This window comes from Oncorhynchus gorbuscha, linkage group LG02 (genome assembly GCF_021184085.1).
Source record: "Oncorhynchus gorbuscha isolate QuinsamMale2020 ecotype Even-year linkage group LG02, OgorEven_v1.0, whole genome shotgun sequence".
Taxonomy (NCBI): Eukaryota; Metazoa; Chordata; class Actinopteri; order Salmoniformes; family Salmonidae; genus Oncorhynchus; species Oncorhynchus gorbuscha.
Genome location: NC_060174.1, coordinates 61,610,100 through 61,851,339, shown reverse-complemented (window position 1 = coordinate 61,851,339; position 241,240 = coordinate 61,610,100). Strand labels below are relative to the sequence as shown.

The following is a 241,240-nucleotide window of genomic DNA, read 5'->3' as shown; positions in this document are numbered from 1 at the left end:
AATAAAAAGCCACTCTAAAATGTGCAGTTTTGTCACACAACGCAATGCCACAAATATCTCAAGTTGAGGGAGAGTGCAATTGTCATGCATGACTGCAGGAATGTCCACCAGAGCTGTTGCCAGAGAATTCAATGTTCATTTCTCGACCATAAGCCGTCTCCAACGTCGTTTTAGAGAATTGGGCAATATGTCCAACCAGCCTCACAACCGCAGACCATGTGAAACCATGCCAGCCCAGGACCTCCACATCCGGCTTCTTTACATGCGGAATCGTCTGAGACCAGCCACCCAGACAGCTAATGTGTTTCTATCTGTAATAAAGCCCTTTTGTGGGGTAAAACTCATTCTGATTGGCCGGGCCTGGCTCCCCAGTAGGTGTGCCTGGCTCCCAAGTGGGTGGGGTCTATGCCCTCCCAGGCCCACCCATGGCTGCACTCCTGCCCAGTCATGTGAAATCCATAGATTACATTTACATTTACATTTAAGTCATTTAGCAGACGCTCTTATCCAGAGCGACTTACAAATGAATTTATTTCACATGAAGTGTAACTCGGTTAAAAATCATTGAAATTGTTGCATGTTGAGTTTATATTCTGTTCAGTATAATAGCACACGATCACGATAATATAGATATTGAGAAATGACTCCTCATTCACAGAACACAATGACATCCCTCCATGAAAATAAAGTGAACAAGTACCACAAAGATGACAACAAATTAGAGGAAACTTATTCAAACAAACTCCCAATTTTCTTTTTAAACTTCAAAAATGTATTATTTATCACTCCCTGGTTTAAACAAAACATATCGTGTTCGAATGTCCTTTTTAAAAAGAGGCTGGGACAAAGTTGCATTTTCCGTTGGACTAGTGGTTAGTAACAAAATCATCATCATCATCATCTGTGATAATAGAAATGTGAAACTACAAGGTCTTTGCTAACAAACAAAAAAACATGAAAAGAACTGCAGTGCCAGGTTATAACAGAGTATAAATATGAATATTTACAGGATGGTATTTATTGTCCTGTATGTATTCCAAGTAGTACTACTTGGAATACATACAGGACAATAAATACCATTCCAAGTAGTACTACTAGCTTCTCTCTACAACTAAAGTCTCACGTTTTGTTCACTGTCCTCTTTTCCTTTCATTTCGGGGTCGATTGATGACTGTTCATATATGACACACACCGAACCCAAACATTTCTCATGCAAAATGTCCAAACCATAAATAAAAGAAGGATTGAAAATTGAAAACACATTCGACACCAGAAAAGCTCAATACGTGGTACTCTCGCAAACTTGAGTCTGTCGTCAAACATCTGGGTCCAAAGTAAAACACAGAACGGTCAGTCCTCCTGTGTACAGAGCCCTTTTAATATTTTGTGCGAAACCAGACCGTTCTTTTAATAGCCAGTTCCACCAAAGCATTAAGGTAAAGAACAAACTATCTAATATAGTTGATTATCGTATATTGTCGGACCAGATAAGATCAATGACATGTTTACAGATGTGAGAGTAGGCACTTAATTACGGAACCACTTATCTTCTTGGCGGGCTAAAGGTATATATATATATATACACACACACACACACACACACACACACACACACACACACACACACACACACATACACATCTGTTGGTACAGTGGGCTTTCTGTCTACTGAATGACAGAGTAAGGCATATTGACTGACAACTGTAGAGGTCCTCGTTTTTTCAATCAAAAGTTTGAAGTGGATGAGGGACCTTCACCGAACAGGGGGAAATATGGTTCAAGTATCTCCAAAGGGGAAGGCACACAGCTCCAGCGTCCCAGGGGACGTAATTGATCATTAATGACCAGTCCCAAAATCCCAGTTAAGGAGAGAAAACACTGCTTGACAATCATCCCATCGGTGCAGAGGGCTTTGGATTTGTTGCTGGGGTGGCAGGTTCCTAGGGGTGTTTCATACTGTAGGATGCTGAGTGAGTGAGAGCTTGGTATGAAGCAGGGATTGTGGAGGCTTAGTTCCTGGATGGGTTGGTATTTGTCATTGTCGTCCCTTCTCTCACTGTAGCACACACTTGTCTTTGTTGCTGAACTTCCTGCGTCTAAGCTCCAGCCCCCGCTCCAGGCGCTCATCCTCCTCAACGGCCCTGAGGACACACACACACACACACACACACACACACACACACACACACACATATAAAACAACCGGCACGCTACCTCATCATATCAAAACATATGGAACATGCGCGTGTAGCACATGGGGACGTGTGAAACATACCCCTCGGCCTTAAGTGTCCCGCTTGCGTCGCCTCGTTAGCTAGCTTTCGAGGCGGCGCGATCGGCTAAGACGCTTGAGGGAAGGCGGGCACGCTAAGGGAGCACCGTGACGTCCTATACACATGCTCGGTGATTCAAACTGTATACGCAATGGCTGTAACAAACAGATGGGCTAGTCTCACCCTCGCTCTTTGGCGTCCATGTCTCTGACCAGCTCGTCCCGCTGGTTGACCAGAGAGACCAGTTCCTGCAGCAGGAGCTCCTCCCGGTGTTGCTGGGCCTTAGTCTTCTGCCACTCTGAAGAGAGGGAAGACGAGGGAAGATAACATCACAGTAATTATGCGCGGCCCGACTGCTTTGGGTCTACAGTCGTCTCACCGGTTGTGCTCAATGTAAATGAAGGTTCTGCTTATGCACGGGACTAACCTTCATTGGCCATCATGGCTCGGAGTTCTCTATTCAGTAGCTGAAATCTTTTCTCCAAGTCCTGCTCCTCCTGCCTGTGAATACAATACATTCGGTTAGCTGCCCTCTGCTGGGTACACAAACAGAGCATACTATGGCACATGTAGTTAGACGGCAAACTTCAGGTCAAAACCATTTGCTAGTAACATGAACGTGTTACGTATTCTTAAAAATAATAGATGTGTGAGTGGTGTGTTGTGTCTTACAGCAACTCCAGGTGGTCCTGTCTCCTTATAAGGGCATTCTTCTTGTTGACCAGAGTGAACCACTCCTGGATCAGCTTCTCTTCCTCGTCCTGGTCGCTACCTGGAGCAAGTGCACAATGTCCACAGTTAAAATGGCACCTTAAAAAGGTGTGTTATTGTTGTTGTTGTTGCTGTATATACTGAGAAAGTGAATCCGTGGATAAGCACACATAGCGGTATGCCTGACACCGTTCACGTTAGGTTCAGCACCCTTTTGATACCTTTCGTCATTCTCACCTGATTCCATCAGTCTTCTGAGTCTCCTCTCCACGACGCCTGCTCGGTTGTCGATGTGCTTCTGTTCAGTCTCCAGGGCTTGCAGCTCACTCAGCACATACTGACTGGTGTCCTGCAGATGCTGACCATGAAGATACAGAGACACACATTGCCAAAACGAAAACAGACAACAGACAGATGGGAGGACGTGTAAGGAGAGACACACAGATGAACATAGATAGATGACAGACAGGAAAAGGCCAGAAGATTAGAGGGAGAAACAGGACTAAAGGCAAAGAGAAGACCAGGAAGTAAATATGATAAAAATTAAGAGTAGTGACGGACAGGTTAAGCCTTGGACTAAACGCCACAGAGGCCTAGCAGTAAAGAGGTAGTGACGGACAGGTTAATCCATGACTAACAGCCACAGAGGCCTAGCAGTAAAGAGGTAGTGACGGACAGGTTAAGCCATGACTAAGAGCCACAGAGGCCTAGCAGTAAAGAGGTAGTGACAGACAGGCTAAGCCATGACTAAGAGCCACAGAGGCCTAGCAGTAAAGAGGTAGTGACGGACAGGTTAAGCCATGACTAAGAGCCACAGAGGCCTAGCAGTAAAGAGGTAGTGACAGACAGGCTAAGCCATGACTAAACACCACAGAGGCCTAGCAGTGAAGGTAAAAAGAGAAGCCTAAAGAGAATACAAATGTAAACAGTCAAGTGGATAATAACACGACGTAAAGGTTTGAACTGACCAGAGTATCCTCCTCCTGGCTTGAGACACTGGACTCCTGGACAGGCACTGGGCTCATTGTCTCTGCATACAGATCAAACAGTTGGTCATTAGAATATTTACTGAACAAGGAAATCACAGAGACTGCAGCCTTTCATATCACGCTTAAGCACTGTGTAAATTTCTGTTGTCGGCTCTTTCAGTTCAGGTAAAAAAATCTCCTGGTAAATCTCCTACCTGATTCTGAGGAGCCGTTCTTCACTGCTCTGTCTGATACACTTTCAGCTGACTGGACAGGAGACACAAACACAATAGATGTTATAGGTAAAGAGAAACATGGCCTCGTGTCAAGAGCAAAACATTGGAAAATGAATAGAACATCAATCTCCGTTCAAATGCAAGAAAGGAGTTTTAAAAGATGGGAAAATGGCTTGGGAGAAAAGGCCGCATTCAGCATGTACCTCTGTGCTCTTGGATGTGCTGCTCTGTTGCTCCAGCCCATCCCCTTCATCCATAGACTCACTCTTCAGCCGCAAGCGCCTTTTCTTCACCAGGTCAGCATCTCTCACGTGACCAAATCCGGATTTCACTGCAGAGGCGTGTGACCTGGGTGGAGGCACTGGGGTCTGTGATCCACCCGCTCCCCCTTCCAAACCCCCAGCTCCGCTCCCCTTCTCCTCCCCCTTTGTCAACCGTTTCGTCCGAGGCGGTGGCACTAGGCTCCCATTGGGCTTAGAGGCCTGTTCTGTCGCACCGTCCTCCAGGGAGATGCTACCTTCCTGTAGCTTGCGGGCACAGAAGCGAGCAGCAGCATCCACGTCAGAACCCTGACTGGGCTCAGTCACTGCATAGCTGGACTGGCTGCTGTTGTGCTCTATCTGAAGAACACTCAGCTCCTGCCCCGTAAAGTGGGTGCGGATCTGACTCAGGTAAGTCATGACGATCAGGCGGTCTGGCACAGAGAGCAGTACCATGTCTGAGGGCTCCATTAGACGGGAGATGCCCAGCGCGGCAAAGCCATCAAAGGCCTGAGAGAGAGAGAGAGAGATGGGGAGGGGTCAGGACAAAAATGCTGAATTCTGTGTTCCTTATAGACGTGATGTGTGTTTATTATTATACATAGTGATGTACAGTAAATATGACTTTTTCACCTTCTTGTTGTTTAACTTGATGTCGTTGGTTTCCAGTGCCTCAAAATCTCTGAAAAAAACCCACCCGTAGTTAATAGAAGGACAGATGGAACTTCCTGATACTGTTTTGTGAGAACTTCGGCTGTATCCCTGTACAAAGGTGGAATAATTATTCAAGTACATGCATGGACTCATAATAAAGTTGCGTGACTTTCTACGTTCCGACGAGGACGGAACATTTTCGGTGGGAATTTAACTGATTAGCGATTAAGTGCTTACATCTTGTCGGGATAGAAGTGGTGTAGGATGGCACAGAAAGCCAGGCCATTACGCCAGGAGGTGTTAAAGTTGGTGACCCTCACTCCCTTATACCCCTTCGTAACCTCCTGGCACCACTCCAGCAGAGACTTGCTGGAGGTGACCAGCCCGGGACTGGGCAGTGGACCGGACATCTGAGAGGGACAGAGAGAGAGAGAGAGACCTGTTATAGCTACTGACAGTCTCATTGACATATTCCATGTTCGGCTGTGTTTGAAATATAACGAACTGTTGATACCGCTTGTGAAAAGGAAATATGAGAATCAAATGTACCTCCTGTCGGCTGAGGACTAGCACATCTTTCGTATCGGCTTCATCCTTGTCCGCCGTGGTAGCGGAGGACCCCGGGGCAACTTCCTGAAGGACCACGGGAAAGGAAAGGGTTTTCTTCTTGCTGCGACGGGGAGGTACAATCGTGTCCGACGCTTGACCAGAGGTGACCCCCTTATCTGCTGGGGTCTGTCCATTGGACTGTGGTTCTTCACTGCCTGGGCTGGTGGCTGGGAGCTGGTCGTTCCTATGGGTTGTGGTGTCTGGTGCGGATGGCAGGGTGGCTGAGCATATCGTTGGGACAGCCAGGTCACCGGACGTCTTTCCCCCCTCAGCCGTCTCAGATCTAAAAAGGGACAGGAATGGTGGAGATAAGATGATGGGACAGCCAAGTAAAGTCAGCTGATGTGTATAAACTTCTGATCTCGTTTCAGTTACTCTATTGTCCTGCAGACATACAAAAACAGCTTACAGTTATGCACTGATCCAAGTCAATAGTATTCGTCAATAGTATTCAACTGGGCAAGGAGTTACAAGAGCCCGATGACATGACCTGATTAACGTCAAACCAGGCCGCGCCAAAGCTAGACAATGTCATGGGTTGTCCTGCTAACTTACTGTTCATCCACCCCGTCCACTGGTGTATCTACAGTGCACAGAGTAGCATCCTGTTCTATCTCAAGACCATCCTCCTCCTCGACCCCTGATTCGGGCACCTTCCCAATGAGGACTGTTGCCCCGGTTTCAGTCAATAACAGGCGCTCCTCTTGGGCAGGGACACGGTAAACTGTAGAGAGCGCACCGCTGTCTACTTTCAACCCTGTGTCAACAGGTACCCCATCTGTCACCGTCTCTGTCATCGGGATACTTTCCTCAACCTCCGCTGGCTCCTTTGAACGGACTGTCGAGTTCACAGCAGAGTCTGATGATGTCATACCCGCAGTGGTTGCCACCACCGGATTAACCTCAGTAATAGTTTCTGATGGGCTACGATTTGAGGAGGAGGCGGTTACGGTGGAGGGCTCACTAATGATTTCCTGCCACCCTTTCCTTCCATCTAGATCTAGGAGGTTTGGCTCAGGCCTGTCTAGACTGGCTTCCTGAGGGATCGCTGGTAACGGAGTCTCTTGTTCCTCACTGGCCTTGGATGCTGGGAGATCTTCTGGGTTCAGAAAAGGGTCGTCCTCATGGAAGGAGGGGATCAGGCGTTTCCTGAAGCGCGTGGCAGGCACAGGCACAAACACAGGCACATCTGATGGCTCTTCTCCTGTCATCTGACTAATCTTAGCCAGCAGCAACATTTCCTCCTCAATTAGGCTTAGGTCCTCTTTGGGGGGTTCCGTGGTGATTACGTGAGGGACCTTGGGACATGTAGTAGGTGTTCCAGGTCGAGAGGGCCGTAGAGGCCATGGGACCACTGAGCTGACAGAGACATCTTTCTCTGGGACATCTTTCTCATCATCACCCTCCTTTGCTAGATGAGGCTCGTCATTGGCTCCCTTCTCTCTGGCTGTCACCAGAATGCTATCGGAAGAAGTCGTTTCCATGGCGAGGATTAGTGGTTTTGGAATGTCTTCCTCTTTAGCGTCAGTGTTAAAAGTCTCCTTTATTAAGATAAATTTGCTGCTCTCTCGTGCTATTGCCTCACTATCCGTATTATCGGGTGGTGGAACAGTTTTCTTTTTGATTCGCTTTGGTGGAGCCAGGCAACTGGCAACAGGTGCCGTGTCTTGACTAAATCTCTCTGGGCCTACTTCCTGAAGAGGCACTGGAGGAGTGCTTTTTTTGTTGTTGCTGCGACGACGGGGAAGTGGCTCCAGTTCAATGGTTCCAGTAATAGGTCCTGCAGGGTGGGACCCCACTGATGTGGCCTGCTGTGTGGACACACTATCAGGGCGGTTGACCTCGTGCGGAGCAGGTGGTGAAGAAGAGAACACCGCTCGACTGTGAAACAGAGATATCAACGTTAGCCATCTGGCAAGGCTATGATAGCAATTTCCCCAAAATGCAGACGGCTACACAATCCTCGACCACGCCACAGTCAAAAGGCTACGGTCCAACAGCCGAGGTGTGGCAACAGTAAACACCACCACGGCAAGCTCACTATCAGCTATGTCCAACATTTCACCGGGTTCAGTTTAAAAGTTGTTTGCAAAAACACTTTCACTTCCACATGCAAATGTACATTCAGAGGACTAACATCCAACAGTTAAACCCTCGCCTCAGGCATGGTAGAAGACTGTACACAAAGATCTGAAAACCGCAAGTTCATGTGAAATAACTTGGACGAGAAATCAGAAAAAAAGATCATTCAAAAATAAGCAAAGACAACTAACTGTACCACTCCAGAAGCCGGAGTACAAAAACCCAGCCACAACCTGACAGAGCTCCATTCCTACTACATGAATACAATCGGTCTCATTAAGCCATGCAGGAAAGGAATGCAGAGAGCGACAGGAGCTCAGGCACTTACCCTGCATCCATGTACAACTCTGCTAGCCACACTGTGCCTATATCCTCCTGCCCCATCTCAAACTCCAACTCATCTGAATCGCTGTCAGGCATGAACACTGTCTTGGTCTTTCCCTTGACTGTCTCTTTACGGGCTTTAGTGTAGTTAACGATAGGGGTGGCGTCGTCGTCATTGTCTTCCAAGCACTTCTCATAAGCTATTTCATCCAGCTCTGCTTCTCTCAGTGGTGGGAAATCATCTGTACAGCTTTTTGCATCCTTTTCGTTTTCTACAGGTGGTAACACAGGTGGACGAACATCCTTCTCTGGTTTACCCTTCGCAGTGTTCGTCTCCTTCAGTGGTTCCGTGCTCTCCTTCAGTGGTTCCGTGCTCTCCTTCAGTGGTTCCGTGCTCTCCTTCAGTGGTTCCGTGCTCTCCTTCAGTGGTTCCGTGCTCTCCTTCAGTGGTTCCGTGCTCTCCTTCAGTGGTTCCGTGCTCTCCTTCAGTGGTTCCGTGCTCTCCTTCAGTGGTTCCATGCTCTGCTTCAGTGGTTCTGTGTTCTTTAGTGGTTCTGTGTTCTTCTTTAGTGGGTCTGTGCTCTCCTTCAGTGGTTCTGTGTTCTCCTTCAGCAGTTTGGTAGTCTCTTTATGTGATTTGGTGGACTCCTTCAGAGTTTTGACCTCTTGCTCAATTTTGGTGATTGGGTCCTTGAACATCTCTTGCTCCACAGCAGCTAAACACAAAGTCTCCACTAAGCTTAGCCTGCCAGTCTCTTCAGTCGTTTCATTCTTGTGGGCCAACTGGACCGGTGATGAGTCTGTGACCATGACTGGGAGTTCCTCTAATGCATCAGAAAAGGCTTCAGGTGGTAGGATCTCAAACTCAGATGGAGAAAGTGGTCTTGAGTCTGGTTCTCCTACTTCATCATTAGACATCATTAGGCCAGATGGCTGAAGTATTGAAGTCACAGTCTCATAACTAGGGAATGGGGATATTTGAACAAATATTTAGGGGATATTTGAACAACGTTTTTAGGTTACATGTACAGCAGGCGTGGAAGATGCAGTTATTTTTCAATGGACTTTAAGACATATTTCAAGGTGACATTCTACAATTCAAATTTCCATCAAATCTTTGAACATATACACAGAGTACAAAACATTAGGAACAACTTCCTAATATTGAATTAACACCCCCTTTTACCCCCAGAACAGCCTCAATTCGTCAGGGCATGGACTCTACAAGGTGTCGAAAGGGTTCCACAAGGATGCTGGCTCATGTTGACTCCAATGTTTCCCACAGTTTTGTCAAGTTGACTGGATGTCCTTCGGTTGGTGGACCATTCTTGATACACACAGGAAACTGTTGAATGGGAAAAACCCAGCAGTGTTGCAGTTCTGGACACGCTCAAACCGGTGCGCCTGGCACCTACTACCATCACCCGTTCCCCCGTTTAAAGTCACTTAAATCACCCTATGAATGGCACACATTCACAATCCATGTCTTAAAAATCCTTCTTTAACCTGTCTCTTTCCATTCATCTACATTGATTGAAGTGGATTTAAGTGACATCAATAAGGGTTCATAGCTTTCACCTGGATCAACCTGTACAGTCTGTCATGAAAAGAGCAGGTGTTCCTAATGTTTTGTGCACTCAGTGTAGATGTGAAATCTCTCAAATTGGTTGAAACAAACGTTGCTATTTAAGCGTCGCATCTTATTGACGACATGTCTTCACAAGCAAAAGCCGGCGTACACAAAAATAGACACATTTCAGATTCAGCCGCAGAGTCAAGCGCACTTAAAGAGTCCCTAAAATGCCTGTGGCCATGCTGATCAAAGATGTCAAAGCTGAGCAAGCCTCGGTCGCCCGTCAGACTTACCCTCTGTACATGGCCCTCACTAATGCTCTCATGAAGACATCAACATCAAGACCCTCCTCCTGTACAGCTACGGGAACCTGCGCCAGCCTCCCCAAAACCTGCATATCTTCCAACTCTTCTCTTGTACTTAAATCTGATGCGTCCACGGAACTTTTCTTCCACACCGGATCTAGCTGCTGCTCATTGTCGGCTTGTCCTGAGCCGACCACGGAGGAACCAGACTCACGTTCACCTTCTTCACTCTCAGTGTTGACAACAGCACATTTTTCCAGGTATAATTTCTTCTTCTTAGGAAGGCGAATGGGTGCCTCCTCCTTTGATGGCGTGTACAATTCCACTGAACTGTCACAGTCAAAGTAAATGTCCATTTCTCTATTTTCCTTGGAGGGAGATGGGAGGGGAGTGTCCTCTAGGTATTCAGTCAAGCGGATCTCTGCTACAGATCCCTGTCCAGATGGGCTGCCACAGACAGATATGAAATGAGACACTTGATTGGACACTAGTCTGACACCAGCACAAGGACCAGAATCCATAGAGATTTCTACTAAGGGGAATACGACTAGTCTCCAGAAAAGTTATAGCCTAAACGCAGTGTTATTGGCACTTTTGGGTGAGCATTAAAACATGTGTGAAATGTCAACACCACCACAAACATGCACGTCTAATGTAAATGTACCTCACACAGACACTTCATGCCATGCCATGAGGAGTTTAAACCCCAGTAACTTACCCTGTTTGCAAGGTACTCTTTGTTGCCTCCAATGTGCTCATGCCTACTCCCTCTGTCCCTTTCTCCTTAGTTTTCTCTTCTAAAGCAGCCCATAGAGGCTTCTCTGCCTCTACAGCCCCCGTGCTGGGAGGACGCTTCATATCGCATAGGTCCTCTTCGTTTACATCTGACTCTCCAGCTGGAGGAATGGCTGCTTCCAATGACACAAGCGTGTCTATCTGCAATGAGCGCTTCATGGTGGAGCTACTGAATACCTTCGTGGGGAGGTGCCGAGGGGATGTAGACGGTGAAGTTGATGGTTCACTGTCTTTACCCTCCTCTACAATAGTCTCCTTTAGTAGTGATTCAGGAGACTGGGGTGTGGGCTCTGGGGTAGGTGGCATTTGGAACACCTCTGATTCATCGGAGGTGATTGTCTTGTGACCCTCATCTCTGCTAATGCCAGCTTCTGGCTTAACAGCTTTGTCTGAGCTGAGAGGACAAACATATGGGAATTACCTCAGTATTACTGTATAATTAGCCTACACACAGTGAATATTTTGCAAGTTCAGACACACTCAAAAGAGGTGTAGGACACGGCCAGGCATCGTCATACATTTGAAGTGTTGCCAAGGATACCCACCAGACTATAATTCAAACCTTTTACGTTAAGCTTTAACTGGGGTAACTCTTGAGGTCATCGATTCCTCTCAGTGGTATAGAGGTGCCTCCCTTCCACACTTACCCTGTCTCCGGTGATTCTACGCCCGGCACTAGCATGTTCTCATCGACTTTCCCCTGTTCCTCTCCGAGGACTTCATCTTTGATCGTCTCCTCTCCAGAGTCCTGCTCTGGTTTCGGATCCTGAGCATTCTCCTCCAGGGCCTCCCAGAGGGGAAGCTCTGCCTGCGCCACTGCATCCTCAGCTATGGTCTCTAATGTCAAGCTGGATTGGACCATAGGTTCAACAACTTGATATGGAGGGGGTTCAGCCACATGGGGTGTCTCTAGGCTTCCTGGGATGGCATCCATGGTTTTCACTATAGAAATAGGATTACTGATATTTGATAGTAAATCTATTTCTATGGTTTTATCTACACTGACACGGCCTGTCAAGGGAAATGTGTCCGCTTTTGATGACACGTGGTCAGAGGAACTGAAAGAGAGACGGAAGGTGAGACTGAACAGGATATGGAGTGGGACAGAGGAAGAGAGAGTTTAGACAATGAGAAAGGTTGACATGGTTAAAAGGACATTTCGTAGAGAGAAAAAATGTAAACAAAATGTGCTCTCACTTACCGCTCTTTCTGAACACAGCCAGTATCCCCTCTGTGGGCTTCCGAAATGCCTGCCTCCTCTTCCGTTGAATTCCATTCTGAACTATGTGACTCCTCATAACTCCTGTTAGCTTGAACTTCATGGGGGGCTGATTTGTGCTCATCAGCTTGTGATAATGAGGCCTTCTCATCCTGGGGTTGATTGTCCATCTGTTTCTTGTCCTCTTCTTTGGAGCCCATAATCTCCTCAGCCCATGATGGCCTTTTAGCTTTGATTGGCTTCTTCTCCAGAGGAGGGAGCTCTTGAGTATGAATACTGGATGACTCAGCTGGTGTGGATGTCATACTGGGAGGACAAGCCTCCAGGGCAGCCATGTTTTTCATAATTTCCTTGTCTTCATCTGACTTGTTGAGGTCATATAAACAGGGAAAATCAGGTGTCGGCCGTTGTTTCTCCTGCTTCTTCTCCACGGGCTTCTCTTGGCCTTTGCCGTGCTTCTCGGCTGCGTCTTCACACGTGATGTTTACAATCTCTGGGAGTAGCTGCGTGCCAACTGGCCTGTGCTCTTTTGATGTTGCCATTTTTGAATATGGCCCTGCCGTGGAATTTACATCAGCCTCCTGTTCAACACTGAGAGACAGGGACACTGATGTCAAGGGTTTGAGCGTCAATGGAGATATTATTCTCAGAAGTGGGTGTGTACGTGTGTGTGGTCGTGTGCATATGCGTGTGTGTACGTGTGTAAACACATTTGTGTGTGAAGAAAAGAGGTGCCATTCAATAAATACTTAAAGAGTGCCTGTATAATATAGCCAAGTATAGCGTTCAGGCTCGTAAGGACGAGGATACATCGTCACATAAGGATGAGGACGGAAAAAAAAACGACTTCTCTAAGAGGCTGCCTTGAGAGGAAACAGCAGCACTTGTCTGCTTGCTGACAGAATCTCACACTTACCCTCCAGCCAGATGTTCCATTTGAGTCTTCAAGATGCTGAATGGCGACCTCTTTATTGTGTCCGCTTTTGATCCCTCTTCGCCTGCGTTGTCCTCCAAAAACAAGTTACCTGCCGTGACTGATGGATCGGGCGTCTCTATGATTAGGTCATCAAAGTCGAGCTCAGGCTCAGCCAATGGCGGCTTGTCTGCAATAAAAGGCGTTTTGTCCAGGGTCGAGGGAGAAGAGTCCTCTGGCTTGGCAGGTTGATAAGGCACTTCCTTGGTCTCATTGGATGTCTGTTTGAAGCCAGACTTCTTTCCGGCCAATGGCGGGTTATCAACATTAAATTCTCCCAGGATGTTGGTAGAAGGCTCTTTAGGGGTAGTGCTCTCTGGTGCTTCTGTCTCCGGGCTAGAGAAAGGCCATGGAGGAGGGAGCGCTGGAATAAGCTCTGTTGATTCAGAGACTTCTGTGGGCGTAGGGCCAGGGATACCAGTTGCTGGGCTGCCATCTTGCCCAGAACTGAGGAACAAAGATACTTGGTGTCAGAGCTCAGACGTTCGAGAGCAGGGAGGTTTCCCGGGCCGCACAGCAGGCAGGTCACACACACACACACACATCAGGGTCATGATTTGAAAGCACACAGTAGTGTTAGGGAGGGTTGTGTGTTTTATAGAAGGTGAAATGAAAGTAGCAGTAACAAGACAGAGGAAGGGGATGAGTAATCGTGGGTGGGGAAGCATGCTATGTAGCTGGGTATAAATGGAAAACAAGACCCTACATACATAAATTCCACTCTCATGCCACTCTCTACCACTCCTCCCTGTTTGAGGCCATAAATAGGCCTATTTCTGCCCTTTATGAGTCAACAGAGATCCATCAATCAGGAAATCTCCCTACATCATGTCTCTGCAACATTGCTGTGAAGCTGAAAGGCGGGCAAAGATTTCTTTCACTCCATTAAACACTTGCAGCCATTGGCAACCATTTTGCGATTAGTCTCAAAATCATAGCAACCAATAGCAACGCAAAGGCTAAAGCTGCCTCATTTGTCAAACAATTGTGAAAAACGATTCATAAAACGTGGGGCTTTCAAAGTCAGCACACACAAACCTCATACATGTGCTTATGTCAAACTCACAGCAGACATGTTCTTCTCATGCTCATAGTGTACCACACACAAGCACAAGCTTAACAACCATATAACCTCGAACACTGTCTCACACTTCAACCGCAGCATTTGAAAATGGAAGCGTCGAGGTCCCAGCTGCGAAGTGGCTGTACAGTACACCACCCACTAGGAACTCACCCTTTAATGGTCCCGCCATCTTTCAAGGCCACGGCTTTCTTCGACTCCGGTCGGCTCTCCCGGTCTCTCTCCAGGGACGCAGAGGCTTGTTGGTTGGCGATCCTGATGGTGCCAGCAGTTCTGGGCGAGCGGAGAGACTCGTCCCCTCTGTTCAGGGCCAGGGGAAGGGTCTCACTTGAGACAGACAGGCTCTGCTGCTCTGACAGTTTCGGCCCTGGAGGGGGTCGGGAGACATAGATCAGTCAAACAAGGTTTAACAGCATTCTTATTCTTGTATTCTTATGCTAGAATACAATCCAGTACGTCAATATATTCCGTAAATATAGCAAGAACATGGCAGAATATCTCACCAAGTGTAGCAGGACTGTGATATTCCTCTTCTGTGAGAGTATTTAACTCCCTCTGGATCTCTGTATAAAAATAAAAGAAGAGGCACGCATAACGTCATGGGGATAACATAGAACAATGTTACTTCCGTTTAAACGTTGCATTAGTGGGCACAGTATGACATTGTTGACACTCAGCGGTGCATGACGTGATTCACAGGAACGTCTTGTCTGGACTAAGATATTACTGGCAGCGGTAACAGAATGCTCTCCTCCATTGCAGCTGCAACAGGACGTGTTGCGTACTGGGTTGGGTTCACTTGGGGTGACGATGTCTCCTAGGGATTTTTTTTGTCTCCTAGGGATTTTTTTTCTTTCTTAAGGTCTATGTCCCTAGAGTGGGAAAATGTGTGATAGCAGTGCAGCAATTGGAGCAATCTCCGGATATCCCGCTCTTTCATCCCTACCAATGGCCTGTTAAAGCTGCCGCCGCGCAGTTCATTTTCTTTACGGAGAGCTTCTCAGCTCGGTTTTGGAAGCGGTGCGAATATGCTCTTATCTATTCAGTTGTGTGGGTTTGGAGTTGGACACGCTCTCTGCTGTACGACAGACACTTTAGTTGGAGTTGAGTCATCTCTCTCTCTCTCTCTCTCTCTCTCTCTCTCTCTCTCTCTCTCTCTCTCTCTCTCTCTCTCTCTCTCTCTCTCTCTCTCTCTCTCTCTCTCTCTCTCTCTCTCTCTCTCTCTCTCTCTCTCTCTCTCTCTCTCTCTCTCTCTCTCTCTCTCTCTCTCTCTCTCTCTCTCTCTCTCTCTCTCTCTCTCTCTCTCTCTCTCTCTCTCTCTCTCTCTCTCTCTCTCTCTCTCTCTCTCTCTCTCTCTCTCTCTCTCTCTCCTTCTATTGTCTATTGGTTTACAATTCTAAACTTTGGTGAAAAGGGGAATTGGAACAACATCAAGTAAGGCACATGTAATTTCCCCTCCCCCAGGTCATTCTGATATGCACCCTAGAGGTCAAAGGTCAGAGTTCTGTTGACCCGAACATCCCCCCCCCAAAAAAAAAAAAAATGTGTCTGACGGATAGCTGTGAGTCTAAGCATTCCAAATGATATATGATTAAAGGGTATAAGTGAGCAATAACTTGTTGTATACTAACACTGTTTGTTATAAGGGTCAAATCCCTAGGGGGAAAAATGAATGGGATGGAGAGATGAAAGGAAAAGTGATAGCCCAGTTGTTGTACTGCCATCACACACATCACAACTCCAGAGACCTAGACCTTCCAAAAACAATCCCTGTGAGACATCCTCACCACATTTGGGGGAATGGCTCATGGACTATACAGACAACTGGGCCTTTGTGCAGGATATATTCTTAGCTGATTACACCACTTCATTGGTACTGTGCCTTCAGCACTGTGCATAGGCATTGAAATTAATTTAGTAACAGCTCAAATTGGCAGTGGAATAGTGTGCTTGTCTCAGTCCTTTGCCAACAGGCAGTGAACCGCAAGGGACAAACTGGCCAGAATGGTTTTAATGATGAAACAAGGCTGATGTCATAGACCTAGTCTCCCCCCCCTCCCTCCCCCCACCCCCTGATGGTATTCATGCTGTGAGACCTGTTGGTTCAGTACCTGACTGGGAGGCAGTGAGAGCTGCAGAAGCAGAGGCACGGACAGTCGCAGGGAGCAAAGGGACAGGCTTGGGTAGAGGGTCAGAGAGAGGGGCAACGACTAGGGCACGTTTACAGTGGTTGTTAGAGCGAGGAGACGGAGGGTTGCGAGAGAAAAGACACTTGACGGGAGGTGAGGACTTAGGGAACGGGATGTAAGGAGGACAGTGAGGGTCACACAGAGCATCCAGGTCTGGGCTAGTCAGCAGAGGGACAGGGGCCATGGAATCCCTGGGAGAGGGACAGGAATAGGAGGGGGACAGGCCAGAGACAGAGGGGCCACTGGGGACTGACACAGGCCTGGGCCTCCCCCACTCCCTTTGCCGGATGGAGGCTGAGAGCAGAGAGTTGATGAAGGGGAGAGGTGGGGTGAACGGGGAGACAAAGATTCATGATTGCGGGTAAACAGAGGAAGAGGGGAAGAGAAAAAGTATATAATTAGCTCATCAACCACCATTAAGAGTACAGACACAGCAGCAAGTAAGCGTCGGCTCACCCTCCAAGACAATACAACGGAAGAGAAGCAATCTACACAAGCTATAAAGTAACACAAAGTGGTCAGCGCTAGAGATAGAATGTGTTTCCATACTTGTCGGAGTGTTGGGGAGCTGAGGTTCAGGTAGGGATGGCTCTGCCTGAGACAGGGCAGTAGTAGCAGTGTTTTTGTCTTGAAGAGATGCAGCAGAGGAAAAGATAGAGGGGGAGGATGGACGCTGTTGAGTCGATACAATCTGAGGACGGAAGACATTTGAGCGAGCTGCAGTAGAGGAAGAGAGGAAGAGAGGGAGATAGGGAGAGCGGGCATCAGGCATGAAGGATAAGACAGGACAGAAAGATGATAGTGAAAAACTAGAGCATTAGACACTCAAACCGAGTCGAACTTAAAGACATAGAATAGCCAATGTGATAAGCAGGTGGCGTTTGACCTTCCATGCATCCGGTACCTCTCTGTGGGCCGGAGGGTAGAGAGGGGTGTTGAGAGAGGCCAGAGGCCAGGGGCTCAGCTGGTCTAAACTGGGGCCGATCGGGGGCCACTTGACCAACACCCCGGGGCTTCAAATCCACTGCAGGGCCACACAAAGCCCCCGGGAGACTACTCAGAAAAGACACAGGCGCTAGGAGCAAGAAGAAAAGGAAAATAGGGAAGAAAAATAGCAGAAATAGATCAATAGTAGAAACCAATGAGTGAGAGCGAGGACTTGGTGGAAAGAGGGATACTACAAATAGACATGCAGTAGGACATGCAGTGATGTTACTTTTACTTTCCTTAACCACAGTTTTCTGTTAATAACACAGAGAACATTTGTTAACTTACAGTAACACTGGTATTCTGTTCAGAAAAAGTCTTCAACACAAGCGAGCAGGTTCAAAAGTGCCACTGGTCGATGCTGCTAGTCATTTGTACGTTGCTCAACTCACTCTCATAAGACAGCCCAACCCCAGACATTACTACACCATGCTCTTGCCTGGGGGATACTTTTGTTGAACAAAATTAAAAGGCAATTCATAAGCAATTCAGGGAGTACCATCATGCAGATTTAGAAACAAGTTCAGCTTCATTAAGCACTTGTCAAGGCAGCATCATTCAGTCCATCTGCCTGGCTGCAGGTACCTGAGCCGCTGCTGGGACGGAAGATTTTGGGCAGTGCCGGTGGTTGATAGTGGGTAAAGGCAGGCAGTGAGGGCGCTGATGATACGGAGGGTGGTTGATGGCGGGGAAACACTGGTACTGAGGGAACTGGGGGTCCTAGGGGCCCTAATGGCACTGAGGGAACTGGGGGTCCTAGGGGCCCTAATGGCACTGGGGGAACTGGGGGTCCTAGGGGCCCTAGTGGCACTGGGGATGAGGGCACCAAGGGGACTGGGGGCACTGGTGGCCTGGGGGGGCTCAGGGGAGGGTGACACAGAGCGTGCATGTCTGGAGCGGGTTTGAAGACGGGGAGAGGGGGTCAGGGGGACAGGCAGGGGGGGGCCTTGAATGGAGGACAGGGACAGTGCCAGCTTTGCCACTCTCTTTCCCACAGGCTATGGGATGAAGAGGGGGATGGAGAGACGGAGGGAGAGGTAGATGGAGATGGAGAGGAGTATAAATAGAAAAAGATGTAGAGGGGAAGGGGAAGGAAGGACCAAAAAAGACAAGCAAAGAAGTGGAATGATATGACAGGTTAAAAATGAAATGACCGTCATAAATCAGATACAACTTCACAACTGACATTTCCAAGAGAACGAGCTAGCTGCTGCATAGCATATACATAGTTTCTAAGTAATACTGTTGCTCTCTATTACTTGTTCTTGGCAGTCCGATATCTTTGGGGAAAGTATCTGATTCAATGGAACATTTGACGACGCAATGTGGTGACTAATGTAGAATCACGTCGCTAGGGGATCCATCATTTTGTAATGTTACAATTGTCACCTGTACGGAAATCCATGGATATGGTTTCTCTTTCAAAATGATTGAAAATCCTCCATACGTGAGGTACTATGGTGGGATGATGGGAAAGGAGTCAGAGGTGAAAACCAAAGGCTAGAACAAGACGAAGAATAAGAGGAAGGGAGGTAAGGGTACCTGTGACAGGGGGATGTTTTAGAGAAGGCCTCCTTTCCGGGAGGCGCACTGGACGAGCAGGAGGAGCTGGCAGAGAAAGTGGAGAAAGAAAGCAAGAGAAGGAAAAAGTAGGGCCAGGAGATTATGATAGAAAAGTGAGGATGCAGTTATTCGAGTCATGTGACAGAAAGAAAGGCAGATACAGAGCGCCAAAGAAGGTACGGTTTTGATCTCATGACATTTATGATTCAGGCTTACCTGTGGCCGCTTTGCTAATGCTAGCTCCAGCACTGAACCTCCTGTCGTCCTCCTCGTCGCTCTCGTTGAAGTCGTCAAGGTTACCGATGTCTGTGGGTTTGACGCTCATCAGACTGGCCAGACTCTGCATGTCCTCGTCACTGCGGGAGAGCAACACAGCATTGCCACCTCGACACGCAATGAAGTCGCTACTGACGTTATGGTAATTCTGAATCGACCGTTAGCGGGCTGTTATGGGACGGACTCACGTGGCTTTCCCTTCTCTGAGAAACACACAGGACAGGGAGAGCTTCAGAGTGGCCTCCAGCACCTTGACAGACAGCGGCTTCAGCTTCAATGTCAGGTCTTGCTGGGTGGGAGTGGGACTGGCAAACTTCTTCATGTTCACGTCCACTGAAGCCAACACCTTACGCTGGCCCTTCGTCTCCTGCAAGACAAAGCAGCAGGGATACATTCACGAGTGGGCTTTAGTGGCACCGTTAGCTGGCCTTTTAATGAACGTCCATATTTCAATGCCGGCTGTTGTGAGCGACTAATTAGATTGAGGCAGAAAGTACACTCACGCTCTCAATGACAAACGTCCAGTCTTTGTCTTCAAACACGTCGGAATGGGGATCCTAGTGGGTAAGCATAGGGAATGAAAATAACAGGGAAATATGACACACGTTCCACACATTTTTGTACGTTGTCAATTTACAATACAAATGTATACAGATGAATTAACACAGAAACAAACAGCTCTAGAACAGTGTACTCATGAATAGGCGTGGGGTGAAATTTACCCTGAAGAGTGTGAGGGAGATGTCCACATTTTCAGGTACGGGCCACACCACCATCCCCCTGTATGGGTTCTTGATGCCCGGCTGCCATCCATGAAGCTAGAGCGAGAAATCAAGACAACAAGACTACATCAAAATGTGATACAAGTTACGGGCAATACATCCTTGCCATCCAAGTGGGATAAGAAATCTGCTGTTTATCTTTTAAGTACATCTGGGTGAGTATTTACCTTGGAACACATACGCCTATTTCTTCTGGTCCAAACCACCCTCACTTTATCTGGTTGCCTGAAATCATAGAAAAAGGATGAATGCATCAAAACATGAGACAAGAGACGGTGAGAAATGGAAGAAATTGTTTTGTAACTTCCTTGCATCTCGCAACATACGAGAAACGGTTGAGCATGAAAACCCCCAGCAGCGTTGCAGTTCTTGACCCACTCAAACCAGTGCGCCTGGCACCTACTACCATAACCCGTTCAAAGGCACTTAAATATTTTGTCTTGCCCATTCACCCTCTGAATCGCACACATACACAATCCATGTCTCAATTGTTTCAAATCTTCTTTAACCTGTCTCCTCCCCTTCCTCTACACTGTCTGAAGTGGATTTAACAGGTGACATCAAAAAGGGATCACAGCTTCCACCTGGATTCACCTGGTCAGTCGGTGTAATGGAAAGAGCAGGTGTTCCTAATATTTTGTACACTCAGTGTGTTTCAAAAAATTGCAAACACCAACACACAAGTTCTGTATTATTTGTTTGTTTATGGAACAATTGTCTGAGAAGAACGGGGAATGCTCCCCCAGTCAGTGTCATTACTGGTGGTTAAGTCAGAAAGTATGGTTTGTTTTACACAAACAGAACAATGCAACAGAATCAAGCCCAAACAAAATGTTATTATTCACCAACAGATGATGAAGAGGATGGATAGCAAACAGTAAAGGGGATCTTATGAGAGTCACATGATCACAATCAGCTGTCAATGCCCAGGGGCTGGAAGAGACACAGTGTGTGTGTGTGTGTGTGTGTGTGTGTGTGTGTGTGTGTGTGTGTGTGTGTGTGTGTGTGTGTGTGTGTGTGTGTGTGTGTGTGTGAAGCCAGGGATCCTTGCTACTACAGTTCTATGCTACGCAACATACTGTAGCTTTGGTCCAGACTTCCCTTACAAATGCCTTTCAGATGCATCACTATGGAGAATGCCAAACATTGCCTCATACACATCCTCCCAGCGGTACCGTATCAGCAAGCCATCGGTATCACATGTGGACTAATTCATAACATCACACAGACTTTCTCAATACATCTCACACCCATGCCAACTGAATTACTGTAAAACATAATATGGTTTTCTATATGTCTATTGGTGAACTACCAGAGGTGAATGTTGGCATTATTTTTTACATTACATAATAATGCATTCCTGAAATATGAATACATGAAATATGTCATACACTATTCTATCCTCCCTCAATATGTGACATTATAACAGTGTCGCCCTGACTGGGAGACGTTTTCAAACCATTGTTTTGGCCCTTGTTTTTGTTAGAAAGACGATGAAGCTCTGGCTTCTGCAACACAGGAAGAATGGAAGGAAACTGCAATAAGGCACGTGACCTGGCTCATGGCACTGTATTCTTGAGGGCTTTTGAGGGTGGGGTACCTCACAAGAGGAAGGAACCATATTTCTCAATCCCTTTTAACCTACAGTGCCTTTGGAAAGTATTCAGACCCCTTGACTTTTTCCACATAGAATAAGGCTGTAACCTACCTAACCTAAAACTGATTCAATTGTTATTTTCCCTTCATCAATCTACACACAATCCCTCATAATGACAAAGCAAAAACAGGATTTTAGTAATGTTTGCTAATGTATTAAAAATAAAAAACTGAAATATCACATTTACATAAGGATTGAGACCCTTTACTCAGTACTTTGTTGAAGCATCTTTGGCAGCAATTACTTGGGTCTTCTTGGGTGAGACGCTACAAGCTTGGCACACCTATATTTGGAGAGTTTCTCGCATTCTTCTCTACAGATGTCTCAAACTCTGTCAGGTTGGATGGGGAGTGTCGCTCCACAGCTATTTTCAGGTCTCTCCAGAGAGGTTTGATTGGGTTCAAGTCCAGGCTCTGGCAGGGCCACTCAAGGACATTCAGAGATGTCCCGAAGCCACTCCTGCGTTGTTTTAGCTGTATGCATAGGGTTGTTGTCCTGTTGGAAGGTGAACCTTCGCCCCCCCCCAGTCTGAGGTCCTGAGAGCTCTGCAGCAGGTTTTCATCAAGGATCTCTCTGTACTTCGCTCTGTTCATCTTTGCCTTAATCCTGACTAGTCTTCTAGTCTCTGCTGCTGAAAAACATCCCCACAGCATGATGCTGCCAGCACCATGCTTCACCGTAGGGATAGTGCCAGGTTTCCTCCAGAAGTGACACTTGGCATTCAGGACAAAGAGTTCAATCTTGGTTTCATCATTTACATTACATTTAAGTCTTCATCAGACCAGAGAATCTTGTTTCTCATTGTCTGAGAGTCTTTAGGTTCCTTTTGACAAACTCCAAGTGGGCTGTCATGTGGCCACTCTACCATAAAGGCCTGATTCATGGAGTACTGCAGAGATGGTTGTCCTTCTGGAAGGTTCTCCCAACTCTACAGAGGAACTCTAGAGCTCTGTCAGAGGGACCATCGGTTTCTATTCGGCACCTCCCTGACCAAGGCCCTTCTCCCCGATTGCTCAGTTTGGCCGGGCGGCCAGCTCTAGGAAGATTCTTGGTGGTTCCAAGCTTCTTCCATGTAAGAATGATGTTGGCCACTGTGTTCTTGGGTACCTTCAATGCTGCCGACATATTCGGTACCCTTCCCCAGATCTGTGCGTCGACGCAATCCTGTCTCGGAGCTCTACGGACAATTCCTTCAACCTCATGGCTTGGTTTTTGCTCTGACATGCATTGTCAACTATTGGGACCTTATATAGACAGGTGTGCGCCTTTTGGAATGTGGAAAAAGTCAATGGGTCTGAATACTTTCCAAAGGCACTGTATAGTCCATGATTTCTTATGGTATAAGTATCCCCTCCCTCTTTGTATAGCTTTATAATGTGTATCCAGAAAACAGTTGAGCAGATTGCTCACTTATATTGGTTCCTTTAACATATATTCGAAACATATTGGAGTTCCTCTGTAAGAGACTCCATCCTAACACTAGAGAGTTAATAGGCTAATGGAGCCTGTTGAGGAGAACGTAGAAAAGCAGGGCCCTATTCAGTTCTGTCTCGGGTTGCAGGCTAGTTATAGCAACATAGCGAATGGGTGCCAAAGGGCATGTTTGGGTGGGGAGGGGGCTGGTTTGAAAGCATAGTGGCATCACAGGGCACAGAAATAGACTGGCAGACTGGGACAGGCAAAGCCATTAGGACAGGAGGAGGCATGTCCATAGTCCTGAATAACCAGAGACCAATATGACTCACATCAAAAAGCAGCCCGCTGTGTCATACTCCAGCTGTCATAAACCCAACCAGAGGCAAGACTGATCCTTGGTTGAGTCTGAAGACTTTGACCCACCTGCTAACTAAAAGCTACAATCAATAGCGAGGCTGTCTCTCAAAAAACCTCTGCCCTTCATCGGTTCTCATGTTAGAACAGCTTCTGACAAAACATGAGATGGACAGTTCGATCACTCTTCCTGTTTGTGTTATTATGAGTGATATCCAGTTCAACTATTGGGTGCAAGGCTCCAAGGATTATGTATGGATATTGTATGGATAAGTCTACATCTTATCTATTAAGAAATAATGATCTAATCACACTAATGCAGAAGACACATTTCAATTGAATAGATTCAGTTGGACAACTGACTAGGTATCCCCCCTTTGCATTTTAATGTATTTTACTGTACAGTACACAATAGCATATACTATTGCTCTGTTGCAACATGAAAAGATAAGCAAGAACGTGGCATGATTGGCAGGCCTGATTGCAAACTACATCGTAGTTGTATAGCCAACTATGGTGCAACTCAGACACTCATTGAAAGATCCCCCGTTATCACGGCTAATGGAAAATAAAAGTGCCAACTAACTTTAGTATTCCGCTAAGAGTGAAGACACTATTGTTTTAATTTCATCAATTAGTAGAGTTTTGACGGAGGCTCTTCTCCTCTTTGCTTAACAGCAAAGGGTAATTGATGACATGTCAACACCGATGACATCAACACAGGTATCCTTATTAACAACACAAATTAATAAATACCAACAAATTCAATCATGGTGTAAAAAGGAAAGCTAAACGTTGTATCACTCTGGAAAACAATTGCCCCGCTACCCAGTATCTGGTCATCATAATCATAATGATCCAGATCCAGTTGAGTGGACTGAAGTAATGGCTGTCATTAATCGGTCTGACAGTGATTGTATTAGGCTAGGAGTATTGATGCCTATTGGGTGCATAAAAGCTACAGTAGGCCTGTGCCCATTGCCTACTATAGGTTCACTAAAGTAAACGTGGAAATGTAAGGGCTCGATGAGCTTCTGTTATTCATATTACTGTATCAGAGGAAACCAACCTGGGCTGTAATTCGGGACTCTTCAATTCGATAATAAGCTATGGTATGTATTAATCTGTGCTGTGAATGTCCATCATTCATCTTGTCTGATATGTGACGAATTGCGATTCGTACAATATACTACAAATTTGCAAAACGTATGATATCATACGAAATCCAATTTGTTGTGGCTAACGTTAGCTAGGTGGCTAACGTTAGCTTGGGTAAGGGAAAGGGGGATACCTGGTCAGTTGTACAACTGAATGCATTCAACTGAAATGTGTCCTCCGAATTTAACCCAAACCAGAGAGGTGCGGGAGGCTGCCATAATCGGCATCCACGTCTTCAGCGCCCGGGGAACAGTGGGTTAACTGCCTTGCTCAAGAGCAGAACGACAGATTTGTACCTTTTCAGCTCGGGGATTCGATCCAGCAAGCTAGGCTATGGGTTAAGGGTAGGGTTAAGGTTAGGAGATGGGTTAAAGGGTTAAGGTTAGGGGTAGGGTTAGCTAACATGCAGTTGCAAAGTAGCTAAAAAAGTATTCTGAAAAAAAATAAAAATAATTCAACATGCATCAATTTCAATTATTCTTACTGAGTTACAATTCATATAAGGAAATCAGTAAATTGAAATAAATTCATTAGGCCCTATAATCTATGGATGTAATTTTTTATTTTTTTTTAACCTTTATTTTACTAGGCAAGTCAGTTAAGAATTATTATTTGACGGCCTAGGAACAGTGGGTTAACTGCCTGTTCAGGGGCAGAACGACAGATTTGTACTAGTCCAACGCTCTAACCACTAGGCTACCCAATGGTGGGCCTAGGAGGGCATAGGCCCACCCACTTGGGAGCCAGGCACACCCAGTGGGGAACCAGGCCCAGCCAATCAGAATCGTTTTTTCTCCACAAAAGGGCTTTATTACAGACAGAAATACTCCTCAATTTCATCAGTTCTCTGGGTGGCTAGTCTCAGACAATCCCGCAGGTGAAGAAGTCAGATGGAGGTCCTGGGCTGGCGTAGTTACACATGGTCTGTGGTTGTGAGGCCAGTTGGACATATTGCAAAATTCTCTAAAATGACATTGGTAGAGAAATTAACATTAAATTATCTGGCAACAGCTATTCCTGCAGTCAGCATGCCAATTGCACTCTCCCTCAAAACGTGTGACATCTGTGGAATTGTATTTTGTGACAAAACTGCACAGTTTAGGGTGGCTTTTTTATTGTCCCCAGCACAAAGTGCACCTGTGTAATGATCATGCTGTTTAATTAGTTTCTTGATATGCCACACCTGTCAGGTGGATGAATTATCTGACAAAGGAGAAATGTTCACTAACAGAGATATTAACAAATTTGTGCACAAAATAAATAAGATTTTTGTGTGTATGGAAAAAATCTGGGATATTTTATATCAGCTCATGAAACATGGGACCAACACGTTAAATGTTGCGCTTATATTTTTGTTCAGTATAGTTGGAAAGTTGCTAATTAGCTAAAATTGTCAGTGATGAGATAAAAACACGCAATCTTTGGGTTGCTGGACGTCCACCCCTGTTTCCCTTAAGTAACCTTATGTTTTAAGTAACCCTACCAAACGTAATTAGGTTTCCCGGTACTAATTTAGGCGTCCCGGTTTTGCGTTTATTATGTTAAGTCTAGTATATGAGACCAGCAAGGTTGCAACCAGGCTGAGGAAACAACGAACCACATCTCCTTCCTGAAAGTGTAACTAGTGTCACTTGTAATGACGGACTAGGGCCCGTTATGGGTTTGATCAAATAATGGAATAAGTTGTTTGACATGAAGCATAAACAGTGGCCATGTTGTTAGGCTGCGGAAACCTACTTTTAAAATAGAAATATTACAAGAAGAGACGCCCGTAATGGGAGCAGTTCAGACGACGTGCATCAATGGGATGTTGTGAAAAGTAGCCTAGTTACTTTTAAAGCAATAACATAACCTACCATTTCTTAGTGCATTCCAACACAAGTTCTTGATAGGACGCCACAAACTGGAATTTTGACGCTTTCTTGCCAACGCGTTGTAATCTTTTCCAAACCGAAGTCATAATTTAGTTGAGGTAATAAAAATGTTTTTTAAAAGTAAGTTCCTCTTCTCTCTCCTTTCAACGTCGGCTAACCTACGGATGGCTGTACAATGACAGTTCTTGGTGCGTGACACCGATGTCTTCAGGCTGCCGTGTTCAACAGGGACACGCCGCCGATGAAGTTTCATCGAGTTGAGTCAACTGTCGCCATATCAACTAAACGCATCGAAGAAAAAACATGTGGCACGAAACTACGGTAGCCTCACTATTTAACAATTTATACGCGGAACCAAATCCACTTTCGTCCTCATCTCAACACTTCCACATGATTCGAATATGAAAAGCAAAAAAAAATGCAACAGGTAGTCAGTCCTATTCCCAAGGAAGTCCGCGTCGACAATTCGTTTAGGTATATAATAGTTATCATTCAGCCAGCCAGGGATAGAAAACTGTCCGATAAAGCCACCATGACAGATTTTACATTATAGATTATAGTAAATTGAATACGCTCCCCAAGTGGTAGCCTATCATGTGTTGCGTCTGTGTGGTGCAGATAGAGAAGGGGAGCGGTATGCAAAGCATTGATGATGCGGCAGTATGCAAAGTTGTCTCTATCTTCTGCCTATTGGTACAGCAATGGTAACAACTATAACTCCTCAGACTTTGGATTGGTCCATTGCACGCTGCCACTGCCAGTATGATGGCCAGTGAAGAGCATAGACATTAAGGGTGAATCAGACTAATCCAACCAGTCCAATTTTGCTGAACTTTATTCAAAATGAATACTATATGCTGAATTGTTCACTCAACTATCCTAGAAATTCTGCAAGATACATTGAAGCCATGTGTAAAGTGCTCTTGCCTATTTGACACTTTTATCCTTAATGGCTTATTTACATTTTAGGAATAGCATTTCATTTCCTTACTTCTCTAAAAGGTTTTGTCATTCAGTTTGGGTCAAGACACATTGTACAATAAGATAATGCATGAGTTTCCATGAGGAAATATGTCCTGGCCCACCGTGCGTATTAGGAGTAGCCTTGCATAGGGATTTTCCCTTGCTGTGTGGAGTATATTTTTAGGAAGGAGAGGAGGGATGGATGGACAGAGGCAGCTGGGGATAGAGGAGTGTGATTCATCAGTGACCTAGAATCATCATTGGACTAGAATCCCTATACCAGCAGCAGCTTACGTGTAGGCCTACCTCTCCTTTCCACTTTGCAATACAGTCTAATAACAACACGGACAGAGACAGGAGGCACGATCACAGGCTGTAAAATATCAAGGCATTCTGTTGATGTTAGGAGTTTCATTGTGCCCGAGTATGTTCAAAACTCTTCATTACTTAAAACAGGGAATTTAAAAAATGTATATATATATAATGTTTCCAGTATTCAGGGCTGAGTAGAGAGCTGGCGAGAGCTGAGATTTTCCTAACTCAACCCACCTTGTTCTGGGATGTGCAAGTCATGACTTAACATGTCATTTACTGTGACTCAGGTGGTAAACACTTCACTATTAATCAGTGTCTGAGAGAAATAAGGCCACTGACATTTGCACCTTTTAGGGCAAATCCCAGGAAGAAATTGAGATCGAAATGTATTTGAATGCAGATTTCGCAGACAAAACCATTAAAAGTAGGTTATTAAAACTGGGTGATACTGGTCATTTATGTCCATGGCCAACCAGACTTAAAAGGGTCCTCAGACAGGCCCCTTGTTGTGTCTAACAATATCCATAGCATCTGTGGCCTATTTATAGAAACACATGGGAATTTCTAAAGGGAATGTAAAAGCTCTCACCCTTGTTTTAATGTTCTGTTGCTATATGAGTAGTAAAATGAAATGAGAACTGACCACCAATGGTAATACGATATCAGAGACTGTTACTACAAAAATAGAAACAAAGGGTGGGATATTGTGGCCTTGCACTGCGGCCATGAGGAAAATAACGATGGATGTCTGAGGGATGTAGGGGGCATCCTGTTTTCAGTTAGTCATTTCCTGGTGGTTAGTGGATCTGTAAAGTAGCTTGCTTAAAGGTTTAGGTTTAATCTATTCCTGCAATTACCCTGTCACAAGTTACTATGTGCAGTTGAGCAGTACTTGCCTCTGACCTTTTGTATGTTTTCTTTGAAGACAGAATCCAAATTAATAGTAGCAAGTACTATCTGACTGCATGTGTACTAATATATTTATTACACTGTGGTTACAGATATTATTCCATTATGCTGGCATTAATGTCTGTGTGATGTATTTGGACATGTGGTAGAAAATCGAAGGAAATATGTGGAGACAACAATAGGCCTGGCCTACTGGTAGACCAATGCTATATTGCTTGATGTTGACCTTGATACAAATAGAAATGGGGAGCAGGATAATAAACGTGTGGTTGTGAATGTGTAGAGTGGGCAAGATGATTAGAAGGTAATATATATGAGAGGAAAGGGCACATAAGATTAACATGGGATAAAAACCTACACAAGCCTTACAACTTTGAAAGTCACTGGGGCAATGTTTTACACTAAATATGATGGCAAGATAAGTTACCTGGGATGCCCTGCTTGTATTCCTTTTAATTCACCTTCATTTACCCCACATGTAAAGGGTGTTTCAAGTTTAAACATGACTTTTTAAATCTTTAATTCAAATTATCTTTCAACCACTCAAGAAGTAGAAATATTAGATGTTCAGGGTTAATTCTGTAGTAATGAATGCATGATGATGGCATTTGTAAATCTATTTCAATGTTTTTCAGCGCCTGTGTTCTGGGCTGCTCCTCCTTTTCCCCCAGGAAGAGAACAAGGATCATTACCTAATAAGACTATGTGTGGCTGGAATGGTTTGTTTATACTGGCCAGACAGTGGGAGAGTAGTGATCTACTGAACCAAAACATGCAACAGCACAGCCACTGAAAGTTAACCAACTTTATCCACATATAATTCTAGGAAACGTTTTTGCCTTCTGTGAGACATAGTAGTTTGGCATAGTTAGAAACAAGTTGCATACTTTGCCATGAGCCAGAAAAACATGAACTATAGCAGTTTCTGAAGCTGAAGGTCTTTCTGGCTTAATTTTGGGAAGCACAATATTTCAGGTTTGCAATAGCAGAATGGACCAAAAGCTGACATCTCTCAGGCACAACAAATGTTGCCATCTAGTGGTTAGAGTAAGTCAACAACCCTTTCCAAACCAATACATTACAGCTGAGCTTGACCCATTAGCCCGGGCCAATGAAGTAGAGTTATGAGACATAGTAATGAGACATTTGTTACCATTGCATTTTTATTTTGGGGAGAATATAAAAAATAAAAAGTTAAATATATAAACTGCACATACACAACAAACAAAAACTAATAATACAGGTTTGTGTGTATGTGGCTAAGTGTCTAAGACCACATTCAATCTTAAAATTGTAGGAGAAAATTACAAGGCATTAACAATCCTAAGCCATTGACATCAGACACTGCCACTGAACCAGTCTTCAAATGTATCAATACGTGTGATTGGTTACCAATAAAATATGTTCAATTAATTGTAGGCATTGTGTACTTACATCCAATCGTAGATAACAAATGACACCAAATTCAAATGTCTCCAATTCATCAGGTATCTGAAATACTGTATGGCTTTTCTTTTCAAGATGGGCACAATCAGTCCAAATATATTAGCAAGGTCTTTTGAATATAAATTGTATAATTACAAGGTTGTTGTAGAAAATGTCAGCTCCTTGTGTGATGAAGACAGTTCAGATCAGAATGGTGCCCGTTTGAATATGCCCTGCTGCCAATAGCCTAGGTGGTTACCAGTATAATACATCATATAAAGGCTATACAGAACAGGGAACAGTTAATATTATGTAAATATTGAGAAAAATATGTGTAAGTTTATAAGGGGATGTGGAAAGACTCTTTGATCCATTGGTCACGAGAGTTTTGAGTAGGCTGGAGAGTCAGTGAAGTGCCAGGTGGATCCCTAGGTACATTGTCAACATTGTTGTCCTCCTCTTCATCATCCTCCTCTCCCTCAGAGTAACCATTTTCTGTAGTGAAGGTGCTCTCTGAAAGCAGAGAGGATGAGATATCCTGGAAGGCTCCTTTATACTCCTGGATAGATTCATAGAGAGACCACAGCTGACAGAGCAGAGACATGTCCAACTGCCTCAGGCCCACCTAGGACACAACAGGAACAGATACTTGTGTCAATCATCTCATACATGAACTATAGCAACTTTGTCAATTGTGTAGAAGCAGCTATGATTCTATTTGGAAATGAAATATTGCATAAGACCTATAGTAGTTTTCTAGAATAATTGTGTTTGAAATGTGATGTATTTGCTTCCAATATCCAAAGAAAAAGCAGCAGTGACAAATGAAACTGTCACTGAATATGACAAACAGGGCTGTGGCCAGGGTCTGAGTTTTAGTGAGGTCCGAAAGTGGGGGTATGACATTTTAAGAAAGTTCAATTGCATTCATTAATTTCTATAAAATGTTAAAACTCAAATGATATTTGGACAACAGCAAAAACAAGCAAAAATTACCCCAGCCATTATCACATTGGTAGCTGTAGCTTCATTAAAGGGATACTTCAGGATTTTGGCCATGAAGCCCTTGATCTACTTCCTCAGAGTCAGATGAACTCTTGGATACTATTTTATGTCTCTGCGTGAAGGAAGTTGCTAACTAGCCTTAGCACAATTACTGGAAGTATATGGTATCTATTAGCATGCTAGCAGTTTCCATAGACTTCCAGTCATTGTGCTAAGGCGAGTTAGCAACTTCCTTCACACAGAGACATACAATTGTATGCAAGAGTTTATCTGACTCTGAGGAAGTAGATGAAGGGCTTCATGGCCTTTAACCTCAGTCGATCTACAAACACATAGCCTATTAGCTATACAGTTAACCACTACACATTAACTCACATTTACTCAGCACTAGGATTAAAAACTAGAATTTATTACATACAGCGGGACCTATGTTAGTAGAAAAAGTATTTTATTAACAAAAGCTAAACAAATATGTTTGCTGTACATTACTTTTTGTGTGTGTGCAGTTTTACAGATAATTTAGTACAATTGTACACATTTTGCCATGGGGTGGTGACACATTTTTGCAGTTTTAAAAGCTAATTTCCTGCAATTCTACACATTTTGCCATGTTAATTTGATCTCTGAGTCAGTGACTAACAAAATCAATGGGTGCCCCCTGGAGGTCAAGGCCAGGTTGCATAAAACATCTATAGGGTTTCCCTTAAGGAATAACTTTACCTTACCTAAGGGAATTGTTTAAGGGCGTTGCATAGAGCCCCTCAAATATTACATTAGGTCAAATCAAATCAAATTGTATTGGTCACATACACATATTTAGCAGATGATATTCTGGGTGTAAGTGAAATGCTTGTGTTCCTAGCTCCAACAATGCAGTAGTATCAAAAAAAAACAAAAAAAAGCACAACAATACACAGAAATCTAAAAGTAAAAGAATGGAATTAAGAAATATAGAAATATTAGATTGAGCAATGTGGGAGTGGCAATGATTAAAACACAGTAGAACAGAATACAGTATATACATATGAGATGAGTAAAGCCGTATGTAAACATTATTTAAACATTATTAAAGTGGCCAGTGATTCCAAGTATATGTATATAGGACAGCAGCCTCGAAGGTGCTGGGTTGTGTAACCGGGTGGAAGCCAGCTAGTGATGGCATACTCAAGGGGTTTTACAGTAGTTTGAAGGCATGTATGGCAGAAAGAGTATCTGGTTACCATGGAGACAGCCTGGTTCACTGATTAAATGCCTCCTCGAAGAGATGGCTCTTATTTTGTGAGATAGCAAGATTGTAGAAGTTCTACAATCAAGACAGGATAATAAACCACATTTCTTGTAGTTACTGTTTTAAATTACTTTCTAGTATTTCAAGCTAGTTTACAGAGTAGCTAGCTAACTAGCTTTGTAGCCATAGATTGTGCACCTTCCATTGTTAAGCTAGCTAAGTAACGTTAGCTAGCTGGCTGATGTTTTCCTTTTGTAACCAGAACAGATGAAAGGCACATTCACCTCCACAAATGCTGTTTACACATTGATATTCATATTGAATGAAGCGTTTAAGGGGCCTCATGGCCACCCTTTACCATTTCCCTTCATTTAAGGGGGGAATTCACATAACATGTTTTGTGCAACTGACTTAAAGTTATTAAGGAAACTTTAAAACAGTTGCACTGGTGGGTAATTCGGCCATGATTACTAACGTTAGAATTTTACACTAACTAGACCAATTTACAAATCTATGTAAATTACTGACATGGACTAATTGAGTGACATATAACAAGAGGAAAACTACTGATACGTAACCAAGTTTCACAATTGCATCTTGTTTATTCTACTATACTACAGTAAATTGATACCCCGACTGAGGTCCGGTTCGAAAAAATAACGGTGTCTTCATATATAGCTAAGACCCTGAAGACAAATTACTATCCGAAATGGTTTTCCTCATACCATTTCTTTGCGCAGCACAGCGAGCGCTGCATCCAGACTTGGAGGCTTGCTGAGGCCAAGAGAGTTGCTCACTCTAGACTTGCTGATATCGGCCTGAATGCGTGTCCGTTTACTGTATACTTTTTCAATGTCTCTCCATGAGCCACCACTGGAGTTGAGGATGCCGCTGAGGCCTTTTGGCAAAGGGGGTAGTCCTTCGATTGAAGAGACGCTCCCTGGACATTCAGGAGGACTGGACTGGAACCCATTCATTTTTTTCTACCTCTACATCAATGTCTTTTTGAAAAAGAAAACCTTGCCGCGCGTTTAATTATATAGCCTAATATAACTGCCAGAAATATTCAATCCTATAGAAAATTCTGAATTCAATAATGGAAGAACACTATCAAGTATGTGATTTCAAAATACTTGTCTTCGTTGATTGCCTCAGATCAGCGTTTAGTTACAACATAATATTTTGCAAATGTAAAGAGGGAATAGGTCTTCCGCAACATTGTTTCAATAACAAAAAAATCGGTTCACCTTCTCGCCTATTATTGTAATTCCAACGAGTCCTCAATAGAACAATAGAGGCGCCGTGCACACAGCGTCCATCGTTATGTGGATGAAAATGTACTTTGACCATGAAAACATTATCGTATGTTTAAAAAAAAAGCTGTTAGCAAGATTAATTTATTCCTCGTTTTTTTTTATCTTCTTCTCCAAAACGCTTTCCTTTGTCTCAACTGACAACCTCGCCCCTCGATAATATCCCCGCCCCATCCCACTTCATCGCAGCGAGACGCTTCACCGCTGTCAAAATCACTCACTATATTTGGGGATAGAGGAAACAGGAGGATGTCCTTAGGAACAATAACGCTGAGAAACTCAACTATCCTATGTGGATGCTTGATTTAATCCTAGCAATACCAAATTCAAATTTCAAAATGCCTTTAGACATCAAGACACACAAAAAACACTTTGAAAACTCCCACAAAATATTGCTATTCATAAATACTGAATATTCAAATATTGTTTATAGCTCCTTTACCTCAAATTCTACTCCATTCCATTTTTTCCAATTATACAAACAAATTGAAATTCATCCAATAGCCTACAACATAAGTGACCCTTAAGTTATAATTATGACACTAAAAACTACTGTCCCTATCAAAAACATCCCAACTGCTTCAACACTTAAGGAAACGCTCACTACTACCACAATACAGAATATGAAGTATTTCATCTAGTATAGATTGCTACTGTATCTACAACACTACACAATTACATTATATGGAACAAAATTAAAATGAAGTAATAACCACAGAGAAATGAATAACGTGGATAAATTCTGATTTTATAAACAATTGACATACATTAATACCAACCAGTCAAACACCATTCAACTATATTTAGTTCAAGATATTCGACCACTTGGAGGTGCCCATTGTCATCATGCAAGTTTGTGTCAAAACGTTACCCTGCATCCACAGAGAAGACTGCAAATAAAAAGTAACAGCAATGTATAAACAAGATATAACTACAGGTCAGGCCCTCAAAATGCAAAGTATGCATATGCAGACAGTTGTCCAAGTTTATTACAATAACCTTTACCGGCAGAGGCGAAGCAGCTTCAACTTGTCACAAAAACCTTTGCAAGGGAAACAAGCTGCTATAACTTCCGGTGTTGCTTATGTGAGTGTGTGTTTATGCCTGGTTTCTGTTTTTATTTATTTTTTTATTATTTTTTTAGAATTGCCATCAGTTCAGTCTCATGATTGGTGAAGCTCTTTCAGGCTGCGCAGTGAATCTGCACAGCTGCGGATCAAGCTGCACAGCTGGATACTGGCCTCTACTGAGGCTGAATGCTGGAGCTCCTGTGTGGCCCACCGCAGCTTGTGCAGCACTACTTCCTCAGCACTGGATAGGGCTGGGTGAGGTGCAGGGGCTACTAGGGGGGCTGGCACCTGGACTGGCTGGATGGAAGGGGTGGACGGAGGGAGGAAGCTGGGGGTCACGGTGGATACAGGAGAGGGGTTGGCTGGTGGAGGTAGAGGTCCTCTCAGTCCTGACGCAGCCCCCTCACAGTGCTCTGGTCTGGGCTGCCCAGTGATGGAGAGGGGGGCGTCGCTGGAGGGTGCTTCATTAGCCTGAGGGACAGGCTGAGAGGCCAGCTGTCTCTCTCGGACCTGTGACAGGGCAGCTTGGGCATTCAGAGCTGAGTGTGAGAGGAGAGTAAGACAAAAGAGGGAAGAGAAGGATATGAGAGAGGAAAGTTTAGTTGCAAACTGAGTCATAAGTTATGACTCATAATCAGGGCCCAGCATTAGGTAAGAAAATTCCTTTCCTAGCCTTACTACCCATACACATCACTCCAGCCAAACACCATGCCAAATGGTGTTTCTTCTCCACGATGAGTCTGGATTTGCTTTCCCCACGGACATCTTGTAGAATGCTAACACATTGACTGTTCTGATTGGACCCAGAAACTAATGGTTTGGGCCAGAGCAACACCTCTCATTTTGACATCAGCACAAACTACTTCTAGGATGACTGAATGTATAGAGCGATTAACAGAGCAGTGGAATTCAATTCAGGATGAGTCGTCAGGCAACTCTTTCACCTACTCATAACAGAAATGATCCTAACCCTGCACAGTCTTACCTGGGTTGTCCTTGTCTACATCAGAGTCCAGCTCCTGACATGCGACACAGTAGTTCTTCTTCTGCTTGTCCTGAAGGAGAATCGTCTGGAGGCACAAAATACAAATTCTTCAACACAAGACCTAATGTCATACCCCTTCTTAGTAAAGCTACGTATATGCTGACTAAAACATCCAAATACAAGATTAACCAATCTCTTTAGCATAACATAATAAATATATGTAGCTATAGATCTCACTATATCGAATGTTGGCTAACATGTGGCAAATATACACTGCTCAAAAAGATAAAGGGAACACTTAAACAACACAATGTAACTCCAAGTCAATCACACTTCTGTGAAATCAAACTGTCCACTTAGGAAGCAACACTGATTGACAATAAATTTCATATGCTGTTGTGCAAATGGAATAGACAACAGATGGAAATGTATAGGCAATTAGCAAGACACCCCCAATAAATGAGTGGTTCTGCAGGTGATAACCACAGACCACTTCTCAGTTCCTATGCTTCCTGGCTGATGTTTTGGTCACTTTTGAATGCTGGCGGTGCTTTCACTCTAGTGGTAGCATGAGACGGAGTCTACAACCCACACAAGTGGCTCATGTAGTGCAGCTCATCCAGGATGGCACATCAATGCGAGCTGTGGCAAGAAGATTTGCTGTGTCTGTCAGCATAGTGTCCAGAGCATGGAGGCGCTACAAGGAGACAGGAGAGTACATCAGGAGACGTGGAGGAGGCCGTAGGAGGGCAACAACCCAGCAGCAGGACCGCTACCTCCGCCTTTGTGCAAGGAACACTGCCAGAGCCCTGCAAAATGACCTCCAGCAGGCCACAAATGTGCATGTGTCTGCTCAAACGGTAAGAAGCAGACTCCATGAGGGTGGTATGAGGGCCCGACCTCCACAGGTGGGGGTTGTGCTTACAGCCCAACACCGTGCAGGACGTTTGGCATTTGACAGAGAACACCAAGAGTGGCAAATTCGCCACTGGCGCCCTGTACTCTTCACAGATGAATGCCGGTTCACACTGAGCACATGTGACAGACGTGACAGTCTGGAGACGCCGTGGAGAACATTCTGTTGCCTGCAACATCCTCCAGCATGACCAGTTTGGCGGTGGGTCAGTCATGGTGTGGGGTGGCATTTCTTTGGGGGGCCGCACAGCCCTCCATGTGCTCGCCAGACGTAGCCTGACTGCCATTAGGTACTGAGATGAGATCCTCAGACCCCTTGTGAGACCATATGCTGGTGCGGTTGGCCCTGGGTTCCTCCTAATGCAAGACAATGCTAGACCTCATGTGGCTGGAGTGTGTCAGCAGTTCTGCAAGAGGAAGGCATTGATGCTATAGACTGGCCCACCCATTCCCCAAATCTGAATCCAATTGAGCACATCTGGGACATCATGTCTCGCTCCATCCACCAATGCCACGTTGCACCACAGACTGTCCAGGAGTTGGCAGATGCTTTAGTCCAGGTCTGGGAGGAGATCCCTCAGGAGACCATCTGCCACCTCATCAGGAGCATGCCCAGGCGTTGTAGGGAGGTCATACAGGCACGTGGAGGCCACACACACTACCGATCCTCATTTTGACTTGTTTTAAGGACATTACATCAAAGTTGGATCAGCCTGTAGTGTAGTTTTCCACTTTAATTTTGAGTGAGACTCCAAATCCAGACCTCCATGGGTTGATAAATTTGATTTCCATTGATCATTTGTGTGATTTTGTTGTCAGCACATTCAACTATGTAAAGAAAAAAGTATTGAATAAGAATATTTCATTCAGTCAGATCTAGGATGTGTTATTTCAGTATTCCCTTTATTTTTTTGAGCAGTGTATTAACTGGGTTGGTCTGGATTATCTCCCACTCACCCCACATTGCTCACAGCATTCTCCTAACATCTTGTAGCCTTTGAGAAGGTAGGCGCCCATGAGCTTGCTTATCTTGTCCTGTCGTTCCCGCTGAGCATGAATAACCTTCATCTCAGATTCTGAAGGGGGTGTCCACTCGAAGTCATCATCATCTGACAGGGCAACCATGGTGGATGAGAGGAGTAAACCGACATTAAAGCAACCAGAACTCAGTCATATGGACACAGCTGGCTGGCTAGCTGTTTTCAGAAATGTGTGTATTTGCATACACTAGAATTGCTTTAAATTATATTGACATTAGGTGTTTTAAATGTTTTTATTTAACTAGGCAAGTCAGTTAAGAACAAATTCTTATTTACAATGACGGCCTACAATGACCAAACCCGGACGACGCTGGGCCAATTGTGCGCCGCCCTATAGAACTCCCAATGTAACTCCCAATCATGGCCAGTTGATATATACAGCCTAGAATCGAACCAGGGTGTCTGTAGTGACGCCTCTAGAGCAGCGTTAAGCAGAGAGGAAGTGGGTCTACAACAGACCCACGTTTGGAACATCTGTTTAATAATATCGCCCTTTTGATAATGTCTCTAATTCCCTCCACCGACACAGTAACTAAATTGAAACGGAATTGTATTTAACTTCTGGCGGACTGTTTCTGTGCAATACACCCGCGTTACTAAACCTACAGTAGTACTGGCTGGCTTGCTAATCACGCAGCTAGCTAAATTAGTTAGCTTATCAAACTGATAGTCGATTTCAGTTAACCTAGATAATGTTAGCGGCTGATAATATCACTTTAGATAAGTGAGTTAACTCGATGGCTAGCGAGCAAGTATCACGCGACGTCAGTTTGTGCTAACTGAACTGGAGACACCGGTAGACCAAAACAACTAGCTGGCAAGCTAATTAGCCAACTAGCTAACGTTAGCTGGCTAAGCTAACCATGCTAGCTGTCAAAGTGGGCTTTCAGGCAAAACTTTAATTCCCAAAAACGTCGGAGTCTGGCATTCCGAAAGACACTTAGAAAATAAACTTGTGAGAACGCCAACCAAAATAAAACATGAGTATTTAAGAAAATAAGTTATCTTATTTACCTGCATTCAGTGCCATAATTCCACTGCTATGTCTAGTTGCTGCACGCCGTTTCTTCCCCCAAAAAAACGTTGTACACATGCGTGCACTGACTTAACTTTAAGGTGTAACGGTTGAGCTCCGCTACCGCCACCTTTCGTACTGGAAGAACACATCTCATAAACTGAAGTTACCGCCATATTGATAAGAAAAATCAGATAAGTAAAAATAAATAAAAAATACTACATAGAGAAATACCGATTTGTCTTTTTTTTACGCTATCTAGAAACACATACTTTATTATCCACTATGTTGTAACATATGGCCATCTGGAACTTCAGCTCTTAAAGACACAAGACAATGCATTGAATGTTTGTTGTTTTGTTCGAGAGACTATGACACCAATTTTTGCCCTGTACAACCAAAGCATCAAGTTAGGGCAGAAATGCCTGCTAGTTTGTGCTTTGCATTTGCTCCTCCATCATCTCCAACCACGCTGTCCTCTTGTCATCCTCCTTGCTACAAACCCTCTATCCAGTGGACAACACTGTCATCCCAGTCTCCCGGGAGCAACAGTGAGGTAGCCCATCACAATGATAGCTACTGCAGCCACTCTGACCTGGCTGAGCTGTGGGGCTGCAGCGACAGCCCCGCAGAGATACAGTAGGGGTCAGGCATAGTGGAATGCTGTTTGAGATGCCAACAATGACCTCAGGAAAACATGTATGAAGAAACACCATTGTTTCTCTTGATTTATTAGTGGGGTTATATTTAAACAGATACATCTTATTATTCTGTACCTGTATTAGCTGGGATACTTGGCAACATTCCAAGATAAATAAGGGTGGAGTAGGCAAGCACACTTCCTAGATTCACCATCACATTAAAAACTGATGATGAGAGGGGAGGGATACGATTGAAAAATATGCTGATTTAATATCTGGACAGAAATTAGCAGTGGAGTGTTGCAGAGGAGTAGGGAGGCCTTCACGCACAGTGTGTCCCCGAGGATGTAGTGGGTTAGAGGCCAGTACTCCACAGTACCCCACATAGGACAGCAAAACACCTGCCGCACCCGGCTGCATCTCTCCCACTCACTTTCTAAACGACACCTGAAAACAACAAACACACGAATATGTCTGCCCGCCACAACAGTTACGATTTTCCTGTTCTGAACAGGAAGAAGTCTGGTCTCAGATGATCCCGCAGGTGAAGAAGCTGTATGTGGAGGTCCTGGGCTGGCGTGGTTCCGCGTACTGCCAAATTTTCTAAAACGATGTTGGAGGCGGCTTATGGTAGAGAAATTAACATTAAATTATCTGATAACAGGTCTGGTGGTCATTCCTGCAGTCAGCATGCCAATTGCACACATCTGTGGCATTGTGTTGTGTGACAAAACTGCACATTTTAAAGTGGCCTTTTATTGTCCCAAGCACAAGGCAAGCACTGTGTAATGATATGCCACACCTGTCAGATGGATGGATTATCTTGGCAAAGGAGAAATGCTCACTAGGAGGGATGTAAACAAAATTGTGCACAAAATTTTGAGAGTAATAAGCCTTTTATGGGACCAACACTTTACATGTTGCGTTTATATTTTTGTTCAGTATACATGGGATTTGTGAAAACAGATTGGCTGCCTGGTGATGTGCTTACACATGACAGAATATCAATGAATATTATAATATTATAACAAAGGCTTCTAAACTGGCAGCAACTAAAGGGCAACACAGACCAAAAGAGCTAAATGCTCAACCATTAAAGGCTTAAGACTTGCTGCCACACCAATGTGTTCCTTATACATTTTAAATTAATGGGGCATTACTACGACCACATACCAGTTAAATTGGTACATTTGGAACAATACAAATAAATAATCATAACATTTAAAACTATATAAATATAAAAATATATACAAAAATAAGACAAATTGTGGTATATAAATACAAATATAAAATAGAATCAAATTATTACACTATTACCCTATTGCTAACAAAATACACACTAAATTGCACAAATCCTATATCACACAAATACACAAATAGAATTACACACTTATAAACAAGAGAACACAAACTAAATTGTACAACAATTGCATAAGTACTGTACAAAGTTAGAGGTGCGCTTTTCTTTTTTTGTGAATTTTACCCCTTTTTCTCCCCAATTTCATGGTATCCAATTGTTAGTAGCTACTATCGTCTCATCACTACAACTCCCGTACGGGAGAGACGAAGGTTGACAGTCATGCGTCCTCCGATACACAACCCAACCAAGCCGCACGGCTTCTTAACACAGCACGCATCCAACCCGGAAGCTAGCCGCACCAATGTGTCGGAGGAAACACCATGCATCTGGTTAGCCTTGGTTAGCTTGCACTGCACCCGGCCCGCCACAGGAGTCACTGGTGCGCAAAGAGACAAGGATATCCCTACCGGCCAAGCCCTCCCTAACCCGGGCGACGCTAGGCCAATTGTGCGTCGCCCCAGGGACCTCCTGGTCGCGGCCGGTTACGACAGAGCCTGGGCGTGAACCCAGAGACTCTGGTGGCACAGCTGGCGCTGCAGTACAGCACCCTTAACCACTGCGCCACCCGGGAGGCCCAGAGGTGCGCTTTTTGATAGATTCTCCTGCTCCCCCTACCTCGGGCTTCCAGTGGGGAGACCTGAGGTCAACCTACCCCGCCTCCCTCCCCTTCTCGTACTTCTGAGTGGGAGACCTTCCCAGGCAGTAGCCTGCCTAGCTCACAAACTAGAATCAGGGTGCCCACTGTGACGAGGTTAATTGACCCACAGTCCCCCACGGTGACATGATATCATTGACATGACGTGCAAATGAACGATAGAAAACCAATTGCTCCGAACTTCTTTTTTTTGTTATATTATTATGCGCCTGCCCATGTCGCCTATACCTACATTTGCCACTGCTTACACCCACGAAAAATGTAAATAATAATTACAAGCATTTCGTTACACCCATAATAACATATGCTAAACATGTGTATGTGACCAATAAAATGTGATTTGATTTGATTTTAAGTGGTCGTTGAGACCGATCCAGGAGAGTAGGAAGATGAAGGCCTGGCAACAGCAGAGAATGGTGCCGGCGTCACCTGCTGAGATGCAGCGGAGGGCCAGCAGATACAGATAGCCTGATAAGACTCCACAGCACCGTTTAGGATCACTCTCCAGGAAGCTCCTGCATTGCCTGAGACACAGGAAGACAGGGAGACACCTGGTGACCTGGTCAGCCCATAGGCCACGCTTGAGTTTCAAGTTTGGGGAAGCAAATTTTGACAATGAAAATGCACCTTCATAAATAAAGGATTCCATTCATCATCGCTGTCACGCCCTGATCATAGAAAGCTGTTTATTCTCTATGTTGGTTGGGGTGTGATAGTGACTAGGGTGGGTCATCTAGGTGAATTGTATTTCTATGGTGGCCTGATATGGTTCCCAATCAGAGGAAGCTGTTTATTGTTGTCTCTGATTGGGGATCATATTTAGGTAGCCATTTCCTCATTGTGCTTTGTGGGATCTTGTCTACAGATGATAGTTGCCTGTGTGCACACTAGTAGTGTCACGTTTCGTTTGTGCTTGGTGCGTTTCGATTTATTAAAATATGTGGAACTCTATGCACGCCTTGGTCCAATCATTTTGACGAGTGTGACAATTGCATTTGCAGACTTATGTAAGAGCCTATATTCATAAGGTGATGAGTAGATTGGATAGTTATATTTTAGGTTAATAATATAACTCAATCGCCGTTCGCAAAAAATTCTGTTCAATGCATGTCTGAGCACATATAGCCTAGTCTATAGGCTATAATGTATTACATACATTTCTTCTTTCTTTGCACTGAAAACATTTGGTATTTTATAAACACATTTCATGCAATTCTACTTCATTTTATATGACACAAAAACAATAGCAGCCATTAAACTCTAACTGTTTTAAAATCACCATTGGCCTCATGGTGAAATCCCGGAGGGGTTTATTTCCTCTCTGGCAACTCAGTTAGGAAGGACTTGGAAGCCTGTATCTTTGCATTGAGTAGAGACTGGATGTATTAATGCACCATCTAAAGCCAGTTAATAACTTTCCCACGCTTAAAGGAATATTCAGTGTCTGCTTTTTTATTTATTTTTAACCCATCTACCAATTGGTGCCCTTCTTTGTGAGGCATTGGGAAGGCTCCCTCGTCTTTGTGATTGAATCTGTCCTCGAAAGCGTTCCACAGGGATGCTGGTCCATGTCGAGTCCAATGATTCCCACAGTTGTGTCAAGTTGGCTGGATGTCCTTTAGGTGGTGGACCATTCCTGATACACAAGGGAAACTATTGAGAGTGAAAAACACACCCTGCAGTGCTTGACACAAACCGGTGCACCTGGCACCTACTACCTAATACCCCGTTCAAAGGCATTTAAATATCATTCATTCACCCTCTGAGTGGCACAAATACACAGTCCATGTCGCAATCGTCTCAATGCTTCAAAATCCTTTTTTTAAACCTTCTCCTCTCCTTCATTTACACTGATTTAAGTGGATTTAACAAGTGACATCAATAAGGGATCAAAGCTTTCAGCTGGGTTCACCAGGTCAGTCTATGTCATGGAATGGGCAGGTGTTCGTAATGTTTTTTTAGACCCAGTGAAAAATCAAGACATTTCAGTTATTTCTAGACATTTACATAATGTTCTTCTCACTTTGACAATATGGAGTTTTTTGTGTAGATCATCAACCAAAAAATCCAAGGGGGGTGAGTACTTATGATAGGCACTACTTAAATGTTTTTTATTGTAGAAAAGTATTGAAAAAATGTACATGGTTTACTGGACATGTGCCTGGTGTATGTTAGAGAACACTATAAAACATTTACTGCTATGAAGACCCCTCTACCCGATGCCAGTTCAGCGCCATGGACATCTCACCTAAATGCACTGCAATGAATGGTTAAAAAAGCAATCTTAGATATGTGATGTTTTTATTTGGTTCAATTACTTACTCAGCCAAAAACATACATCTCACATAAAAACACAATTCTTTGAACATGATAAACTACCGGACACCATGTCGGTTGGAGAAGTTTATGAGTAGGATTTTATTGACAAACCAATGAACCCCCCTGTATGTTAGATGAAGTGGCAATTTTAGCATGTCAATCTTGTTGGGGCCCAAAAATATATATCATTATGCATGCAAGCAAAGCCACAACACTGAACAATACATTCATTGCACTATATCGGTGACAAATGGTGCCCACAAACTTTTATGGACTGCATAAAGCAGAGCTTTCTTATGAGCACTATGGCGTGAATCCTTACCACAGTTACACCTGGCTATCAGTGGAGGTTTGTCTGGCAACAAAACAGGTAATTCAGCCTCATTTACTGCCTTTTCAAAAAACAATGTAACTATTTGTTTAGCAAATGTACAGTGACATAATTCTTACAGTATTCTCCCTGTACACCAAGTCAGAACCGTAGGATAAATAAAGGGGGCATATAAAGCAGACAATGAAAGCTCTTACAATATTTGATGATGACATTTCTCTAAAACAGGCTATAGGCTACATGTGCATCATCAAGTCATAACAGTAGGCTAAGTTATGAAGGAGGAAAGGGACCACATTTTTATGGTGAGGCACATGGGAAACTACCAGCTTACTACACAACATACTGTACACTTAATATTACTTTCTTGGCTACAGTATACATATCTCCCTGGCTTATTACATAATTTATGCAGCAGCATAAAATACATTTTTGGACTCACCTTGTTGTGCTGTGCTCACTTGAACAGGAAGGTGGCGCGGCAGTCTTTCTAGTGGGCTCTAGAAAGAGGCCCGAAATTCAGACTTGGAATTCTGAGTTGGATGACCATTCAAACTTATTTTCTGTATTTCCCAGTCAGAGCTGGTTTTATCTGAGTTCCCAGTCGTCTTGAACTCACTGAAGTCTGACATTTCCCCCTTTTTCCATGATATCCAATTGGTAGTTACGACCTTGTCTCATCTCTGTAACTCCCCTATGGACTTGGCGAAGGTTGAGAGCCAAGCCGCAATGCTTCTTGAAACACTGCTCACTTAACTCGGAAGCAAGCCACACCAATGTGTCGGAGGAAACAACTGTCAAACTGATGACCGAAGTGAGCTTGCAGGCACCCGGCCCACCACAAGGAGTTGCTACAGCACGATGAGACAAGGACATTGCTGCCGACCAAACCCTCCCATAACCCGGATGACGCTGGGCCAATTGTGTGCCGCCTTATGGGTCTCCCGGGCACAGCCAGCTGTGACACAACCTGGGATTGAACCCGGGGCTGCAGTGAGCACTCATTGTTGAATTTGCGATTTCCAACTTGTTGTGTAATGTCCAATAGCCGATGAGCACCGATACGTTTTATCTGTAATTTCTCTTCAATGATTGAAAAGGATTTGGCAGTAGATTACCGACTTGATGCATGATGATGACTGCTTGTCTAGCTTGCTAGCTAAGATTTTGAAAGTATGATGTTCACATGATCAGTCCAATCAAAGCTACGGTAGATATAACGTGATTTAACGTCATTTTATCTGTGGCAAATGACCTTGAGCCTTCTTGGATGGGCACTTCTAATATAAGTCTATGGCAGCACTCAAGGGGATTGAAATTTCAAGCTCCACCCGTAGATTTTTCAGTGACATAGTGTCCCCATGAGTGACAGAACACTGAGGCAATCCCGGCGCAACTCGAGAACAAATCCTACGCTTCTTATTTTCCACTGGCTGCCCCACCACCATAAAAAGTACTGAGCTAGGCTGAAACACCTGCATATTGGAGCTGCCTTGCTCAAGAAAGCAAAAAGAAGACCATGTTTTACATTATTTGCAAACTGATATGTGACACGTTTGAATGCCAAAATAACATGCAAAACAGGCTAACAAAAAAAACTGGTTCAAAACGGTCTCAGCTGCCCTGAATGACGCGTCGCCACTGGTTGGATGTGATCATTGACTCCCCCCCATGGATTTATGTGAGAAGTACTAAGTGAATGGTAAAGCGATATGATTCAGATGCATGGCTGGATATCAACATACAGTACAAGCTCACAAAACCACAACTGAAGACATGTCTGTAATAGTCAAATAAATCAATATCGTGTGTTTTTGATGGATGGTTCTTCTTCTGAGGTATTCCTGTTTCTTCTTTGGTTTGTTTGTCAGTCTCAATCTGAGCAGCTGTCAACGGTGTTGCTCCATTCGTCTTTGCAGTCCCTCTTTCTTTTCTCTACTGCTGAGGGAATTTACTCAACCTCAAGGGTAACTTCCCTTCTGGGGATTCACAAAACATGTACAATCAATATCGCTGTCACAGGTGACTACAGTGAATGACATGTGAACTCTGGTCCTGAAGTAATGCCACGATTACAATGATTTGATTTAGTCACAGGATCACCCGAGTAATCTACAGTTTTTTTTGTTTTGTTTTACTTCATTGAAATACAACCCACTAATTCTATCCAGGGCAAAGCCTGGCCTCTATAAAGACCAGAGTTCAACAGCCCAACAATGAACAACAGGCACTTCACATCAAAGGTATGTCTACTGTACAGTAGGGTCTATAAGTCTGTCGGATAGAAGATCACCTTCACCCTTAGAGGTTTCTACTCTGGGTGGGGGGAAACATGAGAACAGCACAAACTCATAAGGCAATTTATCAAAAACAACACTTAAGCTGAATACTGTGGTGTATGCTACTAATACATGCTTGTTCGTTGTATTCTATAATTTTATGCTCACACTTCTGTTCGTGTAATAGGGTTCATTATGGTAGAAGGGAAAGAGTAGAATGGTTACATTAGCAGCAACTCTGAATGAGTAGAGAGAGAGAGAGACATTGCACCCTCAGCCCATCAGCTCTACTTTGAGAGAGTTTATTAGACATGGCAAATCGTATTATTTCTTAGGTCATACTATTCGTTTACCTTGGGGTTTGGGATGCATGAGAATCAGCGGGAGCTCCACCTGTATGTCACTGGCTGTGAGACCTCCCAACAAGCTGAATGGGGGTAAAGAACATAGCAGATTAGAATGTGTTATTTTCCTCCAATTCAATGGAAAGCATGACATTGGCTTACAAACAACAACAAAAAAACTTTACCCTCCTGAAGACACCATCAAGTTGACCTTGATTTTGTAGGAGACCAAGATTCCCAACACTTCCTTATCCATACCGGCTCTAATACTAATTGGGGGAAAGGAGAAGACGGTGAGAGATGCTCAGGATGTTCCAGTCTAGATCTGAATGTGATAATATTAACGGACTGCCACTCACATAGTGTTGGAGGCCAGGTTCGTGTCCTCGTCCTTCAGTCTGCCTTCCAGCGCCAGCCACGCTTCTTCTTGTTTTCGGCCAGTAGGGGGGTGATGGCAAGGGATTTATTGAATGTGCTATTGGCATCTATTGTCTCTCTGTAAGAGAAGGTCGGAGTTGTTAGGACCCAAAGCATCAGGGGAAGAGCACTCCATAGAAGACAAGGTGGAGAGGGACATTGCCTGAGGGTGGGTTTCTGTCCACTCACCCAAAGTCTTGAGAAAGTACGGTTTTGGTGTATTTGTCTGCGGAGTAGAGAACCACGTCTGTAGTCTGCTCAACTGAAGGAAAGAGACCACCGTTACCAAATGAAGTAGACCATTTTAGTTTAGAATCAGAATCAGTGGTGATAGACTTACCTATGATTTTGATTTTTGTCACTGTTCTGGAGGTTTCATTTTTGACTTTGATGTTGACGTCGATCGGATCTCCATGATAGTAGATCTGACATCAATAAGAAGGCAAAATTGTCTAAGGTCTGCATTCCCTTTTCATTATGTTTTCCAATAAAGGTGCTACGGTGGATGCGCTGTAGAATCCAGCGAGGCCTTCTGTCTAACTCACCTCCTTTTCCAGCGAGGCCTGTAGGTGGACAGGCTTGTCCGACATCATGAAGCTCTTGCAGATGTCGGCCCTGGGCCCAGGAGCACCAGTCGCGTCTGGGGCAAACTGGATCTTACGGACGGCCATGCGAGCAGTGTCCCTACAAAAGACGGAGTGGGAAATGAGCAAAGTGAAGAAGGGAGGTAGAGAGGAAAAAAGGTCAGAAAGAAACCAATTGGTTTTAACATGCAGAGAATCCCTAATGTGCGTAAAATATTTCAATAAACAACACAAAGATTTGGATAGTCACTCACTTCCTATCAAGTTTCTCTTCGGGGTCTGCCTCAGTTGCAATGTACGTCTTGACTTCAAAGTCCACACCGCAAGCCTAGGTGTACACAAAAGGTCAATGTAAATATAATGAATTGTGGAATTCTATCTATCTGGGGTAAAAAAAAAACAACAACAACAACAACAACAACTATTATCAAGGCAAGGGCCTACCTTTCCAGCATTATCTGGTCCTGGCTGGAGTGTGACAGAGCAGGGAAGGTTTGTGGCAATATCGAAAGTAAAGGCACGGCCTTGCTCTCCCGCCTTCTTGAGCAGGCAAACGTGCATGGGAGTGAGGTTGGGTTTGTGGCCAGCATCAGGGTACAACTGGATGTGCTTGACCCAGATGTCTTTCCTAAAGGACAGTCCAATGACATCCAGGTCCTCACGGCCGTAATGGAAGGCACACGCCAGCTTCACAAACACTGGAGAGAACAGGATAAACATGAACCGGTGTGTTATCATTCGGCAGAATTGCTAACACAAGCAACGTCTCTGTAAAAAAATATATATATATTTTGTGAAAGAAAGTGTACCTTTCCTGCCTGCAAGGCCTGCAGGATCAAGTTTCACCACTCCCTCTGTAACACCAATGGGGTAGAGATTTGAGAGATTTGACCCTCAACACAAATATCGAAACTGGATACGATACATAAGTGCGAAGTCTAATAAGTAAGACTTACCGATAGGGTCCACATTCTGAACATGGTCGACGTAGTCTCTCTTTCCCAGGTAAAGGGTGAGCTGAAGAAAGGAACTAATTTGATTTGATTTGATTTGATTTGGAGGAAGACAACAACAACAAAAATGTCAACGCAGAATGTAACTGGAGCTCTTTCACGTTCATCACAACTAGGTGATGGTCTCTATTTCCGTGGGGCAAGTATTATTAGGGAGACGGAAAAAGGTTTTCACTCACTGTGCCATTCCCAGAGGTTTTCTTGTATAACCTTAGCAAAGATCAAAGAGAAAGGAAACAGTCAAACTCAGCAGCATTCAAACCGTTTCACTGTATAATTGGCACATTCTGAAAGGATTAAAAAAACACACAAAGTTCCTTCCAAGTAGTGAAAAAGACAAATGGTCAAATCAACAGCTCATCAAATGTGTGCAGGTGTGCAACTGATGATGACACAACCTGATATAAACATATCATTTATTCTAAATGATGATAACTGACATGTTTTGTCCAAAATGTTTCCCAATCCTGAGTTTGTAAAATGTGTTTTGTCAGGCCAGCCTGATGGCAGGGGGCGTAAGTCATGGTCATATGTCGTCTTACAAGAGCAGAGCTGAGGAATTAACCCTTGAGCGTAGTTTTACCTAACCGACTGGATTTGACTTGGGCTATAAGCCACTCTGCATGAGTGACCATTCATCACATAGTGCTTGGGGTAATCCCAGATGCTCAAGTCAAAGCTGCAGCCTTGTCTGCCTCTCTCTCTCCAATACTGTTGAGCTGAATGGAGCCCTCCTTTCATAATTCATTAGGGAAAAATCTATTCATTGACTTTGATTAGTACATTCTGGCAAACAATGTCATAAAAACCTTTGGAAGAAACACTGCTCTATGGAGTTTTTCTTATGAGAAATGGAAAAGTCCGAGGTAAGCCTAATGTCTCCGACAAAAAAAGACCAACCCTTTGTGAACGGTAACACTTTGTGTTATTAATATGCATGTGCTCAGCGTTGGATAGGACCCAAGTTATTTCTGGTGTGAGCTTTCTCCGGTTGTAGTCAGCAGTCCTCTGAGCTCTTAAAAGTATTGCTTGCCATATTTGTTAGAGACCTTTTATTATTCTGCTCCATTTAAAGTATACCAGCAAGTAAGGCTATATCAGCTAGGCCTACATGAAATAGAAAGGTATGTAAACATGGAGTGTTGCTACCCTGTAACAGAAAAGGTTTGACTCACTTAGCCATTCTACAGCCACTTCAGGTATATTTCTGTGGAAGACAAAAAAACAAAACAAAAAAACATGTGTAATGTGTGACTTTGTAAAAATGACACAACAAAAAGGTGAATGTAGATCACAATCAGGAATAACCCCTAATCCAGCAATGAGACGGAAGGATGCTCCGTCAGTGTCGAATGCCAAGGGAAAGGCGGATGGCTAATCTGGTGGAATGAGATTACAGCATCACTGTGAGTTACCTTGAGCCAAATCTTGGCTGGGGATTGTCTTTTCGCACTGCTGCACTCTATTGGATGACAAATCTCATCCAATAGACTGCACAGAAAACCGGGACAAAACCTCAAAGTACCCGGGCAGGAATTACACGGTAGCGTAATTCTTATGTCACACTATTCTTCTCACTGCTCAAAGTCAATCTAAAAGGAGGGTTTTCATCCTCACGTCCCTGATGGATCCCACACACTGACCAACGTCCCCCCCCCCAAAAGCATTTACAAGGTCACAAGGTGTCTTATTTTCCTGAAAGATTTACAACAGATAGATGAATATAATGACATGAGATCATAACAGTATCAATACACATAAGAGGAGTAAAAAGAAGAATAAGAAGAATCTCATTTTAGTCGAACTGAAGAATAAGTTTTAGTCAGCGGCGGTCGGTGCTGTTTAAGATGAGGGAGGATTAGCATGTCCTTATTTCTGTTACAGCATATTGGATGACTGTCATTCATATTCCATTCACCCAGCTCCATGTAACATCGATAGGTTTAGGCTACCACATGATACTCTGATTTCCCCTGATACTCTGATTTTCCCCATGAAGGTTTACAACGTAGATCATTTTGAATAATCAAGGTGACATTCAACACCGCCTTGCACACTCTTGCCTGCATCTAGCTGATCTAGGGAGTAATCGTTAGTCCAACAGTCGCATATGTGAATTTCTATGAGACGAATCTCTGTATTTTTTTTATCCCCGATTCGTTCTGTTTGCTTTCGTTTAAGAAAGGTTTTTCAACAGAACCAGTGGAATAAATACACCCCTGATCACACGCAAACACAGTTCACTTTCATAGCAGCCACGTGAAAACAGCATGATCACTTTGTTCATTGTATATATAATTATTTCTCGCAAACTATCTACGCACCCTCCTCCTCTCAGCTTTTCCTTTCACTTGTGTACTTCAGTGCACAACACATCAGCTATCTTTGACCAGGCAAAAAAACCTTTCTAAGCTAAACCTTCACATCATGACCGCTATAACTGCTACACACAGCCTACATCGTTGTCACGTCATAGTCAACATAGCTACTAGAACTAACGCGTTAGCTACAATCATGCAGTACAGTGTACAGTCACAAAGCAGTTTAGCAGTGACACCGGTGGATCCCAGTGGCAATACATTAATAAAACCAAAAGTTTACCTTCACTTACCTTCACTTGGAAGAGTTCCAGTGTTGGATAGCCATAGCCAGCTAGCTAACATAGCATCCCTCTCTGTTTGCATTTGAGTAGGATAAATTATATAACTGCATTCTCTAGCTAAGCGAACGTTTAAAAAAAAATACAACCAACATTTTCTTTGCTTCTACCTAAAGAATTGAATTTGTTCATAAGTGTTCAACTATAGTCTTTCTCTCTCTTTGAGTCAACTACTCACCACATTTTCTGCACTGCAGTGCTAGCTAGCTGTAGCTTATGCTTTCAGTACTAGATTCATTTTCTGTTATTTTGATTGGGTGGACAACATGTGAGTTCATGCTGCAAGAGCTCTGATAGGTTGGGGGACGTCCTCCAAAAGTTTCCATAATTACTGTGTAAGTCTATAGAAGGGGGTGAGAACCATGACCCTCCTAGGTTTTTTATTGAAGTCAATGTACTTAGAGGGGGACAGAAGTGAGAACTATATATGGAAGGGGGTGAGAACCATGAGCCTCCTAGGTTTATATGCCCAATGTACCCAGAGGAGAACAGAAGTGAGAACCATGAGCCTCCTAGGTTTTGTGACATGGTTTAGTGGTGTGAATATATTTACCATAGTTTTATCTATGTTTCTCTTTTTTAATTTAATTCAATTCACTGAGGGGGATGGTCTTCACTTTCCTCCACTGGTTTTAGTCAACTAGTCACTACACACTTAGACAAAAAGGGTTCCAAAAGGGTTCTTTGACTGTCCCCATAGGAGAACCCTTTTTGATCCAGTTAGAACCCTTTTTGGTTCCAGGTAGAACCCTCTGTAGAAAGGGTTCTACATTCAACCCTAAAGGGTTCTACCTGCAAACAAAAAGAGACCTTCAAAAGGTTCTCCTATGGGGAACACCGAAGAACCCTTTAAGGTTCTATTTCGAACCTTTTTGTTCTAAGAGTGTACAAACTGGGCCACAGACGTCAATTCAATGTTGGTTCAACATAATTTCGTTAAAATGACGTGGGAACAACGTTGATTCAACCATTGTGTGCCCAGTGGGCATTATCATTTCTCGTGTTTGTAATTTGGTACTGCATCACTTTCTATACTCAAGAATGGTGCTGTCCATGGTCCAAATCGCAATACCATGCCGGTATTCAATCAATTGATGAGATCAGGACCATGGAGAGTGCCCTTCTCGAGTTGCATTTGGAGAGTGATACAGAGACAGTGCACCATTTACAGGTAGTAGTTGACTATATTTCAGTCATCTACATGAGGTTAAGACTGGACTGGATTGTCAGCAGTCAGCTGTCTTCATAAGAGAGATATGTCCCGCAATGGAATAGTAGTACATTTCTCCTACAAATGGCGGACAATACCAGAAGGCTGACAGAGATTGAACACACCTACATTTCCAGTGTCAGATATCAATCAATGAGACCGAGTAGTTATAAACCTGAGTGTTGCAAACGTTATGCAACTACAGGAAGGATGAAACGCTGCTTTTCCATCGTTGACCTGGATGACCAAAATAATCCTTACCAAGTAATTCACTAATACCTTTTACTATCCCCTACTAAATCAGACTGACATGTATTAACAGGCTAGACACAAGTGTTTTCGAACATAACATTTGAGGCTCATGGTTGTGGAGCGTGTAATATTCAATTAAAGGCAACAGTTCACTTTCAGCTCTGCAGATTTTGCTGCCTGGAGCAAACTATGCAGATAACATTACTGGGTGATCTGAAAAGTCATAGTCAATCGATCAAATAATATAATAATACTTTTAGCAAAAAATTGTATTTTCAATTTGCAATATGTAGAAACAACTTTTGTGAAACATCACAGCACAGTTGAATATGGATGGTGTTAAGAGATAGATGGGAGGGGTTGAATGGAGCTGAAGGTTGGGACTAATAACAACAAGATAATTCATGTAAAACATACAGTGTCCGTAGAACGTAAATGGGTTAGGAACTTTTGTGAAAGAGCACAGTTTGAAAGAAATGGCAAATGGAAATCAAACCGGATGGACACCAGAAATAGATGGGAGAGGTTGAGGGTCGAGGAAGGACATCAGAAATAGATGGGAGAGGTTGAGGGTCGAGGAAGGACATCAGAAATAGATGGGAGAGGTTGAGGGTCGAGGAAGGACATCAGAAATAGATGGGAGAGGTTGAGGGTCGAGGAAGGACATCAGAAATAGATGGGAGAGGTTGAGGGTCGAGGAAGGACATCAGAAATAGATGGGAGAGGTTGAGGGTCGAGGAAAGACATCAGAAATAGATGGGAGAGGTTGAGGGTCGAGGAAGGACATCAGAAATAGATGGGAGAGGTTGAGGGTCGAGGAAGGACATCAGAAATAGATGGGAGAGGTTGAGAGTTGAGGAAGGACAGGAGTAAAAACAAACAAAATAAAACTATTGTCAAATAAACTGTGTCCATAAAATGTATATAGTATGTATAATCTGAAAGTAGAAGCCTAAGCGTTGTTGTTCACTATTTTACTCCAATTAGGGGATGGGTGGTAGGGTTAGAAAGTAATAAAGGAAAATATATTTTAAAAAGGTACGTATATATGTATGTGTATGTATGCATGTATGTGTATATGTATGTTTTTATATTTTTATATGTGTGTATGTATAAATATCTATGTATATATATATATATATATATATTATCAAAAATATATATGGGGGATTGGAAGTTATGCAGACAATTACATTGATGGAAGCTACAATCTATCTGCAATATGATAGCTGATATATATATATATATATATATATATATATATATATATATATATATATATATATATATATATATATATATATATATATATATATATATATTTAAATCAAATAAATAAATCAATCAAAATAACAGTTCACTTTACCCATGAACACAGATGTCCCAATTTCAAAATGTAACTGGGGGGCTACATTTACAAATGAAAGCATTTACCAACTTATTTCAGCTACATTACAGAGGTTTTGTCAGCATGAATTTGAGAGTCAAACCAGAAGAAGCAAAAAGGATGGCGATGTCTTACCTTTTCCTAAAGGTATCAGCGCACCTCTGATGCTCAAAACTCCTTGTATGTGTCCGGTGGTCAGAGAGTGTAGTCTCTGACTGCTGACATCACTCTTTATACCCAGACCTCATCCTCCTTCCCCGGCCTAACTCTAACTCTCTTGTTTTAGACGCTGTTGTCCGTCTCTCAATCCAATTATTCAATCAGCAAACATCTTTCTTTTTTTTTCTTCTTTTTTTTCTGTTTTACCAGAAATGGTTTAAAAATACCAACATCCAACTGAAGTGAAATGCTCCATAAATGTAAAACAAAGTTTACTAGGCAAGTCAGGTAAGAACAAATTATTATTTACAATGACAGCCTAGGAACAGTGGGTTAACTGCCTTGTTCAGGAGCAGAACAACAGACTTATAACCTTGTCGGCTCCGGGATTTGATCGGGCAACCTTCCCGTTACTGGCCCAAGAGTCTAACCATTAGGCTACCTGCCGCCCCAGTACCCCCAGTGACAGAGTCAGGACCCTGATCTAATGTAAATATGAACAACAGTGATGTTCCACAGCCTGTTGTTTGTGCTGTGGCTGATCTTGAAGGTCTAATCCTCACAGGGTATTGCAATGAATAGGAAAGAGCTTTTGGCCTTTGAGTTTGCTTAAAATGTATGATATTATTTTGGGATTTTGGCGATGGCAATTATCTAGAACCCCGAGTCAGATGAACTTGTGGATACCATTTGTACGTCTCTGCGTCTAGTATACAGTAAGTTGCTAACTAAAGTAGGTACAATTGCTAACTAGCGTTAGCTCAATGACTGGAAGACTGTGGGACAAAAATAACATGCTAGCTGTTCCTGTATTCTTCCAGTCATTCTGCTAATGCTAGTTAACATTGGCTTGCCAAACTACCTCTAACGTCCTCGATACTGGACGAAGATATATATCTGAAAAATATCCACAAGTTCGTCTGACTCTGGGGAAGTAGATAAAAGGCTTCATTGAACTATCCCTTTAATCCCATTTGGTCTCCCATGCCAAGCATCAGGCTTTGCTTACTGATGATATAGCTATACCATTACTAAACCAAGAGATCATCGGCCACAGCTGATAGTGTTGTTTATTAGTCTGGGTGGCTAGATGTCCTAAGGTCTGAGACACAGGAAATGACCCATTTGAACATCAGTTAGGAAGGTGTTTGTGTCTTTGAGTATGTCCAGGTATTTCTGGTAGAGTAACCTGGTGACATCACTAGTTCCCTCAGTGCAGTGAGGGCATGCATGACAGGAGAACTGTTGGACCTACTGTTATTCAAGAATGGGCCTCACTATGTCTGTTCAGAGAGTATGTTCAAACAATAAGAATAAAAAGGCAGACATTATGTATGTTTACATTGGTATGAATCAACTATGTGAGGAATCTCAGAAGGTCCAGCGTGCAGGAACATGTTTACACAACAGCGTGGGGTCATCAATCAGCTACACCGCAAAATCAAGGGAGATTACTTAAATTGGCTCCTATTTCCTTCCAACTACACTTGACTGAAAGTAATTGGATTTGAAAAACTCATTTTATAGTGTTCTCAGGGAATAACCAACTATTAAAATAATTGTATCTACAATACCAATCAAAAGTTTGGGCACACCTACTCATTCCAGTGTTTTTCTTTATTTGAACTATTTTATACATTATATAATAATAGTGAAGACATCAACACTATGAAATAACACATATGGAATCATGTAGTAACCAAAACAGTGTTAAAACAAATCAAAAGAAATTTGAGATTCTTCAAAGCAGCTACCCTTTGCCTTGATGACAGCCTTGCACACTCTCGGCATTCTCTCAACCAGCTTCATGAGGTAGTCACCTGGAATGCATTGCAATGAACAGGTGTGCTTTGTTAAAAGTTAATTTGTGGAATTTCTTTCCTTCTTAATGCGTTTGAGACAATCAGTTGTGTTGTGACAAGGTAGGGATGGTATACAGAAGATAGCCCTATTTGGTAAAAGACCAAGTCCATATTATGGCAAGAACAGCTCAAATAAGCAAAGGGAAATTATAGTCCATCATTACTTTAAGACATGAATGTCAGTCAATGCGGAAAACTTCAAGAACTTTCAAGATTTCTTCAAGAGCACTCGCAAAAACCATAAAGTGCTATGATGAAACTATCTCTCATGAGGACCGCCACAGGAAAGGAAGACCCAGAATTACCTCGGCTGCAGAGGATAAGTTCATTAGAGTTACCAGCCTCAGAAATTGCAGCCCAAATAAATGCTTCACAGAGTTCAAGTAACAGACACATCTCAATATCAACTGTTAAGAGGAGACTGCGTGAATCAGGCCTTCATGGTTGAATTGCTGCAAAGAAACCACTACTAAAGGACACCAATAAGAAGAAGGGACCTACTTGGGCCAATAAACATGAGCAATGGACATTAGACCGGTGGAAATATGTCCTTTGGTCTGATGAGTCCAAATTTGAGATTTTTGGTTTCAACCGCCGTGTCTTTGTGAGACACAGAGTAGGTGAGCGGATGATCTCTGCATGTGTGGTTCCCACCGTGAAGCATGGAGGAGGAGGTGTGATGATGTGGGGGTGCTTTACTGGTGACACTGTCTGTGATTTATTTAGAATTCAAGGCACATTTAACCAGCATGGCTACCACAGCATTCTGCAGTGATACACCATCCCATCTGGTTTGTGCTTAGTGGGACTATCATTTGTTTTTCAACAGGACAATGACCCAAAACACACCCGCAGGCTGTGTAAGGGCTATTTGACCAAGAAAGAGAGTGATGGAGTGCTGCATCAGATGCCCTGGCCTCCAAAATCACCTGACCTCAACCAAATTGACATGGTTTGGGATGTGTTGGACCGCAGAGTGAAGGAAAAGCAGCCAACAAGTTTTCAGCATATGTGAGAACTCTTCATGACTGTTGGAAAGCATTCCAGGTGACTACCTCTTAAAGCTGGTTGAGAGAATGCAAACCTGTCATCAAGGCAAAGGGTGGCTACTTTGAAGAATCTCAAACAATGATTTGTTTAAAACTTGTTTGGTTACTACAGTGGGGCAAAAAAGTATTTAGTCAGCTACCAATTGTGCAAGTTCTCCCACTTAAAAAGATGAGAGAGGCCTGTAATTTTCATCATATGTACACTTCAACTATGACAGACAAAATGAGAAAAAAATCCAGAAAATCACATTGTAGGATTTTTAATGAATTTATTTGCAAATTATGGTAGAAAATAAGTATTTGGTCAATAAGAAAAGTTTCTCAATACTTTGTTATATAGCCTTTGTTGGCAATGACAGAGGTCAAACGTTTTCTGTAAGTCTTCACGAGGTTTTCACACACTGTTGCTGGTATTTTGGCCCATTCCTCCATGCAGATCTCCTCTAGAGCAGTGATGTTTTGGGGCTGTTGCTGGGCAACACAGACTTTCAACTCCCTGCAAAAATGTTCTATGGGGTTGAGATCTGGAGACTGGCTAGGCCACTCCAGGACCTTGAAATGCTTCTTACGAAGCCACTCCTTCGTTGCCCGGGCGGTGTGTTTGGGATCATTGTCATGCTGAAAGACCCAGCTATGTTTCATCTTCAATGCCCTTGCTGATGGAAGGAGGTTTTCACTCAAAATCTCACTATACATGGCCCCATTCATTCTTTCCTTTACACGGATTAGTCGTCCTGGTCCCTTTGCAGAAAAACAGCCCCAAAGCATGATGTTTACACCCCCATGCTTCACAGTAGGTATGGTGTTCTTTGGATGCAACTCAGCATTCTTTGTCCTCCAAACACGACAAGTTTTACCAAAAAGTTATATTTTGGTTTTATATGACCAATCTTCTTCTGGATCATCCAAATGCTCTCTAGCAAACTTCAGACAGGCCTGGACATGTACTGGCTTAAGCAGGGGGACACGTCTGGCACTGCAGGATTTGAGTCCCTGGCGGCGTAGTGTGTTGGTAGGTGATGATGGTAGGCTTTGTTACTTTGGTCCCAGCTCTCTGCAGGTCCCCCTCTGCAGGTCACTAGGTCCCCCCGTGTGGTTCTGGGATTTTTGCTCACCGTTCTTGTGATCATTTTGACCCCACAGGGTGAGATCTTGCGTGGAGCCCCAGATCGAGGGAGATGATCAGTGGTCTTGTATGTCTTCTATTTCCTAATAATTGCTCCCACAGTTGATTTCTTTAAACCAAGCTGCTTACCTATTGCAGATTCAGTCTTCCCAACCTGGTGCAGGTCTACAATTTAGTTTCTGGTGTCCTTTGACAGCTCTTTGGTCTTGGCCATAGTGGAGTTTGGAGTGTGACTGTTTGAGGTTGTGGACAGGTGTCTTTTATACTGATAACAAATTCAAACAGGTGCCATTAATACAGGTAACGAGTGGAGGACAGAGGAGCCTCTTAAAGGAGCCTCTTACAGGTCTGTGAGAGCCAGAAATCTTGCTTGTTGTAGGTGACCAAATACTTATTTTCCACCATATTTTGCAAATAAATTCATAAAAAATCCTACAATGTGATTTGATGGATTTTTTTTCTCATTTTGTCTGTCATAGTTGAAGTGTACCTATGCTGAGAATTACAGGCCTCTCTCATCTTTTTAAGTGGGAGAACTTGCACAATTGGTGCCTGACTAAATACTTTTTTGCCCCACTGTACATGATTCCATAGGTGTTATTTCATCGTTTTGATGTCTTCACTATTATTCTACAATGCAGAAAATAGTAAAAAATTAAGAAAAACTCTTGAATGTGTGTCCAAACTTTTGACTGGTACTGTATATTTGTTGAATGGCTATGACTTCTTCCCTAAACCCGTGTCACTTTGGATCAACTAAAGTGAGATAACTAACATTTTTTCGTTGTGGTGTTCTTTTGAACTAATAAACTATTGCAATTATTGCAGCCATTCCTACATTCGCAGACTTCCACTTATAAGACTTTGGAGCAAAGAGACAGCGTTTGACTGGTATCTTGCCTAAATGTTGGTTCTATAGAGCATATCAGAACACTCATGCAGGTCTACATGTTCTATGTGAAATAGTCTCCCTAAAACCATCCTAAATCTAACCAATATAATGTTATTCTGGTCCCTTCTGGCCTCTCACTCAGATTAGCTCGCCATACCCCAAACACGAGCACTAACCACGTTTCAATCCCACCATTTAAAGTCGATGAATTACCTGACACATGAAAAAAGTCACGACCGAGCTGATGGAAAGATTCAATTCCAGTACAATTTTATAAATGCCGACTGAGAATGCAAATTGGATGTAAAACCTTGCTCCTGGCCTTAAATAACTCCACTCAGACAGATGCAAACCTAATGGTAATGCTAACCCTAACACATAATGTACCAAGTCTCCAATACATCTCAAACATAGTGACATTATTCCTGATTATTTCGGGAACTTCTAAGAAACACTTATCAGAGCTGCCTTCCTTGATTAGTGTTACTTTTCTTAATGGTGGATCTACTTCTACATTATCTGATTATCCTGTTTACTTCCCTCATGGCCTCACCTCTACTGTTTTCTGATTTCATGTGATGCTACACGCGCGCACGCACGCACGCACGCACGCACACGCACACGCACACGCACACGCACACGCACACGCACACGCACACGCACACGCACACACACACACACACACACACATTGGTTCATCGTTAATGAGCTCATCTATGACAACTTCACTGGGCCACCATTTGACTTCTAGAAGTCTGGGATTTCCTTCTCATCTGACTTGGATTAGGGATCCATTCACATTCCCTAACCAGCAGAACAACCATAAATATGATTACAGGAGTTCCTCTGCATCAGCTTGACAACCTCTGTGACAGGCCTCCAACACACTCAGCTCTATGTACTCATACTTTCGGTAGCGACACCATTGCCTGCATGTCGATCTGGAAGTCAATCTAGATGACTGAGGTATAAAATGTCAAACAGAGATTTAAATGTTCTATTTTCAAACATACACAAGGCCAAGATGCTTTATGCCTGATAGACCACATGGTACAGCACGAGTTTGGTAGCAGACTGGCTAAGAACGGCTGTAGACCTTTATTTCCAAATTATAAGTGTACAATTCTAAGCCATTTCCTTAGTTAATATCTGTGTTTGAACAAAGGCTTTTGTGGGCACTGGGCAGCACACACTGCCACAGGCTCAATCGATTTCCAAGCAATGCCAGAGAGTGCAGTGCCAGCCCATAGGGTCCCTCTCTGATGCCTCTCTGTCATGGCTCCTCATAGCCTACACTGTAAAGTTTTTTTTGTGAATTTGACAGTAACTTACAGGCATCTCAGTGGCATGTAAAATGATGTATTTCATTTTACAGTACACCTACTGTCATATAAATATGGTATCAAAGCAAGTACTGTGTAATGACACACAGTACAATACTGTAAAATGTACGGTATTATACTGTAAAAAAAGGAAATACTGCCATAATCAGAATTAATTAATGAAATTCATTGAGGGGAGGGGTTTGTATTTCACAATATTTGAATGTAATTACAAGGGTGCAAGCAGGTTGGCTGCTCATTACAGCCTATTAATAGATATTTGGTGTTTTTATATCACGTGCACTTTTAGAGGCCTGGCAGGACTACAGATCAAAACAGACCAAAAGGACTCAACCATTTAAGGTTAAAGACATGCTGCCACTCCCCTGTATATAGCCTCGTTATTGTTATTTTATTGTGTTACTTTTTTTTAATTTGAGAATTTATGTTAAAAAATTCAAATTAAAAAAAACATTGTTACTTTTTAATTAGTAAATATTTTCTTAACTCTATTTTCTTAAAACTGCATTGTTGGTTAAGGGCTTGTAAGTAAGCAGTTCATGATAAGGTCTACCTACACCTGTTATATTTGGCACATTTGAAATTGATTGGTACTATAACGACATAGAAGTTCAATTGGTACCGTGTTAATATAGCCTCTTACAAGGCATGCCTCAAATAATATGAATGAGCCAGAAACAGCATTAACATGCACTAGTGGTTAAAAGGTTTCGGGCACTCCAAAGATACAGTAGGGTAATGTATCTGTGAGGTGGAATTACAGTACCATTTGAAACACAGCAATTCCTTCCTCGCCCACAACAGTTTCCCACAATGCACCATAATATACAGTATGCTGCAGTAAAATGTTTCAGACTATTTTAATGTTGATAATACCCCAAATTACCGTATGTTATTACAGTTTTCCGTATCAGTGTAAGCCTCATAATCTCTCAATGGCGATCAATCCCCTTGAGTTTGGCTGGGAGACCCCTAGTACACAACTCTGATACACAACACAATCCGATTACAGGCTAAGTGAGACGGGGGATTGAGTGAGATTTATCTCTTAATCAATTTCAGCCACCTATATATAAACAAGCCCCAGCCAGTACCCTGCTCTGAACTTCAGACACGGTTACTAGCCGGATACCACCCGGTACTCTACCCTGCACATTAGAGACTGCTGCCTTATGCATGTACATCGTCATTGAACACTGGTCATTTTAATGATGTTTATATCCTGTTTTACCCTCTTCATATGTATATACTGTATTGTAGTCGAGGCTCATCCTAGAGCGCATTCGAAAAGTATTCGGATGCCTTAACTTTTTCCACATTTTGTTATGTTACAGCCTTATTTTTTTTAAAGAGCAGCAATCTACACACAATATCCCATAATGATGAAGCAAAAACAGGTTTTTAGACATTTTTGCTCATTTATTTCAAATAAAACACGGAAATATCACATTTACATAAGTATTCAGACACTTTCCTCAGGACTTTGTTGAAGCACCTTTGGCCGCGATTACAGCCTGGAGTCTTCTTGGGTATGACGATTACAAGCTTGGCACACCTGTAGATGGGGAGATTCTCCCATTCTTCTCTGCAGATCCTCTCAAGCTCTGTCAAGTTGGATGGTGAGCGTCGCTGCACAGCTATTTTCAGGTCTCTCCAGAGATGTTCGATCACGTTCAAGTCTGGGCTCTGGCTGTTGGAAGGTGAAGCTTTGCCCTAGTCTGAGGTCCTGAGCGCTCTGGAACAGGTTTTCATCAAGTATCTCTCTGTACTTTGCTCCATTAATCTTTCCCTCGATCCTGACTAGTCTCCCAGTCGCTGACGCTGAAAAACATCCCCACAGCATGATGCTGCCACCACCATACTTCACCGTAGGGATGGTGCCAGGTTCCTCCAGACTTGACGCTTGGCATTCAGGACAAATATTTTGGATTCATCAGACCAGAGAATCTTGTTTCTCATGTTCTGAGAGTTCTGTAGGTGCCTTTTGGCAAACTCCAAGTGGGGGTTTACCATAAAGACCTGCTTGGTGGAGTGCTGCAGAGATGGTTGTCCTTCTGGAAGGTTCTCCCATCTCCACAGAGGAACTCTGGAGCTCCGTCAGTGTGACCATCGGGTTCTGGTTCACCTCCCTGACCAAGGCTCTTTTACCCCAACTGCTCAGTTTGGTCGGCCAACTCTAGGAGGAGTCTTGGTGGTTCCAAACGTCTTCCATTTAAGAATTATGGAGGCCACTGTGTTCTTGGGGATCTTCAATGATTTGGTACCCTTCCCCAGATCTGTGCCTCGACACAATCCTGTCTTGGAGCTCTACGGACAATTCCTTGTTTGCTTGTTTGCTTGCTTGTTCTGATATTTCTATATTTCCTAATTCCTTTTTTTCCTGGATTTGCGTGTTTTATTTTGTATTGTTAGGCACTGTTGGAGCTACAGTAGGAACAGAAGCATTTCTCCGCACCTACAATAGCATCGGCAAAATAGTTGTACACAACCAATACATTTGTATTTAATTTGAAGACACATTGGGACTGGCAACCCTTGTTTCCAGAACGCATGAGTCCTGATCAGACATGTAACATTTATTTATTTCTGTGTGGTACTGTGCCAGCCAGGAGGACAGCTTCTAACAGATGTTTGGGTCGACAGTGTCAGGAGCCTGGCAACCTGCATTCTAAATATGGTCATTGGCTTTGCATAGCGAGCAAGCATATCCTCAGAAAGAATGACACTAAATACCACTTAATGTAGTGCTTCAAAAAACTACCGAATTCCCACGGGTAAATATGTATATCAGTGTTAGAGAGAATTAGAGAGTATTATGTCAGTATTAGAGAGTAAAATATAGAGTAATGCTAGTTCCACCTGAGATTAATGTAGGCTTACTATTATTACCTTATGGACATTGGGTACATTTGTGGGTGCAACAATTCACACAGTTGCTTAGATATAGTAGACTCAAAGCCACTGCTAACAATTCCTTTGCTAGCTATATTTTTTTTGCATTTTTACTTACTGTGTGGTGTAGTCTGGCATCACTCTAGAATAGCTATTTTTATTATGTGAGGTATAGTGCCACCTACTGGCCGAATAATATTGCTTCTGATCCAAGGACTATATGAGAGATTTTTTTTATTTTATTTTTTATATTTTTTTATTAACAACAAATCAATACATAAAGCACATGAGGGAACACAAGCATACATAGATTACAAACAATGGACAATCGAGCTATGGGGTACAATATCACATTAACAATTACACAAGGACCTTAAGGGACATGCATATACTTACAATTCTAACAGCTTTTTTGTTAGTAGAACATTTAACCGTCTTAAAATACAGTTCAATTTCTTTTTGTAGGATACGAAAATGTGGTTTTCTGTTTGTAAATTTACATTTGTGTATATGAAATTTGGCCAAAAGAATAATGACATTAATTACATAAAAATGATTCCGCTTATTTCTATTGTATGTAATGAATCCAAACAGTACATCTCTCCACAATAGTGTAAAATCTTCATAAATGTGTTCAATTATAAACCTACTGATGTCTTGCCACAGTTTTCTTACATGCATACAATGCCAAAAAAGATGCACAACTGTTTCTGGGTGGTCATTACAAAAGGAGCAATTTGAGTTGATGTTTTCCTTAAACTTCTTCATATAGTGGCTGGCAGGATAATATTTATGAATAATTTTAAAGGAAACTTCCTTAATTTTGTTAACAAGTAGGTATGTTTGTGGCAACATCCAAACTTTTTTCCAACAGATATTATCAATAAATCCATTCCAATAAGGCATGACATAAGGTACAACATAGATACAACATCCTGCTGAAACAAGGATCGTATCGCTCTGTTGTTGAATGGACCACAAGAGAAACAAATCTTTCCTACTGATGAGTCAACAGGGTCAATAGAAGGTAGGCTCTGAGGGTCAGGTCTTGACATGTTCCTGAATAACATAGCAACACCTGAGGGAATGGCATCTAAAACAATTGCAAAATCTTTAGGTGTTACAGGGACCTTGTAAAGTGATAAGAATTCTTTATAACTGAGTAAAAGACCCTCTGCATTTACCAGTTGGCTCACCAATAGAATATTATTTCTGAACCAATATTCTAAAAACAGAGAGGTATTTTTATACAATATATCCCGATTATTCCATATATAATATCTGTGTGGAGAAAAATTGTGTTTATAAATTAAGGACCATGACAAGAAAACCTGCCGATGAAAAGCAGAAAGTTTCACTGGAACTTTGTCAATATTATAATTGCAAAACAACATGAAGTTAAGGCCACCAAAAGTAGAGAAGACATGATGAGGAATAAAATTCCAGATAGAAGTGGGTCTTCTTAGGAATTGTTTTATCCAATTGATCTTGAAAGTATTATTTAAAGTAGTAAAATCCAGAAAATTCAGTCCACCATTCTCATAAGTGTTCATTACAACAGTTTTCCTAATGTAATGGGTACGGTTTCTCCAAAGAAAGTTGAAAAGCATCTGGTCTATCTCCTTGCTTATTTTACGGTCAAGATATAAAGATAGAGCACCATATGTTAGTCTAGAGATACCTTCAGCCTTGGTTATTAGGACTCTTCCTTTTAAAGATAAGTCCCTCTGTAGCCATTGATTTAGTTTCTTCTGGGTTTTTTAATAAGAGGGTTAAAATTTAGTAAGCCTCTAGACTTCTGATCCTTTGTAATGGTTATGCCTAAATATGTAAGTTCTTCTTTTACTGGAATACCATAATATGAAGGTGTCACACAATCTTTGACAGCCATGAGTTCACATTTCTTAATGTTAAGATATAGACCAGACGCTTTGGAAAAGGATTGTATCACATTGATCGATATGGGAATTTGGTTAGCGTCTTTCAGAAAAAGTGTAGTATCGTCAGCCAGCTGGCTTATAATAATTTCTTTACCAGCTATGGAAATACCTTGTACAGGACTATTATTTAAAGAATTTGCAAGAAGTTGGGTGATTAATAAAAACAGGTACGGAGAGATAGGACAACCTTGCCTAATTCCTCTCTTTAACTCAAATCTAGGTGTGGTGCCATATTTCAATTTGATAGAGCTGTTACCATTTGCATAGAGAGTCTTAACAGCCTTACAGAAAAAATCCCCAAAGCCAAGTCTCTCAAGGGAGTGGAAGAGAAACTGATGCTCTACTGTGTCAAATGCTTTATAAAAATCTAAAAATAATATGAAGGTATCCTCAGTTATTAGGTCTGAGTAGTCAAGTACGTCTAATACTAGTCTGACATTGTTAGAAATATGTCTGTTCCTCATGAAGCCAGACTGTGTTTCATCAATGATTGCATCCAGAACTTCTTTAATTATTTTTGCAAGTAGTGAGGCTAATATCTTATAGTCATTATTAAGAAGACAAATTGGACGCCAGTTATCGATGAGCAGCACTTCTTTTTTAGGCTTAGGTATCAGTGTTATTAACCCCTGACTCATTGTAGGAGGGAGAACATTGTTTTTAATACTCTCTAAAAAGACTTCGAATAGGAAGGGAGCTACTTGTTCAGAAAATAATTTGTAAAATTCTGATGTAATTCCATCAACACCTGGGGATTTATTGTTCTTTAGATGTTTGATAGACTCTATAATCTCTTCAGCTTTGATGGGTTCATCACACTGTTTAGATTCTATATCACTGATAGAGTGAACATTATTCAGTGAGTTAAAAAACATATCTGTGGATTCCTGACAGTACGTAGAGCTATACAATTTTCTGTAAAAATTGCTGCGGTATTTAGCGATTAATTTTTGGTCATCTGTAATAACACCATCCATGTTTAACTTATGGATAGTGTTATTTTTAGAGTGAAATTTCTCAAGTCTAAAGAAATAGGATGAATTCTGTTCTCCCTCCTCAATCCATTTTTTCCTAGATCTAATAAAGGCTCCTTCTGCTTTTAATTTATATATATTATCCAGTTTATTTTGTAACTCAATTAGTTCCATCTTCTCCTCCCCCAAGAGGTCAGCTGGGGACCTCTGAAAAAGGGAAGTTATCTTAATGATCACCTTTTCCTCCTCAGCTCTTCTGGTCTAAGCAAGATTACTACCATATTTTCTAAGATATTTGGACACCTCAAATTTAAAGAGCTCCCAGTTCTTGCAATAAGATTTTTCTTCACAAGCCCTTTCCCAAAAGTGTGAGAGCAGATCTTTAACCTCAAATGTAACTATATCATTATTTAATAATGAGCTATTTAGCTTCCAGTAGGATGCTCTACCAAGGTTTGTATCAGGGGTAAATATTTTGATATCAATGTAAATAGCCTTATGGTCTGTGAGGGGAGTAGTACAAATATTTGTAGTAACACACTCACTATCAATACATTTGGATATAAGCCAAAAATCTATTCTGGATTGTCTGGAGCCTGTTTTGTTACTCCAAGTGAATGATCTGTCGGCCGGAAACCTCTCTCTCCATATATCAGTAAGATCAAACTTTTCCATAAAAAGTATTAAACCCAAATTCTGATTGGTTGGCCTACCTGGGGGCCATCTATCAGTTGAATTATCTATTGTAATGTTAAAGTCCCCTCCTATCAATAATAATGAATTGGGAAATTTAGATAACCAATGAAGTATATGTTTCTCTTAAGATTCAAGCAACTCATCATTCTCATGTTTGGTGTTGTACCCGTAGAAGTTTACAGTAATGAGTGTAATGTCATTGTAACTGATCACAAGACAAATAAAGTGACCAAAGGGGTCACATTCCGAGTGTAGAATATTACCACCAAAGGTATTTTTCATTGTAGTGACACCAGCAGAGCGTTCAGATCCATGGGAAAGCCAAATATCGTTGCCCCACTGTGACCTCCAGAAGTTGGCATCAGCAGAAATTGAGTGAGACTCTTGAAAAAAGCAAAAATCTGTTCGAAATTGTTTAGCAAATAAAAATAAGGCCTTGCGCTTCACACTGTTTCGTAACCCCCTAGCATTAAGAGATAATATAGACAAAGACAAAACAACAAAGATTATATAAAAGTATAAACTGTAGTAGGATGAGTCAAAGACGTAGGAGCAGTGAACGTAAACGATAAGGAACCGAGATCTGCACCATTTAAGTCAATTTAAAGTGAAAATAGCTTATTCCATAACCTTTGAAATGCAACTCAACTGGAAATTATGTTCAAGACCAAACCAAGGGTTCTTGTAGTAAGAGAGATTAAAAACCCTCTTTAGTGTAATCAGGAACTATTCTGAGAAATCATACAAATAATAATTTAAATAAAAGGGTACCTACTATTTTAAGTACATATGAAAACTGATCATAAAATAATTGAATAACAAAATGTTTTACATATAAACGTTCCTAAGACCTTTTTTGGAAATAAGTATTAATAACTAAATAGAACAATAACCGTGTAAAGTCAGAGCAGACCTGTATGCCATTTAAAACAGTATCTTAGTTACTGTATACATAAAACATAAATTCAGCTTTCAATCTTCTTCATAAGTTTATAAACAAAATAGGACTTCTGGTCATACAAGAACAAACTAATGAATTGAAATACCTGAGTATTCCTTTAAACTAGTCACCTGATACTTGTTAGGTAAACAACATAAGGAAAATTAGAATACCATGGCTGAAACCATCAACCTGTTCCTTCTGGTGAGATTTTAGGGAGGAATATGGATTTCTGAACCGTTGATGAAACCTCGTCCTCCGACGAAGTAAGCAGCCTTCCCCTCACTTCGTGCTATCTTGATCGTTGGCCACAACTTGTTCCTTCTTTCTATGTCTTCCGGGCTGAGATGCTCGGCGAAACGCATACCATGGCTCTGAAGGAAGGCGTTCTTCCTAGCAGCTTTCCAGACAGCATCCCTGTAGAATCTGGTAGTGAATAGGATGATGATACCCCTGGGTCTTGAATCGCTTTGCTGTTGCTTCTTGCCGAGGCGATGTACAACGTTGATGGTATCACCAACTTTGTTCTTCTCTGCAGGCAAAACTTATTGGCAGATACCGATAGCCTCTCCTCGCACATCTTCATTCTCCACCTCTGGCAAGCCGTAGAGTCTCAGGTTCCATTTTCTTGTGTATTGTTCCAGATCAATGAGACGTCTATGGTAGACATTGTTATTCTTTTCCACCCTTTCCACATTTTTTTCAACTTTTGTCACTCTCGTTTTCACATCATTAATTTCACCACATGCAAACTCCACAGTCTTTTTCAAGCCTTCGATAACCATGGTGTTCGCGGCTACCATTTTCTCAATGGCGTCACACCTGGAGTTGATGAGTAAGGAGAGGGTAGCCATGATGTCAGAGTTCATGTTGGGTTTTTTGGAGGGGGAGGTTTGCACGGAGTAACCGGTAAAGAGGGGAATTCGTCATCTTCAGCATTCGAAAGCATGATATTATCCCTAGGCCAAGTGTAGTTATGGCAGTTGTCTATAAGCACGTTTCTCTCTTGTTGATTAGCAATAGAACGGCTAACTTTTTCCTTTCTTTTTTTGTCACGACTTTGCATGGACATGCTGAAATAAATTATCCAATTATCATTCCAGTCACAGGAAAGGTCTTATATCTTGAACAAATAAAAATAATAATGACTAAACTTTTAAAAAACAATTTTCACAATCTTTCTGAAGTTTGGTACGGAGCTCAGTAAAAAAGCGTCTGTTCAAGCAGCCATCTTGGCCAATCAACTATATGAGAGATCAGATCTCTGTCCAATGTCATGTTGCGTCAGACGGAGGGAATTCCACTGCTGTCCGTGGTGCTAAATCTCAGCTATATGCTACTTGGTTAGCTAAGCATCGGTCCTTTTCCACTTGACAAAGTCACCATAGGCTAAATCGGCTTCTTTACTCGTCCCAAAACTTTAATATTACCAGCACTGAATTCAGTAATCCAACTATGTGAACGGATAGTAATGGTGTTGTACGAGTGACACTTCGGTTAGTAACCGAAAATACCGAAGAACGAAATGACAGAGTTATCCAGGAAATCCGCCTAGGCCTACAGGTTTTGATTGGATAGGAACATGTCAGGAGTCTAGTCAGAGATGAGTTTAGGTGAAAAGTTGAGTTGTTTGGCTCAAAAGGGACAAAAGGACCCAAACGTGTACAATGTGTAGGTCAATGTGTGATTTAATTCTATTTTTGTATTTTATTAAGATCCCCCATTAGCTGTCGCAAAAGCAGCAGCTACTCTTCCTGGGGTCCACACAAAACATGAGCCATAATACAGAATGACATAATACAGAACATCATTATAAAAGAACAGCTCAAGGACAGAACTACATACATTTTTTAAAGGCACACAGCCTACATATCAATGCATAGACACAGACTATCTAGATAAAATAGGGGAGAGGTGTTGTGCCACGAGGTGTTGCTTTATCTGTTTTTTAAAACTAGGTTTGATGTTTATTTGAGCAATGGGAGATGGAAGTTCCATGCGATAAGGGCTCTATATAATACTGTACACTTTCTTGAATTTGTTCTGGATTTGGGGACTGTGAAAAGACCCCTGGTGGCATGTCTGGTGGGATAAGTGTATATGTCAGAGCTGTGTGTAAGTTGACTATTCAAACAATTTGGAATTTTCAACACATTGTTTCCTATACAAAACAAGAAGTGATGCAGTCAGTCTCTCCTCAGCTCATAGCCAAGGGAGACTGGCATGCATAGCATTTATATCAGCCCTCTGATTATAATGAAGAGCAAAACGTGCTGCTCTGTTCTGGGCCAGCTGCAGCTTAACTAGGTATTTCCTTGCAGCACTGGACCACACGACTGGACAATAATCAAGATTAGACTAAATTAGAGCCTGCAGAACCCGCTTTTTGGAGAGTGGTGTCATAAAAGCAGAGCATATCTTTATTACGGCCAGACCTCTCCCCACATTTACAACTATTGAATACATATGTTTTGACCATGACAGGTAATTTAGTCTCCTCAACTTGTTCAACAGTCATACCATTCATTACCAGATTCAGCTGAGGTCTAGAAGTTAAGGAATGCTCTTAGTTTTAGAAATGTTCAGGACCATTACCGGCCACCCATTATTACTGGCCAACCATTCCAAAACAAACTGCAACTCTTTGTTAAGGGTTTCAGTGACTTCATTAGCTGTGGTTGATGATGCGTATATGGTTGCATCATCAGCATACATGGACACACATGCTTTATTTAATGCCAGTGGCAGGTCATTGGTAAAAATAGAAAAGAGTAGAGGGCCTAGAGAGCTGCCCTGCGGTACACCACACTACATATTTGACATTAGAGAAGCTTCCATTAAGGAAATTCATGAATACAATGCATGAATGCAATTGCTCACTGTTTGTTATTGGCATTTCCTGCCTAAGTTTGCCCACTTTGCCAATTAAATAATAATTAAAATAATTGGCAACATCAAATGGTTTTGTGATAAATAAGCCATCTGATTCGATGAAAGATGGAGTTGAATTTGTCTTTCTGCCCATAATTTCATTTAAGGTACTCCAACGTTTTTTCCCATCATTCTTTATGTCATTGATCTTGGCTTCATAATACAGTTTTTTCTTCTTTTTGTTGAGTTTAGTCAAATAATTTCTCAATTTGCAATAAGTCAGCCAGTCAGATGTGCAGACAGACTTATTAGCCACTCCTTTTGCCTCATCTCTTTCAGCCATACAGTTTATCTATTCCTCATCATTCCATGGAGCCTTAACAGTTCTAACAGTCAGTTTCTTAACAGGTGCATGTTTATCAATAATTGAAAGAAGCAATTTCATAAATTCATCAAGTGCAGCGTCAGGATGCTCCTCATAATGGATTCTTCAATCAAAATGAGCTGTTTTCTGTCATGCTGTTCCTTATTTTATCTTAGTGTATTTCTGTATTGTTTTAGTGTTTCACCATAGTGAAGACGTAAAGCTACGGTTTTCTGGTTCTCTGTGTTTTTAGTTGGATTAGGTTTCTCAATTTCTTTCTTAGGTTTTTATATTCTTCATCAAACCATTTCTCATTGTTGTTAGTTGTCTTAGGTTTTCTGCCAGAATTTTTATTTGATATGTTAGCTGATAGTACAGATATATTGCTCAATCTTCCTACTGTTACGTTTACACCTTCACTGTTGCAGGAAAACATTTTGTCCATGAAGTTGTCTAGGAGGGATTGGATTTGTTGTTGTCCAATTGTTTCTTGGTATGTTTCTACACTACCTTCCTTCCATCTATAGCATTTCTTAATAGTGTACAGTTTGTTTGGCTTTGATGCCTTCGATGTTGATTATTGCTCTGTTTAAGTAGATTGTGGTTTCGCTGTGATCTGATAGTGGTGTCAGTGGGCTGACTGTGAACGCTCTGGAGAGACTCTGGGTTGAGTTTGGTGATAAAGTAGTCTACAGTACTACTGCAAAGAAATGAGCTATAGGTGTACCTGCCGCAGGAGTCCCCTCGAAGCCTACCATTGACTATGTACACATACCCAATGTGCAACAGAGCTGCAGGAGTTGTGACCCTTTTCTGTTGGTTATGTTGCCGTAGTTGTCTCTGGGGGGCATATGGGGGACATAATGCTGTCTTCTCCAGGTAGGGTGTTTGTCCCACTGTGTGTTGAGGCTATCAGGTTCTTGTCTAGTTCTGGCATTTAGGTCATGTTTAGGTCATTGTTTCTTGTAGGATAACAATGTCTGTATTTCAAATTTCTTTGGTGAAGTCCAGGTTCCTGTTCTTGAGGCCAAGGGAAGATGACTTCAGGCAATTGGATATTCCAAGATATTAGTGAAGGCTTTGGGTTCCAAGTGTCCAATGTTGTTAGTCATGTAGTTTGGTCTCAGACCAGTAATTGTGAGAAGAGCCCGCTGAGCATATGATACATGCCATTGGCTAGGGTAAGAGTGGAGTGGGGGGCATAGACCAGATCTGAGGGGGCCTTTACGGGGTGTGGGCATGGTTGGTTTGGGGGGGTATTGATTGGTCGGGGTGGGGGTGTGGAAGTGGCTGGTGGTCCTGTGCTCTGGATGTAGGTCCTCTTGTTCTTTCTCTCTCTCTCTCTCTCTCTGGTTATCTCTCTCCTCTTTACCATTCTCTCTCTCTCTCTCTCTGGTTTCTCTCTCTCTGGTTCTCTCTCTCTCTCTCTCTCTCTCTCTCTCTCTCTCTCTCTCTCTCTCTCTCTCTCTCTCTCTCTCTCTCTCTCTCTCTCTCTCTCTCTCTCTCTCTCTCTCTCTCTCTCTCACCTCTCTCATTTACCAATTGTTTTAAGGTGGAGATATGGTTCTTCTGTTGTAGTCATGCTCAATGCTCTTAACTGAAAAAAACACGCTTATTTTTATTTCATAATATACAACATTTAAAACGGCCAAACTCTATTCACAACAGTATTCAGTTGGTAAGAGACAGACATTCAGTAAATACTTGGAATAGATTGTCCACCATCTATGTGTTATCTAGACAGAAAAGAGAAAGAGGCAAAAGAACAGTTCGATTTAGAGCAATAAAGAAAGGACTAATTTATCTGAGCAAACCAGAAACCTTTCAATATATAAATTCAAACAATACTTTAAACCCATTGAAATACTGTATAATACAGTATAATTAGGCATAATGTATAATGTAATGTATAATGTATAATAGGAAAGTTGTGCTGGAATATGGTAGAGGAATAATCACTCTATCTTCTAGACTGTTTGACTATTCATCTGGTCAATATGTCAGTCTGTTTGTAACAGTGTGTTATAGGAAATGTGATCGTATTATAAATTGCATTTTAATGTTAAAGTACTCCTGGAAGTTTAGTCCAAATTAAGAGTCCAAATCAAAATCTCTCTCTCTCGCTCTCGCTCTCGCTCACACACACACACACACACACACACACACACACACACACACACACACACACACACACACACACACACACACACACACACACACACACACACACACACACACACACACACACACACACACACACACACACACACACACACACACACACACACACACACACACACACACACACACACACACACACACACACACACACACACACACACACACACACACAGAGAGAGAGAGAGAGAGAGAGTCCAATAGAAAATATTGCTCACACACAGCATGGCATAGGGAAATACATTTTTTGTAGAAAATGATAAAGGACATAATTCATATTATTTACATGAATTAGATTTTGCAGTTGACGTGAAATGCGCGTGACCCCTATCCTGAGTGGACGCAAGTGCGTTCAAGGTGTTGCAGACAGACAGCGCAGCCTGTTACTGGTGATGGGTATTCCGAGTCTTTTCGGTGAACCGGATCATTTGACTCCTTTCACCTAAAAAGAGCCGTTCATTTGGCTACCAAACGGCTAGTCGTTCAGTAGTGCTTGCAAAGTGACCTTAAATCATAAACAATTGCCAATCTCTAATTTAATGCCTAAAACGTTGCCCACCATTAGGTCAGATTGTGAAATGCGAGTTCAACTATATTTTTACCAAACCAAATATATGAACAAATATAATGCAATGAAAGAAATAGCGTTGATCAGAATGAGGCTCTCTCCTCACTATATGGTTCCGGCATTGAGGAATTACCATCTTCAGATAATGTTTTTATAATTTGTCTGCAGATAATCGATGTTAGGAGCTGAAAAAGCAACAGTAACAGTATGCAAATAAGGGAGCCAAATGAACTGCTTTTTCACAGATGCAATTCGATTCCCAACGTTCACCAAAAACAGCCGTTCAAAAAGAGCCGTTCGTTCGTAATCACTACCTGCTACCCACCCGGCCACTGCAATGCGATGCTGCGGCTGCTCACTACTGCCGAGAGTCCCGCGCAGTACTGATGGAGGGAGGGAAGTTGTGAGGCGGCGAGATATCCCCTTAAAATAGGGAGATATCCCCTAGAAAGGCCAACCCAAAACCATGGCGGAGGCCAATCCTTTTAGGGGACTGCCCCGTTTGCGGAGGGCCGCGGTAAGGTGTTTACGATATAACTATTTATTTGATGTTTCCCGAAATTAGGAATCAGGATCTGTCTATTGCAGCATAGCGAGGCGAACTGCTTGGCCGGAATGTGCCCTACTGCGGCATCAGCTAGAAATCGCATGCGATTTAAGGCATATACAAATGTCAGATAACACTCGAGTTTCTGTCTGTTCTAGTAAGCGTGAATTTCAAACATAGTTTACATAGTTGCACGTCTATACATGTGTTTGGAGATGCGGGGGGGTTCGGACAGGACATGCCAATGACAAAATGGTGTGTATGATAAGTCTTGCGGGAGAACAACAGTAACATTAGTTGAAACGGGTCTTTAGGCATTGAAGAGTGATATAACCTAGTGTTTGTTGTAGGGGGGTATTATCATCAGTGTTATCTTTATCGACAGAGAGTTAATGAATGTTGCATGACCTTAAAATATTATTGCTGTAGCCTAGTTGCATTTCTACAGCTGCCTGTATGTATCCGTCTGCATCATTCATATACAGTTTGCTAATAACTGATATAGCCTATTGTACTATATTTGCTCTGTAGTTCACCACAGGCCATCACAGGCACCACAGCCAATTCCTACTTTGGCCGCCTTTCCTTCCAGTTCTCTGCTGCCAATGACTGGAACGAATTGCAAACAACACTGAAGATGGAGACGCATATCCCCCTCACTAACTTTAAGCATTAACTGTCAGAGCAGTTGACTAATTATTGCACCTGTACATAGCCCATCTGTAAATAGCCCACCCAACCACCTCATCTCCTTTGCACCCCAGCATCTCTACTTGCACATTCATCTTCTGCACATCTATCACTATCACAGTGTTTAATTGCTAAATTGTAATCATTTCACCACTATGGCCTATTTATTGCCTTACCTCCCTAATCCTACCTCATTTGCACACACTGTTTCTAGACTTTTCTATTGTGTTATTGACTGTACGTTTGTTCATTCCATGTGTAACTCTGTGTTGTTGTTTGTGTCGCACTGCTTTGCTTTATCTTGGCCAGGTCGCAGTTGTAAATGAGAACTTGTTCTCAACTGGTTAAATAAAGGTGAAATGTATATATATATAAATGTACTGTAAGCAAGGTATTTCACTGACACAGCAGTGTGGTTGCAAACGATGGAGACAGTAGTTTTGGTAGAGCTGAATTATACCAAAAAACTGTATCTCATAATACATGCATTATGTGATGGTATAGGGGTCTATTTGAGATGTGTAATAGGCCAAAAAACTGTTGATATGCATGTTTCTGATCTGTGCTGCAGGGGTCAGACTAATCTTCAGCATGTCTCCACTCGGATTGACTGAGTGTGAGGGAAAGCTGATAGGCTTGGTGTCGCCTGGTGTGTTTCATTGATCACCTGTCCTGCAGACATTCAGATTGACTTTGCCTTATATCTATTTGCATTCACGCTGCTGCTCAAAGCTGCCCCTTGGATCACAGTGGCCTGTACATGGAAGTACATCTCCAATTGGCCCATGCAAAGTTCCATTACTGAAGGCTTATTCATTTTTAGTGCTTATTCATTTTTAGTGCTGAGCCTGAGGTGCATTTGCCTCAAACATCTGAAGAGAGTCTGACATAGAACAACAGCTAGTTGATCACAGGGATGTTATAAGAGTCTAAGGACCTCCACTGCTGTTACAGTATGATGGAGGGGTTGCAGTATGATGTCGTAGGTGTTGCAGTATGATGTTGGAGGCGTTGCAATATGATGTTGGAGGTGTTGCAGTATGATGTTGGAGGTGTTGCAGTATGATGTTGGAGGTGTTGCAGTATGATGTTGGAGGTGTTGCAGTATGATGTTGGAGGTGTTGCAGTATGATGGTGGAGGTGTTGCAGTATGATGGTGGAGGTGTTGCAGTATGATGGTGGAGGTGTTGCAGTATGATGGAGGTGTTGCAGTATGATGTCGGAGGTGTTGCAGTATGGTGTTGAAGGTTTTGCAATATGATGTCGGAGGCGTTGCAGTATGATGTCGGAGGTGTTGCAGTATGATGGAGGTGTTGCAGTATGATGTCGGAGGTGTTGCAGTATGATGTCGGAGGGCGTTGTAGTATGATTTCGGAGGTGTTGCACTATGATGTTAGAGTTGTTGCACTATGATGTCGGAGGCGTTGCAGTATGATGTCGGAGGCGTTGCAGTATGATGTCGGAGGCGTTGCAGTATGATGTCGGAGGGCCTGCTGTTACGGAGTCTAGTTGATAGGTGTCTGTCTTTATTCCTTTATCCAACATATCATACTGAAACAGATGCAGTATAATGTTGGAGGTGTTGCAGTATGATGTCGGAGGTGTTGCAGTATGATGTTGCAGGCGTTGCAGTATGATGTTGGAGGCGTTGCAGTATGATGTTGGAGGCGTTGCAGTATGATGTCGGAGGCGTTGCAGTATGATGTCGGAGGTGTTGCAGTATGATGGAGGTGTTGCAGTATGGTGTTGGAGGCGTTGCAGTATGATGTCGGAGGCATTGCAGTATGATGTCGGAGGCGTTGCAGTATGATGTCGGAGGGCCTGCTGTTATGGAGTCTAGTTGATAGGTGTCTGTCTTTATTCCTTTATCCAACATATCATACTGAAACAGATGCAGTATAATGTTGGAGGTGTTGCAGTATGATGTTGGAGGTGTTGCAGTATGATGTTGGAGGTGTTGCAATATGATGGTGGAGGTGTTGCAGTATGATGGAGGTGTTGCAGTATGATGTCGGAGGTGTTGCAGTATGGTGTTGAAGGTGTTGCAATATGATGTTGGAGGCGTTGCAGTATGATGTCGGAGGTGTTGCAGTATGATGTCGGAGGGCGTTGCAGTATGATGTCGGAGGTGTTGCACTATGATGTTAGAGTTGTTGCAGTATGATGTCGGAGCCGTTGCAGTATGATGTCGGAGGCGTTGCAGTATGATGTCAGAGGCGTTGCAGTATGATGTCGGAGGGCCTGCTGTTACGGAGTCTAGTTGATAGGTGTCTGTCTTTATTCCTTTATCCAACATATCATACTGAAACAGATGCAGTATAATGTTGGAGGTGTTGCAGTATGATGTCGAGGTGTTGCAGTATGATGTTGCAGGCGTTGCAGTATGATGTTGCAGGCGTTGCAGTATGATGTTGGAGGCGTTGCAGTATGATGTTGGAGGCGTTGCAGTATGATGTTGGAGGCGTTGCAGTATGATGTCGGAGGTGTTGCAGTATGATGGAGGTGTTGCAGTATGGTGTTGGAGGGGTTGCAGTATGATGTCGGAGGCGTTGCAGTATGATGTCGGAGGCGTTGCAGTATGATGTCGGAGGGCCTGCTGTTATGGAGTCTAGTTGATAGGTGTCTGTCTTTATTCCTTTATCCAACATATCATACTGAAACAGATGCAGTATAATGTCGGAGCCGTTGCAGTATGATGTCGGAGGCGTTGCAGTATGATGTCAGAGGCGTTGCAGTATGATGTCGGAGGGCCTGCTGTTACGGAGTCTAGTTGATAGGTGTCTGTCTTTATTCCTTTATCCAACATATCATACTGAAACAGATGCAGTATAATGTTGGAGGTGTTGCAGTATGATGTCGAGGTGTTGCAGTATGATGTTGCAGGCGTTGCAGTATGATATTGCAGGCGTTGCAGTATGATGTTGGAGGCGTTGCAGTATGATGTTGGAGGCGTTGCAGTATGATGTTGGAGGCGTTGCAGTATGATGTCGGAGGTGTTGCAGTATGATGGAGGTGTTGCAGTATGGTGTTGGAGGGGTTGCAGTATGATGTCGGAGGCGTTGCAGTATGATGTCGGAGGCGTTGCAGTATGATGTCGGAGGGCCTGCTGTTATGGAGTCTAGTTGATAGGTGTCTGTCTTTATTCCTTTATCCAACATATCATACTGAAACAGATGCAGTATAATGTTGGAGGTGTTGCAGTATGATGTCGGCGGTGTTGCATTATGATGGAGGTGTTGCAGTATGATGTCGGAGGTGTTGCAGCATGATGTCGGAGTTGTTGCAGTATGATGTCGGAAGTGTTGCAGTATGGTGTCGGAGGCGTTGCAGTATGATGTCGGAGGTGTTACAGTATGATGTTGAAGGTGTTGCAGTATGATTTGGAGACGATGGAGTATGATGTCGGAGGCATTGCAGTATGATGTTCGAGGTATTGCAGTATGATGTCGGAGGGAGTTGCTGTTACGGAGTCTAGTTGATAGGTGTCTGTCTTTATTCCTTTATCCAACATATCCTACTGAAACAGATGCAGTATAATGTTGGAGGTGTTGCAGTATGATGTCGGAGGGCGTTGCGGTATGATGTCAGAGTTGTTGCAGTATAATGTTGGAGGCGTTGCAGTATGATGTTGGAGTGGTTGCAGTATGATGTTGGAGGTGTTGCAGTATGATGTTGGAGGTGTTGCAGTATGATATCAGATGTGTTGCAGTATGATGGAGGTGTTGCAGTATGATGTCGGAGGTGTTGCAGTATGGTGTCGGCGGTATGGTAATATGATGTTGGAGTTGTTGCAGTATGATGTTGGAGGTGTTTCAATATGATGTCGGAGGCGTTGCAGTATGATGTTGGAGGTGTTGCAGTATGATGTTGGAGGGCGTTGCAGTATGACATTGGAGGGTGGAGGCGTTGCAGTATGATGTTGGAGGTGTTGCAGTATGATGTTGGAGGTGTTGCAGTATGATGTTGGAAGTGTTGCAGTATGATGGAGGTGTTGCAGTATGATGTCGGAGGTGTTGCAGTATGGTGTTGGAGGTGTTGCAATATGATGGTGGAGGCATTGCAGTATGATGTTGGAGGGCGTTGCAGTATGATGTTGGAGGTGTTGCAGTATGATGTCAGAGTTGATGCAGTATGATGTCAGAGTTGTTGCAGTATGATGTTGGAGGTGTTTCAATATGATGTCGGAGGCGTTGCAGTATGATGTCGGAGGCGTTGCAATATGATGTTGGAGGCGTTGCAGTATGATGTCGGAGGTGTTGCAGTATGATGTTGGAGGGCGTTGCAATATGATGTTTGAGGTGTTGCAGTATGATGTCAGAGTTGTTGCAGTATGATGTTGGAGGTGTTTCAATATGATGTCGGAGGCGTTGCAGTATGATGTCGGAGGCGTTGCAGTATGATGTCGGAGGCGTTGCAGTATGATGTTGGAGGGCGTTGCAATATGATGTTGGAGGGTGTTGCAGTATGATGTAGGAGGGTGTTGCAGTATGATGTTGGAGGTGTTGCAGTATGATGTTGGAGGTGTTGCAGTATGATGTTGGAGGTGTTGCAGTATGATGTTGGAGGTGTTGCAGTATGATGTCAGAGGTGTTGCAGTATGATGTTGGAGGTGTTGCAGTATGTTTTGAGTTTCTCTGCTATTCCAGAGACAGTAGAAGATTTCTATTTGACCGGTATTTCCTCTTTCTCTATCACTTGTTTATTTTAGTCATCATGTAGAGACAATACTTGTCATACGTGTTTTGCAATGCTTTAAAATGAACCGGAACCTATATTCCAGTGGACAGAATTAGAACAACTTGGTCAAATTAGAGCCCATTACATTCATCCAGAGCCATATAGTTAACATGTGTAAAATATGTATCAAAATATATCTCTGCATTCATCTATCCATGCAACATATGGGTTAACATTTCTACCAAACATCAACATGTGCGCTGGATGCGCGCTGTGTCAAGCCCGTACTGGAGTTGTAGCGATGAGACAAGATAGTAGCTACTAACAATTAGATACCACGAAATTGGGGAGAAAAAGGGGGTAAAAATAAAAAATATATATAAAATAAAAAAATAAACATGCTGACTTAGGTTTATTCACTCGTCTAGTGCGATAGGGAGGAGGGCTTTATGTAAGAGTTATCTAATGAGCTAAGAAGGTCAACGTTGTGAATGTCCACACTTACTGAGTAGGATGAAAACTAAGAAGAACCGCTTGAGAACGGTAGTGAGGCAATAACCAAGTAGGAATTAAACAGAGCAGGCTGACACAACAGTCATGCCACACAGGCAATAAGGTTCAATGATATCAATTATCTTAACTGTTGTTCTCTTCTCCTGCTGTCTTCTTTCTGCAGATGTCCTTCCCGGGGAATCTCCACCTGGTGTTGGTTCTGCGGCCCACCAGCCTCCTGCAGAGTCCCTCAGGCACCGGCACTGACTTGGGCTTCCGCTTCAGCCAGGATGACTTCATGCTCAAGATGCCGGTAAGAAGTGGAAAATGACGAAAACCAAGGCTTGTTTGAAATGTTGAGCAAATACCCGTACAGAAAGTGGTTAAGGGGCCTTATTCAGGCGATCCCAGTAGTTGTTTCAACAGTCGGACAATATCAGGGGCTGTGAAGGACTCTCTTAGGTTGTGTTTACGCACAATCTCTCTCTAAGATGTATTACTGTAAGGTGAGGAGTGATTATGATGGATTCTGGTTGTCACGGTGGTTTTGTGCTGTACACCTCGGTCTGCTACTCTGCCTTCTTCCACAGGTGGTTATGCTCAGTTCGGTTACGGACCTGCTTCGCTACATCGATGAGAACCAGCTGACCTCAGAGTTTGGTGGAACTCTGGAGTACTGCCATAGTGACTGGGTTGTCCTTCGTACGGTAAACATGCTGTCCCACGGTGTCACCTGAAGCAACACATCGATTTATAGGCAGACCTGGTATTTTGGTACACGGACCTTCGTCAACAACATGTAGACAATTACACCTGCAAAGCAGCCTAGATGTGCAGTGTGGCAGAGTACATGACAATATCGGTGTTTTTGGTATAAGGCAAGACGTTCGTGACTATTTGTCTCCCTCTGTAGGCTATTGAGAGCTTTGCCGTGACTGTCAAGGAGATAGCCCAGTTGCTGCAGTCGTTCGGCACCGAGCTCGCCGAGACCGAGCTTCCAGATGAGGCCGACGCCATCGAGTTCCTCCTCAGATCCCACACTGACAAATACAGGCAGCTGAAAGTAAGACACGCCTCCCATGACAACCTCGGAAATATTCAGAGTTTTTTTTTGTTGTTGTCGCAAGGCCGTAGTAGTGCATGTTGCTGCGATGTCCCGTGACTAACTGAATGGCAACGATTGCAGGATGACATCAGGTCAGTGATGCGGGAGGGCCGTCACTTGCTCTCCAACCTGGAAGCTGCCAAGGCAGCTAAAGCTAATGGCCAGGAGGACAAAGATATCAAACAGGACTGGGACACGGTGCAGAGGTACAGAACACTGTTTTTAAAAAAAAGATGGTTCAGACAATTGTGTTTCTTCACATGCCGTTGGTGTGTCTAGTTTCATTTGTCTCGTGTTGTCTTTGTGGTAGCTGCCATGGGATGGGGTTCTAGAGGAGTGTTTGACCTTTAGCTTGTGTACCATCTGTTTTCTTCAGGCTTCTGGCCCAACTACGGGACATGGAGATGGCTTTTGATGGCTTTTTTGAGAAGCATCACCTGAAACTGCAGCAGTACCTTCAGCTGATGAGATATGAAATGAGCTTTCATGAGGTACAGCCAGTTTGCAGTGGTAAAAGGGAAAAGTGTCAATCTGTACTATTTCCTACATTTAGTGCCAAAGGTCAAACTTCCTTTTTGCTGTTGCTCAGATGGAGGAGATCCTGGACCAGCTGTCTGGTCAAGAGAAGGAGGTCGCTGCCGTGGGCGGGACTGTGGTCCAGACAGAACAGCTATTAAAAGATCTGGAGTCACTGGACACCCGCGCACAGGTCAGGGTCCCACGACACAAATTAACCTCTCGCTTGACCCTTATCGAGTACATCTTGAGATTTCTGACAGAGAAACGTAAACTGCTCCAGATAGGTGCACCTATGATGGGGATCCTTGACTGTTTTTTGTTGTTGTGTGATTGTGGTGGTTGTCAGGAAGAGATGGGCCGCGCCCAGATCATCATCCTGCGCGGCCACCAGCTGGCCACCGGTCACCACTACGCTCTGGCTCTGATCGTCCAGCGGTGCAATGAGCTGCGGCACCACTGTGACGTGCTGACCACCGCTATCCGAGCCAAACGGGCTACCCTCACCCGCATACGCCACCTGCTGCTGCGTCTGGAAGAGGCATGCGAGCGCACGCACGCACACGCACGCACACACACACACACACACACACACACACACACACACACACACACACACACACACACACACACACACAATTGTAACCCCCATCCTCCCATATCCACTCATAAAGCTTGTAGAGTCTGTGATGTCTGTGATGGTCAGTGTGTCATGCTTCCATGCGTCTCTCTTTGTGTGTGTGTGTGTGTTTGTGTGTCTATATCCGCCTTCAGGCCCGGCGCTGGTGTGACGAGGGGGCTTACCTCTTAGCCAATCAGCTGGTGGATAAGTTCCAGTCCAAGGAGGGAGCTCAGGGAGCGCTGCAGGATATAGAGAGACTCCAGGAGGAGACACCGTTGTGTCTGAGCCAAAGCCCTGATGTCCTCAGTCTGGAGTTTGAGGCCATCCTGACCCCTCAGCTAGAGGTATGCATCCCTGTTCCATAGTGTGTTCTTTGGCATCAGTCACATTTCCATCCAGCCTGGCTCCAAGTCATACCGTGCCATTTCCTCCCGTTATCACCGTATCATTTCATCCCAAAGCTCTTTGGTGCGACGACAACATCCTGTCGACACGGCAAACTTGACACGTACTCTAATACTACAACTGCCACAAGCATAGGGTATTATTATCAACAACCTGCTGTTGCCAGCACTTTCCACCTTTCTCCTCCCTCATGCAGATCCAATAGGCCTGTCGATCTCTATCAGTAATCTCTCTCTCTCTCTCTCTCTCTCTCTCTCTCTCTCTCTCTCTCTCTCTCTCTCTCTCTCTCTCTCTCTCTCTCTCTCTCTCTCTCTCTCTCTCTCTCTCTCTCTCTCTCTCTCTCTCTCTCTCTCTCTCTCTCTATCTCAGTCTCAGATTGGGGTGGCCACTGAGAAGCTGTCTGCCATGCAGAGAATGATCCACAACAGACAGGCATGTCTGAGGAAGCTGGCTGACATTCAGGTGCGGCCCATCCAGCTGGTGGCCCCTCGGCCTGAGCACTCTCCCCGGTGCAAATCCCCTCTCTTCTCCCCCAAACACAGTACGTTACCATAAATACACAACCACAAAACTCTTACCGAAACCTAAAGGACGCTGAATGTGAGTTAGTTCTCGTACTCTGATTATTAGGTGTGTGAGAAAAGGTTTTTCAAGGATGATAGTGGACATTCAGCAGCCTGTCTTCCTCAGATCAAGTGTTCATACTTGAAGTAATCGTCTTTTTAAAAATTTTATAATCATTCTGTGCATTTTCATGCCTGCAGGTGTAGATTTCAACTCGGTTCTCAACTCAAGGTTCTCTTTTGACCTCTTACCTGGCAAGAGGGCAGCTCGGAAAAGCCCTCGAAAGGTGAGAGTTGGGGGTTGTGACACCTACAGATCAGAAGGTTCCTTAAGATCCACTGCATTCATCAAGTGTCTGCCCTGTATTAATATAGGACTTTGGCTACGTGGTTGTTTCGAACCGGAACACGTCCGTTTTTTCCCCAATCGACGATTCGAATGGGATTCGTTTTACCAAACTGCCCCGGGAAATATATCATTTTTCTCATTCAAAATGGACCATCGTGACGGGAGACAGGAGGCTGTTCTAGGTGTGAATATATTTCGACTTACCTGCGTGAAACTGTATGCAGTCATTCAATTAGCTGACGTAATTGCCAATTGATCAATTCATTGGCACAATATCATCCGCTTAATCTTTTAAAAGAGAACTAGGCACCGCCCGCTGGTTGAATCAACGTTGTATCCACGTCATTGTAACGAAAGGACGTTCAACCGTAGTGGAATAGACGTTGAGTTAAAGTCTGTGCCCAGCAGGCGGGAAAGTTGGTACATGACAAAGCAGGTCCAACATCTGTACGCTGCACGTAGCGCTTTGTTTTAAGACTGCGTGCAGCACCTGTTCAACTCTGTAACATCCCTCAAAACACAGGGATGACGATTCACACGGGATACGTATTAGCAGAGAACCTGGGGAGTCTGGAATTAATAACCTTCCCGCCAAGTAAAAATGACTGACATGGCAGATACGGACAAGACTAAAATGACGGATGTGGTCTTTCATGTCAACACGATTTGCATTTTCTCCAGTGTGGGATAGCATTTTTATTCATTTATCTGGCCTCCACATCATCTTTGTCCTACAGAGTGGCTTATCACTGTTTCAGCTTGTCATGTTGACTAAATTCATTCTTGCCCTCTCTCTCTCTCCCCCTCCAGATAGAGGTGATGCATGACTATGAGGAGAACCGCAACTCTCTCTCCTACGGCCAGGAGGGAGAGGAGAGCCCAGACCAGCTGAAACGGTGAAACAGAACCCCACTCATCATCAGTTTGCATGCACTGTCTGATTCCAGCTTGGTTTCATCAACTGTTTATCTGTCTTTGTCTGTTATCGGCCTAGAAAATGTAATTGCATTTCATTTAATAAAGGAATTTCCCTTACTGGTGCCTCTCTGTCTCTCTCTCTCTCTCTGTGCATCTTGCTGACTGTGCTTTGTGTCTTCAGACACATAATCAAAGAGCTTATTGAGACAGAGAGGATCTATGTAGAGGAGCTGCTCTCTGTCTTGCTGGTAAGGTGTTTCATTTAACAGTTGCACAGACACACAAACCATCCCAAAGGGTACAATATTTAAAAAAAAAACAAGTCTTCATTTCTGTAGGGTTACAGGGCAGAGATGGATAACCCCGCCCTCTCCAACCTACTGCCCTCTGCCCTGCGCAGCAAGAAGGAGGTCCTCTTCGGGAATATGCCAGAGATCTACAAATTCCATAGCAGGCAAGGAAGTGCACAAACACTCACTCTTTCACACGCACTGAGGCACTGATAAGCAAAAGCTCTGTTTTTACAGTGAGGAGAGTATTGATTGAAGTCATGCCTCATCCGCCCCTCCTCTCTACAGGACCTTCCTCCAGGACTTGGAGGGGTGCCTGGAGACTCCCGAGAGGGTTGGAGCATGCTTTCTACGACGGGTGAGCAAGCTTCTGATCACCCCTCTCTGACTTCATGTGGTATGGGGTCATCAGGCAGAGCCCCCTGTAAACCCTCTACAGTCAGTTGGCTTGGTTTTGACATTTTCTCTGTCCATTTCAGAAAGAAAAGTTTCAGGTGTACGAGCGTTACTGTCAGAACAAGCCGCACTCCGAGTTGCTATGGAGACAGTGCTCTGCTTCCCTCTTCTTCCAGGTACTCTGGCTAAGTGGACTGCCAAACTGTTTTTTTTTTCATTGAAGAGAGATGCACTTCCCCTTACCTCCCACTTTTGAATCCCCTTTCACGTGTTGATAAAAGTGATATAGTTTTGATATAGTTTTGACGAACTGGATACATTTGAACGATTTCTTCAGTCTTTACGTCTCCATCCTGTGCAGGAGTGTCAGAAGAAGCTGGAGCACAAACTGGGGTTGGACTCGTACCTCCTAAAGCCTGTCCAGAGACTGACTAAGTACCAGCTGCTGCTGAAGGTAGGGCTTGGGCTCAGCCGACATCTTGACTTACATGGTCCGTGTGTGTGCTTTAACATTCCATTTGAACACATTGGGGCCTTCCGGGCTCCTGTCTTTCCCGACAGGAGCTGTTGAAGCACAGCGCAGACAGTGATTATATATCTGAGCTGCAGGGGGCACTAGAGTCCATGCTGGATCTCCTCAAGTCTGTCAACGACTCCATGCACCAGATCGCCATCACAGGTTATGAGGTAAAGCATGTGATTGAGAGAATGTATGAGTGACTAAGTGATAATTGTTTTTCTTTTTTTTTCTTTATTTAACCAGGCAAGTCAGTTAAGAACACATTCTTATTTTCAATGACGGCCTGGGAACAGTGGGTTAACTGCCTGTTCAGGGGCAGAACGACAGATTTTGTACCTTGTCAGCTCGGGGGTTTGAACTCGCAACCTTCCGGTTACTAGTCCAACGCTCTAACCACTAGGCTACGCCGCCGCCCCAATGAATGAATGAGAAAGGGACAGATGTGCATCTTGTTTTTCTCTCCGTGAATTTTGTAATGATTATGTCTTACCACATCCCAACATGCTGGGTTGTGTTGTGTCTGGCTGTGTCCCCAGGGGGAGCTGAGTGACCTGGGCCGGGTGCTGATGCAGGGCTCCTTCAGTGTGTGGATCAGCCATAAGAGGGGCCCGACGAGGATGAAGGCCCGTTTCAAACCCATGCAGAGGCACCTCTTCCTGCATGAGCATGCTCTGCTCTTCTGCAAGCGCCGTGAGGAGCATGGGGAGGGCCACGACCGCACCCCCTTCTACAGCTTCAAGCACTGCCTGAGGGTAAGGCCCCGTCCGGCACTTCTGTTCTTATCATATGGACACGCGTTCGCTTTGATTAAAGGGACCGTCAACACACTCGCGGTGGTGAATTGTGTTTCCTCTGCAGATGAGTGCTGTTGGCATCACTGAGAATGTCAAAGGAGACGTGAAGAAGTTTGAGCTCTGGTACAGTGGCAGAGAGGAGGTGTACGTTGTTCAGGTGAGGGCCACATTATGTATCGTTTGATTTTGATTATCTCGTGCTCTCAGTTTAGTCTGTGCCTTGGCAAGTGATGGAGTGGGCTTGGTCTGGGCTTCTTACTTCATATGTATTCACTGTATTCTAGTCAAGGCTCACCCTAAACAACTACTGCTGTGCCCGCCTTTTCTATTCCTACGCTGTCCATAATGTCTATACACACACCATCCTGTACATTGATATTCCGGACACTGACATTGCTCGTCCGGACATTCCTCAATTCTTTTATTTTATGTTTGGTCGAAACACAAGCATTTCGCGGCACCAGCGATAACATCTGCAAGATGTGTACGCTGCCAATACAGTTTGGTTTGATTTGACTCGCTGACACACACTCGGTACTGATGACCCGTGGCTGTGTTCCCCAGGCCCCGACGTTCCAGATCAAGATCACCTGGCTCACCGAGATCAGGAAAATTCTCACCAACCAGCAGAGGCTCCTCCAAGGTTTCTACTTTGCGTCTACTTGTCTGTCAGCTTCCATGTTGGGTGTGTTATCCATTCCCCTTGTCTTCTATTGTGGTGTGATGTGACTCGTCTGTCTGCATGCCAGTAGTTTGGTTCAACTACCTGGAGGTCTAAAATCACTTTTATCTGCCCTCCCCCCCCCTCTCCCTCTCTCAGAAGACATTCCCCCTATTCAACTCTCAGAGCAGACTCCTCTGTCTCCTCCCTCTACTGACAGGTGATGCTCTTTGCATGTCCTCTCACGTCCTCTCATGTTCTCTCATGTCCCCGTGTCTCACAATTTGCACGATGAACAAAGAGAACGTTGGGGATTTCCTGGAAATGTTTGAAAATGGCGCTCGTAGCGTGTGATTCGCTTGTGGTCGATTCCAATCATAGCTTGGTTTCAACTCATCTCCAGCCTAGTGACTCCCGAAATGTCAAGCTTGTTTCTCTGGAGTTGGTCTGGAGAACGGTGTGACTTAGCCAGTGCCTGAGGCCAAGCTTGTGACCATGTGGATGTTGTGTTTCTGCCCCCCGTTCCTTTGCGACGCGGGACAGTCTGGCTCATATGTCGGTGTGCATGCCGTGGAGTCCCAGGCAGATCACTGGCTGCTCAGGTTGTTTTGATGTCCTTCCTCACAGTAAGCCTCCAGACCAGTCCCTCAGCACGGAGGAGGCCGAGTCATCAGGCCGCACCAGCCCCGTCCTCACAGACCCCGTGGTCTTCTCCCCTCAGCCCCAGCACAACAATCGACGCAGTGAGTATGCGTGGAAAACAGCAACCATTTTGTCTCACACACTTTAGTAGCAAAGCAGCCAATTGGGGCCGGTCGGTGAGGTTTTTGACACTGAAAAGTCCAGCATGTCGTCGCAGTGGAATTGTGTTTTTGTCATCAGTGGGAAGGTTTTGAAAGTGAGAGGCCTTTGACTTGCAGGGAGGGTTGTAATCAAGAGCTTCTCTCTGTAAAACGTAGGTTGGCCTGGTACCTCCCACTCAGTGGACATCTGTGAGGGTCCGGAGGACTGGAGCACCACTGACTTGTCCAACCTGTCAGACTCTGACGAGGAGGACGACCCTACTCCACTGGTGAGCCGGTCTAAACGTCACCCGGGTTGTATTGTCAAGTGTTCCTGCAAAACAGTTTGTGGACGTAATTGGATATTGGAGTTAGAGCACGATGTAAAATACGAGGCTATTGTCAGTCTGTTTTTCTGTTTATCTGGTCTTAAAGGGGACATGCTTTCCTCTCACAGGTTCCTGGGAGGTACAGGGCCCTGGTGGAAAGTAGTGTGTGCAGTACAGATGACCTCATCATTAAGTGTGGCGATGTCATCCAGCTGCTGGATCAGGACACTGTAGGGAAGTGGTGAGAAGCCCCGTTACTAACATCACTACCGCTGTTGCTGTTGCTGTTGCTGTTGCTGGCTGTCGTTACTACAGCAGTACTCCTGATTCTCTCTCTGTCAGGCTCGTGAGGAATGTCAGTCGTTGTGATGAGGGTCGGGTCTCAGCTGATAACCTGCACAGGATTCTGGGAGAGAGTGGCCGTGCCCACTCAGGCAGGATGGAAGGTGAGGGGCTCCCCGTGGACCAGTAGTAGAGCTCACTGTTCTGATGTTTGTAGCTATTAGCATGGATGAATAAGATGTCCTCATATCCACAAACATACCTGCACATTATGACCTTACTACCTGTTTGTTCCTCTACATACCTGCACATTACGACCTTACTACCTGTTTGTTCCTCTACATACCTGCACATTATGACCTTACTACCTGTTTGTTCCTCTACATACCTGCACATTATGACCTTACTACCTGTTTGTTCCTCTACATACCTGCACATTACGACCTTACTACCTGTTTGTTCCTCTACATACCTGCACATTACGACCTTACTACCTGTTTGTTCCTCTACATACCTGCAGATTACGACCTTACTACCTGTTTGTTCCTCTACATACCTGCACATTACGACCTTACTACCTGTTTGTTCCTCTACATACCTGCACATTACGATCTTACTACCTGTTTGTTCCTCTACATACCTGCACATTCTTACTACCTGTTTGTTCCTCTACATACCTGCACATTACGACCTTACTACCTGTTTGTTCCTCTACATACCTGCACATACCTGCACGACCTTACTACCTGTTTGTTCCTCTACATACCTGCACATTACGACCTTACTACCCGTTTGTTCCTCTACATACCTGCACATTACGACCTTACTACCTGTTTGTTCCTCTACATACCTGCACATTACGACCTTACTACCTGTTTGTTCCTCTACATACCTGCACATTACGACCTTACTACCTGTTTGTTCCTCTACATACCTGCACATTACGACCTTACTACCTGTTTGTTCCTGTTTGTTCTACATACCTGCACATTACGACCTTACTACCTGTTTGTTCCTCTACATACCTGCACATTATGACCTTACTACCTGTTTGTTCCTCTACATACCTGCACATTACGACCTTACTACCTGTTTGTTCCTCTACATACCTGCACATTATGACCTTACTACCTGTTTGTTCCTCTACATACCTGCACATTACGACCTTACTACCTGTGTGTTTCTCTTTCAGGGAATCAGAAAACCCGGAAGCTCAGCTCTCTCTGAATGAAGCGCGTGCCATCCACCCTCCGTCCGGACACAACCTCTGACCCCACAACTGTCGTCCTGACATCCTTCCCATCCAAGGTCATCTTTCCTGGAGTCTCCAGGGGCCTTGAACATGCTGCCAGAGACCGACCAGCCATCAATCAAACCAGAGGATCTGAAGGGTCGACTTTGCCTTCTTTTAACCGTCCATCTCCAGAAATGTATTATAATCACCACCATATTAATACCATGGATATAAAACCACAAGGACGTCTTTTTACATTTCCTCCAGAGGGTGCATGTGTTGCCGTGGGTAACGTCCCTACCCACGTCAAGCAAACAACCTCGAGCACAAGGCAGTGGACTGAGTCTACTTTCCGAACCCCCGGGCAGCATCACAACATCACCTTAAAGAACTGTCACCCCGGGAGATAGGATCTCCATGTCTTCATTTTCCTGGATGAGATGCATGAACTGTTTCTAGTCCACTTTATAAATACATTTACTTAGAAAAGGACTGTTTTACTTCTGTTACAGTAAAAGTGAATCCAATCTCTCTCTTTTTTTCTTTAAATTTTTTTTTTGTGTGTAAGTATCATGGTTCATGATAGAACCATAACAGATTTCAACATATCGTCAATGCCAGGTTATGTGCCAAAACATGCTATTGTACAGTTTCCCTGTCTGCTTTATTTGTTAGAACAGCCTCATTTTGTACCACTCTCATTATCCCCAATTACTATGGTAAATAGCTGACATTTCAGTGTGAAAGCTAACAGCAAGCAAACTGTGCCAAGCGTTGTATTTCTATGCTCACTATTCTGCATGAATGTCGACAGGGTGTTGCAAGTGGTCAGTTCCAAGTTGAACATTGCCGAATGCTTCTTTTTATGTGCACTGCAGTTTTGTGCCAGTAGGGGGTGGTGTGTCAGTCGTCTGACCATTTGACGTGAGAGGAGGGTCCCGAGGTGCTGCTGCCGCTGCCGCTACTTCTGCTGCTGAGTGAGTGTGATGATTGGATGTTGCAGCTTCTATGTAAATTCTTCACATAGACGGACGTTGGGGAATCATGCGAATCTACAGAGAATTTCATATATGATATGGATGGAAATTATTTGACCAAATACAAGCACAAGCGGATCTGATGGGAGAGTCTTTCTTTACATTCTAGTAATTTAGCAGACACTCTTATCCATTTTCATAAATGTTTCTTTACTATGTCTTAACCTTTTTTTTATTTATTTTTTTACCTTTATGGGTGTGGATGTGCATTTTGTAAATGTTGACTGATACTACTGTACAAGGCGTAGGCATCTGGGTCAATCCCTAATGTTTCTGAATCTGCCTGACTATTTTGAATAACTTACAGAAGACATTCAAAGAGACATCATTTCCCGGATCCCTTTTAATTCATCAACAAAGAGTAAATCAGCTCAGTTAAACATTACACAATGGTAATCATCCAAAACGTTAAGTAACGTAAGGGCAGGGGGTGGGGGGGTCTTGGACCTCTCAGACATCAGGCTCAGAATTGGAACCAATGCTTCTAAGCCCAGTGACATTGGAGATCCACTGGAAGTAACGTGACACACGTGTGTAGATGCCATACTTCCCTTCCTTGGCGCACTCCTCCCCCCAGCTCACGATGCCCGTCAGAAACCAAGTGTCCCGGTACTGGGTGACATGGGGACCGCCACTGTCCCCCTGGCATGAATCCTTCTGCTCGCTGCGGTAACCGGCACAAAACATGAAGCGGGACACCCGTTCTGCGCTGCTGCCCTTGCACTCGGTCCTGTCCACGTAGGGCACCTCCACCTTCTGCAGTATGGAGGACTCAGGGCCCTGGAAGCGCATCCTGCCCCAGCCGCTGACCACCGAGATAGAGGCCTCCCTCAGCAGCGTCTCAGTGAAGTCCTTGGGCCCCAGACAGATGGGGAGGCTGTAGTCAGAGAGGAGTGCGGGCGTGCGGAGCTTGAGCAGGGCTATGTCGTGGTTGTACTGACTTATCTTGGCGTCGTATCTCGGGTGCATGTGATGCTCAGCCACAGCGTGGTCATGCTCCGTCCCCTCCTTGACCTGCATGTTGTGCTCCCCTGGCGAGAGGCATTGTGATCAGATGAACATTATTTTGAACGAATGAAGCACAAATACCAAATAGGCAGTCACTCCTACTTGGTTTGACTCACCCACTCTGATGAAGAAGGTTCCAATCTTGCCCTCGTTCAGGCAGTGGGCAGCGGTGATGACCCACAACTCACTGAGGAGGGTGCCACCACAGAAGTTCTGCCCGGTCAGCTTGCTCATCAGGGACACCTGGCAGTGTCCCAGAGGTTAGCACAGACAACCGCAGTCTAAACACATTGACTGGAGGGGCTTAGTTACACTCACACACTCACACGACTGGCCTACCTGCCAGGGGATCTCCCCAGGTTTCACTGTGTTTCCCCCAACGATGCGCTGGTCGCGGGATGTCTCTTCCTGGATGGTGGGCAGAGTTGGGAAGAAGGCCCAGGAGGGCAAGTCCCCCAGCACTGAGGAGAAGTGGCTGCTATTGGTGCTGCTGACTCGGTGGGGGGTTGTGGTGGTGGCATTGACCGCAAGAGAATCCAAGGTGTTGTTCACAGAGGCCTCCGGTGTCTCCGTGATGTTGAGGGCGTTGTCGTAGGACTGCCGAGTCTGATCAACATTTACGGCTGTGATGATCGACCGAGAGGACATCATTGCGCTTATAGCCTTGCCAAGATGACCACAGGGGAATGGTCCTGGCCAAAACAAACATAGATGAGACCGGTTGAAAAATAGATGATAGATGATTTAAAATCAACGCAAAGAGAACATGGTGCGCGGACTTATATGCAGGATCAATCGGTACCTTCTGGTTCGCAGGTGGTCTTGTCCGGAGCCAGTCTATACCCTGTGGCACAGTCGCACACTGCATGCTGGGCGTTCAGCACACAGAAGTGGGAGCAGCCACCGTTGTTAATGTCACACTGCTTAGCCATCTCTGAGTAGGGAGAATCCATGAGAACAGAGGATTAGGAGACAAGTTGATTTTGATCAATGGGGGGGGGGGGATTAACGAGGTTAACATGTAAGCTACTATAAGGTAAACATATGCAATGTTCAAGTCAAAGCAGGAATATCTGCAAATCCAATCGAATGCCAAGTGGATGACAAGATAGTTGACGTTGCTGCGTTTGATTTGATTTTAAACAGATTACAGGTTACTCACCGATCTCACAGTTTTTCCCATTGAATTGAGGTAAACACCAGCATACGTAAGCACTCATGGCATCTATACACTTCCCCCCATTCTGGCATGGGTTGGACTCACACTGGTCCCCGTCTGTAGGGGCACATAGACAAAGACTTGACTACAGGTAGATGAGATAGATTATACCAATCAGCTCATTGTACAACTCTACTATCTCTACAGAATATCGATTTATTTTTAATTTTTAGCCTTAATGCTTACCAAGGTAATTCGCCCAGAATTGCATCTAAATCAAAGGACAAAGAAACACCATTATTGAGGCTGTCCATCACTTGACATGGCAGAGCCTAATCGGCAGATGGACTTCCTGTGGGGTTGAAGGGGATGCTACCTACTGTTTTCTCCTCGTTCTCAAACACTTCCCTCGCCTCCTCCAGATTGCAGCGCTCCTCGATACACTCCCTCTCCAGGTTGTCCTTCTTCATCTCCTCGAAGGCCCCCGTGTTGTAGCGCTTCTGCCTCCTCAGGAGGGTGTCTGCATTCTGCCTGGAGAGAAAGACTGAGGCTGGGGAGGAAACGAGGACAGAGATGGGGGGGGGGGTCACTAAATGAACAATTGAGTTGAAATGAATTCCCCTTATAGGTTCAGGTTGGCAAAGCATATGTCGTTTCCCATGAAGAAGAAAATATCATCATTGACATATAGAAAACGTCCCTTCCTCTGACTCTTCTCATCCTCGCCCTTTTATGCTCTCATCCTGTATCTGTACCCTGAAGTTTATACAATGTGCCAATGCATTTGACTGACTGACAACTGAACTGGAAGGAGCAGGGGTGTCATGCACACCAAAAATCGGAGGGGGCACAAAGTATGTGAGGATGACTAGGGGGGAGTCTGGAGGGGGGCTAGGGCCCCCATCAGGAAGTTGAAGAATTTTGCATTTTTCAAACACTTTAAACAGCTTTTTCCTGCAATCCAGAGTCATAATCATTATGCTTAATTCTATTAAAAAATATATGCTTATTTTTCTGTATGTCTAAGCATACCTCTTGAGCAATCTGTATCCTCCCGACTGGTGGTTATTTTTTAAAGAAACTAAATACACTATATACACAAACGTATGTGGACATAACAATCGAGCACACAGCCATGCAATCTCCATAGACAAACATTGGCAGTAGAATGGCCTTACTGAAGAGCTCAGTGACTTTCAATGTGGAACTATCATAGGATGCCACCTTTCCAACAAATCAGTTTGTCCAATGTCTGCCCTGCTAGAGCTTCCCCGGTCAAACTGTAAGTGCTGTTATTGTGAAGTGGAAACGTCTAGGAGCAACAACGGCTCAGCCGCAAAGTGGTATGCCACACAAGCTCACAGAATGGGACCGCAGAGTGCTGAAGCGCGTAGCACGTAAAAATGTGTCTGTCCTCAGTTGCAACACTCATTACCGAGTTCCAAACTGCCTCTGCAAGCAACGTCAGCACAATAACTGTTTGACGGGAGATTCATGAAATGGGTTTCTATGGCTGAGCAGCCGCACACAAGCCTAAGATTACCATGCATAATGTCAAGCGTCGGCTGGACTGGTGTAAAGCTCACCACCATTGGACTCTGGAGTAGTGGAAACGCATTCTCTGGAGTGATGAATCACACTTCACCATCTGGCAGTCCGACGGATGAATCTTGGCGTTTGGCGGATGCCAGGAGAATGCTACCTATCCGAATGTATAGTGCCAACTGTAAAGTTTGGTGGAGGGGGAATAATGGTCTGGGGCTGCTTATCATGGTTTGGGCTAGGCCCCTTAATTCCAGTGAAGGGAAATCTTAACTCTACAGCATACAATGAAATTATATACTATTCTGTGCTTCCAACTTGTACTAACGGTTTGGGGAAGGCATTTTCCTGTTTCAGCATGACAATGCACTTGTGCACAAAGTGAGGTCCATACAGAAATGGTTTGTCGAGGCCTAACGAGTGGCACAGCGGTGTGAGGCACTGCATCTCAGTGCTAGAGGCGTCACTACAGACCCGGGTTTGATCCCAGGCTGTAATGATTTTTGGCCCAGCAATGTGCGGGTTAGGGGAGGGTTTGGCCAGCCGGGATGTCCTTGTCCCATCGCGCTCTAGTGACTCCTTGTGGTGGCCAGGTGGTGCCAGCTGTACGGCGTTTACTCCGACACATTGGTGCAGCTGGCTTCCGGGTTAAGCGAACAGCGTGTCAAGAAGCAGTGAGGCTTGGCGGGGGCCGTGTTTTGGAGGAAGCATGGCTCTCGACCTTCGTCTTTCCGGAGTCCGTACAGGAGTTGCAGCGATGGGACAAGACTTTTACTACCATTTGGATATCACGAAAAGGGGGTAAAACTTGGAATAACTTGACTGGCCTGCACAGAGCCCTGACCTCAACCCCATCAAACACCTTTGGGATGAATTGGAACGCCGACTGCAAGCCAAGCCTAATCACCCAACAGCAGCGTCCAACCTCACAAATGCTCATGTGGCTGAATGGAAGCAAGTCCCTGCAGCAATGTTCCAACATCTAGTGGAAAGCCTTCCCAGAAGAGTGGAGGCTGTTAAGGCAGCAAAGGGCAACCAACTCCATATTAATTCCCATGATTTTTCCACATACTTTAGGTCATGTAGTGTGTGATTCCCTTCATCTCTGCTAACTTCTGTGTAAAAGATTGAAAGGAATGTGAGTCTTATCCATTTAGATATTGCGTTTCTAACTTGATAGCCTGAAATGGCTTCTTGGTAGCTAGTTATAAGGATGGGTGATTGAGAACCTATCTGGGCTAGCTAAAACAACTTCATAAAATTGCTAGATGGCTAGGTATTACAGAGAGACAACCACAAAAAATGTATTAAAATGATAATAGATATATATTTTTAAACAGGACAACGCTGAGGGGGAACATGCCCCTGTGCCCACTATGGGCATGAGTTATCAGGGAAGTGAGGCCAGTTTACTGAAATCAAAGTAAAGCCCTGGTTTGGGTTTATGTAAAGCAGATATAATAGAAAATGTTATGTGAATAATATGTGAATCAAACATCACATTCGTACGGTATTTCTATACTATCATTAAAGAATGATAAAGAAGCACTTGTGAAAAGCATAGGATACTATTTGTCGATATCTGTTTTTTTGTTAAATGTGTGAAGCCTACCTCCAGAAGTGAACTCGTTTTCCACCATGAATACCGCAGTTATGACAAATAAACAAATCCTTGTCATCTTGTTGCTCTAGGTAGTTATTTTTATTGATATCCCACCAAACAGAAAAGACCAAAAAGGAACGGACAAACTTGACTCTAAACTCCAAAGTACAGGAGACTATTTGCACATGACCACCTGGGTAAGCGAATCTCTCTCTCTCTCCCTTTCGCTTTCTCTCTCTCTTTCTCTCTCTCTCTCCGTCTCTCTGTGAGTCTGTATAAAATTCCTCTTCGAGTTTACATTTTTTTGTGGGTGGCTTGAGTTAAAACCTAACTGTTATTATTAAATCTATTGGTCTATATATTTTGCTGATTCAAATGAAAATGTTCATACATTTTTACTAATTGAAGACAAATGTGGTCCAAACTTGGGCAACACAACAAATATTGACCGTTGCTGTCTGACTTTTGTCAACCCTGTGTTTGAAGTGCAAGACCGCTGAATAGGGGTTCTTCAACCACAAGGTTATTTCCACTCTTGATAAAGGTTCAAAACGGCTGTTGTAAATTCTAGTCTGTGTCACAAAAAAAACAATGATTGTGTACCCAAATGAGGGGCAGAGGTGGGCATGTCAGTATAACTCTAAGTTGTACAGTATTTGCAGAGCTCGCAAAACTGTCAGCTCCTGATCTCTTCCTAGGGACGATGCCAGCTCAGGCTGATGAAGTTCTGCCTCGCAAATTATGTGTCTTTTCCAATATCTAACTGTCCTGCTGTTTTCCCCGTCTGAGCTTTCGTGACCTTTGGATGATTAGAGTATAAACAGGGCACTAGACCTCTAAAACAGGCTACACGCAGTCACAATGTGAGTGTGGTACTACCAGCAGAACAGGCAGTGTGAAAGCATCAGAACAAAACATAGGACTTGGAAACTATTGGGAATATTTCTCAAATGTACAACTACAAAGTCCTTATTAACCATTATATACAGTGCCTTGCGAAAGTATTCGGCCCCCTTGAACTTTGCAACCTTTTGCCACATTTCAGGCTTCAAACATAAAGATATAAAACTGTATATTTTTGTGAAGAATCAACAACAAGTGGGACACAATCATGAAGTGGAACGACATTTATTGGATATTTCAAACTTTTTTAACAAATCAAAAACTGAAAAATTGGGCGTGCAAAATGATTCAGCCCCTTTACTTTCAGTGCAGCAAACTCTCTCCAGAAGTTCAGTGAGGATCTCTGAATGATCCAATGTTGACCTAAATGACTAATGATGATAAATACAATCCACCTGTGTGTAATCAAGTCTCCGTATAAATGCACCTGCACTGTGATAGTCTCAGAGGTCCGTTAAAAGTGCAGAGAGCATCATGAAGAACAAGGAACACACCAGGCAGGTCCGAGATACTGTTGTGAAGAAGTTTAAAGCCGGATTTGGATACAAAAAGATTTCCCAAGCTTTAAACATCCCAAGGAGCACTGTGCAAGCGATAATATTGAAATGGAAGGAGTATCAGACCACTGCAAATCTACCAAGACCTGGCTGCCCCTCTAAACTTTCAGCTCCTACAAGGAGAAGACTGATCAGAGATGCAGCCAAGAGGCCCATGATCACTCTGGATTAACTGCAGAGATCTACAGCTGAGGTGGGAGACTCTGTCCATAGGACAACAATCAGTCGTATATTGCACAAATCTGGCCTTTATGGAAGAGTGGCAAAAAGAAAGCCATTTCTTAAAGATATCCATAAAAAGTGTTGTTTAAAGTTTGCCACAAGCCACCTGGGAGACACACCAAACATGTGGAAGAAGGTGCTCTGGTCAGATGAAACCAAAATTGAACATTTTGGCAACAATGCAAAACGTTATGTCTGGCGTAAAAGCAACACCCTGAACACACCATCCCCACTGTCAAACATGGTAGTGGCAGCATCATGGTTTGGGCCTGCTTTTCTTCAGCAGGGACAGGGAAGATGGTTAAAATTGATGGGAAGATGGATGGAGCCAAATACAGGACCATTCTGGAAGAAAACCTGATGGAGTCTGAAAAAGACCTGAGACTGGGACGGAGATGTGTCTTCCAACAAGACAATGATCCAAAACATAAAGCAAAATCTACAATGGAATGGTTCAAAAATAAACATATCCAGATGTTAGAATGGCCAAGTCAAAGTCCAGACCTGAATCCAATCGAGAATCTGTGGAAAGAACTGAAAACTTCTGTTCACAAATGCTCTCCATCCAACCTCACTGAGCTCGAGCTGTTTTGCAAAACATTTCAGTCTCTCGATGTGCAAAACTGATAGAGACATACCCCAAGCGACTTACAGCTGTAATACAAAGTATTAACTTAAGGGGGCTGAATAATTTTGCACGCCCAATTTTTCTGTTTTTTATTTGTTAAAGTTTGAAATATCCAATAAATGTCATTCCACTTCCATGATTGTGTCCCACTTGTTGTTGATTCTTCACAAAAAAAATACAGTTTTATATCTTTATGTTTGAAGCCTGAAATGTGGCAAAAGGTCGCAAAGTTCAAGGGGGCCGAATACTTTCGCAAGGCACTGTAGTTTGCACAGCTAACAAAATGTAAGATTTATCATAGACAATGCTGTCATCTCCCCAATGGACATTGACAGCACCTGTATTCAAGCAATGATCTCATATAGTACAACGGTTTGATTTGTCTAATCTTAGCAATTTCTTCTTAGCTAGCTACATAGCCGTCTTTGTATCAAAGATAATTGTGTAGTCTAGAGCGATTTTCTAGGTTAGCTAGCCAGCTATTGTCGTTCTTTTAACGCAACGTAACGTAATCAACACTGCTAGCTAGCCAGCTAGCCCCCCGAATAGCAGCACTGTAGAAACTATTACACTCAACGGAACGACTTGATTAGTGTAGTGTCAACAACGCAGCCACTGCCAGCTAGCCTACAAAATCAACAACGCAGCCACTGCCAGCTAGCCTACTTCATCAGTACTGTATCATTTTAATCATTTTAGTCAATAAGATTCTTGCTACGTAAGCTTAACTTTCTGAACATTCGAGACGTGTAGTCCACTTGTCCTTCCAATCTCCTTTGCTTTAGCGTAGCCTCTTCTGTAGCCTGTCAACTATGTGTCTGTCTATCCCTGTTCTCTCCTCTCTGCACAGACCATACAAACGCGTGGCCGCGGCCACCCTAATCTGGTGGTCCCAGCGCGCACGACCCACGTGGAGTTCCAGGTCTCCGGTAGCCTCTGGAACTGCCGATCTGCAGCCAACAAGGCAGAGTTCATCTCAGCCTATGCCTCCCTCCAGTCCCTCGACTTCTTGGCACTGACGGAAACATGGAACACCACAGATAACACTGCTACTCCTGCTGCTCTCTCTTCGTCCGCCCACGTGTTCTCGCACACCCCGAGAGCTTCTGGTCAGCGGGGTGGTGGCACCGGGATCCTCATCTCTCCCAAGTGGTCATTCTCTCTTTCTCCCCTTACCCATCTGTCTATCGCCTCCTTTGAATTCCATGCTGTCACAGTTACCAGCCCTTTCAAGCTTAACATCCTTATCATTTATCGCCCTCCAGGTTCCCTCGGAGAGTTCATCAATGAGCTTGATGCCTTGATAAGCTCCTTTCCTGAGGACGGCTCACCTCTCACAGTTCTGGGCGACTTTAACCTCCCCACGTCTACCTTTGACTCATTCCTCTCTGCCTCCTTCTTTCCACTCCTCTCCTCTTTTGACCTCACCCTCTCACCTTCCCCCCCTACTCACAAGGCAAGCAATACGCTCGACTTTTACTAGATGCTGTTCTTCCACTAACCTCATTGCAACTCCCCTCCAAGTCTCCGACCACTACCTTGTATCCTTTTCCCTCTCACTCTCATCCAACACTTCCCACACTGCCCCTACTTGGATGGTATCGCGCCGTCCCAACCTTCGCTCTCTCTCCCCCGCTACTCTCTCCTCTTCCATCCTATCATCTCTTCCCTCTGCTCAAACCTTCTCCAACCTATCTCCTGATTCTGCCTCCTCAACCCTCCTCTCCTCCCTTTCTGCATCCTTTGACTCTCTATGCCCCCTATCCTCCAGGCCGGCTCGGTCCTCCCCTCCCGCTCCGTGGCTCGACGACTCATTGCGAGCTCACAGAACAGGGCTCCGGGCAGCCGAGCGGAAATGGAGGAAAACTCGCCTCCCTGCGGACCTGGCATCCTTTCACTCCCTCCTCTCTACATTTTCCTCTTCTGTCTCTGCTGCTAAAGCCACTTTCTACCACTCTAAATTCCAAGCATCTGCCTCTAACCCTAGGAAGCTCTTTGCCACCTTCTCCTCCCTCCTGAAATCCCCCCCCCCCTCCTCCCTCTCTGCAGAGGACTTCGTCAACCATTTTGAAAAGAAGGTCGACGACATCCGATCCTCGTTTGCTAAGTCAAACGACACCGCTGGTTCTGCTCACACTGCCCTACCCTGTGCTCTGACCTCTTTCTCCCCTCTCTCTCCAGATGAAATCTCGCGTCTTGTGACGGCCGGCCGCCCAACAACCTGCCCGCTTGACCCTATCCCCTCCTCTCTTCTCCAGACCATTTCCGGAGACCTTCTCCCTCCCCCTTACCTCACCTCGCTCATCAACTCATCCCTGACCGCTGGCTACGTCCCTTCCATCTTCAAGAGAGCGAGAGTTGCACCCCTTCTGAAAAAACCTACACTCGATCCCTCCGATGTCAACAACTACAGACCAGTATCCCTTCTTTCTTTTCTCTCCAAAACTCTTGAACGTGCCGTCCTTGGCCAGCTCTCCCGTTATCTCTCTCAGAATGACCTTCTTGATCCAAATCAGTCAGGTTTCAAGACTAGTCATTCAACTGAGACTGCTCTTCTCTGTATCACGGAGGCGCTCCGCACTGCTAAAGCTAACTCTCTCTCCTCTGCACTCATCCTTCTAGACCTATCGGCTGCCTTCGATACTGTGAACCATCAGATCCTCCTCTCCACCCTCTCCGAGTTGGGCATCTCCGGCGCGGCCCACGCTTGGATTGCATCCTACCTGACAGGTCGCTCCTACCAGGTGGCGTGGTGAGAATCTGTCTCCTCACCACGCGCTCTCACCACTAGTGTCCCCCAGGGCTCTGTTCTAGGCCCTCTCCTATTCTCGCTATACACCAAGTCACTTGGCTCCGTCATAACCTCACATGGTCTCTCCTATCATTGCTATGCAGACGACACACAATTAAACTTCTCCTTTCCCCCTTCTGATGACCAGGTGGCGAATCGCATCTCTGCATGTCTGGCAGACATATCAGTGTGGATGACGGATCACCACCTCAAGCTGAACCTCGGCAAGACGGAGCTGCTCTTCCTCCCGGGGAAGGACTGCCCGTTCCATGATCTCGCCATCACGGTTGACAACTCCATTGTGTCCTCCTCCCAGAGCGCTAAGAACCTTGGCGTGATCCTGGACAACACCCTGTCATTCTCAACTAACATCAAGGCGGTGGCCCGTTCCTGTAGGTTCATGCTCTACAACATCCGCAGAGTACGACCCTGCCTCACACAGGAAGCGGCGCAGGTCCTAATCCAGGCACTTGTCATCTCCCGTCTGGATTACTGCAACTCGCTGTTGGCTGGGCTCCCTGCCTGTGCCATTAACCCCCTACAACTCACCCAGAACGCCGCAGCCCGTATGGTGTTCAACCTTCCCAAGTTCTCTCACGTCACCCCGCTCCTCCGCTCTCTCCACTGGCTTCCAGTTGAAGCTCGCATCCGCTACAAGACCATGGTGCTTGCCTACGGAGCTGTGAGGGGAACGGCACCTCAGTACCTCCAGGCTCTGATCAGGCCCTACACCCAAACAAGGGCACTGCGTTCATCCACCTCTGGCCTGCTCGCCTCCCTACCACTGAGGAAGTACAGTTCCCGCTCAGCCCAGTCAAAACTGTTCGCTGCTCTGGCCCCCCAATGGTGGAACAAACTCCCTCACGACGCCAGGACAGCGGAGTCAATCACCACCTTCCGGAGACACCTGAAACCCCACCTCTTTAAGGAATACCTAGGATAGGATAAAGTAATCCTTCTCACCCCCCTTAAAAGATTTAGTTGCACTATTGTAAAGTGGCTGTTCCACTGGATGTCATAAGGTGAATGCACCAATTTGTAAGTCGCTCTGGATAAGAGCGTCTGCTAAATGACTTAAATGTAATGTAAATGTTCACAGATAAATATATTTTGCTTAGAAATTACAATGACGAGCTGAAATATGAATTTGGCTCCTGTTTATGAAAGCTTGGCCCTTTGAGTCGGTACCAATGATGTACTGCATATTAACCCTGGATTGCTGATGTTATGCATTGGCCATTAAGAGGATATGAAGCAACTGGTCGGCCATATTGGCACTACCCAGTAGGAGCAGTCCTCCATAGGAATGAATGGAATTAAATGTTTCAAGGACAAAATTACATCTATTTAGGTATATTTGTGTTATAGTGGGGACAGTAACATTAGTACTCTCTAAGAAAATACTTAAAGGAAAATGTTTTATGTAGTTACACAATGAGTAAATAAATACACAATGATTAACTAAAACTTGACTATATATACACGGTGCATCAGTACCGAGTCGATGTGCAGGGGTGAGAGGTAATTGAGGTAGATATGTACATATACTGTAGGTAGGGATAAAGTGACTAGGCAACAGGACCAGCAGCAAATGTGATGAGTAAAAAGAGTTATCAAAAAGATTCAATGCAGATAACTAAGTAGTTAAGCAATAGCTACCCGGACGAACTATTTAGCAGTCTTATGGCTTGGTGTCAGAGAGTCTTTGACAATTTTTAGGGCCTTCCTCTGACACCGCCTGGTATAGATGTCCTGGATGGCAGGGAGCTTGGCCCCAGTGATGTACTGGGCCGTAAGCAATGCCCTCCTCTCTGTAGCGTCTTGTTGTTGGATGCCAAGCAGTTGTCATACCAAGAGGTGATGCAGCAAGTAAGATGCTCTCAATGGTGCAGCTGTATAACTTTTTGAGGATCTGAGGGCCCATGCCAAATCTTTTCAGCTTCCTGAGGGGGAAGAGGCATTGTCGTACCCTCTTCATGACTGTGTTGGTGTGTGTGGACCGTGATAATACCTTAGTGATGTAGACACAGAGGAACTTGAAGCTCTCAACCTGCTCCACTACAACCCTGTTGATGTGGATGTGGGCGTGCTTGGCCCTTTGTTTCTTGTAGTCCACAATCATCTCCTTTGTCTTGATCACATTGAAGGAGAGGTTGTTGTCCTGCCACCACACTGCCAGGTCTCTGACCTCCTCCCTGTAGTCTTATCGTTGTCGGTGATCATGCCTACCACGTGTCGTCAGCAAACTTAATGATGGTGCTGGAGTTGTGTGCGGCAACACAGTCGTGCGTGAACAGTGAGTACAGGAGGGGACTAAGCACAGATCCCTGAGGGGCCCCAGGGGTCACATTACACATTTAGTAATGACAGAATGCATTTGAAACTTCACACACGGTAACACTTTCGTATGATTTAATAACATTATTGCTGTAACGGCTGTCGTCGGAATGAGACCAAATGGCTTCTGGAAAGCTTATCTTGTCTTCTTTCTAACTGCAGAAATGATTTCAGAACAATCTGAGATGGCTTGCTGAAATGACATGGGAAAAGATCCACTTACAAAAGAAATAGTTTACTATTGAAAATGTACTTTAATCTTGTTGCTACATAATATCCAACAACAAAAAATATTGATTGTGGATGCTCTATCAGAAAGCTATTGGAATCCTATTGGACTGCTGTCTTTCATGGACATCAAAAGTAGGCTCATCCTAACGGATCCTGTAGGATTCTCGCAATGCTGTAAGATTTTGTATCACCTCTATCAGAATCCTATTAGTGTATAGCTATGTTTTGAGGAAAAAGATCCTTAAGTAACATAAATATATATACAATTCCCATCAACAAAAGGTATTTAAATCCTATAGGAGAAAAAAACAACTCGAAATCCTATAGGATACTATAGGATTCAAATACAACGATCCAATTAGAATGCAATTAGAATCCGATAGAAAAATCTTATCAGATTTTGGAACCAGCACTATTTGACTCCGATAGGATTCTATCCTATATTATTTTATATACAATAATCTCATTGACAAATCCTATCAATGTGCTGAAGTCTGGTCCGGACTATGGATCACATATGCCCACTCCCCCGACTGTCTGTGCCCTTCACCACTTTATGTAACCCTCTCTAATATCTGCCTCCCTATCTGTCATTTCCTCTGTCCTGTCAACAAAAATACAATAAAATAACTCAGATCTCCCCCCAACCCCCCAAAAAAGTACGTTGGCCTTATGCCTAATAACCCCAGTCAATCTACTCTGGCCTCAATCTTGTAGGCTGTAGTTTTGAGCCAGTTACTCTTGATTAGTTCGTTAGTATAAGAACTAAATGGACCTCAGAAAGTCATAATGATCATGACAGGAAAGAAAGCCAAGACTAAGATAATAAAATGTTCCAAGTAGGCTTACCACTAAATACTTTTGATTATATAAGCATTCGTAGTCGTGATATTATTATTATATTATTATTATTATTATTATATTATAATCACAACAACCTAAAACGAAGAAGTATGACAGATGATGATGATGAGGATGATGATTCTGATCACGATGATGATGATGATTAGGCTGTCACGCGTTATTAAAGTCCTTTTTGGAAGAGGCTAGTGCCTGTATTGGGAGTAATAATACAAAATACGGGGAGTAATTCATGCATTTCAGATGATTTAAATGTCGTTTTATTCATTTTGACTGTTTTGTTTCAATGAAATCTCTTTAAACAACCTGACACTTGCATTGTGAAGTTGGCTCCTTGGAATCTTGAGTCCCTGAATAGTGTTCTTCAGAGTCTCGCAGGCGCGGACCTGTGTGGCTGAGTGGCGGATGCGTTGTCGGTTCTTGTGGAAGGACACGGAGGGAGGTTACTCAATCTTGGTAAACTACCTCCGTTCACTTGTCATTTTGTATCACCTGCTATCAATTTGACACCTTAGAAATATGATAATTTGTATCAATGTGTGTATGTCTCGGTTATGGCAGTTTTGCTTTGCTTGCAAAAACGTGGCGGAGTGGTCTGAGTATCGAACTGTTTTATGTGGTTTACAACAATGCTGAAAATATCTTCTTTAATATTACATTAAGATTACGTGTTTTACTGGACACTGAATTCACATGGTAAATGGTGTTTTATATATTACCTCTCTCAATAAATCAAGTCAGCACACTCCCTGGCTAAACGACCAGTAGTTTACGGTCAAGTAGTTTATCCTTAGTGTTTTTGTGCCACAGAGCCCCACCTGATGATAACAACAACAAAAAATCTGAAACTGCTTTACATATTCTTGTAATTCGAAGGAGAACCAGTGTGGCGTTGTTCTGCTGGTTTGAAGCTTCATTGTGCGATTTACCAAGACGGCTCTATGAGTGCGAAAACGACGAAACAAGTGACAAAGGAGGAAAAGGAACATGCAATCAGAGGTGAGTGATCAGCCTACCTAAATGACAGAATGTATAGCCTTTATGAATGCTTTATGCCACTTTCACTGTAATGTAGGGGTTTAACATGAAGTCGGTTAATGATCTTTCAACTAAACGAATTCAGTGCGCCTCATCAATATATTATCACAACGGTTTTGACTATTATCAAGGTTACCTACACACAGTCGATACGATATGCAAATAACAAGGAGTGGATAAAAATGTAAACAGTGTAGGCTAAACAGAATATACCGTGTGCATGGAGAGAAGAGACAGACACCCGGTCTGTTATGACAACTGTAGTGCGTCAACTGAGAGGTTATGGTGGTTCACTGCGAGGTGCGCGTTCTGGACAAATATTTATGTCATGAACAGAATCTCCGCGGGAAACGCCGCAATGGACGCTGGGAAAATAAAATTGCCATGGAGACAAAGGAGGTAGTAGACCGCGAGTTCTCACTGCTTTCACTACAGGGAGTACACCAAGTGATGTATATAAACCCTGGAATGCTGATTCTATGTATTGGCCATTGAGAGGCTTTGAAGCCACCGGTCGGCCATGTTGACACACTCCCCAGTTAATGTATTTAAGTATTTTTTTGTTGTAGTGGGGACAGTAAAATTAGTAATCTCTAAAAAAATATATTTGTATATATTTTTCCCTTTTGCATTTTTAAGTTTGCAATAAGTTGTCTGAAATAGAATACATGTGGCAAAAAAAAAGAATGTAGACGTTCATAAATGCATTTCTATTAGATTCCAAAATATTTTTACACTGTGGGGGAGTGCCAAGATGGAGGCACGGTGGCTTCAGCACAGCGCCCCTTAATAGTCATCTAGTATATATATATAATTCATTGAGTAGACCTCTACAGGGAGTAGACCTAACAGGGTTTAGACCAGGAGCTCTCATAATGACATCATATTCATACATTAGAAAAACAATGGTTCAATCATAGCATTCACTTGACTAAAATGACTAAATAGTAGCCTAGGTGGCTACTAGGTAATTGTAGCTACTCAGAGTAAGGATAAATCAAAACAGTTATCTGGTAAGGGTACAACCGAACATCTCTGATCTCTCTCTCTTTGTCTCTCGCTCTCTCTCTTTCTCTGGTAGAAGGTTAGAGGTCATTTAGCCAGTTTCTAAGGACCCCAAAGGATCTTGAATTTTTAGATTCTGCAGCGGATTAAGTTAGTGTAGACTGTAGACACAAAGTAATTTAACGTTTATAAAATCATGTGAATTAAGGAGGTTAAATAAAGTGCAGATAAAGGAACAGAACGGTTGATAACATAAGGATTTGAAGTTGAGATGATGCCACTTTCAATTGCCTTTTTCCTTAAAGGATACTAAAGGTGGGTATCTTCGGTAATGTTTCAGCTCAGCATCCATACTCGATTTTTCCAGACGGACTGTCAAAGGGGTGTTTTGTGTTGTGTTTCAGGCTCCAACATCTTCAATAAACAAATGTTTTTATATATATATTTTTGTCCCATATGAATTGGTGCTTTAAAGCCCTGTTCTACGCTTTAGACATGAACACAAGTGACTGTCAATTGTGACAGCGTAAGCCACATTATTGTGGACTGTTATTCGGCAGATGGAGGTCTGCCTCTGCCCATAGCTACAGCAGACCCTAGGCCTGCAAGACTGCTGTCTCTCACCGCCCACTGATCATGTGTGGACACTAACATATCTATCCTGGCAGTTTATCATCAGCATTAAAGTGTAGGAAGCTGGAGATAATGTAACTCACCGCAATTTAACTACATGTATATATTTTTGGATTCTGATTATTACCGTTTCAACGTATCCATTTATGCCAACTGATCATTTATCCAAAAACACAAAGCAAATTTTGTATGGACAAACTAGAGGTATCACAAAGGCTTTTGTTGAAGACATTTAAATCCCATTTACACCAAAAACCCTATGTCCAAACTCCTTCGCCACCGGGTTACACATGACAGGAGCCCATCGACATGTGTCTTGGCAGCACAGTCACTCATCCGGAGTACTGGCAGTGCCTAGTCACAATTTTCCAGGCCAAATGGTGTGCAATTACCTCCAGAAGAAAGATGCTCGGGCAAAAATATAATGGACACGGGTGTTCTTCCTTGAACTCGCAGGATATTCTGCTGTCTCTGGTGAGAAAGGGTTATATACATCCACGTCTTACTGTGTGTGTGTGCAGTATGTGTATTGTTGGTGCACAATCTAACTCATTTTATGGTAGGATATATTATAACCACGGTGCAAGACCCTGGATTATGTTCGGTTACGGCAGGATTCTAGCCAATCTGTGGAGGTGGAGATTATTGAGTCCCCCTGCCATAATACAAAATCTTCTGCTGTCGATTGAAGCAAGCCAATCAGAATGGGAAGAGAAATCTCCCCTGAGGGTTTGTCTATGAAAATGTCATGTTTGCACCTGGTTTGTCTTTTTGATATACATCTTTGGGCTTTGCTTGAATTCAGTTGTCCTTTGAATGGCATGTTGATGTCATTCAACAGGATTAGGATGTGCTTTTTCCCCGGCATTGGAACCCCCTAACCCCAGCCTGGATGCACCACAGTAAACATTCAATGCTTTTTTTCCTTCATGGGAGAAGTAGTAGGTGATGATGTCTTGGGACCACATTTTTGTTTGTACATAAAGTGTGTCAGAGTAGTAGTGCTGATCCTAGATCAGTACTCACATCCTGACCCACTTTATGAATATGGACCCTGGAGCCCCACTCACTCCTAAATGATTTTACTTTCATTTGGCTCCATCTACTGGAGAGTGTTCCAGTTTGACGAGTTACAACTCAACGGGGATAAGTTATCACCAGTTTGTAATACTGCACATAAGAGGGCATACCTGGTATGCTGGTGTCCTTATAGCCTACCTTGAAAATACAATCTGTAGACTAAAGAATCTGAATCGGATTGGAAAAGAACGCCCCTGCCCTGAGATGAAGTTAAATGGTAAAGATTTAATGGTAGGAATGAATGGAAATGGTTTCCGGGAAGATGGCTATTGTGTCTAACTTAATGTTTTCCCCCAATGACTGTGGAAATGTTTGTGGTCAGTTAGACTTTCTATTAGAGTTACCTAATGATAGACAGGGTCGCAAATATGACTGTAGCTTAGAGATTGTAGTTTATATATACTATATAGCCCACTCCCCGCACTCATTATGACTCATTCTAATTATTAAAATATGTTTTTTTTTTCATTTGATCATGTCTCTAATGCAAAACCGTTGGCCTACTGTTCACCAGGATGACGACCATCTGTGTCGTAACAGGAAGAAAGAGCACGTTAATATAATTGTCCCGAGCTGTAGGTCTAATAAGAGTTCCTTATTACTTCTGGATTTAATGAGTTGCGAGTCAAATCTTTAAAGCTGGAATCCTTAATGGTGAAACTGCCACGTTCGTTTGCGATATTACAACAAAGAAGTTACTCCAGAAAATGAACACTTGCAATAGAACAGAAGCATGTATGTACTGTACATTTGGTTTGCCATGATGCGCAACGTTCCCCCAGCGCTCCCCACCTCTGCTTCATCAAAATAATTTTAAAAAATAACAACTGCTGTGGGGCAGAAAGTGCCTCTGTTCCCCCCTAGTGCAGAATCCATCTTTAAGGGGGGTGGATTGTTTGGCTTCCCCTTTATTTCCACGGCTGTTGTGGGAGTGTTGTAGTCTATGTTATGGATACCTGCGATCTATTTGATGTTTAGATCAATTCAGCCATGAAGACATCAATGTCACAGTCCATAACATTCACACTTTACAGTATATGTAATGCCAGGGTGAATAAAATGAACATTTGCCATAACAAAGGATAGACGTCCAAGCCAGTATATGCCATTTAATGTTTGTAAAGGGATTCACATACCTTCCTGCACATTAGCGTAGGCTACAGTGGCCCAGTGATATGCATGTTTTTTTCCCGATCAGCGATACATTGGGATAAATCATTAACGAGCGTTTCTAAAGTAATAATAATGGCCTTCCACTAATGCTCTATAATGATATCCTATCACAACCACGTGCACAAATTTAATGGATGGAATGCCTTTGAGAATTGTCGGTTTAAACTTGGAAAAGTCCTGCTGAAACATTAACAAAGGACTCTTCCTTGGCGAAGCATGACTTTCCCTCTGCGGAGATCAGCATCAGGTACGCTCACTTAAATACCTTTTATTGTTAAAATATAGAATCATCTTTATGTTTTTAAAATAAAATAGCAAAAAAATGAGTTTTGGGGGGAGGAGGCCCCGATTTAGCTAAAAAAGTATGGTACTTTTCCCATTCAATTGAATCAAATATTAGGCCTAGCCCACACTCTTAGCAAAAAGGATTTCAAAAGGGTTCTTCGACTGTCCCCATGGGAGAACCATTTTTTGTTCCAGGTAGAACCCTTTTGGGTTCCATGTAGACTCTGTGAAAAGGGTTCTTCATGGAACCCAAAAAGGTTCTATGTGGAACCAAAATGGTTTTTACCTGGAAACAAAATGTGTTCTTCAAATAGTTATCCTATGGGGACAGCCGCAGAACCCCTTTAGGTTCTAGAAAGCACCTTCCTTTCTAAGAGTGTACTGAGCCTACATAGCCTAATGCTCTTGTTGGCATACTGTAGGTTGAAATAGGTTGACATAGTTTTCCCCTCCTGGAGTGCCTGTTGTGAGTATGAGTGTTGTCTACGGTGCTGATCTTAGAGTAACGATTCCTGTCCATTGTGCTCAGAGGTAACATCCCTGTCCCTGGTGCTGATCTTGTGACGTTTTTGCTCACGGTGCTAATGTAGTGACATTCCCTGTCAAATATAATTGAATGGGTACTTCATAGAAATAGTAGTGTACGTTTGCGCTGTCCAAGGTGCTAAAGTTAAGTGGCGCTCCCTGTCCAAGGCACTGAAGTCATAAGTGATACTCCCTTTCCAATGTCCTGAAGTTATAAATGACGCTCCCTGTCCAAGTTGCTGAAGTGACATTGTGTTGCCTTCCTGCGATATGTGATGTTAAAACATTGATCTATTCACAGTTTAACTGTTGTTGTTGGTATGGGTGAGGTTGTTATTTTACTGTTGATACGAGAAGGCAAGAATTAGGTCATTCTAAGTGTGAGTGATTCTCTATGAACTGCAGGTGATGCAATTGAAGAAATGATCTGTGTTAAGGGCCTTCGAGAAGGCAATTGAACACCAGAGGAACGTAAACAGAAAATCAAAACAACAGTGCCACTAGCATAAACCTAGATTTATACCACGAATCAAAGCAACTAAAGGGCTTTAAAGTAGGGTTATAATTTTATGGAAATCATTCATCCAAATACAAAGAAAGTTATAACAGGGCAAAGTTATACTAGCCTACGTGGACATTTTATTTCACATTACATCTCATTAAATTTCAATCGAAGAATATGATTGGTTATGCTTTAATTATTCATCCAAATAAAACCAGGAGACGCCACTCATTGATCCTCGAACTTTCATTGACCTGAAAAGACCTATAGGATATATGTCGCCAAAATCCGAAACCACAAATAAATTGAAATGCATTTCAATCTGATGACGGGTGTGGTTGTTACCTGAGTGAAGACAGGCACGGCGTTGACGTTAGATAGATTTGACCTCAGGATGAAGACCTATACCATAGTCCTTCTGGAAACCGATGAGATCTCGGTTTATGTTCTCGGCGCTTCGGGAATGCACCGATTGAATGAACCTTTTGGAAAGTATATTATGCAGATTCATATCACATGACCACATCCCCGTTGGAGAGGGGACAGGGAGCCGAATGGGGCATGATCTGCCGCAAACAAGTTAGTCTTAGCAGAAAACACTCAACAGGACACACCTCCCTCTCCGGATTATTTTGGCGATGAGGACATATGCGACATCAGAGCTATCGATATATATCCCTGGATTTATACGATACAACGTTTTCTTGAATTGTTTTTGGATCAGCGTCTCATGCCTGTCATATGCTTATATTCAGTTACCTGTTTCTCCTAATCAATTTGGACAAGACTCCTGTCTATTGCGCAATTCATACCGCAGAGTTAGGGAGGTGAAAGGAGTAGTGGCACCACCAGTATTCTGCCAGCAGCACAAATTATGGCGTCACTTTTATATGGTCATGAGGAAACCTTCAAAATATAAGCCCACCACTTCTCAACATCATTTTCATTCAGCCATGAAGACATCAATGTCACAGTCCGTGACATTCTCCATTCACAGTACATTTAATGCCAGGGTGAATAAAATGAACATTTTCCATAACAAAGGATAGACTTCTAAGCCAGTATATGTTTGTAAAGGGGTTCATTTACCTTCCTGCATGTGAGGTTGAAAAGTGTCCGAATTGCCCTTTAATAATGAAATTATATTTAAATATACATTTGTTATTTATTTAATGTAGTGGTGGGCACCAATTTTGATAAGTCGATATCGATATTGTTTGATATCGATATGAGCAAGGCGTATCGTGATATTGGTTTATTCTTCAGTGTTCTGTAAAAAAAAAGCTTACATAACTCTTCCTGCATGCGCAACGCCCTCCAACAGACCTTCTCACAGGCTGCTTCTCATTCTTTAAAAACCTCCACTAAAACTGAAACAGGTTCCTTAGCATACTTAGTTGCCTGCTGATGGGCCATCAACTGTGGATGGTATTTGGATTGTATTTAAAACTGTTTAGATAGGTTTATGCCACCATAACACACCTGGCCCAATGGGAAATCCACAAGCAGTTGCCTGGACTATACAGAAACATTCAACACAGTCGCAATGTGTTGTTCTACAAACCGACATATCAATATTGAATCGAAAAATGCAATTGATGTCGATATAGATTTTCCATATCGGTGCCCATCATTCATTGTATTTATTTATTCAATGAGTGATTGAAACGAATCATAGAGTGTGTTAGACCATGCATTTTTAGCCTAAACATGTTATGAAACGGGGGACTGAAATGAATGAATGTGTGTTAAAACGGGAATTAACTGACACGTTTTATTAAATAAATTCCAGTGCTTCTCAGAATATTTTCTCTTTCGACTGTTATTGTGGATTGTCTGACGTAATGCACTTTAAACTCAGAAAAAATGCCTTTGCTGACCTTCATAGACAATCAACATAATATAGATTGTAAAGTATCTTCTCTCTGTTTTTGTTTTTGAAAACGAGTTAATAGACTTAATAGACCTTTACTGTATACTGCTAACCTTGTTAGGTAAGCAACACATAAAGGCCTGTAACTTGTAAATAATTGTGTCCATTGCTGTTCTGAAAGCGTGATTATACTGTGTACTAATAGCCTGCTTGATATTCATTACGTTTACCTTGTAAATAAACACGATTTTCATTTTGAATAAAATGTTTGCAAAGTGCGTTTGTTTTTTGAGTGTTGATAAGTTCTGCGTGGATATCGGCATTGACTTCAGGACCACGGATAGCACCAGATCATTGTAAGGCGGTTTAACCTACAATGTTCCTATTAAGTAGTTGAATTACTGAGGGTTGTTGATAGAGGTCGTCCTCATACATTTCAGACCCACATTTCACAACACGGGTACTCTACTTTAAAAAAAATCGACAGTCAAAAATGTCTTCGGTGTTTCAAGTGCAGCGTAATCAATGAATTGCAGTGCATTGAGGAGGAAGAGAAGAAAGTGCTGCTGGGTATTTACATTACATTTTACATTTAAGTCATTTAGCAGACGCTCTTATCCAGAGCGACTTACAAATTGGTGCATTCACCTTATGACATCCAGTGGAACAGCCACTTTACAATAGTGCATCTACATATTTTAAGGGGGGTGAGAAGGATTACTTTATCCTATCCTAGGTATTCCTTAAAGAGGTGGGGTTTCAGGTGTCTCCGGAAGGTGGTGATTGACTCCGCTGTCCTGGCGTCGTGAGGGAGTTTGTTCCACCATTGGGGAGCCAGAGCAGCGAACAGTTTTGACTGGGCTGAGCGGGAACTGTACTTCCTCAGTGGTAGGGAGGCGAGCAGGCCAGAGGTGGATGAACGCAGTGCCCTTATTTGGGTGTAGGGCCTGATCAGAGCCTGGAGGTACTGAGGTGCCGTTCCCCTCACAGCTCCGTAGGCAAGCACCATGGTCTTGTAGCGGATGCGAGCTTCAACTGGAAGCCAGTGGAGAGAGCGGAGGAGCGGGGTGACGTGAGAGAACTTGGGAAGGTTGAACACCAGACGGGCTGCAGTGTTCTGGATGAGTTGTAGGGGTTTAATGGCACAGGCAGGGAGCCCAGCCAACAGCGAGTTGCAGTAATCCAGACGGGAGATGACAAGTGCCTGGATTAGGACCTGTGCCGCTTCCTGTGTGAGGCAGGGTCGTACTCTGCGGATGTTGTAGAGCATGAACCTACAGGAACGGGCCACCGCCTTGATGTTAGTTGAGAACGACAGGGTGTTGTCCAGGATCACGCCAAGGTTCTTAGCGCTCTGGGAGGAGGACACAATGGAGTTGTCAACCGTGATGGCGAGATCATGGAACGGGCAGTCCTTCCCCGGGAGGAAGAGCAGCTCCGTCTTGCCGAAGTTCAGCTTGAGGTGGTGATCCGTCATCCACACTGATATGTCTGCCAGACATGCAGAGATGCGATTCGCCACCTGGTCATCAGAAGGGGGAAAGGAGAAGATTAATTGTGTGTCGTCTGCATAGCAATGATAGGAGAGACCATGTGAGGTTATGACAGAGCCAAGTGACTTGGTGTATAGCGAGAATAGGAGAGGGCCTAGAACAGAGCCCTGAGGGACACCAGTGGTGAGAGCGCATGGTGAGGAGACAGATTCTCGCCACGCCACCTGGTAGGAGCGACCTGTCAGGTAGGACGCAATCCAAGCGTGGGCCACGCCGGAGATGCCCAACTCGGAGAGGGTGGAGAGGAGGATCTGATGGTTCACAGTATCGAAGGCAGCCGATAGGTCTAGAAGGATGAGAGCAGAGGAGAGAGAGTTAGCTTTAGCGGTGCGGAGCGCCTCCGTGATACAGAGAAGAGCAGTCTCAGTTGAATGACTAGTCTTGAAACCTGACTGATTTGGATCAAGAAGGTCATTCTGAGAGAGATAGCGGGAGAGCTGACCAAGGACGGCACGTTCAAGAGTTTTGGAGAGAAAAGAAAGAAGGGATACTGGTCTGTAGTTGTTGACATCAGAGGGATATTTAGACCACAGTCCCCCATTAAATGGCACCATACATAGATTCTACAGACCCCACTGAGTAATCCCAACCCCCTTTTTACCTCGGCACATCGGATCGCTTTTTCTATAGAAGTCAATATGTAATTCATACACAGTGTATGGAGAGGGTGGATTAAGGAGTCACTAGCACTCTGTATTAAACCCATTACCCCGACCAATTTAAGTTTTGCAGACTCTATTGAGTAATTCCAGTTACATATATTTGTATTTTATAAAAAGTGTATTTCTTTAAATATAGTCGACACAATAGCTTTCAACGTACCAGTATTGGTGTAAGCCTTCTGAAGTGGTTGCAATGCTGTGAAAAACATTTGTACTGCACTAGAGTACTAAATATATATATATTTCTAAAGTATAGCGTGTCTTTGCAGGGGGACTCTTATTTTTAAATCAAATAAAATCCTGTGCACTTGCAGCCAGCATAATATCCTGCTGCTAGGAGAACGGTAATAGGGGAACCTCTGCACCAAAATGAGGCTAGACTCTCTCTCTCTCTCTCTCTCTTCACAGCATAACATACATGATTTGTATACCTCATGGCTTTAACAGGTTCTATTTACCATAAGCCATACTGTATGTGGCATTGGCTCCAACCCGGAGGAGAGGATTGCTTGTGGTTGCTGCATCAATGGCACACACAACTATGACAAGAGTTGTTTCATTGACTGAAAAACAATTTGAGGACTGCATTTTTCTCACGTAGAGTGGACACATCACAGCCATTGTGTGCATGCAAGAGAAGCTGCAGTGATCAACAACAAATCAAATGTATGAATTGGAGGGACTAGCTGTTGATTCACAGCTGAAGGTTTTTCTGCTTGGACTATCCAGAATCTTCTTTTCCAGCTTTGACAATTCAAATGTGTAGGCTAATATAATGCTTTTATTACACACCTGAAGGCTACCATGGATTATTTGGTCGACTTAAAAACAATACTACAAAGACTGCATTGGATAATATTCATTGTTTGGTGAGCGGAGGATCTCAAATTTTCTCCTGGGACGTTTTGTCATCACCAAGCCGCCAAGCTGGCTATGGCCGCGGCGATCGCCAGCTCCCTCATTCGGCAGAAGAGGCAGGCGAGGGAGCGGGAGAAGGCGAATGCCTGCCGCTGCGCAAGCAGTCCGGATAATTGCAAAGCAGGGGACAGGGGACCCTGTGAGAAACCCAGCAAGCTGAATGTGTTCTCACGCGTCAAACTCTTTGGCTCTAAGAAACGGAAGAGAATAAGGCGACCAGGTGTGATCTTTCGACTTAACACAAAACAAAACGGTTATCATAACCATCATCATCATCAGCGGTGTAGTGATGCCTGGAGAAGTGGGTATACTTTCATTTTGCTAATCATTTCCCAAACGGTCAGCCCGGAAAAAGGAAAGGTGCCCTGTGTGAAAAATTCTATGAGAAACAGTGACCTAAAATGATGAATCCCATATTGGTCTTTCACAGTCAGGCCAACCCAAGCCGTACTGTGCAATTAGGCTAATTGTAGGTCTACTATTGAAACAGATAAATGAGGCTGTCAGAAATGTACAGGTTTAGCATTTTTCCCATTTTCTTCAGGTTTTTGGTCTCACAGTCACACTTTTTTAATAGAAAAAAAAGACAACATTTCATGTTCTAAGTCGATAACAAACCTTAAACCACATCAGGAGACCATTTTTGAGGTTTGGGAAAAATCTAAGAATTTTTTATTTTTAAGTGTAGTTACCCTTTAATTCAAGTGTGCAGGCACCTAGCACTGTTGTTTGGTTAGTGGTGTTTCTGTAGCACATAAGATGGAGTTTGCCAAAGAAATTGCCAATGGGATTGATGCAAATAATCATGATATCATTCTGCCAGGTAGGCATAGGCTACTTTGTAGCTATTTAATATTTAATTGAGAAGGTTTATGGGAAAGCCTTTTCCGTCTACCAGAAGCCGGTTAGGCCTATCATCGCCATCGTTACATTTTTCCTGTTCCTTAATTGTTGAAACCTGGATGTTTTACTTTGTATTATGAGGCATGTCTTACCTTGCTTTAAAGTAGCCTATAGCCAAAATCCCACCATAGAAACATGGAGGCAAGTATTTTATAAAGACTTCCTCATTATGCGTTCTCCTGTTCTATTGGTTTTCTTACCACTTTCTTTCATTGTCTAGCAGCCAAAGGCATTTATCCTAGTCATATTAGCATGATAGTTGTTGCATCTTTAGATCTCCCCTTTTCCTAAATGTATGCTCACGTGCAGTACGCATTTTTAGAACAGTATTTATCCGCAAATTGCACTTCGGAACATTTGCACATAAGGCCTACCGCTGCACCTAAAATGTGAACCAATAATAGTTGGCCAACATTTTAAGATAAACATTCTGATCTGTTCAATTAGCCTTTTTCATTGACAATGGCACGTACCTCCACCACACTACTCTGATACGCATCGTGGGGACTACGAAGTGAGTATACGCAATGCCCGCTGAAAAACAAGTCGGTATACCCTTCACTACACCACTGATCATCACCACGAACGCCAACAGCACCACTTCTATCCCACTTTAAAGCGTGAAGCCCTTGGAGTAATGGCACCTCTGTCCAAATGGTGATGTTATTGCATACAGTGGGGCAAAAAAGTATTTAGTCAGCCACCAATTGTGCAAGTTCTCACACTTAAAAAGATGAGAGATGCCTGTAATTTTCAACATAGGTACACTTCAACTATGACAGACAAAATTAGAAGAAAAAAATCCAGAAAATCACATTGTAGGAGTTTTAATGAATTTATTTGCAAATTATGGTGGAAAATAAGTATTTGGTCAATAACAAAAGTTTATCTCAATACTTTGTTATATACCCTTTGATGGCAATGACAGAGGTCAAATGTTTTCTGTAAGCCTTCACAAGGTTTTCACACACTGTAGCTGGTATTTTGGCCCATTTCTCCATGCAGATCTCCTCTAGAGCAGTGAAGTTTTGGGGCTGTTTCTGGGCAACATGAACTTTCAACTCCCTCCAAAGATTTTCTATGGGGTTGAGATCTGGAGACTGGCTAGGCCACTCCAGGACCTTGAAATGCTTCTTACGAAGCCACTCCTTCGTTACTCGGGTGGTGTGTTTGGGATCATTGTCATGCTGAAAGACCCAGCCACGTTTCATCTTCAATGCCCTTGCTGATGGAAGGAGGTTTTCACTCAAAATCTCACGATACATGACCCCATTCATTCTTTCCTTTACACGGATAAGTCGTCCTGGTCCCTTTGCAGAAAAACAGCCCCAAAGCATGATGTTTCCACCACCATGCTTCACAGTAGGTATGGTGTTATTTGGATGCAGCTCAACATTCTTTGTCCTCCAAACACGACAAGGTGAGTTTTTACCAAAAAGTTATATTTTGGTTTCATCTGACCATATGACATTCTCCCAATCCTCTTCTGGATCATCCAAATGCTCTCTAGCAAACTTCAGACGGGCCTGGACATGTACTGGCTTAAGCAGGGGGACACGTCTGGCACTGCAGGATTTGAGTCCCTGGCGGCGTAGTGTGTTACGAATGGTAGGCTTTATTACTTTGGTCCCAGCTCTCTGCAGGTCATTCGCTTGGTCCCCCCGTGTGGCTCTGGGATTTTTGCTCACCATTCTTGTGATCATTTTGACCCCACGGGGTGAGATCTTGCGTGGAGCCCCAGATCGAGAGAGATTGTCAGTGGTCTTGTATGTCTTCCATTTCCTAATAATTGCTCCCACAGTTGATTTCTTCAAACCAAGCTGCTTAGTGGAGTTTGGAGTGTGACTGTTTGAGGTTGTGAACAGGTGTCTTTTATACTCATAACAAGTTCAAACAGGTGCCATTAATACAGGTAACAAGTGGAGGACAGAGGAGCCTCTTAAAGAAGAAGTTACAGGTCTGTGAGAGCCAGAAATATTGCTAGCTGACCAAATACTTATTTTCCACCATAATTTGTAAATAAATTCATTAAAAATCCTACAATGTGATTTTCTGGTTTTCTTTTCTAATTTTGTCTGTCATAGTTGAAGTGTACCTATGATGAAAATTACAGGCCTCTCTCATATTTTTAAGTGGAAGATCTTGCACAATTGGTGGCTGACTAAATACTTTTTTGCCCCACTGTAAGAAAGACCTTATTTGACGACCTATTCCATCAAACTCTGGTGATCCTGCAAGTCCATGCACTCATCAATTCATTATCTCACTCGAACACTAAAGACACCATTAATACGTTCAGTGTCATTATCGGATACGTGCACAACACCTTCACACTTCCATGCTTCTGTTGTGCATGAAATTATCATCTAAACAAGCGTTACATTCGAAATACATTGCACCGTATCCAGAAAGCTCGTGCACCTGTTTTTGAATCTATGAATAAGCTTATTTTCTTTCTTTTTTTTGCATGGCCGGCCACCACGATCCCAGGTACCCATCACACTGTCTGGGTTTGTGCCATAGTGTGATGTCTATGGGATGCCTGAGGTTCCCCCCTGAAAGTTTACTACTGACTGTGAAGCCGTGGCAAACGAGTAGCGTTGGACTATAGACTTGGCATTATGTCCAATCTCTCCTCTCCTCCTCTCTTCCCTCTCCTCCCGTTCTCCCATTCTGCCCTGTCGTCTCCACAGAGCCCCAGCTCAAGGGGATAGTGACAAGACTGTACAGCCGCACAGGCTTCTACCTTCAGATGCAAGCTGATGGAACCATCGATGGAACCAAGGACGAGGACAACAGCCATGGTAGGACTGTGTGCATTTGACCGTGTTTTTGCCTTTAATTCGTGCCGATTTCAGATTATTGTTATGTCGAATTCAAGAAGAAATGTTGGCTTGATTTTTTTTGCTCAAACATTTCCTGTAGCTGTATTTTCACTATTGTATATTGAGTATAATGTTTCTCTTATACAGTATACTATATGCACCCTCTCTCTTTTGTATTCCACATTGCAGCTGTGTTCAACCTCATTCCTGTTGGGCTGCGAGTTGTGGCCATCCAGGGGGTTCAGACCAAACTCTACCTGGCCATGAACAACGATGGCTTCCTGTATACGTCTGTGAGTCTCCTTCCTTCCCAACCACAACATTGGGTCTCCTACCCACGACACGCAGGTTGTACAGCACATTCGGAAAGTATTCAGACCCCTTGACTTTTTCCACATTATGTTACATTTACAGCCTTCTTCTAAAATTGATTAAATAAATGTTTTTCTTCATCAATCTACACATAATAACCCGTCCGGCCAAACTGAGCAATCGGGGGAGAAGGGCCTTGGTCAGGGAGGTGACCAAGAACCCGATGGTCACTCTGACAGAGTTCCTCTGTGGAGATGGGAGAAACTCCCAGAAGGACAACCATCTCTGCAGCATTCCACCAATCAGGCCTTTATGATAGAGTAGCCAGACGGAAGCCACTCCTCAGTAAAATACACATGACAGCCCGCTTGGAGTGTGTCAAAAGGCACCTAAAGGACTTTGACCATGAGAAACAACATTCTCTGATCTGATTGAACTATGTGGCCTGAATGTCAAGCGTCATGTCTGGAGAAAACCTGGCACCATCCCTAAGATGAAGCATGGTGGTGGCAGCATCATGCTGTGGGGATGTTTTTCAGCGCAGGGACTGAGAGACTAGTCAGGATTGAGGGAAAGATGAACGGAGCAAAGTACAGAGAGATCCTTGATGAAAACCTGCTCCAGAGAACTCAGGACCTCAGAACGTGGCGAAGGTTCACCTTCCAACAGGACAACAACCCTAAACACACAGCCAAGGCAACGCAGAAGTGGCTTCGGGACAAGTCTCTGAATGTCCTTGAGTGGCCCAGCCAGAGCCCGGACTTGAACCCGATCTAACATCTCTGGAGAGACCTGAAAATAGCTGTGCAGAGACGTTCCCCATCCAACCTGACAGAGCTTGAGGGGATCTGCAGAGAACAACGGGAGAAACTCCCCAAATACAGATGTGCCAAGCTTGTAGCGTCATACCCAAGAAGACTCGAGGATGTAATCGCTGCCAAAGGTGCTTCAACAAAGTACTGAGTAAAAGCTCTGAATTCTTATGTAAATATGATATTTCGTTTTTTTATTTTTAATACATTTACAAAAATGTCCCAAACTTTTTTTTGCTTTGTCATTATGGGGTATTGTGTGTACTGTAGATTGATGAGGGAAACAAGCAATTTAATACATTTTACAATAAGGCTGTAACGTAACAAAATGTGGAAAAAGTCAAGGGTTCTGAATACTTTCCGAATGCACTGTATATCACAGTATAGTAATTACCTGTGTTTCTGACCTAGTTGATTACATTGAAAGTCACCTTAACCGCCATGTTAATTCTATTTAAGAATCACTTGTTGCTGTGAAAACACAAGTTGGTTCCATTTGTTATGTCCCCATTGGTAACCTGCATCTTATTGAGAGGGCTGGTTTCTGGAAGAGTTGCAAGTTACCATGGAGACACATGAGTATGGCAATGCTAATGTTAACCCTCTCAAGTTGTTCTTGTTTCAGCTTTGGTAAGGTTATTTCAAACACTTTTTTTAGGTTAATTCATTATGTTTATTTATTTGTGTGTGTGTGTGTGTGTGTGTGTGTGTGTGTGTGTGTGTGTGTGTGTGTGTGTGTGTGTGTGTGTGTGTGTGTGTGTGTGTGTGTGTGTGTGTGTGTGTGTGTGTGTGTGTGTGTGTGTGTGTGTGTGTGTGTGTGTGTGTGTGTGTGTGTGTGTGTCACCATGAACATTGGTGCTGCTGGATATCTCGTGCCAGAATGTGGTTTTGCATCAATCTTTACCAATGAAAGTATTGACTTTTGTCTGGCAATTGAATGAGTCAGTGTTTTCATAGCGTGCAGTTTAAAAGTCACAATCTGAGCAAGCTGTGAGAGTGATGGATGGCTCATGGTGGCTCCAAAAATCAGAGATTCCCATCCTAGGCTTATTCACATAGTATGGCAAGCGAGTTCAATTCAGCTCACCAGTCACAACTGAGGTTTTCACATTGTAGATTTGCTGCCGGGCACTGTGTGGCCGGCCTATCCTGACTTGTACGTAAAAGGTTCCCAAGCATAGAACTGGAATTGGTCCCAACTGCATTTTAGCTCAGTCTTCTGTGTCCGCTTTCAACCCAATTCTGTCAGTGTTTCATTCCAGTTAGTTGTTTCCATCCCTTCTGTCATCATTTACTCCCCCTTTGGGCATTCGATATGAATGGATAGCCTAGGTGAGAGTGAAATGGCTGAAACTAGGTGGAGCTTTCTCTCTCTCTCTCTCTCTCTCTCTCTCTCTCTCTCTCTCTCTCTCTCTCTCTCTCTCTCTCTCTCTCTCTCTCTCTCTCTCTCTCTCTCTCTCTCTCTCTCTCTCTCTCTCTCTCTCTCTCTCTCTCTCTCTCTCTCTCTCTCTCTCTCTCTCTCTCTCTCTCTCTCTCTCTCTCTCTCTCTCTCTCTCTCTCTCTCTCTCTCTCCTCTCTCTCCGTCCGTCCGTCCGTCTCTGTTTCCGCTCTCTCTTTATTTATTTTCTCACATACACACATTCCCCCTCCTGTCTCTCTCTCCTCGCTGTCCCCCTCTTTAGGAGCACTTCACCCCGGAGTGTAAGTTCAAGGAGTCGGTGTTTGAGAACTACTACGTGACCTACTCCTCCATGCTCTACAGACAGCAGCAGTCAGGCAGAGCCTGGTACCTTGGCCTCAATAAAGAGGGGGTCATCATGAAGGGCAACCATGTGAAGAAGAATAAACCAGCGGCCCACTTTATCCCTAAACCACTGAAAGGCAAGTGGGCCTTTGTCTGCGAGGCTTTGTGCGTCTGTGTGGAAGTCTGTTGGTGGGAACCCTGAAGTGGCTCGTTAGAAAGACTCACCCTAGTATATTTTATTTTGGCGTTTTACGGAAGAATGTTTGTCAAAAGCATAATCAAGTGTTGGGGAAGCTACTCTGGAAATATAGTTTACCAAGCTACCGGTTACTTCACACCGGCAGAAGTTCAGCTACACTAAAGCGACCCTGATGAAACACATCGTTTACTAAACTAAAGTTACTTTGAAAAAGCATCCAAACTACTTTCGATGCCGATAAAGAAAGGAAATTCTGGCTTTACTTTTATCCAGATTTACTTTCTGCAAAATAAGTAATGCGTAGTTCCAGTAGTTAGCTACACTGCTACATGGCAAACAAAGTATTTAAACTCCTGTAAACACCACCAGGATTTGAATGTGGTTCAACCACCACCAAGCTGGAGCAAAATGTAATTACTACTCCCCAACACTGTGCATAATACAGATAACCAGACTTTATCTTTACCAAACGTGAGCTCCTCTCTACCTCTTTCTCCTCCAGTTGCCATGTACAGAGAACCCTCACTCCATGACCTGACCGAGTTCTCCCGCTCCGGCGGCGGTACTCCCACCAAGAGCCGCAGTGCAACGGCCTTGCTGAACGGAGGAGGGAAGACACTGAGCCAGAACGAGCAGTCCACATAGCTGTGGGGAGTCCGTCTCGGGCAGAGGGCGGCTCTCCCAATCGTACAGTAAGCAGACTCAACTGATCCTCGTCCAACTGATCAGGTGGAGAGCAAGGGAATTAGCTTAGCTTAGCGTGTACTGAAACCACTGTGACAGACTATGACATCATCAATGAAAAAATCCATGGGTTTCTGCGGGTCAAATTTGCTATGAACTTTGATACAAAAGGCCTAAACCATTTTGCTGGTCTGGAGTATATATTCTTCCTTGGATTATTCTTGCGCATATGTAGCGTATTAGCCATGTATCTCTTTCTCCAAGGGTCTTGAGAGGTAGAGTTACTGGCCAGTATTTATGTGGTCCGTGATCGGTCGCTTCCATGCCTCCTAAATAAAAGCTATTTTTGGGGTGTTTGAGTCCAATAAAGGTGTACATATCTGCAAGCCTTCTGCATCGGTCCTACTATTTGCCATATACATTGCTTGCCAGCCATACCAATTGCGTTCATTTGTTCCTGTGTACCAAAGACTCAAACCTGTCTCTCTGGTTTTGCTGAAGACAAAAAAAGGTCGGAAAAACTGTGGACTAATCGTACTACATACTATTTACAACATACTGTTTGGCAAAAAATGTATACAATAAGTAACACATTTCAACATACTAGGCTCACTCATACTGAAAATGCCTCATATAATGCAGAATGCAAAACTCTTCCCCTTATCTGATTATCAGCTGTTGCCAAGCACACGTTGGTTTGAAAATATGTTTCTCTTCCCCCCCCCCCAATAGCGTGAAACGTGAAATGACTATGACATCGTGGCATTTAAAGCGAATAACATTTTCGAAACTTGACACCCTATAACACTTTCTGTCGAACGCAAGTAGACAAGGGGTAATTGGACACGGCCAATGTGTGGTTTATAGGGACTTTTATAGGGACCATCTTCGGTTATTACATCCGGAAGCCTAACTAGAGACTTCTTGAGTTTTGGGAGATCTTGTTGTTTGAATAGGCCACTTATATCAACCCTTTTACAGCCTTGTGTCATTAGTAGGCTCCTTTTCCATTCTAGGGGACATAACAAACCATGAACGTAGTTTCATAGTGTATTTAGATGTGTTTCGTCATTTGTTTACGTGTATGTGTATTACGTGCTTGCTCTCGTGTATGTGCAAGGATAATAACATAATCCTCGATTTATTTTAAATGTACAATCAAGTGGGGGTTATTAGTGAAATGGAGGGCTCATCCAGATAAAATGATTGTATGTATTCTCCTGCATTGTTTTTGTCTTCCCTGGGGCCAAATGCACTGAACAAAAATATAAATGCAACCTGCAACAATTTCAAAGATGTTACTGAGTTACAGTTCATGTATGGAAATCAGTCAATTGAAATGAATTCATTAGGCCCTAATCTATGGATTTCACATGACTGGGAATACAGATGTGCATCTGTTGGTCATAGATACCTTTTAAAAAAAAGGTAGGGGCATGGATTTAAAAAGAAAACTGTCAGTATCTGGTGTGACCACCATTTGCCTCATGCAGCGTGACACATCTCCTTCACATATAGTTGACCAGGCTGTTGTTAGTGGCCTGTGGAATGTTGCCCCACTCCTCTTCAATGGCTGTGTGAAGTTGCTCAATATTGTTGGGAACTGGAACACACTGTCATGCACGTTGATCCAGAGCATCCCACACATGCTCAATGCGTGACATGTCTGGTAAGTATGCAGGCCTTGGAAGAACTCAGACATTTTCAGTTTCCAAGAATTGTGTACAGATCTTTGTGATATAGGACTGTGCATTATCATGCTGAAACATGAGGTGATGGCGGCGGATGAATGACACGACAATGGGCCTTAGGATCTCGTCGCAGTATCTCTGTGCATTCAAACTGCCATCGTTAAAATGCAATTGTGTTCGTTGTCCATAGCTTATGCCTTCCCATACCGTGACTCCACCTCCATCATGGGGCACTCTGTTCACAACGTTGACATCAGCAAACAGCTCAGCCTCACAACGACAGACATGCTGTCTGTTAATTGCCCGGTAAAGTTAAAACTGGGACTCATCCAGAGCACACTTCTCCAGCGTACCAGTGGCCATCGAAGGTGAACAGTTGCCCACTGAATTCGGTTACAACGCCGAACTGCAGTCATGTCAAGACCCTGGTGAGGCAAACGAGCATGCAGATGAGCTTCCCTGATACGGTTTCTGACAGTTTGTGCAAACCCACAGTTTCATCACCTGTCCAGGTGGCTGATGATCAGATGATCCCACATGTGAAGAACCCGGATGTAGAGTTCCTGGGCGGGCATGTGAGGCCATTTGGATGTACTGCCAAATTCTCCAAAACAACATAAGAGAAATTAACATTCAATTCTCTGGCAACAGCTTTGGTGGACATTCCTGCAGTCAGCATGCCACTTGCACGCTCCCTCAAAAGTTGAGGCATCTGTGGCATTATGTTGTGTGACAAAATGGCACATTTTAGAATGGCCTTTTATTGTCCCCGGCGCAAGGTGCACCTGTGTAATGCGCATGCTGTTTAATCAGCTTCTTGATATGCCACATCTGTCAGGTGGATGGATTATCTTGGCAAAGGAGAAAGGCTCAGTAACAGGGATGTAAAACCAACGTGTGCACAAAACTTGAGAGAAAGAAGCGTTTTGTTGTGCGTGCCGGAACAGTTCAGGGATCTTTTATTTCAGCTCACAAAACACGAGACCAACGCTTTAGATGTTGCGTTTATATTTTTGTTCAGTATAGATGCTGATGTCTACCATTTGGTTTGATGCATTTATTTATTGACACTATTATTGCATGGGAGACTGTGGACCTCTGGGAACTAGCAGCATGATGTACTACTGTAGGTCTAGTGTTCTTATTATCTATCTGTTTTGGACCCTGTGTTCCAGTCTGTACCAGACTACTAGTGAATGATCCATAGCACAGACACACGTTTAATCTGGAACCTTCTTCCAGTTTGTTATTTGTTGTTCTAATGAAAAAGCACTGAATAAAATGTTTATAAGGAAATGCGATTTTGCTTATGCTGTCCCTCTTTTCCACTTGCTGATACTAGTGGCCCCTCCCCAGCTATGAAAGGGTTAAACCACTGTCATCAGTGCTAATACTGAGACTACAATATCCTGGGCGGTGTAAAATGTCCATCCATCCATTATGGATGGGCTAGCTAGATCATCTTCAATGAATCCCTAGGAAAGTGATACACCCCTCTTCTAGTGGTGCTAAAGACTGAGAGGCCATTAATATTGATGGTAATTCCTCATATGTTGAAATCCAAGGCCATCTCAGCAGGAGGGGTAGCCAATCACGCCAGAGTGGAGCACAACTCTAGAGCTCTGCTTGAGATGGGATAGACATCAGTACAAACAGCGTTATAAATGTGAGTGCCCGCAAACCGAGAAAGAGACAGAGAGGGTCAGGAGAAATTGTGCAGAATAAAATAAAATATTGGCAAAAAAAACATTTGTTTTATTTTATTTAGTAGAGCATGTCTATTCGCCACAGAAATAAAGAAATGTAGTACTGTGGGGAGAGCCCTTCTGTGCAGTGAGGATGGAGAAAGCATACAGATGTAAGATCTTCATTTGAGCCAGTTTGCTACAGCAGGAGAAAAATCTTGCAGCAACAGGAAAAGTGAATTATTATATGGATTATAATTAATAGACATTTTTTGTTGGGGATGATACATTTTTATTTCGAGCAAATCAAGTCTGACATTTCAAAATGGAATTACAACTTTAGAAGCTTTTTTAGCCCTTGAATAAGTTAGCATTTCCCGCTGTGCGGGGGAAGATTCTCAGCAACAAAAGAGCGATCAGATTAAGATCATGAGCTGTACATGGTCAAGACCAAAGGGACTAACTGGGAAGTACCACTAGGCTCATAAACGTCCTGCATTGGAATTGATTATGGTATTGACGACAACACAGAGGACAGTGCACTTCCTTGACAACAATCGATAGATGGACCTCGAGCCCTGGGATCAAGGGTAAGGTTAACATGCCCAGAGCAGTGAATAATAGCCCACTCTTATCAATCGCTCTGGAGGGGTCAATGAAGGGTCAAATGGCAGTGAGAGGAGAATGTTATTTTACTTACATTTCTAAGGGCTCAAGTCAACCTGTCAAGGCTGAAGCGTTAAAGACTCGACCATAGAAATGTCAAGGTCGTTTCTGATTGAGCTGACATTATCCAGCGGTCACCGTGAGCGCCGTCTTCGCCAGCGTGGAGAACATTGCCTTTAATTCGGCTTTAGCACTGAGTTTCCACGATCCGGATTGAATAGAGCCTCACGTCAATGAGGAGGCCCTCTAGATAGCCATTACTATAGGCAGATACATACCACAGCACAATAGCTTACTTCGATCAACAATTGGGTACTTTATTTTAACAATACTTTCATAGATTAAGGGCCGCACTGTGTGGTACTGTAATCTTTCAGATCCTGACCTCTCAACTTCTGAGCTGTTACTGACCACTCATTTTGCTACCCATTGTTATGTTTGTTGGGAAACCTTTTCAAGTCACACACTTAGCCTCAGGATCAAATGCATTACTGTCTTAGTATCTCGTGAGGTCAACTCTTTCCTCAAATCTCATTTACTTTCTTATGATATAAAACACTGTTATTTGGTATTTGTATGAGTTATTCAACAATATTGACAGATTCAAACGAGAAACTTACTGTGGCCACAGTGCTATTACCGCAGACATGTGACTGGCTTTTCTGAGGATATAGAGGAGACAGCTAGATTTTACTGAAGGCCTTTTACTGAAACCTGAGTCCCAATCAGTGCAGGGAATGGCTACATAAAGTATGTGGATACGTGAACATCTCATTCCAAACTCATGGGCAAAAATATGGAGTTGGTCCTCCCTTTGCTGCTATAACAGCCTCCACTCTTCTGGGAAGGCTTTTCCCAGAAGCACACCGCCATTGGACTCTGGAGAAGTGGAAAAGCATTCTCTAGAGTGATGAATCACGCTTCACCATCTGGCAGTTCGACGGGCAAATCTGGGTTTGGCGGATGCCAGGAGAACGCTACCTGTTCCAATGCATAGTGCTAACTGTAAAGTTTGGTGGAGGAGGAATAACGGTCTGGGGCTGTTTTTCATCATTTGGGCTACGCCCCTTATTTCCAGTGAAGGGAAATCTTAATGCTACAGCATACAACAGCATTCTAGACGATTCCGTACTCCCACCTTTGTGGCAACAGTTTGGGGAAGGCCCTTTCCTGTTTCAATATGACAATGCACCCGTGCACAAAGCGAGGTCCATACAGAAATGGTTTGTCGAGATTGGTGTGGAAGAACTTGACTGGCCTGCACAGAGCCCTGACCTCAATCCCATAAAACAACATTGGGATGAGTTGGAACGCCGACTGCGAGCCAGGCCTAATCGTCCAACATCACTGCCCGACCTCACTAATGCTCTAGTGGCTGAATGGAAGAAAGTCCCCGCAGCAATGTTCCAACATCTAGTGGAAGGCCTTCCCAGAATAGTGGAGGCTGTTATAGCAGCAAAGGGGGGACCAACTCCATATTAATGCCCATGATTTTGGAATGCGATGTTTGACGAGCAGGAGTCCACATACTTTTGGTCAAGTAGTGTATGTCAGAGACAAAAAAATGTCAGAACAAGGGGTTCTGTCAAGGTAGAGATGGACCTCACTAGAAACAAACATCCTACCATGATATAACAAATGATTGATTCTGAATTATTGATTGAAATGAATATGGCCGAATTGGTTCAAATGAAATGGTTGTGGTTAGCCTACACAACAGGCAACCGATGCAAGGTCAACCAATGTAAGGTCTTGTATTGGGAACATGACAATGACTTCTTGTGAATAGAGTGGAATTAATTCTCCATGGGACACACTCCTGAAGGAACGCAGATGTGTGGCCAAGATTTGAGAGGAGTTCTGCAGCAGCCTCGCCATCGTCTGTGAGTAGCAGAGTCGCCATCTACTGGTGAACAAAGGGAGCCACCCATTTAAATGGGAAATCTACCATTAAAACAAAAACAAAGCGCCTACCCCAGCCACTTTCGGGGAAACAGCTGAGGGATGGGGCTGGAAAAATGTCACCGCTTTGAAATTCATAGACAGAGCTATTGATGCAAGGACTAACCATCCATGACGTAACAATTACAGTTTTAACCATGTTTTGAGGCTATGCCTTGTTTACAAGCAAAGAAGTAAAACGAGCTTATATTTTGGGTTCTGGTTGGGTTAGACATTTGAACTAAGTTCACGAGGCCTTTCTAAGTTATATTATTCAAGAATCAAAGGCTGTGTAGGGTGAGAGAAAGAAATGTATGTAGCAAATGCAGATTGAACCTTTACATGGTTATAATGTAGAGACGCGCCGACTGGACAATGCTCGTTTCGGTTTAACTCCTGCATCCTCTCTCCTCCGTCTACTTTCGACTCCTTTTGAAAAAGGTCGAAGGTAAATCGAGGAGAGGCGGCCAGCAGACTGAACGTGGGCGAAAATGCGCTTGTATGAAATGAAAAGCGCCTTCCTCACTGAGCACACACTGGTTGAATCAACGTTGTTTCCACGTAATGTCAATGAAATGACACTGAACCAACGTGGAATAGATGTTGAATTGACGTCTGTGCCCAGTGCCCACTCGCACATCACCAGGAAAAAGATGTTTACAGGGTTGGGATCCCAAAATAAATGTGCAAAGTGATAAAAACAAATGAAGTTAGTTGTACAATACATGTTTATTATTAAGTAGAATATTGTTTTTAAATGTAGACTATGCATGCTTTTCTCCTACAGTACAATATAACATCTGATTCAAAGAGTGGTGGAAAAACTACTAAATTGTCATACTTGAGTGAAAGTAAAGATAGCTTAATAGAAAATGAAGTAAAAGTGAGTCGCCCAGTGAAATACTACTTGATTAAAAATCGAAAGTAACTGGTTTTAAATGTACTTAAGTAAAGTGGTGGAAAAGGTACTCAATTGTCATACTTGAGTAAAAGTACAAAGCACACTAACATGCTAAACATCAAATCACTTTTATTTAGCAAACCAGACGGCACAATTTTTTTTATTTTTTAAATTTGATTTAAGAACAGACAGGCACACTCCAACATCATTTACAAATGCAGTATTTGTGTTTAGTGAGTCTGACAGATCAGAAGCAGTTGGGATAACAATGTGTTATATTGATAGGTCCGTGAAGTGGACCATTATTGCTGTCCTGCATGAGCATTCGAAATGTAACTAGTACTTTTGGATGTCAGGGAAAATGTATGGGAGTAAAAAGTACATATTTATTTCATGAATGTAGTGGAGTAAAAGTAGTCAAAAATATAAATTGTAAAGATACCAAAACAAAACTACTTAAAGTAATATTTTAAAGTATTTTCACTTAAGTACTTTACACCACTGGGTGTGGCAGATATCAAAAGTATTCCGCAGTAGGATCGACTTCTGCTTCCTCTCCAAAAGGAGGCTATCGAGGAGGAGGGGAGGACCGTTTTCCATTTGTCTGCTAATGAATTGACACAGTCCTCGACTACCTATTGGCATCCTGGTCACGTAGGACAGAGAACGGAGGACAGACTTTTGCCCAAATGAGAAAATGCCAAGATATGGTCATCTGTGCACTTCTAGAATTTGTTAACCCCGTTATTTGTTAACTCTCTCTCTTTCTCTCCCTTGCAGTTAGTCGGTGTAATGATTAGGGCTCATTCACTTGGTCAAAGGTGCAGTAAAGAGTTGTATTTGACACCTGGTTGTTAAGGATTTCTGCTGTGGTTTTGGAGTGTGGAGTCAGGGCTTGATTCATGAAATCTGGGTAACTGTCTGTTTGGGTCGACTAAAGCTGACCAACAGGGTCATTATCTCAATGCAGTAGAATCCCACTGGACAGCCATATCATTCTGGTTTGAGATGTGTCAGGGCCACTAGGGCCATTGTTGAGAACAACGGTAGGATTAAGTTGGGTTGAATCCATTTTCACGGCAGAATACAGCAAAAGAAACAGTCACACAGCCATGGTTGGTCACTCCGATATAGAGGGATTTAATAGAGCAGCCCCCCCTCTCTCTCTCTTATCTGCCCCAGAAATGCCTTACCTCAACACATACATGAAAACATGGACCTTTCATCCTTCCAGCAGAAGTTGCTTCTTGAATTTGTTCTATAGGGAAGTGATTATGGATTCATCGGGAACCATTTTGGTGGGACAGAAAATGTGAAAAAAAAACCTTGATGTTCCTGTGTTTTATATTTCCACGCTATGAGATTGAATTAATACTGTGAAATTGTGAACATGATGATTAATGCCCTTTTAGTGTAAGGGCTGTTTGAAAAGACCGCCTGAAAGTTCAACCTGTTTTGGTGGGGTGGAGTTAATAGACCAATAAGAAAGAGAGTTCCAAACTCTCGGCCAATAACAGCTAGTTTTCAGTTTTCCCCCCCTCCCACTCAGACCACTCGCAAACAGTCCTAGCAAAATTCTTATTTGAGGAATTTCTCTTTGCTAAGAAGCTATTTTTGTTTATTTTTGACCATTTGAATTGAAAACAATGACAGTAAAGTACTTCATTGTTACTCAGAAAGGATTTGATATTGAGGTAAAAACAGCTGCATTGAACCTTTAAGATTGAGTACCGAGCTCAAGATAAATTGCTGCATCAACCATAGTGCACTATTTTTAGCTATGCAGCAGAGGGCACTCTCTTCTAATGTAAATGTCCATTTTCTGCTACCTTTTGCGCTACTATTTTGAATAGTACAGGTAAAGTGTAATATAAATGGGATAAAATGATATGTGCCATCATGTAAATATGATGACATATCCAAAGATTTTATTTATTTATATTGAAACCCACAAATCGTCCAAAACCCGGTTGGACTACTAAGGTTTTTAAATCATAGTTAGTGTTGCGAACAGCAACATAATACTCTCATCATCTCACATAACCATTCATGGAAAAAGACAATAGAATGACAGAACTAGCCAGTAGGGGGCATAGCTTTCTGTCTGTCCCCTGTTTTGTGACGAGAAAGGCCTCTAATCTATATCATTTCTCTCACATCTCCTCTCCCCTTTTCATCCATAAACAGGTCAATAATCACCTATTCAATCTGTCAGCCATTCAACTGTTTATTCTCTTCTGTCAAGTGGTAGGCCTGCTATAGATTGATCATCACAATGAGCAAGACCATAGTTATTTGCATAACTGTGTGGGGGACATTTGAAAAGAGACAAAAACAGCAAGAGCTCCTTTTATAAGGGAATGGGACACCACTACTTTAATACCCTCCCCCATCTTCTTCCACATATGCTGTATGATCAGATCTTCAATCTGTACTTTAAAAATAAACCTAAAGTGCAATATCGTTCTCTTCCGATGGCTCATATAATGGAGGTTTAATGTGCCATCCAAATTCTCACAAAGACTCCTTCTTAGTATCTCCTCATAAAAGCTACTGGCCCAAATAAATAAAATCTGTAGTCTTAAGTGAGTGGTCCGTTGTCCCGTATGCTTATATTGGGGATCTTTTCATAGGCACCGGAGCCAGCAGTGAAATATAGAGGTGCTCCTCCAAAGGTACTGTACCATCTTCTCACTTTTCTCCTCTGCGTTAAATAAAGGGTTTGGGGATGGTTTTAATGTGAAAACATTTGAAATACATGGACAGATTTTGTGGTAATACATTTTTGGGTAAGGATTATGTTTGGGACAGGTTACAAGAATGCATGTACAGTGTTCAGTTTCCGTTTTACAAACCTCATCTCGGATTGCAATTGTTCAAATAATAGCCAGTGCATTTTGTCGTTGGGTAATGTGATGTTAGCTTGTTCAGGTTTTGTAAACTGTTATCGTCAATACAGGTTTGTCTGTGTTCATGGATCATACTTTGTAGTATGAATGGCAGGTCATTTGATAAGGGACATTCGAGATAGACTGTATTGTTGCTGTCACTGGCAGCCAAAGATCTCAATACTTATACTCAACAAACTCTGAGCAATCACGTGTTGGATGACACATCACTGATAATGTACATGACGATGTACTTTATTTGACCTCTGAACTGGTGGGTTTGCTGTACGATTAATACTGGTTAGGCTAGTGGTTTACTTTCTCTTCATTGACTTTGTCTTCACATGAGATTCAATAAGAGCACAAGCAATACGTATGGATATATAGTAAATCAATACCTTATATACTACTGTTGAAGACTCAAGAGTAGGGATTTTCCTTTTTTTTCTCAAATTATTTTAAGCTTCACTATTGATGCTGCTTCTGCTTTTTGCTAATACGAAAACACACAGGGACATGGAAAGTTAACCGTAGTGTCAAAGATAATATTTACCCATCAATTATACAATGAGCATATTGTGTCAATAGTGAGTAAGGATCAATTGATACATTTCTCATAAGTAACACAGAGATGAGACAGTCACAAATATCCGTTGTTCTTACATTGCCACTGCTAGTATTAGAATAGTTGCAATTACAAATGTTCTTCCATATCAAAGGCTGTGATCAAATTAAACATTACAAAATCAAAGTCACGCCGTGAGTAATATTTCAATTATTTCGCACTGACAAATATTTCAATAATATTCCCAACTTATTGAAACATCAGACTCTCACAAAACACGGAGCATCCTGATACAACATTTCATCCTACCAGGGACAAGAACATCTAAAAATGGCTACCGTCTCTGAGTCATATTTTTTCTTGACAAATTCATGCAGTGCATGACAGCTCGTAACATAATCTTAGCCTTTCTTTACATACACAGACATCACAAAAAAAAAAAAAAACATGTTGGTTGGGTGCGTTTAGGGATGCGTTCGATCTATTTCATCCATTTGGCCAGTGGATGACTTTGAACAAATTCAATCTATGCTACTGTGTCTGTATTAAAGAGCAGGCTCAGAGATGTTTCAGCTTCCTGATGCCTCAACATCCTTTGTCTCGTACTGGTGCCCTTAGGATCATGAGAGTGTTTTGAAATTGATTTAATAATGGAACTCGGTTACTATGAACTGAATCTCGTATGCTCAGTACTTGACTTGGACTGAATTAGGTGCTGGCATTCATTTTGGATGCTGGTAATGTTTGTATTTAGATGCAGGAGCTCCACAATACTTCTGAGCTAATGTTCTATGAGGAACAGGAGATCAAGCAGTAGAATATTTGAAGTCATGTACTGAGCTCCGGTGAGCTCCTGCCCAAGGCAAGCACTGTGAACGCGGCCTTTTGAATTATTAAGGAGCTTGCTATTGAGACCTGCTTTCAATGCTTTGCATTTCGACCAAAGACAGAAGGAGTGATCATCAACAAGGAATTCATTCATGTTTACTCTGTGGTTGCGGAGAATTCATTTTCAATGCCAAAGGCCTCCGAATAGTAGTTGCATGAGATTGCCGATGCCTCTGATGCAGAGGCCACTTGAACGAATCTGTATACAACGTCCCAACACGCTAGATTGGTTAGTGCACATGTTTATTGCCTATCACAAACATAATATTACCAATCCAATTGTTGTTGTTTTTTGTTGTTTATTGAACACGCCTTACTTCTGAGAAACCTGCGCGAGCCCTCGAACCATGGATCACAATGGTCACACTGACTCCTCAAATAGGAAACAGAGGGGACATCCCTGCAGCTAGTGGATGAGAAGAAAAAAAACATCATAACTAGGGGCTGGCATTTCTGAGATGGCCGAGAAAGTAGATGGATAGCAAAGGGAAATGCTTCTTGCATCCAAAAAGTAGGTCCATGTTAATGATGGGGGAAAGCTTCGGGATTTCCTCACTTGCACGTTTTGATCCGCCAGACCTACCGTTTCCAATGGCTCCAAACTGTTTTTACAACAATGGGATTACGAATAAAGGCACCATTGAACGTCTTCAAATTTTTAGCTCCGTTTTCCCCGAATTAGAAATGTCATAGACCAGGATACCTGGATAGTTCATTCTTGCATTGATTTATTCATTTCGTTAGAGCTACGGTCTGCTGTACCTGGTACTCTATGTGATAGGCTACCTACGGAGGGCCGCCGTAATGCCCCAATCTGATCCGTGACACCGCCTGGAGTTTGTTCAACTTGATTGGCACTTGGATTGGAACCGGTGCTATGGTTAAATAATAACATGAAAATAAAGCTCTTCGGCCACGCACACCATTTATTTATTATTTTTAATTTAACCTTTATTTACCCAGGCAAGCCTGTTAAGAACACATTCTTATTAACAATGACAGCCTACCCCGGTCAAACCCTCACCCGGACAACGCTGGACCAATTGTGCGCAGCCCTGTGGGACTCCCAATCATGGCCGGTTGTGATACCAGTGGTGGGTTTGGTAATGAGAGAAATAAGCATATGCAGACAAGTGCCTCATACCTACGGTAAAATATTGTGATGGATTGTTGATGATATTTTAGTCAAAGGCCTGGTTGCCTCTTTCAGGAGTCTGTCACTTGGCAGCAAGTGGATCTTCCAGCAAGACAATGACCCCAAACACACATCAAAATCCACAAAGAAATGGTTAATTGACCACACAAATAAACATTTTGCATTGGCCATCTCAGTCTCCAGACATGAACCCCATTGAAAACCTGTGGTTTGAATTGAAGAGGGCAGTCAATAAGCACAGACGAAGGATATCAAGGATGTGGAAAGATTCTGTATGGAGGAACGGTCTAAGATCCCTCCCAAAGTGTTCTCTAATCTCACAAAACATTTTAGAAAAAGGCTCAGTGCCGTCATCCTCGCAAGGGGAGGGTGCTGGAGTAGAACTGAAAACAAGGGTGCCAATGATTTTGACCCTTATCGGTCCTGTGTAGCTCAGTTGGTAGAGCATGGCGCTTGTAACGCCAGGGTAGTGGGTTCGATCCCCGGGACCACCCATACGTAGAATGTATGCAAAAGCGTCTGCTAAATGGCATATATTGTTATATTATTAAAGTTAAAACAACATCTTTTTCTGAGCAATTGTATTAGTATAAAATATTAATATACAGTACCAGTCAAAACGTTGGACACACCTACTCATTCCAGGGTTTTTCTTTATTTGTACTATTTTCCACATTGTAGAATACTAGTGAAGATATAAAAACTATGAAATAACACATGGAATCATGTAGTAACCAAAAAAGTGTTAAACAAATACAAATATATTTTTTATTGGAGATTCTTAAAAGTAGCCACCCTTTGCCTTGATGACAGCTTTGCACACTCTTGGCATTATCTCAACCAGCTTCCCCTGGAATGCTTTTCCAACAGTATTGAAGTAGTTGCCAGATATGCTGAGCACTTGTTGGCTGCTTTTCCTTCACTCTGTGGTCCAATTCATGTCTTAAATTAATGAGGGACTGTAGTTTCTGTTCTTGCCATAATACAGACTTGGTATTTTACTAAATATGGCTATCTTCTATATACCACCCCTACCTTGTCACAACACAACTGATTGTCTCAAACGCATTAAAAAGGAAATACACTTCACATATTAACTTATAAGAAGGCACACCTGTTCATTAAAATGCATTCCAGGTGAATACCTCATGAAGCTGGTTGAGAGAATGCCAAAAGTGTGCAACGCAGTCAAGACAAAGGGTGGCTACTTTGAAGAATCTCAAATCAAAAATATACTTTTTTTGGTTACTACATGATTCCATATGTGTTATTTCATAGTTTTGATGTCATCACTATTATTCTACAAAATAGAAAATAGTAAAAATAAAGAAAACCCCTTGAATGAGTAGGTTTGCCCAAACTTTTAACGGGTACTCTACTTTTCACACAAAGAACATGCATGCAATAAAGCTGAGTGTGTATATTTATTGTGTAGTATTTTTGCATATCTTTATCAAGGGTGCTGATAATTATGGACCTGACATTATATATTCCTCAAGAATCAATGGGTATATATCATTCATTTATAAGTTTAAAAAAATGGATGTAGCAACTAAGGATTCTAGCTTTTAAAACCTTGAATTAATCACACATTTAATTCATTTTTATTTTTAATTTTACCTTTATTTAACCAGGCAAGTCAGTTAAGAACATATTCTTATTTTCAATGCAAATTGGAATGATGTCTATTCTTAGGCTATATGTATTGAAATTGTGGTTCAGGGTGATATTGAACTCTATGTAGGTAAAAAACTATGATAATAGGCCAATACAACAGCAAAACATGTTTTTTGTAACTAGTCATTCAGCTAAACATAGCCCGCCCCTCAGGCATATTTTCATTTTGTTTGAATTTTTAACTGTGGTCACACGGTTATAGCCTACCACTGTAACCTACACGTGGCAGCAAAACTGGATGAAATTGCTCAATTGCTCTGAAACAGAAGTGATTCTTGGGCTAAACAAATATAGTCTAAACCTCACGCTACATAAAACCTCCCTGAAATGTCCCATTTTTTTTAGGCCTATGCGCGCATAAACATTCCTTTCAAATTACGTGTAAATGATTGGTGATAAAATATTCAATAATATATTGTTGCATAAATACATGAAATGTTAAACAGTGTGTTAAACAGTAGCCTTAGATAGCAATTATCTCGGTTTTTCGGACACAGGGCGATTCATCTATTGGGGCCGGTCTATAAATTCAGAAAATAACACATATTTACACAATTGATAGGCTACTTGTGTAATTATGAATTCTGTAGCAAAATATCAGTTGTTTCAAATACACTACTTTCATTTTCAAACATGCATGGGGGGGGGCGGACAGGATCAAACGTGCCAGATATGTTTACGTACAATGAACAAAAACGCAACATGCAAAGAGTTGGTTTCATAAAAGATCCCAGAAATGTTCCGCATGCACAAAAAGCTTATTTCTCACAAATGTGTTTACATTCCTGTTAGTGGGCATTTCTCCTTTGCCAGGATAATCCATCCACCTGGCAGATGTGGCATATCAAGAAACTGATTAAACAGCATGCTCATTACACAGGTGCACCTTGTGCTGGGGACAATAAAAGGCCACTTTAAAATTTGCAGTTTTGTCACACAACACAATGCCACAGATGTCTCAAGTTTTGAGGGAGCGTACAATTGGCATGCTGACTGCAGGAATGTCCACCAGAGCTGCTGTCAGTGAATCGAATGTTAATTTTTCTACTATAAGAAGCCTCCAATGTCGTTTTAGAGAATTTGTGGCATTACATCCAACTGGCCTCACAACCGCAGACCACATGTAACCACGCCAGCCCAGGACCTCCACACAAACTGTCAGCAACCATCTCAGGGAATCTCATGCGCGTGCTCGTCGTCCTCACCAGGGTCTTGACCTGACTGCTGTTCAGCGTCGTAACAGACTTCAGTGGGCAAATGTTCACATTTCGATGGCCACTGGTACGCTAGAGAAGTGTGCTCTTCACGCATGAATCCCGTTTCAACTGTACGGGGCATCTCTTTCAAACATACAGTTTTTAAATTCCTCAATTTGAAGATTTCAAATACAGGAACCTCAATTTTTTTTCTCTAAGGTCATCAGAGTAAAAGGAAGTGAAGGACCTTTTTTATTATTCAGATATGCTTATTTGAGTTCCTCTGCAGTCAAAACATTTTGGTAAACCTCAATGTTTACTCCTACATGGTTATCTTGTCTGTTTTCAATTTATTTTGTTTTGTGTTGTCAATGTGAACTGAAAATGTATGATCTCCTGCAATTTGTATTTTTTTTAAATCATTGAATGATCTTGTATGGCGTTGTGTGGGAGAGCGGTTTGCTGATGTCAACGTTGTGGACAGAGTGCCCCATGGTGGAGGTGGGGTGTTTGTACGGGCAGGCATAAGCTAGGGACAATGAACACAATTGCATTTTATGGATGGCAGTTTGAATGCACAGAGATACTGTGACGAGATCTTGAGGCCTTTTGTAGTGCCATCCATCCCCCGCCATCACCTCATGTTTCAGCATGATAGTGCACAGCCCCATGTCGCCTGCATGGCCCCTTGTCAATGTTGTGAACAGTGTCCCATGGTGGAGGTGGGGTTATGTTATGGGCAGGCATAAGCTACGGACAATGAACACAATTGCATTTTATGGATGGCAATTTGAATGCACAGAGATAGCGTGACGAGATCATGAGGCCCATTGTCGTGCTATTAATCCGCTGCCATCAGCTCATGTTCCAGCATGATAATGCACAGCCCCATGTCGCAAGGATCTGTACACAATTCCTGGAAGCTGAAAATCACCAGACATGTCACCCGCTGAGCATGTTTGGGATGCTCTGGATTGACGTGTACGAAAGTGTGATCCAAGTCCCGCCAATATATCCAGCAACTACGCACAGACTTTTGAAGAGGAGTGGGACAACATTCCACAATCAGCCAGATCAACTCTATGCAAAGGAGATGTGTCATGCTGCATGAGACAAATGGTGGTCATACCAGATACTGACTGGTTTTCTGAATCAAGCCCTTACCTTTAAAAAAAAGTATCTGTGACCAACAGATGCATATCTTTATTCCAAGTCATGTGAAACCCATAGATTAGAGCCTAATTTATTTATTTTAATTGACTGGCTTCCTTATATGAACTGTAACTCAGTCAAATCGTTTTAATAGTTGCATGTTGCGTTTATATTTTGGTTCAGTGTTGTCATTTTGCAACCGGCACGAATGTAATATTTATTTGGAGGCATTTTCATGGGCATGGGCTTAAAGACCTGTCCGGTAACACGTGAGAGGTTACGGTGTAAATACCTCAGTGCGGGTTTGGTTGAATTACCCAATACTGAAATTCCAAACATTGCCGATCTAAAGCAGCAGCAGCATCATTGCAGGTAGTGGTGGTAATTAGGGTCAAGCGTATAGCAATGACGCAAAGCAGAGTCATGGAAGACATGGGAATAAAGGTACACTTTTTGATAGACAAGAAATAGGAGAGCTGGCCGGGTTTGGTTTCACTACAGACGCTTATGGGACATGCAGGCTACCAGTTTGCAATGAGGAAATAGCTTGTCAATGAATTCACTGTGCGAAAAAATCACGTGCCAAGAGGTTCTCTTGGATGTCATTGGTTACTGTATGGGTGCTGCTGTTGTCGTATTTTGGTGGAGTGATTGACTTGATTCGACCAAATACATTTAGGCTACTATAGCCTACGTAATCGAAAGTGTTAGGAGTTTGACACCCTCTCACTTTGTACCCTCTGAAAAGATTGGTTTCAATGAATTTTGTGGGTTAGCCAACATTTAACAGATTGGAAGCATACATACGATTTTCGCGCAGTATGGCCATGTTGGAGACCATTTGGCTGTTATGAAGCTGTAAAAGGTTTCCGTATCGCTTTATTTCTTTTCCATCTTCTGCGCTTCAATGACCAAGCTAGTTGACGATGGTGCGCAATTCTCCGCGCTTGTTGTCGGGGGCGGTGGAATACCAAGACAACATGAACCGGGGGACAACGACGTTCGGTTAGGGATCAGCCCGTATGGAGAGACCTCTCACTTCGCAGCCTTCAATTTCATTGCCCCTGCACAGAAGTCCCAGTTTATTCCCCAAGTCTCCGCATACGCAGCTGCGCTAGGAAGCCACTGCGGAGGGCACATCGGTTCACATGGATACAGAGCTATCGATTCCAGGAATATTACGTTTACCTATCGCACTCCAGACATTGTCGATTCCGCAGCAAGAGATACTCGACACGGATTTTTAAGCCGCACTGCTACAGGAAGTGTGCGAATTCCCCCAAGGATCTCTGAAAACCGAGCGCACACTCTCTTTTCATCTATAGGTGAACAGGGCGCATTCCCAAATGGATACATGGCGAATAGCAGGGCGCATTTGGGTACACGGGGAGACATATTCGTGGGAGCAGATCCACATCAACCTGTCTCGAGCCCGCACCCGCATTTCAGTGATACCCAGCTCCACTTTGATCACAATGTGGACATGGGCATGAGAGTGACACAGACTGGTCACGGTGCTTTCTTTCGATACATGCGACAGCGCTCTAAGCAGGATGTCACTTGTAAATGGATAGATGCGAATCAGACGAATCAACTCCAAAAAACGTGCGGCAAGATGTTTTGCTGTATGTCCGAGCTGGTTACGCACGTCTCCGTGGATCACGTCGGCGGTCCAGACCAGAGTCTTCATACTTGCTTTTGGGAGGATTGTCCGAGAGAAGGCAAATCCTTTAAAGCGAAGTATAAATTAGTCAACCACATTCGTGTACACACTGGAGAAAAGCCATTCAATTGTCCCTTTCATGGCTGTGGGAAAATGTTTGCCAGGTCGGAAAATTTGAAAATACATAAAAGGATTCATACGGGTAATGAGCCAGCCATACATTCTATGAAACCAACCGGCTTATAACACGCAATATTTAATGTTTCATTTGAACTTGGTGGAAGTTACAATACTTTTGTTTAAGACTGCTATGGGCCCAACTTGGGCCAATTACCAGTCAATAGGCATATCCAACTGCAATTTTGACCTACAACACATTACAATTTCGGAACTCCACGTCTGTGTTAAAATTAGGCTACACATTTTCTTTGGCAGGTGAGAAGCCCTTCAAATGCGAATTCGAAGGCTGCGACAGGCGGTTCGCAAATAGCAGCGACAGAAAAAAACACATGCACGTTCATACCTCAGACAAGCCATACATCTGCAAGCTGTGCGACAAGGCCTACACTCATCCCAGCTCTCTGAGGAAACACTCGAAGGTACGCCATTTTTTTCTGGAGAATGAATGCAAACGTCCAGGTAACTGCCAAAATAAAGAAAACACCAACATAAAGTGTCAATAGGGCGTTAGGCCACCAGGAGACAGAACAGCTTCAATTAACCTTGGCATAGAGTGTCTGGGGGTTGCGACACCATTCTTCCACGATAAATTCCATAATTTAGTGTTTAGTTGATGGTGGTGGAAACCGCTGTCTCAGGGACCGCTCCAGAATCTCCCATAAGTGTTCAATTGGGTTAAGATCTGGTGACTGAGACCGTGGTGGCATATGGATTACATCGTTTTCATGCTCATTAAACCATTGTGACCGCTCCTACCTTATGGATGGGAGCATTGTCATCCTATCTAAAGTAATGGCCTGCCCAGCATTTGTATACTTTACCCTAAGCATGATGGGACGTTAATTGCTTAATTAACTCAGGAACCACACCTGTGTGGAAGAAACTGCTTTCAATAGACGTTTTATCCCTCAGCCACTCAAGTGTTTCCATTATTTTGGCAGTTACCTGTAGGCCTATATGACCTAGAAATCACGTTTCTGCATTGTTATTTCAATGTTTTTTTAAACACACAGAAAATATTATAAAAACAAAGGAAGGACCACATAGGCATTTTTGTTTATCAATTGGATCAATCAAAAAAAATACAGTTTTAAATGATCAAATGTACAATACATTTTCTCACTTCGCAGGTTCACAAATCTCAAACCTCCGAGAACTCCCCAACGGGAACGTCTGGATATGAGTCGTCCACGCCACCAGCTCCGTGTAGACCTACATCCTCAACCATCAAAGACTCGACAAAAACATCCATGCTGCTGGTCAAGCGTCATAAGTCAATATTTAAAGAGGATCTCTCAACCGATTTGGTTGAATGGTACGTTTGAAAGGGTTAACTGTCCAAGTGTAAACACTAAAACGTCGATAGAATTAGGAACACAGGCCGGTTTGCAACAGTTTCAACAAAGTTATAGAAAACACAGGGTATAGGCCTATGCATTGCCTTAGTGTTACGCTTTAAAGACGCCATTATAAAATGCTGTAATTTTGGAGTAATTTCTATTCTGTGTCCTCCCTCCCAAATGTTTGGAAAAGTCTTATCCTTGGAATAGACTACACATTGACTGTATAACAGATGAAAATGTGAGCCACGCAAAGCCTTTAAATGAATAGACAGGCCTCTTTGTATAAGCCTATAGGCTACTGATAAATAGACAAATAAATGGATACATGATGAAAGACAAAAATATACGAAATGAATAAGCAAAAGTCAAATAGGCCTATAGAAACCAAATGTATAAAAAGAAAGGAAAGTAGATTTCCGAGGAAATATATTAATAAATAGAGTTGAACAGTATAGGCCAATTTGCATTGTTGATAGGCTAGCGCTAGCCTATTTGAGCTATTTTGTCAGAATCCGTTTTCAGACAGAAAACGATAGGTCTACTGTGGTCGACATTCCATGTCGCCTTTAGAAAAGAACAGCATACAAATGAATGGCTTTATTTCTCTATCTTAAAATATACCGTTTATAATATCATTTATTTCATTGTATTATTGTTGCAACGTATTATGTTGGTGTATACACTTATGGATATAAATAAATCAAATACAAATTATATTTCTAAGAGGCATGCAACTTGAGTCAACTTTAATAAGAAATATGTTTATGGGCATTTTATACGATGTTGAGTCTAATAACTTAGGTAAGATAAGATCCATTTGTATAGATGTTTAGGCGTTTATTTTTTTAGATTCTGGAGTCGTAACCTACCTTTTGCTAAATGATTCCCACATCTAGTGTTTGAGGACAATGCTAAAGTTGACAACCCATTACTGCCCACAAGACACAAAATAATCTGAAAGTATTCAGTTGAACGTCAAGGGAAAGGTTTTAAACAAGCAATTTAAATGCATCTGGTATAGGACTAGTATGTTGTTCAGTTCGTCAAAACTAGCATCAGATTTAGACTCAAGTAGGCATCTGTTGTTTTCCCCGCAGGAATTAAAAAAATAAATGAAAGCTAAATGTAAACTACCATAGAACAAGGCAAAAGTTTCATAAATATCAGGAATAATATAATAATAAATTACATAAATCTGACCTTTAAAAAAAATGGTGGCCTTTAATTTATGGCTCGTTGATTAGTTGGAAATGATTCCATTGGTGCAGTGTATCCCAAATGGCCAATAAATTGGTACTACTTTAATTTTGCCTTCCCTGTTTATTTATCACGATGCTGTACATTGTTTAGATCCGTACACTAATCTGCTCTCAACATAGCCTATGAGATATCGTCTGTTTAGAAAATTAAGAAATTGTGTTGAAATATCCGGATATCCTTTATCAGATTATTAGAATGAATGCAATTTTGACGATGAGCAGAGAGAACCCATGTTTAAATTAATGCAATGCACCTTTTCATGTATTATCTATTGCAAGTGTTTATTTTACTGTTGGCCTTGAACGGGCACACAACAGTTACTCACCGCTTCAACCTAACCTTCGGCTCTATTCGTCTAGATCTGCTGGCTTAGCTCGCACTACGTTCTAAGAGGATCAACCCATATAAGCATTTTCCAACGGCCCTTTGTCACGCAAGTGTCTGTGTCATCGTTGAGGGGGTCTAGTCGTGTTGATTTCTAAAGAATAGCCTGGCTGTGCCAATGTCAACAGACTTCCTGTCGGTTCTGCGTTTTGGGGGAGAACCTCACAAGTATAAAATGTGTATTCAGTTACATCACCGCAATTTCCAATTTCACAAGCGATTGAGTAGTCATGCTTGCCACATTTGATTTCATTTTTTTTCTCCAAAATTCCCCCATATCTTCATCTTCCCTGTTCTCTTGCTTCCTCTTCGCCGTAATCATCATCATTGACCTCCACAACACTGTTCTGAGGAGTCTCCTGTCATAGGAGAGGAGCAGTCAGCCATGGTGGTGAAGGTTGTGGTGACAGACTCAAGCCTGCAGTAATTGCGCCCCTGCTGAGGTGCTGGCCTGTCTTGGATCAGGGCCCAGCAGGAGGGGGGCCCCTGACCCTGCAACCATGGAAACAGCCAGGGGGTAGGGGGGGGGGGTGAGGGTCCTAACCAGTCACAGACTAAAGACCTCCTACTGGCTCATCTCTCATACTCACTCAACTGAACAAAAATGAATCTTCCACCTCTTTGGAAAACCTGGGAGAGGAGAAACTGATGAATAAATATGAAATTCCATCGACAGTTGAGGCGGACGAGGAGGGAAGGGAAGTTAAAGAGACCTAGCATTCACAAAACCGTTTATAATCAACTATTAGTTGATTATCTGAAGACCGATGAGAAAGAGAAAAATAACCTATTTGTAAAACATTATAGGTCCTCATCATTCATTCCAAAATGTCGCTCCGCTTTTCTGATTCCAAAGTATTTCCCCCCCGTCTGTGTGTGCATATATGCATTTGTGTCTACTACCCTTCATTACTTTTCTACGTATTTTCAGCTGTCACTCCTCTCATTGCCAGACCAAGCCTCCAGGCTAGTAAGGTACACATCTACCCCTGACCACCTGCTGGGCTCAGAGCACTGGCCCAATCAATGACTCCCCCCACCCCCCATCACGGGCCACCTCCCTCTACAGACAATTGCTTTGGTCCCTATGTTTGTCCACTTTCCTATCTTCACATCTGGGTCATTTTGGACAGATAGATGAGCTATCGCTATATTATAAGCCCCCTCGTACAGTAGTAGCTGTATGCAGAATGAAGAGGAAGAGTCAACTTCACAGGACTGTCACCTAAAAAGAGGGCTGATACATTATAAATCACATGGGTTTGAAGTGAGTCATGTCTAGATGTGATTCCAGATTTTTTCAAATGGATCTTTAGATGCATCTTTTCTTTTTGGCATTTTAGCTAACCCTAACCCTCTAACCCTAACCCTTTCCTAACCTGCCACGTTTATTGTCCTAACTTGCTGCGTAAGTTCTCCTAAACATGCTACGAGAAGTCAATTTGGACAAAAACTGAAACTCTTCCAGCCATGTCCTTAGAAGTGGTTTACCTCTGCTCGTGGCATTCCATTTTGAGGTGTGGTTCATTGAAGTGATAAAAGCCCATTGGGACTCATAGTGCCATCTAGAGGTGAAAATGAGATGCAGCGGGCAGCCTTTCAGCAGTGTGACGGTCCAAATAACACTGAATCTTCCTTTACACATGATCTTTGTAAAACATCTTTATTAAACAGGTCACTACATCAATGATAACTCAATGTCAAAGTGTAACAATGTTCATAGATGAAGAAAAGGTTCGGAGCCCCTTATCAGAGCCTCTTAATAATGTGACAACCATCTTGTAAAAGAATGGTGATTCTCAACATGAATAACGGGAGCGTTGTGAATGTTACTGTGTTTGAACATGCGTACACAACAAGGCATCCGGGTTCTAGTTACATGTGAGAGAGAGAGAGAACCCGTGATGAACAATGGGTTGCCATCTCATAATCTACATCGGAAACACTGCCATCAAGTTCTGCAGCCACATCAACCCACCGACCACTTGGTACAAAGATTATATACAGGAGATCTTACATCTGGTGGTATGTAAGGGCTGGGTTTACTAAGACGGATGAATGTTTTTATCTCTACAGACTCTAGCATAGGTCAATGTTACAGCAGGCTGCCACCTTGTGGCCGAACAGCACACACTCAACCGCAGGGTGAAGGAAAAGGTTGCTGCGATATAAATGACAGAGCATTTACACATCCAGGTGACAAATTACACCATCTAATGAAAAGAGAGATACTTAATATATCTCCAGTTTGCAGCCGAATAGATACATTCCTCTATCATATCATATGTTGCAGTGTGGGGCACCATGTGTTTAGGCTCTTATGAGCAGGGGAGTGGGCTTTTTCTCCACGGACCAAAATACCTCTGTTCCTCAAGGGGTGTAGTGCACAACCAGGACCAGGTCACGTTTGTCTCTCTGCTGGCCACGTGTCTGAGTCTTCGAGGAGGTCCCACTGCCGTCCAGAGGCTCGCGTGTACCAGGCTCCTCTGGGGCTGGAGAGTTGCCATTAGGGCCAACCACTCGGCTGCTGGGCACGGTGTGGAGGGTGTGGCTGCTTGCTGCCTCTGACCCACAGCTCACGAAGGCCAGGAAGCACCTGTAGAACTGGCACACATGACATGATCAATGCGTCCACTGTGTAATAGCGGAGTACTGACGTTAAAGGTTTTTCCCCATTTCCATATCAGATCGCTAAAAGTAGAAAAATGGCCAGTGTCCCATTGATAAGCCGTTACCTGGTTATTTAAAAGCCCATATATGACAGGGTTGAGAAAGGTGCTACTTTTGGCAAGGATGGAGGGGACAATGCTTGTGGTAGGGCTGACCAGGCCAACCTGGCCGAAGGTGGCCAGAAGAGCCACAACCCCGTAGGGCATCCAGCACAGCAGGTAGCAGGACACCATGGAGACAACCATCACCAACACATGGGTCTCCCGCCGCTGTGCAGACGACTGGTTGATTTTGGCTACCTGAGGAGAGAACACATTTTTTTCAAGTTACTTACAAAACCCTGTACCAAAGCCTCACTACCATCGGGTCATTAACATTCTCAGTGGTCAGGTTTAGGTCACAGTGACAGCAGTGTAAAGGCTACCTCGTGATTTCAGTATGTCAGGGAATGAACACATAAAACACGCTTATTTCATGTTTACGCAGGGAAATCATACAACCATTAACACAGACAGTCATAGGGTGTGAGCTCTAACCTAAAAAAAAAACAGAAGCATAGAAGCTAGAGGTCATGGTTAATAATGGCTAAAGGGTGGTGGCCAAATCTCCATGGAATAGGCTTGAGTCCTGAAAATCGAATGGTTAAATGATAGAAAACAACACCGATTCTGAGACACGCATCAGTCCCCGTTGTGTAGTAAAACTATACGATCATTGATTTACTGCTTGAAGTCTGTACATATTCTGTTTGCCCACTTAAGACACGATGATGTCATGACCACCAATGTTTTTCTGCACAAGTATTCCCATGAAATCCATAAATAATTTCATATGCTGCATTTAACTGATAGTTCTCCCTGCAGGGTAAACTATAGGTAATGATGAGAATAGTGGGGTGGAGATAACTTCTTGTTGATGGATGTGGAACAATATTACCCCCCATCAATTACAATTTAGCAACGCAGATGTAGACTACCTAGTAACCAAATTGTCTCATTTTTCATCAAATAAGAAAACGTGTCTGAAACAGAGAAATCTGGCTAAAAGAGATCTCAACTTGTTTACATGAATGAAAAGTAATATCTCATCTTAATAATCGAACCACAACAAATATACGGCACACTGGAGTGGAACAAGCCTTGACACCTGACAAAGGAACTCAAACACAATGGGGGGGGGTAAATCAACAACCTCGTGTCAATTTCTGCTGTCATTCCAACTTGTCAGCCACCTACAGCGCAGTCATTATTGAGTCCTACGGATTTGCTGAGAAAGTCGAGCTGTACTGAAGACTGCCTAATGCATAAAACCACAGTAGGTCTACATTATATAAGCGTAGCAAAACTGGTGCTCCAAATCATACCCAAGCGGCATGCATTTGTGGCCCAACGCCAAGAAAACGTGTTCCTAAATGGCCACAGGGAGTATCGATCTGAATGAAAGGAGAGTGAACAGAGACGTATACGTTTATGTTAGGATAAAGGACAGGCAATGTGGGTACTCCTCCGAGCGTTTGGTTTCAGAAGGGCCTTGAGAAATTCTGGTTACCATCAGAATGTCCTCTACGGCAGTCAGTCTTCTACAAAACACTTCTGATGTTGTCTTTGTCCTTGGTGTTATGCTGGTGAATGAGGACCCAAAAGCGACTTAACGAAAACAGTCTTTATTCCAGTTCTAGACAAAAGTGATAATCCTGGATATTATCAAGGTGAAAACAAAACAGGAAAACTGAAATCCACTCGTCAGTAGAGAGGAATGATTGGAGACTCGACCACAGACTGCAGGTTGTTTCGGGAAGGCACCGGCCGTAGCTGACACTGACACCTGCTCACACGCAGCATCTGAAGAAGGTAAAACACGACAGGGCGTAACAAGGACACAGAACAGCGAACATCATACAAGGATCCGACAAGGACCGAAGCGGAAAACAGAGGGAGAAATAGGGGCTCTAATCAGAGGGCAAAATAGGGGACAGGTGTGAAAAGAGTAAATGAGGTAGTTAGGAGAATGAGGAACAGCTGGGAGCAGGAACGGAATGATAGAGAGAGAGAGCGAGAGAGGGAGAGAGGGAGGGGGAGAGAGAGGGATAGAAAGAGGGAAAGAACCTAATAAGACCAGCAGGGAGAAACGAACAGAAGGGGAAGCACAAGGACAAGACATGACAATATATGACAAAACATGACAGTACCCCCCCACTCACCGAGCGCCTCCTGGCGCACTCGAGGAGGAACACTGGCGGCAACGGAGGATATCATAGATCAACAAACGGTCCAGCACGTCCCGAGAAAGAACCCAACTCCTCTCCTCAGGACCGTAACGGGAGACGATGAAGAGGGAATCTAGGACTACTACTCTTAAAAAAATGAGACACGGGTAGAGAACTGTAAGCGTTAGAGCAATCAGGACCAAACAGGCCAGGAGAGTAACAACTAGGGACAGACTGAGACACAGCAAGGCTAAGACCAGGAACAGGAGAGAGGCGGTGGCTGTGGACAGACTGAGACACAGCAAGTGCAGGAGCAGGACCAGGAGAGATGCGGTGGCAGGGGACAGACTGAGACACAGCCAGGGCAGGAGAGATGCGGTGGCTGGGGACAGACTGAGACCCAGCAAGACCAGGAGCAGAAGCAGAAAAAAAGTTATCAGAGTTATTCTGCGCGCAGTCCGAACAAGCAGCCACGAAACGGCGCGTGTCACGCTCCTGAGTAGGCCACCAAAACCGCTGGCGAATAGAAGCAAGCGTACCCCGAACGCCGGGGTGGCCAGCTAACTTGGCAGAGTGAGCCCACTGAAGAACAGCCAGACGAGTAGAGACAGGAATGAAAAGAAGGTTACTAGGACAAGCGCGCGGCGACGGAGTGTGAGTGAGTGCTTGCTTGACCTGTCTCTCAATTCCCCAGACATTCAACCCGACAACACGCCCCTCAGGGAGAATCCCCTCGGGATCGATAGACGCTACAGAAGAACTGAAGAGACGGGATAAAGCATGAGGCTTGGTGTTCTTAGTACCCGGGCGATAAGAAATAACGAACTCGAAACGAGCGAAAAACAACGCCCAACGAACATGACGCGCATTGAGTCGTTTGGCAGAACGGATGTACTCAAGGTTCTTTTGGTCAGTCCAAACGACAAAAGGAACGGTCGCCGCCTCCAACCACTGTCGCCATTCGCCTAGGGCTAAACGGATGGCGAGCAGTTCGCGGTTAGCCACATCATAGTTACGTTCCGACGGCGACAGGCGATGAGAAAAATACGCGCAAGGGTGGACCCCATCGTCAGTATCGGAGCGCTGGGACAGAATGGCTCCCACGCCCACCCCCGACGCGTCTACCTCGACAATGAACTGTTTAGTAACGTCAGGTGCAACAAGGATAGGAGCGGATGCAAAACGCTTCTTGAGGAGATCAGTACAACAATCATACGACCGGTGAGGAGGAAGGGAGTAGGCTCTGGACCGACTGAAGACCGTGCGCAGATCATGATATTCCTCTGGCACTCCTGTCAATTCACCAGGTTCCTCCTGTGAAGAGGGAGCAGAAGAAACAGGAGGAATAGCAGACATTAAACATTTCACATGACAATAAACGTTCCAGGAAAGGATAGAATTACTAGACCAATCAAAAGAAGGATTATGACACACTAGCCAGGGATGACCCAAAACAACAGGTGTAAAAGGTGAACAAAAAATCAAAAAAGAAATGGTCTCACTATGGTTACCAGATACTGTGAGGGTTAAAGGTAGTGTTTCACATAATATACTGGGGAGAGGACTACCATCCAAGGCGAACATGACCGTGGGCTCCCCTAACTGTCTGAGAGGAATGTCATGTTCCCGAGCCCAGGCTTCGTCCATAAAACAGCCCTCCGCCCCAGAGTCTATTAATGCACTGCAGGAAGCTGCCGATCCGGTCCAGCGTAGATGGACCGGCAATGTAGTACAGGTACTTGACGGAGAGGACAGTCTAGTAGCGCTTATCAGTCGCCCTCCGCTTACTGATGAGCTCTGGCCTTTAACTGGACATGAAATGACAAAATGACCAGCGGAACCGCAATAGAGACAGAGGCGGTTGGTGATTCTCCGTTCCCTCTCCTTATTCGAGATGTGAATACCCCCCAGCTGCATGGGCTCAACACCTGAGTCAGTGGGGAAAGATGGTAGTGTCGGGGAGAGGGGGGACACAGTTAACGCGAGCTCTCTTCTATGAGCTCGGTGACGAAGATCTACCCGTCGTTCAATGCGAATAGCGAGTTCAATCAAAGAATCCACGCTGGATGGAACCTCCCGGGAGAGAATCTCATCCTTAACCTTAGCGTGGAGTCCCTCCAGAAAACGAGCGAGCAACGCCTGCTCGTTCCAGTTACTGGAGGCAGCAAGAGTGCGAAACTCTATAGAGTAATCCGTTATGGATCGATTACCTTGACATAGGGAAGACAGGGACCAGGAAGCTTCTTTCCCAAAAACAGAACGATCAAAAACCCGTATCATCTCCTCTTTAAAGTTCAGATAATCGTTAGTACACTCAGCGCTTGCCTCCCAGATAGCTGTGCCCCACTCCCGAGCCCGACCAGTAAGGAGTGATATGACGTAGGCAATCCGAGCTCTCTCTCTTGAGTATGTGTTGGGCTGGAGAGAGAACACAATATCACACTGGGTGAGAAAGGAGCGGCACTCAGTGGGCTGCCCAGAGTAACATGGTGGGTTATTAACCCTAGGTTCCGGAGACTCGGAAGACCAGGAAGTAGCTGGTGGCACGAGACGAAGACTCTGAAACTGTCCTGAGAGGTCGGAGACCTGAGCGGCCAGGGTCTCAACGGCATGACGAGCAGCAGACAATTCCTGCTCGTGTCTGCCGAGCATCGCTCCCTGGAACTCGACAGTAGAGTAGAGAGAATCCGTAGTCGCTGGGTCCATTCTTGGTCGGATCCTTCTGTTATGCTGGTGAATGAGGACCCAAAAGCGACTTAACGAAAACAGAGTCTTTATTCCAGTTCTAGACAAAAGTGATAATCCTGGATATTATCAAGGTGAAAACAAAACAGGAAAACTGAAATCCACTCGTCAGTAGAGAGGAATGACTGGAGACTCGACCACAGACTGCAGGTTGTTTCGGGAAGGCACCGGCCGTAGCTGACACTGACACCTGCTCACACGCAGCATCTGAAGAAGGTAAAACACGACAGGGCGTAACAAGGACACAGAACAGCGAACATCATACAAGGATCCGACAAGGACAGAAGCGGAAAACAGAGGGAGAAATAGGGGCTCTAATCAGAGGGCAAAATAGGGGACAGGTGTGAAAAGAGTAAATGAGGTAGTTAGGAGAATGAGGAACAGCTGGGAGCAGGAACAGAACGATAGAGAGCGAGAGCGAGAGAGGGGGAGAGAGAGGGATAGAAAGAGGGAAAGAACCTAATAAGACCAGCAGGGGGAAACGAACAGAAGGGGAAGCACAAGGACAAGACATGACAATATATGACAAAACATGACACTTGGTCCCTCCGTGTGACATGGGTATAAAACAAGGAAGTCAGCGGTACCACAGGTTGTCGTCATTAGTGACCAATGACAGACACATTCAATCTGGATTAAAAATAATCCCCGGGATGATTCATTCATGAGACCTATACGAGCTCTGGCCACCAAGACGGACGACTTTCAGACCGGTTGCATCAGCAGCTATCTCAATCAAACTCAGCTCTCCCCGTCTCCCGCCCAACCTTCCGCCACAAGGCGAAGGACACCACCTCAAAGGGCACCGTGTTGTGGATGAGCCACATTTGAGTTAAGGCTGACAGCCTGTTGTAAACCTGACCTCTCTAAGCATATTTTTCCCCCTGGAGGAAAGACAGACGGTGCCATTGCCACAACCGCTGTTACTCATCTTCTATATATTCTTTCACCAAAAAATGTGTGAGAGTCAAGCATCCTTTATGTTTTCATTTGTTTATGTCCCAAATGTCTCACTATTGCACTAGTGGAAAGGTGGACTTGTAAGCCTGCCTCGCTTTCAGAGTGAGGACTGCAAGCTGGCAGAACTGAGCCTTAATGATGTTGGCCACTAGAATTTCACAGCTGTCCCAACATGATAAATTGTTTCAGTGGACTGAACCTGTGGTTCAAGGATTTCTTGCTAATATATTTAACTAAGGTCTGCTAAACAAACATTGAGACATTTCCACTTCCTGCTTTTTCAATTATTTTCTCTGTCTTTAACATTTCACCATAACATGTGGAATCTATTCATTCTGCTGTGATCACACAGTCCTGAAGATCACACTGCCGTAAAGATCACAGCCCTAAAGATCACACAGCCCTAAAGATCACGCAGCAATAAAGATCACACATTCCTAAAGATCACACCACTCTAAAGATCACACAGCCCTAAAGACACGCAGTCATAAAGATCACACAGTCCCAAAGATCACACAGTCCCAAAGATCACACAGCCATAAAGGCTACATAGTCTGGTTTAAATATTTTATTTTATTTATTAACAAAACACATTAGGAGGTGTGCAAAAATCCCCGTCAGTGACACATCAGAGGCATGATAGGAAAGAGAGTGTAAGTGCTGCAATTCAAGGACCGTTTTAAAAAATGTATTTGTGCTGCCTTGATCTTAATCAGTTTTACACGTCAGGCAGCAAGCTGAAGCACTCTGAGGAGTCTTTTGGGAGCGGTCTGGGACAGGGACGTGGCAGATTGATGACTCTCTGGAGAAGGAGATGAAATATGCTTTTTGAGAGACAGATGCTGCCATCAGAGAGAGGTGAAGACGTTTACTCAGGGCAAAGCCATTTGAAGACTCCTTCGGCACATCAACAACGTTGTGTGCGGGACAAGCAATCGAAGAGACATAATCAACCTTGACATGATTATCATTGTGTCCATTGTCATGGGCCGGCAGGGTAGCCTAGCCTAGGGTAGCGTTGGACTAGTAACCGAAAGGTTGCAAGATCAAATCCCGGAGCTGACAAGGCACATATCTGTCATTCTGCCCCTGAACAGGCAGTTAACCCACTGTTCCTAGACCAGTTAACCCACTGTTCCTAGACCAGTTAACCCACTGTTCCTAGACCAGTTAACCCACTGTTCCTAGACCAGTTAACCCACTGTTCCTAGACCAGTTAACCCACTGTTCCTAGGCCAGTTAACCCACTGTTCCTAGGCCAGTTAACCCACTGTTCCTAGACCAGTTAACCCACTGTTCCTAGACCAGTTAACCCACTGTTCCTAGACCAGTTAACCCACTGTTCCTAGGCCAGTTAACCCACTGTTCCTAGACCAGTTAACCCACTGTTCCTAGACCAGTTAACCCACTGTTCCTAGGCCATCATTGTAAATAATAATTTCTTCTTAACTGACTTGCCTAGTTAAATAAAGGTAAAATAAATCTTCGCAAGCATGCCCACCACCATCATCAAAATTCTCTCTGTGATCAATATAATCCGTACAGCATGAACCAAAGACACTGACTCACCCCACGGATGGCAAAGAGGATCTTCCCATAGCAGAACATCATGAGCAGCAGGGGAAGCAGGAGGCAGAAGATGAAGAGGCAGGTGACATAGGAGATGTTCCCAGAAGAGCGCTGGTGCCACTGCACTGAGCATGTGGTGCCTGGCCCCTCTGGACCGTAGCTGCTCCAGCCAAAGAAAGGTGGCACCGTCCACACCAAGGAGTAGAGCCAGGCGCCCGCGATAGCCAGCCAGGCCTTCTTGTAGTCAGACGGGTCAGCCTTTGTGTAACACAATATCGTGGAGTAGCGCTCGTAGGAGAGGATTGCCAGGGATACTAGAGAAACGATGCCTGGACAGAGAAATGGATGGAGGTAGAGTTGTAGCTGTGGTGAGCAATAATGCTACATTCTTGCTGTGGACTTCGTCAAACGCCAAGGCTATGCAATACACTGTCCAGAATGTCTACATGGAGTACATTACCAATTGGCCATTGCAATGCACGTGGCACACACATGCACATGCTTGAGCATAGAGGAAGTAAATGTTTTCACATTGCAATCCTTAACTCATACCCTTGCACTCTAAAACCTGGAATATAAATTACAGTCTGTCTCCAGATGTCAGCATTTTAAGTCCTAACCAAGCCCAGGTTACTCCACTTGGTGTATGAAAGGCATGCACAAGAGCACAATGTTGATCATTCCCGCTTTTTGGCAAAAAAAAATCCAGTCAGCTAAATATGATGTAGGTATGATTCTAATGGTTAGCAGACGCCTTAACCAAGGTGACAGTTTGTATATGGTTGAGCTATGGACAAAATACAGAGTAAACTTAGGCAAAATAATACAAACATGTATCAAGAAAGACTGGTTTGACTCGGGAACATTTGGCTCAAAATACAGTATGTCTCTTTACCAGTCAAACTGACTGTAGCGTGTCTCGAAGATCAAAACTGTTCGTTGCTTATTTACTGTTATGTTAATTCATCATCCATCACATTCAAGACTACATGTAGCACCTCTCACACAGGGCAGAGAGCATGGCGCGAGGGGACCTGTTGAAACATGAGATTACGTACTTTTCTCCCTTCCAGTCTCTCTGAAACGTTACCAGTATGAATAGGATAGGATAGGAAGCGTATAGATCATTAGGTCAACTCACCGAAAAGCGAGTTGGCGAAACCGTACCATTTGCACCCGTGGGCTCCAATGAGCCATCTGCCATAGAGGCTCGCGGCAAAACTAAAAGGAGTTCCGAAGATACACACCAGCATGTCGCTCACACTGATGTTGAGCAGAATGAGATTGATGGGCGTCCTCAGCACCTGAAACCGCGCAAAGACGAGAAGGACGAATAAATTGCTGAGGAATCCTAACAGGAAAATGACACCGAGAAACACGGCTACCACTGTGTGCCCTGTCCTGCCGAGGTCGGACTGGTCCCTGGACGTGAGAGTGTCGCGGACACTGTCTTTCGGGCTGAGGTTCGTCCCGGAGCTGTCATCGGTGCTAAAATTTAAGTTGCCGCTCTCAACTACCATGGTAGCACTTGCTGAGTTGGTGGCGCTGGACGAGTAATTTCAAGGTGCCGGGGGAGAGTTGTTCTGGATCTTTCACTCACACCTTGTCAGTGCAAACATGGGCAATAAATATCAGTCGCCTGCAGATTTCAGTTTCTCCTGCTCTCGCTTGCAGCTCTACATATGTAGGCTCTTAATTTGATCACTCTTTTGTTGCTGAGAATGTTCCTGCACAGAAGGAAATGCAAAATGATAGTGTATTCGAGGTTTAAAAAGGCTTCGAAATATTGTAATATTCAATTTAAAATGTCAGACTTGTTTTGCCCTAACGAAAAATGTAACCAGTACAACAAATATCCATTCCGACTGATTATAATACTCATAATTCACATTTCCTGTTGCTTTAGGATTATTTGACTGTTGTAGCAAACTGGCTCAAATTAAAATCACTCATCTGTAGCTATACACTTCCAAAAGAGTACGAGGCTATCTATCAACATAAGCTCAACGCCAACTCTTTATTTATCTCACTGGCATCTGTCTTCGTTTTAATTGAATACCATGCTACGCAAAGAACAGGGCATTACTCTAAAATCCACTGAACCACAATATAAACACAACATGCAACACTTTCAAAGATGTTAATGAGTTACAGTTAATGTAAGGAAATCAGTCAATTTAAATCAATTCATTAGGTCCTAATCTATGGATTTAACATGACTGGGAATACAGATGTGCATCTGTTGGTCACAGCTACCTTCAAATAAAGGTAGGGGCGTGGATCAAAAAAACAGTCAGTATCTTGGTGTGACCACCATTTGCCTCATGCAGGGCGACACATCTCCTTCGCAAAGATTGTGGCCTGTGGTATGTTGTCCCACTCCTCTTCAATAGCAGTGCGAAGTTGCTGGATATTGGTGGGAACTGGAACACGCTGTCGTACCTGACGATCCAGAGCAAACCAAACATGCTCAATGGGTGACATGTCTGGTGAGTATGAAGGCCTTGGAAGAACTGAGACATTTTCAGCTTCCAGGAATTGTGTACAGTTCCTTCAGAAACGGGTCCGTGCATGATCATACTGAAACATGAGGTGACAGATGTGGATGAACGGCACGACAATGGACCTCAGGATCTCGTCACGGTCTCTTTGTGCATTCAAATTGCCTTCCATAAAATGCAATTGTGTCCGTAGATTATGCATTCCCATACCATAACCCCACCACCACCATGGGGCACGCTGTTCACAACGTTGACATCAGCAAACCGTTCATTCTGTATGCCGTCTGCCCGGTACAGTTGAAACCAGGATTCATCCGTGAAGAGCACACTTCACCAGGGTTCCAGTGGCCATCGAAGGTGAGCATTTGCAACGTCGAACTGAAGTCAGGTAAAGAGCCTGGTGAGGACGACGAGCACGCAGATGTGCTTCCCTGAGATGGTTTCTTACGGTTTGTGTAGAAATTCTTCGGTTGTGCGAACCCACAGTTTCATCAGCTGTCCGGGTGGCTGGTCTCAGCCGATCCTGCAGGTGAAGAAGCCAGATGTGGAGGTCCTGGGCTGGCGTGGTTACAGGTGGTCTGCGGTTGTGAGACCGGTTGAACGTGCTGCCAAATTCTCTAAAACAACATTGGAGGCAGCTTATGGTAGAGACATTAACATTAAATTCTCTGGCCACAGCGCTGGTGGACATTCCTGCAGTCAACATGCTAATTGCATGCTCCCTCGAAACATCTGTGGCATTGTGTTGTGTGCACTTTTATTGTCCCCAGCACAATGTGCACCTGTGTAATGATCATGCTGTTTAATCAGCTTCCTGATATGCTACCCCTGACAGGTGGATGGATAATCTTTGCGAAGGAGAAATGCTCACTAACAGGGATGTAATACACGTTTTATTTCAGCTCATGAAACATGGGACAAGCACTTTACATGTTGCGTTTATATTTTTGTTCAGTGTAGTTGTATTAACCAACAAGGGGATGGCTACGGTTAATAGACTAATGTGATTAGACGAACACCCAAAATCGTTTCTATTCCATGAAGAAAGCATGCTATTGCACTAACGCACAGAGAGTGTATTTTCACCACGAGCCGTGAGTCATGACGGAATACAAGGTGTTCTGTTGAGTGGCCAATTCCCTAATTAGTCACAACCTGCACACTTGGATATATCATACTTTTCACAGTCAGATAATGTTACACCTATGTTCCTGTAAATATAAAAATAGCTGCATGCAAGAAGATCTGTGGCCCAAGGCTTTTATTTGAATGGAGCTCTTCTACCTGTGGTTGAAGAAAGAGGCATCTTCTGTCTGAAGTGCCATGATACTATCCCATCTCATGGGGCATCTCACTTTCCCCATACAGAGACACAATGCGTATCTATTGACCATGTGGAACCTGATGCCCATCAAAACAGAAAGCAAGACAATACACTTGAAATAGTCTGACTATCTCTTCTGGCTGGCTGTCAAGTAGAACTGCATTTCAGTGTAAACAATACTATTGTACCTCTAGCTTTGAGTATGTTGGTCATCGAAAGAGTACAAAAAAAACAAAACATGTATTATTTCGAGAACCTGAGAATGTGCAAGGAGGCTGCTCAAAAGCTTTTCAGATTGTTATCCGAGAGAAAGAACTTCTCTGAGCCATAACGCTCACAAGCTTCCAGGGGTCAGGATGTAATCCTTTGAGAGAGATACACCCTCGATCTCATCAGTCTCAGCAGTCTATTAGACCAGGTGTCACATCAGTGCAGCTTCTTGATCCCCTCTCTGCTTTGCTCTTCCACAGTGGTAATGAATTGTAAATCCTCAACATTGTCTGAAAAAGTAATCACTTATCCCGGAATAATAGAGCAGATCAGTTGATGTAGGAGGTGGGGGCTGAGGCAAGAGGAATGAGGGGCAAATATCAGGGATCTGTAGACCTGTAAAGGCCGAGTGCAGTCAAAAATGTGATTCTCCCGTGCTTTATATATATTTCCACACGACGAGGCTGGAACAATACTGTAGAATTGTGAAAATTATGACATTGCCATTTTAGTGTAAGAGCTGTTTGAAAAGACTGCCTGAAATGTTTTCCTGTTTTGGTGGGACAGAGTTTGGCCTGCCTGGTTGACATTATTAGTTAATAGACCAATAAGAAAGAGTTCTAAACTTCTGTTCCAAAAATAACTGATTTTTTGGTTTTCCCCTTCCCACTCAGACTACTCCCAGACAGTCCTAAGCAAAATTCTTGCTAAGGAGCTATTTTTTTCTTCTTATTTACCAATTTAATTTAAAACAATCACAGTAAGGTACTTAATTGTTACCCAGAAATGATTTTATATTCAGATAAAAATGGCTTCATTGGACCTTGGGGGCCCCTTCATTGGCCCATAGGGGCCCCTCAGTTTTTTTATTGAAATCAAATCAAAATCAAATCAAATTTATTTTATATAGCCCTTCGTGCATCAGCTGATATCTCAAAGTGCTGTACAGAAACCCAGCCTAAAACCCCAAACAGCAAGCAATGCAGGTGTAGAAGCACGGTGGCTAGGAAAAACTCCCTAGAAAGGCCAAAACCTAGGAAGAAACCTAGAGAGGAACCAGGCTATGTGGGGTAACTTTGTTTGTCACGCCCTGATCTGTTTCACCTGTCCTTGTGAATGTCTCCACTCCCTTCAGGTGTCGCTTACTTTCCCCAGTGTATTTATCCCTGTGTTTCCTGTGCCAGTTCGTCTTGTATGTATCTAAGTCAACCAGCGGTTTTCCTGTTCTCCTGCTTTTTTCCTTTTTCTAGTCCTCCTGGTTTTGACCCTTGCCTGTTTCTGGACTTTGTTCCTGCCTGCCTGACCATTCTGCCTGCCTTGACCACGAGCCTGTCTGCCTGACCATTCTGCCTGCCTTGACCACGAGCCTGTCTGCCACTCTGTACCTCCTGGACTCTGATCTGGTTTTGACCTTTTTGGCCTGTCCACAACCATTCTCTTGCCTACTCCTTTTTGGATTAATAAACATTATAAGACTCCAACCATCTGCCTCCTGTGTCTGCATTTGTGTCTCGCCTTGTGCCTTGATAGTTGTTCCCCTGTAATACTACTAGCCCCTTAGCAATTTTATGAAGTTGGCGCTAGCTAGCCCAGAAAAGTTCCCAATCTTACAACCTTATAAATAGCTACCAAGAAGCTAGCTGCTTTTAGCAACGCTAAAAGGGTTGGTCCTTATGTGTGGGGGAAATTGAGAAAAAAAACATCTAATAGAATGCAATTTAAACAGGCTTTCCAAACATGGGTCTGTTGACCTACTTCCCCTCCGCTTACCTGTAACAAAAAAAGCAAGAACTTGTGTGGGACTTTTATTTTGACATGAGGAAAGCAGAGAGGAACTGACCCCGCTGAGGAACTGAAAAATAATGAAATTCTGGAGTCCTATTTTGGTATAGCAACAGTCTACTTGTCAATCCCAAATTCACAACAATCTCGTTTAGGTTGCACATAAAAATATGTTGCATTATGCATTCCTGCTGATTTGCGAGGTGTACAATTTTATGAGATAATTTTTTTCCTATTGTGTGATGCCTTGGCAAAACTTTGAGTCTGATTCATTGGCTGGTGCCATCAAAACCTTTCATCAGTGGAAAAGGTTAGTCTGGAGCCCTGACTTACTATATAATGTTGTAGTATACTGTAGAATACTACTGTATATTACACACTGTAGCATCCCTCAATCATGTGTACAGTAGGTAGTGGGGTAGCCTAGTGGTTAGAGCGTTGGACTAGTAACCGAAAGGTTGCAAGTTCAAATCCCCGAGCTGACAAGGTACAAATCTGTCGTTCTGCCCCTGAACGGCCAGTTAACCCACAAAATAAGAATTTGTTCTTAACTGACTTGCCTAGTTAAATAAAAATAAAAAGTAGTACTTACTATAGAATTCTGTGGATAAACTGTAGAAGGCTACACTAAACACTGTATTGATATGCCAGAGTTTTAATTTGCATATACCCATATCCCAATATGTTCCATCCATGAGTAAGAAACCTATATCCCAAGTATAGACCTTACTTGCAGTGACCTATTATAAGAACACCCCAAAACATGCAGAAAAGTCTTAAACAGGAATACAGATACATCCCAAACTACTTACCTGCGATCCAAACCGCCATGTGCCCAGTGTGTTGTTCTTCTGGGGAAGACCTGTGTATAATCCCCTCAACCAACTCCTCACAATCAAAGCACCAGGTCCTCCCAGCAACCTGAAGAACAAGTTACCCTCCCCCAATGTTTTTTCTTCTGATAAAGACATTAAATCCCGAACCACTTCCTATTCCCAACCCTACACCCTAAAACTAAATCCTTACCCGAAATTGGGTCTGTATCCCCTACCCAACCCCTCCCTCTTTAATATATATATATTTTTTTTTAATCTAGTGGGGCAAAAAAAGTAGTTAGTCAGCCAGTAATTGTGCAAGTTCTCCCACTTAAAGATTTTTACAATTTTGTTTCTGGTGTCCTTTGACAGCTCTTTGGTCTTGGCCATAGTGGAGTTTGGAGTGTGACTGTTTGAGGTTGTGGACAGGTTTCTTTTATACTGATAACAAGTTCAAACAGGTGCCATAAATACAGGTAACGAGTGGAAGACAGAGGAGCCTCTTAAAGAAGTTACAGGTCTGTGAGCCAGAAATTTTGCTTGTTTGTAGGTGACCAAATACTTATTTTCCACCAAAATTTGCAAATAAATTCATTAAAAAATCCTACAATGTGATTTTCTGGATTTTTTTCTTCTCATTTTGTCTGTCATAGTTGAAGTGTACCTATGATGAAAATTACAGGCCTCTCTAATCTTTTTAAGTGGGAGAACTTGCACAATTGGTGGCTGACTAAATACTTTTTTGCCCCACTATATTTTTCTTCTTTACGTTTAATTATACAATGAAGTTTGTCTTAATTTTTCTGATTTTGATTGAACAGAGAAAAAAATGTAATGAATTTAGGAAAAAACAAAGACCCCACTTCGATGACTAAGATAAAACAAAACACTAGAGTAAATACTATATTTGTTTTTTTAACTACAGTATTTATACTATAGTAAACTGTAAATACTATATTATACTACAGTAATATATGCAAAGAAACAAAAATGATGTACTGAGTGTACAAAACATTAGGAACACCTTCCTAATATTGTGTTGTACCCACTTTTGCCCTCAGGGCAGCTTCAATTTGTCGGGGCATGGACTCCACAAGGAGTCGAAAGCATTCCACAGGGATGCTGGCCCATGTTGACTCCAATGCTTCCCACAGGACTCCAATGTTGACTCCAATGCTTCCCACAGGACTGGATGTCCTTTGGGTTGTGGACCATTCTTGATACACACGGGAACTGTTGAATATGAAAAACCCAGCAAGCAGCGTTGCAGTTCTTGACACACTCAAACCAGTGCACCTGGCATCTACTGCCATACCCCGTTCAAAGGCACTTAAATCTTTTGTCTTGCCCATTCACCCTCTGCATAGCACAAATACGCAATCCATGTCTCAATTTTCTCAAGGCTTAAAAAACCTTCTTTAACCTGTCTCCTCCCCTTCATCTACACTGATTGAAGTGGATTTAACAAGTGACATCAATAAGAGATTATAGCTTTCACCTGGTCAGTTTGTCATGGAAAGAGCAGGTGTTCCTAATATTTTGTCCACTCAGTGTATAGTGAATACTACAGTATATACTAGTCATATCCGCAAAACAACTAGAAAGAAATACTACAGTAATGTCCGCATAAACACTAATACTACAGTATTTATACTACAGTAAACTATAGTATTTCTTCATGTAGGGCTGGCAGCACACTGCTCAATAACAAACATAGCCATATTGTACATGTACTGTCAACCCCACATTGACATTTCAGATGAGGCTGGCCTGCGAGCAGGAAAGTAACAGAGTAGCAGGATGCATTGGATAAAACAATACATGCCAGGCTAGCGACTGTCTCTGACGTTCTAGAACACGAGACCGGTATAGGTTAAAATTGGACAGGAGAAATCGGAAGAATTCTTGTCATTGTCCATCTAAAAACTCCATCTAGATGAAACAGATGGAAGAAACTAATATTAGTGCCAGGGCATCAATAATCTACAAGAAGGCATGTTGAGATGTCTGTCCTTCCATCTGTGGCTCCATTACTGGCAGCCATGCTGGCCAAGCCTACACACTGTGATGGGGACGAGGGGGTCCATCCAAGCCCAGTCTTGGAGCTTCGGGGTGCAGGGTCATCTGTTGATACAAGGTCCTCATCACCGCGGTATCCAGACTGGTCACAGGGTCATGGAGAGAACAATGGCTGGGGCTTCAAGTTCTTCTATTCTACCCCTTTGGTCATTTTAGTGGTTGGTCGTTGGTGTGGCCTATTATTATGGGATGCAGTCCCTTCAAGTAACCTTTGCAAATGAAGAATCATTATTTACCTCCGTATATATACAGTGGGGCAAAAAAGTATTTAGTCAGCCACCAATTGTGCAAGTTCTCCCACTTAAAAGATGAGAGGCCTGTAATTTTCGTCATAGGTACACTCCAATATGACAGACAAAATGAGAAGAAAAAAATCCAGAAAATCACATTGTAGGATTTTTAATGAATTTATTTGCAAATTATGGTGGAAAATAAGTATTTGGTCACCTACAAACAAGCAAGATTTCTGGCTCTCACAGACCTTCTTTAAGAGGCTCCTCTGTCCTCTACTCGTTGCCTGTTTTAATGGCACCTGTTTGAACTTGTTATCAGTATAAAAGACACCTGTCCACAACCTCAAACAGTCCCACTCCAAACTCCACTATGGAAAGACCAAAGAGCTGTCAAAGAACACCAGAAACAAAATTGTAGACCTGCACCAGGCTGGGAAGACTGAATCTGCAATAGGTAAGCAGCTTGGTTTGAAGAAATCAACTGTGGGAGCAATTATTAGGAAATGGAAGACATACAAGACCACTGACAATCTCCCTCGATCTGGGGCTCCACGCAAGATCTCACCCCGTGGGGTCAAAATGATCACAAGAACGGTGAGCAAAAATACCAGAACCACACGGGGGACCTAGTGAATGACCTGCAGAGAGCTGGGACCAAAGTAACAAAGCCTACCATCAGTAACACACTACACCGCCAGGGACTCAAATCCTGCAGTGCCAGACGTGTCCCCCTGCTTAAGCCAGTACATGTCCAGGCCCGTCTGAAGTTTGCTAGAGAGCATTTGGATGATCCAGAAGAAGATTGGGAGAATGTCATATGGTCAGATGAAACCAAAATATAACTTTTTGGTAAAAACTCAACTCGTCGTGTTTGGAGGACAAAGAATGCTGAGTTGCATCCAAAGAACACCATACCTACTGTGAAGCATGGGGTGGAAACATCATGCTTTGGGGCTGTTTTTCTGCAAAGGGACCAGGACGACTGATCCGTGTAAAGGAAAGAATGAATGGGGCCATGTATCGTGAGATTTTGAGTGAAAACCTCCTACTATCAGCAAAGGCATTGAAGATGAAACATGGCTGGGTCTTTCAGCATGACAATGATCCCAAACATACCGCCCGGGCAACGAAGGAGTGGCTTCGTAAGAAGCATTTCAAGGTCCTGGAGTGGCCTAGCCAGTCTCCAGATCTCAACCCCATAGAACATTTTTGCAGGGAGTTGAAAGTCCGTGTTGCCCAGCAACAGCCCCAAAACATCACTGCTCTAGAGGAGATCTGCATGGAGGAATGGGCCAAAATACCAGCAACATTGTGTGAAAAACTTGTGAAGACTTACAGAAAACGTTTGACCTCTGTCATTGCCAACAAAGGGTATATAACAAAGTATTGTGATAAACTTTTGTTATTGACCAAATACTTATTTTCCACCATAATTTGCAAATAAATTCATTAATAATCCTACAATGTGATTTTCTGGATTTTTTTTCTCATTTTGTCTGTCATAGTTGAAGTGTACCTATGATGAAAATTACAGGCCTCTCTCATCTTATTAAGTGGGAGAACTTGCACAATTGGTGGCTGACTAAATAATACTTTTCTGCCCCACTATATTTTTCTTCTTTACGTTTAATTATACAATGAAGTTTGTCTTAATTCAAATCAAGCCCCAATTCTCTTTACTTACTTACTTACTACAGCTTATGGGAAATGTGCTCTTTTAGTATATGTCCAGTGGTTTTCATTAAGGAGAGAGGACCTAAAGGAAGTGCCAGCCCAGACCTTATGGTCTTGTGCCCTTGTGTGCCTGCTTGCTCCTCAGGTTGTCCTTCCTCCCCTCTACAGACCCAGATCCCGACCCAGCATCAATCCCGGTTCCTGTGTCCCAGTTCCCTGCCCGAGAAACAACCCTGGACACAGGAGCAGACACCACAACTGTCACCCCCATCCAACCACTGCCAGCCTAGAACCCATCCCCTACACAAGGACACAGACACACCGTCAACCACTCCACCAGACCAAACTCATACAAGATTCATTCCGCAACAGACTTTGAAGAGAAACACAGAAATACGGACAGTGAAAGCAATACTTATCTTACTGATTTCCTTATTTTGCATTGAAGTTTTTGTTGTTGCTGTGATGGTGATTCGATGCTTTTTCCTTCTGGGATGACAGTAACCTTTGTTGTGTTTCAAATCAAATCAAATTGTATTAGTCACGAGCCGAATACAGACCTTACAGTGAAATGCTTACTTTACGAGCCCCTAACCAACAATGAAGTTTAAAAAAATACAGATAAGAATAAGAAATAAAAGTTGCAAGTAATTAAAGAGCAGCAGTAAAATAACAATAGCGAGACTATATACAGGGGGGTACCGGTACAGAGTCAATGTGCGGGGGCACCGGTTAGTTGAGGTAATATGTACATGTAGGTAGAGTTATTAAAGTGACAATGCATAGATGATAACAACAGAGAGTAGGGTGGCTGGAGTCTCCGGCAATTTTTATGGCCTTCCTCCGACACCGCCTGGTATTGAGGTCCTGGATGGCAGCAAGCTTGGCCCCAGTGATGTACTGGGCCGTTCGCACTACCCTCTGTGCCTTGACATTGGAGGCCGAGCAGTTGCCATACCAGGCAGTGATGCAACCAGTCGGGATGCTCTCGTTGGTGCAGCTGTAGAACCTTTTGAGGATCTGAGGACCCATGTCAAATCTTTTTCAGTCTCCTCTTTTCTGGTGTGCTTGGTTCATGTTAGTTTGTTGGTGATGTAGACGGTTTAATGTGTTAGAATGTTTGTTAGGCGGTTTAATGTGTTAGAATTGATTTGATGTTTAGTTTTGACTGTTGATTGATTTGAAACTTAATATTGAATTTGACTATTGCTTTTGATTTTGATTGAACAGAGAAAAAAAAATGTAATGAATTTAGGAAAAAACAAAGACCCCACTTCGATGACTAAGATAATAAAACAAAACACTAGAGTAAATACTATATTTGTTTTTTTAACTACAGTATTTATACTATAGTAAACTGTAAATACTATATTATACTACAGTAATATATGCAAAGAAACAAAAATGATGTACTGAGTGTACAAAACATTAGGAACACCTTCCTAATATTGTGTTGTACCCACTTTTGCCCTCAGGGCAGCTTCAATTTGTCGGGGCATGGACTCCACAAGGAGTCGAAAGCATTCCACAGGGATGCTGGCCCATGTTGACTCCAATGCTTCCCACAGTTTTGTCAAGTTGACTGGATGTCCTTTGGGTTGTGGACCATTCTTGATACACACGGGAACTGTTGAATATGAAAAACCCAGCAAGCAGCGTTGCAGTTCTTGACACACTCAAACCAGTGCACCTGGCATCTACTGCCATACCCCGTTCAAAGGCACTTAAATCTTTTGTCTTGCCCATTCACCCTCTGCATAGCACAAATACGCAATCCATGTCTCAATTTTCTCAAGGCTTAAAAATCCTTCTTTAACCTGTCTCCTCCCCTTCATCTACACTGATTGAAGTGGATTTAACAAGTGACATCAATAAGAGATTATAGCTTTCACCTGGTCAGTTTGTCATGGAAAGAGCAGGTGTTCCTAATATTTTGTCCACTCAGTGTATAGTGAATACTACAGTATATACTAGTCATATCCGCAAAACAACTAGAAAGAAATACTACAGTAATGTCCGCATAAACACTAATACTACAGTATTTATACTACAGTAAACTATAGTATTTCTTCATGTAGGGCTGGCAGCACACTGCTCAATAACAAACATAGCCATATTGTACATGTACTGTCAACCCCACATTGACATTTCAGATGAGGCTGGCCTGCGAGCAGGAAAGTAACAGAGTAGCAGGATGCATTGGATAAAACAATACATGCCAGGCTAGCGACTGTCTCTGACGTTCTAGAACACGAGACCGGTATAGGTTAAAATTGGACAGGAGAAATCGGAAGAATTCTTGTCATTGTCCATCTAAAAACTCCATCTAGATGAAACAGATGGAAGAAACTAATATTAGTGCCAGGGCATCAATAATCTACAAGAAGGCATGTTGAGATGTCTGTCCTTCCATCTGTGGCTCCATTACTGGCAGCCATGCTGGCCAAGCCTACACACTGTGATGGGGACGAGGGGGTCCATCCAAGCCCAGTCTTGGAGCTTCGGGGTGCAGGGTCATCTGTTGATACAAGGTCCTCATCACCGCGGTATCCAGACTGGTCACAGGGTCATGGAGAGAACAATGGCTGGGGCTTCAAGTTCTTCTATTCTACCCCTTTGGTCATTTTAGTGGTTGGTCGTTGGTGTGGCCTATTATTATGGGATGCAGTCCCTTCAAGTAACCTTTGCAAATGAAGAATCATTATTTACCTCCGTATATATACAGTGGGGCAAAAAAGTATTTAGTCAGCCACCAATTGTGCAAGTTCTCCCACTTAAAAGATGAGAGGCCTGTAATTTTCGTCATAGGTACACTCCAATATGACAGACAAAATGAGAAGAAAAAAATCCAGAAAATCACATTGTAGGATTTTTAATGAATTTATTTGCAAATTATGGTGGAAAATAAGTATTTGGTCACCTACAAACAAGCAAGATTTCTGGCTCTCACAGACCTTCTTTAAGAGGCTCCTCTGTCCTCTACTCGTTGCCTGTTTTAATGGCACCTGTTTGAACTTGTTATCAGTATAAAAGACACCTGTCCACAACCTCAAACAGTCCCACTCCAAACTCCACTATGGAAAGACCAAAGAGCTGTCAAAGAACACCAGAAACAAAATTGTAGACCTGCACCAGGCTGGGAAGACTGAATCTGCAATAGGTAAGCAGCTTGGTTTGAAGAAATCAACTGTGGGAGCAATTATTAGGAAATGGAAGACATACAAGACCACTGATAATCTCCCTCGATCTGGGGCTCCACGCAAGATCTCACCCCGTGGGGTCAAAATGATCACAAGAACGGTGAGCAAAAATACCAGAACCACACGGGGGGACCTAGTGAATGACCTGCAGAGAGCTGGGACCAAAGTAACAAAGCCTACCATCAGTAACACACTACACCGCCAGGGACTCAAATCCTGCAGTGCCAGACGTGTCCCCCTGCTTAAGCCAGTACATGTCCAGGCCCGTCTGAAGTTTGCTAGAGAGCATTTGGATGATCCAGAAGAAGATTGGGAGAATGTCATATGGTCAGATGAAACCAAAATATAACTTTTTGGTAAAAACTCAACTCGTCGTGTTTGGAGGACAAAGAATGCTGAGTTGCATCCAAAGAACACCATACCTACTGTGAAGCATGGGGGTGGAAACATCATGCTTTGGGGCTGTTTTTCTGCAAAGGGACCAGGACGACTGATCCGTGTAAAGGAAAGAATGAATGGGGCCATGTATCGTGAGATTTTGAGTGAAAACCTCCTACTATCAGCAAAGGCATTGAAGATGAAACATGGCTGGGTCTTTCAGCATGACAATGATCCCAAACATACCGCCCGGGCAACGAAGGAGTGGCTTCGTAAGAAGCATTTCAAGGTCCTGGAGTGGCCTAGCCAGTCTCCAGATCTCAACCCCATAGAACATTTTTGCAGGGAGTTGAAAGTCCGTGTTGCCCAGCAACAGCCCCAAAACATCACTGCTCTAGAGGAGATCTGCATGGAGGAATGGGCCAAAATACCAGCAACATTGTGTGAAAAACTTGTGAAGACTTACAGAAAACGTTTGACCTCTGTCATTGCCAACAAAGGGTATATAACAAAGTATTGTGATAAACTTTTGTTATTGACCAAATACTTATTTTCCACCATAATTTGCAAATAAATTCATTAATAATCCTACAATGTGATTTTCTGGATTTTTTTTCTCATTTTGTCTGTCATAGTTGAAGTGTACCTATGATGAAAATTACAGGCCTCTCTCATCTTATTAAGTGGGAGAACTTGCACAATTGGTGGCTGACTAAATAATACTTTTCTGCCCCACTATATTTTTCTTCTTTACGTTTAATTATACAATGAAGTTTGTCTTAATTCAAATCAAGCCCCAATTCTCTTTACTTACTTACTTACTACAGCTTATGGGAAATGTGCTCTTTTAGTATATGTCCAGTGGTTTTCATTAAGGAGAGAGGACCTAAAGGAAGTGCCAGCCCAGACCTTATGGTCTTGTGCCCTTGTGTGCCTGCTTGCTCCTCAGGTTGTCCTTCCTCCCCTCTACAGACCCAGATCCCGACCCAGCATCAATCCCGGTTCCTGTGTCCCAGTTCCCTGCCCGAGAAACAACCCTGGACACAGGAGCAGACACCACAACTGTCACCCCCATCCAACCACTGCCAGCCTAGAACCCATCCCCTACACAAGGACACAGACACACCGTCAACCACTCCACCAGACCAAACTCATACAAGATTCATTCCGCAACAGACTTTGAAGAGAAACACAGAAATACGGACAGTGAAAGCAATACTTATCTTACTGATTTCCTTATTTTGCATTGAAGTTTTTTGTTGTTGCTGTGATGGTGATTCGATGCTTTTTCCTTCTGGGATGACAGTAACCTTTGTTGTGTTTCAAATCAAATCAAATTGTATTAGTCACGAGCCGAATACAGACCTTACAGTGAAATGCTTACTTTACGAGCCCCTAACCAACAATGAAGTTTAAAAAAAATACAGATAAGAATAAGAAATAAAAGTTGCAAGTAATTAAAGAGCAGCAGTAAAATAACAATAGCGAGACTATATACAGGGGGGTACCGGTACAGAGTCAATGTGCGGGGGCACCGGTTAGTTGAGGTAATATGTACATGTAGGTAGAGTTATTAAAGTGACAATGCATAGATGATAACAACAGAGAGTAGGGTGGCTGGAGTCTCCGGCAATTTTTATGGCCTTCCTCCGACACCGCCTGGTATTGAGGTCCTGGATGGCAGCAAGCTTGGCCCCAGTGATGTACTGGGCCGTTCGCACTACCCTCTGTGCCTTGACATTGGAGGCCGAGCAGTTGCCATACCAGGCAGTGATGCAACCAGTCGGGATGCTCTCGTTGGTGCAGCTGTAGAACCTTTTGAGGATCTGAGGACCCATGTCAAATCTTTTTCAGTCTCCTCTTTTCTGGTGTGCTTGGTTCATGTTAGTTTGTTGGTGATGTAGACGGTTTAATGTGTTAGAATGTTTGTTAGGCGGTTTAATGTGTTAGAATTGATTTGATGTTTAGTTTTGACTGTTGATTGATTTGAAACTTAATATTGAATTTGACTATTGCTTTTGATTTTGATTGAACAGAGAAAAAAAATGTAATGAATTTAGGAAAAAACAAAGACCCCACTTCGATGACTAAGATAATAAAACAAAACACTAGAGTAAATACTATATTTGTTTTTTTAACTACAGTATTTATACTATAGTAAACTGTAAATACTATATTATACTACAGTAATATATGCAAAGAAACAAAAATGATGTACTGAGTGTACAAAACATTAGGAACACCTTCCTAATATTGTGTTGTACCCACTTTTGCCCTCAGGGCAGCTTCAATTTGTCGGGGCATGGACTCCACAAGGAGTCGAAAGCATTCCACAGGGATGCTGGCCCATGTTGACTCCAATGCTTCCCACAGTTGTGTCAAGTTGACTGGATGTCCTTTGGGTTGTGGACCATTCTTGATACACACGGGAACTGTTGAATATGAAAAACCCAGCAAGCAGCGTTGCAGTTCTTGACACACTCAAACCAGTGCACCTGGCATCTACTGCCATACCCCGTTCAAAGGCACTTAAATCTTTTGTCTTGCCCATTCACCCTCTGCATAGCACAGATACGCAATCCATGTCTCAATTTTCTCAAGGCTTAAAAATCCTTCTTTAACCTGTCTCCTCCCCTTCATCTACACTGATTGAAGTGGATTTAACAAGTGACATCAATAAGAGATTATAGCTTTCACCTGGTCAGTTTGTCATGGAAAGAGCAGGTGTTCCTAATATTTTGTCCACTCAGTGTATAGTGAATACTACAGTATATACTAGTCATATCCGCAAAAAAAACTAGAAAGAAATACTACAGTAATGTCCGCATAAACACTAATAATACAGTATTTATATTACAGTAAACTATAGTATTTCTTCATGTAGGGCTGGCAGCACACTGCTCAATAACAAACATAGCCATATTGTACATGTACTGTCAACCCCACATTGACATTTCAGATGAGGCTGGCCTGCGAGCAGGAAAGTAACAGAGTAGCAGGATGCATTGGATAAAACAATACATGCCAGGCTAGCGACTGTCTCTGACGTTCTAGAACACGAGACCGGTATAGGTTAAAATTGGACAGGAGAAATCGGAAGAATTATTTTCATTGTCCATCTAAAAACTCCATCTAGATGAAACAGATGGAAGAAACTAATATTAGTGCCAGGGCATCAATAATCTACAAGAAGGCATGTTGAGATTACTGTCCTTCCATCTGTGGCTCCATTACTGGCAGCCATGCTGGCCAAGCCTACACACTGTGATGGGGACGAGGGGGTCCATCCAAGCCCAGTCTTGGAGCTTCGGGGTGCAGGGTCATCTGTTGATACAAGGTCCTCATCACCGCAGTATCCAGACTGGTCACAGGGTCATGGAGAGGACAATGGCTGGGGCTTCAAGTTCTTCTATTCTACCCCTTTGGTCATTTTAGTGGTTGGTCGTTGGTGCGGCCTATTATTATGGGATGCAGTCCCTTCAAGTAACCATTGCAAATGAAGAATCATTATTTACCTCCGTATATATACAGTGGGGCAAAAAAGTATTTAGTCAGCCACCAATTGTGCAAGTTCTCCCACTTAAAAGATGAGAGGCCTGTCATTTTCGTCATAGGTACACTCCAGTATGACAGACAAAATTATTTTAAAAATCCAGAAAATCACATTATAGGATTTTTAATGAAGTTGGGCATCTCCGGCGCGGCCCACGCTTGGATTGCGTCCTACCTGACAGGTCGCTCCTACCAGGTGGCGTGGCGAGAATCTGTCTCCTCACCACGCGCTCTCACCACTGGTGTCCCCCAGGGCTCTGTTCTAGGCCCTCTCCTATTCTCGCTATACACCAAGTCACTTGGCTCTGTCATAACCTCACATGGTCTCGCCCTATCATTGCTATGCAGACAACACACAATTAATCTTCTCCTTTCCCCCTTCTGATGACCAGGTGGCGAATCGCATCTCTGCATGTCTGGCAGACATATCAGTGTGGATGACAGATCACCACCTCAAGCTGATCCTCTTCCTCCCGGGGAAGGACTGCCCTTTCCATGATCTCGCCATCACGGTTGACAACTCCATTGTGTCCTCCTCCCAGAGCGCTAAGAACTTTGGCGTGATCCTGGACAACACCCTGTCGTTCTCAACTAACATCAAGGCGGTGGCCCGTCCCTGTAGGTTCATGCTCTACAACATCCGCAGAGTACGATCCTGCCTCACACTGGAAGCGGCACAGGTCCTAATCCAGGCACTTGTCATCTCCCGTCTGGATTACTGCAACTCGCTGTTGGCTGGGCTCCCTGCCTGTGCCATTAAACCCCTACAACTCATCCAGAACGCCGCAGCCCGTCTGGTGTTCAACCTTCCCAAGTTCTCTCACGTCACCCCGCTCCTCCGCTTTCTCCACTGGCTTCCAGTTGAAGCTCGCATCCGCTACAAGACCATGGTGCTTGCCTATGGAGCTGTGAGGGGAACGGCACCTCAGTACTTCCAGGCTCTGATCAGGCCCTACACCCAAACAAGGGCACTGCGTTCATCCACCTCTGGCCTGCTCGCCTCCCTACCACTGAGGAAGTACAGTTCCCGCTCAGCCCAGTCAAAACTGTTCGCTGCTCTGGCCCCCCAATGGTGGAACAAACTCCCTCACGACGCCAGGACAGCGGAGTCAATCACCACCTTCCGGAGACACCTGAAACCCCACCTCTTTAAGGAATACCTAGGATAGGATAAGTAATCCTTCTCACCCCCCTTTAAGATTTAGATGCACTATTGTAAAGTGACTGTTCTACTGGATGTCATAAGGTGAATGCACCAATTTGTAAGTCGCTCTGGATAAGAGCGTCTGCTAAATACTTAAATGTAAATGTTTATTTGCAAATTATGGTGGAAAATAAGTATTTGGTCACCTACAAACAAGCAAGATTTCTGGCTCTCACAGACCTGTAACTTCTTCTTTAAGAGGCTCCTCTGTCCTCCACTCGTTACCTGTATTAATGGCACCTGTTTGAACTTGTTATCAGTATAAAAGACACCTGTCCACAACCTCAAACAGTCCCACTCCAAACTCCACTATGGCAAGACCAAAGAGCTGTCAAAGAACACCAGAAACAAAATTGTAGACCTGCACCAGGCTGGGAAGACTGAATCTGCAATAGGTAAGCAGCTCGGTTTGAAGAAATCAACTGTGGGAGCAATTATTAGGAAATGGAAGACATACAAGACCACTGATAATCTCCCTCGATCTGGGGCTCCACGCAAGATCTCACCACGTGGGGTCAAAATGATCACAAGAACAGTGAGCAAAAATCCCAGAACCACACGGGGGGACCTAGTGAATGACCTGCAAATAGCTGGGACCAAAGTAACAAAGCCTACCATCAGTAACACACTACACCGCCAGGGACTCAAATCCTGCAGTGCCAGACGTGTCCCCCTGCTTAAGCCAGTACATGTCCAGTTTGCTTTAGAGCATTTGGATGGTCCAGAAGAAGATTGGGAGAATGTCATATGGTCAGATGAAACCAAAATATAACTTTTTGGTAAAAACTCAACTCGTCGTGTTTGGAGGACAAAGAATGCTGAGTTGCATCCAAAGAACACCATACCTACTGTGAAGCATGGGGGTGGAAACATCATGCTTTGGGGCTGTTTTTCTGCAAAGGGACCAGGACGACTGATCCGTGTAAAGGAAAGAATGAATGGGGCCATGTATCGTGAGATTTTGAGTGAAAACCTCCATCCATCAGCAAAGGCATTGAAGATGAAACATGGCTGGGTCTTTCAGCATGACAATGATCCCAAACACACCGCCCGGGCAACGAAGGAGTGGCTTCGTAAGAAGCATTTCAAGGTCCTGGAGTGGCCTAGCCAGTCTCCAGATCTCAACCCCATAGAAAATTTTTGCAGGGAGTTGAAAGTCAGTGTTGCCCAGCAACAGCCCCAAAACATCACTGCTCTAGAGGAGATCTGCATGGAGGAATGGGCCAAAATACCAGCAACATTGTGTTAAAAACTTGTGAAGACTTACAGAAAACGTTTGACCTCTGTCATTGCCAAACAAAGGTTATATAGCAAAGTATTGAGATAAACTTTTGTTATTGACCAAATACTTATTTTCCACCATAATTTGCAAATAAATAAATTAATAATCCTACAATGTGATTTTCTGGATTTTTTTCCTTCTCATTTTGTCTGTCATAGTTGAAGTGTACCTATGATGAAAATTACAGGCCTCTCTCATCTTATTAAGTGGGAGAACTTGCACAATTGGTGGCTGACTAAATACTTTTTTGCCCCACTGTACAGTGTTCCTGTAAGATTATATTTAATGCAAATGTGACAGTGACAAACATGGATAATGTCTACTAAGCTGAAAAGACGCTGCTATACCTCCTGAAACACAGTGCATTCGGAAAGTATTCAGACCCCTTGACTTTTTCCACATTTTGTTACTTTACAGCCTTATTCTAAAATGGATTAAATTGTCCCCCCCCCCATCTACACACAATACCCCCATAATGACAAAGGTTTAGAGACATTTTTGCTAATTTGTTGAAAATAAATAACTGAAATATCACATTTACAAAAGTATTCAGACTCAGTACTTTGTTGAAGTACCTTGAGTATGATTCTACGAGCTTGGCACACCTGTATTTGGAGTGGAGTTTCTCCCGTTATTCTCTGCAGATCCTCTCAAGGTCTGTCAGGTTGGATGGAGAGCGTCGCTGCACAGCTATTTTCAGGTCTCTCCAGAGATGTTACATCGGGTTCAAGTCCGGGCTCTGGCTGGGCCACTCAAGGACATTCAGAGACTTGTCCCGAAGCCACTCCTGCATTGTCTTGGCTGTATGCTTCGGGTCGTTATCCTGTTAGAAGGTAAACCTTTGCCCCAGTCTGAGGTCCAGAGCGCTCTGGAGCAGGTTTTCATCAAGGATCTCTCTGTACATTGCGACGTTCATCTTTCGCTCGATCCTGACTAGTCTCCAAGCCCCTGCAGCTGAAAAACATCCCCACAGAATGATGCTGCCACCACCATGCTGCACCATAGGGATGGTGCCAGGTTTCCTCCAGACATGACGCTTGGCATTCAGGCCAAAGAGTTAAATCTTGGTTTCATCAGACCAAAGAGTCTTGCTCAGTTTGGCCATTTAAGACATTTTTTGGTACCCTTCCTTCAAATTGATCAGAAATACAGTGTAGACATTGTTAATGTTGTAAATTACTATTTTAGCTCGAAACGACATATTTTTTATTGAATGTCTACATAGGAGTAGAGGCCCATTATCAGCAACCATCACTCCTGTGTTCCAATGGCACGTTGTGTCAGCAAATCCAAGTTTATAATTTTAAAAGGCTAATTGATCATTATAAAAGCCTTTTGTAATTTTGTTAGCACAGCCGGAAACTGTTATACTGATTGAAAAAGCAATAAAAACTAGCCTTCTTTAGACTAGTTGAGTATCTGGAGCATCAGCATTTCTGGGTTTGTTTACAGGCTCAAAATGGACAGAAACAAATAACTTTCTTCTGAAACTCGTCAGTCTATTCTTGTTCTGAGAAATAAAGGCTATTCCATGCGAGAAATTGCCAAGAAACTGAAGATCTCATACAACGCTGTGTATTACTCCCTTCACAGAACAGTGCAAACTGACTCTAACCAGAATAGAAAGAGGAGTGGGAGGCCTCTGTGCACAACTGAGCAAGAGGACAAGTACATTAGAGTGTCAAGTTTGAGAAACAGACGCCTCACAAGTCCTCAACTGGCAGCTTCATTAAGTAGTACCTGATAAGTCTCAACTTCAACAGTGAAGAGGCCACTCCAGAATGCTGGCCTTCTAGGAGATTTATTTTATTTTATACATTTGCAAATAATCTAAAAACCTGCTTTTGCTTTATCATTATGGGGTATTGTGTGTAGATTGATGAAAATGTTAAAAAATATATATATTAGAATAAAGCTGTAACTTAACTAAATGTGGAACAAGTAAATCTGTCTGAATTAGAGATCGACGGATTAATCGGAATGGCCGATTAATTAGGGCCTATTTCAAGTATTTTTGGGTGGCGATTTGTGGATTAAAAAAAAAACTGTTTACACCGTTATTTAATCTTTATTTAACTAGGCAAGTCGGTTAAGAACACATTCTTATTTCAGTGACGGCCTAGGAACAGTGGGTTAACTGCCTTGTTCAGGGGCAGAAAGACAGATTTTCACCTTGTCAGCTCGGGGGATTCAAACTTGCAACCTTACAGTTAACTAGTCGAGCGCAATAATGACCTGCCTCTCTCTCATTGCACTCCACAAGGAGACTGCCTGTTACGCAAATAATATAATAATAATAATAATATATGCCATTTAGCAGACGCTTTTATCCAAAGCGACTTACAGTCATGTGTGCATACATTCTACGTATGGGTGGTCCCGGGAATCGAACCCACTACCCTGGCGTTACAAGCGCCATGCTCTACCAACTGAGCTACAGAAGGACCACAAATGCAGTAAGCCAAGGTAAGTTGCTAACTAGCATTAAACTTATCTTATAAAAAACAATCAATCATAATCACTAGTTAACTACACATGGTTGATGATATTACTAGATATTATCTAGCGTGTCCTGTGTTGCATATAATCTGACTGAGCATTCAAGCATACAAGTATCTAAGTATCTGACTGAGCGGTGGTAGGCAGAAGCAGGCGTGTAAACATTCATTCAAACAGCACATTCGTGCGTTTTGCCAGCAGCTCTTGGTTGTGCGTCAAGCATTGCGCTGTTTATGACTTCAAACCTATCAACTCCCGAGAGGAGGCTGGTGTGACTGAAGTGAAATGGCTGGCTAGTTAGCGTGCGCTAATAGCGTTTCAAACTTCACTCGCTCTGAGCCTTGGGGTGGTTGTTTCCCTTGCTCTGCATGGGTAACGGTGCTTCGATGTGGTGGCTGTTGTCGTTGTGTTGCTGGTTCGATCCCAGGGAGGAGCGAGGAGAGGGATGGAAGCTATACTGTTACACTGGCAATACTAAAGTGCCTATAAGAACATCCAATAGTCAAAGGTTAATGAAATACAAATGGTATCGAGGGAAATAGTCCTATAATAACTACAACCTAAAACTTCTTACCTGGGAATATTGAAGACTCGTGTTAAAAGGAACCACCAGCTTTCATATGTTCTCATGTTCTGAGCAAGGAACTGAAACGTTAGTGCACTTTTACGTTCTTCTCCAACACTTTGTTTTTGCATTATTTAAACCAAATTGAACGTTTCATTATCTACTTGAGGCTAAATTGATTTTATTTATGTATTATATTAAGTTAAAATACGTGTTAATTCAGTATTATTGTAATTGTCATTATTACATTTACATTACATTTTACATTTAGTCATTTAGCAGACGCTCTTATCCAGAGCGACTTACAAATTGGTGCATTCACCTTATGACATCCAGTGGAACAGCCACTTTACAATAGTGCATCTAAATCTTTTAAGGGGGGGGGTGAGAAGGATTACTTTATCCTATCCTAGGTATTCCTTAAAGAGGTGGGGTTTCAGGTGTCTCCGGAAGGTGGTGATTGACTCAGCTGTCCTGGCGTCGTGAGGGAGTTTGTAAAAAATATATATATATATATTTTAAATGAGCCGATTAATCGGTATCGGCTTTTTTGGTCCTCCAATAATAGGTATCGGTATCGACGTTGAAAAATCATAATCGGTCGACCTCTAGTCTGAATACTTTCCGAATGCACTGTAGTTCCCGTCTGAGTTAGAACAGTCATGAATTCTCCACTTCCATTTTACCTTGACAGAGCACGACAAAATAACTGACAATTAGGCACCTGCAGGCATCAGAATTATCACCCTCTCGACTGGGTCTGAGGGCCGTGTGCGGGAAGAAAAGGAAATCCCGCTTTACACTTCGTTCCCCTCTCGTTTCCTTACTAACCTTGTGGGCATACCACATCTTGAGGGCGGGGATACAACCACAAATCTCACGTGCAGTCTCACCCAACACGCTTCCCATCTACACACAATTTAGGGGCATTGTGACGCGGACGTCCGGCTTGCCAGGCTATTTAAGATTTTTTACATTTTTTAAAAACATTACTTGGGAGATGGACAATCTGTTTCATTTAGAGGATGGGGGCAGCATCATTTTGTGTGTGAAAGACAATGGCTATTGGCGTGACAGCGCATTAGGGCACATTATTAAGAGACTGCACGTGAGCTCATCAGGAAGCTGGAGGTGTTGGGAGGCCTTGACCCAAGTGAACCTGCCTTCAGTACAGCCAGCCTGCTACCGGGAGAGTATACTGATATCTAGCTCTTTCTCCCACACAGGCTGAAACCTCAACGCTGACAGAAACACTTCCCACTACTTCCCCAGTGTCTGCTGCCCTTTCTAACATTCCACAACTCTTATTGTATTTTGTTACTTTGTTCATGAGACATTCACACACAAAACAAGTCTACTGCCTCACGGCAATAGCTACACATAAATCAATAACATGGGTGAAATATTACACACCATACCATGCACGGTTGCCACTGGTAACATTGGATTTATTTTCCATCTCAAAACAAATCATGACAGGACAGGATGGAGTTTTAGCTTTTACAGTTGAAATCAAGTTCGCTGCTATATTCAAGAGAGACAATGAGAAACATGGATGTAAATCCTTTCAGTTTCAGACCTCTCAGAAGCCTGGTCCGTAACTGCGTATCCATTCCCAGCGTATTCAAATCAAGACCAAGATCATTTAGTTCATTACACAAATTCCTAGTATAAAAGACATAAAAGTGATGTTGCAAATTATTGAGGTCAATCAATAGAACAGGTCATTGTGGAGGGAAAGAATTGAAAATATACAAATCACTTTTTTTTTTATTATTCATCACTAAGTATGCAACAGAGTATTTCCATCCCAATAGCCTTATTCCTCAGCGTGTCACTTTCCACCAATCAAACAAGGTGTGGGGGCAGTTTAGCAGATGTCAGGCAAGACTGTCCTTTTATATGCTGAACACAAGGAGGTGTACAGTGAGGTCTGTGTGTCTGTCTACGTGTCTTCTTCATCACTTCCTGCCAGGCTGCTGTCAGTGGAACTTACTTCTGCGTCCTCAGAGGTCTTTGGTTCCACCCCAGGGTCTACTGCTGCCTTTGCTCCTGCTTCCTGGCTCTGAGAGTTGGAGGGCTCTGTCACAGGCCCCTCTGCCTTGCTGGATGACTCCTCTGTGGTTGTGGTTGGTCCCTCTGTACTCCCTGGCGGTGCCCCCGGCGGTGCAGGCCCCTTGCTCCCACCCTCTAGGTAGGCTGCCCAGCCTTTCAGTCTCTCCTCTCGCTCCCTTGTGGTTTCCTCCACCTAAAGACAGACACACGGCAAACACAGTTATTTTCGCTAGGGTACATTAACCGAGGTGGTTGATATGTTCCCCGGAAACAATTGACGAGGTGCTAAGCCTCTCTCAACTCTAACGTGATAGTGACCTAGCAACTGTACTACCTGTCGCTGCCTCTTCATGAGCCCCATCTGTGCACAATGTTGCAACAGCACACGGTTCTTACCTGGTAGTCAGTGGATCCATCCCACAGCTGTGCTGATAACTTCTTACCACCAAACCAGCGGCCGTCCAGCGCCATCTGACACACGTCTGCATCCTCTGGCTCTTTGAAGGCCACCGAGGCCACTCCATCAGGATGTCTCTATGGAGGACATAGGAACCATGTCAATAGCTAGGTTTCCCCCCCACCGGAGGTGTTTCCTTCTAACTTGCTGGTTTGCGAATCAAGAGCTGCAACCCAGTGACGTCACACGTGACAAAACACTCATCACATAATCTTTAATTGATCCATTTAAAAAGTTTGAAGGGTTTTTATTGGATTTTCTCTGACATGGTAGCCTACACGACAGCGAGGCACCGATCATCACGTCACCAGCAAACAAATTACATTTTACATTTAAGTCATTTAGCAGACGCTCTTATCCAGAGCGACTTACAAATACCCCGGTGACGTGAAAATGCAGTCCCTTCACCACCCTGTCACCATAACGACGTTATCCATGTCGTAGTAGTGGGAGGAGAACACAACAGAGCTAGCTTGACTAAGTTTACTTCGACAAAATATCTCGATTTAGGCAACAAAAAAAAACATTTCCACTACCATTTGTTGCATTATCTCAATGACAAAAAACTACCCACCCCCATATAGAATATATTTTCAGGAAAGTTTACCGACAATTTGCTGTTTCCACCAGGCCTGCTGTGAGTTTGTTTTATGCAACAGGGCATTCACTGCATACAAATGGTTGGATAGAATCATGGCTACTGTCAGAACACTAAAGATATGGTTCCCAATTGACACCTTACGGAGGATATGTTTCGGATTTTGGAGTGTGTTATTTTGCTTTATAAACTGGATAGTTTGAGCCCTGAATGCTGATTGGCTTACAGCCATGGTATATCAGCCCGTACACCACGGGTACGACAAAAACTTTTTAAAACTGCTCTAATTACGTTTAGTAACCAGTTTATGATAGCAATAAGGCACCTCGGGGGGTTGTGATATATGGCCAATATACCACGGCTAAAGGCTGTGCCTAAGAACAGCCCTTAGCCGTGGTATATTGGCCATATACCACACCCCCTCGGGCCTTCGTGCTTAATTATACCAGAGTGACAGAAATTAAGTGAGCTGATTCCCATCAGTAGGCACTTACATCAAAAATGATGACCTTCTTCACCTGACCAAATTTCTCACATTCAGTCCGGAGGTCGTCTCGGTACTCATTTAACACCAGGGGGGTCTTCCTGTAGGACAGAGATACAGTACACACGTTTACTACCGTGCAGAAAAGGACTGGAGGTGAAGTGTTGGGATGTGAAACTAGAACACAACGATTCCTTATCTCTTACGGAGAAAGACTCAAGCCTGACTCCCTAAAATACCACTGTGCTGTCGATAGTAATGAGTCTAAATCAGTTTAAACGACTCATTGCACTGGGGGTATATGCTGTCCTCACACCAGTCATCTATATCTATTCACACCAGCTCTTTGTGGTCGTGAGTGAGTGAGAGAGTGAGGTATTTGCTCACCTCAAAGTCACTGGGGTGGAACATGTTCTGGATGATGAGCACACGTTCATGCCTCTTGCGCGCCTCCCCTTTCTTCTCTGGCCTCCAGTCCAGCTGCCTATCAGTCAGATCAATGGTGAGAGATGAGCCACACAAAAGCCAGTTAAGGGACACCTAATGCCCAGAAGCATTGAGCTATTCCAATTGCGGTTGCAGAATTTGTCAGGATGGGACATACTTCTGCTGTGCCTTCATCCTCTTGCGGTAATCCTTGCTCTTCTTCTTCTTCTTACTGGCGTCGTACTGGCCCTTGAGCTCGAACCTAGCAGCCTCCACGTGGAGCTGATACCCCCTGATCTCGGACTCGTCAATCAGTCGCTCAGCCAGGGCCACAGACTCCTTCTGCAAGGGAGGGGGAACGGAGAGGCATGCTGAATGGAAACGCCACACACTACACACACACATCCTCTCATGGAAATAGACGCATAGCAACAAAGAGATCCAGTGAGACATTTCCCACTAACGCTGGGAGAACACTAATCGTCTCGAATACACTCCTCATAAGACCACAACGAACCATGACCATGCTAAGCCCAGAGCACTCACCTTTAAGTAACAGCAGAGTCCGTCGCCTTTCTGGTTCCCCTGGCCATCCCTGTAGAGTTTGACTTTGTACTCCTCGGAGATGGGGTCCCTCATGACAATGCCACACTTAGACATGACCTCAACAAACTCCTCCGTGGTGATGTCCGGTGGAAGACCTGAGGAATAGAAAATAACTTCCCTGACTGAAAGGACAGTAGGAACTTGCCTGAACAATTCATTTCTGCCGAAACAGTGAAACTCAATTGTGTTGGTAGCCATCAGATCTGGGTTCAAAAGACACGTGTATTTAAATATTTGTATTTCTTATTTTTCTGTGTATTTGAGTATTTTCAAATACACTGGCCAAAGCATAGCCAAAAACAACTACTTATATTTGAAGTAGTTGTAAATACATGCCAATATTTTCAAAACATATTTCCAAATCAGGGATCCAGACTGCGACCATTTAAATCACACCACCTCACTAAATACATCCTATTTTTGGGGGAGGCTCAAACCATGATTTGTAATGAAAGTGTCTTCCTGCCCCTGTTCCACTGGGCCCTGATGCTGTGTTGAGCGAGTCGCGAGTCTCTCTCTCTCTCTCAAAAATGCTCCGAGGTAATTTTGTAAAAAACATTTTAAAATCCAACTGCGTGTGAAACACAGCTATCCTGTTGTCACGGTTGAAGAGAGGAGGTTCTCAGATTTCTATAGGTATAAAATGTTGTTGTTTTTTCAACTCTCAATGTTGAGCTCAATAGCAACTATTTTACAGCCAACATATTTGATATGGCTTTGAGATACAGAGTGCGCTAAATGGGTAACAGCCATTACGAATGCATAGGCCTCAATTAATTGTTAGATTAACGCATTGCTACTAGCAGTGGGCATTCAATTTAGAGCTAGCGATTTAGCTAACGTGTTTTGCATTTCCATTTACTCAGTTCGTGAATTGGCCTTTGATATTAGTGCACATACACTACCGGTCAAACGTTGTAGAACTACTCATTCAAGGGTGTTTCTTTATTTTTACTTTTTTTTTGTTTAACACATTTTTGGTTACTACATGATTCCATATGTGTTATTTCATAGTTTTGATGTCTTCACTATTATTCTACAATGTAGAACATATTCAAAATAAAGAAAAACCCTTGAACGAGTAAGTGTAGATGCAGGCAAATAGATTTTAAAAAACACATGTAAAACAACATTCTAAAGGCCTATTTTAACTGTACAATATAACAACAAAAGCATACTGTCAACCCACAATTCATGACATTAAATGGATTAGGTTGCACATCTAAATATTCAGAATCACAACATGTTAAATAAAACAACTTATTTATTGAATACCATCTCATTAGTCTATTACACTTTTTAATAAAGCACTGTGAATAACTTTATATAATGATTACACGCAACGCTGCAAAAAACATTGGAGCATGGTGCCACCAAGAACTTAGTGGTACCAGGAGAAAATGTTCGTCTGGAGCCCTGCAAATACATTCCAATATTCAACTACTTTTATTTTCAAAGAAACTAAATCATTGTTTTGAAATGTATTCGAAAGTACTGTATTCAAAATACAGTAAATAGTATTTGAACTTAGGTCTGGTAGCCATATTCAGAGAAGGGAGACTTACCTGACACGTACACATTGGTATTCTTGTCGGTTTCCACATCAAACCAGGCTGCAAAGACAATGACATTTGTTTGAGTATTCCCTTTGAGGACTCACCAAGTCACATGTCGATTTCACGCTAAACACATGTCTGTAAAACATCCTGTACCTGCAGTATCAGCCTTCCTTTTCTCTCCTTTCTCCTTTTTACCATCTTTCAGCTGTTCCGTGTCAGTGCGCTTCTCGGCTTTCTTCCCCTCCTCTGGCTTGGCTGTTGTGTCCGTGTCAGGTGCACACGCAGCATTTGGATCATGCTGCCCATCCTTTGTGAAGCCGTAGTTCGCTTGATACGCAGCAAGAAAGTCCTCTGTTATCTGGACAAGACCAGAATTAGCCCAACCACTATTTCGCACAACAATATTCTCACAACCAAAAGGTGATCAATGGGTCATGGCAATTCTAAAAGGATCTAGAAGCATAACATCAAAACAGGGATGGGCAACTTTGTTGGGGGTGGGGGCCATCAAAAAAAATCAGAACTCGTCATGAGGGGCCACAGTGGCACGGGGGTCATCCCCCACCATTTCTCGCAATTCTGCACATTTTGCCATGGGGCGTAGAGAAAATGTTGACGTTTTAAAGCAAGTTTGCTGCAATTCTAAACATTTTGCTATGGGGAGGAGAGAAAAATGTGCTGTTATACAGCTCATTTCCTGCAATTATACACATTTTGTCATAGAATGGAGAAAAAATGTTTGCAGTTTTTTAAATATGATAACTGAAGACCAAGGTCGGTTTTTCAACCATGCTTACAACACATTATGATAGCTGGCCGCAAGACTAATTAACCAATCTAAAAATGTTTGCTGACATGGGCTAATTAAAAGACTGCTGATGCACAAGCACAAGGGGGGAAATTGGTCTGCAAGCCTTCAAAAAGGCGGGTCGCATCCGTCCGCCAGTTGCCCATCCTTGTATTACAACATCAAGTTGTTGCAGACAGAAATAAAAGGTTTTAGCTAAGCAGAAGACGTGAAGGTAACACACTTTAGGAAACCATGCTTTCTTGTCATGGTCCCAGTCATACACTGTCCCATCCTCTGGGTCCACGAAGGTGTTAGGGTCAACTCCGTCCCCCTGTCTCTGGCCATACAGCTGCTGCAACCGGAGCTGCTCATGGAACTCCTTATTTCCATCAGTATCACCACTCATCTAAACAACACAGGAAAATACAGGTGGATACAAGAACATACATTGAAGATCTTGCTTGTTTAGAGGACATGTGTTGTTGTTGAATGGGCCACTACTAGCTAGAATACTACTAGCTATAAATTAACTCTGGTGGATATCCCTGCAGTCAGCATGCCAATTGCACACTCCCTCAAAACATCTGTGGCATTGTGCTGTGTGACGAAACTGCACATTTTAGAGTGGCCTTTCATTGTCCCCCAGCACAAGGTGCACCTGTGTAATGCGCATGCTGCTTAATCGGCTTCTTGATATGCTACGCATATCAGGTGGATGCATTAGCTTTGCAAAGGAGAAATGCTCATTAAAGGGATATAAACAAATTTGTGCACAAAATTTGAGAGAAATACGTATTTTTGTGCGTATGGAACATTTCTGGGATATTTTATTTCAGTTCATGAAATCAAGACTTTACATGCTGCGTTTATATTTTTGTTCAGTATAGCTACAGTAACGTTAGCTAGCTAACGAGTGAGCTACGTTAGCTAGTAGCCCATGGGTGCTGCGTGACAATCTGAAATCAGACAATGAAAAGTATATTATACACATCTTTATAACTACTAACGTTACTAATATCTAGCCAATTGACTGGACCTAGCTAGTTAGCTTTGTTTATTTATAAAAATTGTAGCTACTAAGTTAACGTTAGCTGACAATCAAGCAAGTGTGCCTAGTTAGCTAATAAGCTAACGTTAGCAAACTCTGCTTTGTGTATTTAGCCAGGAATTCAACTAGAAAGTAACGTTACATAACGAGCCAAAGGGAAGCAATGCTTGTCTTTGAAGATAAATTATTTGTATGTGGATTATTGATTAGTTCGCTAATTAAACGTTAAAACATTAGCCAGCTCAGCTACCTTCGGCTTTGACGGTCCGCCGCCAACGATGACTGAAGATACACTTCCGGTGTCAAATAAGAACTTCTGGTAGTAATAAACCCATGGAGTCAAGGTTGGAACGATTCCAGCTTTTGTCAACTCAAAACGTCAAATGTTTTTTTTAAGTACAAAAAATGAAGGATTTGAGCTAATCCTAACCTGCTACGTTAATTCTCCTAACCTGCTATGAAAAGTGAAATCTGACAAAAGCTAGAGGTTTTCTAGCCATAACCTAAACCTGTGTCGTCACCAAGGGAGAACAACTGCCTCTCAATTAAACCAGAACAAACAAAAATTCCAAAATTCTATACCAATTTTTCTGATTGAATTTAATTATCTTATTAAAACACTAACCCTAGTGAATAACAAAAAGAATAACATCTTCATGAATCATTATAATAAGATATTTTCAGAGTGAATATAATTGCACTTAAATTGTTTATTTTTTGTAATTTAATTTAATTGATATTTTCTGTATGTTTGAGCATTGTTAATACCTGTGTTTGGTTTGCTAGACATGTTTGATGTAGCAATGTAAGTTGATTTTTGTATTATGAATCAATTAAATGTATAATTTAAAAAAAAAATATATATATATATAATGTGGTTCGCTGATACTTAAAATACCTATCCAGGCGTTGTAAGATCTGGAATGCGTCAGCAACACATGGGCAGGGGAATGCTCCCTATGTCTCCATGAGACGCCATTAATCAACTTCATTTGGCTTCAATGCGCTATTGAGTCTTCACAAATTAATGAATGGTGTAAAGTGATCGATGGCTTTGTCCATTCATATATACAGTACATGCGGTCCAATCGTGTTATTTCTACCCCCTCAGCCCTCACGCTAGCCACTTTCCCTCGGGGGAATCTCTGTTGAAACTGGATGGAGTGAGATTGCCATCTTAAATTGCGGTCCAATTCATAAAAGTTGCCCCTTGGTCCTCGATTTAGCTTGAGGGATCAAGTGAACAACTTTGATCGCCAAGTGTCAAATTAAATCAACATGCAACATTGTTTTTGGCATGTGAGACAAAATGATGATGCCTGTTAAAAATATACATATAGATGGCGTTGATTTTTAGCAGAGGCAAATGGGAATATGACACTCACTCATACGAAAAATCAACTTACATTGCTACATCAAACATGTCTAGCAAACCAAACACAGGTATTAACAATGCTCAAACATACAAAAAATATAAATAAAATACAAAAAAGAAACAATTTAAGTGCAATTATATTCACTCTGAAAATATCTTATTACAATGATTCAGATGTTATTATTTTTGTTATTCACTAGGGTTAGTGTTTTAATAAGATAATTCAATTCAATCAGAAAAATTGGTAAATTTGGTATAGAATTTCGGAATTTTTGTTTGTGTATAAAGTATTTGGCAACAAGAATAAAACAATTAACAATAATTTCAGTGGTTTTGTTATCATTGCAATAGTAACATATTATATATTTTATGTTAAAATTGTAGGCAGTGTTCATAATGGTAAATAAGTACTGTGCAATTCTGACACAAATTTACATTCAAATAACAAGTGAGACAGATTCTCACCTTCTTTTTCACAGAAAACGCAGATATCATCAATAGCCACAAATGTGGAAATCATAGAATTACATGGATATATCTTATGCAAAATGTTGAAGTGCACTTCCTTAACATTGTTTGGTATGGAGTATTTGTAAGCTCTTAACCATGCGTGTTAAGTGTTCCAGAAAAACTTTCCTCTCGGTGTAAGTTGGTTTTGTGAATGAAGAATTTGTATTATATATTTATTACAACAAGATTTCTCAAGTAAGCCCACACCTTCCAATCTGAGTTCTGGATAAACTTTGTGATCATTCCCAAAATTAAGATTACTTTTCATAAGTGTAGTTAGACCACTGGGAATGGCTTTGATCACAGAAATAAACTCTCTGAAAGGTATTGGAAACTCTTTCAATGTTATAAATTGTTCATATGTGAGAATATTACCCCTGTTGTCGAAAATATAAAGAACAAAGTCAATATTCCTCTCATGCCAGCTGGGGTAGAACAATGACTTATTCCTTACAGTTATGTCTGAATTATTCCACAAAAGAGCTTTATGAGGGGAAAAATTGTGCAGGAAACATATTTTCCAGGCCAGTAAAGCTTGTTGTTGAAATCTAGCCAATTTAGCAGGTAATCTTTCAGGAATATAATTACATTTCAGTACAAATTGAAGGCCTCCCAATTTATTAAACACATTATTTGGAATGAAATACCATATTGAATCAGTATCGAGCAAACATTTTTTTCAACCAGTTTATCTTGAAAGTGTTATTTATGTCAACAAAATCCAACACTTCTAGGCCGCCTTCAGCTCTTTGGTTAGAAAGGACATATTTTTTTAGTTTGTGAGACTTATTATTCCAGATGAAGTCAAGAAAGGTCTTATTGATCTCTTTACAAGTAGCTGGATTTACACATAACGATAATGAGGGGGTACACAAAACGAGACAGTCCCTCTGCCTTGGACAGAAGTACTCTCCCTAGTATAGAAAGATCTCTTTGTAGCCAATTATTAAATATATTTTCAGTTCTCTTAATTTTAGGAGAGAAATTCAAATGTTTTCTGACTAAGTGGTTTTTTGACAGATGTATTCCTAAATATTCAACACAGTCATTTACAGGAATATTTTATATTTCTTTATCGGATTCAAATAAACATAAGATTTCACATTTAGAAATATTCAGCATTAATCCTGATGCAATAGAAAATGCAGTTATAGCATTAAGGGCGACCTGGTCTTTGTCTCTTAAGAAAAGAGTAGAATCATCAGCCAGTTGGGAAATGTTGATTTCTTTGTTAAAAATGGTTAAGCTATACAAATTAGCGTCATTCAGAATATCTAGAGGTAGAAGTTCCACAACCAAAATGAATAAAAATGGCGAACCACATTATATGTTATATCAATCTGTCAGTCGCTGACACAGTCGATGACGTAGCACGCAACTATTGGTTGATGCATGCAACGTCAAAGCGTTAACTATAGTTGAAGGCCGACTGGGGTACTGCAGGCTGCCATTTGCAACTAAATTATCCTCATGTGCGCACAATTTTTTAAATCTGTTTATAATTAAATTGCCAGGTTAGGATGATTAATGTAGCCGGTTAGGAGAATCAACGTAGCCGGTTAAGATAATTAATGTGACAGGTTAGGAGACCTAACCTAGCAGGTTAGGAGAATAAGGTTAAGGTTAGGAAAAACGTTAGGATTTGCTAAAAATGCTACAAGGAAGCAGCAAGCAGCCACTGAATGGTCTTGAGAGGCAACCAATCTTCACATTTAGCTGTTAGGTTTCCATACATACACAGACTTATGTTGATCCCCCCACTTCTTTCTCAACTCCCACTTTCAGACACACTCCACATATGCAGGTACCCATGACACTAAACATGTAGCATACCAGAGTGGGATGAGTCTAAACAGAATCCTTGGGACATCTTGCCAGTGATACTCTAATGATGAGATGATCCAAGTATATGTAATTGCTTACGAATTCTGCATTCATAACAAAGTAGGAAGGTGGTAATTCCCAGTTGGAAAGTCGTAAATACCAGTTGAAGGCATTCACGGGGTGAGTTCTAGTGGTACGCCTAACAAAGCCGACTGCAGATGAAAGTTGAGTAAAGTCTGACACTGGTGGTTTTCCAACAGCAAGGCTCAGATCAACACGGCAATGTCAACATAGCTGCTATTGTTTCTAAAAGTTTCCGTCTGTCCAAATAAACCTTTCTATACCCCCATATTACACACTCACAAACTGCAAACATAATGCGTGGAAGATGAATTGGTTAGAGCGAGGTCGCAAATATCACTTTCATGTATATCTCCCGTAGCTTTAGAACCGTGGCAAAGTTGGCTCCTGTTTCAGTCATGTCTTTGGCCACATTCACGTGGGTCAAACAAAAATACCCTAATGATTGGTTGACAAATTATGTCTCCAACCTGCATTGCATAGTTGGTGATAAGCAATTGCAGCTACTTGAAGGCGACTTCATCAAAAACTTCATGTCCTTTGGTCACATGATTTTTGTAAAGTTTATACACTCATCACGTAGTTTGCAAGTCGGACAATTTTTATGCTCATTAATGCAACACACCTTTGAAAGGTGGTGACCATTGAGGGTCACCGACTTGACAAAAGTGATCACTCAAACGCGCCCCCGTTCTTTGAACTCCTTGAGAAACGCTGATTGGCTAATGGCCAACATGCTTTGTCAACCATAAACTCAAAGTACAGCTATCATGTTTGTAAACAAATCATAGTGTTCAAAAACTATATTAATAGATTGCTTTTTATAAATAATGTATTGTTGTTGCAGTTAACGCTCGAAAATATGGCCTCCCGGGTGGTCTAAGGCACAGCATTGCAGTGCTAGCAGTGCCACCAGAGATTCTGGGTTCGAACCCAGGCTCTGTCGCAGCTGGCCGCGACCGGGAGGCCCATGGGGCTGCGCACAATTGTCCCAGTGTCGTCCGGGTTAGGGAGGGTTTGGCCGGCAGGGATATCCTTGTCTCATCGCGCACTAGCGACACTACCGACTGTGTCGGACGGGGCGCAGTGCACACGGACCAGGTCACCAGGTCACCAGGGGTACAGTGTCGTTGACTGGAGTCGGAGGAGGCCGAGGTGCTTTCTGTGGCACTGGACTTGATGGACCTCACTGAGGGCATGCGCACCAGAGGGTTAGGTCTGGATTTGGCACCAACTGTAAAAGTCTGGCTCCACTCTGAATAACAAGACAAATTACACATCCATAACTTTAGATTTTCAGGATCAACATAATCCATACAGTACCAATCCACATTTTGGACACACCTACTCATTTCAGGGTTTTTCTTTATTTTTTGTATTTTCTACATTGTAGAATAATAGTGAAGACATCAAAACTATGTAATAACACGTGCAATCATGTAGTAAACATATACATATTTTATATTTTAGATTCTTCAAAGTAGCCACCCTTAGCCTTGATGACAGTTTTGCACACAGCTTTGCATTATCTCAACCAGCTTCATGATGTAGTCACCTGGAACACATTGGTGCGGCTGGCTTCCATGTTGGATATGCATTGTGTCAAGAAGCAGTGCGGCTAGGTTGGGTTGTGTTTCGGAGGACGCATGGCTCTCGACCTCCCCCCTCCCGAGTCCGTACAGGAGTTGCAGCGATGAGACAAGACTGTAACTGCTACCAATTGGATACCACGAAATTGGGGAGAAAAAGGGGTAAAAATATATATAAATAAATAAAAGTACAAAAAAATCTACCGAAAATACTGATATCAAGGTAATTTCCTTAGTAGTTGACATCAGAGGTGGGAGAAGTCGGAGCTCAGGGATGATAGACTAGTAATTACCAGTTGAACGGTCGTTCAAGTTTATTTTTTCAGTAAATACTACTTTCCCACTTTGTTATGAACGCAGCATTAGAGTGTGTCTGAAAGTGGGTGTTGTGATAGAAATGGATGGATCAACAGCAATGGGTGTAACATCTGCGCTCTGTTATTTGTTAGACGGTTTTGAGTGAGCAACGTTTTTTTTTCTTACCATACCACGAGAGTTTGGACTTCTGTTTTGTCTGAGTTGAATTTTACTCTTACAAATAATTATACATTTTTCAATTAATAAAACTCACAATTGTTTATATTTGATTAAAAGTAGTGATGAAGGTGGATGTACTGTTGCTGTTATGTGTGTGAAAGTGATCCCCTCGAACACGCCCATGACACAGATCGTCTTGTCTCGTCCCTCAAAAATAGGAGTCGTTGGGCGCGTTCGAGCGGATCACTTTTATCAAGTCGTGACCATCATTGGTCACCGCCTTTCAATGTGTGTTGCATTATGGAGATAACAATTGTCTGGGCTCGTTTGAGTGGTCAGGCGTCAGCAACCGACTGTAGACAAATTGAGGATTATGTGGATTGGCGGTAATGCACCATAAATAGAAGGCTGAAAGGCTGGCGGCAGGAGGCGAGATCAGGTGGGAACATTCTAGCAAATGAGAGGGCAGATACGTGTGCACAGCAGACCACGTTTTGTTGATGCCACGTGCGTCCACTTATATCAGTACATTCGTAACTACCGTAACATTACAAAACTATTTGATCAAATCAGATCCAACACTCTCTCATACAAAGAATCCTTAGTCGGTCTGCTTACCGCTGTATTCTCACATGGACAGATTCTGACAGGTGTGGAGCCTCTCACTTCGCATCTTGCTCTCTGCCCGTGCATATAATGCATGGCAGCAGGGGGCAGTAGAGAACACCACCCGTTAACCACAGATCAATAAAATCTCCCATCCCAACTTTTCAGGCACATACTGGTATTTTTCATCTCACATAAAACTTTGATACACAAATATTCATATTAAAAAAAGATTGCAGCCAATGTCATTTATTGTCCGTTTTGCACACATGCATACTAGTCTAATTTGTCACACCTTCAGTACAATAAATAGATCAGTGAAGATGGACAGGACATCATTCATATTATGTCCTAAATGTTGCTTTATCATACATGTGCATTCATGTCCCAGATTGAGTCAAAGCGAAAGCTGCCATGTTACACAGAACCAAGCCTTGTCTGACATTTCAGATTGCACAAGTTACAATCTTTGTTTCTCTATTCATTCATTTAGCACAAATTAAGGTGTTCCTCCTTGCCGTATTTCAAAGGTCTTAAGGAATGGGTAGCCGATGTCTTGGGTGAGATCCGTCTTGCCAAGAGGGCCCCTCGCAGTGCCCCTCTGCGAAAGAGGCACTCTTGTGAGGTAGAGGAGTGGAGTTGCGTTGGACAAGTGGTAGTGCCAAGTTATTCTCATACACAAGGTCTGCCGAAAACAACAAGCAGAAAATATATTTCTACACCATGCGCTCGAGCTCAAATCACTCATTATAACGTCATCACAGGAGTCATAGAATAATTCAAAATCAGAATAGTTCTTCCTTCAAAAAAAATGGGATCTCACTCAAATTAGGTCTTCTGATGGAGACCTGTCGTTGACTGGAGTCGGAGGAGGCCGAGGTGCTTTCTGTGGCACTGGACTTGATGGACCTCACTGAGGGCATGCGCACCAGAGGGTTAGGTCTGGATTTGGCACCAACTGTAAAAGTCTGGCTCCACTCTGAATAACAAGACAAATTACACATCCATAACTTTAGATTTTCAGGATCAACATAATCCATACAGTACCAATCCACATTTTGGACACACCTACTCATTTCAGGGTTTTTCTTTATTTTTTGTATTTTCTACATTGTAGAATAATAGTGAAGACATCAAAACTATGTAATAACACGTGCAATCATGTAGTAAACATATACATATTTTATATTTTAGATTCTTCAAAGTAGCCACCCTTAGCCTTGATGACAGTTTTGCACACAGCTTTGCATTATCTCAACCAGCTTCATGATGTAGTCACCTGGAATGCATTTCAATTAACAGGTGTGCCTTGTTAAAAGTTAACTTGTGGAATTTATTTCCTTCTTAATGCGTTTGAGCCAATCAGTTGTGTTGTGACAAGGTAGCGGGGGTATACAGAAGACTTGCTTGGGCCAACATTAGACCGGTGGAAATATGTCCTTTGGTCTGATGAATCCAAATTTGAGATTGTTGGTTGCAACCGCCGCGAGACGCAGAGTAGATGAACGGATGATCTCCGCATGCGTGGTACCCACCATAAAGCATGGAGGAGGAGGTGTGATGGTGTGGGGATGCTTTGCTGGTGACAGTCTGGGATTTATTTAGAATTGAAGTGACACTTATCCAGCATGGCAACCACAGCATCTATGCAGTGATACGCCATCCCATCGGTTTTGGGTTTAGTGGGACTATCATTTGTTTTTCAACAGGACAATGACCCAACACACACCTCCAGGCTGTGTAAGGGCTATTTGACCAAGAAGGAGAGGGATGGAGTGCTGCATCAGATGACCTGGCCTCCACAATCACCCAACATTAACCCAATTGTGATGGTTTGGGATGAGTTGGACCACAGAGTGAAGGAAAAGCAACCAATAAGTGCTCAGCATATGTGGGAATCCTTCAAGACTGTTGGAAAAGCATTACAGGTGACGCTGGTTGAGAGCATGTCACGTTCTGACCTTAGTTCCTTTATTATGTCTTTGTGTTCGTTTGGTCAGGGAGTGAGTTGGGGTGGGTAGTCTGTTCTTTTTTCTATGTTGTATTTCTGTGTTTGGCCTGGTATGGTTCTCAGAGGCAGCTGTCGATCGTTGTCTCTGATTGAGAATCATACTTAAGTAGCCTGTTTTCCCCATTTTGGTTGTGGGTGATTATTTTCCGTCAGTGTTTGTGCCATACGGGACTGTGTCGGTTTCCATTTATTCTCTTATTCTTTTGTTTTCTGTGTTCAGTTATATTTAATTAAAATTACATTATGAACACTTACCATGCTGTGCATTGGTCCGATCCTTCCTACTCCTTAGAAGAGGAGGACGAAAACCGTTACAGAGCATGCCAAGAGTGTGCAAAGCTGTCAACAAGGCAAAGGTTGGCTACTGTTAAGAATCTCAAAAAATATATGTTTTGATTTGTTTAACACTTTTTTTGGTTCTACATGATTCCATATGTGTTCTTTCATAGTGTTGAAGTCTTCACTATTATTCTACAGTGTAGAAAATAGTAAAAATGGAGAAAAACCCTTGAATGAGTAGGTTTTTCCTAACATTGACTGGTACTATATATATATACACACTGCTCAAATAAATAAAGGGAACACTAAAATAACACATCCTAGATCTGAATGAATGAAATATTCTTATGAAATACTTTTTTCTTTACCTCGTTGAATGTGCTGACAACAAAATCACACAAAAATGATCAATGGAAATCAAATGTATCGACCCATGGAGGTCTGGATTTGGAGTCACACTCAAAATTAAAATGGAAAACCACACTACAGGCTGATCCAACTTTGATGTAATGTCCTTAAAACAAGTCAAAATGAGGCTCAGTAGTGTGTGTGGCCTCCACGTGCCTGTATGACTTCCCTACAACGCCTGGGCATGCTCCTGATGAGGTGGTGGATGGTCTCCTGAGGGATCTTCTCCCAGACCTGGACTAAAGTATCTGCCAACTCCTGGACAGTCTGTGGTGCAACATGGCGTTGGTGGATGGAGCGAGACATGATGTCCCAGATGTGCTCAGTTGGATTCAGGTCTGGGGAACGGGCGGGCCAGTCCATAGCATCAATGCCTTCCTCTTGCAGGAACTGCTGACACACTCGAGCCACATGAGGTTTGGCATTGTCTTGCATTAGGAGGAACCCAGGGCCAACCGCACCAGCATATGGTCTCACAAGAGGTCTGAGGATCTCATCTCGGTACCTAATGGCAGGCAGGCTACCTCTGGCGAGCACATGGAGGGCTGTGCGGCCCCCCAAAGAAATGCCACCCCACACCATGACTGACCCACCGTCAATCCGGTCATGCTGGAGGATGTTGCAGTCAGCAGAACGTTCTCTACGGCGTCTCCAGACTCTGTCACGTCTATCACATGTGGTCAGTGTGAACCTGCTTTCATCTGTGAAGAGCACAGGGCGCCAGTGGCGAATTTGCCAATCTTGGTGTTCTCTGGCAAATGCCAAACGTCCTGCACGGTGTTGGGCTGTAAGCACAACCCCCACTTGTGGAGGTCGGGCCCTCATACCACCCTCATGGAGTCTGTTTCTGACTGTTTGAGCAGACACATGCACATTTGTGTCCTGCTGGAGGTCATTTTGCAGGGCTCTGTCAGTGCTCCTCCTGCTCGCATTGATGTGCCATCTTGGATGAGCTGCACTACCTGAGCCACTTATGTGGGTTGTAGACTCAGTCTCATGCTACCACTAGAGTGAAAGCACCGCCAGCATTCAAAAGGGACCAAAACATCAGCCAGGAAGCAAAGGAACTGAAAAGTGGTCTGTGGTCACCACCTGCAGAACCACTCCTTTATTGGGGGTGTCTTGCTAATTGCCTATAATTTCCACCTGTTGTTTATTTTATTTGCATAACAGCATGTGAAATTTATTGTCAATCCATGTTGCTTCCTAAGTGGACAGTTTGATTTCACAGAAGTGTGATTGACTTGGAGTTACATTGGGTTGTTTAAGTGTTCCCTTTATTTTTTTGAGCAGTGTATATATAAAAAAATAAACATTTGTTTTATTCTGATCACGTTCAAACATTAATTGAATTTCTGATTTGGGTGGTTATATTACAGTATATTGATATGTGGTTGCATTACCAGAGTAGTCTTGGAGTCTGAAGCGGCCAAAGCACAAATGGATTCTCCATTGTTTTCTCACATTCTCCTTCATCAGACAATGGAACAGAAATATAAAGAACCCTAAAACACACCAGTGACACTGGCATCAGGTTTATACCCTCTATACATTACACCCTATGATAGGATAGTGCGACATCTTGGCAATTCCATGTTGTTCTACTTTCCCAGAGTCAGATTAACTCATGGATACCAGTTTCACGTCTCTGCGTGCAGTTTGAATGAAGTTTAAGGTCGTTTCTGGAGCCATTGCTAACTAGCATTAGCGCCATGACTGGAAGTCTACAGGAACAGCTAGCATGCTTTAAACAAATAAACGCCTGGCAGCAGTCACTCACCTTGCAGACTGTTGAGGACACAGAAGAGGTAGAGGAAGGGAACTTTGGCTGGCCCCCAGGCGAAGAAAGCCACAGTCCAGGTGAGACCCAGCAGGAAGGTGAGACTGGAAACCCCCTTCAGGTCCTGCAGAAGGAGGCCGCTGTGGATGCCAGCCGGCTGATTGACCCGCATGTGGCGGATCTGGACCAGGACCACCACGAAGATAGCCATGTTGCACAGCATCACTAGCAGAATGTAGCCCACCACAGACACATAGAAAGCCACTTCATCCTGGATCCAGCAGCTGATAATTGGATAGAGGGACTTTATCTACACATCTGAATAACAACCTCAGTCCAGAATTCAGGGGTGTAACTTTCATTGGGAACTGGGGGGACATGTTGCCCCCCACATTCTGAAATTGCATTTTTGTCCCCCCCAGTTTTATCATAGGAAGGTGATACAAAACGAGGCGCGTGTACTTTAGGACCAGGTGGATGCCTCTGAGCTGTTTGGATTGTTTATCTGACTGGAAGAAAAAATATATATATATGTCCCACACAATGATCATTCATGATCTACACGTAGCCCAACGTAACTGCCGAATGTTTTGAATTGACATTGAGTGTCAGATACATGTCATTCAGGGTCAGAAAAGGGTGCTGTTCATCTAATGATAGTGACATGGAACAATAAAAGTACAACAGGACGAATCTAATACTTACAACGCCTCGGAGTTATCTAGTGGTTCCATGGACTCACTGCCGAGGGAGCTGCCGTAGGACTCTCTCTTCACAACCAGGACGACGCAGCATATAGCCAGAGGGATTCCTGCGAGAGGGGAGGAAGATGGAGAAGTAGAACACGTGATATGGTTCAACTGATAAGACTAAGGGGAAATACGGATAACTGTAGTTTATTAAAAAAGGTAGCATTTCGCTATTGTTCTATTTGAACGAAGTTGATCTCACCCCATCCTAGGGAGCAGAACTTGAGGATGTATGAGGGCACATAAACATTGAAGACTTTGACCAAGGCAAAGTACATGTGCACAGCCTCCAGGCCCATCCAGGTGAAAGAGGCCAGTAGGAAATAGTGCAGTGCGGAAGCCACCGCCACACAAAGCCCATAGCTGCCAAAGGAGGAGAGCCAGGAGTTGACCAGGAAAACCATGTTGAGCCCCAGCAGCGCCAGAGACAAGTTAATGAGGATCTTGGATGGGTAGTCTCTGCGGAGCTTCCTGTGAGGGAAAATGGGGGTATGTGAGATTGAGAGAAAGCTGAGAAGGCAAAATTTGAGCAGATGGTTTAAAGTACATGAAAAAAAAGGAGGCTGTGGAAAGAAGCCACTTTACAAAACGCACAAAGACGATACAGTGTGAAAACAGGAAGACGGTGCCACTCCAAAAACTGAAGGTGCAGAGTGTAGATGTAGCCGAATTGAATCTTACTCAAATGCTGTGTATGTCAACACAGTGATTCCCAGGAAGACGGAGGACACACCGCAGCCCAGATGAGTGATGATGGTCAGAATGTCCTCATTTGGTATGTCGATTTGAGTCCTGGATACATCCTACAGTACGAGGGAGGATCGTGGCGTAGAGGAGAACATCGTGGTGAGAACAAAGCTTGTGTACCGTTTTTTTGCAAGGTAACCACCCTTGGTGCATTTCAAAGAGGCTCATTACCAGAAGTACTCCAAAATGAGTGAGGTGGTCACACAGGCATGTGGTATAGTCAGCACTGGTGTTGTGCTTCCTGCATCCATGCTGTTCCCATCCTCCCCTTCCTTCTGTAGTAAAATACAATATTTATCTACCCCATGCCTCCTCTGTACCCCACACACACACTACACAGATCAACTCGGAGTATACACTTTCCAAAATATTAGGATTTCATTTGCTGGATTATTCCTCTGCGGTTTATAATAGGACCCACCATTTTGATTGATGTCCCAGTAGACACACTGCACCTCCTTGCCAAGCTTCAAGAGAAAATCCAATTAGATCAGGCAGCAAAAATATGGGTCTGAACAAGTGATTGTTCAGTTGATTTCTTGTCAGGAAGTGTTCCACATACTGGATTGGACGTCAGGTGATGTAGTGTCACCTCGACATCCTCCTCCAGGTCCTTGATGGGGCCACTGGCATTGGTGACACTGGCTGAGACCACGTAAGTGTTCAGGATCTTCCCATCCGGGTTGTTCTGAAATGTTAAAGTACACAAGACCGGTGATTTACTTCTATCCAATAATACAGTGCCGTTCTGACATAATAAAGGCAGCCCTGCAGTGGTACAACTCGGTTACCATGAAGAGAGTTGGGACTCCATAAAACTGAAACTGAACCCGCGGCTGGGCTCCACTGTGTTGAGGAAATCTGTACTTCAAGGCCGAGGGTAGAGAGATGAATGCAACAGTCCCTTTGAACGGATCCTTGTTGATATAAATCTACAACACCAAGATTAAGGCCAGGATCAGAACAATGCCATCTTAATATCAATAACTGTACAGATGGGTAACATGGAGGGGTTAAATCACCTTGGTGTTTAGAAGTATAACTCTGGGGAACCATTTTAATGTTTGGCAATGAATTAGCACTAACCTCGGGGCTTAGGCCCTCTGCAGCAGACGAGACGCCAAAAGTGAGGACCTGAAACTGGCCCAGGTCTACGTCCACCACGGAGATTGCCATCGCAGAAGCAACCAAAGTGTAATTTGTCTGGTCAAAACAAGACATCTTGTCGCCAACCATCTCTGTAATGTCCAGTATTCTGCAGAGCAAAGAGCAGGGGGCAAAGTTGAGGACACAGTAAATATTGATAGCAGAACGTACAGGAAAATGAGAGAGAACACGTTATCCATTTGTACAGCTTCAATAGTCCAGTGTTACGTTCTAATATCCATACTGACATTAGCCCAAACATTAATTCATTCTAATTGGTAGGCTAGTATGGATCCTGGATCGGACCCCAGGCGTATCTCGTACGACCGTGTGGTTTTGAGGAAGCCTCCTCCTGATCACCCCTCCATTTCTTTAACCACCTGATCTGTGTTGGTGGGATGAGTGGAACAGAGAGAAAACACCCACTGGTTGGTGACATGCTGCAGGTAGCTCTTAGACTCCAAGATGTCTGAGATGATGTTGATGATAGCTTCGCCCAGAGGTGGGGTCATACAGCTGATGAAAACAATGTTTTTGAGTTTCTTCAGAATGGTGCTCAGTTCAGTGCAATTGAGGTCTGGGTGGTCTTTCAGCAGGCCCTCTATCATCTCCACCACATCCATAGCATTCTCTGAAAACATAAAAAGTACAATGCATTGGTTATTATGGTCATAGACAGTGTGCGTCCCCCCAAAGGGACGCAGTAGAACTACCCAGGTGAAGTCAACTCACCAGGAGTGACATCAATGTTGTCTAGGTCTGGAATGGTCTCAACCACAAACGGGCACTGGTGCAGATCTGGGACGCCCCAATGGATTGGAAAACCCAACAGACTGTCAGCAGGACAGGTGTGTCAGGCGTCATCCACCCATGGTCAAACAGATGACAGACAAAAATATATAAGTCAATGAGTATAATATACACTGAACAAAAATCAAAACACAACATGTACAGGGTTGGTCCCATGTTTCATGAGCAGAAATAAAAAATCCCAGACATTTTTCATATGCACAAAAAGCTTATTTCTCTCAAATGTTGTGCACAAATGTGTTATATCCCTGTTAGTGAGAATTTCTCCTTTGCCAAGATAATCCACCCACCTGACAGGTGTGGCATATTAAGAAGCTGATTAAACAGCATGATCATTACACAGGTGCACCTTGGGCTGGGGACCATAAAAGGCTACTTTAAAATGTGCAGTTTTGTCGCACAATACAATGCCATATATGTATCAAGTTGAGGGAGCGTGCAATTGGCATGCTGACTGGAGGAGTTTCCACCAGAGCTGTTGCCATAGAACTGAATGTTCATTTCTCTACCATAAGCTGCCTCCAACGGCATTTTAGAGAATTTGGCTTCACGACCTCAGTGTAACGTTCGTCGTCTTCCTCTGATGAGGAGTAAGAGAGGTCGGACCAATTTGCAGCATGGTAAGTGTCCATTTTAATAAGACAAACTGAACACTACAAACATACAAAATAACAAAGTGACACAAACAAAACGGTCCCGTATGGTAAAAAACACTAACGTGGAAAATAATCACCCACAACTCAAAAGTGAAACCAGGCTACCTAAATATGGTTCTCAATCAGGGACAACGATAAACAGCTGCCTCTGATTGAGAACCATACCAGGCCAAACACAGAAATCCCAAAACATAGAAAAAGGAACATAGACATCCCACCCAACTCACGCCCTGACCAACTTAAACAAAGACATAATAAAATAACTAAGGTCAGAACGTGACACTTGTTGTGAAGCCAATACTCCTTGGGGGTGCTGAGGAGTAAATATATATATTTGTTCTTCCAGTTTCGTCGCAGGAGAAAAATAATCCTGCGGCAGGAGGATTTGATTATTCTCAAAAAGGTGCTACTTGTAACGGGAAATTAGTTTGATAGCCTATGGTAGGCTATAGTTTAGGTGTAGTTTACAGCTGCATTTCAGGTCTGTCATAGTGGAGACCAATATATATTTTGTGTTAATAAGCTACAGTATATAAAACAACGTTGTTGATGTGTTTGGATGAATTTCAGATACATTTTTGTTCATTTGACTTTTGCAGTAGTAGGATTTACACTAGGCTTTCTAGTAGGACATGTATTCTGCCTGGTGCTTTAACGTTTCAGCGAGTGAAAGAGAAAGAGAACTGCAGGCTTTCATAAAATGTATCTACATCACAATTTGAGTTTCCTCTAGCGCAGGAAAATTCTCAGTGACAACAAAGTGATCAAATTAGGATACCACATATGTAATTTGCAGTGTTTCATCCCTACACATAGTTATTGTTATGGAGGCAAACAGGTCTCTCAGAGACAAACACTATCACGTCCCTCGCAAACAGTATTTAACACCCATAATAAAATTGATCATGGTTATAATTTAAATATTAACTCTGCTTATTATCTATAACAGATTCATGCTTTTATTGCAGGACATATTCCAGTTGTACAGTCATCAATTGATTTAGTCATAATTGTTCAATGCAAATAGCCCTATTCTAATGTTAAAGAGAGACAGCTTGGTCATTATGTTGCAGGCAGCACATTGTCTCTGACAACAAGATGAAATTGGCTATAAAATCAATGAGCCAGAAACGATAAACCTCTACAACTCAAGTTGTTCACTGAGAGACACCATTTGAGACCACAAGAGCCCTTTATACGTTGGTCATTTTCATGACCTTGCATAACATACTAACTACATTATGTACTACAATATTCTATCTTGACAGCTTGTCTCACCAGACCCTGCTAGCTGTCTTGCTGGTGTCTCCCTGACATGGCAGCGTGGCAGTCCGGGGGGCCCAGGTGCCTGGCCACACAAACAGGCCCTGTCTGGTCTGGGTGTCGGTGCTCAGGACAACTCCCTGGCGCTTGGGGGAACAAGGAAGACAAGGCATCAACTCCTGCGCAATTCACAGGGACAAAAGGTGTATTTTCAAATCATCCACATCAAAGGGAATGCAATTTTTGTCCTGGTTCTTAGACCCCTAAACCTCTTTTGCTCTTGTCTAGACAGTACCAGAGTCCATTCAATTTCCGTTTTTTATGGGTCTTGTTTCATATCAACAAAGTGAAACTGACGTATATGACGGATGTTAATGTCGTTGGACTTGTTTTCCATGGTTATAGTGCCATTGGTGTATGTCCTCTCCAGGAGGGTACGGATCCGTGTCCTTGTCTCCTCTTGACTTGATGACGTTGTCACCCGCATCTGGAATCGACAGGCGTGTCTGTGGATGGATGGGGAAGCGTTACATACATCTGGAAACGACAGCCGTGTCTGTGGATGGATGGGGAAACGTTACATATATCTGGAAACGACAGCCGTGTCTGTGGATGGATGGGGAAACGTTACATATATCTGGAAACGACAGCCGTGTCTGTGGATGGATGGGGAAACGTTACATACATCTGGAATCGACAGCCGTGTCTGTGGATGGATGGGGAAACGTTGCATACATCTGGAATCGACAGCCTTGTCTGTGGATGGATGGGGAAACATGACATACATCTGGAATCGACAGCCGTGTCTGTGGATGGATGGGGAAACATTACATACATCTGGAAACGACAGCCGTGTCTGTGGATGGATGGGGAAACATTACATACATCTGGAAACGACAGTCGTGTCTGTGGATGGATGGGGAAACATTACATACATCTGGAAACGACAGCCGTGTCTGTGGATGGATGGGGAAACCTTACATACATCTGGAAACGACAGCCGTGTCTGTGGATGGATGGGGAAACCTTACATACATCTGGAAACGACAGCCGTGTCTGTGGATGGATGGGGAAACATTACATACATCTGGAAACGACAGCCGTGTCTGTGGATGGATGGGGAAACCTTACATACATCTGTGCGCCAAACTACTTGCTCCTTAAGTTAAATCATACATATGGCTCACTCCCATTTCATCATAAATGACATGCGGTGTCTTGTTGTCTTCAGTGTATGTCTGACTTTTGGGCTATTCTTTTGTATGATCATACCTTGACGTTTCGAGCAAGGAAGGCTGTAAGAAAGAATTACACTGTTTAGTGGTTACAGACCTTGAATATTTGAGCAGAAACAGCAGTTTTTATTTTCAAAGGGAATATGTTAACCTCTCGCAATTACATGTATTGCTGCCTCAACTAATAATTTGAATGTCCTGCCGATACCTAACGCATCAGACTCAACCGTGTTTGATCGTGGAGATGGATGCTGCACACTGAAAAATAGAACACCTACTGATTAAATTGATACTCTCTGCGTATGAGTTTTTTCTTAAAAGGCCCAATTCAGCCATTTTTTATCACAGTATCGGATCATTTCTGAGTAACAATTACCTACCATTCTGTAATAGGTTCCCATTAAAATTGTCAAAGGAAAAAAATAACATTTACAGTGTTACTTTCACCAGCTCTTTTAGAATATGATACAAAACACAGGACATTTTATATGTTTTACTGCACTGGGCCTTTAAGAGGTTCATATTAAGAGCTCACTAAATCCCACAAATGGAATTATGGGAGATTTTATCTTGCTCTTAATTCGAACCTCATAGGCCCAGTGCATTCAAAATGCAGTTTTTCCTGTATTAGTGAGTGTTTTTCTGATACATACCTGTATGCCTTTCCCAAAAGCTGGAAGGTCAGAACAGACATCTCATCAGGTAGAGTGACATGCAGCTGAAATTGTCAGAGAACAGGCAGTGTGAGATGAAACCTGGGTTCATCAGGAAGTCAAGGATTTGAATGAAGAAAAGCTGTCCTTTCAGGCTACATACCCAGGTAATGATTGTCAGTTGCGGATGGATACAGAACCCAGTAAGGGTCACGTTCACATCAACTTCAAAATATATGTCTGTGATGAAAGACAACATTAAGTAGTTTAACACTGAGAGTGTGAGATATTTGAAACCAATATACGTATTTCAGGCCAGATATGATATCACATGCTGTAATTAGTTTGGTTGTGTCACACCCTGACCATAGAGAGCCCTCGGGGTGTTTTTTGTCAGGGTGTGGCTAGTTTTCTTTTCTAGTATTGTTATTTCTACGTCGGTGTATTTGTATGGTTCCCAATTAGAGGCAGCTGATTATCGTTGTCTCTAATTGGGGATCAGGTTGTCCCCTTTGTAATGAAGTATGTGGTGAACTCTACGCACGCTGCGCCTTGGTCCGCTCATTACGTATACGACGAACGTGACAGGTGGTTGGATCATTTCCTGAAACAGAAGAAGACACTAACCTGAGAGTTCGCCACCAGTCGTGACAATAAGGTCTGTGGCTGTGTCAGAAGAGGTTCCAGTGGCCATGACAATGGGAGGATTGACTGTGGCAGGGGGGAAGTCCTCTGGGGAAAGAAACAATCACTCTCATCATCACAGTGGAACCATGGACCTGCATTGGCATCACTCTTCTATATCATATATAGGGCCAGGAATCTGTCCTCCTGGCCATGTGACCAGGAAAAACTCTGGGCCTAATCATTCAGTAACCGTTCTTCCCCAGTTGGCTACTCTTTAGTTATGACTTTCTCTCCAGAGGTGGGATTCCTTTTGGAATGGTTTGTGACTTACCTACAGCGTTCACTTGGATACTCTTGGGGTTAGCCATTAGTGTGAGATATCCGACGTTGTGAGGTGTGTTCAGCAACTGAGAGACCTGTTTCTGCACTGTACTGACATCAGAGCTGGGGATCACGTTGAGGTGGACCAGGCAGTCAAAGCTGTGTGGGGAATACAGCAATTATCAAACCACAACAAGGGCAAGTTCTTTTAGTCCCAAACCTATAGCTTCAATCAGCTCCTGGACATGTTAATCAGTGTGTATATTTTTGTGTTCATTTCTGCCAATTGTAGTGTCACAGAGACCATTTAAAAAAAAAGGGAAACTCAAAACTTATGAACGCCCCCAGAATAATGTCTTTCTTACCGGTTTGCATCAAATTCAGCCCGCAATATTGGTGTGTCCTGGGGAATTGAAATTGTAGTACATGCTATCATCTGTGCTTCGTTGCATGGATTATCAGAGTAAATGTATATGTAACTATCACATTATTGTTGTTATTGTGTGGTATCGTCATTCCGTCAAGTTCAACACTTACATGAGCCCCGTCCTCATATGTCTCACCGACACTGTCAAAAGTGTGAAATTGCTTGTGTTGGTGATTGCAATTGAGATGAAACGATTATTGATTAGAGTATTACATGCATAAATCCACGATACACCTGTACTAATTTTGTATTTTGGACTTTCCTTACCTGGTTGACACAGAGACTCTGTACAAATGATATTTGTTGGATGGTAATATGTGTCTGAGCTGCAAGGACATAAAGGTAATGTAGATATTCAAATTGAGAACACTGCATGCGCTGAGTCATCTCGGAACCATTTAAAACACTGTGCAACAAACAGTAAGTGAAATGTGACCCCATTAGCTTACCCATTTCTGTGCAAGGTCTCTGGCTTTGTATACGTCTGTACTGTTTCCATCGTAGCAGATGATGGCGATCTTGACTTTAAGTTCGTACAAAGACCAGGCTGACACAAATTAGGAAAATGATGGCATTGATCAGTAGCAATGTATAACAGACAAAGCATTCCCTTGGTGTTTAGCCCATTTACCTTCTGAATTGTAGCTAACGCTACTTAACTTACCTATATATCTACACTGAACACAAATATAAACGCAACATGCAACCATTTCTTCGATTTTACTGAGTTACAGTTCATATAAAGAAATCAGTCAATTGAAATTGAAATGGATTAGGTCCTAATCTATGAATTTCACATGACTGAGAATACAGATATGCATCTGTTAGTCACAGATATTTTAAGAAAAATGTAGGATCAGAAAACCTGTCAGTATCTGGTGTGACCACCATTTGCCTCATGCAGCGCAGCACATCTCCTTCGCATGTTGATCAGGCTGTTGACTGTGGCCTGTGGAATGTTGTCCCACTCGTGTTCGTACACGTCGATCCAGAGCTTCCCACACATGCTCATTGGGTGACACATCTGGTGAGTATGCAGGCCATGGAAGAACTAGGACATTCAGCTTCCAGGAATTGTGTATAGATCCTTGTGGCATGGGGCCGTGCATGTCATGCTGAAACATGAGGCGATGGCGGCGGATGAATTGCGCGACGATGGGCCTCGGGATCTCGTCAGGGTAACTCGATAAAATGGAATTGTGTTCGTTGTCCGTAGCTTATGCCTACCCATACCATAACCCCACTGCCACCATAGGGCACTCTGTTCACAACGTTGACATCAGCAAACCGCATCGCCCACATGGCGCCATACACGCTGTCTGCCATCTGCCCAGTAGAGTTGAAACCGGGATTCATCTGTGAAGAGCGCACTACTCCAGTGTGCCAGTGGCCATCGAAGGTGAGCATTTGCCCACTAAAGTTGGTTACGACGGCAAACTACAGTCAGGTCAAGACCCTGGTGAAGACGACGAGCACGCAGATGAGCATCACTGAGATGGTTTCTGACAGTTTTGCGCCGCAATTCTTTGGTTGTGCGAACCTACAATTTCATCAGGCCGTGTTGGACATACTGCCAAATTCTCTGAAACGACGTTGTAGGCGTCTTATGGAACAGAAATTAACATGAAATTATCTGGCAACAACTCTGGTGGGCTTTCCTGCTGTCAGCATGCCAATTGCACGCTCCCTTAAAATTTGAGACATCTATGGTATTGTGTTGTATTACAAAATTGCACATTTTAGAGTGGGGTTTTATTGTCCCCAGCACAAGGTGCATCTGTGTAATGATCATGCTATTTAATCAGCTTCTTGATATGCCACACTTGACGGGTGGATGGATTATCTAGGAAAAGGATAAATGCACATTAACAGGGATGTAAACAAATGTGTGCACAACATTTGAGAGAAATAAGCTTTTTGTGTGTATGGAACATTTCTGGGATCTTCTATTTCTACACATGAAACATGGGAATAACACTTTACATGTTGCCTTTATATTTTTGTTCAGTGTACTTAATTCAATGTTAAAGAATCATCTCTAACGACATGAACACATCTGCAGTAAGCTTTGATGTTGAACAAGTTTAATTATGCACCCTGTGTGTGCGCCATTAAAATGGGTTCACAAGATCAATATTTTCCAGTCACGTAACAGGAACAGGAGATGAGGCCACCAGAGACGTGGAAACATGACAAAAAAGGGTGCTCATTAAAGCGAACACCTATCAGTTTTTCCATAGAGAATGACATTCAATATACATTTATAGACAATCAAAATGGATATAAAATGTTAATGGTTTCCTGCCTCACCACACTGTAGATGGGAGTCTGGGACTGGAGGGCAGCTCTGGGTAAGCCAGTCAACAGCATCCCAGCGCACCTCATCCCCCTCTGTGCAGCTCAGGTCCGACACCTGTTCAGGGGTGCGTGCCTGCCCCCACACGCGGAACAGAGAAACACTCCCATTGAGGCTGGTACCGTTTTCCACATGCATCTCCCCTTGGATGAAGTAGTGGGAGACACCCAGGGTGAGCGTGCCGTGCGGGGCCAGCCTGCAGCAGGACGGGGACAGGGGGGATTCGTTAGCATGGGCTGTAACATCCACACTGGTCCCATTGACGTAGAGGGCTGGCTGGTGAGAAGCCCCAGACCAGGTTATACAGACGTAGTGCCAGTGGCCCAGGGGGAGGTGGAGGGGGGCTGACCACCTCATCCCAAACAGCCAGGTGTGGACCAGGCCCTCCTGACCCGCCAGGCCCAGCTCAGCCTGTAGCCCGTCAGGGTGGCGGTACATGAAGGCTGTCCAGGCCGGTGTGCTGATGTGCCGTTGGAGGTGGACACACACGCTGAGCTCCTCCAGGGCAGGGATGGAGAGGTCCGGACTCAGCTGCCAGTAACTGCACTCCCCTGTGAAGTCAGCCATCTTCCCCCACAAGCTCACGCTAGAACATTCTGGTGTACACAGGGCAAATGGGCCACTGTCAACAGGCACATTTGGATTTTGTTATCTTCTACACTGAGTGTACAAAACATTAGGAACACCTTCCTAATATTGAGTTGCACCCCCCTTTTCCCCTCAGAATAGTCTCAATTCATCGGGGCATGGATTCTACAAGGTGTCGGAAGCATTCCTACAGGGATGCTGGTCCATGTTGACTCCAATGCTTCCTGCAGTTGTGTCAAGTTGACTGGATGTCCTTTGGGTGGTGGACCATTCTTGATACACACGGGAAACTGTTGAGCGTGAAGAACCCAGCAGAGTTGCATTTCTTGACACACTCAAACAGTTGTGCCTGGCACCTACTACCATACCCCGTTCAAAGGCACTTAAATCTTTTGTCTTGCCCATTCATGCTCTGAATGGCACACATACACATTCCATGTCATAATTGTCTCCAGGCTTAAAAATCTGACTGAAGTGGATTTAACAAGTGACATCAATAAGGGATCATACTGTAGCGTTCACCTGGATTCACCTGGTCAGTTTATGTCATGGAAAGAGCAGGTGTTCCTAATATTTTGTCCACTCCGTGTTCATCTCCATTATTAACTTACACATCTTACAGATACAGTGTCTCCCAGAGGATTGGCTACGTGTGGCGTGTTATTGATCAGTTGTGTGTGTCATTGAGTGTGAGTAAAGAGTGCTGAGTGCTGTGCAGTGCTGTGGCCAGCTGCTAACCTGGATCCCTGCAAGAGCCACAGCTTAGTAGAGACAGGCTGAGAAGGAGGAGTGTCTCACTGAACTTCATCACGGCTCTGAAATAAACACAAATAAGAATAAGAGCCGCTCTCAAACTTTTGCTCTGCTGTTTTATCTATCGGTATAATGTCTTTTCTTTGAAGATCGTATTTTGTAGGACAAAATGTGGTTCTCTGTAGCATCAATCTATCAATCATTGTATAAGCTTTACATTTTGGGTGAACAATTTACAGGGTGGTTGTCAAGACTGCTATTATCCGACACGATACAATATCAAAGCAAATGTAGCTACCCAATTGCACTTTGTTCACGTGTTTGCATATTTTGTTTCTATTATATCGCTTCCACTGCCAAAGCCTTTCTAGTCCGCCGAGGGACGGTTGAATTGAATTCCAAATGAGACAATATGACAATATTTACAGTAATGAACATTTATAATAATCCCAACAGAATTATGGACAATCATAAAAGATGACAATGTAGGACATGAACGGGAGATGACATTAAGATTCAAATGGAAATTGAGTTGGAAATGGATTTTCTCAACCGAGAATAGAGTTTAAAACATCACTTTACACTTTACCGCTGTGTAAACCATCGTCTTAAAGTACATTTTAAAAGGTCAGTAATACAAAAGGTAAATTGACTTACCAAATCATATAGTAGCCTATTGTATGGCGTTATTTAGCATCGTCACTATCCCTGACTGGATGGATGAGACCGATGGTGTTTTCTAGTGTCAGTGAGACCTGTAGGTGTACACACATGGAAAACCCCGACCTGACTGTCGCTCCACCCCCCTCCCCCCTCCCTCGCCTATTCCTTCTTTGCTTTGTATGCTGTGACAGTGAATCAGCCTTCAAGGTATGAGCTCTTCTTTTCCCTACTTTACTGCGCTCTCCTAACGCTTATGATCAATGGATGTTTGTTACATTTTCAATCTCTTGGTTTGGGTGGCACACAAACCGTACAGTAAAACGCCTTGTGTTGCTGGATGAATTAGGCATTTGTCCATGGGTCTGAGATTTTGTATTTTTATTTGAGTAAGGATGTTATACCTAGTATATACTGAACCCAACATATGACAATTCAATGTAATTACAACGATCATGACAAAAGAAACCTGAGTCCCTCCCAATGCTTGGGAACACAGAAAAAGGACAATCACACAACTTTGTGGAAATATATTTGTTTATTGCTGATTACAGACCCACATATGCAAGACACCAGACATGCAGTTCATTATATTGGATTTTCAGATATTTTCATTGGTTTTGTGCACGGTAAGTGACTAATTTAAAGTGCTTATAATTACCCATCACAATAACTATTAGCTAAGCAATCTCTCTGGGACACTGTTTTTCCCTTTAAGACCTTTGAATTAACAGCTACGGTTTTGAAGTTCCCCAGGGTTGAAATGTCTCCCGTAGAACATGACCCCAATCTTTAGGAAGATACTCGATTACCCCACCGAATCCACAGATTTCATCCAAATATTTCTATCCCTCGCTATCGCTGTAAAATGAAAAGTAAAACAATTGCTTTCAGCTTCACATCCCTGAAAAGCTGGCATAGCAGACCCACTGTTTCTGTTCCAAGTTCACCTCAGTCCTTGGCACAGTCGGAGCAGAAGATGTTCCCTCCGTTGGCCACGAAGCGCTTGTTAGCCAGGCTCAGGGAACACTTCTTGCAGTTGAAGCAGTACTCATGCCACGAGCTGCCCTCGTAGTTCACCACATTGGTGGCTTTGCCGAAACCTGGATGGGACCGAGGAACAAAACATCAAACAATTACAAATGTGTACAATCGTTCAATAGTGGCATTAGAGAGAGAGAGCGTGTGTGTGTGTGCTTGTGTGTGTGCGTCTGTGGGTGTGCGAGTGTGTGTGTGTGCGAGCGTGTATTGACCTGTTATGGGGTTCTGGCAGCCGCTGCATTTCTTGGCTACAGTAGTCTTGTAGCAGTCCACACAGAAAGCCTTCTCCTCGTGGGAGGTGAAGCGGGTCCCAGACAGAGGCTTTCGGCAGGAGCTGCAGACAAAACATTCTGAGTGCCATGGCTTCTCCTGGTAGTTCACTCCTCCGGAGGTGATGGTCTAGACAGGGGTCGGCAGAGAGTCAAGTCAGTTTAGAGGGGAATCGTCATGTCCTTTATACAGGAGAACCATTGGTTTCAAATCAACCACTTTGGTCCAATTGACGTATTGACAATGAACATCCATCAATGATATCCAAGAATTTGGAGGTCATTGAAAAAATGAAATCTTTATGTTACCTGCTTACAGCTGACACAGGTCTTAGCAAACTTCTTCTCATGGCAAGGGCCACAGTAGATGTCAGTGCCTTTGGTCAGGAAGCTTTGGGAGCGGATGGGTTTTTTACACTGGTAACAGGTGAAGCAGTCCTCATGCCACACATTGCCTTTATACTCCACATTCTCAGAGCCTTTAGGAAAGAAAAAAACACACATCAGTCTCTATGATGGTTTAAAGGGGCAATCTGCAATTGGTACATACATTTTTTTACTTTTGAATTAATTATATATATATATATATACACAGTCGTGGTCAAACGTTTTGAGAATGACACAAATATTAATTTTCACAAAGTCTGCTGCCTCAGTTTGTATGATGGCAATTTGCATGTACTCCAGAATGTTATGAAGAGTGATCAGATAAATTGCAATTCATTTCTAAAGTCCCTCATTGCCATGCACATGAACTGAATCCCCCCCCAAAAAAATTCCACTGCATTTCAGCCCTGCCACAAAAGGACCAGCTGACATCATGTCAGTGATTCTCTCGTTAACACAGGTGTGAGTGTTGACGAGGACAAGGCTGGAGACCACTCTGTCATGCAGATTGAATTTGAATAACAGACTGGAAGCTTCAAAAGGAGAGTGGTGCTTGGATTCATTGTTCTTCCTCTGTCAACCATGGTTACCTGCAAGGAAACACGTGTCGACATCATTGCTTTGCACAAAAGGGGCTTCACAGGCAAGGATATTGCTGCCAGTATGATTGCACCTAATCAACCATTTATTGGATCATCAAGAACTTCAAGGAGAGCGGTTCAAATGTTGTGAAGAAGGCTTCAGGGCGCCCAAGAAAGTCAAGCAAGCACCAGGACAGTCTCCTAAAGTTGATTCAGCTGCTGGATCGGGGCACCACCAGTACAAAGCTTGCTCAGGAATAACAGCAGGCAGGTGTGAGTGCATCTGCACGCACAGTGAGGCAAAGATTTTTGGAGGATGGCCTGGTGTAAAGAAGGGCAGCAAAGAAGCCACTTATCTCCAGGAAAAACATCAGGGACAGACTGATATTCTGTAAAACATACATGGATTGGACTGCTGAGGACTGGGGTAAAGTCATTTTCTCTGATGAATCCCCTTTCCGATTGTTTGCGGCATCCGGAAAAAAGCTTGTCCGGAGAAGACAAGGTGAGCGCTACCATCAGTCCTGTGTCATACCAACAGTAAAGCGTCCTGAGACCATTCATGTGTGGGGTTGCTTCTCAGCCAAGGGAGTGGGCTCACTCACAATTTTGCCTAAGAACGCAGCCATGAATAAAGAATGGTATCAACACATCCTCAGAGAGCAACTTCTCCCAACCATCCAGGAACAGTTTGGTGACGAACAATGCCTTTTCCAGCATGATGGAACACCTTGCCATAAGGAAAAAGTGATAACTAAGTGGCTCGGAGAACAAAACATCAATATTTTGGGTCCATGGCCAGGAAACTCCCCAGACCTTAATCCCATTGAGAACGTGTAGTCAATCCTCAAGAGGCGGGTGGACAAACAAAAACCCACAAATTCTGATAAACTCCAATCATTGATTATGCAAGAATGGGCTGCCATCAGTCAGGATGTGGCCCAGAAGTTAATTGACAGCATGCCAGGGCAGATGGCAGGGGTCTTGAAAAAGAAAGGTCAACACTGCAAATATTGACTCTTTTTGCATCAACTTCATGTAATTGCCAATAAAAGTATTTGACACTTGTGAAATGCTTGTAATTATACTTCAGTATTCCATAGTAACATCTGACAAAAATATCTAAAGACACAGAAGCAGCTAACTTTGTGGAAATTAATATTTGTGTCATTCTCAAAACTTTTGGCCACAACTGTATATACCTATTGATTCTTGCTGAATAGAACTTATGAGCTTAGTTCAACTGTCGTACCCCATCAGAACCCACAAAATAAAAGCTTGTTTTACTCTTTTGGTTGTAAATAATGTCATTGTAAACAAGTACTGAATAGCCTCAAAACATCAATTTTATGGATGGTCAGTCATTCCATCTATAGCTCTGTCTATGCATTTGAAACTGGTTACATTTCTCCAGACCCAACCCTCAGCTATTTATCAAAACAGTAGTGGGGTGTCCACTTTGTTATTGTTTGAACTGCACATTTCCACTTAACTGAAATTCAGGAAAGCGTTTACTAATATAAGTTCACGTGATGGAGAGCATCTAAGAAATGAAACATACAGAGGGCATAAATATCACTAGCTTCATTTAATGTCAAACCCAAATCAGTGAGTCTTAGCCCATAGTGTACCTTACCGGCTAGAATGGCTTTGTAGCAGGCGTGACAACGAGGGGCATCCTCCCGGGAGCTGCACTTCCCACACATGATGCGGTCATCCTTAGCACTGAAGGACTCCTTGGCTAATGGCTTGTAGCACTTGTAGCAGCGAAAGCAGTCTGCGTGCCAATAACGGCCTTTATGTTGCAACTCCTGAAGGAAGGAAGGGAGGGAGTGAGTGAGTGAGTGAGTGAGTGAGTGAGTGAGTGAGTGAGTGAGTGAGGGAGGGAGGGAGGGAGGAAGGAAGGAAGGAAGGAAGGAAGGAAGGAAGGAAGGAAGGAAGGAATGGAGGAGGGAAAGAAAGTCAATGTTTTCAAATCAAATCTAATGTTATTGGTTGCGTACACATATTTTGCAGACGTTATCGCGGGTGCAGTGAAATGCTAATGTTCCTAGCTCCAAGAGTGCAGTAATACCAAACAATTACAAAACAATACACATAAATCCCCCAAAATAAAAATAAACAAATTAAGAAATAGAAACATTTCACAAAGAGCAATGTCAGAGTCTGGAATATAAATATATATGTATATGATGGTGTACAGACAGTATGGACAGTATATGAATAGAAAAGGTGTGTGCAGCAGTAGTTATATAGGATGAGTCTTGACTAAAGAACAGTATATACAGTTGAAGTCGGAAGTTTACATACACTTAGGTTGGAGTCATTAAAACTCGTTTTTCAACAACTCCACAAATTTCTTGTTAACAAACTATAGTTTTGGCAAGTCGGTTAGGACATGGACTTTGTGCATGACACAAGTATTTTTTCCAACAATTGTTTACGGACAGATTATTTCACTTATAATTCCAGTGGGTCGGAAGTTTACATACACTAAGTTGACTGTGCCTTTAAACAGCTTGGAAAATTCCAGAAAATGATGTCATGGGTTTAGAAGCTTCTGATAGGCTAATTGACATCATTTGAGTCTAATGGAGGTGTACCTGTGGATGTATTTCAAGGCCTACCTTCAAACTCACTGCTTCTTTGCTTCACATCATGGGAAAATCAAAAGAAATCAGACAAAATCTCAGGAAAAAAATTGTAGACCTCCACAAGTCTGGTTCATCCTTGGGAGCAATTTCCAAACAACTGAAGGTACCACGTTCATCTGTACGAACAATAGTACGACGGTATAAACACCATGGGACCACGCAGCTGTCATACCGCTCAAGCGTTCTGTCTCCTAGAGATGAACGTACTTTGGTGTGAAAAGTGCAAATCAATCCCAGAACAACAGTAAAGGACATTGTGAAGATGCTGGAGGAAACAGGTACAAAAGTATCTATATCAACAATAAAACGAGTTCTAACTTAAAAGAAACCCCGCTATGCCCTCCGAAGAATCATTACAGACTACAAAGAGAAGCACAGTCGAGAGCTGCCCAGTGACACGAGCCTACCAGACTAGCTAAACTACTACTATGCTCGCTTCGAGGCAAATAACACTGAAACATGCATGAGAGTACCAGCTGTTCTGGACAACTGTGTAATCACGCTCTCCGCAGAGCCATCTGCCGCAGAGCCAGATGGATTACAAGGACATGTACTGTGAGCATGCGCTGACCAACTGGCAAGTGTCTTCACTGACATTTTCAACCTCTCCTTGTCTGAGTCTGTAATACCAACATGTTTTAAGCAGAACACTAAGGTAACCTGCCTAAATGACTACCGACACGTAGCACTCACGTCTGTTGCCATGAAGTGCTTTGAAAGGCTGGCCATGGTTCACATCAACACCATTATCCCAGAAACCCTATACCCACATCAATTTGCATACCGCCCTAACAGATCCAATGATGCTATCTCTATTGCACTCCACACTGCCCTTTCCCACCTGGACAAAAGGAACACCTATGTCAGAATGCTATTCATTGACTACAGCTCAGTGTTCAACACCATAGTGCCCTCAAAGCTCATCAATGAGCTAAGGACCCTGGGACTAAACAACTAAACACTGGATCCTGGACTTCCTGACAGGCCGCCCCCAGGTGGTAAGGGTAGGTAACAACACATCCGCCATGCTGATCCTCAACACAAGGGCCCCTCAGGGGAGCGTGCTCGGTCCCTTCTTTTACTCTTTATTCTTTTACTTCTTTTACTTTAAATGAAGTGTTCCGGAGTTCTAAATTGAGCAGCTGCTGAATAATGAGCTCCTGTATATATTGAGATTTAAATGGTTTTTTAGAGTGAAGTACATCAAAAAAATCAAGAGAAAACTGCAAGACTCAATAGAAGACAAAACAAGGAACAAACCAAAAAGACAGGCTTTTGAAAAATTAACTATTTTTCATAAAATTGTACAGTTATCTTAGCTAGCTGAATTGCTAGCAGAATTGTTTACTTGTTGCTAAGCAGTTGCTAGGGACTCTCCTGGAAGAAGCTAGCTAGCTTACAAAGAATAACAACAAAAAATATCTAGTTAACAGAAGAAAGGAAGACAAAATAAGGACAAAAGAAGGACAGAAGAAAAAGGAAAAGAAAGAGGACAACATAGTGAAACAGTCAGCACTTCTATTGCAACTTGTATTTCGTCGTCCTAACGTAGTCTACACTGCTATCTGCCCAGCAGCTAGCCAGCTAGCATACGTCCACCGTCTACCGAATAGCAGCACTGTAAAAACTATTACACTCAACTGAACGACTTGATTAGTGTAGTGTTAGCTAGCTACATAGTTGTCTTTGCTGTCTTCGTATCCAAGATAATTGTGTAGTTTAGAGCGTGTAGTCTTAGAGTGATTATCTTAATTTACTGAGGTTAGCTAGCCAGCTATTTGTCGTCCTTAACGTAGGAGACACTGCTAGCTAGCCAACAGCTAGCCAACGTCTACTGAATAGAACTTCCGCACTCAACAACCCGGTCGCATTCCGCTTCGCTCCACAGGTAGTATCACATTTTTCATTTCATTTCATTACAGCACAACGGTTTGATTTGTTTGATCGTAGCTAGCTACATAGCTAGCTACATAGCCGTCTGTGTATCAAAGATAATTGTTGTCGTTCTTTTAACGCAACGTAACGTAATCAACACTGCTAGCTAGCCAGCTAGCCCCCGAATAGCAGCACTGTAGAAACTATTACACTCAACGGAACAACTTGATTAGTGTAGTGTCAACAACGCAGCCACTGCCAGCTAGCCTACAAAGTCAACAACGCAGCCACTGCCAGCTAGCCTACTTCAGCAGTACTGTATCATTTTAATCATTTTAGTCAATAAGATTCTTGCTACGTAAGCTTAACTTTCTGAACATTTGAGACGTGTAGTCCACTTGTCATTCCAATCTCCTTGCATTAGCGTAGCCTCTTCTGTAGCCTGTCAACTATGTGTCTGTCTATCCCTGTTCTCTCCTCTCTGCACAGACCATACAAACGCTCCACACCGCGTGGCCGCTGCCACCCTAATCTGGTGATCCCAGCGCGCACGACCCACGTGGAGTTCCAGGTCTCCGGTAGCCTCTGGAACTGCCGATCTGCAGCCAACAAGGCAGAGTTCATCTCAGCCTATGCCTCCCTCCAGTCCCTCGACTTCTTGGCACTGACAGAAACATGGATCACCACAGATAACACTGCTACTCCTACTGCTCTCTCTTCGTCCGCCCACGTGTTCTCGCACACCCCGAGAGCTTCTGGTCAGCGGGGTGGTGGCATCGGGATCCTTATCTCTCCCAAGTAGTCATTCTCTCTTTCTCCCCTTACCCATCTGTCTATCGCCTCCTTTGAATTTCATGCTGTCACAGTTACCAGCCCTTTCAAGCTTAACATCCTTATCATTTATCGCCCTCCAGGTCCCCTCGGAGAGTTCATCAATGAGCTTGATGCCTTGATAAGCTCCTTTCCTGAGGATGGCTCACCTCTCACAGTTCTGGGCGACTTTAACCTCCCCACGTCTACCTTTGACTCATTCCTCTCTGCCTCCTTCTTTCCACTCCTCTCCTCTTTTGACCTCACCCTCTCACCTTCCCCCCTACTCACAAGGCAGGCAATACGCTCGACCTCATCTTTACTAGATGCTGTTTTTCCACTAACCTCATTGCAACTCCCCTCCAAGTCTCCGACCACTACCTTGTATCCTTTTCCCTCTCGCTCTCATCCAACACTTCCCACACTGCCCCTACTCGGATGGTATCGCGCCGTCCCAACCTTCGCTCTCTCTCCCCCGCTACTCTCTCCTCTTCCATCCTATCATCTCTTCCCTCTGCTCAAACCTTCTCCAACCTATCTCCTGATTCTGCCTCCTCAACCCTCCTCTCTTCCCTTTCTGCATCCTTTGACTCTCTATGTCCCCTATCTTCCAGGCCGGCTCGGTCCTCCCCTCCCGCTCCGTGGCTTGACGACTCATTGCGAGCTCACAGAACAGGGCTCCGGGCAGCCGAGCGGAAATGGAGGAAAACTCGCCTCCTTGCGGACCTGGCATCCTTTCACTCCCTCCTCTCTACATTTTCCTCCTCTGTCTCTGCTGCTAAAGCCACTTTCTACCACTCTAAATTCCAAGCATCTGCCTCTAACCCTAGGAAGCTCTTTGCCACCTTCTCCTCCCTCCTGAATCCTCCTCCCCCTCCCCCCCCTCCTCCCTCTCTGCAGATGACTTCGTCAACCATTTTGAAAAGAAGGTCGACGACATCCGATCCTCGTTTGCTAAGTCAAACGACACCGCTGGTTCTGCTCACAGTGCCCTACCTTGTGCTCTGACCTCTTTCTCCCCTCTCTCTCCAGATGAAATCTCGCGTCTTGTGACGGCCGGCCGCCCAACAACCTGCCCGCTTGACCCTATCCCCTCCTCTCTTCTCCAGACCATTTCCGGAGACCTTCTCCCTTACCTCACCTCGCTCATCAACTTATCCCTGACCGCTGGCTACGTCCCTTCCGTCTTCAAGAGAGCGAGAGTTGCACCCCTTCTGAAAAAACCTACACTCGATCCCTCCGATGTCAACAACTACAGACCAGTATCCCTTCTTTCTTTTCTCTCCAAAACTCTTGAACGTGCCGTCCTTGGTCAGCTCTCCCGCTATCTCTCTCAGAATGACCTTCTTGATCCAAATCAGTCAGGTTTCAAGACTAGTCATTCAACTGAGACTGCTCTTCTCTGTATCACGGAGGCGCTCCGCACCGCTAAAGCTAACTCTCTCTCCTCTGCTCTCATCCTTCTAGACCTATCGGCTGCCTTCGATACTGTGAACCATCAGATACTCCTCTCCACCCTCTCCGAGTTGGGCATCTCCGGCGTGGCCCACGCTTGGATTGCGTCCTACCTGACAGGTCGCTCCTACCAGGTGGCGTGGCGCGAATCTGTCTCCTCACCATGCGCTCTCACCACTGGTGTCCCCCAGGGCTCTGTTCTAGGCCCTCTCCTATTCTCGCTATACACCAAGTCACTTGGCTCTGTCATAACCTCACATGGTCTCTCCTATCATTGCTATGCAGACGACACACAATTAATCTTCTCCTTTCCCCCTTCTGATGACCAGGTGGCGAATCGCATCTCTGCATGTCTGGCAGGCATATCAGTGTGGATGACGGATCACCACCTCAAGCTGAACTTCGGCAAGACGGAGCTGCTCTTCCTCCCGGGGAAGGACTGCCCGTTCCATGATCTCGCCATCACGGTTGACAACTCCATTGTGTCCTCCTCCCAGAGCGCTAAGAACTTTGGCATGATCCTGGACAACACCCTGTCGTTCTCAACTAACATCAAGGCGGTGGCCCGTTCCTGTAGGTTCATGCTCTACAACATCCGCAGAGTACGACCCTGCCTCACACAGGAAGCGGCACAGGTCCTAATCCAGGCACTTGTCATCTCCCGTCTGGATTACTGCAACTCGCTGTTGGCTGGGCTCCCTGCCTGTGCCATTAAACCCCTACAACTCATCCAGAACGCCGCAGCCCGTCTGGTGTTCAACCTTCCCAAGTTCTCTCACGTCACCCCGCTCCTCCGCTCTCTCCACTGGCTTCCAGTTGAAGCTCGCATCCGCTACAAGACCATGGTGCTTGCCTACGGAGCTGTGAGGGGAACGGCACCTCAGTACCTCCAGGCTCTGATCAGGCCCTACACCCAAATAAGGGCACTGCGTTCATCCACCTCTGGCCTGCTCGCCTCCCTACCACTGAGGAAGTACAGTTCCCGCTCAGCCCAGTCAAAACTGTTCGCTGCTCTGGCTCCCCAATGGTGGAACAAACTCCCTCACGACGCCAGGACAGCGGAGTCAATCACCACCTTCCGGAGACACCTGAAACCCCACCTCTTTAAGGAATACCTAGGATAGGATAAAGTAATCCTTCTCACCCCCCTTAAAATATGTAGATGCACTATTGTAAAGTGGCTGTTCCACTGGATGTCATAAGGTGAATGCACCAATTTGTAAGTCGCTCTGGATAAGAGCGTCTGCTAAATGACTTAAATGTAAATGTAATGTACTCCCTGTTCACTCATGACTGCACGTCCAGGTACGACTCCAACACCATCATTAAGTTGGCCGATGACACTTTCTGTTATTATCTATGCATAGTCACTTAAATAACTCTACCTACATGTACATATTACCTCAATTACCTCGACTAACAGGTGACCCCATTGACTCTGTACCAGTACCCCCTGTATATAGTCTCGCTATTGTTATTTTACTGCTGCTCTTTAATTACTTGTTCCTTTTATTTCTTATTCTTATTCATATTTTTTAAACTGCATTGTTGGTTAGGGGCTCGTAAGTAAGCCTTTCATGTGTGACTAATAACATTTGATTTGACCTGTTCACCGGACGTGCTACCTGTCCCAGACCTGCTGTTTTCAACTCTCTAGAGACAGCAGGAGCGGTAGAGATACTCTGAATGATCGGCTATGAAAAGCCAACTGACATTTACCCCTGAGGTGCTGACTTGCTGCACCCTCGACAACTTCTGTGATTATTATTATTTGATCATGCTGGTCATTTATGAACATTTGAACATCTTGGCCATGTTCTGTTATAATCTCCACCCGGCACAGCCAGAAGAGAACTGCACCCCTCATAGCCTGGTTCTTCTCTAGGTTTCTTCCTAAGTTTTGGCCTTTCTAGGGAGTTTTTCCTAGCCACTGTGCTTCTACACCTGCATTGCTTGCTGTTTCGGGTTTTAGGCTGGGTTTCTGTACAGCACTTTGAGATATCAGCTGATGTAAGAAGGGCTATATAAATACATTTGATTTAATTTGACATAGGCAGCAGTCTTTAAGGTGCAGGGTAGAGTACTGGGTGGTAGTAACAGTGACTAAAGTTGAGGGCAGTGTACTGGGCAGAGGCCGGCTAGTGATGACTATTTAACCGTCTGATGGCCTGTAGATGGAAGCTGTTTATCAGTCTCTCAGTCCCAGCTTTGATGCGCCTGTTAACAGGCCGTGAACAGGCTGTGGCTTGGTGGCTGAGGACCTTGCTGATTTTCTTGGCCTTCCTGGGACACCGGATGCTGTTGATGTCCTGGAGGGCAGGCAGTGTGTCCCCGGAGATGCGTTGGGCTGACCACACCCCCCCTCCGGAGAGCCTTGCGGTTGTGGGCGGTGCATTTCCCGTACCAGGCGATGACATGGCGCAACAGGATGCTCTCAATGGTGCATCTGTAGAAGATCATGAGTGTCTTAGGGGCCCTCACCTCCTCCTTGTAGACTGTCTTATCATTGTTGGTAATCAGGCCTAGCACTATTGTGTTGTCTGAAAACTTTATGATTGAGTGGCTATGCAGTCATGGATGAACAGGGAGTACAGGAGGGGGCTGAGCACGCTCACTTGTGGGGCCCCCGTGTTGAGGATCAGAATAGTGGACTTGTTGTTGCCTACCATCACCACCTGGGGTCAGCCTGTCAGTAAGTCCAGGACCCAGATGCACAGGGAGGTGTTCAGACCAAGGGCCCCGAGCTTAGTGATGAGGGAACAGAATCTATGGTGAACAGCTTGAAGAAAATAGGGACAACAGACTGGGATAGGGAGAGATTGAATATGTCTGTAAACACTCCAGCCAGCTAGTCTGCATATGCTCTGAGGACGCGGCCAGGGATGCCGTCTGGCCCGGCAGCCTTGCAAGGGTTAACACGTTTAAATATCTTTCTCACGTCGTCCCCTACTACTGACGAGGAGTAGTAGTAAGGATCGGAGGACCAATGCGCAGCGTGGTACGTGTTCATGCTCTTTATTAAAACAAGCGAACACTGAAACAAAACAATAAACGACACGTGAAATAACTAACCGAAACAGTTCCGTGTGGAACACACAGACACAGAAAATAAACACCCACGAAACACAAGTGGGAAAAGGCTACCTAAGTATGATTCTCAATCAGAGACAACTAACGACACCTGCCTCTGATTGAGAACCATACCAGGCCAAACGCAAAACACAACATAGAACACGGAACATAGACAACCCACCCAACTCACGCCCTGACCATACTATAACAAAGACATAACAAAGGAACTAAGGTCAGAACGTGACAATTGAAAAAACAATCCTGAAGCATAGATTCCGATTGGTCAGACCAAAGTTGAACAGTCCTTACACGGGTACTTCCTGTTTAAGTTTTTATCTTTAGGAAGGGAGGAGCAGAATGGTTTTCTCCCTCAACTGCTGTGTAGACAGTGTGCACTCATAAACAAGTCTAGACAGACAGTCTGCAGTCATGAAAACACATGCTGACAGTGTGCAGGTATAAACAAATCCATATGGAAACACACAATAAAACATAACACATGTAATACGTAAAATACATTTCATGGCAGTATATAAGACATGGGAGGTGTCACTGAACACACACACACACACACACACACACACACACACACACACACACACACACACACACACACACACACACACACACACACACACACACACACACACACACACACACACACACACACACACACACACACACACACACACCTTGGAGTCGATGCCAATAGGACGGCGGCACTCAGTGCAGTTGTTGGCACAGAACTTGTCATGGCATCGGACACAGACAGGCTTCTCCTCCTGTTGAACGTACTTCTTCCCACTCAGGTCCTCCCGGCAGTATTTGCAGTTCATACTGTCCGCCATGGCAACATCAACAGCAGGGCAGCAAACACCTGGAAAACACACAGGCGTAGAGGACATACTGAGCTGCTGCTCTGTTTACCACAAGTGATATGTTTCCGGAGCTGTCGTCAGAGTAAAATGGTGTAAGTCCTGCAGAGTACATCAATACAATTGAAAGCTATCAGATGTGGTAATCTGATTACTCGGACACTTGCATTACTTCTTGTTGCCACAGAGGGACAGCGTAGCTCTAGTAGTGTAGCTCTAACGATATGAGGGAATGAAAGAAGTGAACTGTGAACAAGGAGAGACGGAACACTATTCAATCGAAACCGTTCCCGGGGGAAACCATGCCGTAATATTTACTGAAGGTGTTGATAAGATGCTATTTGTTCAACATCTTTTAACAAGGGAGAACATTGAACTGGGTTGAAGCCCGGTTGCTTTGCTGTGTAATCACAGCAAACAAGAGGTAGACTGTGCATGTTCCTCACATTATGCTTATCTTCAACTAATATGACCGGGCAGGGATGTTGTAAAACGGAGAATGAACTGTGACTGGTTGAAAGGGCATAAAAAGGTCTGGAGAAAATCACCACGTGCCCCTGCCATAGATCACACCCTGATGGTAGGGTTAGGATGACGGAAAATAAATCAAATCCATATGTAAAATGAGTGGAACCTAAACAACGGAGACTGATTATAGCCTACACACACCTTTTTTTTTTACTATATCAGCATGTTCTTGTGCATGTACGAGGTGTGAGTGTGTATGTGTGTGAACATGCGTTCGTGCGTGTGAACGGTGTGTTTGTGCAGGGGGGTGTGCACAGGAAGGAATGCCTGGTATGAATGTGGTGAGACCTGGACTGTTGACACAGCTCTTTGACAGACCCAGTGAGCGTACCCTCCCTTTGGACCCCCTCTGTGAAGCAGAAGAGGTACTAAGGACCCACAGCACACAAACACTAGACTCTTACGTTCATCTATTACAATGTGTACGGGTTATTCCATTGTTGCTCGGACAGAAATATGCACGTTTAACACAACAAAATCCATATGCTGTGTGCAAACACTTACAATAAAGAACCGATGGTGTTTGAAATATGAAAATCGTGTTTAAAGAGCTTGTTGTTGTAAGTGCAGTGTAAAGCAGTCAGAACCCAGGGAATGTCTGCCACTTCCTTAGACCTGACCACAGACTCAAATAGCCCGGCCATTTTCACTGCACTAGCATATTTCAGACAGTGACATTTTACTACAGTCCGAATGCACAAACCAAATTGGAGCTCATTCATGTCCCATGTTGTCTCTAACTATCTTCCCTACCATTCTCCTCATCTCCCGTAGTAACCTGTAAAAGACTGACGCATCACTTAAGCACATGCGAAAACAAAAACGAGAGGGGCCAGTGCCCACAGAAAGTTTCCATAATCTATAATCTATCTTCTGTTGAGTTGACAGCCGAGGCCAACCCACACCTTCTCTGTCTTTTCTCTTCTTCACTTCCTCGGTTGAAATCCTTCTTTTTTACCCTTCTATTCAACCATCGCGCACCCCCCCATCCCTTCCTCTCTCTCTTTCATAGACACACGTGACGTTATCTACATTTCCCCCTCCTCTTATGTTGCTTTTACCCCCCCCATCTCTTGCTCTCTCTCTTTCATAAACACACGTGATGTTATCTACATTTCCCCCTCCTCTTGTGTTGCTTTTACCCCCATCTCTTGCTCTCTCTCTTTCATAGACACACGTGATGTTATCTACATTTCCCCCTCCTCTTATGTTGCTTTTACCCCCCCCATCTCTTGCTCTCTCTCTTTCATAGACACACGTGACGTTATCTACATTTCCCCCTCCTCTTATGTTGCTTTTACCCCCCCATCTCTTGCTCTCTCTCTTTCATAGACACACGTGACGTTATTTACATTCCCCCTCCTCTTATGTTGCTTTTACCCCCCCAAAAAAAGGAGAACTGGCATCTATGTTAAGGTATGCCCAATGAGAACATTGAAATGAAAGAAGTCAATGACTTTTCTTTATCTCTGAGTGAGCCACCACCACCGTTATCAGTAGCCCGGGTGGTTTGGCAGTCAGAGGTAACTTGAGCTACTCAGAACAATGACCGCCATTCATAGGCCAGTCATTCCGCTCTGTGCTGCATGCTATCATCACTGTTTTCTGGCCAATCCTCGACAAATGCAGACACGTACGCACAGGAACTTAACAATGACTCTGACGATGACGTCAGAGGTAAGCAAACTTCTTTTATCTGAATTGATCTGATCTCCGTGGAAACGATAAGAGTTATTTGGAAACAGAGCGGTAGACTCTTGCTTCTCTGACATCTCGTACCAGCATCTGGATCCTGGTTGGGTATGTGTGAAGGGCTACAGCCAAAGAGGGGACACGGCAAAACCAGAGCTTCTGTGGCCAGGTCTCTCTCAGCAGGGGATATTTTATTTTTATTTTTATTTTTTACCATTATTTAACTAGGCAAGTCAGTTAAGAACAAATTCTTATGCATCAGCCACGGGACTCTACGGAAATTCCAAAGTGGTTGGCAAGCCATATACTGCCTTGTGGCCTCTCTCCCCCTCCCTCTCTCTCTATAGTAAAGTTGTTTTTATCCCTCTGGCCATGGAAAAGGGTTTGGTGCTTTACCTCACACTAATCAGTGGCACAGATGAGGGAGACCTAATTAGAATTGGGACAATGACATCATCCTGTGGTTCAAACAGCTTTCACACACACACACACACACACACACACACACACACACACACACACACACACACACACACACACACACACACACACACACACACACACACACACACACACACACACACACACACACACACACACACACACACACACACACAGAGAGAAGACAATTCAGCAGCTGAGGGAGCATTGTAGGGTTCTGGTATGTTGGCATGAGCTTATCACTAAAGAATGTGGAGGAAAGCTGAGAAACAGGACGTCTGGTAGACTGGTGGCACAGTCTGCTTCAAGCTGTCAACAGTCTGCAAAAACTGCCAAACTATTCTCAGAAACTGCCTATAGTCTAGTTCACACACAAGTACACACAATCCTTCCAGCAATACACTTTTACTAGACATGAGCCAGATATCTATCAGCAGCTGACTGACACCGACCAACATGGGCATTTTACAAGGGGCTCCGTATGACATCTGTGTGAGTCATACGTTATGATCACTTTCACAGATACTTGTAAAAAGGTTTAAAGTAGGCCAAAACAGGCAATGTATGCCCCCCCCCTCTCGGTCTCTCTTGCTCTCTCTCAGTACCTCTTTTCCTAAAGAGTTCACCTGAATTCAGTAGCTCAGTAACTGAGAAGTTAGGTTGTACAGAAAAGAGCTGACACTAAACAGCTAACAAAACCTTGGGGTTACTTGCATAACCCTGGTTCCACGATAATGTGAGTGAGATGTCTCACAATCAGATTCACTCAGTGGATCACTTATGGCTTGAGTAATGACTCACACAATGTCTGTTGGAGACAGACAAGGTGAGTGGCGAATGAGGTGAGCCCCTCTCCTCCGAATAAGACGCCACTCGCCCACCCACTGGTCATTCTCAAGCGTGCCTCTGTTCCTTGCGTTCTTTTGAGCATGGAAATGCGGTGAGACATCTACTCATATTATCGTAGAACCGGGGTTACGCAAATACTCGCTTCGATGTCTGACGCTCAAATCAAATCACATTTTATTTGTCTCGTACACTGAATACAACAGGTGTAGACCTTACCGTGAAATGCTTACTTACAAGCCTGCAATGCAGTTTTAAGAAAATAAGAGTTAAGAAAATATTTACGAAACAGTCCATGACTCGGGTGACTGGAGTCTTTGACAATTTTTGGGGCTTTCCTCTGAAACCGCCTAGTATATAGGTCCTGGATGGCAGGAAGCTTGGCCCCAGTGTGTACTGGGCTGTGTGCACAACCCACTGTAGCTCCTTACGGTCGGATGCCGAGCAGTTGCCATACCAGGCAGTGATACCACCTGGAGACGGCCTGTCAGGAAGTCCAGGATCCAGTTGCAGAGGGAGGTGTTTAGTCCCAGGATCCTTTGCTTACTGATGAGCTTTATGGACACTATGCTGTTGAACGCTGAGCTGTAGTCAATGAAAAGCATTCTCACAATGGGATATGGCTTACTACCGTATTTATTTTTTAATTTTTAATTTTACCTTTATTTAACCAGGCAAGTCAGTTAAGAACAAATTCTTATTTTCAATGACGGCCTGGGGTTAACAGTGGGTTAACTGCCTGTTCAGGGGCAGAACGACAGATTTGTACCTTGTATTACAGACATGTTCTCCGAAGCCAGGGTAGTCCCAACATCATCACCACTCCTTCTTCTGTAGAAGTCAAGGGTGGTGGGTGGAAAGCCATAAGCTCTAAGGCGAGACAATTGAAACGGACCTCATATGTAATGGCGGCATTGAGTAAATGTTACCTTGGATAAACTTTAGGCACGAGTGGTGGACTGACAGTGCGTGTAGCTTACTCACTCGCTTTGCAGATGTAAGGGCAATCAGCAAAGATGTTTTGAAGGAGAGATATTTCAACTCCAAACCTTCCAGAGGCTCAAAAGGTTGCTGTGGAATTGCCTCAAGCACAATAGACAGATCCCAAGATGGGGCTAAAGGCCTGGTGAATGGGGGTAAGCGTAACATAACAGAAGGGAGGGAAAATATATGGAATAAAAAATACATTATTTTCCTTAGGACTGTAGTGAAGTAAAAGGTGTAAATAATATGAATAGTAAAGTACAGATACCCAAAGAAATTACTTAAGTACTTTAAAGTATTTTTACTCAAGTACTTTACATCGCTGTACGCAGGAATCGGGGTTAGTGAGTGTTGCATTTGCGTGCTCAAACCCCAAGCAGGTGATGCACATGTGGTGTTTGTCTATGCCTGCTATCATAGCCCAGCACTGAAACGGGTGTGTCAGTGCTGGGGCAGGAGACCTGCTCGGTTCTCCCTGTGTAAGGGTAGCATCCTCCATGGCTCTAATAAATATTATTCATTGAGCAAAGTGTGATCTAGCTTGTGTTCCAGGTAGAAAAGCTAGACTGATGTAGCTAGCCTACACTGGTGCGTCTGTAACTTTCTCACTCATCATTAGTCCTACGTCCGGCGCCGACAGAGATGGCCGCCTCGCTTCGCGTTCCTAGGAAACTATGCAGTTTTTTTTTTTTTTTTTACGTGTTATTTCTTACATTAGTACCCCAGGTCATCTTAGGTTTCATTACATACAGTTGAGAAGAACTACTGAATATAAGATCAGCGTCAACTCACCATCAGTACGACCAAGAATATGTTTTTCGCGACGCGGATCCTGTGTTCTGCCTTACAAACAGGACAACGGTATGGATCGCGTGCAGCGACCCAAAAAAACGACTCCGAAAAAGAGGGAAAGGAGGCGGTCTTCTGGTCAGACTCCGGAGACGGGCACACCGTGCACCACTCCCGAGCATTCTTCTTGCCAATGTCCAGTCTCTAGACAACAAGGTTGATGAAATCCGAGCAAGGGTAGCATTCCAGAGGGACATGAGAGACTGTAACGCTCTGTGCTTCACGGAAACATGGCTCACTGGAGAGACGCTATCCGAAGCGGTGCAGCCAACGGGTTTCTCCACGCATCGCGCCGACAGAAACAAACACCTTTCTGGTAAGAAGAGGGGCGGGGGCGTATGCCTTATGGCTAACGAGACATGGTGTGATGAAAGAAACATACAGGAACTCAAATCCTTCTGTTCACCTGATTTAGAATTCCTCACAATCAAATGTAGACCGCATTATCTACCAAGAGAATTATCTTCGATTATAATCACAGTCGTATATATCCCCCCCAAGCAGACACATCGATGGCTCTGAACGAACTTAATAATAATAATATATGCCATTTAGCAGACGCTTTTATCCAAAGCGACTTACAGTCATGTGTGCATACATTCTACGTATGGGTGGTCCCGGGGATCGAACCCACTACCCTGGCGTTACAAGCGCCATGCTCTACCAACGTGGACTGGGATATGTTTCGTATTGCGTCAGATAACAACATTGACGAATATGCTGATTCGGTGTGCAAGTTCATTAGAACGTGCGTTGAAGATGTTGTTCCCATAGCAACGATTAAAACATTCCCTAACCAGAAACCGTGGATTGATGGCAGCATTCGCGTGAAACTGAAAGCGCAAACCACTGCTTTTAATCAGGGCAAGGTGTCTGGTAACATGACCGAATACAAACAGTGCAGCTATTCCGCAAGGCTATCAAACAAGCTAAGCCTCAGTACAGAGACAAAGTAGAATCTCAATTCAACGGCTCCGACACAAGAGGCATGTGGCAGGGTCTACAGTCAATCACGGACTACAGGAAGAAATCCAGCCCAGTCACGGACCAGGATGTCTTGCTCCCAGGCAGACTAAATAACTTTTTTGCCCGCTTTGAGGACAATACAGTGCCACTGACACGGCCTGCAACGAAAACATGCGGTCTCTCCTTCACTGCAGCCGAGGTGAGTAAGACATTTAAACGTGTTAACCCTCGCAAGGCTGCAGGCCCAGACGGCATCCCCAGCCGCGCCCTCAGAGCATGCGCAGACCAGCTGGCCGGTGTGTTTACGGACATATTCAATCAATCCCTATACCAGTCTGCTGTTCCCACATGCTTCAAGAGGGCCACCATTGTTCCTGTTCCCAAGAAAGCTAAGGTAACTGAGCTAAACGACTACCGCCCCGTAGCACTCACTTCCGTCATCATGAAGTGCTTTGAGAGACTAGTCAAGGACCATATCACCTCCACCCTACCTGACACCTTAGACCCACTCCAATTTGCTTACCGCCCAAATAGGTCCACAGACGATGCAATCTCAACCACACTGCACACTGCCCTAACCCATCTGGACAAGAGGAATACCTATGTGAGAATGCTGTTCATCGACTACAGCTCGGCATTTAACACCATAGTGCCCTCCAAGCTCGTCATCAAGCTCGAGACCCTGGGTCTCGCCCCCGCCCTGTGCAACTGGGTACTGGACTTCCTGACGGGGCCGCCCCCAGGTGGTGAGGGTAGGCAACAACATCTCCACCCCGCTGATCCTCAACACTGGGGCCCCACAAGGGTGCGTTCTGAGCCCTCTCCTGTACTCCCTGTTCACCCACGACTGCGTGGCCACGCACGCCTCCAACTCAATCATCAAGTTTGCGGACAACACAACAGTGGTAGGCTTGATTACCAACAACGACGAGACGGCCTACAGGGAGGAGGTGAGGGCCCTCGGAGTGTGGTGTCAGGAAAATAACCTCACACTCAACGTCAACAAAACTAAGGAGATGATTGTGGACTTCAGGAAACAGCAGAGGGAACACCCCCCTATCCACATCGATGGAACAGTAGTGGAGAGGGTAGCAAGTTTTAAGTTCCTCGGCATACACATCACAGACAAACTGAATTGGTCCACTCACACAGACAGCATCGTGAAGAAGGCGCAGCAGCGCCTCTTCAACCTCAGGAGGCTGAAGAAATTCGGCTTGTCACCAAAAGCACTCACAAACTTCTACAGATGCACAATCGAGAGCATCCTGGCGGGCTGTATCACCGCCTGGTACGGCAACTGCTCCGCCCTCAACCGTAAGGCTCTCCAGAGGGTAGTGAGGTCTGCACAACGCATCACCGGGGGCAAACTACCTGCCCTCCAGGACACCTACACCACCCGATGTTACAGGAAGGCCATAAAGATCATCAAGGACATCAACCACCCGAACCACTGCCTGTTCAGCCCGCTATCATCCAGAAGGCGAGGTCAGTACAGGTGCATCAAAGCTGGGACCGAGAGACTGAAAAACAGCTTCTATCTCAAGGCCATCAGACTGTTAAACAGCCACCACTAACATTGAGTGGCCACTGCCAACACACTGACACTGACTCAACTCCAGCCACTTTAATAATGAGAATTGATGGGAATGATGTAAATATATCACTAGCCACTTTAAACAATGCTACCTTATATAATGTTACTTACCCTACATTATTCATCTCATATGCATATGTATATACTGTACTCTATATCATCGACTGCATCCTTATGTAATACATGTATCACTAGCCACTTTAACTATGCCACTTTGTTTACATACTCATCTTATATGTATATACTGTACTCCACATATGTCAGAGTCAAGGCCCGCGGGCCACATCCGGCCCGCGAGAAGGTTTTTTACGGCCCCTGGGATGATCTTGATTTGTTATTAGAACCGGCCCGCAGACCGCAGCAAGCCGGCAGCCCGCAGATCTTTTACACGCACCAATACTACATTTCCCACAATGCAACGGTGACGCACCGAGCAGTAGGCTGCTTCATTTCAATATTTATTGGCACAGCAGTTGTCAGCATCACAGTAAAATTAACTTTCAGATACCCATCAAAAATGGCAAAACGGAAGGTGGACACTGAGAACCGGGGGTTTCAAACAAGGTGGGAGTCGGAGTATTTGTTCACGGAGGTAGCTGGAAAACCTGTGTGTCTTCTGTGTGGAGAAAGTGTGGCGGTACTGAAAGAGTATAATCTGAGACGACATTATGAAACGAAACACGCGGACAAAAACAAGAATATGGACATGGAACAAAGGCTACAAAAGGCAGAGGAATTAAAACGAGGCCTCAAATCTCGACAGGCTCTGTTCAAAAAAGCCAAATCACAAGGCCAGGCTGCTGTCAAGGCCAGTTTTATTTTGGCAGAAGAGATCGCTAAATCAGCCCGGCCATTTACGGAGGGGGATTTCATCAAAAACTGCATGATTAAAGTTTGTGACGAAGTTTGCCCAGAAAAAAGGCAACTCTTTTTAAATGTGAGTCTGAGCAGAAACACCATTGCCGAGAGAGTAGACCAGTTGTCCATCAATCTAAAAGAGCAGCTTGTGAAAAAGGGAAAAGATTTCATTGCATATTCCTTGGCTGTGGATGAGAGCACCGACATTTCTGACATTGCCCAGTTGTCAATTTTCATCCGCGGAGTGGACTCCAGCCTAAGCGTGACAGAGGAGTTTTTGGCTTTACGTCCTATGCATGGCACAACTACGGGGCATGATTTGTATGAAGAGGTGTCAAGATGTGTAAATGAGATGGAGCTGCCTTGGGAAAAACTCGTGGGTTTGACAACCGACGGAGCACCTGCGATGTGTGGACACAGGAGCGGACTGGTAGCGAAGATACGGGAAAAGATGCAAGAGGAAAACACGACAGGTGAGCTGACAGCTTATCATTGTATCATACACCAGGAAGCGTTGTGCGGTAAAGCCTTGAAAATGGAGCATGTAATGAGCATCATCACGCGCACAGTTAACTTTATCAGAGCCAAAGGTTTGAATCACCGCCAGTTCAAGGCATTTCTGACGGAGTTAGAAACGGAGCATGGTGATTTGCCTTATCACACAGAGGTGCGATGGCTAAGCCAGGGAAAGGTGCTTCAAAGATGTTTCGAGCTTCGTGAGGAGATTTGTCTGTTCTTGGACAGCAAAGGGAAAGACACAACACAACTCCGAGACGAAATGTTTCTGTGTGAAATGGCTTTTCTGTGTGACATTACGAGTCATCTGAATGCAATGAACTTGCAGCTGCAGGGTCGGGATCGTGTCATCTCTGATATGTACAGTACAGTGAAGGCATTTAAAACCAAACTGACTCTGTGGGAGACGCAGATGCGGAAAGAAAATTTGAGCCACTTTCCCAGCTGCCAGACCATGAAAGAGAAGCTCTCTACCAGTGCGTTCCCGAGCGCACAGTTGGCTGATAAAATAGGTATGCTTGCCGCTGACTTTCGACGCCGATTTGCTGACTTTGAAGCACAAAAAAGCAGGTTGGAACTGCTCGGTAACCCATTTGCTGTTGACGTGGAAAGCTCACCACCAAACCTCCAAATGGAGTTGATTGACCTCCAATGCAATGATGCACTGAGGGCAAAATATGCGGCAGTGGGTGCTGCGGAGTTCGCCCGTTTCCTCCCGACACAATGCCCCAGCTGCGCATCCAGGCTGCTCAAACGTTGTCTATGTTTGGCAGCACATACCTGTGTGAACAACTGTTTTCTTTGATGAACTTGAACAAAACATCACACAGAAGTCGACTTACTGCTGAACACCTCAACTCAATTCTGAGGATTTCCTCAGCTCAGAGCCTTACCCCGAACATTGATGAACTTGTGGAAAAGATGGGACACCACCAAGTATCACCCTCAACCTCAAACAAGTGAACATTACTGTGCAATCACATATTTAGAGTTTTTACTCAGTTCAAGTTTAAAAGTTAAAGTTTAATATTTGTTTTCACTGCATGTTACTTCTCCTTAAACAAAGTGTTGTTTTTGATTAATAGATTTTTGCACTTTATTTTATTGTATTTCAATCCAATTATATTTTTAAAATATTTCAGTTGAGTGGATGATAGAAAATTGCTATTATTGTTTTTTTCTTTGAAGTAAATTTAGCCCACTTTTGCTAAAATAGAAAATATAGGCTACTGATGGTGCCTTGAATACCGGTTTCTTTCATTTAATGTTCATGTTATGGGGATTTTTATATAAAGGAAATTTGTCTTTTGTGTCTGTTGAAAATTAAAGATTACTGACAGAGCCATAAGAAAATATTGCTTTATTTATCTGATCATATTGGAATATATTTGTCAGGTTTTCAGTAGGTTCAATTAGGTTCACTAGACTATATGCGTCATTTAAAAAATTTTCAATGAACATTCGAACAGTCCGGCCCTCGGCTTGTAGCTAAATTTTTTATTTGGCCCTCCGTCCATTTGACTTTGACACCCCTGCTGTACTCGATACCATCTACTGTATGCTGCTCTGCACCATCACTCATTCATATCCTTATGTACATATTCTTTATCCCCTTACACTGTGTATAAGACAGTAGTTTAGGAATTGTTAGTTAGATTACTTGTTGGTTATTACTGCATTGTCGGAACTAGAAGCACAAGCATTTCGCGACACTCGCATTAATATCTGCTAACCATGTGTATGTGACAAATAAAATTTTATTTGATTTTATTTTATTTATTCACGACTCATTCAGGAATATCGGTAATCGTGGTAGCATCCACATGAATGTAAAAGTGGTTAGAAACATATTAAATTCTTATTTGCATTAAAAGTGACTCCAAAATGACACAATACATGATTTACCATTCATTTCTATTGGGCACAAAATAATCTGAAACATTTACATTTACATTTTAGTAACTTAGCGGATGCTCTTATCCAGAGCGATTTACAGTAGTGAATGGATACATTTTTGCACAACCAAAACAAACAGCAAATGCATCCAACAAGTTTGTAGAGTCACAACCTTGATTTAATCATTGAGTGAAAGGAATATGGGACCAAATAATAACTTTTGACTACTTTGATACACATACAGTAGAAGTGAATTTGTCCTAAATACTTCTGGTCCCCTAAAATGGGGGGGACGATGTATAAAAAGTGCTGTAATGTCTAAACGGTTCATCCAATATGGATAAAAATACCCTCAAATTAAAGCTGACAGTCTGCACTTTAATCTCATAGTCATTGTATCATTTCAAATCCGAAGTGCTGGTGTACAGTGTCACGCCCTGACGTTAGAGAGCCTTTTTATGTCTCTATTTGGTTTGGTCAGAGTGTGATTTGGCGTGGGCATTCTATGTTTTTGTTTTCTATGATTTTGTATTTCTATGTTTTGGCAGGGTATGGTTCTCAATCAGAGACAGCTGTTTATCGTTGTCTCTGATTGGGAACCATACTTAGGTAGCCCTTTTCCCTTCAGGGTGGGAGGTTATCTTTGTTAGTGGCACTATAGCCCTGTAAACTTCACGGTTGTTTTTCATTTGTTGTTTTGTTGGCGACATTTACTAAATAAAAGAGAAATGTACGCTCACAACGCTGCACTTTGGTCTCCTTCCAACAACGGCCGTGAGATACAGAGCCAAAACAACAACTATGTGTCCCTGTCCCAATACTTTTGAAGCTCACTGTATGTAAAGATATACAGTACCAGTCAAAAGTTTTAACACACCTACTCATTCAAGGGTTTTTCTTTATTTTTACTTTGTAGAATAGTGAAGACATCAAAACTATGAAATAACAAATATGGAATCATGTAGTAAGCAAAACAGTGTTAAATTAATCCAAATATATTTTATAGTTGAGATTCTTCAAAGTAGTCACCGTTAACCTTGACAGCTTTTCACACTCTTGGCATTCTCTCAACCAGATTCATGATGTAGTCACCTGGAATGCATTTCAATTAACATGTGTGTATTGTTAAAAGTGAACGCATTCTTAATGCGTTTGAGCCAATCAGTTGTGTTGTGACAAGGTAGGGGTGGTATACAGAAGATAGCCCTATTTTGTAAAAGACCATGTCTATATTATGGCAAGAACAGCTTAAATAAGCCAAGAGAAATGACAGTCCATCATTACTTTAAGATATGAAGGTCAGTCAATCAGGAACATTTCAAGAACTTTGAAAGTTTCTTCAAGTACAGTCGCAAAAACAAGCGCTGTGATGAAACTGGCTCTAATGAGGAAAGCCACAGGAAAGGAAGACCCAGAGTTACCTTTGCTGCAGTGGATAAGTTCATTAGAGTTACCAGTCTCAGAAATTGCAGGCCAAATAAATGTTTCACAGAGTTCAAGTAACAGACACATCTCAACATCAACTGTTCAGAGGAGACTGCGTCAATCAAGCCTTCGTGGTCGAATTGTTGCAAAGAAACCACTACTGAAGGACACCAATAAGAAAAAGAGACTTGCTTGGGCCAAGAAACACGAGCAATGGACATCAGACCGGTGGAAATCTGGCCATTGGTCTGATGAGTCCAAATGTGAGATTCTGTTCCAACCGCCATGTCTTTGTAAGACACAGAGTAGGTGAACGGATGATCTCCGCATGTGTGTTTCCCACCGTGAAGCATGGAGGATGAGGTGCTTTGCTGGTGACTGAGTGATTTATTTAGAATTCAAGGCACACTTAACCAGCATGAATACCACAGCATTCTGCAGCGATACGCCATCCCATTTGGTTTGCACTTAGTTGGACTGTCACTTGTTTTCAACAGGACAATGATCCAACACAGCTTCAGGCTGTGTAAGGGCTATTTGACCAAGAAGGAGAGTGATGGAGTCCTGCATCAGATGACCTGGCCTCCACAGTCGTCTGACCTCATCCCAATTGAGATGGTTTGGGATGAGTTAGACCGTAGAGTGAAGGAAAAGTGTTCAGCATATGTGGGGAGTCCTTCAAGACTGTTGGAAAAGCACCCCAGTTGAAGCTGGTTGAGAGAATGCCAAGAGTGTGCAAAGCTGTCAAGGCAAAGGGTGGCTACATTGAAGAATCTAAACTCTAAAATATATTTGGATTTGTTTAACACTTTTTTGGTTACTACATGATTTCATATGTGTTATTTCATAGTTTTGATGTCTTCAATATTATTCTTCACTGTAGAAAATAGGAAAAATAAAGAAAAACCCTTGAATGAGTAGGTGTACCCAAACTTTTGACTGGTACTGTAGGTATTTTGGTATTTTATTAGGATCCACATTAGCTGTTGCAAAAGCAGCAGCTACTCTTCCTGGGGTCCACACAAAACATAAAACATAATACAGAATGACATAATGCAGAACAGCATTAGACAAGAACAGCTCAAGCACAGAACTACATACAATTTTAAAAACGCACAGTAGCTTATATATCAATGCATACACACAAACTATCTAGGTGTCAAGATCTTTGGGGTATACTGCCTACCATTTTACCGGATCGATAATAGTCCGCTTTATATAGCAGCCATACAGAAATATGAGCAAATTAAGATTTTATGGAGCACTGCGCTCATTGTAATTAATTTTCTGCGTGCGACCTCTGACGTTAGCTCTTTTCTGGGAGCGGGAAAGCTGCTGAAAGAAGCGCTCTTTGGGCCAACATCTGTCCGATAGCACAATTGGACTTTAAACCAGACAAACACAGACACACAGAGACGGAGAGGGAGGAGGATGTGAGAGAATGAGTGCGAGACATAAAGAGAGAGAGATAGAGAGAGAGAGGACAGGAATTCATTTAATTGATCTTGGTGATGCATGTTTCTGCCATCACATGCCTCAGTCCCAGAGGTCCATCCCTACACTGAAAAATCTTAATAAGAAACAGATTTTGGAGGAAGATTTTCACAAGTCAGCATGTTGCATATGATATTTCAGCCAACGCCCCAACCAACTCAACACATTACTGCAAATAGCCCTACAGCATTTTTTAAAAGTCTCTAGTTGATTCAAAGGAAATAGTATTCGGTGTTTAAAGAAATATGACGATCTATTAAAGCAGGCATATGCCTATTACTAACGCCGGTGATTTAACGGAAGTCGCCAGTTTGCTATGTAATCATCATGGAGCCAATTCATGTGCAGAAAACTATTAATAATAGGCTTGTTAAAATGCGGTATATATTGCTGATTCTCGAATAAAAGACATACATGAAATGCAGAAGTCGAAGATGCACATCAGAAACAATATCAGTCTTTGTTACCATGTTGCATTATATGGACTGGGTAACTGTACATTCGTGTTTACATAGCTTTTACATTCACAATTGAATCGAAAAACATGCCTTGCCAACAGGTCTACAAATAGTTTCTAATGTCCTTGTATTAATCAACAACGACAAGATTTGGATCTGTCCCATGCAACTTACCAAGTTCAAATAAAGTTGTGGGACGCGCACGCACTCCCTGATCTGCACAAGCGCCAGTTATTCTGCACAGGATATAGCCTACTACTGTATAAGGCACCTACAAAAAAATGCAAACCACTCTGGAGGCAGGATATAGGGTAATAAATCATGACAGGATATGACTGCCTTCGAATAAACGCAAAAGTACTGTATTTCCATGCAGAATATATTAGCCAGGTCTTCAGGAAATGGTTGAATTAACAATAAGCCTACTTATTGGTCTGAAATGTTGATTGATATTTGTTTTTAATTGTAGCACTATTCTTTACACAATTGTTTTAAACTGAAAGTGTAGCCTATGTTAGGGGTTTTCAAACTGGGATCTGCGGAGGTACTGCAGGTGGTCTGCGATTTAAAAATATATATAATTGGGAAACTTTTTTTGTGGGGGGGGGGGTGATTTAAAAAACAAAATTATGAATAACGCTAGCTGCAAAAGAACCCCATCATGGATACCATTTCTATGTATTTGCATCCAGTATGAAAGAAGTTAGAAGTAGTTTCATGAGCCAATGTTAACTAGCGTTAGCGCAATGACTGGACGTTAGCATGCTAGCTGTTCCGGTTCAACGGACTCTGGGGAAGTAGATAAATGGCTTCATTGCCAAAATCTCGAACTATCCCTTTAATATGGGGGGAATTACTGGCGCTAATTACAGGGTTGTTTCTGCATAGAAGTTGTAATTTTCGGGATGGAAAAACAATTAAACGACCAAAAACAGACAGAAAGCAAGCAGATGTTTAAAACAATATATATAGATATATCTATATATATTTAATACCATCTTTGAGAACTAACAATCAAATAAAAGCTCGACAGTAAGGAAGAATCAAAACATGTTTAAAAAGAAAAAAAGGAAAAACAGGCATTCAAGGCACATGGCCATTGATTTTGTTTTGTTTGAGCAGAGGAACATTTAGCCATGGCAAAATGCATAGAGCTAAAATGTCTCTCAGCTCCATGCCAAACTTGCTGGAAATTAGATTCAAAACTGCAAAGTGTTCTCTCAGCTCAATAGAAAAACCTGAAGAATTGCAGATATATATATATATATCCAAATATATTAATTTTTAAATGTTGATTAACGTTACTTCTACTTGCCATTATCATTCACTTGATGATAAAACAAGACATTATGTTGTTTTGTTATGAAAACATAAATTGGGGTCCCTGAGTCGCTGATTTGCCTGGGCAGGGGATTCTGGGCAAGAAAAGTTTGAAAACCCCTGGCTTATGTGATATAAAACAAGTTACAATTTAACAGTTATAACATACTTGTACATAAATACACACACAGTGAGATGGATTTGCTTTTTTTGGTAATAGCAACATTTATTTTTATTCACCATTAAGTTCACATTAAGTTCACATAATACAGTATTTTATTGTGCTGTTAGTAACTTTGTCACGTACAAATGAATAATACAGATCTAAGGTTTTGTTTCTCCCCACATCCACCAATTTAACTTTATTTTTTGAATTCACATTTCAAGGCAAAAACAAAATATACATCAACATCATACACCCAAATACAATTGGAACAAATAAAGACTGCCTCACCTTTTCAGGTTGAATTTGCTGCTACTTCAACAAATGGCCTTTTATATACTAAATATCTACAACCCCACCTACAACCCGACTTACAGACTAGATTTTTTCCAGGGTAGACTATGTGAAGAATTCCATTCATATACTGACTACAATACACTGGTACAGTTACAGTACTCATAACATGTGGTTACACTATCTACTGTCTGTGGTAGGGTAGAATTTGTTAGCGCAAGTGGCTTAGGTTAAATAAAGATGACAATAAAAGAAAATACAAAAATGTAATATAGAACAAATGTCAGAATATGTCTATAGTTGTATTCGGCGCATGTGACTAATATGATTTGATTTAGATTTAGTTTCTGCCTACCTGACTAAAAAAGAAAGGGATTTGCCAGGTATAATTCTTTGAAAACAAAAACATATCCTGCATAGCGGGAGCTCGGAGTTACAGTTCCAGCTTCCTGTCTTGGAGCCCATACACACATTAAGCCAGGGTGTACTCCATAGACAGCAGCCCTGTACAGTGTCATACCAAATCCTTCTTCAGGTCAATAGATTCAGTATCAAGGCATCTGCTTATGGATAAGGACATTGTAGTGCACAGAGCAAGACTTGAGTTGGCAGGGATCTCCTAACATAAATCTGCTTATGAATAAGTCTGCTCATACACATTATATTCCGCAGCGTATTGGTATAACATTGAGCTGGGTTTCAAGTTATAACAATCCAAACGGATTTAGTGTAAATTATTCATTAATATGTACAAATCACAGTAGGCTCAGGGGTGTCGTCCATGGGCAGGACCAGACATGTTCCCCTTATGATCCGTTCATGCTCCCCAAACACCACCACCTGGTTCAAGGAGGTCACACCCCTTGTGGAGGCAGACAGGCATTTGCGGTTGGTGGTGCGGGTGCTTGAGGCATCAGTGCTCATTGTGACGTCACAATACACGGTTGCATTGCCGTCATTCAGTTCGTCAGATTCATCATTGTGAATGCGCCCTTCATTCTTGACAGAGAACGAATCATGAACCACAACCATTACATTACCAGTGTGTGTGGGAGTGTGTTTGCTTGTGAACACTCACCTCATATGCCTGAGGGCTGGTGAGACAGCGTGCCAAGGGGCCACAGCAGCCTGGCAGGGTGGCAGTAAGGGGTGGGCCGCTGTGAGTCAACAGCGGATTCAGGTAGCTGGAGGAGGCTACACTCAAGAGATCTAATCCTCAAAACGCCACGGATTACTCTAGCAATTCATTAGGAGATTACTATACATTAGTCTTGGGCCTTTTGGCTCGGCTCCTTCGGGTTAGCTCACTGCCAGAGCATATATCATGTAAGATATAATAATAACATTCGGGTTTCCTGTATGAAACTGCTACGCTTGATTTATAGTAGTCTGAGCACGATCATCATCAATAAAGGAATAACCTCTATAAAAGGCATTTAGTGCCTCATCATATTTTCATTGATTGTGTATCACATGAACTGACTTTCCTTTACATTGCAAACGAAATTAAAAGAGTGCCCTCTAGCGTATAATGTTTAACATTGCATCTGCACTGCACTATTCTGTACATACAATCACCATTGAACAGTGCTTCCCGAATGGTGGGTCCAAGTTGAAGACTGGATTGTTATGGCTAGAACTGTTGTGTTTATCTAATGAAAAATTAACATTTGAA

At 43.3% G+C, this 241,240-nt stretch overlaps 12 protein-coding genes and 1 pseudogene across 27 annotated transcripts; 3 read left to right on the top strand and 10 right to left on the bottom strand.

The window, feature by feature from the left end:
• Positions 1-474: 474 nt before the first annotated feature.
• Positions 475-26,952, bottom strand: LOC124006146 (titin-like). Of its 9 annotated transcripts, none has more exons than XM_046315958.1 (30): positions 26,302-26,952; positions 20,028-20,085; positions 19,801-19,896; positions 19,582-19,635; positions 19,267-19,445; positions 19,019-19,158; positions 18,782-18,847; positions 17,139-17,327; positions 16,802-16,969; positions 16,175-16,546; positions 14,567-14,626; positions 14,217-14,430; positions 12,926-13,429; positions 11,992-12,600; positions 11,438-11,872; positions 10,714-11,184; positions 9,984-10,442; positions 8,122-9,078; positions 6,267-7,592; positions 5,652-5,994; positions 5,340-5,512; positions 5,082-5,130; positions 4,392-4,958; positions 4,168-4,219; positions 3,953-4,014; positions 3,222-3,342; positions 2,946-3,045; positions 2,701-2,774; positions 2,457-2,571; positions 475-2,141 (listed from the first exon to the last, which is right to left on the bottom strand). In XM_046315958.1, exons 1-30 carry the CDS (start codon positions 26,403-26,405, stop codon positions 2,054-2,056), a joined length of 8,205 nt encoding a protein of 2,734 aa, XP_046171914.1. In that variant the 5' UTR covers positions 26,406-26,952; the 3' UTR covers positions 475-2,053. The 9 variants fall into 9 exon arrangements, with proteins under 9 accessions (XP_046171914.1, XP_046171922.1, XP_046171939.1 ...); XM_046315966.1 differs by having other exon boundaries at positions 3,222-3,333; XM_046315983.1 differs by having other exon boundaries at positions 11,438-11,848.
• A 2,703-nt stretch (positions 26,953-29,655) lies between these two features.
• Positions 29,656-33,840, bottom strand: fam89b (family with sequence similarity 89 member B). The gene is made up of 2 exons (XM_046315947.1): positions 32,890-33,840; positions 29,656-30,556 (listed from the first exon to the last, which is right to left on the bottom strand). The coding sequence occupies exons 1-2, from the start codon at positions 33,139-33,141 to the stop codon at positions 30,272-30,274; spliced, it is 537 nt and encodes a 178-aa protein (XP_046171903.1). The 5' UTR covers positions 33,142-33,840; the 3' UTR covers positions 29,656-30,271.
• A 364-nt stretch (positions 33,841-34,204) lies between these two features.
• On the bottom strand, positions 34,205-38,639 carry LOC124006133 (protein ZNRD2-like). Its single transcript, XM_046315932.1, has 4 exons — positions 38,502-38,639; positions 37,405-37,556; positions 35,533-35,617; positions 34,205-35,086 (listed from the first exon to the last, which is right to left on the bottom strand). The coding sequence occupies exons 1-4, from the start codon at positions 38,578-38,580 to the stop codon at positions 34,641-34,643; spliced, it is 762 nt and encodes a 253-aa protein (XP_046171888.1). The 5' UTR covers positions 38,581-38,639; the 3' UTR covers positions 34,205-34,640.
• A 6,399-nt stretch (positions 38,640-45,038) lies between these two features.
• Positions 45,039-54,212, bottom strand: LOC124006126 (annotated as a pseudogene).
• Positions 54,213-74,161: 19,949 nt separating this feature from the next.
• On the top strand, positions 74,162-91,437 carry LOC124006091 (proto-oncogene DBL). Of its 5 annotated transcripts, none has more exons than XM_046315895.1 (27): positions 74,162-74,324; positions 80,398-80,526; positions 80,804-80,920; positions 81,127-81,276; positions 81,400-81,524; positions 81,695-81,809; positions 81,908-82,027; positions 82,184-82,375; positions 82,609-82,800; positions 83,231-83,402; positions 83,626-83,711; positions 84,584-84,669; positions 84,873-84,939; positions 85,030-85,145; positions 85,270-85,339; positions 85,461-85,553; positions 85,739-85,831; positions 85,939-86,064; positions 86,434-86,649; positions 86,756-86,848; positions 87,256-87,334; positions 87,512-87,572; positions 87,980-88,095; positions 88,312-88,424; positions 88,592-88,704; positions 88,806-88,909; positions 89,938-91,437. In XM_046315895.1, the coding sequence occupies exons 1-27, from the start codon at positions 74,274-74,276 to the stop codon at positions 89,970-89,972; spliced, it is 3,030 nt and encodes a 1,009-aa protein (XP_046171851.1). In that variant the 5' UTR covers positions 74,162-74,273; the 3' UTR covers positions 89,973-91,437. The 5 variants fall into 5 exon arrangements, with proteins under 5 accessions (XP_046171851.1, XP_046171827.1, XP_046171844.1 ...); XM_046315871.1 differs by having other exon boundaries at positions 87,896-88,095; XM_046315888.1 differs by having other exon boundaries at positions 87,256-87,376.
• f9b (coagulation factor IXb) lies at positions 91,342-96,511 on the bottom strand. Its single transcript, XM_046315908.1, has 8 exons — positions 96,338-96,511; positions 93,564-93,733; positions 93,430-93,454; positions 93,187-93,300; positions 92,827-92,958; positions 92,364-92,716; positions 92,141-92,267; positions 91,342-92,047 (listed from the first exon to the last, which is right to left on the bottom strand). The coding sequence occupies exons 1-8, from the start codon at positions 96,402-96,404 to the stop codon at positions 91,467-91,469; spliced, it is 1,569 nt and encodes a 522-aa protein (XP_046171864.1). The 5' UTR covers positions 96,405-96,511; the 3' UTR covers positions 91,342-91,466.
• An 8,539-nt stretch (positions 96,512-105,050) lies between these two features.
• On the top strand, positions 105,051-124,960 carry LOC123993528 (fibroblast growth factor 13-like). Of its 3 annotated transcripts, XM_046295795.1 has the most exons (6): positions 105,051-105,314; positions 105,735-105,857; positions 119,702-119,812; positions 120,023-120,126; positions 122,640-122,838; positions 123,403-124,960. In XM_046295795.1, exons 2-6 carry the CDS (start codon positions 105,800-105,802, stop codon positions 123,543-123,545), a joined length of 615 nt encoding a protein of 204 aa, XP_046151751.1. In that variant the 5' UTR covers positions 105,051-105,314; positions 105,735-105,799; the 3' UTR covers positions 123,546-124,960. The 3 variants fall into 3 exon arrangements, with proteins under 3 accessions (XP_046151751.1, XP_046151743.1, XP_046151734.1); XM_046295787.1 differs by lacking the exons at positions 105,051-105,314; positions 105,735-105,857 and adding an exon at positions 115,555-116,325; XM_046295778.1 differs by lacking the exons at positions 105,051-105,314; positions 105,735-105,857 and adding an exon at positions 115,555-116,406.
• A 15,725-nt stretch (positions 124,961-140,685) lies between these two features.
• On the top strand, positions 140,686-144,530 carry LOC123993525 (zinc finger protein ZIC 3-like). The gene is made up of 3 exons (XM_046295763.1): positions 140,686-141,855; positions 142,089-142,252; positions 142,964-144,530. Exons 1-3 carry the CDS (start codon positions 140,898-140,900, stop codon positions 143,156-143,158), a joined length of 1,317 nt encoding a protein of 438 aa, XP_046151719.1. The 5' UTR covers positions 140,686-140,897; the 3' UTR covers positions 143,159-144,530.
• Positions 144,531-146,467: 1,937 nt separating this feature from the next.
• LOC123993521 (pinopsin-like) lies at positions 146,468-156,616 on the bottom strand. The gene is made up of 4 exons (XM_046295749.1): positions 156,112-156,616; positions 154,971-155,299; positions 147,556-147,789; positions 146,468-147,424 (listed from the first exon to the last, which is right to left on the bottom strand). Exons 1-4 carry the CDS (start codon positions 156,488-156,490, stop codon positions 147,191-147,193), a joined length of 1,176 nt encoding a protein of 391 aa, XP_046151705.1. The 5' UTR covers positions 156,491-156,616; the 3' UTR covers positions 146,468-147,190.
• A 23,074-nt stretch (positions 156,617-179,690) lies between these two features.
• On the bottom strand, positions 179,691-186,693 carry htatsf1 (HIV-1 Tat specific factor 1). Of its 2 annotated transcripts, XM_046315849.1 has the most exons (10): positions 186,542-186,693; positions 185,485-185,649; positions 184,607-184,811; positions 184,460-184,507; positions 182,835-182,989; positions 182,467-182,630; positions 182,250-182,346; positions 181,873-181,959; positions 180,720-180,857; positions 179,691-180,516 (listed from the first exon to the last, which is right to left on the bottom strand). In XM_046315849.1, exons 2-10 carry the CDS (start codon positions 185,647-185,649, stop codon positions 180,214-180,216), a joined length of 1,362 nt encoding a protein of 453 aa, XP_046171805.1. In that variant the 5' UTR covers positions 186,542-186,693; the 3' UTR covers positions 179,691-180,213. The 2 variants fall into 2 exon arrangements, 1 of the variants encoding a protein (XP_046171805.1); XR_006833729.1 differs by lacking the exon at positions 179,691-180,516 and having other exon boundaries at positions 181,873-181,963; positions 186,542-186,692.
• Positions 186,694-193,005: 6,312 nt separating this feature from the next.
• LOC123993502 (adhesion G-protein coupled receptor G2-like) lies at positions 193,006-203,059 on the bottom strand. Its single transcript, XM_046295710.1, has 15 exons — positions 202,618-203,059; positions 200,606-200,706; positions 200,300-200,504; positions 199,814-199,982; positions 199,519-199,659; positions 199,290-199,415; positions 199,149-199,194; positions 198,899-199,002; positions 198,662-198,783; positions 198,183-198,451; positions 197,937-198,042; positions 197,232-197,515; positions 196,855-196,956; positions 193,577-193,732; positions 193,006-193,438 (listed from the first exon to the last, which is right to left on the bottom strand). The coding sequence occupies exons 1-15, from the start codon at positions 202,773-202,775 to the stop codon at positions 193,287-193,289; spliced, it is 2,241 nt and encodes a 746-aa protein (XP_046151666.1). The 5' UTR covers positions 202,776-203,059; the 3' UTR covers positions 193,006-193,286.
• Positions 203,060-205,762: 2,703 nt separating this feature from the next.
• Positions 205,763-210,298, bottom strand: LOC123993512 (adhesion G-protein coupled receptor G4-like). The gene is made up of 7 exons (XM_046295722.1): positions 210,220-210,298; positions 209,548-209,624; positions 208,176-208,817; positions 206,315-206,412; positions 206,133-206,191; positions 205,976-206,006; positions 205,763-205,841 (listed from the first exon to the last, which is right to left on the bottom strand). Exons 2-7 carry the CDS (start codon positions 209,615-209,617, stop codon positions 205,800-205,802), a joined length of 942 nt encoding a protein of 313 aa, XP_046151678.1. The 5' UTR covers positions 209,618-209,624; positions 210,220-210,298; the 3' UTR covers positions 205,763-205,799.
• A 443-nt stretch (positions 210,299-210,741) lies between these two features.
• LOC124006074 (four and a half LIM domains protein 1-like) lies at positions 210,742-238,092 on the bottom strand. Its single transcript, XM_046315834.1, has 6 exons — positions 237,963-238,092; positions 223,059-223,243; positions 214,137-214,311; positions 211,842-212,011; positions 211,476-211,662; positions 210,742-211,325 (listed from the first exon to the last, which is right to left on the bottom strand). The coding sequence occupies exons 2-6, from the start codon at positions 223,212-223,214 to the stop codon at positions 211,174-211,176; spliced, it is 840 nt and encodes a 279-aa protein (XP_046171790.1). The 5' UTR covers positions 223,215-223,243; positions 237,963-238,092; the 3' UTR covers positions 210,742-211,173.
• Between the last annotated feature and the right edge of the window lie 3,148 nt (positions 238,093-241,240).

Excerpts from the sequence above, each read along its gene's own strand:
- LOC124006146 (XM_046315958.1), bottom strand. The coding sequence starts at position 26,405 with ATGACTTCGGTTTGGAAAAGATTACAACGCGTTGGCAAGAAAGCGTCA. Across the intron at positions 19,159-19,266 it reads CTCAGAGAAGGGAAAGCCAC|TGACGAGGACATGCAGAGTC; the intron begins GTGAGTCCGTCC and ends GCTCTCCCGCAG. Across the intron at positions 3,343-3,952 it reads GCCAGGAGGAGGATACTCTG|CATCTGCAGGACACCAGTCA; the intron begins GTCAGTTCAAAC and ends CTTCATGGTCAG.
- fam89b (XM_046315947.1), bottom strand. The coding sequence starts at position 33,141 with ATGAATGGGTTCCAGTCCAGTCCTCCTGAATGTCCAGGGAGCGTCTCT. Across the intron at positions 30,557-32,889 it reads CTGTGCTGCGCAAAGAAATG|GTGGGCCTGAGGCAGTTGGA; the intron begins GTATGAGGAAAA and ends GTTGTGTCCTAG.
- LOC124006133 (XM_046315932.1), bottom strand. The coding sequence starts at position 38,580 with ATGTGTACAACGTTTTTTTGGGGGAAGAAACGGCGTGCAGCAACTAGA. Across the intron at positions 35,618-37,404 it reads AATGCTGTGAGCAATGTGGG|ACGATTCTCCTTCAGGACAA; the intron begins GTGAGTGGGAGA and ends TTGTGCCTCCAG. Across the intron at positions 35,087-35,532 it reads TGTAGACAAGGACAACCCAG|CTCTGAATGCCCAAGCTGCC; the intron begins GTAAGACTGTGC and ends TCTCACACTCAG.
- LOC124006091 (XM_046315863.1), top strand. The coding sequence starts at position 74,274 with ATGGCGGAGGCCAATCCTTTTAGGGGACTGCCCCGTTTGCGGAGGGCC. Across the intron at positions 84,940-85,029 it reads AGCTGCTCTCTGTCTTGCTG|GGTTACAGGGCAGAGATGGA; the intron begins GTAAGGTGTTTC and ends TCATTTCTGTAG. Across the intron at positions 85,554-85,738 it reads CTGCTTCCCTCTTCTTCCAG|GAGTGTCAGAAGAAGCTGGA; the intron begins GTACTCTGGCTA and ends CATCCTGTGCAG.
- f9b (XM_046315908.1), bottom strand. The coding sequence starts at position 96,404 with ATGACAAGGATTTGTTTATTTGTCATAACTGCGGTATTCATGGTGGAA. Across the intron at positions 93,301-93,429 it reads ATTCTGGGCGAATTACCTTG|ACGGGGACCAGTGTGAGTCC; the intron begins GTAAGCATTAAG and ends GTGCCCCTACAG. Across the intron at positions 92,717-92,826 it reads GACCACCTGCGAACCAGAAG|GACCATTCCCCTGTGGTCAT; the intron begins GTACCGATTGAT and ends TGTTTTGGCCAG.
- LOC123993528 (XM_046295778.1), top strand. The coding sequence starts at position 116,121 with ATGGCCGCGGCGATCGCCAGCTCCCTCATTCGGCAGAAGAGGCAGGCG. Across the intron at positions 119,813-120,022 it reads GGACGAGGACAACAGCCATG|CTGTGTTCAACCTCATTCCT; the intron begins GTAGGACTGTGT and ends TCCACATTGCAG. Across the intron at positions 122,839-123,402 it reads TATCCCTAAACCACTGAAAG|TTGCCATGTACAGAGAACCC; the intron begins GCAAGTGGGCCT and ends TTTCTCCTCCAG.
- LOC123993525 (XM_046295763.1), top strand. The coding sequence starts at position 140,898 with ATGACCAAGCTAGTTGACGATGGTGCGCAATTCTCCGCGCTTGTTGTC. Across the intron at positions 141,856-142,088 it reads ACATAAAAGGATTCATACGG|GTGAGAAGCCCTTCAAATGC; the intron begins GTAATGAGCCAG and ends TTTCTTTGGCAG. Across the intron at positions 142,253-142,963 it reads CTCTGAGGAAACACTCGAAG|GTTCACAAATCTCAAACCTC; the intron begins GTACGCCATTTT and ends CTCACTTCGCAG.
- LOC123993521 (XM_046295749.1), bottom strand. The coding sequence starts at position 156,490 with ATGGTAGTTGAGAGCGGCAACTTAAATTTTAGCACCGATGACAGCTCC. Across the intron at positions 155,300-156,111 it reads TTTCGCCAACTCGCTTTTCG|GCATCGTTTCTCTAGTATCC; the intron begins GTGAGTTGACCT and ends TTCTCTGTCCAG. Across the intron at positions 147,425-147,555 it reads ATGGGCTTTTAAATAACCAG|TTCTACAGGTGCTTCCTGGC; the intron begins GTAACGGCTTAT and ends CATGTGTGCCAG.
- htatsf1 (XM_046315849.1), bottom strand. The coding sequence starts at position 185,649 with ATGAGTGGTGATACTGATGGAAATAAGGAGTTCCATGAGCAGCTCCGG. Across the intron at positions 182,990-184,459 it reads TACCAATGTGTACGTGTCAG|GTCTTCCACCGGACATCACC; the intron begins GTAAGTCTCCCT and ends TCTATTCCTCAG. Across the intron at positions 182,347-182,466 it reads AGGATGAAGGCACAGCAGAA|GCAGCTGGACTGGAGGCCAG; the intron begins GTATGTCCCATC and ends TCTGACTGATAG.
- LOC123993502 (XM_046295710.1), bottom strand. The coding sequence starts at position 202,775 with ATGCCTTGTCTTCCTTGTTCCCCCAAGCGCCAGGGAGTTGTCCTGAGC. Across the intron at positions 199,416-199,518 it reads GAGTCCCAACTCTCTTCATG|AACAACCCGGATGGGAAGAT; the intron begins GTAACCGAGTTG and ends TTAACATTTCAG. Across the intron at positions 198,452-198,661 it reads TTGACATACACAGCATTTGA|GAAGCTCCGCAGAGACTACC; the intron begins GTAAGATTCAAT and ends TTTCCCTCACAG.
- LOC123993512 (XM_046295722.1), bottom strand. The coding sequence starts at position 209,617 with ATGAAGTTCAGTGAGACACTCCTCCTTCTCAGCCTGTCTCTACTAAGC. Across the intron at positions 206,413-208,175 it reads AGACTCCCATCTACAGTGTG|CCTGGTCTTTGTACGAACTT; the intron begins GTGAGGCAGGAA and ends AATTTGTGTCAG. Across the intron at positions 205,842-205,975 it reads CATATGAGGACGGGGCTCAT|GACACACCAATATTGCGGGC; the intron begins GTAAGTGTTGAA and ends TCAATTCCCCAG.
- LOC124006074 (XM_046315834.1), bottom strand. The coding sequence starts at position 223,214 with ATGGCGGACAGTATGAACTGCAAATACTGCCGGGAGGACCTGAGTGGG. Across the intron at positions 214,312-223,058 it reads CTATTGGCATCGACTCCAAG|GAGTTGCAACATAAAGGCCG; the intron begins GTGTGTGTGTGT and ends TCCTTCCTTCAG. Across the intron at positions 211,663-211,841 it reads CCTGTGTCAGCTGTAAGCAG|ACCATCACCTCCGGAGGAGT; the intron begins GTAACATAAAGA and ends ACCCCTGTCTAG.